At 34.1% G+C, this 288,358-nt stretch overlaps 1 pseudogene; it reads left to right on the forward strand.

Moving 5' to 3' along the window:
• The first annotated feature begins 51,459 nt into the window (after positions 1-51,459).
• LOC138395999 (small ribosomal subunit protein eS1-like) lies at positions 51,460-174,516 on the forward strand (annotated as a pseudogene).
• Positions 174,517-288,358: the final 113,842 nt, after the last annotated feature.

Raw genomic sequence — 288,358 nt, forward strand, 5'->3', positions numbered from 1 at the left:
CTCTTTTCAAACTGATGCCTTATCTTTCTTTGTGCCTGAAATTGGGTCTTGTTTAGTGTGTTATAAACAGTTAACATAAGTTTATTTTGTTGCCCAAATTTTTTGAAATCCATTCATAGTTTTTTTCATAATACTCCTTTCCATAAACTTTTTGAAGACTCCTCATGTGTATGGGCATGTATGAATGTGTGGAGAGAGAGAGAGAGAGAGAGAGAGAGAGAGATATTAAGCTATTATGGAGGTTGAGAAGTCCCACAATTTGTAATAACCAAGCTGGAAATGCAAGAGAGCAATGACAGTGCAGTGTGAGTCCAAGTCCAAAGGCAGGAGAAGACCAATGTCCCAACAGTCAGGCAAAGAAAGTGAGTTCTCCTTTACTCAGCCTTTTTGTTCTATTCAGGACTTCACTGGATTGCCTGAGGTCCATCTGATTGGGGAGGGCAATATGTTTTCCTCAGTCTATCAATTCAAATGCTAATCTCACCCAGAAACACCCTCACAGACATATTCAGAATAATTTTTAACCAAATATCTGGGCACTGTGTGGCCAAGATGACACTTAAAATTAATCATGGTAAGTAAAGTGAACAACCAGGTGCACTGCTCAAACTTTTTTCTTGCTGGGAAGATCTCCCTTCTCGCTGTTCTTCAGGGCTGTCCGAAAAAGGGGCCATAATGTTGCAACAGTCCACTTTTGGGTGATGCCTGCACATCTTATAAACCAGGCCTGAGTCTCCTCTTCCTCCATCAGTTGATTGTAGGAAGTTCCCATGAGGCCAGAGAGCAGGTGGGAGAGAGAAGTCAGTGTAGCAGGAGTGGGGCCATAGGCAGTCAGGCCACTTCTTTAAGTAACTTACTTGCTCCTTCAGGGCTTGCTCAGGTCTGGTCACCCATGTACCATTTTCCTTTGATACATTTGGCACTCCCAACTTTATGGCTTGGTGAGTCAGATAAAACCCAGTTCATGAGGGGCAGCTCAGGTCATATGATAGTTTGGTGGCCCACAGTTATGTGTTCAATTTCTACTAACGTTTCGGTAGTAAGCCAAGAGCTGTTTTCTTTAAAGGTGAGTAGTTATTTGCAGAGGATGGCAGGACTTTGCTCCCTTCCCTTATATGAGCCTTCCAAAGGTTCCAAACAGCATCTCCATGCATCTCTGACACTTTCAACACCATTAGTCTGCTGGATCATGTCATCCAAGTGGCAGAGCAGTTTATACTGCAGCCTGGGTCTGCTGGAGGGCTTTCGATTGTTCTGGGCCCTACTCAAATCTAGCCACATTTCAGGTCACTTGGCATATGGCCTTGAGTAACACACCCAAATGAAGACTATATTGTCTCTAAAATCCAAAAAGGCCCACTGGGCATTGTGCTTTTGCTTTGGTTGTAGGAGAGACCATCCTATATCTTGGGTAACTCAACATGCCCAATACCACTAGACCCCTAGACATGTCAATAAGATGAAATTGCCTTTATTATATTGTGTCTCATTTTCTTCTTTTCTCTCCTATAATATTTTCAAGTAATATTATAACTTTTTTCCTACCTTGTTACAGTTATAAAAGAGTTATGAAGATAACACAAACTTGTTGGTAAAATGTGTATAAATAGTTTCTGAAAAATTTATTTCTATAAAGCAAAAACTCACTACTATGGAATAGAAATAAAATTATCATCCTAATGAATCATTCTTTTAATAAGCTGTCCTAATTCCTCACATTTTGTGTTAGCTGGCAGGATATTATGTTCATATATTCATGGTAAATATCAGCAGAATATATGCTTTACTAATATTTAGAAATAATATACTAATTATTTCCTAATGTGCTTACTTTTTCTTCCTAAATCCAGCTGGTACATGACCATGACTAATATGTCTTTTGAGCCTTAATGTGTACCAAGGAATTTGTTAAGCACATGAAAGAAATTCAGAAAATGCACAGCTAATGAATTGTATCTTATATGCACATAGATATGTCTGGGAAATTTATTTCTCCAGGGCATTTATTCACATGGGGAGAAGTTTAACTTTCTTGTTATTTATTTCATTCTTGTTTTGATTATTTATTTTTATGATATATTGCTGAGCTTAGCAGTCATTACTATTAATACATTCTGTGGTAATTTATGGCTTATTTCAACGTAAGGCTGTTTGCACTATTCATTATGAACATCAGATCATTTTCTTTTTTCAAGTCAATATTATTCTGAATAATTTTATTCATCAGTATACCTTTCACATTCATGAATATGCCGGTTTGTGGGTATTTCCTATTGCATGAATCATAATGTTACAGGCTTAGAAATCTACTGTCATGAGAGAATACTCACATCATTAAGCTATAGTGGCAATATTTTCATATTATCATACTGTCAAAAAGAGATGTTAGTGGAATACACTGAAATATATAAATTGATGAAGCCAATGATTTTGATGTTTTGTTATGTAATTGGGACAGAATATGAGAGGCTCATATTGTGGTATCTAATTGCTACACCCTTAGTGTTGGATGTTTGTGGCATGCCTGCATTGTCATGCCATATGGCCCTTACTTTTTTATTCCCCATGATCTTTAGAGAGTTTTTCCCCATACTGGGACTAGAACTAAAGTCAGTGAATTATATTATATCTGTATATTGAGAGACCTACAGTCTATAAACTTTAGGTAAAGGAAAATTGGGAAAATGTATTTATTTTATCAGATAGGTGTTATTATTTCTCTGGAAAAAATGATACCTATCGTTCTGAACAGCAAGTATGATTTCAAAACAAAATACTGACGAGGTGTCCATTCTAAATATAGCTTTCAGAATTTGCTGGGCTAGAAAATGTTTGCTGATATCGAATGAATTTTACTTACAGGAACAAATAGGATAGTATAGTTTTAGCTAGCTCTCTTGGTAATAGCTTTATTCTGTATTCTTCCACAATGTAACGATACCCTGTAAGACAAGAAAGTATATCTGTGTGTTCAATCTTTTGATTTCACCTGAAATGAAGTTGCCTGCCCCTAAATCAATATCTCAGTGTTGAGTTGATTACATGTTTGACGTTTGTAAAGGAATGAAAGAAGTCTGAGGTATTGCTCTTGTGCTAAGTGGGAATGTGCCAGAACAACCCAAGTTGTAACTACACAGAGTGGTTATTTTTTTCTTTTCTTGTCAGACCGTGCTGCACACAGAAATTCTTTGGGAATCTGACTCCTGTTGTAAACTGTAATTAGTGAAAACTGCCATTGAATTTAGAGGTGCTGGTTAGGTCAGAAAGAAGTAACAGTCAAGGCTGTTTTCTCAAGAAGAATACTAATCAATGCACCAAAATTACCTACTAACTTAATTCACTTAAAATTTGGGGTTAGACATCCAGACAATTGTCAACACTTTTTCCCTGAAAGGAAAGTTATTCTTATATTATTCTTGTGTATGTTTAGAAAGGAAGGCAGTGTTGATAAGGGCAAGTGTACAGATGTGCTAACACAAGTTAGTACTCATTGGCCATGGAGTAATAGAAGAGGCTGTGTCTTTCTTGAGGCTGGAAGAAAAGAAGGCATCAGATCTTAGCTGGATGACTTTGATAAGAGTAAACCTATGCTTTCTCACTCTGGTGCAGAAGAGCATGACCCTTCCTGGTCTAGGGAACATTTAACAGTATAAGAGAATTGGGAACATCATGCAAGCCATCTCATTTTCTTCTTCATTCAGCAAAAGCATAGCCTATATGAAAGGAGGTTAAACAGGCACTTCCCAGAAACAGTTTAAGAGGGTGTCCTCAGAGTCTCTTCCACTGGCCTGCCTTTTCTAGCCTTCAATGTATAATTGCCAACAGACTTGATACTGATTTATCTAGAAGAACGCTATTCGCTGCCCTTTTGTAGCTTGAGAATGGGGCATTTGAAATTTAATTGTGCATTCTTTTTGAGATTTTATAGCTGAGTGAAATTTTTAAAGACTATTTTTTAGAGTAGTTTTAGGTTCACAGTAAAATTGAGTGGAAGGCATAGAGATTTACAATATACCCTCTGCCTCTCTCATTATATCAACATACTCCATCAGAGTGATGCATTTGTTACAATTGATGAACCTACGTTGACAAATCAATGTAGGTGATTACATCAAAAGTCCATGGTTTACGTTAGTTAGGGTTCACTCTTGGTGTTGTACATTCTGTGGGTTTTGGCAAATGTATAATGACATGTATCTGCCATTATATATCACACAGACCAGTTTTACTGCCCTGAGAAATCTCTGTGATCGGCCTATTCATCCGTCCTCCCCCATAATCCCTAGCGATGATTGATCTTTTCATTGCCTCCATAGTTTTGCCTTTTCCAGGAATGGCATATAACTGTAATCACACAGCATGTAGCCTTTTCAGACTAGCTTCTTTCACTTAGTAATATACATTTAAGTTTTACTCAGTGTTTTTTCATGGTTTGATTGTTCATTTCTTTTTAGCACTGCATAATCTTCCATTGTATGGATGTACCACAGTTTATTTATCTATCCACCTACTAAAGGACATCTTTGTTGCTTCCAAGTTTTGTTAATTATGAATAAAGCTGCTATCAACATTCTTGTGCAGGTTTTTATGTGGATAAACATTTTTAACTCCTGTGTGTAAACAGCAAGGAGCCCAAGTATAGATCATATGTTTGGAGTATGTTTAGTTTTAAGAAACTACCACATTGTCTTCCAAAGGAGCTATACCATTTTGTATTCTCACCTGAAGTGAATGAGGTTCCTATTTCTCCACATCCTCACCAGCAGTCAATGTTGTCAGGTTCTAGATTTTGACCATTTTATTAGGTGTACAGTGGCATGTCATTGTTGTTTTAATTTGCATTTCCCAGCTGAAATATGATGTACAACATCTTTTCATATGATTATTTGTCATCTGTATATTTTCATTCGTGAGATGTCTATTAAGATATTTAGCCCATTTTTCAATCCAGTTGTTTGTTTTCTTACTGTTGAATTTTAAGAGTTCTTTATATATTTTGGATAACAGTCTTTTATCAGTTGTGTCCTTTGCAAGCACACCTTTCCCAGTCTCTTGATTGTGCTTTTATTCTCTTGTCTGAGTGATTTTTGAACCATGTTCCACAGAGTTCTAGAGGCAGGACAGGGACAATCATTGTGGGCAAGAGAGAGATCAATTGCTGCCCTCAGATCTCTTATCTATTTCAACAATAGCTGTTCCATTTTAATCTATTTTGTGTATTCTCATAGCATTTTGTTTGAAGACTAGTTACTGTTAAAAATGTGATATGATATAGGTCAAGCGTGATGGGGAAGTGCTGGGAATTAGAATTAATTGCTCCCTCATTCCTTTGCGTATTTAACAAATCCAAATGAAGCACCTTTGTAGTTTAAGACAGCAATAAGAAGAGGGAAGGGATTCTCCATATTTTAGTGGAACTAGAGTAATCAGAAATATGTAGGGTGATTTGGGTAGGGAAATAAGGGATACAATAAAGAAATGGAGCCATAAATGCAGAGGTAACACAAAATTAACCTGGCATCTGTCCTGACTAGAGAGAAGTTAATGCCTTCCAATAGATGAAATTGTGTCCTAGAGCAGTTTGTTTGGGTTTTGTACTCTTTATTGGTACAGTTTATATCTTTAACATACTTAAGCAAAAACATTTTTGAGACTTTAATAACTTCTGCCATTTAATATTGAATCAAATATAATGATGTTAATAGAAATCAATGTCAAATATAAAATATTTTACTTAGGACTTTTGATGTCCTGTGACTTGTGACAGAAGAAAGTCTGGGGGATGGGCTCATCATTAACAATCTGCATTAATCATCCATTTGCATGTAATTTCCAAATTATGGGTATTAGTCGCTAAAGCATATTAGTAACTCATAAGTATAAATGCTTTATTTTTGGCATAGACACTTATTACGACAACTTAAAAAGTCACATTGCATATTATGCAATGGTTTTCTATAAGAGGAAGTTACTTGCAATTTCAATGAGACTTCACATTTTTTGGAAAAAAATTAAATAAGTTCATAAAAATTCTAAAGTTTAATATTTTCATTTTAAGGTAAAATTAATATGCTTTCAGTTATCTTCAAAAGTTCTTTTTGATTAAGCATTCACAGTCATGAAGAAATTAAATTAAATTAAGCATGTTCTTATAATACTGATGAAATTAATCATTCTGATTGCTGTTTAACCCATTTTCAAAGGCTGTCAAATTAAACATGTCTACACTTGAAAAATAGATTATAGAGATATTAAACTGTATAATTTAAGCCAGAAAATAACAATAGTTTTGACATTTGGATATTTTTGACTCAACGTCTACCCCTAATTTAGATAAAACATGTGCTGAAAAGGTCGCTGAATAGGGCTTCATAAGTCCTGGTTTCTAGCTCCAAAATCTAATGCATGATATTGAGAAGATGATAGGACTTATCTAAGCCTCAGTTTCTGTACATTTATAATGAGGTGACTATTTGAATTCCTTTCAGCTCTATGAATATAAATGCATTTTATCTGGATAGCTGTTGGATGTTTTTCACTTTGTTTTCATGAAATATACTTTAATAGTTATATAAAATGTGCTTAACTGAAGTTTCTCATGAAGGTATGTCCAAAGTATATAACCTGCTGAGAACAACTTCAAGATTACGCTTTTCTTGCTATTCTATCACTAATGATTTAACAACTTTGAGACGTTTTAGCCTATTTCATGAGCAAGGATAGTGTTCACTTCACTTCCTTTTGAACACATACTCTGTGTCTTCTAGTGGAAGTGAGCCACACAACTTGTGTCTCTATATAGACTCCCATAGATAGATAGATAGATAGATAGATAGGGTTAGATAGGTGGATGATTCTTTGTTGTGCAATATCATATTATCTTCTTAATGTTTACAACAGTCCACAATATACTCTTCTGCCCATGTCAAAGATTAGAAAACTGAGACATGGAGAATTTGAGGAACTTGATCAAGGTTACACAGCTCATAGATGACAGAGTCATGACTCAAATTCAGGGCATCTGACTCTGGAGCCAGTGTTCTTACCCAATGTGTCATAGCATCACCTCAAAGACGAGGATATAAAGTGCCAGAAATGAAGATACAAAGGTGGTAAGTTTGGTAGGGTAAGTGGAAGGATATGGATCAGTAATAGTAGCTCTAGGGCTGGCTTTGTTTAAAGAGGCATTTGCCTGGCACAGAATTGGGGGTGTGGAAAGGCATTTTGGACAGCGATAAATGTACATTTAAAGATGTAGAGCCATAAAATATATGGAATATTTAGGAAATGTTGAGAAGCCAAATGTGCCTAGAATTCCAGCTCCATCGGATGAGAGAAGAATGACACAGGAGTCTGGGATGGTAAAATGGGGCCCAACTGTCAGTTACCCTGAATGTCTCTTGCAAAATGAATGTATTATTATTTTAATGCTGGCACATCCTTAAATCAAATCACTTAGGTAATTAAATCATTTTTGTGTGCTTAATTGTGAATAAGGGAAAATGAGGGCAGCACGTTATGGACAAGTCACACAGTGGGATTACCCCAAATTCAGACAATGAATGATGTGAAAGCTATTTCAAAGTGGCAGGACTAGCATACCTGTTCAGAGTACTTCTTCAAGGCATATGAACTAAGGCCTGTGACAATTTCTCCACTGAATTCTTAAGTACTTTTTGAACTATCAAGGGTTTTGTATAACACAAGATCAGAAGATGTCAGTAATAAATCGTAACAGGGGAAAGTTGGCAGGTTATAAATTCTGTGTGCAGTGTCTTGTTAGGGGCGAAGATTTCCAAGATACAGCTCTTGGCATTAAGGGGAAGTCACAAAAAACATTTGTATGGGGTGCTCACACTCAGAATGTACCTTTGATAATCCATGGTAGTGTAGAAAAGCATTAGCACTTGTATTTATGGTAATCTAAAGCACTTGCATGTACTTCTTTATGGGTTTATTATGCAAATGGTACCCCTACATTTGGTAGGTTAGCTGTTCCCTTTTCAACTTAGAACGTTCTTTAAATGTCTTTTAATCTTCAAGTTTTCCCACTATCTAGTTCTTTTCTTTACAACTTATATGATCCTTATTACCATAGTTCCTTCGAGGACTTATTTTCCTTAAATGTCTTCAGAACCACATCACCAAGCATCCTTATCTGCAAATAATGGGCAACATGTATATTTTGCTAATGAAGATATTAGATTTGGTAAGTGGGATTGGTTATTTGTGGATAAGAATAAAGTTATTAATATAAATTATTTAGGAGCATTTGTCACACAAATTGAGGAAGTATCATTAGAGTGCATTCATATCAGTCAAATTAATTTTATGTACTTTTCAGCCATTAGGAAAAGACATCTTCAATTTCTGTTATAATTCTAAGCTTTAAAATTAGCATATATCTTTTATGTCTTTTAGTATAAATAAAGACTCTCTAAGTTGTTATAATAACACTGAGGTCATAGCAGAGATAATGATCCCAAAGGTATTAAAAAGAAGTAGACATTTATGTTAAACATCGTTTTCTGTCTTCCGATGTGACTTGCTAATTACTTAGCACAAAAAGAAAGATATACTAACAGAATAAATTAGCCAATAAACAAAAAAATGATTGCTGAAAAGGTTCAGTATAATTTCTCGGTTATTTTTCTGTCCTTTTAGTTTCAATGAACTATTATCCAGTTTCTGGTATTTATTATTTTAGTGATTTAGAATCTTTAGGATATCAGAATTTTGATTTTTGAGTGGTAAGAATTTAAGTGTATATATACGTTTTCCTGTTGGAACTTATCTTCATTTAAAATATCTATTATCATTATTAGTTCTTATAGACTATACAAGGCATAAAATAATATTATTTCAAATACATTTATCAATATAAAATATTGAACAAATACCAAAATCTATTGTTACAAATACAAAGATTAAAAAATATATTAATAGCTAGAATTTTGTGAGTACCTACTAAGGAATTAAAAAAGTGTTATTTTTAAATATAAACTCTAAATTTCACAATGAAACATTTGAGATGTTATATATTTAATTTAAACATGAAATCTGAAGCTCAGCATATTAGACAACACACTCAAGAACACATCACTAACAAATAAGAGAGCAAGGTTCAAAACCATGTCTATCACATAAAACCAATTCTTTTTTTACTGTGCTGACTCTGGACACTTTGATGTATACTCTATTAATATGTATTTTAGGGGCATATATACTATTTTCTAAATTAAAATGTTTATTGATATCATTGTAGATTCACATGAAGATGTAAGAAATAATAGAGATCCTGTTTACCCTTTAGCCAGTTTCTCCCAAAGGTAATATTTTGCAAAATTATAGTGTAATATCACAATTATTATATATAGTTCTTCATGCATATAATCTACAAATGATATTCATATTTTCCAGCTTTTCTTATACTTGTGTGTGTGTGTTCATTTAGTTTTACATCATTTTATCACATGTGTAAATCCACTGCCACAGGGAAGATACCAAACAATTCCATCATCACAAGATGACCTACACTGTCCTTTTATAGCCACACTGAGCTCTCTCCTGCCACCCCCACCTCACAGTTCCTCACCACTGGTGATCATTAATGTATGAATTCTCAATCTTTATAATTTTGTAATTTTAAGAATGTTACATAAATAGAATTTTAAGTATGTCATATTTGAGGTTGACTTTTTTCATTCAGGATAATGCCCTTGAGATACATCCAAATTTTTATTTGTATCAATAGCTTCTTGCTTTTTATTTGCTGACTAATATTCCATGGTATAGATGTATTACAGCTTGTTTAATCATTTACCTGTTGAAAAATATCAGAGCTTTTCCCAGTTTTTGGCTATTGCAAATAAAGCTGCAATGCATATTCATATACAGGTTTTTGTGTGAACATATATTTTTATTTCGCTGGAATAAATGTCCAAGAGTGCAATTGCTTAGACATATGGTAATCGCATGTTTAATTTTATATAAAACTGCCAAACTATTTTTAGAGTGGCTGTGCCATTTTGTATTTTTACATTTCTGCAAAGTGATCCAGTTTTTCCACATCATCACCAGGAGTATTTGGTGTCATATATTTTATTCTAACCATTCGGATCAATGTGTTGTGGCATTCATTGTGGTGGTAATTTTATTTGTCTTATGGCTAAAGATGTTGAACATCTTTTCATGTGATTACTTGTCATCTTCATATCCTCTTCAGTGAGACCTCCATTCATTTCTTCTGCTTATTTTCTAATTGTATTATTTGTATTTTTACCATTAAGTTTTGAGCTCTTTATAAATTCTAGATTGCAGCTCTTTGTTGTATATGTGGTTTGCAAATATTGTCTCCCACTCTGTAGCATTCTATTTGTCTTGCTCAGATGGTGTTTCACAGAACAAGTTTCTAATTTTGATAAGGTCCAATTTATCATCTTTCCTTTTATAGATTATGCTTTTAATGTTATGTTTAAGAACTCTTTTTCTAGCTGTGAGAGTTTTAACACTGTATTTTTTTTTAAAATGTATCATAATTTGAGGTTTAACATTTGAATCTATTATCTAGTTTGAATAAATTTTGTAAAAAGTGTGAAGCTTGCTATGGTTTGGATATGGTTTGTTTGTCTCCACCAAAACTCATGTTGAAATTTGATCCCTGATGTGGCAATGTTGGGAGGTGGGACCTAGTGGGAGGTGTTTGGGTTATGCCAGAGGACCCCTCATGAATGGCTTAATACTCTTCTCCAGGTAAGTTTTCACTCTTGTGAAACTGGATTGGTTTTTGAAGGAATGGATTAGTCCCCAAGAGAATGGGTTGTTATAAAGCCAAAACACCCCTCAGATTTTCCCCTCTTTGCACTTGTGCACTACCTCTTTGATCTTCTCTGCCATGTTGTGACACAGTTCAAAGGTCTTATCCAGACACCTGTGCCATGACATTGAACTTCTCAGCCTACACAACTGTGAACTAAAGAAATCTATTTTCTTTATAGATACCCAGGCTCAGATACTCTTTTATAGTAACACAAAAAGAACTAAGACAAAGTTCAAACTGAGATTCATTATTTTTGCTTATGAATATCCAACTGGTCTAGCATCATTTGTTAAAAGGCCATACTTCCTCCACTGAAGTGTTTTTCATCTTTATTAAAATTCAGTTGGATTTATTTATGTGCCACATAGTCTTAATTACTGCAGCTATAGAATAAGTCTTGAATTTATAAAATTGATTCCTCTTACTTTATTCTTATTTTTCAAAAATGTTTTGCTATACTAGTTCCTTAGTTTTCTGTGTGAATTTTAGAATAATCTTGTCTATATCTATAAAAACATGAATTTGGTAAGAATTATGACATAGCTATACATCAATTTGGGGAACATTGACATCTTGCTATGCTGATTCTTTCAATCCCTGAATAAGTTATGTTTCTCTATTTATTTAGATCTTTTTTGATTTTTTCATCAGTGTTCTGTGGTTTCCAGCACGCAAGTCCCATATATGTTTTGTTAGTTCATTTTTTGTATAGTTTTAAATGGTATTATAAGTTTAATATCCATGTGATATGTTTATTACTAGTATAATCAAGTTAATTTTTGTATTTTGTTCTTGTATCATGTTATCTTGTTGAACTCATATTTTTGTTTTTGTAAATTCCTTGGGTTTTTCAAGATGGAGTGTCATGTCATTTGCAAATGGAGAGAGTTTTATTTCTTCCTTTCTGTCTGTATGCCTTTTATTTGCTTTTCTTGACTTAGTACATTCATTAGACTTCTAGCACTATGTTAAATATATTAAATAAGAGCAACAAGAGGAGAAATTCATGCATTTCCCAAGAAAGAATTCCATCTTTCACCGTTAAGTATAATGTTAGCCATTGGTGCTTTTTATGAACTTGAAAGTAATTACTCTCTATTCTTAACTTGCTGATAAGTTTAATCATCAGTGGGTGTTGGATTTTGTCAAACTTTTTTTCTGCATCAATTTATGTGGTCATGTTTTTTTGACTAATCGTTCAAAATCAACACTAGTTAATTTTCAAGTATTAAACCAGTCTTTGCTGTGGTCTGAATGTTTGTGCCACCTCAATATTCATATATTGAAACCCTAATTCCCCAGAAAATGACATTGGCAGGTGGAACACTTTGGGATGTGATTAGGTTATGAAGCCTTTGTGAATAAGATTAGTGTCCTCATAAGGAGGCCCCAAAGAGGTGCCTTGCCTTTTCCACAATGTGACAACACAGTGAAAGCCACCATCTATGAACAAGGAACCAGGGCTTATTAAGATATCAAATATTCCTTGATCTTGGACTTCCCAGCCTCTGTAATTGTAAGAAATAAATTTCTGTTGTTTATAAGCTACTCAATCTATGATATCTTCTCATAGCAGCCTGAATTAACTAAGACAGTCTTGTATCTTTGTAATAAAACCTACTTGCTTGTGTTGCATGATTATTTTTATATATTGTTGAATTCTATTGGCTGATATTTTATCAAAGATTTTTTATCCAAATTTATGAAGGATATCAGTTTGTAATTTTCTATTTTTCATACTTTCTTTGTCTTGTTCTGATATATAAGGTATTTCTTAATATTTCCTATATCTTAATATGTGTTTGTACAGAATTCTTTCAGTCTCAATATCCCATCCTTGACAGTAAGAATATTTCTTTTCTCCTGATATAAGGAGGGAAGTTCTCACATAGGAATATAATCTCTTCTTTTTTAAGAAAAAGAAGGGGTATTAGATTCTCCTTCTTACATCTTCTGTTTTTCAAATGCCTTTAACTCAAAATAGTCAATACAGTAGAGTGGCATATTCTAGGGGGTATTTTCTGAACTCCTTCAATCCATATGTCCAAACTTGTCAAATTGTATACATTAAATATACGCAGTTTGGTGTATATCAATTATACACCAATAAAATTGTTAAATATAAGAATATGACCACCATGAAAATATCTCCTCTATCTTTTTATCCCAACGGTCTATCACAGTTTGTACACAGTAAATGTCAAATACTATGTTCACAATGTCAGGTTCATTAAAAAAAAAAAAAAAAAGTTAAATGAGTGACTTCATTACATTTAGAAATCAAAGAAATTTCGGCCTTTCTCCTCACTTATAAAGTGGAAAATTAGAGGTCCATATAAGGTATTATGACTTTTCTTTTATGCTGACATATAACTAGAGGGACATAGAGTTATAGTCGAGATCAGCTATCTAGACTTCCAACACATTGCTCTTTCATCTTCATCCTCTATGTAGAAAGCAACACAGTGCGTCTGAGCATATTGAGATATTCACTTCATTTCTACATTGATGCAGCATTTCTTTGGCAATGATAGAAAACATCTCCAGCTGCAGATTTCCTTATAGATAAAGGAATTATATATTTTCTATGTGTCTGTGTTTTTGTCTGAATTGCTCCATCAGCACATGAATGAATATGAAATATGCTTAGATAAGGAAGTGCACAAAGTGATAGATCAGAGGCCGGTTTAAACCTTTGTATTTGGTATGCTCTCGGGGCTACTATGAGAATTAATTGATTTATTACAAGTAAGGAGCTTAGTACCTGGGACATAATAAAACTTAGGTGAATGTTACATATTATCATTTACTTTATTTTATAGTTAGAGATTATCTTTTTGCTATTATGGAAACAGTTTTGAAGAAACATAAACACACACAATGCATGTTTATGTTAATGCAAGTGGATGCTATGTTGGAATAAAGACTGGTCAGGTAATAAATTGAGCTTCAGAACTAAAATGATCTCAATGAAGAATGAACAATGGACCTTAATACCTATCTTTTCTTGTCATCGTGCTCATGTGTGCAAGAGTTTATGTATGCCTGACAAGCTGGAAAGGATAAGACAGGGTCTGTAATGCCTCTCCTACTTCCTTTTTCTATTTCTTCCTATGGTTGAAATGAAATTTTGTTACAATGCTCAGGTACCATTGGTTGCTTAAAAATATGTGTGATAATGATGAGTTCTGAGATTGAAATGGTTCCATTTTAAAATGAAAAATTAAAAAGTGCCAATATCTCTGGAAACTTTGAACCATGAAGCTTTCATCATAGTCTCAGGGTTATTCAAAAGAGTGCAAATTAGTAGAGACATATTATATGCATGCAAACAATTTTCTACATAAAATATAAGAAGTTTGATATTATCTAGATCAAAGAACTCTTAGAAAGGGGCCTTTCTATGCTTTTGTAAATGATCTGTAGACCCTTTTAACATAGCATACATCAAGAATCTTTAGTTCAAAAGGTTTGGTTATGAATTATAAGAATAGTAGCAACACAAATCTTATTTAAGCATCATATCATATCTTTACCTCCCAAAGAAAGCTGGTTAATTTCCAGTCAGCTTCTAATTTGATATAAAACAATATTTACCTTACAAAATAAAATGAATGAGTTTGATGACATACAAATATGTTATTAATTAAAAATATGTTTTTACTGAAAATGTTCTCAGGCAACTTTTATTCATTAGTACTCTCCTAATACACAATAATTTTTAGGAAATCTATGCCATTTCTATTAATTATCAATGTGTTTTTCCAGTGGTTATGTTTCTATTATTGATAGAATTTGATTTGATTTGAGAGATGGAAGGTGCACTATAACTTTATACATTGCTAATATATAGTATAGGTGTATTACTTCCCTAGGGCTACCACCACAAACTGAGTAGCTTAAAACAATAGAAATTTATTGTCTCACAGTTCTGGAGACTAAAAGTTTGAAATTTGTAGGGCACAGCCATGTTCCTTCTGAGACTCTGGCTAGAATCTTTCTTAGCTTTTCCTAGCTTCTGTTGGTGGAGGCAACTCTGCATTTCTGGATTACAGCTATGACAGTCCATTTGTTTCTCCAGCTCCAAATGGCATCTCCCTTTGTGTCTTCTCATTGTCTTCCCTCTATGTATGTCTGTTTTTGTGTCCAACTTTCCCCGTTGTTATGAGGACACCAGATACATTGGATTAGGGCCCACTCTAATGATGATATTTAAATTTTATTAGTTCTGTAAAGACCTTATTTCCAAATAAGTTCACATTTTAAGGTACTAAGTGTTAGAACTAGTACTTCAACATATCGTTTTGGGGGCAGATAAAATTCAACCCATAACAACAGGTGTTAATGTCATTTGAAAATGTGGACATTGATCCAGTTGTTTTCATCTAAAAAAAATGGGGTAAGAAACATATAAGATGTCAAATATAGTACAATTTCTTTTTGATTTATTAAGTCAGTAATAAATTTCAAAATTTAAGGAATTTTTCATGTTCTTTTATGCACTTTCTTCTTGTCAGTAAAAAGAAAAGCATAACCTTCTCTAGCCCATTTATATTTCATTTCTGTTAAGATAAAGGGCCTGAATTAGCTTGTTAGGTTCTCTTTTGAGAAGATATGTTTAATAATACCAAAAAAGTCCATATATCATGAAAAGGTTATATCTCAATTTCCAGAAGATTATCCAAATTTTGGTTGAACTTTGTTTTTTAATATAACATATTAATGTGTTTTATTCTTTGAGATTTATATTTTTATCCAGTTTTCATGATAAAAGATATTGATCATCTTGTAATATAAACCTTCTTCATCTGTTGGCTCAGATTTATACATGCTTCTCTCTAGTCCTTTGGTACACAGGCACACATTCTCAAGCTTTGATATGAGAAATGAGTATTAGAAGTCTGCTTGGGCTACGGTAACAAAATACCTCAGGCTGAGTAGCTTGAACCGCAGAAATTTATTTTCTCACAGTTTGGGAGGCTGGAAGTCACAGATCAGGGTGCCAGCATGTTTGGCTTCTTGTGAGGGCGCTTGTCCCAGATTGCAGATGCCACCTTCACAGTGTACTCACATGGCTTTTCCTTGATGTGTGTGCATTAGAGAGAGAGAGAGACAGAGAGAGAGAAAGAGTGAAAGGATCTCTGGTGTGTCTTCGTATAAGTACACAGATCTTGTCAGACTATAAGCCCCACCCATAGGGTTGTAAGACCACATTTAACCTTAATTACTTCCTTGGGAGGCCTAGTCTCCAAATACATCCACACACTAGGTGTTTGAGCTCAACATATGAATTTTGAGGGTGCATATTCAGTACAGAACAGAAGGCATTGAACAAGTTCTGTCAGGAATACAGCTCTGTTGAAATTTTTTGATAACCTTTCACAAAAAGCACTTTTTGCTTGTTTTTTTCTTTTGGTATTGCCTATAAAATTAAGTTAGCTCCATTGTACTTTATGGAAACAGATATAATTACTCCCATTAGGTAGCTATCTTGTAAAAGCCTACCGTTATTGAAGTAAGACTGAATTAGAGAAGATCAAATGCATGCAAATTTATTATTCTTAAAAGAAATCATCTATAATTCTATAAATGTTTCTTAGAAGTTATATTTATGCAAAACATACTGATTTTTCTGAATGTGATTGATCACTGAGTTTCAAAGGCAGCCCATTTTTAATTGACAGTAAACTCAGTGGGAATCAAAAGTATGATTTCCCAGCCTAAAAGTTTACAAATAAGGTATACTAATAGTTTTTATTTGGTTGCTAGAATTTTCACTGATTACTACTCACCTACAATATTTCTTTTTAGTTTAGTAAACTATGAGGTAAGAAATACAGTGATGAAAAGGCCATATTTGGGAGAGATAATCTGTGTTATAATAAAAGGTGCGATATCTTATAATAATAAGAAATGTTGGAGAAAGACTAGCGTATGAGATACCCAATAATATGTATATGAGGTCTTTTATAAGCAATATATTGAAAAAATATTAAGTATATTTATTATAGAAATTCCTACGGACATGAAAACTGCCATACATTTTTGAGTGATCTGAATAGAGATTCGGGTTTAATTAGGAAGGCAAATTTCATTTGGCAATCAAATAGATGAAGGCATTGCCTTTGGTAGGTACTTTTGTGTTCAACATCTCATTTACTTTTCATAAATAACTGTTAAGGTGGTTACTAATGATTTAAACTTAAATTTGCCCAATTTTAACATCCAGGCTTCTCCATTATGCCACACTGCCTCACACCCAAAAATCTCTCAATCTTTCTGAATTTGCTTAGATTTGTATTCATGTGTGTGGTTTGCTTCTGGAGCTAGGAACTTTCTATCTGAATGACTAGAAGAGCTGAATGAATTACTGATAGGATAGAAGTGATTCAAACATAAGGGAAATGCAGGGAAACAATGTTTTCAAAGGAAACGATACAGATTTCCGAACAGGATATAGGTTCTCACTCCAGATTTTTGTAATTGAAATCATTTTCTAATACTTTCCAGAAAAATCTTCATTTACACAAGCATTCTAGGTTCAAAGCTTGGTTACCACAGATAGAAAGGGGGGGGTAGCATCATATAATTGTAATAATTTTGATATTTAGATCAGTTGCCATACTTAGGAGGGGACATCCCTAGAAATACAGAAAATCTCAAGCTGAGGGTGACATTCAGTGAGGAGTAACAAGTATAGAACTTAAGAACAATGATGAGTTGATCACAATGTTAAACGCAAAAGAAACCCCTCACTCCCCCAAAATAGACACAGCAACTATTTTCAACACTTTACATATATTGCATTAAGTGATGACAAAAAGTTATAGGCATAGTTTTTCTAATTGCATAGCTATACAAAATTGAAACCTAGAGGTTAGGCTATCATGCCGCTTTTAAGAGGCAGACAATGGATTCAAACTCAGCTCCAATTTTATTCAAAAATTTTAGAAAGTTCAATTATTTCTGTACCTCAATTTATTTGTGTGAAACCTTGAGTATCTGTGGATAAAAGGCACAATTGCATTTTCCTAGAGAAAGGGATGAGAGCTTTCATAACATTCTCAAATGCATATGTGAGCCAATAGCAACAACAAAAAGCTATAGTACAATAAAAATTCTTAGGTTATTAATGAGGAATCTCAATTGAAACAAACAAAAAATGATTTTAAATTTATGCAAATTAGTAGTTTTAAAATCCTTTTCTGTGGATTCCTATGTTTTTACTGAGATGCTGTTTTAGTGATTTCCTTTGAATTTTACTTTGGATATTTATTTTTAACTATCTTAAAGGCTGAAATAGCATAATTGACACACAGATGTGTTGCTTATCAAATTTTAATAATTTATATCGCTCAAAATCTAATTTGAGGTACTGCTTAGTAAAATTTCTTAAGCTATCTCTCATTGGAAATTATTCTAAGGTTGCAACATATGACACATTGCAACTTATAACTTGTCTGAACCAGGGTTCTTGGATATTTTATATCCATCTTCCATGCAAACAAAGAAAATACCTTTTTATAAGTTAAGACTTTAGTTCTATAAGCTTTCACCTTCTTTATGCCTAAGGCAAAAGTTTAGCTAATCAGTACAGGTTATTAGTTTCATTAATTGCTATTTTATCCAGAGAATACACCTTCTTTCTTTTTCTGAGGTGAGAAGAGACAAAACCCCAGCTACACGAAGAGGAGGAGGAAATATGGAATTCACAACGTCATGTGCCTAAATGTGTCCTCACAAAATTCATACCTTGAAGTCATAACCCCCAGTGTCTCAGAATGTGACCCTGTTTGGGTCTTTAGAGAGGTATGAGGTTAAAATGAGTTCGTCCAAGCAAGCTCCTAGTCCAGTTCTACTGGTGTCCTTATAGAAAAAAAAAGAGAAAATTTGGAGACACACACACACACAGGAGGAACATCATGTCAAGATGAAGGCAGAGATCAGGGTGATACGTCTACAAGCCAAGGAGTGCCGGAGATTGCCAGCAAATGACCAGAAGCTGAGAAAGAGGCATGAAACAGATTCTTCCTCATAGCCTTCAGAAGAAACAGCCCTGTCTACACCTTGATCTAGACTTCCAGCCTCTAGAATTGTGAAACAATAAACTTCTGTTGTTTAAACCATCCGGTTTTGGGTAATTTGCTGTGGCAGTCCCAGAAAACCAATGCACACAAGTTCCTACACAGTATCTATTTATTTATTTTTTTATTTGTGATTATTTTATTATATCAATATAATTGGTCTGCTTGTGCCTTGTGACTTTTAGTTCATGAGAACATGCTTCCTTGATTTAGCCGGATTTTAAAGTTGAGGAGAGATGTTTGCTAAAGTGAATTAGTCAACAGTTTATAAATATGATGGTTAGATAATATATATTTAAATCAGAGCACTTTTGGTTCTCAACTGTATCCCTACATACAGGGGTAACTGGTATTACCAATTTCTTTTTTGAAGGTTTTGTAATTCAAACAGTGTTTCTTCTTGATTTTTCTAATGTTGACAGTTCTTTCACAGGTCAGATAAATCAGCTACAATTTGTCTTTGTACTTGACACTTTATACTTCCAAAATTTGTTCCTATAATTTCTTCCCCAATCTGTTTAGGCTCGTGGGTTGAGGCATTTAAAAATTTACTTTCTGCTGATTTAGGTAGGTTTCTGAAAGGGGAGAACATACATTCATATGTTCTGTCTTATATCTTTAACTGAAAGTTCCACTAATTGACTTAGAAAATGAAAACATAATTAGATCATATAAACTAAATATATCCACTAAAACATTTATTTTTATTTATACTATATTTTATTGAAAAGAGGATTCTCCTCTGCCAAAATGTTTGAAAACTACTGAGCTATGATTTCATGCAAAAACTTCTTTGAACCTAATAATGTAGAAAATTACCCTAGCGCTCAGTTTCACTTTCTATTATAACACACCCTTATTATTTTTCTTTTATAAAATTTTTTATACACATTCATGAGCCAAGGGAGTCAAGAGTGATGATTTCTCAAACATTATGGTTTCTTCAGTCTTTGCTCATCATGTTTAGCTGTTAACATTAAGCGCTATCATTCATCAAAACAACTGTCAGAATTAAATCAGAAATGAAAATAGAGTAAACCTAAAAATAATAAGTACAATACAGATAAAACATGTTTATTTTTATTTTTACCTTTTACAAGTGCCAATGGCTTTGCATTGGTAAAACTTAATATTATTGAACAATAGGTTAGACACTTGATTTTATATGAGGATTATTCATTCATTCATTAATCTTTAGTGATCAACAGAATCACTGACCCTGTGATTTTTCATGGAATGCTCTCTAATGGCCAACTGCATACACTTGTGAAAAGGCTGACTCGGCTTAACGTTCGATGTGCTGTAGCTGTTGAATATTATCCTGTTCATTCGGCTTATTTACCTGACATATTGACCTAGCCATACTATCAAATAACTAACCAAGGTACTAGAATAGACAGTCCCAAAGTTATTTTCAAATAAACATGCGCCTATTTTTCAAATGTGCTGCCAAGTCTCAAAATGTGATTCTTTCACTGCTGAGCTGGCGGACAGTCTACCAGACCCAGGTGGGAAGGCTATTTGTTCCCTGTCGTCCTTTCCATCTCCCGAGGTATATTTGATGAGGTTAAGAATCCAATAAAACTGTTGTTTTCCCTTGAATGATTCCCTGTATTGTATTAAACCATACAATTTCTGGGCATCGTGCCGTAAAAGTCAACTATTTGTTTTTCTTTAAATATCTGAAAAATGCAGTGTTTGTGTCAATCTTGGTTCAGTCCAGGGTAAATCAAAATACCGTTTTCAAAAACATTTTCTTTCTAACATTTCTTCGTGTCCCTGCTTAGCCGCATGCATGTCTTTGGTGAATATATTTAAATGGTTGCTGAGCTTGTCATAAGTACAGTTGTAATGATCCTATTCTAAAAGAATTATGCATAATTAGGGCATAACAAGAGCTAAGTATATGGCATAGGAAAATGACTCAGTGGCAGGAGAACCTTCAAACTAAAGCCAAATCGTTTATTAGTTCTCTTTGTTAATAAATGTGGTCACCATGGCTTTTATGTGAACCCTGCAGAGGCTGCTTAAAACTTTTGGACTGAGAGCTGCAATATAAGCTGTCTGTCCATCCATGTTTCTGTATATTCATCTATCAATAAATTTATCATCTATCTATTAATCCACCAAGTTTCCAATTAGTTTTTCTTAATGTCATCTGTTCCAGACGTAAAGTATGGCCACTAACAATGGACCATATTTAGCATGTTTTATAAAGATATCTATCATTTGTGATTTATTTTATTTTATTTTTTCCAATTTATTGAGGTGTGATTGAAGCATCAAAATTATATGGATTGAAGTTGTACAATGTGATATTTTGATATATGAATACATCGTGAAATGATTACAATCAAGCACACAGCGTTATTCTATTTATACCATTAAACCATCCGAAAAGTTGGTAATATTGGCTTTTCTTTAAAACTCACATACTTTAAGGAGCTTACAAAAAATCTTTTCTAAGAATTCGTTATTTGATTCCATGTTGAATATTAATCTGTCATGTTCATATAGGTCAGATATATAACTTTTTAAACTTAAGAAGGGTACATATTTGTGGGATTGTGAATAACTGAAGTCATAAAAATATATCATAAATACTTATGAAAAATCTGTAGGTCTACTCCAAAATGACCACATTGTTGTCTCTGCCTGGAAAATCTCATACCTTCAGCAGCATAGTCTATTTTTGGAGTTGAAAACCAGCCGGTCACAATACAAGTGGGATGACTGAAGGCTTGGGTAATGGGCTATAAAATTTTTCCCATCTAGGTCACTGATTGATTTGAGACTGTCACCAAGGTAGGTGGACAAAAAGTGATTGCTGCCATATAAGAACTGTCAAATCATGTGAAATGAAAGTAGGGTCTCAATTCTAGTAGACATTTTTCCCATCTCCCTAACACATGCGTGCCTGTGCAGACACGTAGACTTAATGACTTCTTAGGTTGTTTTAGGGCAGAGTAAAATTACTCTAAGGTAATTCTTCTGCTCTGAAATTGTAGTGCAGGATATATTTTGCTTAATTTATCCAGGAAGTATCATCAGGCAATTTCTGTTTTAGAATTAAAGTAGTCCACTATACCAGAGGGGATCGTTTAAGCTCTAATTTTTATCCCTTTGTAGACTATGGTGAAATGAAATAAGTTTTTTTATTTTTTTATTTTTTTTACTCTTTGACTATATGGTTCTTCAATGCTGTTTAATATTTGGAGGAAGCAACATTTTGTCTGAATGATTCTACCAAATAAAGATGGAAAAAGAATTTAGTTTGATCAGCAAAGAATGTAGAAATTTACTTAAGTAGTAAAGAATGTGGCTGTCTGACTTTGGTATTATGTTACACCTCATGGTTCAGGCATCTTGTTTGCCTTAAATGGTTTCACAAGCAGGAGGGTTGACCCAGAGCAGATTCGCGGTGACTACACAGAGAGCAGCTAAACAGCAAATTTAATGAGGTCGGAATTTCACACAATGCCTTATTCAAAGAATTCAGGCAGCAGGAGAGCAGTTATGGTGAATTGCAGTTGCCCATGGCTTTGCATCAAGAAGCAAAATCTTTCTCCACAAATAGTTTATAAAAGTTCAAAAATAGATGCCAATTACATTTAGCTTTAAGATTCAAACATTTGTCAGGGAGGGGGACTCATGTATTCACGTTGTTAGAATTAAGGAAATCCATTCATGAACCAAAAATACAGAGCTCCATTTACTCCTCTAAAGTCAGGAAGGATCAAAAGGGTTTCTTAATATATTTTGACATGCTGGAAGTTTTTCCTTTGTTTCCCTACTTTATGTTTTTGCATCACCTACCACCTTATATTGCATTCTTTGCTTGTCTGTCTCCCTTACTTAACTTTAAAGTCCTTGAAGACAGGCATTGGAGTACCTTAAATACTTAGTAAATGATTGCAGAATGAATGTTGAATAAAAATGAATGTCATTCATTCATGTACTTTATGCTAAACTGAGAAATAAAAAGCTCTGACTTTTCACTCTTATTCCCTTAAGAAGCATCAATATAAGAATTTGATAGACAACTCATCTTTTTATGAAGCTAATGACCAGCTTTAATTTTGTAAATTCAATATCCAGTTTCCCTTCCTTTTTCCCCCCATTGAAAAATAGTCCCAGATTGGTCATTATTATAGCTCATTATTTTAGATCTGGTGATAAAACTAAAATTACAAAAGCATACTACCTCAGCTTCTAGGTTTTTGGTGTTAAGGGTGAGAACATCCTCCCCTTATATTAGAACTCAGTGGCTCTGAGCATTTCTACATAATTATTGATCATCCTTGACCCATACTTTCTCAAAAAGTCATATGAACTTGACAGGATTGTGGTAGGAGCAAGGTGATCATAAAACGTATCAATTAAGTTTGGACAGTTTTGCATGAGAAAAAAAAAAAACAAAAAAGAAAAAGAAAAGAGAAGAAAAACTGCCAGGATGCTGGTACAATAGGTATAACAGACTCTGCTAGGAAAACCAAACCAGAGAATGAGGTCACCCTGGCAGAAACAACCTGAACCAGTGAACAACACTGCCTCCCTTCCAGTTGATTTCTAGTTTGGTTTTCCAGCATCTGCCTTTTTAATGTTTATGCAAAGCCTTGATTCAGCTTGACTGGAATTATTGAATGTTTACTTCACTTTTGAGAGCAAAAAGTAAGATGTTTTTTCTCCCAGTGGTGTCATTGGACAGTGGTCTTCAAATTGGGATTTTTACAAGAATATGAGTGCAGACAGTTGTTTGGTTTTTAAGACAGGGCCTTACTGTTTTGCCCAGATTGGTCTTGAACTCTTGGGCTCAAAAGATCCTTCTGCCTTAGCTTCCTGAGTACCTGGGAGTACAGGCACATGCCACCAAGCCTAGCTTGCAGACAGTTCTAAATGGAGTTAATTTATAGCTCCTCACCAACTATAGTTACTCTTTCCTAGCATGACATTGATTATTTGTTTGTTTGTTTTTCTAAAATATCTTTTCTTAATTTAATATCCATTTACCAAAAAAAAAAAAAAAAAAAAATTTCCACTCATTCGTCTTCTCAGACATTTCAAATTATTATTGTCTTAGGTGCCTTCATTAAGACTCCTTAATCCCACTATGGGATTTTTTCCCCCCATTTTATACATATTTATGTAAGAAAGAAGCAGGGAATCAAAGATGGTATATTCTGTCCTCGTAGAATGTTCCTAAATCAGATATATGGTATATTATCAGTGATGAGATTGATGGCAATTTTCATTTAATGGCCTCATCTCTGCCAAACCCCTACTATTTTCAAAGAATACATTGCTCTTGAGAAAATATGTAGTTAAAGCAGTCAGCTTCAGTAAGAAATAATAAATTCTTTAAAATAGTTTTTACTCACATATTTAATGTAAGCAATTTTTAAATGTTATTTTCAATCCTTATCCCTAGAAGGCATCACTAAGAAGAAAGAAGAGAATCTGTAAACATTCAATGTAATACAGATTCCTTAGTCTAACATTTTGAAAAGTAACTAGAGTGCCATCCAGGACACCATATTTTTCAAATTATGGTGGGAAAAAGTTGTAGATGAAAAATTATTTATTTTATATTTGATATGCCTTATTCAATATTGTAAATAAGTCTTACTTTGTCAAATCTTATCTTGAAATATTTATTAATTATAGGAAATCATCATCTTACTTTCATTTTAATCATTATGTGTTAAAGTATATTTTACTTCCTGTTAGCAAACAAAAATTTAATGATAAATGTTGGATTAATTATTTTACAGTAGCATATCTCATTTCTTCCAGTAAATACACAAAGAAGTTTGATCCTTATTTCTAATTAAAATAATGAGGCTATTCATATTTAATTTTTCCCAGAAGCTGAATGTCAGAGTTGAACACAGGCATGAACATATTTTCTGAAAGACTATATTTATCATACTCTTTTATCCTTAATATATAATTTTTGCTTCCCATTATATTAAATTGTTACAAATTAAGTAATGAGATATGACATAAAATTTACTCAAATTATGTTAAATTCACATCATTTAAAAAATTTTTTTTGAGACAGGGTCTCACTCTGTTGCCTAGGTTGGAGTATGGTAGCACAATCACAACTCACACCAACCTTGAATTCCTGGGGTCAAGGGATCCTCCTGCCTCAGCCTCCCTCCTGAGTAGCTAGGACTACAGTCATGCACCACTACCCCCAGCCAATTTTTTGGGGGAGATGAAGTCTTACTATGTGACCCCCCAGGCTGGTCTTGAACTCCTGGCCTCAAGCAATCCTCCTGCCTCAGCTCCCCACAGTGCTGGGATTATAAGTGTGCATCCAGCCTATTTAACTATTTTTAATAATTTATTTTACTAGATACATTCTGGAATTTATTTCCCTTTCATTTTTTTTTAATATTCCTCAAATGCCCCTTAACAGGTACATTTGAATGAAAAAAATAAAGTGAAACTTTTTCTCACACAAAATGTCTGATTTGACAAATTGGGATAGTAGTGAGAACAAACATTAATTCTGAAGTTATGATGTCGTACAAGTCTCTAAAAACAGCTAAATCAGGAAGCTCTTGAGTTTGGCAAGACAAAGAAAAAGTTTAAAACGAATGAAAAACAAAATATTTTATTGGAAAAATTGCATTGTCAAAGGTGTTGCAGTATTTTAGTGTCCCCAATCAAACAACTCTGAGGCTACGAGGTTAAACAAGGTGCCTGTACATGAAAAGAAAAATAGGTTTAATTAGTAGTGACTTGATCAGTCTTGGAAGAGTGGGGGTATAACTTGGTGAAACCACTCAAGAAGAATATTGGCAATGCCTGTTTCCTTCCAAAGTGGAACATTCATATACTCTATATGCCAGACTTCTACTCTGAGGTATGCACCCAAGAGAAACTCTTGCACATGTACTCCAGAGACCCATGTGAGAATATCACAACAGAAACCTGGAAGTTATCTGAACACACACTGTGGCAAAATGGAGGAATAAACTATGTGTTATTCTTTCACTGACACAAACTACAGTATTCAAAATAAATGAACTACAATAATATGCCATAACTTAGGTGAATTTTGACAACAAACTCTAAGTAAAACTTTTTTTAAATAAATGCTAATCCTTTATGCAGATTTCTTCCTATGATCTCAAAAAAGAGTAATGTTGGCAGACACCAGGAGCAGGATTATTCTTCCCATGTTACCGATGGGGCAAGTGAGGCCTAGTGCAAGAGATGCCTGCTGAGAGTTCACCCTCTTGTGTCCCCAGAGGGGACAAGAAGCCCAATTTCTGCCCTCCAGCCCAGGACTGTGCCCCTCCTACCATCCACAGTAAAAATAAATCCTGGGATTGGAAATCACCAGGACAGCAGCTGTGGCTCAGCCCCAGGGCCAGCCTGAGGACAGCTTTTCAGGAAGCTGTGGGAACAACCATATAGGCAGAAAGAAGGTATCTGACTTGCATAATGGCTAAGAGGAGAGACTCTGAAGTCAGGCTTGGGTTTGATTCTCAGTTTTGTGAATTAAGGTGTTACCTTGGGCAGATTATATAACTTCTCTAAGCCTTAGTTTCCTCATCTGTAAACAAGGAAAAGAACAATACTTATCTTATAGGATGGTTCATGAGGTCTGAATGAGGTATTGCATATTAAGAACTTAGCGCTTCCTTCCTTGTCTGGTCTGGTCTCCTCTTCCTGGTCCAGTCTTGTCTCCTCTACCCGTCTGGGGCCCTCTTCCTTATCTGGTCTGGTCTCCTTCGTCTGGTCTGGTCACCTCTTCCACATACAGTCTCATCCGGTCTGGTCTCCTCCTCCTTGTCCGATCTGGTCTCCTCTTCCTCTACCAGTCTCGTCTCCTCTTCTTTGTCCAGTCTGGTCTCCTCTTCCTTGTCCAGTCTTGTCTCCTTTTCTGGTCTCTTCTCCTCTTTCCTCATCCAGTTTGGTTTCCTCTTTTGGTCTGGGCTCCTCTTCCTTGTCCGGTCTTGTCTCCTTTTCCAGTCTCTTCTCCTCTTTCCTCATCCAGTCTGGTCTCCTCTTTTGGTCTGGGCTCCTCTTCCTCATCTGGTCTGGTCTCCTCTTTCTCGTCCAGTCTCATCTCCTCTTCCTGTCTGATCTCCTAAGTAAAACTTTTTTGAATAGCTTTACAGAAATTGAGAGTGAATGACTCAAGAGACTGGAGCACCAAAGATACAAAAAGTCTGAAAAACAAATCTGCACACAAGTCTCTGGTTTCAAATTTTTGAATTTGGTACAAGTGAAAGAATAGTTAACTGAATTATCTGTTGAAATACATAATTGAAAATACTATAATAATATTTGAGATTTTTAGCATAGTTGGTGTGAAAGAACTGAGTATGTGCTAAATAACAGGGCACTTTGATCTGGAATCTGCCTAGGTTTCCAGGGTTGAGTCTATTAAGATCCTTGCAGCTGATTCAGTTCAAGGTGGAAAATATGATGATGTTAATAATCATGTTTACCAGCCACATGTATAATATTTTAGAACTGGAGTTGGTTTCAAGACATTCATTTTGCCCAGGTTAGAACATTTTATTTTAGTGCATTTTCAAGCATTCCAGAAACAGTTCACACATGATGCAGTTGACAATACAAAGTAGTGGTTTCAAAATATTTCTTCATGAGAAAAATTTAGATCCATATAAAACAAATACACTCTCCCCAAAACACAGGTATTGAAAGATAGTTTTCAACCAAATAAACATATTTATTAAAACATAGAGCTCTCTGTTAAAAGAAAAAATATTTTAGGCTATTTAAGAACTATTGGAACTCCAGCTATTGGATCTGAAACCAAATTTATTCTTCCACATTTGAGAATTAGTTACAAAATTCAGAATAGATTTCAGTTAATGAGCATTTATTTTGTACTTACTGAACATAGAGTGATATGCACTTTAGAGCAAACACATAATTTAGTTTTCTTCATCATTTTTTCCTTAATAAAGAAGCCAAAAATTTCTTTATTTTTACCAAGGTGTAAAATAAAATGCTACAGTACTACAAATATGCCATACAGATGTCATCATCTCTTTAGTCTTGGCAGAGCCAGCCCCAGGCAAGATTGTGAAGGAGAAGATTGACACTGACATCACCAGACCTACTTTAGGCAGGTTTTTTTCTCCTCCTCAGAGTACTTATTTTGCATCCTCAAGGAACTCTATACCATTGTGAAATTCTCTGACCCCTGCCAATTAAAGCTGCTCTCAGCAAAGGCTTCAGACTCACTTGTTCATCCCTCACTGTCAATTTAAGGAAAGGTATTACTTTACCAGGGTTCTTGACATTTTAAGCCATCTTTCTAATTGTGGAATCAGTGGCTCTGTCCTCTCGCAAGCCAGATCGGCTTGTCTTCCAATATAAAAGTCAAATCTTCCCTGGCATTGTGAGAAAAGAAAAAAATGAAACTTACCAAAGAGTCATTCCTATAACCAAACATGACTGATTGAAAGATTAATGCCCAATTAGCGATTCCTAGGTCACCAATTAAATCTCCTGACCACTCAGTCAGTAATGATGGCAGTTACTGTATACAGGGTTTGTCACTGTTTGCAGATCTGTCTCTTAGCTTTATGACCAGTGCAACACATTGTTCAAACTGAGCCCTGTCAACCTTAATTGTTTCACACTAGAGTAGCTCGTCTGCTGCTGTCATTCCCAGGTATTAATATTGATTCAAGCCCACTACATTGTCTCCTTGAAGGCTTTCTTCTTCCCACATTTGATAGGATTATTTGCACTATTTCACTTTGTCATATAGCAACTACTTTAGCACTCAACAGTTTTCTGTGCCCCTCGTGTGATAAAACTACATCTGAGAATCTAACTTTAGATTTCTGGATTGTTGACATTGGCTACCCCAATACTTTAACTTAAGTCCTTTTCTGATTTGGCTGGATGATAAACTCCATAAAGATAAGATACTTAGAGGTGGCCACAGGGTGAACATCCATTCTGTAGGTAACCAAGGGAAATTCAGCTGCAGATTTTCCTAAAAATGAAAGGAAGGAGGATGTATGCCTTTCAATTGCTATCTCAATTTTAATACAAATAAAGTGCCTGGAGAAAAAGGAAATTCTCTGGTCACCACCATAAACTCATACTATATAACAGTAGGTGTGGCATCTGGGGGTTCCAAAAAATTTTAGGAAAGCACATTTGGTGTGTGCAAAAAAAGATTCACCATAGGCACGTTAAATAAGCTTGGGAGGGATATATTAAAAAATTACTAAAAGGATTTTTATTTTGCTTTTATATTTATATTATCCACAAATGCACATGTGTGCAAGTTTACTCATCCATGAATATTCCTATATGGAAGTAGATGTGAATTGCTATCATATGTAAATGCCCATTCTCTCTCTCCCTTCCTCCCTTCCTCTCTCCCTCTCTCCTTTCTTCCTGTCTTCGCCTCTCTCTCTCCTTCTATCCCCCTTTTTCTCCAGGGATTTTAGATTATAGTACTACTTTTCGAGATACTTTTCTAAGCCTTGAAAAAGATTTGCATTTCCTCCTACTTTGTTTAATTCCTGTAGTAGACACATGCAAACAAAACTATTAACTCAAAACATGAATTTTAATTTCCACAGCTTTTTCTTGATCTATAATATGAAGTTGGTTTTGAACTTGTGACCTAAAAGTATGAAACTATATTGCATTACCAATCTGCTAAGCCATACAAATTTTTGTATATAATTATTTATGAAATTATATTAGAATATATAAAAATCAGTTCCATTTAAATTATTTATTTGAATATACTTTCAAAAATGAAATTAAACATTAAATGTTCTAGCACATGACCTCCAGATGTACTCAATATAAAATTGATAAAGGAGGAATATAATTAAATATCCGTTCATTAAGGAAATTACAGAGGGCAGCAGCAATGTAAAGGATTGTATTAAATAAGGTTACATGGGTAAAACAAAAAGTCCTCTAGTGCAATTAAAATGATTATAAGCACTGGACATGCAACAAACTTCTTTAACATGCCTACAGAAATTCATTTAAAGGTTGATATGTTGATGGATAATTATGCTCAGCTATTCACCGACCTCCTCCCCTGGGCCTGCCTCTGAGATGCAGATTCATGACTGATGTGTTTGAACTTGTCAGTTTTGAGAGTTAGAAACTTTTTTCTTCTGAGTACATCCTAATAGGCTTTGGTAATTATATAGCTATACCAAGACCAGGATATGATTTAATGCTTTTTTAATTACAGCGAGTTTTGACTTCCATATTTGTGCAACATATATTTCACCTCATCAAGTAATCAACATTATTTTTGAGAATCACTACCAAGTACAACAGCTGATTGCCAAGTGAAAAATGTAGCATGCCATCATCTAATTTAAAGTCCATACACACAGTAGGTTTGACGAGACCCTTCTTTTCTCTGGGAAAATGCTTCTCTAAAGAGCCTAACTTGCACTTTTGTGCATGGAAAATAAGCCACGACCCTTGCTGTCACAGTCTTCTTCCTACGCACTTCCAGAACCTTTCTTTTAGGAGGGTTTGGCAATACTTGTGGAATGCTAAGCATGTGATAGAGCTGATCTCTTTATTAAAAGGATGTAAAATGAGATACCTCTGGATACTTGCATAATAGATTCAGAGCATTAACAATTAAAGCAATACTTAAAAATTTAAGCAATTCATAAATGCAGAGATGTGGACAAAACAACAAAAGTACACCTGGAGAATATTTTACTAAAGAAAAAATTTATGATGCTACAGAGATAATCTACTCAATGTATTAAAACTAATAAAATAGATATAAAAAGGTAATTAATAAAATAGCTTTTCTTTCCTTGTTTACGTATACATGCGCACTTCAATATTTAATTTCTGTCCCCTCATTAGAGTGACTGTATTATCATGGTCATTATTTTAATTATTATTTTTTTTGGAGACAGGATCTCACTTTGTTGTCCAGGCATGAGGGTAGTGGCGTCATCATAGCTCACTGCAACCTCAAACTCCTGGGTTCAAGTGATCCTCCTGCCTTAGCCTTCTGAGTAGCTGGGACTACAGGTGCATGCCATCAATTGTGGCTAATTTTTGTATTATTTGTAGAGACAGAGTCTCTCTATGTTGCTCAGGCTGGTCTTAAACTCCTGACCTCAAGCAATTCTCCTGCCTCAGCCTCCCAAAGGGCGGGGATTACAGGTGTGAGCCACGATGCCTGGCCTATTTTAATTTTTGGATTAATCATTCATATTCATGTCGAAATAAAAATTTAAAAAATATACATTTTTAAAGGTAGGTGTATTAGTTTGCTAATACTTTGCTGTAACAAAGTGCCACACACTGAGTGACTTAACAGAAATTTATTGCCTCACAGTCTGGAGGCAACAAGTCCAAAATCAAGGTGTTGGCAGGGTTGGTCCTTCTGAGGCCTTTGAGAAAAGAGTCTGTTCCAGTCCCCTCTCCTTGGCTTGTAGGTGACCATCTTGTCTTTTCTATATCTTTTCACATTATCTTCTTTCTATGTATGCCTTTGTGTACAAATTTCTCTTTATCATAAGGATACCAGTCATATTGTATAGGGCCCACCCTGAAGACCTCATTTATCCTGATTACCTCTGCAAAAATGCTATCTTCAAATAAAGTCACATTCTGCAGTACTGGGCAAGAGGACTCCAACGTATAAATTTTAGAGGAACATAATTCAACCTACAACAGATTTATAGACATATAATTTGAATAGAGTAAAATTAACTCTTTTTAGGTACACATAAATGTATTTCCCATCACAGTGAAGATATAAAGTAGTTCCATCACTCCAAAATAGTCCCTGAGCCTCTAGGTGGTCAACCCTCCCCATTCCTCATCTGGTAACCACTAATTTGTTTTCTGTCCTATGATTTTGCCTTTTATAAGAATATTGTGAAAATGAAATCATACATACATATGCGCTAATATGTTTATTGTTAACACAAATGCCACACTGTTTTAACTAATGTAGTTTTGAAACAAGTCTTAAATAGGGCAGCATGAGATCTCCAGCTCATTTTTTATTTGAGATGTAATTCACATACTGTGGAAATCACAATTTTAATGTGGTACGATTCAATTCCCAAGGTTGTATATAACCATTACCATTATCTAATTCCAGAAAATTTCATTATTCCAGAAAGAAACCCTGTACCATTAGCAGTTATTGCTCATCCTCTCTCCCCCAGTTCCTGATCTGAGAGGTAGGCTGATAGAACCACTGCTTATATGACCTTATTGCTGAGTGGGTGGGACTCTCAACCTCACAGGAAAAGAGGGTGGGGCCACCTTCCTGCTTGGCTCAGGGGCAGAAACTTTAGCCATAGGGATTACTCTTAGGCCTTGAAAGCTGCTGGAATGTGATTTTTTCTGGATTTCAGACTTGTTTGTGACTATTTCCTTCTAATTTCTCACCTTTGGAATGGGAATGTCTATTCTGTATTTGTCCCACCATTGCATTTTTGAACTAGATAACTTTTTTCTAGGTTTCAACAAGTCACAGATGGTAAAGAATTTTTTCCTAATATGGATCATATACAAAGTCTCTCTTGTACTTGATTTCAATGATTTAGAACATGAAATTTGGTACTTTTTAAATTGAACATATTATGATGTTATTTTGGACTTACAGTTGATAGTGGACTGGATTAACATTTTGGAGACTATTGGGATACAGTGAGTGTATCTTTCATGTGAGAAATACATGAATATTGGAGGGTGGAAGGCAGAAAGCTGGCTGTTTGGAGTTGAACTATGCTCCCCACCAAAGGTACATTGAAATCCTCATGTAGACCTGGGAACATAAACTTATTTGGAAATAGGGTCTTTGCAGATGTAATCAAGTTAAAGTGAGGTTATATTGAATTAGGGTGGGCCCTAATCCAATGAATAGGTCCCTTATAAAAAAGGGGGAATTTGGACATAAGTACACAGGGGAGATCACATATGAAGATGGGGGTAGAGATTGGAGTGACACATATATTAACACAAACCAAGGAGCACTAAGGATTGCCAGCAACCATCAAAACCTAGAAGAGGCAGGGAAGGATAATCGTCTAGAGACTTCAGAGAGAGCATGGCTCTGCCAACACTTTGATTTCAGACTTGTAATCTCCAGAAATGTGAAAGTGTTGGGTTGGCAGTCTGTTCTCAGTTCTTGGCGTGCTCTTGGCCGAAGAATGACCACACACACCAATAGCAAGGCTAGTACGAAACGAAGTTTATTGAGGAAGAGCAAGATAGGTTTATAGAGTAAGAGCAAGATACCTATGCCACAGACGAGGAGCAGGCCACCTGTGGTAACAAGAAGCTCTGGTTATGGTCTGGGTCCCTGTTTTATATTACATGAATTGGGCCTTCCTCATGGTTCAAACGTCATTGTTGAACCACCTGATGGACAGTTAATGACATGATAACTAGCCTTAGGTTGTTCTAGGTCATTTTCCAGAACCTATTGTGCCTGGACTGTCTGGCTCATGCTGGGGAATTCCCTGCATTCTTTTGCAGATTGCCAGGGCATTCCTCCTTCACCCCTGTGTGGCAATTGCTCAGGGCAGGATCAAGGATCAAGGTGAGGCAGCACCAAGGTAGGACACCTGCCCTTGTCCCTCTTCCCCAGATGTGGCAGTTGCTTGAGAAAGCACCAAGGCAAGACCCTTGCTTTTGTCCCTAGGAGAGTCAGAGGTCCCTTGCTATCTAACAAAAGGACAAATTTCTGTTGTTTAAATTCATCCAGTTTGTGATAATATATTAATGTAGCCTGAGACGTTATTAAAAGCAAAGGACATAAAATTCACTTTTATCTCTATGTTTGCCATTTCTAGTGCTTCTTATGCATTCTCACAAGCATACATTTCCATGTGATACTATATTCTTATTTTTGAACCACTTCTTTAGGTATTTTTTGTACTGTAAGTGTACTGGCAATGGATTCCCTCTGCTCATTTTAATATCTGAAAAAGTCTCAATTTCACATTCCTACATTTATTTTTGAAAGATATTATTACTGGGTGTAGAATAATGGGTATAGAATTTTCAGTTGAATGTTTCCTTTTTTTCTTTTTTCTTTTGGTAGTGCCATGCATGGAGTAGTCCCATAACATTGCCACGGAGAGGAAACAGTGCTAGAGCCTAGTGACATCACAGCATCATGCATTACTCCTGTGTTTGTGTTGATGCTGGGGTAAGCAAACTACCATGTTGCCAGTAGTAAAAAAAGTACGGAAATTAAAAAATTTTAAAAATAGAAAAGTAGCTTATCAAATAAAGATATAAAGAAAAAATATTTTATACTGCTGTACAATGTGTTTATGTTTTAAGCTAAGTGTTATCACAAGAGGCAAAAAGTTAAAAAAATTAATATGTTTATAAAGTAAAACAGTTACAGTAAGCTAAGGTTAATTTATTATTAAAGAAATAAAAATATTTTTTATAAATTTAGTGTAGCCTATTTGTATAGTGTTTATAAAGTCTACAGGAGTGTACAGTAATATCCTTGGCCTTCACATTCACTCACCACTCACTGACTTGTCCAAAGAAATTCCACTCTTGCAAGCTCCATTCATGGTAAGCAGTCTATACAGCTATACCACTTTTATTTCTTATATGGTATTTTTACTATCCTTTTTCTATGTTTAGATATGGAAACATTTCCCATTGTGTTACAATTGCCTACAGTATTTAGTACAGTAACATGCTGTATAAGTTTTTAGCCTAGTAGCAATAGCCTACACCATGTAGCCTAGGTGTACTGTGCAAAAGGATTTTTCTTTGTTGCTGTATTTCAGCCTCAGCTTTCAGCAGTTCCTGCACGTTTCTGCTACAGATAGGGCTTTTTCTCCACACTCTTACCCTCTTTCTCAGTAACCTGATATTGCAGAAGGTGGTCTCAGTTATCAGGCCTCATACTGGGCCTTCTCAGTATTACTATCCTTTCCCACTATGGCATCTGGACTCTGCTTTGTATCTTTTATGGGTTTTGTTGAAGATAAAGTTTTCTGACTCTTCCTCAGTGACAGTAGACTCCCTGTTGTGCACCAGAGGTGGATAATGGGTCCTGGTGTTCTTACCCACCCCCAGTGGCTGATGGATTTTGCTTCCAACCCTCTCCCAGAAGCAGTATGTCTTTCTTAGGGCCCTGGAGTAAGGGAGTTTTGTTGTGTGTCTCCTAGTGGTTTAAGGATCTTGGTTTGGGTGTCAAAAGGATCCAAGAAGCAGGCAGTGTGCTTTTTCTCATACCCCAGTGGTAGCTAGGCACTTTCTGCACACCTGTACCTCTGATGGAGGCTCCCCCCAGTCTCTAGCTCTGCCTCAGATCTTTCTTATCAACATCCAGAAGAAGCTTGTTGTAAGGAGCTTGAATGTGTGTGCAAATCCCTTTTTGTTTGGGGCTTCTAATTATTCTAAACTAATATATTATCCAATACTCAACGTTTAAGATTCAGTTAAAATTTCACCTGATTTCATTTTACCCACTTTTATGATGGTAATCTCCTTTACTATGTCTGTCAAAAGTACAACAGTAAATATATCTTAAAAAAAAAAAAACAACCAGGAAATAGGTCTCATCCATTTCTGGAGACACTTGTCACTCTTTGCAATCAGTTATCCGTGGTAGCCTGGTGACCTCAGCTCTCTAAAGAGGTCAAAAGAAATTATACTTTTAGAGATTATCTTTTCTCATTGTTAGATGGAAATTTTATTCTCTTGTGTCTTTCTACATTGTAAGTGGGAGAAGTCCAATAACTTTTACATTACTCTATATTTATGATAACCTGAAGTACAGACATTAAAAATTAACATCAAATATTAATGAACTAGTTAAAAAGCCATTTTTTTGAACTTGGAATAGTATTTTATTTATAAGATAAGGATATTCAAATTAGGAAACACTTCAACTGAAAAGAAATAAAAAGCAATAGAAATAAACAATAATGTTCAAAACATTACCTTAGCCTTTGTCTTAGAAAAGTGTAAGAGTATAGCAATATAATGATTTATATATATATGTGTGTGTGTATATATATATATATAAACATTCTTGTTTTTTGCCATCATCCTCATACTATTCCATCTTCTGTGTGCCTTCAGAGTGATGTTTCTAAAATAAGTACACGATTATGTCATCTGCTTACTTCTAATCTTAAATTGTTCCCCATTGCTCTTAGAACAAAGGCAGATCTACTTATCTTATCATAATTTTAAAGCCCTGAATAAGCCCAGGACTTGTTTACATCTCCAGTGTTATCTCTTTCCATTCCTCCCATTACACTTCACACTTCTGTCATACCGACTTTATTTTAGTGCCTAGAATGCACCCTGCTCTTTCTTTCCCCTGGACTTTCATAAATTCTTTACTCTCTTTCTATATTAATTCTTCTTCCCCTGGCCATCATACTACCTTAACTGGCTAATTCTTTTTCTACCATTTATGAATCAACATAACATCTTGACCCCTAAAGAATAGATTCGGTTCCCTGGCATATGGTTCCATAACACTCTGCATTTTACCAGTCATAGCACCTATTTTTGTTATTGTCATTCCCTATTTCTGTGTCCATATTATTCACAGTATCATGTAGAAGAAGTGGAAGTTCAAGTATCAAGTCTATTAGTGTATTCTTAAAGGCTTTCCTAGTATCTAGATATAGTACCAGGCACATAGTATATATTTATTGAGTGTCAATGAGTAAATATTCTTCCTCTTTGCTGGTATAATAACTGCCCTTTAAAAAAAAAGCTATGAAATACTGGGCAATTTTACCTGTTACTCTTAATTTCCCGGTAGAATCACTTTCTCCAAAATCCATTATCAGTTTCTCTTTAAAAATTTACTCTTTTTTTCCTTACTCTAAGGTTTGATGAGTAATGTTAGTGGGTAGGATGCACATAAAGGAAAACTAGCACTTATATAAAGGGTGATGTCAAAGTTGTCAAATCTTTTCGAAATTTTCATTATAACACAGTGAATGGAATGACTCATTTCCATCAAATTGTGCTACAGAAGTAAAAATGAATAAGTTGGACTTTATAGTTGAACACAGTTGAAAAGAGGGACAACTTTGTTTCAAAAGGCTTACTCACCATTTCACATTTGCTAGTGTATGTATGTCCGCGTGTTTATTCCACAGCAAATTTCAATAAAGTTGAGTAATTCTATCCAAATTTATTCTTCAGCCGTGAAGTATACTAGCTGAGCATAAAGGCTCATTTGTGATTCTGTTCATCATGTTGAAAAGAAATATTAGCCTATGTATTTTTTAAATGAGAAGATTATATTTTAGTGAAAATCATGTATGTATCATTTCACTAGAAAATTGGTTTGTAATACTAACTAAAAACAAATAAAAAATTATGTTCTTTAAGTGTTTACGGATTTGTGACATGTCTGAATAACATCTTATTTTCCTAGAACTACATGTCAAAAAACACTTAGGTTTTTTTTTGGTTGGTTTTTGGTAGGTTATAATATTCACTAAAATGGGGTGAGGGCTAGCTACACCCACTAAGACTCATATCACTATTAAGGAAAGCAAATCTCAAACTTAATTATACCACACATGCCATCATTTACTAATCAAATATTAACAAGAAAACCCGCAAGAGCATATAAAACTTGTTCTTTAATCTTGATGAAATCCAATTCTTTGTAATTGCATGTGTTCTGACAATACTTTGCCTAAAGGGGTCAAATTTGTCAGATAAAGCAATGCCATAGAAGCAGGCTTAGGTTACCCTTTATAGGTAACATAAAGTAACCAGAAGTCCTCCAATCTAATGTTTGGAAGTAGAGCTGTGTAGCAAAAATCCTTTGAGCACCATCTCTGTCTTGGTTTGTTTGGGCTGATAAAATAAAATATAGACTGGATGGCTTATGAACAGAAATTTATTTTTCATAGTTCTGGGGGCTGGAAAGTCCAAGATCAAGGCACAGGCAAATTTAGGGTTGGATGGATTTCTAATTTGCATCCTACTTATCCTACCTGTTTCTAACATAATGTTAGCTGTTACTTCTAGAGTAACGATTCATTATTTGGGGATCTGATTACAATTAGAACTATCTACACTTTCTAGACCAATGAAGAAAATAGCATAATAGCTTGATGAATATTTTTGATTTGTTGATTGATTGGCACAAGGCTTTGAGATAAGTTCATGAGGAGGGGGGAGATATTCTCATTCTCCATTTTTATTTAATATGTGTGTTTTGTAAAGTGCCATTCCCTTTAATATTTTGCATTCACTTTTATAATTACTTTAAATTTTGATGAAGGAAGTCCATACTTAATTGTGGGGCATTTTTATTGTTAGGAGATTGGGTGTAATCCTTCCAAGACTGTGTAGGTATGGTTTATAATGCACTGTTTTGAGAGAGGGTAAGTAAGATCATTTTTGTTTTATAGTCAAATGAGCAAAGAAAGTTTAATTTTGGGGAATTTGATACTAACTACATCAGCTAAGTATGTCACCATAAAGAGTTATTTTTGTGTCTATGATATCAAAATTTTTGTAAGTAAAAATATGTAATATATGCTTCTGTTTAAATGTGAATATATTTAGGTTTCCTTTAAAATGATTAATTCATTAACTAAGCAAATATTTACCAAATTCCTACTTTGAATTAGGGTAATTCATATCCTGAACCAGGAACAATGAATCTTCAAAGAGTCCCCAATCTAGACAGACAGAGAGAGAGAGAGAGAGAGAGAAATTGGGGACTGGGAGAAAAGGAAGAGGGACATTTGTAAAAATGCTAAACAAACTGAGTTGAAGCTAATACAAAAAGGCAGCTGGGGGAGTATGGATAGTTCAAGTAACACTTGAAAAAAAAAAAATTGACTGAGTCAAATTCACCCAGCTGGTCATGGGAGAGCCTCACACATTCTTTTGATTACTGGATTGTAAGCACCATGTTGAGTAATTTGATTTAGTTACAAACATTCACTTTCTGAAATAAATTTGTTCTGTATGAGGCTACATCGGTCAAAATTTTCTGGATGCTTTTCTTCCAAACTTTATGGGTGCTTAGTTAGGTGTAACCATGTCACTAAATTTTGCCCAAGGGGATGTATTCGAAAAGGCAAGCCTTTGGGGAGACAGCTGAAATTTGTTATCTCAAATTGAAAGTACTTATTTTTGACCTATCTACTTTTCTTCCTCCTTTAGGCTTGGACCTGTAATGTAATGGCAGATGCTTTAGCCCTGTGGTCCCCAAGCCCTGGGCTGTGGACCTCTACCGTGGCACGTTAGGAACCAGGGCACACAGCATGAGGTGAGTGGTAGGCCAGCAAGCAAAGCCTCATCTGCATTTGCAGCCACTCCCCATCACTCGCATCACGGCATAAGCTCCGCCTCCTGTCAGATCAGCGGCTGCATTAGAGTCTCATAGCAGCAGGAACCCTACTGTAAACTGCACACGCGAGGGATCTAGGTTGTGCTCTTTATGAGAATCTAATGCCTGATGATCTGAGGTGGAGCTGAGGCAGTGATGCTAGCGCTGGGTAGCAGGTGCAAATACAGATTATCATTAGCAGAGAGATTTGACTGCACAATAAATGTAATTAATGCGCTTGAATCGTCCTGAAACCATCACCCACCCCTCGCCAGCCCCGACTCTGGTCCGGTCTGTGGAAAAATTGGGTTGCATGAAACTGGTCACTGCATTAGCCGTTATGGTCCACCAGCTGATACGCGATTATAGCCACAGGTTAGAATGGTGAAAAAAAGGACAAGAATAGCCTGGGTCTCCAATAACTGTAGATGCCCATGTCCTATATCAGCCCTGGTCTGTTATATTCAGCCTTCTTTTTCATAAAATATATGTATATATATAAATATTTCATTTTTTAGGCCACTGCAATTCTCAATTCATTCAACCAACAAGAAAAATAAAGGGTTTTTCAAAACTTCACCAAAGTCTGTATTATTTTTTTTTTCCTACACCAATAGAAAGTGTTCCCATGCGATTTTCAACTTTATTTATGGGTAGAAATTTCAGAATCCCATTTCATTTCAGGGATTGAATTAATGTCTTGATGTAGCAGTAGCAATGAAAAGAAGTCTTAAGTTTTCTTCCTGCCCCTAAAGTCTGTTACTTTGTACCCTCTGATTTTAAGCAGAACGTCCATACAAAACCTTCTCTTGGCACCTGTTCTCCCATTCTTGTCCATTTCTTCCTGACATCATTCTCCTACTCCTTTTTTAAAACAGCACATGTGCTGCCTTCTAAAACTGACCTTTCCTTTATTTCCTTAATATTAGGCATTCCTTTCATAACTCAAGATGAATTGCTAATGGAGAGTGGATTAATTTCCTAAAGCTGCTGAAAAGAAGTATTACCAACAGGGTGGCTTAAACAACACTTATGGATTCAGGCTCACCCTAATCAACTATGACTTCGCCGTAACTTGATTACATCTGCAAAGTCACTATTGCCAAATAAGGTTGCATTCACAGGTACCAGAAGTTGGGACTTCAACATATCTTTTTGGGGGACACAATTCAAAATGCGAATTGTGCCACTGTAACTGTCATGACTGCCACTACTCCAGACAGGGATGGCTAATTATGTATGGATATGCCTTTGGTTTAGAATTAGAGTTTCAGAATTTACTTTTAATGGCCATAAGGGATGTCTAGTAATTAAGGATTATGCAGTAGTTACGACATAACAGGCTCTTTCCAAGAATTATTCTTTATTAGCCTAGTATTTGCAAAACCAATAAAACGTTTGTAAAATATTTTAAATAAATCTGAAATAAATCAAATCAAAAGTATAGAAATAGATCAAATAAGCTGTTTTTTCATTAATAAGAGCAAAAATCTGTTTTTTTGTTTTTTTTTTCTTGATACAGAGTGTTGCTCTGTCACCTTGGGTAGAGTGCTGTGGCATCAGCCTAGCACACAGCAGCCTCAAACTCCTGGTCTCAAGTGATCCTTCTGCCTCAGCCTCCTGAATAGCTGGCACTACAGGTGCATGCCACCATGCCCACATAATTTTTTCTATTTTCAGTAGAGATGAGGTCTGGCTCTTGCTCAGGCTGGTCTTGAATTCCTGAGCTGAAGCGATTCTCCTGCTTCGGCCTCCCAGAGTGCTAGGATTACAGGCGTGAGCCACAGCGCTCAGCCAAGAGCAAAAATCTTGAAATAAAAAATGGAGATGAAATGAGAACTTAATGATTAAATAAGACTAAGATATAAATCAACCTGCTCTGTATGGATCTTATTTGCATCCTGATCAAATAAACAGTTAAAAAAGTTATGATAAAATAGAGAAAATTGGAACATTAATCCTCCGAGAATTGGTGACATTAAAGTAATTACTGTTTTAAATGAGGTATTGGATAAATGTTATTTTTTACAAAAATAATTTCTTAGAATTATATACTGAAATATCTCCATATTTCATAGGGATAGCTCTGATGTCTGGGGTTTGCTTTATGATAATCTTGCTTGGAGAGGTATAGATGCAGAAAATTGACCATGAGTTGATAATTGTAAATATTAAATGATGAAATAATGAGTACAGGGAGTTTCAGTAGACTCTTTTCTAAACTTGTGTATATTTCTGTAATTTTCATAATAAACAGAGAAAATGACTAGAAAATAATCTTCAATTTGTAACATGAAAATCACGTCTTTATAACAAATTATTTTCTTTACCTGAAAAGGGGAGGAAAAACAAAATGTCACAGTTATGTAAAGCTTTACAAGTTAAAGAGTTTTAATATACTTTTACTGATGATATCACATTAAATCATCGTTACACAACAGAGAATTAGGTAATAATGTCATCTCAATTTTTTTCAAAAGAAATAAAAACTAAGTCATTCCTTTTTACCAATTGTAAAATGGAGTTCAAATTCCATTTCTTCAGGATCTCTAAATGGACCAGCAAGTCTTAGAACTACCGCTATGGTATCCCAACTTGCATTTTTTCATTTCATTTCGAGTCAATTGATATTTGCAATATGTGTTTGTGTGTAACTTATCAGAAAACAAACATGGGCACCTGCTTATGGGGAATAATCATTCACAACATATTTGCTGATACTTGAATGTTCTTTTGATACAGAGAAGTGATCTTTTTTCAAGAAAAAAATTAAAACTAAAGACATAGGAAAAGGAATAAAGTTAAGTTATTAATAAAATCCTACGAAATATATAGGGAAGAAGAGTAAGAGAGTATTAGTTACTAGGAATTTGAAGGTAGGGAATACAAGAATCATGGAGAATAGTTCAGAATTGGTGTAAATTATGAGGAATTGAGGAGGCCAGGGTCAGACTCAGGTTCATGGCTCTAGACAAGGTATGAAGTAGGCCAATTTAGCCAAGGACCACAGCTTTCTGGCTTCTGTCACTATCCAGTGTAGCCAAGAGTTAGACAGACTTAAAGGGTAAAAACTCTTTTTTTTCAGGTTATCAAAAGCATTACTTTATTTTCTTAGGAAACAGCATGAAGCAATACATATTAAAGAAGAATTTGCATGTGATATGTCTTGCCATCTGGAAAATTCCTACAGAGAATTGTATAATCCTTTTTTCCCAAATCTTATCTCTTTTCTCATAAAAATTGTTGATATTTCAAGCCTGAGAAAGGTAATATAAACGGGGTTTGTTGTGCACTAAACTAACTAAGAATTGATTTATAAGATCAAAGGCTTTGGAGAAACAAAATATACTTCTTTTTAAGTAATTTTTAAAATATCTTCAAATATAAAAATAGTAAAATAATTCCCCCTTTGCCTTGGCAGTGAGTATAAACTCAAAAACATTTAAAAAGTAATAGATCTTAAGGAAAATGTTCCGATGAATGTTTGTGACATTAGAGATGGAAATAAGCCAGGTTCTGAGGTCTGATATTCTTGACACAAGGAAGTTATAGACATCAAAGAAGAGAAATGGTCATGAGTTCCAGTGAATGAAAGATTTACAGGAACATTGTCAATTACTCCCTTGTCTTGGAAGAAATTCTGGAAAGGCCACACATTTTGGGACTGTAAACAGGCCTTTTGTATAGAAGGGCTAACATACCATGCAATGCCAAGCCACTGAAGAGTTCCCATTCTGTCTTGTCAAAAACAAAAAACAAAATTAAAAAAAAAAAAAAAAATGGAAAGGAAAAAAAGAAAAAAAAGGAAAAAGTTTAATGTATGTAACAGGATCAATTATATTATGGGTACAAGAAAATAACTGAGAATCAGTATTGTATAATTGGTGAGAGTTTAGGATATGGAATAAGATCACCTGGCTTCAAATTCCACCTTGATCTTGATCCACAAGTATTTCTAAGACAGGACCTTCTCATCTCTGAAATAGACTTGAAATATAAAGAGGTTAAGATGTGATAATGCATGGAAAGTCCTTAACGTGGTACCTGCATTATAGTAATTGCTCAATCAATGTTAATATTTATGATCATCATTATCTTACTAATATTCATATTATTGGTTGGTGCTAATGTGATAACAAAATAAAATTTTTGATAATAAACCAACTTTATGACCAACTTGGAATACCTTTTGGATTTTAATGAAATTCCCAAATTTGAATTTTGATGCTGAAGTGGCTATCCAATTGATCCCTGATATCTATCTATAATTATCTTTTTCTAACAACCATTGCCATGTAACATGTTATTCCTCTCCAGGTTACAGTTAAGATGCATAGAAATACAAAGTTTTACAGGTTTACCACGTGATCCCCAAATGCAGGAGGAGTGGGTCTGGAGTAGAGGTCTCTATATTTCAGTGAAAAACAGATGTGTAATCACAATCACTGACTATGTCTTCTTTCTTAACGATCATAAATCCAAGTAGTCTGCAGACATCTAACTGTACATGACCGGGGAAAGGCTGGAGCAAAGGCTGATGAAAGGAACTTCTGTATTTCAAATACTGGTGGTCTCTGCATGCCTTTACCAAATAGAATCCCAGGTTAGTACATTTCACTTTCATTCCCATCTATACCATTCCATACTTACATTTCCCCTTAAGGATATGAAACTGGTAAGAAACACAGTGACTTCTTCAACACTAAATAATGGGGTAGCACTGGTAGACAAGAGCCCACATAAGAGATAAAGTATAAATTCAGAGCAGTCCAGACGAGTTATTCCATGGATTCTTCAGTTAATTCAACATCTGTGCTAATTGCAGAAAGCAGTATGATGCCATGGAGGTGCCATAAAACCCATACTATTTTTCCATAATAACAATCATGTCAGGTCTCAACTGGTTAAACTAAGCAATCCTTACAGGATTCGGGAATCAGAAGGAAACTCAAGGGTCTCAGAAGAAATTTATTGGTGCCCCCATGAAAGTTCAGTGGGTCTGATAATTTACTCAGGATGATTGCAAGAACGTTGTTAGAGGCCCCTCCAGATCCATAAAACCCAGATTTGCATCGCCTATGCCTTTTGCAAATTAAAAGGTTGACGAAGGTCCCTATGAGGTTTTGTGGTAGCCAGAACGCCAATGGGATGGATAATGCAGAAAAGCAGGCATCTTTACTCATCTTAAGAATGAATGGATTTTTTAAAATTATATATATTGCTCTCTTTGTACAAGACACTTAAAGATTGCACATAAGACAAAGGTATACTTGGAAAATTCTATAGTTTCACTGAGGGAAAAACTAAGAGCCATCATTGGAATTAAGGGAATTAAAGTAAAAAGTAATCTTTGAAAGAAGCAACACTATCAATTCACATTCAAAAAGAATGTGTCAATTCACCTGAGAAATAAATTCATGTATTAATGTTTCTTAATATGACATGTCTACTGATTTTTAAAACTATTTTTATTAAGATAATTAAAACCTTTAAGTTTACCTTTAAAGTCAATACTGTTTGTTACCATATTTTAAATGTATTCATTAATTAAGTTTTAAATATCTGAAATTTCAAAAAGCTCCGATTATAAAACACAGATAAATGTATTCATAAATTAGACACAGGGAAATATGGAATAAACAGTACACGTTTCTACTTGGAATTTTTAATCTGAAGCACAGCTTTATCAATAAAACTCCTGATGAAAAAGTATAAAAACCCTAAATATCCTGCACCTTCAATATTTTCTGATTATGGTAATATGAAGTAGCAAACGTTGCTTTTTAGGCTATAAATGTTCCTACGCAGGGATCATGTGTGATGTTTCTACAGTGTTATTTATAAGCATGAAATATAGAACTATTTCTTATCCAGCGGCATTATGGACAATGCTTGCTCATGCATGAAAATCCCATTATATTAAATCCTATTAATGATATATAAAATTTTTATAATATAATTTTCCATCATATTAGTGATACATCATATCACATTATAGTTTTCTTATCATTAATATTATGTTTATGCCTTTAGCTAGAGTTAAAAGGGAATTATTAATAACCCATAACAAGAACCTTTTAATTGTCACATTGTTCTGCATGGTCTCTTTAGATACTAATATGTTTGCCTTAAACATGGAGAGAAAAAAAAAATAGGCTGATGTAAGTTTGTGTGGGATAATATGCATGACTCACTCATCTGAATGTTCAAATGAGAGCTGCAAAATCAGAATCAAAATCAAAATCAAAATCCTTTTGACCTCATTGCTAAAGGCTGAGTGTTCCAATGGGATTAAGCAATGTTTTATTTTTGCTCTCCGCAATGAATTTTTATGATAAGAAATGTAATGTTTACAATTTCTTCCCTTATCTTCACCCCTTTTTCTAAGTTCTTTTCTCTGTTGATTGCCTGGCCAACACCTTGCTTTTCAGTGCCCTGTTCCATTGGTTCTTAGTTGTAGTCCAGTGTGGACATTTTCCATATAACACTGTACGTAGGTATCGATTTTGTATGTCCTTTAATTATCCTCCTTAGTGCTATCATCCTAACTGATTTCACTCAGTTTAGTGGTTGCAACTTGACTCACAGATAATGCAATAAGGTATCTCTGACTCCAGTTTATGACAATTCCAAAGACCACCTGCGGAGGTGCTAGGGGACATGCCAATTTCCTGTTCTCAAAAGTGGAGGCGTCCACAGTTCTGTGGCTGATCCAAGTATGTAGGAGTGGCATTTGCAATTCCGTTTTAGCTAGTAATTTAATCATTCTTTTGTTCATATTTGAATAATAAAAAAAAACTAAGTGCTCAATATGACCAAAAGTTATGCAGTACTTAAGACATTTATAAAAAGAAATTGTGTGTTAATTTTTCTCTGTGTCATAATGCTTCAATCTTAGGTTATTTATCTTTCTGTTAACTCATTTAAAAACAAAATCTAATTTTATATAGAACTGTTAAAAGCACTTACCAAATTAAAACTATCAGGCTCAAGAAAAAGAGATTTGTCTTTTATTTAATTCAGTCAATTTATTGGCCTGCTTTTTAATACAGCTATATACATAAATAAAGAGAAAAATGTTCTATTTTGTTGTGCATATGAAAATACAATCAACTTATAAACCCTCTTTGCTACCAGGAGACAGTATCACAGAGGGATTACAAAGGCCAACCATAGAAGCATAGTATATGGAAATCCTAGTCTCAATACCTCATAGCTGGGCCAAGCTCTCTCTTACCTCACCTGTAAAACAACAGCAAAAGCAGTACCTGTTACACAGGATTTTTGTAAGGACTAAGTGAGTTAATGTATGTAAGTTTTAAAGAACAATGCCTGGTATATGATATATACTCAATTAATATTTACTATTTTTATTATCATCAAAAATTCAATATATAACATGCATTTATTGATGCTCATGTTAATGAATATACTCATTTTATTTGTTGAATATACTCATTTTATTTGTATCTTGACCACTTTAAAACATGTTTTAGTTGACATAAGGATTATAATGCCAGGAAAGAGAAAAAAATATAAAAAAAAAACCCCCAAAATGCTGAATGTGGTGCATGAACCTCTCTGAAAGAGATTGAGAGGGTATATGCAGTGAGTCTACAGCGAGCTGATTGTAATGAAAATCCCACTTTTCATTATGCTTCCTGATAGCACACGCAAAAAGTGGCATTTATTACATTACATTATTTTGTTTGTTTCTGCAGTTAAATTCAGGTACTTCTCCCTTGTGACTGAAAAAAACAACATTGAGTGATATTTTCAATTTTATTTTATTCTTGACCTCATGGAAACATTTGCCTAGGATCTTATTTTTTTATTTCTGTCATTCTATATTCCATTATATTCTCTATTCTGTTAATGTTAGGGATGAGAAAAGAACAGGCCATCTATGCCATACGAGTCCACCATTAATAGCAGTGAAATGGTGAGAGCAAGGCAATTGTCACATCAGCCCTTTCAAAAGCAGAACACACAATAGTAGTTACTCAATAATGTGTGCATTTTATTAGATTTTTAATAATTGTTGATACTCCATTTGTAATCCTGCCATCAAAAAATAATCTGATTCAAATTTCAACTTTATTAGCACTGGTCTTTATTAATAATTAATATCACCTTACTATTTATAGTTTTACTTTTCAGTGGCTTTAAATATTTAAATAACTAATCAGCTTTAAATAGCTAATAACATATCAGGATCAATTTAGTTAGCTTAGATGTTATAAAATGACATTTCATAGGAAAAAGGGCAGTCAAGATATTCACTTTAGAATAGTTACTAAGCGGAGAGTCCCTGTGGGTGGGCGTAAACGGAGCATATAATTGAGAGTATGGAGAAGCAGGTGGGAGTAGAGTGTATTGTATTACTTTTAAGCAAAACAGAAAATGTCCTTCAATCACTCTGTTTCTCTTCTGCTAGGAGCTAATATTGCTGAATTTTGTGACCTCCTTTGTATTTCTAGTAATCAACTTTAACGGAGCCTCCTAAGCAAATAGACATTTATGTGTGCTGGGCATTTATGACATATCTGATAAATATTAAGACAATAAAGGGATAAAAATAGTATTCTTATTATTTTATCACTAGCTAATGTGTTAGTGTGTGGGTGCGTGAGAGGGAATGGAGAGGACATCATTTATTATAACATGTTATTTGCTAATATATTTATAAAAGAATATTAGAATGAGTCATTATTTTCTGGAAACCGGATTCTCCCTGGTGCCTTCCTCACTGTTGGGTAAGTCAGTTACTTGCGTGTTAACCATTTCAGGGCCCTGATGACTCATGCCTCTAAATAACACTCAGGCTGAATCCAAGTCAAGCTTTCAAACATATAGAGAACACTAGGGAATTAAAAGGAAAAGGTATTGCAATTCACATATTTTCAAATGTCCTTTTTTCAAAAAACTTTCTCTTAACCTAGCCTCAGGACATAACTCTAATGTCCATGAGTCACAGAGTCTCTGAGAATGAGTCCATTTTGTCTCTCCAGTCACAGCAAACTTGAGCAATTTGTGCTTTTTATGCATGACCACAAACTTCTGCCTTTTTCCCCTTTCTCCCTGGTTGGCTGTTGTTGTTAGGTCCCCCAGTCACAAAACTGACTGATCCTGGTAGTGAAATCACAACAGTTTAGTGATGTCTGGCACTGATAACGTCTAGTTGCTATACTCCAATATGATGCAAATGCCTTAAAGTAAGAAAAACTTTTCAATTCCTTCCCTTTCAGTTATTTTAAGCTAAAGCTTACATATACAGAAAATTTCTCTGTGCCTGGCTATAGAGCAGACTATTTCTACATGAACTGAAAGTACACATAAGCCCTCCTCTTCACTCATTTTCTGATCCTCCTTTCCTTCCATAATAAGATGAAGTTGATGAGTGTGCTTGGAAAATCATTATGGGTAGAAGAAAGGCTGAGGTTTTTCTCCTCCAAAATACCCAGCCCACAGTATTTTCTTGTGGGTGATAGGCACAGAAAATTGTGTAACAATCAGAAGCTACTCTTAGGCATTTCAGCTCAGAGATGTAATGCCTATTGTGTAAGAATTCTTTCTTGTTTGAGGCCCACCACCCCCACCCAGTGGAAACTCTTGCTTAGGATCTTCCTATGGATTACATCATTCTACCTTTCTTTCAGTATTTGCTGGGAATGACAAAGGAGTTGTCTCTCTTTATAACATTGACTTCATAGCAAGTAACATCGATATCATTATAGTAGTATTCGCTATCTGATATGCATGAGTATAATGGATATATGGATGTGATTTGGTCCATGCCAGAGCCAGTAAGTTCATTCAGGAAATATAATAGCAACATCACACATAAGAAGCCTGGACTGAGGAAATAGATTGGGAATCTGAATTTTAACAGAAGCTCAATTAAGAGGCAGGTGTTAAGAGGGAAATATGTTAGATAAAATCAATACCTTCTGAATCTATTTGAGAGCATTATTGAGGACATTTTGTACTAGTTATGAAATTATGAACTTTGCATGTGTGTGCCAATATAGGTGAACATACACAGACAAAGCCAAATATATTTATATATGTATCATTATGCACAATCATATGTAACAATAACTTTATTTTTTAAACAATAATGGCAATGAAGATAAATTAAAATTTTTTTTATTTTTCATCATTATATTGGTTAAGAGCACAGGCTTTGAAACTGGGTTCAAGTATTGCTTCAGGAATGATAATGTCAACTATTTCTGGAGACCAGAAAACCTATAAAAGTGAGATAAATTAACCAGGTGTAAAATTATAGTCAGGGGTGGAGAAAAGTGGTAAGCTAAAGATCTAATACATCAAAATAGGCATGTGTCCTATAAATCATCAAAGCTTCAGGTGATTTGCATATTAGGAAGTGGGCTACAGTCTACTTTTCAAGGAAAGTCAGATATCTGAGTTGTACCTACAGTATGCTGACTTATAAATTAAGCACTTACCCAACAATATCAGTTACAAATTTGGTTCATAATTTTCAAAGTAAGGGTTTTGTTACTCAATTTTTATGTATATAAAACAAAGATATTAATATTTAATTCATACCATTTTTCTTAGAATTGCATAAATTAATTGAAATGATGTCTGGTATCCAGTAAGTGCTCCATAAAAGTGAGCAACTATTCTAACTAAAGTAACTGTTGTTTTTAAATTGTATCATTTATTCAGTAAGTCCTTTTTGACTGTTGTTTGTCAAGGACCATGTAAATTTACAGATGAAGAGAGGATACCACAGAACCACTTTCTTTTCTTTGGCATCAAATTGTTACATATCAACTAGTATCTTGATATGTGTCTATCATAATTTTCTTATAGAATAACCTTTTTTTTTTAGGATTTACATACTATGTGTTGGTAAATATTTAACAACTGGCTCTACAAAAAGAGGAGAGAGAATGACAGCATGAGAGAAACAGTACCTGAGAGAGAATGCTCTCAAGAAGGAAAATTTGAGAAGCCATGATTTGTAGAATCTGCCATTTTCCATGGTGTAAATAATCCTTCTGTGGCTGATTTTAGGCTAGCAATATGAGGTAATTGAACCTTGATTTGTGAAGAAATGCTCAAAAATCACCTTTTACAAGCCAGTTAGTTTGTGATGGCTTTAGTACATCCCTAAATATAAAACCTGTGAGTGATGTGGTATTGCAATTTGAGAGAGCAATTTTTATATTCGTGATAAAGCTTAAACACAAACAGAAGTGTCATTGTACCAAAAGTCAGACATAATAGGACACACAAATATCATCAAATATAAATTTAAACTTTCTCATATAGAAAGTAAAACCAGATGAAAATAGCATTTGCTTCAGACTGGAAGGAGAAGGGCAAAACATAAGTATGAAGATGACATAGTTTTTGTTGTTTTTTAAGATAGACTTTTATATAGCATTTCTTATGTGCCAGGCATGATTCTAATAACTTTATAATCATTATAAAAAAATTCTAATAACATTATAAACTTATAATGACTGGTTTGAATAATAATTTATTTGAAAATATAGCATTAAATTTAATAGCCTTAGAATATAGTCATACTTTGATAAAAATAGTCATGTTCCACAAAAGACTAGATGCAATTTTGCTATGTGTGAAAGCTAGAGATCAGAAGGTCTGCTAGATATAATAAGTTATAATCTCTCCAAGAAGAATAAGGGCCCAAATAAGAAAAATAGTGAATACTGAAAGAACATAAATTGTTTAATTGTAAATATTGCCTATGCAATAAACTAAAAATGTAAAGAAAGTAGCTGTGATTTATAATGCACATATCCAGGCCATTTGCAAGTATTTTTTCAGTTGTTCATATTTTCATTCATATTTTGAATACTTTACTATGTGGTAGGCACTGTGCTCATTCACAGGATGGTGAAAAACACAGATGGGAAGAGATCACTGCTTTCATGGAGCCCACAGTATAGTTGGGAGCTCGTATTCTGTACAAGTGAGGGTTAGCAATGCTAGCAGTTGTTGGCAGTGCCAAACAAATCTCCAAAGCTCACTAGCTTTCAAATAAAAAATTATATCTTCTTTATACAAATTATAATATGAACGTTACCATTCAGCATACAATCTACTACAGGGTCATTCAAGAAGCCAGGTAAACTTCGTCTGGGGACTCTGCCATCCTCTGGGTCCTAAAAGTCCTTTCCCTTCAGCAGATGGAGAAAGATAGAGATTAGTGAACCATGCAACAGAATGTTAAAGGCCAGTACTGGGAGAGGCACGACCACTCTGTTGGCCGCATCACTGCAACAGTAGCTGGGAAAAGTGGCCCATGTGTGCACTCAGAGGTAAGGTTTTGTCAGTATTTTGGCTTTTGGCTATTCTAATAGTTGTACAGTATATCTTATTGGTTTTTTAATTTCTAATTCCCTAATGACATATGGTGTTAAAAAATCTTTTCATATGCCTACTTGCCATCTGTATATATTCTTTGGTGAGATGTCAGTTCTTTTGCCTATTTTTGGATCAGGTTGTTTATTTCTTTGTCATTGAGTTTTAAGGGTATTTTATATATTTTGGATAACAATCCTTTACCAGATGTATCTTTTGCAAATAGTTTTCCTTAATCTGTGGTTTGTCTTCTCATTCTCTTAACTTTGTCTTTTGCAGAGCAGAAGTTTTTAATTTTAATAAAATTTGGTTTATCAATTATTTTTTCATGGATTATAATTTTGTTGCTGTGTCTAAAAAGTCATCATCATGCCCAAGGTCATCTAGGTTTTCTCTTATAATATCTTCTAGGAGTTTTATAGTTATGCATTTCATATTTAGGTCTATGATCTATTTTGAGATAATTTTTGTAAAGTATATAAGGTCTGTGTCTAGATTCATTTATTGCATGTGGGAGTTCAATTGTCCCAGTACCATTTTTTGAAAAGACTCTCTTTTCTCCATTGTATTGCATTTGCTCTTTTGTCAAAGATCAGATGACTGTATTTATGTGGGTCTATTTCTCACTCAGAAGAAAGGGAAATTAGTTTGATGAAAACATAGTCTCTGGCACATGTTTGATTTCACAAATAAATCTCACAATTAATTAATTTATGTAGATAAAATCATCATATCCATTTTATAGACGAGAAAATGGAAGCCCATAAAAATATTAAATTACTTTCCAAAGTTAGCATACTTAGTTTATCATAGCTGGGACTTGAAACCTGGTCAAGATCTTACTACATGTGAATCAATAAGTAGAGGGTTTTTGTTTGTTTATTTTTGTCTTATTTTGTGTTTAAACTTCTGGGAAAAATGATTCAGTTCATTTGAATCAAATTTTTTTTCCAATAAAACAAGCTCTACAACATTTAAAATTAACCCCACTACCAGGAACTTAACAAGACCAAATTACATAAGACATTTTAGCCTATTCTTTATTTTCCAATTTGGGGATTTTATATAGATAGTGGAAAAATTTTGATAAAGTCTCAGGGATATACTCTAAACAAAACATATTATTCTAAAAGATATCATTTTCAATTAGTATCAATAAGACATAAAATGCTGCCACAGCTGAAGACATAACCCTTGGTGAAGAATGTTGAATGATTGTTTTATTGTGGTTCAGAGAGGTATTTGAAATACCATTCTGCCATCTTTGGAAACTAATAAAATATAGATTGAAGAGAAATGTAAATATTTATAGATTTTAAGGTTCATATTTCAAATTCCACCTAGCCCACACCAATCCAAAAGTCACTAATTTGATTTAAGTCTATGTAGTAAAACTCCATTTGTCTTTGAGTTGTCATTCAGTCCTCTATGACAAATTCTTAAAATACTTTCTTGATACATACATAACTTCATGAAATGTCCTTAAAACATTTTAAGCAATTAAGAGAAATAAGAATATTATGAAAAGATTTATTTCATTTATCTATTTACTTTAATTAGCAAATGTGAATTTGCAAATGTGAATTAGCAGGAATATTCACATAGACCAAGTGGTAATACATAGGGAAGTAATTTCACACTGTAACAATCACATATTTTTATTAAGCTCTTAGACTTACTGGAAATGTCTTTTTCTTGTACTTTGGTAAGATGGCAATAGGCACTTTAAATCTCAGATCAATAGATATAAACACTTATTTTACATGAGAGAAGCAAAGAGATTTTTCTATTGTCTTAAAATTCATTTTGCTATGTGATGTAAGCCCATTTTGAAGTCTCTTTCTTGTCAGTAATAATATTTTGTTTCAACTGAAACACAATGTATTTCTCTTTCAAGAAAGCTATTCATCATAAATAGAGAAAAGTTCCAAAACAGCAAGTTAGGCTTATCCTTTACTGTTCATACCTAAAATATTTAACTTATAGGGACATAAAAAAAGGTAAAAAGAAAGGAGACAAACTTTCATGCTAAAAAATCCTGTATCTAAATTTTTCTACAAAAACAACTAGCTGACCAAAGATGGTACCATTGCCTAGAGATTAGCACTGGGAAGAAAATAAGCAAGACTAAAGCATTTATGGTTTATACATCTGTCTATTTAAAGGACTTCCAACCCCACAGCCCTACATTCTTGTCAGGAGAGAAATGGAAAATCCAGTTACATCTGTCTAGTAGGTCTATCATTATTCAGGACAAAAACACTGCTTAGTCATTCCCTAACTCAGAATTCTCTCTTTTTAGCAACTTAATGCAGTATCATGAAACAACTGCCCCAGACGGTTTATAAGAAGACGCTCTGCCAAAAATACATCAATTGTAAGGAAAACAGGAAACATCGCAAAGAGAAAGGCAAACTTACCCAGTTTTCTGAGTCACCTCTTCCTGTGGACTCATCTTGTCACAAAATTCCATTTATTTAGGAGAGCTCAAAGTATGAATTAGAGGAAAAGGGTTAGAGCCTGATAATGCTGTTAATTGCTGTAAGCCACAAGCTCTTCTAAAGCCTGGTTCTAGGACAAAGTATAAAGTGGCGAATTCAGCTTTGACATTGTCTCCTCTCCCCTTTCTGTGTTCAAATCCCTCCATCCCAGGTGGCCAGGGACCCACTGTATTATCTGGATTCCAGGGACATAATTTTTTCCACATTTAAATCAGTGCAGTTAGTTACCCTGCTGAACTCATCAATTAACATGATGAACTAGTGCCAAGTGTGGATATAATTGGAGGTTTTGTGAAAGATTGGTTGGGATTACACAAACTATGGTAGAACTTTTTCAATGAATCATAGTAACTAACCAAAAATAACAGTCAGAATTTATTCAGCATTTACTATGTTCAGTCAGTGGACTAATTGCTTCAGATCATCTCATTAAAACTCTACAACAATATTCTTAGGTAATTGCTATAATTTGTATATATATATGTACACATACACAACAATTATTATTATAATTTGTGTGTATATATATTAAAATGTGTATGTGTTTGTGTATATATGTTTAATAGAGGTTTAAAGTGTAAGTAACATTCCAGAGGATACATAGCTGGTAACTAATGGTAACTAGTGGAGAAAGGAGTCAATTATGTCATTATGTCATTATGCTGATTTGCACGGTTATTCTGATGGAGGTGTGCTTAGGGGCAAGAGTAGGAGCCTCCTATCAAAACACATCCTACCAGAACATATCTCAAAATTCACATAGATAACTGAGCATCTCCTGACTCATGTCATTGGTGTGGCAGTCATATATGTTATAAAAATTTCCTGAATGATTGGAATACCCAGTCTGATTGAGAACACACATTAACGTTGGGTAACTGATATGCTGACACTGTGTCACCAGTGTCATCTGGTGCAGACTAGAAATCATAAGCAAAAGAGTAAGTGGGGTACCAGTTCTCCAGTTAACATAGTAGTCACACCTCCCTCCAGCACCATAGACAAGAATTAAGACTGGGGCATAAGACAGGTATAAGTCAGGGCAGTGCTGGAAATTGTAAGACATTTCTCTGGATATATTTCAGTTGTAAAAAGAGAGAGAAGCCCATGTAGACGGATTTTTGAGAGTGAATGAAAGGCCTTGGACTGGAGTGCTTTGATCCTGTCCTTCTCCCCAGACCCACATTCCCTTCATAGTTCTTTCCTAACCACCCCTGTCAGCCATATTGCTCTTGGAGAGGGGTCCTAGTAGGAAATTTGATTCTCAGTCATGCCCCTTCCTGGCCACTCTCAGACTTTTCTTTCTGCTTGTCTGTTCTTTTTATGTGGGGGAGACCTGAGGCGCTGGAGTTATATCGTGGCAAGCTATTATTTCCAAGCAGCTACAGCTGCAGCTTTATGAAATGCTCCAATTTGCAAACCAAGTCTTTGAGAAGTCTTCCTTTCTCAGGACTTTAGCCCATTTGGCTGGATACCCAGTTCAAAATTGGTTCTCATTTTTTGTTACTTTCTAGATGACTTGTCATTGGAGTTTTGATTTCCTCTCTGATATCAAGAGAACCCTGTTATGGGCTCCCTTAGATGTATGATGCTTTCTTTGTTCATTGGATACCCTGAGAAGGAGCAGTGCTAAGAGTAGTGAAAAGTCAATGGATTCCTCTGCTCTGGGCTATTTAAGGAGGAACAGGAATGCTTCAGGTCTAATGGATTTAGGTTTTAGATAAGGCCTCTCCAATCCCTTATGTCCCAGGGACTTCCAGACTCACGGGGTGCAAAGAGCTTAGCCCCTGTCTTCCTAGTCTCCTAAGTGCTTTGTGAGCATAGATATGCTACTTCAGCCTGCTTAGACCTTCTGCCAGGGTTCCAAATGAGAGTGGAAAACAGACATCATTTGAAATATTTAAAATATTCAATTACGAGGTCATAGCTCAGACTGTCTATGTTTAATTCAACCACAACAATAATTGATTGAGTTTCTAGGAATAATAGCAGTTTAAAATACTCTGCCAACGTTCACTCCCATTTCTTCTCCTAATTGATTCCTTTCGCTTTGCTTATTCAGGTGGGAGGGACTGGAGGATGAGGATGTAGCAGATGTTGAAGCACTTATTCCCCTCTGGATTGGCCAAATGAGAGCCCTGATTTAAGAATCTAAACTGTGTTTCTCATTGCTCAACACTTTGGGGAGCAGCAAATGTTTCCAAACACCTGAGAACAGTAGAGACTTAACACACTGGAAGGCTTTTTTGGTCAAAAAATAAGAATATTTCATGAACTGACCACCCAGCATCAGACAGTAGAATGCATACTACAGATGGTAACAGTGTGGACAGAAGAGGACCTCAGACCGTGTACCTCTCTTCCCATTCCTTGTACCTTGTATTTTCAGTAAAGATAGAAAACCCCTTAATAGACTGATGGAAAGTTTCCAACACCCTGTGAATAAAATTCATAAAAGAAATTAAGTTAGGGGCCGGGCGCGGTGGCTCACGCCTGTAATCCTAGCACTCTGGGAGGCCGAGGTGGGCGGATCGTTTGAGCTTAGGAGTTCGAGACCAGCCTGAGCAAGAGCGAGACCCCATCTCTACTAAAAATAGAAAGAAATTATATGGACAGCTAAAAAAAATATATATAGAAAAAATTAGCCGGGCATGGTGGTGCATGCCTGTAGTCCCAGCTACTCGGGAGGCTGAGACAGGAGGATTGCTTGAGCCCAGGAGTTTGAGGTTGCTGTGAGCTAGGCTGACGCCACGGCACTCACTCTAGCCTGGGCAACAGAGTGAGACTCTGTCTCAAAAAAAAAAAAAAAAAGAAAAAAAAAAAAAAAAAAAAAAAAGAAATTAAGTTAGATTATAGAATATTAAAGAAAGTTATCTTTCGTGCACACTTATTTGGACTGAGAGAGAGTTAGGAGACTCTTCTGCTGATGAAAATAATGTCACTCAAATGATGTACTCGCTGCCTACTTGGATGGAAATGATGATCTTCATGTATATATAAGTAAGCAATGGTAAAACTCTTTTGGGTCTGAGAATAAGACATATTTTATCCAGGAATCTTTACCAGTATATCTGTTTTGCTACTGAACATGTTTCCCTTAAAGCAATATGATCCAGGGTTTACATGTATGCGTTTAAAAATATTTCAATATATTGCATTTTCATCATTCAGAATTTAAATTATTTTAAAATAATTATTTCATGTATATTATGCTGTGTAAAGAATTAATTCGATTTCTAACATTCATATATAAGGTATGAACAAATAGACAGACACGTTAATAAGTATTTATAATTAATGAAAGTCAACATACTATATATGCTTAAAATGCAGAATTAGACTACAGAGAAATAATATGAATGAGAATATGAGTTACTTACAAGACGGTCATTTAAATTTCAAAATGACTTCTTTGTTACAGGAAATTTCATTTAATTATTTAAGAAATAGGTTACCCTTTTATTTCTATTGTAATATTATTTCTCATAATGAGGTGAATGATTTTCATTCTGTTTTTTTCATATTACTATGTGGGACTGTTTTTATTGACTGTTCATAAAGTGCACTTAATAACTTCAGATATATTTCAGTTTCCTAGTTAATTAAATATGTATAATATCAATTGGCTAGGAGTGTAAATATATCCACTCAGTTTTTTTAAATTATCATCTTCTTGATATCATAAATGTTTTTTCCTAATGAAATAATGAAGCATAATAACATAGTAACATGCAAAACACATTAGGAATGTTTTCCTTATCTTGATTTGTGTTGAAATAATCTGGGTAACAGAAGAAAGTTATCTAGAAGTTTCTGATTGGCTTTCAAGATACTCTATTTATACGGCCTTTATTTTCTAATCGCCCCATCACATTTAATTAACTAGTGAGCTCCTCTAGAATATGAGCCATACCTTATTTACATTGAAATCACCACCATCTATTTCAGTGCCTGGAATATAGCAGATATGCAATAATTAGACTTCTATTTTCTATCTCAGCCTCAATATCTCTTCTTTCTTTGTAATGGAAATAACAATTACAATACATTATATAGCTATGACAGGAAAAATAAATTATTATGTATATTGAAAACATTTTAACTTATCAATCAATACAAATCATATTAGATTTTATTATGTAGATTTTATTCATCCTTTAAAATTCAGGTTAAATCATTTTTATCTTCCTGAAGATGTTCTGATTACTTCAGTTTGCAATTATTTCTTCCTTTTTCACATTGCAATTTTCCTGTTTAGACAATAAATAAATTAAAAATAAGATAATTAAATTTTAGAAATAAGAGACGTGTAGTCCAACATGTCCATCATGTGGTGGAAGAGGCTAAGCCCCAGAGAAACACGGTGGGAGGAACTGGAATATTTTGACTCTTGGGTGGCTGCTTCTCCTACGATTGTACGTGATGAGAGACGGATGGACAGGCATGTTAAAAACATCTCAATCCATTTATCTGTAAAATCAGTGGACATCAAAATAGGCTATCTAGAGAACTTTTTGTTTCAGAATTGATCACAATAAATATGCCATGTTGATTCTGCAACATAATTGTGCATTCCTGAAGATATTACAAATAAATTACACACCAGGGGCATCTGTCTTTAGAAAAATGTCTCTGTATTAGAAGATGTCATTCTTCCCATTTCATAAGGTAAAAGGAAGCCATCAGACATGACCAGCCTCAACCCTACTCCGTTGAGAACATCAGCAGTCTTTCCAATGTTTCCTCCAGAGTGATAATATTAAGATGAGGGGAAAATATATGTATGTTTGTCCAAATAGATTTCTCAGTCTGAGTTTTTAACCAAATCCTTATCTGTCTTCTCTTATACTTTGCTCCACAAATTATTCTCACTTCCCATTGATTTTCCCTTTCTTTTCCCTATTACCACATTTCCTATAACCATATTTACTGCAACCCTCTTCTAAATAAGTCTTCTTGGCTCTATCGCCATCATAATCTCTACCTCTTTTTTCCTCTTCTTGAAAAAGGGTCTCAATTTGTTATATTTTTCATAATTTGATCCCTACTGTTTAACCTGCTGCAATCAGGCATGGATCCAGGTTTGCAGGTCATGAAACTTACAAGCAACTGAGGGGCTTTGATTAAATTTCAGTGGTTTCATGATACATCTGCCCTAGCCAGCAAACTTGTTTCTCTTCTCACCAACTACCAAGAGCGTTCTCATTAGGGTTACCAAATACTTGGTAGGTGTTAAGAGAGAGGATGCATTTGAAAACTTCTTTGGATGCATTTGTTATTTATGTTCAATATACTTCTCCCACATGGCTTCAAGGTTGTTGCTTCTTTGTCTTCGAGCAACCAGTACTACTAATGCAGCTTGACAGCCATCTGATTTTCATTCCTTGGTAAGTAACCTTTCTTCCTGCTCACCCAAAACCCCTTGCAAGGTTTTAGGCTCTTTTGTGTATGTTTGTTGTTCTGAAATTTAGGGAGAATGATCTCAGTGTGGGTCTGTTTACATACATTTTGCCTGATTTGGTAAGTTTTATAATGCAAAGATTTCTAAATATTTCCAGCTATGGAAACTCATATACAATTGATTATTTCTTCTGAAAGTTGTGAAGTAATATGAGATATTATATAAGTTATGTAAAACATTATATATATATACACACAAAAATATGTGTATAAATTCATTAAAATGTATGAAAAAATATGACTCAAACAGTTAACCATGGCTATTTTGGGGAATATTTTGTTTGAGGAAAACAGTAAAATGGAACATTTACTCTCAATCTTTTTAAACAACTCATAATTAACATAGAGTATATCAAACAAACGTACACTTAGAAAAGTCTTGACGTAAGTATACACCCATGAAACTATCACCATAAACAAGAGAGTGGGTATATCCATTACTTCTAAAAACTTTTTCCTCCCACTTTATAATTACTCCCACAATTTCCTTTCCACCCACTCACATCCCAAGGTTATTACCGACTTTCTTTTTATCACTATCAATGACCTTGTATTTTCTAGAATTTTATATAAATGAAATCATAGAATATGTGTGATTTTTTTGTCTGCCTTTTTACTTTTCATTTAATTATTTTGAGATTCCCCATGTTGTATCAATAGCTGACAGTTTAATCTTTACTCTGTGTGGATTTTAATTAGCATTGCCTTTTATATATCATATATATAAATCAATTTGGAGAGAACTGGCATCTTAACAATATTGAGACTACCGCCAATGCTCATAATTAAGCTTTTGTTACATTGCTGTTATTCTAACAGCAGTGGTTTGAGGCTTTGAGTAAGTACATAAGTCTTGCATATCTTTTGTCAGATTTAATCATAAATATTTAATATTTTATACTATTTAAGTATTAATAGTATTATATTTAATTTCATTTTAAACTTGTTTTTTTTTGCCACTAAATAGAAATCAAATTTAGTTATGAATACTGAGTTTTTATACTACAATCTTGCTAAACTTCTTCACACTTCTAGTAGTTTTTTGGTAGGTTTCATTGCATTTTCTACATATAAAAATGTAGTCAGCATATAAAGATAATTTCTCCATTTCTTTAAAACCTGGATGAATTTTATTTCTTTATTTTGCCTTACTGCACTGGCTACAAACTTGAGTACAATGTTTAAAAGAAGTGATGAAATCAGATGTGCTTTTCTGTTCCTGATCTTAGGGTAAAAGCATTGATTCATTCACATCATTTTTCATGAATGCACTTTATCAGGATGGAAGATTTCTATTCTGTCTCTAATTTCCTGAGAGTTTTAATATGAAGTGATGTTGGATTTTGTAACATGCTTTTTTTTTGCATTTTTTGAGATCATCATGTCTTTTATTTTTTATAATAATTTGTTAATGTGGAGGATTTTTTATTGCTTTTTGAATGTTATAACAACTTTGCTTTGCTCCACTTGATCACAATGTATTATCCTTTTTAGTACTGTTGAATTTTATTTGCTAGCATTTAGTTTAGAATTTTGACATCATGAGGGATATTGGTCTGTTGTTTTCTTGTAATATGATTGCCTGGTTTTAGTAACAGAATAATGCTGGCTTCATAGAATGAGTTGGGAAGTTCTTCTCTTTTAATTTCCAGAAAAGTTTGTTTAGAATTGGTATTATTTCTTCTTTTAATGTTTGGTTGAATTTGCCAATAAAACTATTTGATCCTGGGTTTTCTTTTCGGGGCATTTTAAGCTACAAATTAAATTACTTAATAAATCTTAACTATTCAGAATATCTACCTCTTATTGAGAGTGCTTTAGTGGTTTCTATTAAGAAATTTGCCCATTTAATTCATATTGTTATAGTTATTGACATAAAATTGTTCCCAATGGTCCTCTTTTAGCTTTCTAACATTTGCAAAATCTGTAGTGATGCTATTAAATACTTCTCTCATTCTTACGATAGTGTTTTCTCTCTACTTTTTCCTGATCCTTCTGACTGGAACATTAGAAACTATAATGATCTCCTCAAAGAACCATCTTTGGTTTCATTTGATTTCTCCATTGTTTGTCTGTTCTCCATATCATTGATTTCTGTTCTCTTTAGTTTCTCTCCACTTCTTACTTTTGGTTTTACTTCTTTTTCCAGTTTCTTAAGGTTCATGTTGAAACTTAAGCATAAGGTAGGTATCTTTCTTATATTCTAATATAAGCTTTCAGTGCTATAAATTACCCCTCTTATTACTGCTTTTGATACTTTTGTTTTCATTTACATTCAGTTCAAACTGCTTTCTAAGTTCTCTTTTGATTATCTCTTTGATCCTTGGATTATTTAAAAAGTGTTATTTAGTTTCCCAATATTTGCAAACATCCCAGAGATCCTTCTGGTATTGATTTCTAATTTAATTCCATTGTAGTCAGACAATGTACTTTGTATGATCTGAATCCTTTCAAATTTACTGAGACTTATTTCGTGGTCCAAAATATTGTCTACTTCCCTCTTAGTTACCCAGATTAGCCCTATTCAATATGGGTGTGGGCTACTTGAAGCAATGGATACCAGGGTCTATTAGCTGTCACAAGTGTCTATTATGAACCAATCTACGCGCAACTGGGGATCCAACATGCTCTGATAGAATTTGCACTGCATTTACAGGTTTTAAAATACAAACATATACTAATAAGTGAATAAATTACTTATAGATTATAATAAGTACATCAAAAGAATTATCAGGATGTAGTGGTAAAACAAAAGGGCAGTCTAGTGCAGTTTTACTTGGGGTAACAGACTATCAGCAAAAGGACGATTGAATTCTGAGGATGAGAATAAATCAGCCATTCAAATAGCAGAGGCAAGAGAAATATTGGCGAGGGAATATTGAAAAGACCTTGGTGTTGGAGAGAAAAAAGTGTGGATTGACAATGTAGCTGGAATTTAAAGGACGGTAGTATGATGTATATTTGGAGAAGTCAATAGAAACCATATGATCAGTTATTTCAATTTTGTTCCAAGTAAACTAGAAAGTCACTGAAGGGTTTTAAGCAGGGAGATTGGTATAGTCTTATATACCTATAAATAAAAAGATAATTTGGCAGTTGCTTGGCCGATTAGAGCCTATACTGAAGGAATGATAATAGATGTTTGGCTGGACAGAGCCAAAGTTAACACAAGTATACACAGTTTTCTGGGAGGACCAGGCTGCTAGAAGTGAATTATAAGAGAAACAAGACAGATAATAAATATTTTGGGGAGATAGAGCCAATTAGATGTATTGATGGATTGGGTATAGATGGTGAAAGAAAAGGAGAATAAATCTCAAGGACATTATGCTAAGTGAAAGAAGTCAAACACAAAGGGCTACATATCTGTATGATCCATTTATAAGAGTTATAGAAAAGGTAAAAATTTTAGTGGTACATACCTGTAGCCCAAGCTACTTGGGAGACTGAGGCAGGAGGATCTCATGAGCCCAGGAGTTTGTGGCTACAGTTAGCTATGATCAAGCCACTGTACCCCAGCCTGGGGGACAGAGCAAGATTGGCTTAAAAAAAAATACATAAATAAAATAAAAGTGCCACTAGATGGATAGGTGATTTCTGGATGGATTTCATACCATAGCAAAAAATATCTAACTGCCTTACAAATGTATAGCACAATCGCTGAAGGTGATCAGAAAGAGAGATGCTGAGCTCAGTAATTTTAAAAATAACCAGAAACAGGAAGTCTGATGACAAAAGGAACTTTATATAGGCAGTTTACTCTATGTGGTAAAGTTGTTTTCCATAGGGTTATGAGTTAAGTATTCTGAAATCGATGTACATGTATACTGGACTTGATCAAATAAAGAAATGTATGGTGAGTGTTGGCAGCCAGGTTTCTCACTGTTGTAGATAAAGTTTACGGGTGATCAAGCCAGGAAGGTTAGAATAAACCATGTGATATTGGATTAGGGTTGCAGTTATCAGTATGAACTCATGTTTAGCTTAAAAAAAATTGAAATGGGTGGATACAGAAACAATTATACAAGTGAATACATGGTTTATTGTGCATACGTAAGTTTCCTAGCTCTCACCACTGGGAGCAGCAAGAACTAACAACACACCAGTAGCAAGAAACATACTCAACACCTCGACATTTGTTTCTAATAGCATTTTCCAAGGACAGCAACCAGGACTTCTTGGAGAAATAGCTTATTCTAGGCCTGGGGTAGAATATATACAAGATGAGTCTAGGATGGTGGTTCTTCTGTTGCCAGAAAGTAAGGAAATTCTCAAAAATCAAAACAATTCAGTTATATTGAAGGGACACAGGAGCCAACTCAATGAGCTCCCAAGAGCCAATGTTTGAAAAATTTGATAAAAAAACAAACAATGTAGTACTGTATTATAATTCAAAATATAAAATATATATCCATGAGTCTATACTGATATAAATGATTTAATAAATTGATACCTGGAGAGGAAAATACACATTTTTCTTAGAAAGGGATTTCAAAATATTTACATAGATACTACCCCCTCAAGGAGATGGATTATAACTCTCATCCCTTAAGTATGGTATATTCTTATTTTTTATTTTTTTTAAACTGGCTTGTAATAATTGTACATATTTATGGGGTACATAGTAATAATGTTTCAATACATATAATGTATAGTGATCAGAAAAGGATAATTAACATATCCATCATCTCAATAATTTATCATTTCTTTATCTTGGGAACATTCAATATGATTTTTTCCCAAAGAATACAGCATGGAAAAGAGAGAAATCAAGATAAGCAAGTAGACATTGGAGAACCTGATAAACCCCACCTTAGCTAGGTCTGAGCATCAATGTTAGTATCATCAGTGATAACTCAACTACACATACCACTGATATGTTGTATTGAGAATATCACCTCACATCTTTAGATTTCCTCCCACACCCATAACTCCAGTTTAATTATTAAAAAAATTAAAGAGATAGCATTTGAGAGAAATTTTACAAAATACCTGATTGATATTTTTCAAACTGTCACATAACCAGAAACAAGAAAAGTTGGAGAAATTAGCTCAGAGGGGCCTAAGGAGACATGATAACTGCATGTATGTGATAATGAGATCCTGGAAGAATAAAAGGATGTTAGAAAAAAATGAACAAACCTAGAATAAAGTAGGGAATTTAGTTAATAATGATAATTATACTAATAGTTAATATAATAGTATAGAATAATGGTAAATAGTTATTTACATTACTTATAGTTATCAATATTAGTTCATTAGTCATATATTTATATATTCTTTTGGTCACATATATTATTAGTTATATAAATTAATGTTGGTTTATTTATGTTTAGAGAGAGACTCATTAGTTGTGACAAATGTACCATAGTAGCGTAAGAGATGAACAACAGGAAAAACTAGGTGTGGGGTATAAGGGAACTGCACTACCTTTGAAACTTTTTTGTGAATGTAAATGTATTCTAAAATAAAACATTCATCGAAAATATATACAACATTCATTAAATTTGCATGTAATCAAAATTTTTAATTTATACCATAAGGGCTGCTCTCATGGATCAGACTGTCAAAGACTAATAATAATATTAATAACACCAAATGCTAAAATCTTTTTGTATAAGTGAACACTTACAGATCTCTGATGTGTAAAAAAACTTCTACAATTGTGTATGGTTCAGAGGACATCATTTTTTTCTGATAGCAGATTGGAAGGAAGTATAGTTGCCTTCCTAATATATATGACACATGAAAAGATAACCGTTATGGATAAGATCTAGCATCATGTTTGTTACTTCAAATTTTCCTTTCAATTTACTGTAGCCGACATTATTTAGTCCAAATGGCTATGTTTATGATACCTTAATGTTTATTTATCCACAAAGGAAAATATTTTTTATTTTCCAACCATATTTTTCTATTTATGAATGTCAGTTTTTTTGGAAAAGTCATCGTAACTATTACAAGCTAATGGCAGTGCTTCAGTAAATTTCTACAAACACTTATAAAACTGGGATTATCAAATAAATCTATCTACTATCTGGCAATCTCAAACTGATGATAATTCTGAATTTCATAAAATATAAAACCTTTTCATGGAAAAATTCTGGAATCTGTATGATAGAGCAATCAGGTGAGCAATCCAGAATTACCTCCCTGGAAAAGTAAAAATATAATAATAATATCACTTTCTCTTTTGTAGCACTTTACAGTTTTAAAAATATGAATACTTTCACATATACTCATTTAATGTGGAAAATAAATAATAGCTCTCAAGAATTACAAGTAGGCTGGGCACGGTGGCTCATGCTTGTAATCCTAGCACTCTGGGAGGCAGAGGTGAGAGGCCGGATGATTACTTGAGCTCAGGAGTTCCAGACCAGCCTGAGCAAGAGCGATATCCAGTCTCTACTAAAAATAGAAAAAATTAGCCAGGCACGGTGGCATGTACCTGTAGTTCCAGCTTCTCGGGAGGCTGAGGCAGGAGGATTTCTTGATGCCGGGAGTTTGTGTTTGTTTTGAGCTAGGTTGATGCCACTGCACTCTAGCCCTGGCAACAGAGTGAGACTCTGTTTCAAAAAAAAAAAATAATAATAATTAAAAGTAACTTGGTCAAGAACATAAATATACCTTTAGGAAACTAAGATTTGCTAGAGTTTAACACATTGACTGCAACACTAGAAAAAAATTTTTTTTTTCTTTGGGGCCATGGTGTTTTATTACTAACAGAATAAAAACTTTGAAAACAAAATGATCCCTTCTAATTTAATGAAAATTTTGTTATTTTATTGTTTTCTGTGAGTGAGTAATATGCAATTAAATCATCAATATTAATTGTAACAATAAGAACATCAAGAAGTAACATTTTCACACACCAACTGCAGGGTTTTGCCCAGAGGGCCACCCATCAGGTAACTCCTATGCTACAGCTTGGCAGCGTGAGTTGCCTATGCGCCACACGGCTCCCAAGGTAAAGAGACATGTGAGTTTCATATGCTTCAAGAGGCCCTGGGCTCAAAACTAGCTTGAGTTAAATACAACTCACATGGCAGTTAATGTATTAAATCACTAAAATAAGAGAAATATTTGCATGCAGATTCTTTCAAGGGAGCAATTTATCGTATGCATTTTCAATGTTGGCATATCCTTAACGAGTGTTATTTATGCTTTGTTATTTGGTCATTTCTCATCCATAACAAATACTACCATAGTTCCTATCTCATTTATAATGAATAATATTGTGTTCATGATTTCAGCTTTTAAAGTAGACTTCAATATAATATTACTTTGTTAAAGTGCAATTGAAACATCATGACATCCTAATAATGTATTTTTGGCTGTCCACACATCCCTAAGACACCAAACCTTTCATTTTTAGAAGGAGCCTTGACAAAATGGCTAAAACATTATATCAAAAAAGTCACATTCTATATGTCAGTACATACTCACCCCATATATAGACTTATGTGTGTTTGTGTGTGAATGCCTATCATTGAAAATGTAGAGTTTTATAGATAGAAAAAGCAGGGAATTCACATTAATGAAATTTCCCAATATGTTAAATCATAACACTCCTGAGTTTTACAGTAAGGGTGGGTCATTAGTCTATAGTATTTCTTTGCTGATATTGATACTCATATTCATGTTTAATAACTTTAGTGGTAGACTTTATATTGTTATAAGTTGAGATCATTTTGACAGATTTGGCAATTAAGTTACTTTTCACATGCTGGTAATTAGGTTTAGTGACAGCCAATACAACAAAATAGATCTTTAACCAAATAATACAATGCACAGTGTGTTAATTCTAAATGATTTGTTTTGAAAGTTAATTTGCTTCTGATTATATTATTGTTACAGGTTTGGGATGTTGGTTTTTATTTTGTTTTGCTTTGCTGACTCTGAAGAAACAAACTCAAATTTTTATATGAGAATGCTCTGGGAGGTTCCCTTCTGCTAAAATGGGAGGCAAACTTACTTGCAGCATTTTCAATTCCTTCAGGATACAGGAAGAGTCAATACTTGAGAAGTCATGTATCTCACACCAGCAGTATTTGGGCAATATATGTCACCTAAACATTTGTACCCCTGTAAGATGCTGGGAAAAAAAGTCGATTAAAAAAATGTTACAGCAGATGTAAAATATACTGACATTCTATTTTAAAATGTAGAAAAAATAGGAAGATAAAGTTAATAAAACTACAAAAGTATAGAGAAAAAGATATAGCAAAGTAATAAAACACTCCGAAAACAAACAGACAAACAAAAAAAAAAAAAAAAAGAAGAAGAAGAAGAAAACAAGCAGACTCTGAGAATAATCAGATTTCACTTCTAAGTCTGCGGTCCAGATCTTTAGACTTAGGTTTCTGCACTTCTTTTATTCACAATTATGTGTACTACCTATGGCAGTATTTATATTTTGGCTCCTTTGTTTCATATTGGCCCTAAGTCATTCCCAACTTAGGTTAACTGTAAGGATACAAGAACCATTTCTGGGCTGAACTAAAAGTTTGAGTCTTACATTTGAGCTAGAAAATGATCCAACTTCTGGACTTAACTCTAGAATTTCTTCAATCTCAATAAACTCTCTGAACAATATTCTAAAATCGTAATATCTCTCTGATTTTGTAAAACAAACTGAAATCGCAATCTATAAGTTGGCCTAGAATTTAATTGGTCATTAAGAGGAAGATAGGGAACTGAATGAAGTTGTCTCACTTTCTCCTTTCCATTCGATAAATCCCATAGTAGTATTTATGTCTGATCCTACTGTGCTTATATAACTTCAATGATTATTATTCAGTATAAATTATATGTGTCTTTATATTTGATATGCTTGAGATATTTAACTAGAGTTGTGCTACAGCAATATTTATATTAAATTGTGTCTCCTTAGAGTTTAGAGCCATCTCTCCTTACTTGACTATTTTTGCTAAATTAAGAAATATCTACTGTGTTTCAAGCTCTGTTTTACATAGACATTAGGAACAAAATAATGAGTACAAAAGACCTGATTTTTGACTCACAGCTCCTATATTCAACAGAAAAGACTGAATATTAAACAAAAAATATGTGTTTTGTGTTAATTGCTATGACAGAAAATTTCAGGGTGCTGTGGGAACTCATTTTTCACAGTAATTTGAAAAATTATTACTAAAAATGGGGTAAGATGAAACTGAGATGCTATAATTAGAGAATAACCTAGGCTGTAAGCTAAGATGTCTTTAAGAATCAATGGGTGAAATTTAAGCCAGATTGAATTTTTTCAGGTAAAAGTTAAAATGTATAATTTTGAAGTTAAAATGTATTCATTTTTAAAGATGAAAATACCTACATCAAATCAAATCCCAGGTGATTCTCAAAACATTCTAAGTTTCCTTAGTAACCTACAACTTGTCATCTGTACATATAGCTGATCTGTTGTATCCATCTATATTGTAGCCTTTACAATCTCTTAGAAGTCAGGAATTTCATTAACTCATTATCTTTTGTATAAAGTAGCAATTGAATTTACTTGTCTTAAATTTACATGTGTGAAGCAGTGATTGTATCTATTTAGCATAAGTCTATGAAGTGAAGGCCTCCCTTTGCAATGCTCTCCGATTGTTTTTACTTAGCCTATGCCCATTTTATCAGGGCCACACATTCAGTAGAATTTATAAATATACAAATTTTAAAATATCTTAAGCACTCATTAGGTATTGTGCTACATAATGTGAAATCAACAGTAAAAATAAAAACTGAGTTCTTCTTTTACAGAATTTTGAGCTTCATTTTGATGGGGATGGAGCCATGAGTCATCCTCCCATGAGTCATCCTCCAGACAATTATTTAAGTAACTGTGTAATTGTGACCAGTTATATAAAAGACAAGTAAAAAATCGCTATCAAAGTAGCAGTAGAGATGTGTAAATCAAGCTGGAGTGTCATCCGAATGGTCTCTAAGTACAAAACAAAAAAATTAAATTTAAGACAAGAAGGGTGAACAGAGATGACAGGTGATTGTGTTGAGGTACTGGGCAGGGTGTAGGAAGGAGAATGGGACAGCAGGTAGAGATCATAGCATGGCCTTGAACCTAAAAGGATCTGATGTCCAGAAGTTGAAAGAATCCAATATTCTTTCAATGAAAAAGAGAATGAATGAAAAGAAAAATGTCTGCCATAGTTCAGATCAAGCTGTACTTTAAGAAGGGTATCTACATTTATTGATTATATCTTTTAAAAATATCAATTGCTTCTGTTTGACGAGAGAATTAGAGTGATACAGAAACAGAACCAGACCAGTTAGAAGACTTTTTTAAAAAGCCTAACTTACTTGGAATAAGATGGAATGAAGGGGAAATTTTAATAGAAATTCACTCAAGTGGGGATGGATTAAAGGTGGGTAATAAGAGACTTGTTCCAAGAAGGCTTCTCAGGTGTCTGCCATGAGCACTGGATGTGAGGGAAAGTCTATTGCTCAGATGGGGAAGAGCAGAAAAGAAACATGTTTGGGGTGGGCGGCATTGATGGTTTGGTCTCAAACATGCTATATTTGTGATGTTTATGAGACATCTAAGTGATAATATCAGGTAAACAGTTAAATGCATGTTTCAAAGCACTAAAGAGAAGTCTGGAAATAGAATGGGAGTCAACTGAATATTCATGGTATTTAAAGTTATGGCAGTAGAAGGAAACCTAAGGAGAGAGTATAGGTTGAGAAGAAAAATGGCCTTCTATAGAGTCCCAGGTGGTGGAAACCAGCAATTTTCCAAAGCAGCAAAGTGGAGGAAAAAAATGACAATGAAGACTTTAAGAGATAGTCTAGAGAGTTAGGTATTAATAAAAATCCAGGAGAGGCCGGGCGCGGTGGCTCACGCCTGTAATCCTAGCACTCTGGGAGGCTGAGGCAGGCGGATTGTTTGAGCTCAGGAGTTCCAGACCAGCCTGAGCAAGGATGAGACCCCGTCGCCACTACAAATAGAAAGAAATTATCTGGCCAACTAAAAATATATATAGAAAAAATTAGCCAGGCATGGTAGCGCATGCCTGTAGTCCCAGCTACTCAGGAGGCTGAGGCAAGAGGATTGCTTGAGCCCAGGAGTTTGAGGTTGCTGTGAGCTAGGCTGACGCCAGGGCACTCACTCTAGCCTGGGCAACAAAGCGAGAGTCTGTCTCAAAAAAAAAAAAAACAAAACAAAACAAAAAAAAAGAAATCCAGGAGAGCTTTGTGTCTCTGAAATCAGGTAAACAGCTTTTCCGACGTAGAATGATAAACTGTGCCAATGCCACTGAGAAATCTGTATGTCTGAAATTAAAGCATAACCTCCATATCCCCCATTCACTTTGGTATCTTTATCCCCCTTATTAATCCCAACCCAGTTCAATTTCTAAAACAAAAATAAAAACAAAACAAAACATCTCTTGATCATTTCCATTTTTTGTTATTTTGAGAAGATATCATCATAGTTCTAAATAATGTTTTATAACTCTATTTTTTTAATTCATTAACTCAAAGTATATTTGCATTTCCTCTTAAGAAAAGAAACATGTTTCTCACCATATCATACAGATATTTATACTTGAATACTATTATTTGTTAACTGTTAAATTCTTAAGAGTTTAATCTCTAGGCCTGATTTATTTCCATCATACTGCAATTTACTTTTTGTTTGTTTGCTTTCAGAAAATATTTTGAAGGAGTATTCACTCAAACAAGGGCAGATCTTTTCACCATTATTAATGAAATATATTGGGGACTCGAGAGAGACAACACATCACCTCCCAGCTCCAAGAGTCAAAGAAGAGTCAAAGTGATAAATATTTTTGCTGTGAGCCTCTTCATCAGAATCCTAACTGAGCATCCACTATGTGCCAGGTCCCAGGACTCACTGTCCTGCTGCTCAGACCAAGCCATCTAAGTGCTTATCATGAGAGTTTTTAACACTATATGTGCTCTGAAGAAGCTTTTGCTGTAAAAGGACCAGATAGTAAATATCTCTTGCATGTTATTTTAATATATGTGGTCCTTTAAAAATGTAAAAACAGTTCTTAGGTTGGAGGTCATACGAAAACAGACCACAGGCCTATTTGGACCATGAGTCATAGTTTGTTGACCCCTGCTAAAGGACAAATTTAAAGATAGGGAGAAATTTTCTTGTCTTCCCCAAGAAAACTGACACAGGGAGAGCTGGTGAAAGAAAATATGGTAAATATGTAGACAAAGGATTTTTGGTTTTTTACTATTCATAAGAGTTTTTGTTATTTTTTGTGGAAAGAAAATATATGGAGAGGGTAAAAACTTGACCAGTGCCAAAGGACATGAACTGAATATTAATAGTAGGTATTCCTTCCCCTCCAACTCTCAGATCCCACTCCAATTTAGAGAGGCAGTCACACTGTACCTAGTAGCTTGTGTATCTTTCTGGGGATATTCTATGCATGTACAAGCAAAAATAATATTATTAATTAATTAATTGAAATAAAAAATATTTTGTTGTCTTACCCTCACTTTTGATTAATAATTTGTGTCAATCTACATTAAGATCTTCTTAATATCTTTCATATTTCATTAAGATTTAGATAGCTTTTGGTCCTCATTTTCCCCATTAATTTATACCACTTCTCTTCCACTCACCTTTGTCCTTTAGAAATATGTCAAAACCTTTATTCTACTTATATATACACTAACCTTCTGCACACATACACAGAAAATGTATTTATTTTACCTTTTTTATGATTATTACTACAAAATTTTCAGGAGATTACAGTGGCAAATTTATGTGCTCAATCTTCCTTCTTGAATTAGAAATTTATCCTTTAGAGTTTGCAATATGAGCTATCAGAGTAGGTTTAAATGGGGATGCTGTTGGGAAGGATCAAGTTCTACCCATGCAAATGATGGGTAGACATGGAAGTGAGTTATTCAGGGTCTAGGTAGAGGGAATTAACTTTTTCTTTTGAAGTTACATTAGTTTGCAGTCCTCTCATCTCTTAGGAAATTTTAGTCATCTAGAGATTTGGAGATATATACACATGCACACGCACTCAGATACACATGCACACATATACATAGGCTTTGGGTATAGTATAAATGCAAAAGAGTATTTTTAGTAATTTTCCAAAGAAATTGCTTAATGGTGATGGATATCTGATAATTATATTTAAATACAACAATTCCTCTTTCCGTTTGTCTTGAAGGATATGGTTTGTAACAATTCCAAGGTTCATAACCTATGTGAAACTGGTATTTCCAAGACTCACATCCTCTACATATAAATTAGATTTTTTTCTGAATATACTGGCCCAAATTAAAATTAATTTGCCATTTATAAGCAAAATTACTAAATGTTCCTTAGGTTGCCTAACTCCAGCACGATTTTATTTTACACAGAAAAGTCTCCCACAAACTTTGAGATTCCCTTACGTACTTTTTCTCTAAATCATTTATGACAATGTTAAAGAAGGCATTGCTGACACTGCTCCCTAAGGAACATTGGTGTTTATACTCCCTTGTTCTGAAAAGTGCCTACTTATTCCTAACCTTTCCTCTTGTCACTAAGCTAGTTTTATATGCATGATAAAATAGTTCTCCAGATCCTATGTTTTAAAAATTTTTAATGCATTTTGGTACATAATTTTATCAACTATTTTATTGAAGTCTCAGTATTTATATCCACTAATTGCTTTTTTGAACATGCTTTTGCAGTCTATTTTTCTCCCTTTAAAAGCTTTTGTGATTTACCTTTCATGGATGACTTACCTTTTTTATGAGGCCCTTTAACTAGCATACTAATATGTTAAGTTTGCTAGTATTCATTGAGATCTCTCTTTACCAGATAATCTATTAATTTTCTGGGAATGCTATCAGACTTCATTGTTTTATTTATTTCAGAGTATCTTTTTCCAAAGTATCTTTTGAATGGGAGAGCAAGTACCTTAGGCATTCATAACTACTTGTATATTTTAGGGCAATATCTTATTTCTAATGTGTTCTAAGCAAATGTTTTTGGGGGACTAATGTTTATATAATTGTCAGTTGTTTCCCTATAGCTCAGATTTGATCATGTCCAAAAAGTTTACAATATCATTTCACTGAATATTCAGTATTTTTCACAGGTCCCATGCAAGTTCCCTCCTACCTATCCTTAATGCAGGAAAATTCCATCTAGAATTGATGGAAACAAAAGTCTAAAAGATGTGGTATTGTCCTTAGCCTCCTCTTCGCCATTCAACTCAATTGGGGAGGGTTGTCAGATAATTTCAGCAGAAATGTAGTAAATCTTACAATATCAAACATAAGCATCAATTTTGTATTATAATGTATATTACAAACCTACATAGTAAGCAAAAATTAGTTGCACAAAATTCATATCACACAATACCCTTGATTCTCAAAAATAAAGCTAAACTATTTTTATCATGCAGTTAAAAGAAACAACTACAGACACCTGCGCTTGGGTATTTGCAATGCTTTTTTCCCCCTCAGATCTACAGCTGAGAGACAGGTTCATATAAATAGTTCCTGGCACAATTTCCACTGTTTTCACAAACATTTAACACATTTATAGTCAATGGAAGTATGTGTGTGTGTGTGCGTGCACACACGTATATATCCATATATTATATATATATGAAATGTTGGATTTTGAATCAAAAGTGTAGTTTATCTCAAACAAGAAGCAGTACAATTAATCAAAATATGTGTCTTAATAACCTAATATATGTGTATGTTGTTTTATTCCCAATCGTCTCTTGCCTGCAACCTTGACCAAGAGTAGATATAATATGACTCATCCACAGATATATTGATCCAGCGTCTTGTTTCTCTAAAACTTCTCATGAGCCCCAGGCTGCCGGGATTATACCGCTGCAGAATCTTTGCTTCATCACTTATCCCTCCTACTTCCTGACATCTCCCTCCAAATTTCTGGGGACGGTAATCCATTTAAGCAAATGAAATAATGAAAGTATGTGGCCATTAAATATCAATAGATTTGGCTATTTAAAAATTGATATAGAATACAGTGAAAAATCCACAAAGAATCTGAGTCTTAACAATAGGGGATGGCAAGGAGGGTGGCCCAAACTTTTGCTTTCCGTAGGTTCTGCCAGGTGGGGTTCCTCAAATGACAGCGGATGAGCCAGCATTCCTTGCCAAATTAGAATGACACTTCAGGTTCATGTATCTTGCAATTAATGAAAATCTTTCCCAGATTCTATTAATAGTTGCAGTTTGGCTTCTAGTATTGAGAGCCACTGTTGAGGATTACCAAATGTTTTGAGTCTTCTCAGGTATTTTAAGGGAAATTTAGGAAACTGAGAACTATTATTCAGGCAGAAAACTGTGTGTGTGATCTTTGACATGGAACTTAAAGGATATGCAAAATTTCTACCAGGCAGAGATGAAAGAAGGGTAAGGACATTCTGGGCAAATAAAGCAGAGTGAGGAGACAATAAAATCCTAAATAATGCTAGGAAGAACATAGGTGTTTTGTCTGATGGAAATAATAGACTTATGTATGAGAGGTTAATGGGAAATAAGGACGAAAACATTGCTCCCATGTTAGAATGTCCCTTGTGGAGGGTGTGTGTGTGTGCGCCCACAGGGGTGAGTGTGTGTGTGAGTGTGTGTGTGTGGTGGCAATGGGAAGCCATTAAACATTCTGAGAAAGAGCTTTATGACCAGAAGTGTGCTTTGAAAATGTAAATCTGGTATGATGATGACCTGGACAAAGGAGAAGCTGGAGGCAGGGGGTTCATAAGCCAAAATGTTGATGTAGCTAAGACATCACAGGGTATGAAATGGATAATGTTTTGGAGAATACAAAATAATCTATCAGTGTTTTATTTCCTGTAGATCTTTTTAACCTGTGGGTTTCCATCAATTGAATAAATGCCATGCATTTCTTCAGAGGGTAGACAGGTTACTCTTTAGGTACAATAAAAATGTCATTGCTCAACTTTGAGTTTCAAATTATAAATATGTTTTGGATACAATTTGGGGTTATCTGTATTTCTGTTCTTCTCCTCTGAGAATTGATTGGGTAGTCAGCAGCTGTAAATATTTTGGATATACATGCTCATCAGATTTTCTAAAGGTGTGTATCTAGAGAGGATATACTTTAGGAAATGCAGCCCTGTGTATCTTTTAAGGAAGGCTGTGATATTTCTGTTGTTCTTCTATTCCAAATCTGACATTTTCTTTCAAAGGAAGTTTGTATCAGCTCACTCTCACCTTGTTATTCAGAAACAGAGCTTCTGAGAGCTCTGATCCCCAGAGAGTGATAGATCAATGTGAGAGCTCACATTTGTTTGAATGTATGTCAGGTAATCACGGTACAGCCCCTGACTATTGACTGAGTAAAGAGAAAGTGAAAAATCCTGATATTTTCCACTGGAATCATAAATTCTAGGGATGTTTCTGCAATAAAATAAAAATGTAAGTTTTTTTGTTCATTTTCAAAAAATAACGTATTAATCCATGGCCCATAAAAATGAGCTGTGATTTGAGTGGTCATTATACTTGAAAAGCTTTATTTAGCATTGTATCACTTTATTTCTATATTGTAATTTTCTCATGGGATAGCTAAAATTGCTCTTATAAGTTGCTCATTTCTGTGCTGCCAACTTCTCTAAATATGCATTGCTTAAATATTTTGATATATACTAATCCCACTGCTTTCATGTTTACATATATCCCAAAATGGAAACCTAAAAGATGACTAAGATTAGACCATAAAAAACAGAGTGAAGTTAATAAAACATGAGATTTTGTATTCTCTCTGATTCCCAAGGCCAAACTTAAAGACTCAATTATCAGACCGTTGGCTTCCCTTTGAAATGAGATAATGATAAATAATATTTAACTAATACTTGAATAATGCTTTGTAACTTTTAAAATACTTTCACATGCATTGCCATATCCTTACGGTATCCCTTTGCAGTAGATTCATTCATTATCCCCTTTGTTCACTGAGCCTCGGTGAGATTAATTTACTTTTCCCTGATTGCAATTAGCAATGTTGAGCTGGAACATGTTTTCTGCTTTCTGTGTTCCCCCTGGGCTCTTTCCTTAAAACCTGCATGTTGCCTCTCTCCACCCCTGACCTTGGGGACTTCCCACCTCTTTCTTTATCAGCTGCCTCACCTCACAGTTGCATTTCCTGGTCACAAATGGGCTGGTCAGATGGGTATTAATAGAGGAAACACCTAACAGTACCTTTTTTTTTTTTTTTTACAGTGAGTCAGGAACACCATCCTTGTGCATGGCATCCCGCCTGCTTATTTGTTTCATGAGTGAGAGCATCTCTTCAGCTTTTGTGCAAAATGAAAGGATCATTAGGAACACCAATTTAAATTAGAGTAGGCAGAGTAAATCTGTAAAAGACAAAAAACAGAAATTAATCACCTGTGGCAACTGTCATTTGAAGTTATTCTCCCCTCATTCCACTCCAGCACATCCACATAAACACAAAGAGAGATCATATTGTTTACTGGTATCAAACTGCAGGATTTGGCTTGCCTAAGGCGTTGCTCTAGCCCAGAATCCAAGCCGCCACAAATACCGATTTGGAATGCAGCTTCAGCGCTGGTGGAAAAGCTGTCACAGGCAAGTCTGAAATACTGAGAGTGCTGAGCTCCTGACATTGCTAAAGATGATCATGAAGACGTTTATCCAGCCTCTCCTGCCTCCCCTTCGCCCATCCCTTCAGAAGCTTATGTCAAGTGTGACAGGCTGGGTGATGAATGGGTAGAAAGTTGACAGGTGACGACAGGCGGCTGAGTAGGTGAAATCCTCCGTCGTTAATTCTTGTGATTTTACCTTTCTGACACAGTGAACTTATATTAGAATGTATAACTAAATAAACCACAGGAAGAAAAGCCATTCACGAAAAAATAGAGTCCAGAACAGAAAGCCATGCTCTCATTTCTCCCAAGCTTCTTGATTGCTGGACTTTTGGAATATTATTCGTAATCAAAGACCTATTATTTAGAGTTAAGTGGGATGATCAGTTGTGTTGTTTTTCTCTGGAATATATATCCAGAGTATTTAGCTCAACGTCATGAGTCAGAAAAATCCCATTTCTCATAAATCTCTTCTAGACTAGACTAAAAAAGAAATCAGCTCATTGGAATTTTGATTAATGAGAAAAGGAGAAAGGTTTAAGGGTGAATGCTTTGTTCTATTGATGTCCATGAAATGTTGGTGACTGCCTGACACATCCTAGTCCAAAGCAATTGAAAATCATTTTAACTTTGCTTTGTTTTGAGAGGCTTAGGGGTTATTGAATTGAGAGAAATTGGACTGAAACAAGTAATTTTTTTGACACAGGCCACTAAACAGCTTAGAGACCATGAGCCTGAAGGCCCCAAGCAGGTCATTTAGTATAGCTGCTTCCTTTCTCAGGGGGTGCTTTCTCCTTACATAAATATACTGAGGAACGAGTCTTAGTGACATTCTGAATTTTCTTGTATGTCTTCATATTTGCAATTAGTGATTAATCGCAATGAGGTTTTTGTCTATACTTCTACATCACGATTGACAATAACGGTCCAACTGGGATCGGTATAGGCAGAGAAGATGATAAAGTTGTAGCCTTTCTTTAAAGCAAGGAGGAGAATTTCCTGATGCCAGTTCAAGTATATGAATTCCTATTCTAGAAAATATTTTCTATTCTGAGAATGTCAGAGAATTATATTTCATAGTATTTTTAAATTTAGTAATACTGGGGTGGAGATTCCAATCCCTTCATTTTTTCCTACTTTTTAAACACAGGTTTGTAGCCACAGATATATATTTTTTTAATTTGAAAATTCTCATTTTATTTAAAATACATATTTCTATTACTAAAGTATGAGTGCCATAATAAAACTTTTTAAATCTTTTCCTATTTTTCTTATGTTATGATACTATGATATTATGATATAAATCACTTGCTGATTTTTCTTGCTTTAGGGCATTTGATTTTTCTATAATCCTTTAAAGGATTTATATTTAATAAGTAATATTTATAAAACATGTTAGGATTTCTGTTAGGTTTTCTATTTTGGGCTTTCTGTCATGCTACTTCTTGAAAAGTATAATTTGAAATATCTTTATTCCCTGTGAAGTTATATCCCTTTATACTTAAAAATATTAAAATCAGTAATCTGTTTTGTATCTCTTTTAGTATTCTGTTTTGGGGCAAACTATGTTTTCTAATATACAAGTTCCAATAATTGTTTCATACCATATAGTATATGTTGTGATGCTGAGACATTTTATATATAGCTTTATAAGCCATTCATTTATACTAATCAGGTTTTTGTTTCTACTTAATTTTTGAATCTGAAGAAATAGAATTTAAAACATTACTTTCAGTTTATGCTTTCTTGAGTCTTAGAGTAATTCATGATTTTCTTTGTTTTAGGTTCAAATCCTAATTGATGATATCACAACCAAGTGCTAGATCATAGAGTTTGGCCAAAGAAATTAATGACTCAGGGCCTCAAGTTCCTCATCTGGAAAATGAGCTTAATAATTACAATAATAATGTCTCTATGGCTTCTGTAAGTCTTAAGTGAGATAATATACATCAAGTACTTAAGCAGTGTCACTGTAAGCCCTCAATAAATAGCAGTTATTGCTATTCTTCAAGACTCTAGGGATGATTTATAGACTGACCACAAAATAAAATGTTTTATCTCAGTCCAGTTGAAAAAAATTTATGGTGAACCAATTCAGTTTCTGGTGTTCTGCATGGCACTGGCAATATTAAGAAAAATAAGGTATTATTCTACTTTCAAGGAATTTTCAAACTGTAGCAAAGAGAGAATACACAGTCCAGCAAATAATAACTCAATGTGATTTGACCATGGTAAAAATATGTAGCACCACTATTGGTGGAGAAGAAAGCTAGGAATAATATAAGGAAGTGTCATGTGCAAGTTTGAGAAAAATGAACATGTGTTTACCAGATATCAAGAGAAGAGAAGGAAGAAAATTTCAGGTGAAGTAACATAGCATCATGTATAAAGAATATGTATAAAGTCATGTGCTATGTTGTGAATATTTTATCTGTAATTTAAAGCATTATAATATTAAAATAAAACTTTTAGTAGAAGAACATCTGGGGAAATATATGTTGTTAGACCTTGCTGGGATAGGAGTGTCAAGACACGAATATATTCAATGCTGTTAAAAAACTGTATGTTGTGTATATTTGAAATATTAACATAGGCATTTCATTGGCTTATTATACATATTTACTTGTGTTAGCCTTTTTAACATGAAGAAGTACATACTCACAGTAAAAAATCATAGAATTATACAGAAGAGTATAAAGTGTAAAGTTAAGGTTACCTTTCACCATCTTAGCTTTCTCCCAAAATGTTAATTTCTGTTAAGAATTTTTTACATAGACTTTTAGAGGTATTAAATGAATATGGCTGTCTGTATCAGGATTTGTCCACTATAAGCGTGAGGCAAATCACTCTTTGTTTTATTTGGGCAATATGTTTTTTAAAATTTTTTAAAAATGATGGTGAATGCATTTAGGTATGAAATCCATCCTATAACTCACAACCACTACTTCCAATTGTTTTATTTATGGCCCATGGACCTTGCCTGGTCTTTTAAGGACAGCAATTGAATTGCAACCCTTGAGGCAAACTTGAAGATTAGTGTGTGTGTGTGTGTGTGTGTGTGTGTGTGTATTTTATGTAAAGGATCATGTTACACTTACTGTCTTCTACCTTTCTGTTTTTTTCATAATATGTAATGAATATTTTTGATATGAGTACATATGAGTTTACATTATTCTTTTTAAATAAATACATAATATCCCATTTTAGGATATACCATAATTTATTTAACCAGTCCTGGAACAATAAACATTGTTTTATTTTTCTTTATAATTATAACTATGTTGGAAGGAAGATTCTGTACCTATACATTCATGCATTTATTTGGCTCAATTCGTACAAAAGTGTGTAGAAATAGATTTATTTGGAAATTTGAGGTATTAACTTTGGGTCTCTTCTATGTGTTTAGAAACACAGAGACAAATGGAAAGCAAAATAAATGGCTTAAGAATGATGGGAAATAGCCCAAACCCCATAAATTTATGGTTTTCTGGTGAAGCTAGAAGGAAGTACAAGGCTGAGACCAGAAGCAACATAGGTGTCTCCCTCTATCCCTTACTATCTAGGCCTCAGTACATTTGATGATAGAGTTTTGTCTTGCAAAGTTGAGTATGTATCAAGATTGATGTGTCATAATTGGTGAGAACGTTGTACACACCGTACCAGTCTTTTGTCTCTGGCCCTAGGAGATGGCTACTTGCAAATAGGAGACTTGGGCAAGGCCAGCCTAGGCCTGCTAACTGACCACAGAGCAGGCAACACAGGGGCATAGTGGGCTGTGCTCCTGATCTGGAGGCAAAATATCTCTACCCACTAGTAAAGATGTGGCATGCCTCTTATTTTGTTTTCAGAGTTGTCGCTAAATTTTCTTCAAAAAGTTTGTAGCCATTTACAGTCAACTGAAAACTCTCAGCAATATTTGGTATTATTTAACTTTTACCAATCTAATAGGGTAAAATGAGGCTTCCCTAATTGTTGAAAATTGTATCATTTTAAATATGAATAAAGTTGAAAATTTTTTCCATAAGTTTACTGACCTTTTATATTTCTTACCTCTAAACCTTTATATACCTAAGTTTGGCCATTCATAGGGGGTCAATAATAGTTACCAAAACAAGTATACCTATTATTTATTAAGTGCTGACTCCATGGTAGGTTCTAAAGTAACTATTTTGCTTGGATTAATTTATCTAATCTATAAAACACATGACCATTTTTATCCCTCATCCTCAGGTGAGGAAACAGATGCTAGAGGAAAAGAAACTTGCTCCAGTTTATACACACAGTAGAGTAGAGTTAAGGTCTGTACCCGAGTGCCCACCTTTGTTGATTTTTATATTCTTGTATTCATGGCTTTTTAAAAAATTTACTTATAAGTGTTCTGTCTTAAAAGTTGAAATTTAATCTTTATCATACTTGTACAATGTTCTCCTGTTTTGATATTTTTTAACTTTTTAAACAATAATCATTATGCTGATTATTTAAAACTTGTTTGAGAATCCAAGGCAAATCCTGGTTCACTATGATACGTATCCATGGAAACCATACCACCAAATGGGACACATAGTAGTGGCTAGAGAGCCTCTGCCCCACCATAGCGGACTTTTCATGCAAAGGTACTTCACTGAGATTGGATCATTTAAATTTTTTCCACTGAAATGATAAAATTTAAATTAAAAAACTGGAAATTGGTGCAGCCAAGTCATGTGAAGGGCAGTGCCCTGAATGTCATCAGATTGTTTCTCTGTTGCCATTTGACTTTGGGGTTTGGCTTCTCATCTTTTCTTTAAATTAAATTGGTTATTCCCAGTTAATATTTTGTTTTGGTTAGAATGAAGTTTCTGATGTTTAGAACTCAAAGAACTTGAACAGATATATTAATCACATTTATAAATCAGAGTTTTCCTTTTTGTTTGAAGGGACTGGATTTGTCTATTTACCTCTTTTTTCTTGGAACAACTTTATCTGTTAAATTCTTTTCATTTGGGCATGCTTTGCTCTAGACATTTAATTCTGTGATCCAGTTCAAATATTTGTTGTAAGGAAATTCATATTGTTTCCTTGCTACTCAGTTTTTCCAGTACTGTAATAAATAATTCATACTTTCTCCATCGACTGAAATGCCATCTTTATTAGTCACCAAATTCCCATAAAATTTAGAAACATTTCAGTGTATTTATCTGGTTATTTTTTGCCTATGCTATATTATTTGTAGCAATGCAATTTTATACTCTGTTTTATGACTGGTAATGCCTGCCTCAATCTACCTTTTTAGAGTTTTTTCTTTAATTTTTCTCACTTGTTTACTTTTCTAGGTGAAATATAAGAGTCATCTACAAAGAGAGCTCTGCATCTGTTAAAGTTTTATGACAAGTGCATTCAATTTAATAATTTAGAGTTTATTGACATCTTTATACCACTGAGACTTTTTATCCAAAAGAGGGCTATTTGTATTTTGACTGTTTTTAAGGAAATCTTTTGGATGTTTTATTTTTTTAATGTAGATTCTCTTACTTTTATTTTTATCATTTTCAGTACATTTCACAGAGAACAATGGAGTAAATATGCTTCTATTTACTCAATTTTACCAGAATGTAGCATCTATAGTTTATTAAGACTACTTCTTGCCTTTCTCATGGCTTTATAAGTTTTAAACACTGGCTTTCACGTTCTTCGGGGGTTGTCAGTGTAGTATGATTTAGGTTTTCTTTTGTGATTGTTCTTAGTTTGCTTTTCCTTTTTATACTGCAACGCTGTTAAACTTGTCATGATTTTCCTTGTGAAGACCTCTAAAGATGGCACACAGAAAACCCTGTAGACTGCCTTGTCATACTCAAATAGTTCATTTTATTTCTTTCTTTCACATTAATTTAGAATGGGTATCTTTGTCATGTTTTTATATTGTAGTCTCTAATCTGCTGATACAACATTCCATAAAATATGCATGGCTATATTTAATATAAAAGCATTTGACACTAATACTAAAGTGCTTTTCCTAAACTTCAGGTGAGAAGATTACTAATAAACCACTTCACCTTTTTCCTATTGGACTATAATAAGATTTTACAATAAGGTCCATTCAATCATCTTGTTCTTTCTTTAAAAATGACCTTGTGAAATGAGAGGTCTTTTCTTTGGTTACAAATGAGACTGTGATCTTAAGTTACTCTCCTGTGCTCATTCAGCAGTAAAACGTCTAAGTGAACTGAAGAACAATTAGGGCATTATATATTTTTAGAAAAAAGAATAAAAATGTGTTTCAACTTATAGGGTGAGACCAGCATTACAGTGCACAGGCACAAGAACACTGTCCACTTTGGAGCCAAAACTGCCTGCTGGATTAAGGGCCCACAGAGAGCTGAGAGCTGTGTAATACCTCAAAGACTGAAGAAAAGCATTAGACAACCATCTTTCCTTAGAGGATTTTGCTGCAGACAGCTTGAAGTAGAAGAAGGTTATAAACTGACCATGGAAGAGTCAGGAAAAAATACAGCCTTTGGAAAGGAAAATGAAGATCTCTTACAGTAGAGTTAGTAAACAAGCCAACATAAATGACTAAGCAAGAAAGCCACTTGCTGGGTAGTGTATGGTCTCTCTCTCTCTCACCCTCCCGCCCACCCCCCCACAATTTTAGTTATACCAGTGAGCTGGGCTTCTTAAGCATTCAAAAACTTATACAATGTTTAGATAGCCTTGACCACCAAACACTTGATAATTTATTTTGCTTACCAGATAATTTATTTTGGTACCAGAAGACTTTGCCCATCTATCCATTTATGCTTCTGTTGCATGTTTCATTATTACTTTTTAAAATTTCTACCTCCCCCACTGGGTCATGAGCTCCTTGAGGACAGAGACGTGTGCAACTTCAGAATTTAGGAGAGAATCTGAAATGTAAATCTAATTCAATTACTTTTTTCGTCATCAATAAATAGATGCAGAGATAAAAGAAAAAATGTTTTATTAGCTCAGAAGAGCAAAAAACAATATAGTGAAACATAGAGCTCTAGATATAAGAATTTTAAAATTCTTCCTTTGGGAGTCTTTAAAGACATTTAAAAATATTTATTGTAGAACATGTTATACTTTGAGCATAGCAATTTTAGCTACTAACTTAAAGCTGCTTTATGCTAGATTTCTTCTGATAATGATGCTTAAAAATACAAGAGATGATATCAGTCTTTTAGGAATATTTTTGAGAATACCTTCCCCCTTAAATGAACGGCTTAAGCTGCAGATATTCTGTAGCCAAAAAGATGCCATGGGATGTCTTAATAAGAGTTGCCCTTCTAGCTGCATGTAATATTTATATACTATCTAGGTACGAGAGATTCAGAAACTTAATTATAATTTTTTCCTTGCAGAAACTCCTTTTCACATTATGAATAATTTACTGTTCTTACTTCTTTGAACTCAATTGTAGAATTAACATAGACTAATTTGGCACTTCCAGTCCTCTCCCAGGTGAAATTAAACAAAAATATAAAAAGTGATCACCGAACTAATGACTTTAGATGAGTGTAATTTTATGTAAATTCTAAAAGATTTGGTAATTAAGAATGAGTTTCATTTCAACTTCATTGTTCATTTCCTCTTAATTGTTACAACAATTTAATTCCAAACATGATAAAATCACACCTCTCTGTTGCTACACCTGTAAGCTTTATAAAGTTTGTTCAGGATTTAGGTAGATTAAGAAATAAAGTGGAAAATAACCAGACAAAAATCATGTTTTATTATAAAATTACATTTCTGGCTTTTAAATACTGTGTTTATTTATTCATGAATAAAAGTTACATCATTACTAAATTGATCTGTTCAACGTCTGATCCTGTATTAAACAGAAAAACTACCCTTGAAAGTAGTAATAGCACAATCAAGGAAAAAATTATAGAACCATATTATTTTTAATTTATAAAATATCTTAAGTTGCTTGGTTTTAAGAGGGGCAATATGGCTGACTAGAGAAATCAGTCACCAGATCGTTTCAGAAAGAAGGAAAAGTTTTAGATGAAAAAAAAAAAACAAAAAACAAAAACCAACCAAATAGTGCAGGTAAAATTCTGAGGGAAAAGTGTCAGAATCTACCAGAGATATCTGTAACCAAGGTATCCATCCAGAACCTAGACCACCATCAAAGGACCCACAAGCAAAGCCAAAGGTCCTTTCCCAATATATGATACAGACACACCCTTAAGAGTGTGGGGGGAAAACCAACCCCATCCTAATAAATGAAAATCCCCGAACCAGAAGCAATGGCTGCTCCAGATAAGAAGGAATGTAGTGTAAGAATTCCAGAAGTATGAAAAATCAGAGTGAAAGGACCTCCCCAAAGGAGCACACCAGTTCTCTAGCAATGGATCCCAATCAAAATGAAAAGTACAGAAACAACATAGAATTTAAAATATGAGTTGTAAGGAATTCAATGAAATTCAAAAGAAAATGGAAAACCAACTCAAAGAAATCAGAAAAACAATTCAGGAAATGAATGAAAATTTTCTACAGAGATAAATATATTTTTAAAAAATCCCAAATAAAACTTCTAGAAATAGCTTTTTAGTTTAATGTAGTCCCATTTATCTAGTTTTGGTTTTTATTAAATTGAGCCTTCCAAGCCAGGAACACAGCAGGTATCTCCATTTTTTTATATATTGTTTGATTTCTTCCATCAGCATTTTGTAGCTTTCAGCAAAAAAGTTTGTGAGGAATCCTTTTCCAATATTTTGTAGAATTTTCCTTGATTTCCTTGATTGTGATTTGTCTCATGCTTTTCTTATGGATAAACCAGGGTTATTGATTTTTCTGAGAAAGAACAAAAAGGAAAATTGCCATCTTCTCATATCAAATCAAGAATAGATACCATATACATGATTTAATAACTATATGTGTTTGTTATGGTTTTCCACTGCAAAATTACTCTTTTCTCCCTTTTTAATTCTGTATTCATGGGAAGGAAGTCATTATATGCAGCCTGTAATAACTGTCTGCTACAACTTTCTTGAAGGTAGAACATCTGCATAAATTATTTGTGATCTTTCTGCATGACAGATTTGTCGATTCTCCCCCACGTTTTTATTTATTCTATTATTTATATTAGTATGAACCTATGGCTATTTATTCATTATTTGAGTTATAATCCAATACTACATTGTTTTTTACCCAAATTTTTCCAGTTTTGGCCATTGGGAGCTCCTTCCCCCTTTGATGTAGCCCCATTATTATATGCGTATATTTATGTGTTTAAGACTTTCTTACTTTTAGATAGTACAAGTTTCTCTATGTCCATATTGTATATTTCTTGCTTTAGTCTTAGAGTCAGCCATTTATCCAAGATCCCAGTTCCTTCAATCGGAAATCTTATTAACATTAGTAACCAAGATTTGGTCACTAAATATGTTCACAGCTACGGGGTGTTGTTGCTTCTCCACACCCTCAGATGACAGAGCAAGAAAATATGTGTGTATACTCACTCATGTACATACATAAAACTTAAATATTTCTATATTTCTCCATCTATGTTTGTATTGAGATAAACTACAATACTACTGATGTGTCCAATTCTGATCGATTACCACATGGGTCATTTTAGCCTTTTGCCCTGCTTGTCTACATATAGCCTTCCACACCTGCAGTAAAAAATCTGGTTTCAACCATCTATTATTAATTTATTTACTTATTCAATTTCAATGAAAATATACAATGATCCAGAATTGTTAATTCATACCCTCATGAGAAACAACTTTATCAACAGTTCTTGTTTACAGTTCCTTTTGTCCTTAATATTATAATAACGAATCATTTCCAAAGTAACTTAGGCCAGCTCAATTTCCCCCTAGTCCCTTCGGTGAGGTTGTCTTGCATATTTGTAATAAAGGTAGATTCTTTTGTCACATACTGAATTTTATTCTGGGATCACCTGACTTTTCAGCCTGTATCTTACAGCAGAGCCTTCAGGCAAATATCCAAGATAAGTAGAAACCCTTTTGATAATGAGACTGAAAGACTGTGGTTAATTTATTACAGTAACCAATGATACTAGAATGGAAGCAGGTACAATTTTCTATTGGAATACTTAATTATACTATAAGTTTTGGTAAAACTTTGCCCTGCATGTAAGAATATTATGGGCAGTGAGGCCATCAACAAGTCTATAGGTCTTTCCCATAAAACATACTATATCTTAAATATTTATATTAAAAATATTTTACCTATACAAATTTAATCTTTGAAAGGTTCAGCATATTTTTGGACCAACAACTCTTCCCATATGGATCTGAATAGTATGAAGCTAACTAAAAAGTATAGAGCATACCAAACTAGTCTAATTATATCTACCATTTTTATTTTTATAATGTGACATATAAAGTGTTTGATTTTCTTGCATCCTTCTGGGAAATCTCAAAGTTAATTTTAGAGGTAAAAAACATCATGAATTTATATTTATTTATCTATACATCTTGAAAAGGTGACAATCAAAAGAATTGTCAGGAGATTTGATTGCTAGATTAAAATATGCTCATGGATACTTGGGAATTAATGACTTTGTTACATATTCAGTCAAAGAAACAATAAAATATTTTAAAATAAATACAGAGTTGTTAACACAAGTGTGAAGACTCTGTTCTTAATTTTTAATTCTTTATAAAATATTATTATATTTTGTAATAATCAAGCACATGATAAGTCACCCCAAAATGGAGACAAACATTCTGGTGAGACTTGGACTCTCTGTGACACTAGCATATTCTACAGAATATAAAAAACACATTTCACTAGCCTTTGTTAAGATTTCTAAGACCAATTTACTATTTTAACAGGAAAAGACAAATTCTAGATTTGGATGAACACAGTTTCTTACAATAAATATTTTATAAGTTTCTTCCTCCAATTTTTAACATAATTATCTTGTGAATTAGCCCATAATTGGATCAATTTTTTCCAAAATTTTAACATATTTCATAGCCTTTTTTCAGACTCAAGTATTGTAAAGCAAGGAAAATGAAATTACATCTCTCTACAATTTTCTAAAAGCATTCAAGTTTTGTCTTTCATGGTACTCATTCATATTATGGATAAATTGAGACTTATTTTAGGTTAAAACTTCTCGTTTTTCCTTGAAAAAAAAATTCGACTACCTTACATAAACAATTGTCGTATTTTTTCTATTACAATTGCTCTTAGTATAGCCTCAATCACTATTAATTGTAAATTTTAGCAATATAACTTTCAACTTCTATTTCACAGAGAAAACTGGATGATCCAATGCAAAGTGTCCTATATAAGCATTTTAAGCTTTCTCTAGCTACATCAATCCCTTTTGTACTTTCTGTTTCTTTTTAGAAATAATCATTCTTTTACTCATAGAGATATGCAAGTTTATTAATACCCTGCAAATCATAGCTCTTGATAGCATGTAAAAGTAAGCAGCAAATATTTATAAACTTTTCCTGCCATCTGCTTTTGTAAATACAGTAGTCTCCCCCTTATCCACAGTTTCCCTTTTTGTGGTTTCAGTAACATGTGGTCAACCATAGCACAAAAATATTAAATGGAAAATTCCAGAAATAAACAATTCATAAGTTTTCAATTGAGCATCTTTCTGGGTAGCCTGATGAAATCTCTTTTCATCTTACTCTGTCTTGACATGAATCATCCCTTTGTCCAGTAGATCCATGCTATGGACACAGCCCACCCATTAGTCACTTAGAGCCCTCTAAGTTATCAGATATAAAAATTACAGTGTATATAGTGTTTGGTACTATCCATGGTTTTAGGCATCTGCTGAAGGTTTTGGAAAGCTATACCCAGTGGTTAAGGAGGTGGGGGTTACTATAGTTTTATTGAACACAACCACTTTCATCCACTTTCACATTGCCTGTGGCTACTTTTGCATCACTACTGCAGATTTAAGTAATTGCAGTGAAGACCTTATCACCTGCAAAGCTCTATGTATTTATTACCTTGCCCTTTACAGAAAATGTTTGCCAACCCTTCATTTTCATACGGGAGGATTTTACATTTGTTAATTCAATTAGCCCAAGGTTTTACATTATTACTCATGAATCTTGGAAATTATATTCAAAAGGATATGCAGTCAGTTCTGCTCTAACACTTGTTCTGAAAACATGGATTTGTTCCAACACATTTGATATATTAGGGAGCAATTTGAGCATAACACAAATTTTGCCTTTGCTTATGTGTAATTTTTTGTGCAAGAAATACTATTTAAAAAAAGAAAAAAAAAACTGCACCCAGCTGAATGGGGCTGTATAGTAATACTGCCCCCCCCAAAAAAAAAACCACCCATCAGCTCCCTCAGTTCACTGTGTGTGCTGTGAGCCACACATCCCCATCTGGTATTATAGCTTTCCATTAGATTTCAGATAACCGTCCCAAACTGCAATCTTTTTGGCACCCACTTCCCCAAGCCAACTTCTGACCCTTTTCAAAGAAGAGTGCCAAATTTATTGTGATATTTATGCATTTTTCAATCATTTAATATGTGGGAAATAGTGCTATCATTTTAACAGATTTTTGTTTTGCGTGTGTGTATATGACTGACAAAGTTTTTGAATGTTGTATCCTTCGTTTTTGTCATCCATCTCTATCTTTCTCTCTCTCTTTCTCTCTCTCTCATTTCTATCTAATTTTTGAAAGAGGATTCAAAGTTGAACAAGTGTTTCACCAAAGAATATATCTGAAGGATGTATAAGTATGCTCAATATCACTGGTCATCTGGAAAATATAAATTAAAATCACAGGGAAATATGATTACTCAAGCATTTTAAAGGTGAAAATTAAAAAGATCAGCAGAATGTCAAGTGGGGGCAAGATGTGGAGCTAGCAGAATGCTCACATATTATGGAAAGGAGTCTAAAATCATTAATCCACTATGGAAGACTATTTACATATATCTAGTCTATGACTCAATAATTCTTCTCCTAAGCATATACCCAAGAGAAGTGCTTACTTATGTTCACAAACATACTTGCACAAGAATGTTAATGAAAGATTCTTCCACGATAGTGCTAATATGGAAACAACTCAAATAACCTCCAGTTAGAGAATATAAGAAAACACTATTCAGCAATTTGAGAAGGAATTACTCATATATGCAGTAAAGTGGAAGAATCTCAGATATGTTATGTCAAGTGAAAGAAGCCAGATGCAAAAGTGCATATAGTGTATGGTATAAGTTCATTCTTGCCAAGTTTAAGGGTTGGTAAAACTGATCTGTAGCAGAAGTCAAAGTAGTGGTTACACTGGGGTTGGGGGAGGGGGAGTGGATAGCATTGGCTGGAAAGGACATGAAGGTGATGGATATTTCACACTTTGATCTGCCTGGTGATCACAAAGAAATGTATACATATGGAATATATCACCTAGCTGTACTCTTAATATTTGTATACTTTACTATATTTAATATTTGTAAGCTATACTTAAATAAAACATGTTCAAAAATCAAACAAGGATCACATCAAATGCCATTTTTTTTAGTGAAATCTTCCGAAACTTATAGAAAATAATTTTTCTTTCTCCATACATTATTTTAGGATATTTTTAGACATGCTTTAAGCATTTCCTCTTTTTATATTTTATTACAATTATGTTGGAGGCTTAGTTAGTTGTCCTCTCATAAAATAATAAATTGAGTAGAAGTTATTCTATGTATTCTAAGAAGTGTAAACCAAGCCTTTGTGTAGACTGTGTGTATAATACACTTGACGAAATTGAAATAGATTAAATGGAAGAAACAGGCATGTATATAACTTGCAATAAATACCATTTCTGGCAGCTATAAGAGCACCTTTATATGTAGTATGCCCGTGTTCCTATAAAGATCCATGTAGGCAAATATTAACATTTGTATAACCATAATGTAAAATGATTTGCTTAAACTTTCATTTTAAAAATATTGTAAAAATAAAAATTATTTTACTAAAATTATGTATTTTTAATGGTGCAAATTACAAAACATTGAGCAAACAATTATGAATATTATAAAACACATGGATGCATATAATGTTCAAATTAATGAATCTTCAATTCACTAAGGCCATTTTTCAATAATATTCAAGAATATGTTTTATTAAAGGCACATTCAAATCAATGAGTAATTAGAACAACTTGATATTCCAGAAGTCCTTGATAGAATTCTCCTACTGACTTAAGATGAAAGCAGATGGAGATGAGTTCTCGGGGGGTTCTAAATTTCATACATTCTTCTTCCTCTCCCAAGGCAATCAAAATTTCGGGGAGGCCAAAAACCACTGCATGGTTTGGGGTGGCTTTCCAAAAGAATTCTAATAATACCTTAGTGAACTAACTTCTGGGATATCATGAATACATACTGAGACTGTGGTAATACTTATATTGCAATTTATTATTATATTTAAAGTTCACTAGTAGATGAACTTGAAAATTTTGAATTTGTAATTGTTTAGAAAATTCCTAAATGTTGGCTCAATAAATAAATGGTTACAATTGCTTTTAAGAACCAATGTTAGAGCCAAAGTTCCCTTTAAGAATTGTCTTCTCTCTGCTTGTTTCATTGTGAGGATTTAAAAATCAGTTTTTCTCTGAGTGACATCATGGAAGTCTACTATAGGTATTGCTCAATATTCTGGGAAGACCCTACAAAACAGTCTAAACAGTGAAACTTTACACTCTTTGGCAAGTTCAGAAGACAGTAATAAGTGTAGGATATTTTTGTTAAAACTTTTCTTACCCCAGCTAATTTTATTTTGAATGATTTCAATGGCTCCCTTCTTGTACAGCTTATTTAAACTGATTATTCAATTGACTCCCTCCCCTCTGATTATAAATTAGAAGAAAAATCAGCCATCCTTCTCCTTCTTACCAGCGTAAATTTTATTTTGTGTTTAGTGGATGTACTTAAAGACTTAAAAGTCATAAGTACCTCTATATTCTCAATCACTTTAGTGTTTCAATAGGTAAATTATTATCAGAACTGTTAGTGTTAGCCCACCTGAAAAGCATAAAAGTAGGTTGAGTTAATTTTAAGATTCTGTAGTAAGAAGCCTTTGAGTTAGATAACTTTTCAACTGATTAAAGCATATGGGAATAAGTGTCAAATTAGAAGTATAGTGTTATTCACTCATCCTGGAATCCTTAGGAGTTATCTCTCAGAGTTGACTGAGTATACATGTGAATTCATATACTCAGTTAAGAAGAAAAAAGTAAACTCTCAATCAATTTTGGTATGCATTTCTTAGCATTCCAAATACCACAGATTCCAAAGGACAGTGTAAAAAATGACACTGTGCCTTGACTCAAAATATATCCCATGATTTGAAACAGTGAATAAACAATTTTACCATAATCAGAATTTTAAAAGTTGCTGAGTCTCAAACTTTATATGATTGTTTTCTTGCCGTATTCCAGAGTCACAAAAAACAAAAATAAAAGAACAAATGGTGCTGGGTTACAGCCTTTAATCAAGTTATTTTATGTCATAGAGCCACTGAAGAGTCAGAATTTATTAGAATATAATGATTTTACTTTGCTAAAACCTAACATATCATGCTTCAGCTAGTGGTATTTTTCCATCAAGGGGCTAAGTATTATGTAAATATGATATTTAATATAGTAATATAGTAATATAATATTTTAATACAATAAATATAGAATAAACAATATAATCAAACATTGTTAAAGCATGTGATTGGTGGGTTACTCAAGTATACTGCTTCAGAATAATTACCACACATGCTATGTACAGATTGCCTTTAGAAAGAAAAAGTGGCATATGTGAATTTTTTCAACACTAAAATAATACCGACAAAAATTTGTACTTTCTTCAGTAATTTAGAAGAATTGTTGAATTATCCTATACTTGATGGGCATGTTTATGAAAATGAGATGTCAAGAATCAGTATTTATATTTGTTGAAAATGCTAAACAAATAAGTTTTGATTGAACACATTTCTTAGCTATATTAGTAGAGAGTGGGATATATTGCACTTCCATGGTTTGTATATTGTGTACTTTACAGTGAACCCAGAGGCAGAAAAAGAATAAAAGAAAAACTTCCCAGCTTTCAGTAAAATCAACTGAAATGTCTACAATGTCCTTTCTTCACTGGATAATTCATATCTACATATTTCATCTTAGGTAAATTATTCTTTTAGATTTAACTTCTTAATAAAATCAAATTAAAAATAAAACATAGTAAAGTTTGCTTTACTATATTTTTTAAAATGTCCCAACTTTTTAGTGTGTGTGTTCTTACTGGATCCAATAAATACTATTAAAAATTGTTATCTTTAGATGTCATGATATACAAGATATCCACTTGCATTTTGCTTGTGCTTATAAAAGTTAATGAAAAAAAGAAGGAAAATATATTTGGCCATATGGTGTAGATAGTTATCACATTTCATTTTGAAAATAGGAACTTTTAAACTGAGAGTCAAACTGATATTTAGTGTTCTTAAATGGCTAATTTGTTAATGGCACAATTTATAAAAAGAAAATCTAATTTTTGAAGAGGAGAGATGTGAATTAATACAATTTGTTTGTGCAATAGATAAATAATATCTGAAACTAGGAAACAAATCTAATTCTATGATTTAAAGATAATTCAGAAAACAATCTACCAAAAACTAAGCTATAAATCCCTCAAAACAAAACATGATCTAACAACTGATGAACATTTAATGTAGAAACTGACCCTGGGAAAACCATTATCATAACTTTCTTGACCTCTGAGGGGCCTGTTGACACAGTACTATATATATCACCCTAAACATTTATTAAGTGTTCCTAGATGCCTTGCACTGAGGGAAAGAGCCTAAATACAAAAACAGTGTACTCAGCAAATTGGCATAAGAATGGGGATAGCTTTTTTTCTTTCTCTAATTCTAAAGAAATTATTTCTGCTCTAAACTGATTTGCAGAGATATTTACAATTAAAAATTGACTCATGACTGTTATCTAGAAAATGATCTGGAGTCCACGTTCCTTCCATTTAAACCAATAAACTGTTAAATTGTCCTTTCAGCTAGACACTAGCAGGAAATAGACATGCTTACATAAATCTGTTCGTTTTCAACACCAGAACATTTGAGACATGGTCATCACTTTCTAACCATAGAAATCCTACCTGTTAGTAGGAAGGGGAAAAAAAAAAATGAGGAGCAGTGGGAGTTGAGCAAAGAGGAAGTGTGTGCAAATGTGTGTGTGAATTTGTATGTTCATTTATTTATTAGCATAATGCCTGCTGCTTTAATCATTTCTTTTAAAATTGTACATATTTCAAAATATCTTGATGTCAAGGCAAAGGAAAATACATTTCAGTACTGAAAAATCCACCAGGGTTCATGTCTAAAAATCACCTTTATTCCGTATCCCTGAGTCATGATTTTGGTGCCACTAAATGCACTCTCACATTTTTACGGGGCTTTCAGTAACTTTAATTGACTTTTTCTCATCTCCCTGCCTTGATCATTTCTACTGAGTCACATTCTTGCCAACTTCTGTCTACAGGAAAGCTCCATTATTTAGCAACTGAATGTTGATGATGAGTTGTAACCCATGCTGTAACAAAGTACAGTATCTCTTGCTTTGATGACAGCCCAGTTTGTATGGCAGAGACTCATGAAACAAATAGCAGCATCACTGATTCACAGTTCTTCACCACGTTGGGTCCCTTACACAGTCTTTTAAATTTTCTGATCTGATTATGTGTCCTACGGACTGCTTGTATTTGGTAGATCATCTTTCATGTTAGTCTGTCCCTGGAATTTTTGTATCAATGTCCATCGTTTTTAATTCCCACCGCAATGTTCCACTTGAATCCCTCGTCTCCGTTGACAGATCAGTACTGATTGAGGTGGAATGCGGAATGTGGAGACATGATACCAGAAGAGTCACCAGGTGCCACTTTTCAAAGATACAGTTCTGTTTTGACAAATGTTTAGCTACATTTTTTTGAGTTTCATATTGGTATTAATCTCAGTGTCCTTTTCATAGAGTGAGGCCACTAGTAGGAAATTGTTCCCTTCTCTGTTCATTTATGAATCTAGCCTTAAAGTATCCTTTCTGAAGACTCAGTGGAAGACTTGGTGAACGTAGCAAAAATCATCTGCGTGAATTCTGTAATATATGATAGAATCTTAAGTGGTCCTTATGTCTATAATATTTAATAGTGTTCAGAGAATCTTGCGATTTTTTTCCCCACCGGATCTTGGTTTATCTATCCCAAATTCATTAAAGAGAGACTATTGAGAAAAAATATATACATCAATATATCTATAGTCATCTGTGTGTCTGTATTTAGATATATATCTACATCTGCATCAGTCTGTTACTTAAAATTCATTGTGGGGGCCTTATATTACATAAACGCTATTTGACTTTGAGATCATAAGGTCTTTGTAGTAGCCACCAGCTGAACTGGTACCAACTTCTTTGAATGCTATTCAAAACATATTTTAATACTTAGTGGAGACTTTAGTATTTTAGTTTTTAGTAGAGAAATGTACCTGTTGATAGCATGAGTGTTGAGATAGACACTAAACTTTTGTTAACTTTGTCTAGTCAAATAATCTTTATGAGATATGCATATATGGTGTGGATTAATTATTTCTTATTCTAATTTTACAATTTAAAGAAGATAGATCAGAAAGGTCTAAAACAGAGTAAATCATCACTATACATGTTTCCAGCCAGTCACTAATTCAAAAAGTTATTAGCATGAAAAAGTCTCGTAATATTAAAAATACATGTTATTTAAAACATAGGCAGTTCAAAGAGAAAGTGGACTGCAGACAACAATATTTTCAAACTAGGCCAGGCGCGGTGGCTCACGCCTGTAATCCTAGCACTCTGGGAGGCCGAGGTGGGCGGATCGTTTGAGCTCAGGAGTTCGAGACCAGCCTGAGCAAGAGCGAGACCCCATCTCTACTAAAAATAGAAAGAAATTATATGGACAGCTAAAAATATATATAGAAAAAATTAGCCGGGCATGGTGGTGCATGCCTGTAGTCCCAACTACTCGGGAGGCTGAGACAGGAGGATCCCTTGAGCTCGGGAGTTTGAGGTTGCTGTGAGCTAGGCTGATGCCACGGCACTCACTCTAGCCTGGGCAACAGAGTGAGACTCTGTCTCAAAAAAAAAAAAAAAAAAAAAATATTTTCAAACTAAACATCCGTACTCATTACAGACTCAAACTAGATTCTTAATGTGATTAAGCAGTAAAAAGCTCTTTATCCCATTATCAATCCCTTGAGGTGAATTAAAACAATTGAAAAGGTAACCCTGAAGTGCTATAAATAATGTGTGTATGTGTGTTTAGGAATAAGGATCTAATGTGATTTTGTGGTGGTGTATATTAGGTGTTTGCTTGTCATATAAAGCAAGTTTAAATTCGATGGTATTCACAGATTATGAACCTTCATAAAGTCAGTGGTGCCGGCAGGAGGCACCTCACACGTTTCAAGGGAATTGGTGTACTTATCATAAGGCAGTCGCAGATGATAATCTCAAAACTCTAATTACAGGCTTATTGCAGTGTGACATCTTTCATATTGAAAATAATGGCACCAGTATATATTTAGTCAGTATGCTCAAATGTATCAATAAAAATATCAATAGGTGGAGCCTGTTCTCTTAATATTTCATATTCTCTATCTATTCAAAAATCACAATTAACCTTTTGCCATAGACACTGAACATGTTTTCTTCACACAGGGAACTGGAGAAAAATTGCTTATTTCCATGATAAACACTCATACACATTTCTTTGCTGCAGGAGTGGGTCACACAAGCACCTGAATGTGATCAAAATCATGTCCATCCCGTGGCTTTTTCTTTTTTGTAACACATGTGGGGACTCCTCGGCGACCGTGTGGGAGCCTGACACAAGCTGCATTCAAACACGCCGCACCTGTGTGCCTCTCCAGGCTGACGTGGCATGTGTTTGTTTCCCAGAGATACAAATGGTGTGGAGTGGAGGACACAGCACCCCTGGGTATTCATTATTCTGGGTGATCACTTGGGAGTGGCCAATTTGAAGTCACCCTGGCAATAAGAAAGAAATCAACGTGATTTGTACAGGAGGTGACGGCTCTAGGGCTTCCTTTGGCCGGATGTCATTTAACATGGATGAACTGTAAGTGCCTAAAATAAGGACGCTTATCATGGAGGAACAGTGAGCTTGTTCGGCCACACAGAATGCTTCGTACAATATTGTTCAGCATAAAAAAGGCAGAAGGGCAGCAATCAATGCAGAAAGTGACAAACCATTAAGCTAATCCTATAAAGATCTGGCCTGTCAGGCGGCACATTTCCTGAATACTTAGAAAGCATGAGAGAGGCTTATTAATGGTTCATCACAGTTCTTGCACTGCTTACATTGCTAATATGCAAACACTGCCCTTTTTTAGCTGGGACTTTCAGCACATCAGGACGTCACTTCCATGGCTACTGTATTTTTTTTTCCTCCTGGGTAATTGAAGCATTACCATAGAAGACAATGATTGATGATGTCTTTAAAGGTCTAAAAAAGCACAGGCTATTTTTGAAACTGTGCCATGTCTATATAAGGCGAGAAGAAGGAACAATCTGAATTCTACGGTATGCTAGAGCAACAACAACAGAGCCCCGAGGCTTTCGTAGAGATCAGGGCTACTTTCATTTCTTGCTCCCACTCTCTGCACCCTTGCCTTTCCCCCTTTGGATTTATAGGCTACTGCTTGGTTAGTGTAAGGAATACTCTGCTGTTTGTCAGATGCTCAGTGTAATTAGACCATTGTGCTAGGAAGGTTTGGCTCCACACTTCATTCTTAGGAGCTGCAAAGCTGTTCTTGCCTTTGAAAGCTGCTTGGCTGAGTTGAAAACAAGAAATGGTGGTGGTGACGGTGTGATTAGCATTGTTTTGCATTTAGCATAACAGCTTTCTGCATAGTATTTACAGTTTTTAGAAACTATTACCTTACGTAGATAAGTATCTTCCTCCACTTATTATTTGCCTTTCTCTCCTCCTCATCATCTCCTTTCAACTTTCTGTCAGTGTTGATTCAATCCAAGAATAGTTACTGTGAATCTACAACACCTTGTCAGGCAGCCAGGGCACAAAACTATCTCTTTATTTATGTTTCCTAATTTCCTGTAAAAACTCTTGTCTTGTAAAATACACACACAAAATATATTAGGATAATATATTTTTATCCTAAAAATACTGTGTTTTCTTTTCTTTTTCTCTTTGTCCTGTGCAAATTGAGTATAAAGGCAAGTAGAGGATTTATTTCTGAGGATAGGATTGTTAAAGGTGCAAACTGTGGGTGGGTTTATGTCAATTCGTCTCTATCCATTCACAGTCATTTTAAAAGACTAAAAAAGTAGAATCTAGTTCTTTAAATTGTTTGAACTGGCCCCAAATACTTGATTTAATACATATCTAGTACATGCCAAATAAGTAATTAAAGCTGTAAAATCTAATGGAAGCAATAGGAAGCAGGTTACTGAACCTGTTTTTTTTCCCACCAGTTAGAGCAATTTTGACCATGTGAGCTTAGCCAAGTTAAACTTTCTAGAATTCGGTCTCTCATTTTTAAATGAAAATAATAATACTTTCCTTGCATGATTGTTCTGCATGTTATAGTAGAAAATGTCACCACAGTGTATGACACACAGCAACATCTCAAGAAAACCAACAAAACAACATATTAAAAACATTCCTTTGGAATAGGGCAAAAATTCTTTTCTGCTCAGCATTTTTTGTTGGAAGACTCTCTTAATATGTTTCTAAATATGTATTTTTTTCTCTTTTTGAATATAATCTTCTTGTAAACAAGAATGAAATATATTTATTCAGTTAATTTTTTTATATACTTCACACATAAAATAAACCAGGATGCGGAGGGAACAGTTGAAGAAGATTAAGTAAACTGCCTTAGGTCACACTGAAAAATAGTAGAGAAAAAGAGAGAAAAATAACAGAGAAGAATGATTGAAAAGAATAGAGGACTAGAATATAAGTTCCAATACCTTGTCAGCTGCTCAGCATTAGTTCTGAGATTAGAACAACACTTCCACTGAAAAAGGAAATTATTCTTCTCTGAATAATAAAATCCTTGAGGGTGGCTTCACAACAAATTAACATAATTTTAAGATGTAATGTATCTAAAAATACCACTCTGTGTGTCTAGTTTTCTCCCTGGGGACTGTTCGTGTGCTAATGCGCCTCCTCTTCACATATCTCTCCTCTCTCCACTTGTTGGCCAGACCTGCTCTGCAGACATTATAATTTCTCATTTCAACAACCAGTGTATGACACCATATGGAATGCAGGACGTGAAGTCAGCCCAAATCTCTGACCTTCAGAAAGTCGAAGCTATTTAGATAAAGAGGCTTCTCAGGCTCAAACCTCTAGATCCAAATACGCTTTTAAGTGATTATTGTGTATTCTCCAAGTTTTGAGCATGCCTTTCTATATCACTTCCTCTATGGGAATATTACCAGCAGAATCACATTAATCTCTAATTACATTTATTTTTCTCTCCAGCCTCTGAACCTAAAATTAAATTTTTATATAATCTAAGCCACACTGATATAATACACTCTTCCCATTAAGAGTTTGACTGTCATTATACCATGCTTTACAAGGAATGGGAAATTAATCTGGCTCAGTTGTGATGTGCTCTGAACTTACAACACAATGATGTACAATTTCTCCTTTGCTTCAATGTACTGAACCACTGAGCAATCCTCTGCATATCTCCAGGGTACCTGTCAAGGATGCTTAATTTGCATACACCACCCCCAACACAAACATACATAGAAGACAACATTCAAACTTAAGTGAAAAAAATATTCATGGCGTAGGAGAGGAGTCACCAGGCTGTCCTGGAAAGGAGAAAAAAAAAATAAGTATGACAATTATTGTATACACTCTTCAAGTGTCATGATATGTTGGTTATTTTGTGAAATGTGTTAGATGTAGGATATTTCCTCACAAATCACTTAAGAGATCATTCAATCCCTATTAATCTAATTTTTATAATGATAGGAAATAGGTAACTGTTATACTCTATTATGGTCCAGAACAAAAATTGGGCTCAAGAGTTGAAAATTTTTAGTACAAGCTCTCTAGGATATCTGGACATATCCAAAATAAGGTCACTGTTATGGACTGAATTATGTGCCCCTAAACGTCATATTTTGAAGCCCTAAACTCCAGTACCTTAGAATGTGACTGGTTTTGGAGATAGGACCTTTAAAGAGGTAATTAAGTTAAAATGAAGCTGCTGATGTGGATCCTAATCCAGTCTGACTGCGTCCTTACAAGAAGAGGAGGTAGGACATACAGAGCGACACCAGGGCTATGTGCACACAGGGAGACGCTAAGATGTGTGCACACAGAGAAAAGAGTAAGTGACGTGAAGCCCCAGTGAGAAGCAGCCATCCATAAAGCAAAGAGAGAGAGAGGCCCTCGGAAGAAAGCACCCTTGCCAATATCTTTTTCTTGACTTCTAGTTCTCAGAACTGTGAAAAACGTACTTCTGTTGTCTAAATCACCCAGTCTGCGGTATTCTGTTATCCCAGCAGCCCTAGCAAACTAATATGATTATAAATGTGGACTTCTTTATCAATATCTACATGAATTGTTACAATTATTTACCACGTTCCTTGAACTGTAATGCAGCCAATATGCCAAACATACCCATTAGTTGATAAATTTAAGTCTTATTTCCAAACTTTGATGTCTCTAATTCATTTTGCATTGTCAATGACCCTTGTATTTCAATTCCATTCATTTCAAGATATAATTTATTTCCTATTTTCCAGCTTTCTCCTTGACTTCTTCACCTATGGATTACTCTCTTCACCCATTACCAATTGGTATTTCTAGGCTATTGTGTGCATTATCTTCATCTCCTTCTCTGTGCTCTCTAAAGGAAACTTTATATTCTCTCATCTGTATATTCTCTCATGCTAAAAACCTCCAAATTTTGTCTCTATCCTACATTCTTTTAAATCTGATGAAATATTTTTATAATTTGTATTATTATGTAATATTTAAAAATATGACACCTGTGTGTTAGACATAAATTATCAGTAATCATAATAATAAAACAAATGTCCATAAAACCATGCTCCTTCCTAAGATGTATTATCCACTGGTTTGAAGCCAGGCTTTTCTCCAATACCACCCTCCTACTTTCTCACTGGAAAATAACCATTACCCTGGATATTGCATTTATCATTACCAAGCCACTTGAAAAAAATTAAATCTATTTAGGTATTCCTAAATAAATATAAATTTTTTTAGTTTTAATTATGGTATCATACTGGATGTGGTCTTGAGGGACTCACATTGTTCACTCCACACTGAGTTGTTTCTAAGATGCAATGACATTGCATGTGACTACAGTTTGCTCTTTTAACTACTTCATGATATTTAATGCCATTTGCCAAACATCTGGGACTACATGTCTTACAGAAACACTAACTAAAAATGTTATCAGCAAGCCTGATGCTCTTAAATCTAGAACCTAGATAGTATTTTTAGGTCATTAAATATGAAATGTTCGATTTTGAATCAAAAGTTTAGTTTATCATATCTCAAACAACAAGGAGTATAATTAATCCAAGTATGTGCCTAAACTATTGTCACAGTTTTGCCATCTTAACAGTAGTTTGTTTATGCCAGCAGCAAAGAAGCCTGGAGAGCAAGTAGCAATGGAATTGCAAAATACATTTTCCACAAGTTGTTGAGAATTGAGTATTTTCCCTTGCAAGAAGTGGTCCAAAGGCTGGAAGAAATGGTAGTCGGTGCAAAGTCTAGTGAACATGGTGGATGAAAGTTTCCAAGTCCAGCATCTGTAGTTTGAGCAGCATTGTTTGTGCAACATGTGGTTGAGTATTGTCTTGCAAGAGGATTGGCCTGTCTCTATTGACCAATCTTGGCTGCTTAACAGCAAACATCCTCATCATTTTGTCCAATTGGTTGCAATAGACATTTGCTGTAATCGACTGATCAGATTTCATGAAGCTGTAGTGGATAATACCAGCTCTGGACCACCAAACACACAACACTAGATTTTTGATGAATATTTGTTTTTGGACTGTGTTTCAGCACTTCATCCTTATCCAATCATTGTGCCCAATGCTTGAGATTGTCAAAAAGAATCCATTTCTCATCACACATAACAAACAATATGGTGTAGAAATGGTTCACCTTTATGTTGTGACAGCAAAGAAAGGCAAGCTTCCAGACGATTTCTCTTCTGATGCTTGTTTAATTCATGCGGAATCCATCTATCCAGCTTCTTTACCTTGCCCATGTGTTTCAAATGGTCCAATATTGTTGGAATAGTAACATCAAATCTTGCTGCTAATTCATACGTATGTTGAGATGGATTCGCTTCCACTACAGCTTTCAGCTCATCACTATCCACCTTGGTCTCAGCTCACCTGCGTGGCTCATTTTCAAGATTAAAATCACCAGAATGGAATTTCTCAAACCATCAATATACTATGTGTTCATTTGCCACATTCTTCCCAAACACTTCATTGGTATTTTGAGCTGGGTGAGCTGCACTGGTTCCAGGACAGAACTCATATTTGAAAATAACACAAATTTTTGACTTATCTGTGGTTTCACAAAAATTGGTCTAAAAAACAATTTGAAAGATAATCACAGGCCAAAATGGGCATTTGAATGACTGAGGATGTACCTTCACAATAAAAATAAAACAAGAAGTGTCAAAGTGAAATGTCAGAGATATCAACTATCAAACTTGGTATTAATACTTAAGGAAATTGGACATTTCATACTTAATAACCTAAACATACAAAAATCTAGCATCAACTTTAATTTTTTTCTTTTTTCAAAATGTTTTCAACAGTAATAAACCTAGATGATTTAATCATTATGAAGTTATCCTCTCTTTACTCTTTCCAATGCCATGGTTTGAGTCCAAGCCATTAGCAGCTCATGTTTGACCATTGCATCAGCCTTCTAACTCATCTCCATATACCACTCCCCCCACCAATAATCTAGGTCACTCACAATATGCTCAACTTCTGATGGTTTGCCTTTGCCTGCAGGATGCATTTCACACTACTTTGCATGGTATTCAAGATTCTTCATTATTAAATACCCATCCTTTAGGTATCATAGTGAGAAACGCTACTCTCCTCTCACTTCTACTTGTTTTCTCTTCCACATATTTAATTTGTGGGAGAAATGGCAGCACATGTTGGTTGCTGGTTCAGAGCTTGTACCACATCATTAATAACAACAACACACTAAGTTATTAGTGTGATTTCTCTTCTCCAAAGATATGCCTGACTGATCCATACCCCATTTTCCATTTTATAACCCTAGCTGCTTTGGGACACTGGAATAAATATTATTACTAGAGAGTTCTGTGAGTATCTTTGCATTGCCTTACTTCTTTTGAGGCAAAATTAGTTTGTCAGTAAGAAATTAAAAGACATTCCAACATATGGAGTCTTATATTCTAGATAGGTTAATTTAAACTAAAATTGGCCTGAAGCTGCATCTGTAAGTAGTGAAATGCAACAATACTTAGTATATAAACAAACTGCAACCTACCTCAGCATATATTCTTGTAACATATGGCTGAGTCTCAGCTAATCATAGCAGCCCGGCTTCAGCCAATCACAGGCAGCCAACTGACCAGACCATGTTCATATAAATGCCTCATCACTCCATGCCCAAATAAGGCAAATGCCAAGGTGTAACCAATCAAGTTGGTCTGTAGGTCAGTTCCTTTTTCTGTCTATAAATACTGCCTCTTCACATTGCTAAGAAGAGCACTTTGAATCTTTCCTAGTTCAGGGTACTGCCCCATTCGTAAATTGTTCTTTGTTCAAGTAAACTCTGCTAAATTTAATTTGTCGAATGTGTTTCTTTTAAAAGGAGACATACATGCAAACAATTAAAATAATGTGAAAAATGTCAATAATGACATAAATAAAGGTCTTTGGAGCATAAGCAAGAAGCACTTAAGAAGCCTGATGTCAAGGAAGATGTTATAAAGACACTCAACAAATATTTGTAGTAAATACATGACATCAGTCAAAATATTTAACTTCTTTATTTTTCAGAGACATCTACCACTCACTTTAGGTAAAATGTGAAAGAAAAATATTAAGGATATTATATTTGGCAGATATAAATCAATACGATAACCTCCTGGATGGTATATTGGGTTTCTTGCTTGTTGGGTTAGCATTTGAGCTGAATCACTTCCACATTTCATAAACCATGTAAATATCAAAGACATAAATAAACTTAAATAAAAGTTTTCATTTATATTTATGTTCCTTTTATGTATGCATTCACTGTGTGTATATGTGTATATACATCTACATCTATCTGTCAATTGATTTATCTATAACATATTTTGGAGGGTATACATGTGAATATATTGGTATCAAGTGGTCTTTCTATAAAACAAGTTCAGCTTCTGGTAATGATGGGCCAGGTGATCAAGGCCAACACTCCTGCTGGGCACAGCTAAAAGAGCTGGGTGAGCAATTTCCAGGCCAAATCTGGGGGAAAATGAGAGCACACAAAATTGTTTGCACTTTAAAGGCACTTGCCAATCAGTAAGAAAAAGCTGTGAAATTGAAATATAATTTTAGCAACCTCATTGACTAGAAAGTAAAAAACAAAGCTTAAGTTTTATTAAAGTTAAAAACTTTATGAGAAATAAATTCATACTATAACTTATTTACAAACTATAATCATTTTAATTTACTTAGTAAATTAAACTAGGACATTAAACTGCAGCCTCAAAAGGATAAACCTTTAAAGAAATACCTGAAGTGAATCAGCCTTGAATTCACTGCTCACCTTTGCATCACTTGAGGGAGTGAAGGAAGTCTTAAGCCTTGAGCATGGATTAAAGTGAGACAGATAACATTTTCAGTTCCCTAATAGAAACAAAAAATTATTTTCCCTGAAGGAGAAGTGAATTATGTTAACCTTATTTTACTCCTACAATGTATTTTAAAATAAATAATCATTTAACAAGCAAAGGTAACCAGGCTTCTGTGGAAACAAAACATCATGAGTGAGACATGGCAAATACAAAAGACAATGAAAAAAATTAAAAAAAAAAAAATACATATATATACACACACATACATATTGAATGTATCAAACAGAGACTATAATACAGCTGTAATTTCTACTGTTAAAAAACAAAAATCTTAAAAAGTATTTTTCAGGGAACATGGAGAGCAAATTTCAAAAGGAACCAAATAGGAACTCTAGTAATGAGAAGTAAAATGCAGTAGTTGTAAACCCAATGGACTGTTGTCACCCCAAATTAGAAATAACTAAGAAAAGAAACAAGGAACTGAATAACAGATCAGTGAGAATTATCCAGAATGTAGCCTGAAGCTGGCAAAAAAATAAAAAGTATAGAAGTACAGTTAAGGAAAACAGAATACTCAGTGAAAAATTCTAATTTCAATAAACACAAGTTGCTGACTTCTCCATAATGGACGGGTCCTATGTAATCAACCTTCCATGTGGGTGAAATCAAATAAATCATTTAAATCAATCAAGTCAATTAAATCAATTAAATATATTTTAATTGATTTTTTTCTCTTTGAAAGAAAGAGAAAATAGAGCAAAAAAAAAAAAAAACTATTTCAAGAGTTAAGTCTGAGAATTTTACAGATTTTTGAAAGATATTAATTTAAGCATCCTAGATGGCCAAGAATTCTAAGAAAGAAAATCACAACTAGAAATATCATTGTCAAATTACAAAGAAAAAAGATAGAGAGAAATACTTTGAAAACATCCAGAGAAAAACAAATACAGATTTAATTCAAAAGCCAGCTGACTTTTCCATATCAATAATGGAAATTAGAAGCCAAAAAATAGCATCAAATCAATATGGTGCAAAATTATCTGTCATGTAGAATTCTATACCCATCAAAATATACTAGGTAAGAGGGCTGAATAAAGATACTTTTTAGACAAAAAGCAAAACAAAAAAGTTATTAGGCAGAAGGCAAATTATCTTGTTAATTCATTTTGTAGGCTTACTACTTATCAACACATTTTAAGCAAAAACAAAAGCAAATGCCCAAAAAGAGAATAATCCAAATCTACTTAGAATATATAAAATATTAATAAAACAATATCTCATGAGGTCTTAAAATAAATGACATTAAAATACATAACACCAATATTGTATAAGTTGGAAAGGCAGTAACATGAGTTTTTTTTCACTGTTATAAAAGTTCTTTGGAGTATCCAGGATGAGGCTAAAATATGCAGGAGATTTTTATAAGTTAAAAAGGAATTATTCAATTTATAGGTAACTACTGAAGGGGTAGAATAGAGCTTATAGTTTACAAACAAATAAAGGTAAAATTGGAACAATAAAACACACACAAAAATAAAAAATTTCTAGAAAGTTCTCCCCAATAGATCCTCTTCCATTTGCAATAGACTTGGTTATTTACATTTCTTTTGTTAGAAAACCAATGAGGATTTCAATATATACATTTATTTTTTAACAAAATATCAATTTTTTTAAACAAAAAAATTTTGCTTTTACTATATTTTATCACATTTGATCATATTTTCATTGCAACTTACATCTCTGTTTTTTTCTTTATTTTAGAAAAAAAACTGCTGTCTTCATCACCTTGCATATGTAAGGAAGTGAAGAGAGGAAGTTACTTCAAGCATCTCAAAAGAGAATCAGTATTTCTTTTATCATTCTTGTCTTTACATTACTCTTATCCTTATATCACCCTATGTTGAGTTAAGTAAGCATAGTTGAGTCACCATTGGGATCATTATTAGCCAAAAAAATTTATATTAAATTTGAAACTTTTCTACTATCTTCCTTCATTTATTTATTATTTATAAATGTATTAATTAATTCATTTATTCAAAGCTAGTTGGGTGCCAGCAGTATTGTAGGTTGTAGATACTGGGTGCTGAGATATAGGAAAAACACAAACATTTTTTAAAGTTGTCTTTGTGGATATTGCATTCTACTAGGAGAATGCAGACAAAATACAATGCAGATGAATAAGCAAAATATAGAGTATGTTAGCTGGTGACAAGAAAAAAAATAAAACAATAAAAGATGATGTCAGTGTCAGGAATAAAGTATTAATATTTAATTTAGATAAGAGGGAAGGCAAGTCTTAACTGGGCTTGAGGCAAATGTGTCAAGACCTGGAGCGGGTGAGAGAGTGCACCATGATATCATCTAGGGAAATACTATTCCCAGCAGAAGGAAAAGTGTTTATACCCAGTGGTATTTGCTGGGTAAGGGTCTGTTATCACATCAGATCCAGAAAACTAGAAATGACTTGTTCATTGAATCAATAAAAGCATTTGACATAACATAATTTCATTTATTATGTAGAAATATTTTATAATGCATTTAAATAATATTTTATTATGGATTTAAACTTTATCTTCTAATATATCAGTGATACTGTATTAATATGTCAAAAGGTAAAGTTTTAGAATACTATTCCAGTCAGCATAATTCTGAGAAAGTTGTTGGAGAATGGCAGGTTACATTTCCTCACAAAAGTATCACTACCACCATGCAAATAAAAAAGATCTATTTTTAAAATATGCTGTAATGTGTTATTTCACTCAAAATGTCATATGGTCATTATCCTTAATAAATAATTGATAGATGATTATTCAAGTGTACAGGTATATTAGTATTCTGTCAAAATAATATTTATTTTTGTCGAATCTATTATAGTTCACAAAATGATTTTACATACTTCATTTTTATAATAGTCCTGCAAGTAGATAAAGTGGTATCTGTTTTTTCATGTATCTTAAATAGAGATTCCAAAAGATTTAGGTTGCCCCATTTGCACGTAAAGAATAAGTATCAAATGATAGCTAGAAACTCAGGCTGTCACATGCTTTGTGTAATGTTCTTTTTGCCAGTCTTTGCTATAGACATATTTTATAGCATTCAACAAAAGAGATTTCTCAAAGGAAAGACACTTGAATATAAACAAATGCATTCTTCTTATTTGTGAAAATTATGAGGTTACCATTTCTGTGTACAGCAACTTTTGCCCTCGGTAGAAATTATCCTAATTACTAGAAGTAGAAAAAAATATAAAATTTTTTTATTGCAAATGAAATGATTTAATGGATTGCATAAAATGTGAAAAATGTGACATAAAACAATGTACATAAGCTGCATAAAATAAATATTTACTACTTAAATTTATATTTTTAGAAAACAAGCATTTTTAAATGCTTGATACGGAATTTAAAAATCTCATCAGATTAGAAGTACATTAACACATTTATGCTGAAGTGTTATATTTTTTCATTTTGAAATTGCTTTGGGAAATTGGATACGCTTTTTTCCCCCATTAATACAGGGTGAGCAATTTTGTGTTTGTCTTGCCTCACTGATGTATAATTTTAGATCTTAAGCCTTCAGTAATTTTCATAGAGCCTTAGGACAAGATCTATGTTTTAGTTCATTTTTGTTCCTATAAAAAATACCTGAAACTGGGTAATTTATAATGAACAGAAATTTATTGGCTTACAGTTCTGGAGGCTGGGAAGTACAAGATTGAGGGGCCAACTTCTGGCTGGGGCCTTCTTGCAGTGTCATCCATGGCAGAAGGTAGGAGGACAAGAGAAGACAAAAGAGGGCTACACTGGTCTTTAATAGTGACACTAATCCCACCCTTGAGGGTACAGCCCTCATGGCATAATCACTGCTTAAGGGGCCCATCTCTTAATACTGTCACAATGGCAATTTCTTTTCAGCATGAGTTTTGGAGGGGACAAACATTCAAAGGATACCAACCTACTTCCCTCAATCCTTCATCAAAAGGTGAATGTGAGAAATTATATTAAAGAACAAATGTAACATTCTATGGATTCAAATTTTAAAACAAGAAAAGGTAGATCAACCTAAATGTGTCCAAAAATTTATTAGTGACAATAACTCTGTATTAGTTCCCTGTGGCTACTATTAATGTAACAGATACCACAAAATTGGTGGCTTAAAACAACAAAAATTTACTCTCTCACAGTTTTGGAAATCAGAAGTCCAAAATCATTTTCACTGGGCCCAAATCAAGTTTGGGCTGTGCTCTCTCTGGAGGTTTAGGGGAAAATTCTTCCCTTGCCTCTTTAGGCAGCTGGTATGATATGACTTGTGGCTACATCACTCCGATCTCTGCCTCACATTACCCTGATCACATCATCTGCTCTTCTTATGTATGTGTCAAATCTGCCTCTGCTTTATAAGGATGCTGTGATTGGATTTAGAGTTTACCCAGATAATCTTGGATAATCTGGATTAATCACATCTGCCAACACCCTTTTTCCTTATAAGGTAATATTTACAGGTTCCAGATATTGGGACCTAATATGTTTGGGTGGCTAGTGTTCAGACTACTACAACTAGATTAAAAACAATGACACCAAGGACAACAAAACTCCAAAACTTTATACATACAATAGAATGTAAATGAATAAATGCAGTGCAACCTGGTTCTTCTACTACTTCTCTAAATTGCAGAATTGTATAAATGCAGATCTCCACAACCTTGCCAGTGTAGACTTAGCCCAAGAAGAACAAAAGTACTCAGTAAAAAAAGATAGTATCTTCTATTTAATCAATTGATGGCATATTTTAATCACATGTGGTTTTATAATTTAAAAACTCTTTGAAAATCAAAATGAGCTTCCAATTTTCATCCATTAAATTAACATTTAATGAGCAATATGGTATTCTCTGTTGCCTAGGATATGGCACAACTAGAACTCTTTGACATTGTTCATAGCATTTTACATTGACAAAAACCCTTTGAAAATATTTTTGGCTTATACATCAAGAGAAAAATGTTTTAACCTTTGACTTGTTAATTAACTTCTGGGAATCTTTCCTGAAGAAATATTATTAATACAGGAAATCTAGAAGAACAAATATACTTTTTCAAAAAACATGTATTTCCTGACCCCAGAATTCTATCTTCTACCATCCACTTGCCTCAGAGTCAGGAGGCAGAGACAGGCGGGTTGCTCACTGAGGATGTAGTGGAGGTTAGATGTGGAGGATATCTGAAGTTTCTTGTCATGTTTTTATCTTTTTTTTTTTTTTTTTTTTTTTTTTTTTAGATCTTGCTGTGTTTGCCAGACTGGCTTCAAACTTCTGGGATTAAGTGATCCTTATGTCTCAGCCTCCAAATTAGCTGAGACTGTAGGCACGCACCATCACATTTGGCCAAATGTGTTTTTAATAACAAAACTTTGGAGGGACCTTGCATATAAAATATCATTTAGTTATATTATGGTTATTCAATTGAGAAAAATAAATCCATTGAAATTATAGTTTTGAAAATAATGAAATAAAGAACATATAATAGCAAACAGTCATTATAGTAAGAGGATATAATGGCTCATTTGAAAATCTATTTTCATATTTTATGCTTGTGTTTTCATAATAAAAAAGCATATTTTAAATTTATTTGCCTTTTTTTCTAATTTCTTATCTTTAACTCATAATTTTCAGGATCTTCAATTACAATGTTTCTGAATCCATTATTATACATACTGTTTTGGAAAAGTCATCATCGCACTGACAATTTTCTTGATCTCTTCATGGCGCCTGTCCATGAAACTAGTAAGCTCATTTTTTAGCTCACATCTTGTCATTAAAGGCAGAAAAAAACACTCTTTTTGAATTCCAGCAGCCACGTTTGGACAGGCAGAGCTTGCTCAATCCAAAGACAGATACAGACTTTCTTTGGAAGTGTAAATTCCATTTAGTAACTGTGAAAATATTGACTGGCTTCATATATTATGGATAATTTGAAATATATCTTTTTATACAATTGAAAATATAGGATTTCCTTTACTTTTTTCTCCCACGAATGAATTTCATTATTAATACAATGTTGTTTTAAAACTGATTCCGTTTATTTTTTGACCATTTTTGTGAGCCCCAGAATTGTTGGCTTACACATAATTTATTAATCATCTCATTGATTTTTTTTGTTTGAAGGTAGAAACCTGTTAAAGTCATAATCTAGTCTGACATTAGATATTTTAATTGCCTTAATGTTGGACATTCTATCAATATTTGGAGAGGTTTATTTCAGTGTTTGATCACACTCAAACATAGACTTTTATTTATACTTTTATCTAAACTCCTATGACATATTTGTTACTATGAAAAACTTGATTCATAAAACTGCAATTCATATTGCAATTAATATTAATTAATAATTCATATTGTAAAAATTGATTAACTTTTATATAAATTCAAACAATTATTGAGATTTCTTCCTACCTGTAGCCCACCTTCATCTTCACTTCACAATACCAATTTTAATTTTATTTGGTTTATCTTTTTAATTGTGTTAGCATTTTGTGTTTCTACTAATATTGTGTACCTGCATGGTCCAGTAGGTATTCTTTAATTTATATAATCCTAAACTTGAAAGAGATTTTTAAAGGCAATTTGGCAATAGTTGACTATAAGACTTCCCTTTATATCTAATTCAGAAGAGACATTTTCTGACTACATGTTGAGATGTCAGTTGGGATATTGGCTGTCACTCACCTTCACCAAGGAGGAAGATCTATTCCTTTTTTATTTCTTCCCCTGGGTGCAATGAAGTTCTCTTAAATTCTTTTGGGTTAATAATTCATTTAGAATATTCTCATATCTGCCCTAGGGAAAAATACTTTGCTTTGGGGAAAAAAATGTCACTTTGTATTTAATTCTCTGCAGTTTGTAGAAGATGTATGGCAAAACAAATTAGTGAAAATCACACTACTTTTCTTATGTGAAAAATACATTGTCGACATCAAGGACAGTTCACTTTGTATAAATGTCCATGAAAATAGGAGTTAAAGTTTTATTTCATGCCTACATTCTTTCACAGTCACTTATTTGTTTCCCCTTAGCACATAGAAACATCATGTTTAAGTGCATATTCAAACAAGAACAAAGAATGTGAATATATAATAATATAATTTGCAACCTGAAAATCCTTTTTCCATGTTGGTGGGTCATATAATATTTTCCAACTTTCTTGATGTTATCTTGAAGTTCATGTGTATTGTCCTCCCATCTGTCACAGAAAATCTCCCATTTATTAATAGGAAGGAAAAATTAGTAATTTTTCAATTGCGATACATATTATGAAGTTTTTTCAGATAGTATAATAGTGTTTTAAAAAAAACTTCACTAGTCTCCCATCTGATTTTTATCATTAAGATATTCTATAAAAGCGGAAAGTAGTAAACAACAAAAGAATTAAATACTTAGGTGTCATTACTCAAGCAACCATCTAATATTATTTTTATAAGTATTTTTCTAGAAATTGAATTAAAATATAATTTATGAATATATAAATAAACTGAGAAACATGCTCTAGACATTTATAATATAAATGTATCACTATCCTATTTTTATATAAAAATATATCATTTTACTTTTTACTCAACTCCTATAGTTTTGTAATATTTGAGAACAGACTAAGTATGAATATGCAGTATCATAAAATTAACTCTATAATATTTATGTAAATTAATGACTTAAAATGAGAAAGTGTTTATTTTTATTATGGATATATACTGAAAGTAAAATTAATGAAATCACTGGAATTTTTATTTATTTTTAAAGATATGAAATTAATTCTCCCCACATTTTTTACTACTTGAATGCAGTAAAGGAGAATTAATTTTTTTATTATAGTACTCATGAAAATGAGTGGAGGAAAGAGATGTCAAATTGAACTAAAGACTGCAGATTCAATTTCAGGGAGAAAATATCTCTTTCCCTTCCTTTTTTTTCATGTATGGATATACCCAGACCCAAATTAACAAAGTATGTCTGAAGGGTATGTGACTAGGGACAGAGGGGACTCAGAAAACAACTAATGTCTACACTACACATGTTTCATAAGTTTTTGTCTCACTTTGAAGCCAGTCTGAAAAGGCTAAATACTGTATAATTCCAATTCTGTGACATTCTGGAAAAGGCAAAACTATGGAGACAGTAAAAGGATCAGTGGTTGCCAGGAGTTGCCAAGGAGGGAGGGATGAATAGGCAGAACACCGAGCAATTTTAGGACAGTAAAACTACTCTGGCTGATACTATAATGTAGATACATGTCATTATACATTTGCCAAACTGATAGAATGTATCACACCAAGAGTGAAGCCTAATGTAAACTATGGACTTTGAGTGATAATGATGTGTCAATGTAGGTTCATCAATTGGAACAAATGTACCTCTTTAGTGGGAAATGTTTTTTTATTTGTATAAATTTATGGGGTACAAGTATAATTTTGTTACTTTAAGGATTGCATAAAGTCAGGGATTTAGGTTATCCAGCACCCAAATAATATACATTGTGGGGACAGGGGACATATGAAAAATCTCTATATCTTATGCTTAGTTTTGCTGCTCTGAAACTTTGCTAAAACTGCTCTGAAAAATAAAGTCTTATCTTTATACATGTTTTCACTTTTAGTTGGCTTGATCTTCACTATCATTCATGAGATTCTTAGATAAATCAGCTTAACTGTTGCAGTTCTACTACAGCCTACAATTATGTCTAGAGTTGTATTTCTTACTAAAAAAAGAAGAAAAAAACAAGTCACATGTCTCATACAGATCCCATAGCCAATGCCATTCTTTCTGGATTCTCACAAAATTAATGATTTAGCTCAATGTTCTTTATAGTTCATATGCACTTTATTCTTATTCTTTATCGCTGGTATTTGTTTTAAAATGATAAAACTGAAAAGTATGAATTTGATAATTTTTCCAAATTGTTGTTCCTGGCCCACCCTAGTGATATAAACTTGATACTTTGGCATTACTTACCTTACTTTTAGAGGAATTATTTCTGCTACTTTTAGAGCAATCTTCCATTTTTATCTAAATGTATTAATAGAATCTGTTTTATTGACTGAAAGTGATCCTCATAGACTGTTCTGTATGTCTTTTATATTCACAGCACTTGGTTTACTGCCAAGAGTGGTAACCAAGTCTATGCATGAGAGTATGTACTAAAATCAACAGAAAAAAGTATAAAAAGGCAATCCAGTACTATTTTAATGATTTCCAGTATCAACATGGAAAAACAAAACATGTACAAAAGACCGTATGGAAAGTGATATTTGTTCAGAGAATGTAGGAGAATATGCAGACAACTTGTTGGCCCTCTGAAGCAATTTGATCAGTGTCTAATGAATTCTTGTTATATCACCACCCATATCATTATCCAGTACTTCACAGATTTTAATTGTGCCATTTCTTCTCTTCCATGACAAAGACTACTGTGGATGATTCACAAATTTAATATTCTTTAGCTAATATTGGACTAAGATCATAATTCTTGAGCTTCTCTCACCTTGATTTTGGGAATTTGGGCCTCTGATGAGTAATTCTAACTTTCTCCCATCCAAGTACTAACCAGGCTTGACCCTGCTTAGCTTCCGAGATCAGTAGAGATGGGTCACATTCAGGGTGGTATGGCAGCAGAGTAACTTTCTAAAGCATTTCAAACTACTGTAAAATTAATTTGTACTAAAGATCAAAAACAAAGATATTGTTTCTGAGTGTATTAAAAGCTTTAGATTTTTAAATGTTACATTTGAAGTTTAAAAATTTTATATTTTGGGTGGGAAATATGGAATTTAAAGCTATTGTGGTAAAATATATACATGTAAGCAGACAAATAAGTATACAGAGTTATTAAAATATACTTTACTTTCAAAAAGACTCATGATGAAATTTAACACATTAATTTGTTTTCCCTTTATTCATATTTTAGGCAAAAAAAATACATTACTAGTAAGGTAGAAGGTTATTCCTAATTAAAACACAAATATAGTAATTACAGTTTATATGCTCTTATCCTGAATCTACACTAGATGAGTTTAAACAGCCAAACAGCCATTAATTTTACTGTTCAAAGAAATGCTCATAATCTTTTTAAAATGTCATATAAAATATTCATTTCTAAATGCCCTACGGTGATTTCTGAATTTATTTAAAGTGGGCTGTTGATAGCTCTTTTTATAAATAAGCAATTACACTGAATATATCATGGCCCATCACATTATACATTCTATAATTTCATGGATGAAAGGCCTACAGCTGATCTGCATAAACGCAGTGCATATCACAGCAGGTGAAGGGTTTGATTACACAGGATAATCAGTGTTATTATTTATAGTAACTATTTATATCTGTTATTTATTAAATCTCCACAAATCAGGTATCTATTTCTCTAAGAAATATATTCAAGGAATTTTTGTAATATGGTATAGATATTTTGAATATTTTACAGAATGGCCCGAATATGGCTTTTTACATCTGAATTCCCAGTTTCAATTCCTGTTAAGATACTCAAAATTAAGTTTTAAATAACATTGGCTTATAAGGCATTTTGGAAGTTATGTGCTTTATACATTCAATAGTAAGAAGAATTTTCAAATTCAATATATTCATCTAATTTTGATGAGGTCAAATTTGGTACTGATGGAAATCCCAGCCCTACTTGCTGTGATACATTGCATTTCTTTGTCTACTTCCTGTAGGTTATTTTCTTATTAATATTTAATATTTATGTGGTTAGGAGCTGTGCTGTTCACTGAGGGTATTATAATGTCAAAGAAACAAAACTCTCTCATTTTTATAACAATTATCTAATTATAGTGGTTTTGCATTGCTATGAAGGAAAAAGATACAATGAGAACATACAATGGTGTGACCTAATCTGTTATAACTAGTGAGAGAGATCTAAAAGTCTGGATGAAGACTATTCAAAGTCGATGGAGGGAAAGTGTATACCTGTGTGTCTGTGAAAGGAGAGGTTGGAAGGGAAGGTTATTTCAAAGAGAAAGAACAAAGGTGCAAACATCCTGAGGTCACAAGTCTCTCTCTCCCTCTCTTCCTCTCTCTCTCTCTCCCCCCGACCCCCAGCAGTAGGGCATACTAGTGACCAAAAAGATACTTTATTTACAAAAGGTAAAGAAAGTATATCTGTAATGCATTGATAGATCTATAAGAAGTAAGAGTTATACCTTCCCCCACCTCCTCCCCACACCAAAAAAATTGAGACAATTTATAAACGGACATCAACTGAGCCTTAAACACAAACATCATATTGGTTGCTCTGAAAGCAAAGGATAGAGACAAAGAGTTGCAGAATAGGAAAGTCATGGTAAAAGATATGTAAGTTAAACTGTGGATTATTTATTTATTGAGATCCTCGAAGGAAGAAATAGTGAAAAGAAGCAATATTTGAAGAGTTAATTTCTGAACACTTATCAAATATACTTACAGATACAAAAAACAGAATGCCTACCAAAGAGAAAAACATTTATAATTATTCATACTTTAATAAACATAAAGTAAACCAAAAACAAAAAGAAGATATTTAAAATAATGAAAGAGAAAGAGACAAAGCAACTATGAAAGAATGACATATTGGTAACATGATTCACATCAACAATAGAAACCATAAAATATAATCATAATTTCTTCAAAATTTTGAAGGTAATAGTTAATCTAGAATTATTTACTTAATAACACCAAAAAAATCCTTCAAGAACAAAAGTTAAATAAAAACATTTTAAAATAAAGATAAGTAGAAAGACTTCAGCAAGCAGATATTCAAAGCTGGACATGGTGGCTTCTACCTGTAATTCCAGCTACTCTGGAGCCTGAGGCAGGAGGATCACTTGAGGCCCAGAGTTCAAGACCAGCCTGTGCAACACTGAAAGATCCTTGTCTCTAATAAAAATTATAAGAATAAAATAAAAAATAAAGAACATATATTCACTGAAAGAATGCCCAAAGCATACTTTAAGGATAGAAATATAAATTATACAAATGAGAATATTGAAATATCATAAAAATATTCAGAAAATAATTGACAAACATTTAGACACATCAAAACAAATCATATAAAATCATAATCAAACTAAAGTCTAATACTAATACTAATGGGGTTAAATAAAGGACAGAGCTACAATATCAAAAATAAAACAACATAAATTTGGAGAGGAGTAATTGGAGTTAAAATTTTCTAAGTTCCTTCTATTGTTAAGGGAGATATGTAAGATAAACATTTTGTTATTCTTTAATGTGCTCATTATAATTTTTAATATTATCACTAAAATTAAAGAATTAGAGTGCAAATTTAAAAGAAAAATAGGAGAAAAATTTCCCTAAACCAATCCTAAAGTGGCAATAGAAGGGAGGAAAAAAAAGGGCAAAGAAAAAGTGCTACAAATGGAAAGCAATAAGTAAAGTAGGAAAAAATACATTCCAATCACTACAACCAATGTGAATGGTTTAGACTCACCACCTTAAGACTGGAAATTGTCATATTTTTAAAACCCATCTCTATGCTATTTAGTAGAAGCCAAAATCATAAAACACAAAGTGATGTAAAGCAAAATGAAGAAAAAAGATATACCAAGAAAATTCTAATCAAAGGAAAGTTAGAAAACATTGTTTTAGAGTGCATCATTATATAAAGATAAAAGTAGTAATCACTTAATAAATAGCCTCAAATTATACTGAGTAATATTTCGTAGAACTACAGGGAGAAAATAAAAGTCCATTTTCATATTGTGAGATTTCAACCAGCTATCTTGTTTTTGATTGTCTAAGATAAAAATTATCAAAGATATGTAAGACTTGAAAAACATACTGAATTGTTCATTCAATAGAAAAATATAAAACCCAGTAAGCAACAATTATTAAATAAATTGTTTAGACCTATGTGGCCATAGAAACCATATTCCATGAAACCATACAAACCACAAATGAAGAAAGTAAGCAAGCTGTCAATAAAATGAGGATATAAAAACCTCCCCATCTGTTTGGAAATAAATAACACTCTTTTTTCTGGTTGTTTCAGGGACTACAAAGTTCATGCCTACCTTTTCCCATTCTATTTAAACTCAAAATTTTAGTATCTTTACACTTTTATGCTATAGTTGTATTATATGTTACATCTGTTTAGGTTATTGAGTATGAAGTGTCCAAGTTCCCTAAGTACTAAGTTTGACAGTTGATATCTCTGACATTTCACTTTGGCACTTCTTGTTTTGTATATTGTGAAGGTACATCTTCAGTCTTACAAACGCATGTTTTGGCTTGTGATTATCTTTCAAATTTTTTTAGACCCATTTTTGTGAAACCATGGATAAGTCAAAAATTTGTGTCATTTTTGAAAATGAGTTCTGTCTTGGAGTCAAGGCAGTGCAGACAGCTCAAAATATCAAAAAAGTATCTGTGAAGAATGTGGCTGATGAATGCACAGTACATCAATGGTTTGAGAAGTTCTATCTGCTGATTTTAATCTTGAAAATGATCTACGTGAGTGACCTAAGACCAAGGTGGATAATGATGAGCTGAAAGCTGCAGTGGAAGCTCATTCAGCTCAACCTATACGTGAATTAGCAGCAAGGTTTGACGTTACTATTCCAACAACGTTGGACCATTTGAAACAATGGGTAGCTTAAAAATAGTAGGATGGGAAAATGATATACTTTGAAAACAATAATAAAAAACTAGGATGGCTATATTAATAGCAGATAAATTAGATTTTAGGGCACAAAGTAATTACCAGGAACAAAGAAGTAAATTACTTAATTATAAAATTAATGGTAATTTATGAAAGGTCACCAATAAGATATAATGGTCTTAAATGTCTATTTACCAAACAAAGACTTCACAACACATAGGCAAACACTGATAAAATGAGAATGGAGGAAAATAAGAGCATTAAGTTATAGTGGAGAACATCAACACTTCTCTCTCAAGAATTGATAGAACCACCAAACAGAAAATCAGCCAGGATATAGAACACCGTCAAACAATGAGGTCTAACTGACATGTCTAAGACACTTCTCCAGAAACAGCAGAATACATATTCTCCTCAAGTTTACATGGTACACTCACCAGGATAGATCACATACTGGTTTATGAGACAGCAGATTTAAAATAATGAAATCTTATCTTTATTGCATAACTATAAAGGTATGAAGTCAATTCAACTAGAAATCAACAACAGAAAGGAATAGAAAAATTTCCATTTAGTGGAAAACGGAACAACACAGCTCTAAATAAACTGTGTTACAGACAGAATTGTGTCTTCCCAAAATTCATATTTTGATGTCTTAAATCTTAGTACCGCAGAGTGTGACTGTATTTGGTGATGGGGCTTTTAGAAATGTAATAAATTAAAATGATGGCTTTAGGGTGTGCCCAGTCCAATCTGACTGTTGCCCTTACAAGAAGAGGAGATTGGGATGTTAAGGAAGACACCAGGGGCACTTATGCAAAGAGGAATGACCATGTTAGAGGCAGCAAGAGGGCAGCCATTTGCAAGGCAAGGAGACCTGGCTCAGAGGAGAGTAACCCTGCCAGCATCTTGATCTTGAACTTCCAGCCTAAAGAACTGGGAGAAAATAAATTTCTGTTGTTTAGACCACCCAGTCTGTGGTATTTTGTTATCACAGCCCTACCAAACTAATACAATCTGTGAGTTAAAGGTCAATTTCTAGTTTCTTAAGGGAAATTAGAAAATATATTAAACTGAATGGAAGTGAAATTGTAATATATCTAAATTTGTGGCATTTAATTAAATCAAGCTTGGGAGGCCAGAACAGGATCTTTTGCACCTTTTGATGGAGACTTTCCTTTTCGCTATTCTAATTTTTGATCTAATAGTATTTAATAACCTGACTTTTTAAAAAACAGACTGGCTTCTTATGGGTCAAACACGGATGCAAATTTACATGTTGTGTATTTAAAATGGTATTGAAAATAAGACCTCTATAAAAACCCAATTAGATGTATGTCTCCTGTTATAGCTTCTAGGGTAGGATACATAGGTATAGCATGTTTGCATATGTGAAACTTAGGAACTTCAATAACAATTTTAGCTCTGAAGAACTTTAATAATGCACAAATAGGCAAATGGGACACAGAACTTAGTACCTCTTCCTGTCTTCACAAATCCTCCTGCAAATATCATCCAAATAACCAGAATGCTTTTATTATATAAATGTGCCTTCATTAAGACATGTTTTAAACATTTCAGTGCTTGCAAATCTGGAAATAATGATTTTACAAAAAATCTTGCATTGAGTCAGTGTTTGTTTCCTTAATTTAACCATTAGCAACGTCAACATTTTAAAAATATCCATGCAGCCAGATGGCAAATAAAGACTTCTGGCTATCAGCCTTTATTGAACATAACTTGTATTACAAAGCTATCTGTTGATTAATGTGAGTACATAAACCATAGACGATAATAATATTTTGTTGATTTGGAATATAGCAATCCTTGGGCAAAGTGATTCCACAAAGCCATGGTCACAGGAAAAGACTTGGTTCCTCTTCTGTGTATGTTCCCCTTTACTATGATGCTATGAATGTCAAAATCGGCATGAAAATTAGTCCCAGAAGTAAAAGGAAGACCATGTGCACTGAAATCTGCCCAAGATATGCCTTGGTTCACCTTTGAATATTCCAATCATTCAGTATTCTTAGAGATTACACTTGGCTCTTGAACACTATTTCCAGATGCATAACAGAAAGAATTCTAACTACAGCAAAAGTAAACAAAGGAATAGTTGATATAATTTTTGGTGCTAATAACCATAAATTCAATTTGAAGGCATAAATATCTTCTATAAATTACATTTTCCACATATTGTTGCTTTCCTGACTCCTAAGCAAATATTTTTCAAAGGAAAAGATTATAACATCACTCATTTTCAGAGAAATTATTCAGTAACATAGTCTTATGATCTATTCTCATCATGGTGAAAACAAATAAGAATATAAACAAAATAATAGATATCATATAAGACTCAGAATATTATTTTTTTATGCAGGAATATCCTATTTATATGTAGTCTAGTGATTGGTGTTATCCGGCCTTAGCAATTCTAATACTCTTCTTAACTCTCAGGATAACTATAGGTCAGCTAAATCAAGGATACATACCTTGGACTTTTTTTCACTTACTATCTGACATAGAGTTCAGCTCTCATCATTATATTAAAAAAAATTATACCTGTTGAAAATCATAATTTTTTGTGATATGTATGTATAAATTGTAGTGTTTGAAGCAGATTATATTTTTCTAAGATAGTATATACTCTAAAAATATTTCACAAGTCTTTTCTGATATGCAAAAATCAATTAAACAAAGACTTCCTGTTAACTCTTGTTCAGATTCTATTCCAGCTGCTGAAAAATAAAAGCATGCTTATGATTGTGGCTTTACCATCAGAGACCTCATACTGCAGGTAGGCAGAAACTTAAAGGCCGTCTTAAAATGTAATGAGGTTGGTGCTCTGGTCCAGGCAAAACCCTGGAGCTAAGGAATCAGATCAATGGGAATACATATTGCTTCTTAGGTCTTTTACTAAAGGCTTCCCTAAAAAAAGGACACGGGGAGACTGAGTCAACTGGCAGAGTCAGTAGTTAATTAGGCAAAGACTGGGGATCATTTCCAGATAGAATACTAGCTAAGACATCACGTATCAGTTTCCTATTGCTACTGTAATCAATTACCACAAACTCAGTGGCCTGAAACAATACAAATTTATCGCCTTAATGTTCTGGATATCAGAAATCCAAAATTAGTTTCTCTGGGCTAAAGTTAAGGTGTTGGTAGGGCTGGTTCCTTCTGGAAGCTCTGAGGAAAAAGTTCAATTCCTTGTCCTTTTCAGCTTTTAGTAGCCATCTGTATTCTTTGGCTGGTGCTGCTTCCTCTCTCTTCAAAATGTATCACTCCAATTTCTGTTTCCACCATCATGTCATTACACTGCATTTTTCTGTTTTTATCCGTCTCTTCCTAGACCATTGTGATTACATTGGGACCACATATTAATCCAGGATAATCTTAGCATCTCAAGATCCTCAACTAAATTACAACTGCAAAATCCCTCTTGCCATATAAGGTAACATTCACAGGTTCCAGGGTTTAGGGCAAGGACATATCTGAGGGCCATTATTCAGTCTGCTACACATACCTTGGTGGGTAAAGACACAGGAGAAATTCTAGATTTCTAGAAAAGATGAGTTTGGAATGCAGTTTGATAAATCTGAGGAGGTAGGTAAAGACTACTTGAGTTTTTCTCAAAGTGAGAATCAGTAATCAGAACTTTATGTATGCATTTTTTAAATGTCTTCACCTTCATAATAGACCAAAACATCCATGTCAGCGCAGTTTGGATCTTTTGAAGGTTTGTTGATAATTGAGCTCTACAGTTATACACTCATATATTGAATTTCAATGCTTCCTGTGTTTATCTTTTTTGGCTTTGTGGTACACTTTTAATTAACAAGATTCAATGAGACTTAAAACATAAATGATGTTCCTCCCAAATGAAGGTTAAATCATATCATGGAGAGCTGAACAAAGGAAATTTCACATAGAGAAATGTGTTTGGAGAGTTGAGCCATCACATGGCACATGTTTTATGTAATATAGACACAGTGAGCTCCACAAAATCACACCACAGTTAATCAGCTTATTTAGCTCCGTATGCTTATTATGAACAGCTATTTCATTTAAGAAACATATCCTCATTTGTCACATTAAATTAACATATTTATTTTGAATTGCTTTAATTTTGCTGACTTAAAGTTGTATAAAAACTATAAAAATAAAAATACCATATATTGATTTATGTTTGTACCATTCAAAAATGTTTTAATAAATTAATCAGTCACTACCTGGACTTTATGATACTTTTTTAAATTGTTAAAGCAGCGTATTACTCAAGTGTGAGAAAATTTACAGTAGTAAATTTTATAGTAGACAAAAAGAAAGGTCTCAAAACAATAAGCTAAGTGTCCATTTTAAGAAACTAGAAAAATAAGATCAAATATACCCAAAAGAAGTAGATGGAAGAAAATATAGATGACAGTAGAAATTAAATAAAAGCTCCAAAACCTGACTGCCTGGTCTTAATTATTCCCAGCTCCATTATCTATAATCTCTAAGACCTTGAGCAAAGTACTTAACCCCTCTGCTATGGTCTGAATATTTCTGTCCCCTTCAAAATTTATGTTGAAACTTAATCCCCAATACAACAATATTAAGAGATGTGACCTTCAGGAGGTAATTGAGCTATGAGGTCTCCACTCTCATGAATGGGATTATGTGTCCTTGTAAAAGGTCTAGACAGAGAGAGTTTGTCTCTTTTTGCCTCTTCTGTGTCTTCTGCCGCGTGAGGACGCTGACTTCCTCCCCTCAGGACAATGCAACAACGGCCACCATCTTGGAAGCAGAGATCAGCCCTCACCAGACACCAGTCCTGCCAGAGCCCTGGTCTTGGACTTCCCAGCCTCCCGAATTGTGAGAAAATAGATTTATTATAAATTACTCAGTCTCAGGCATTTTATTATAACAACACAAGCAGATTTAGACACTTCCCATGTTTTAATTTCTTCATCTGCAAAATAGAGTAAATAATAGTGCCTACCTCATAGGGTTGTTATGAAAATTAAGTGAAAAGTTCTTAGAGACATTAAAAAAATCTTAGAAGTATAAAGTGTTTAGAAGAGTGCTAACACATAATTAGCTAGATCAAAGTAAGGTGATTATACATTCAGTTTATCCAGGGTAGTCCAAGCTTAGCATTTATTCATTTTTCAGTGAAGTAGTAGTATCAATAATTGTGCCAAAGTAAGCTGAAGTGGCTTCATCCAGGAGTCTGAAAGACACGCATAGTGAATAGAACTTTAATTTTACATATGGAGAAACACCAATGATCCATCTCTGTTTTGTTTGTTTTGTTTTCAGTGAAAGGTAGCATCTTCCCCTCAAGGACAAAATATAGTGTACTCTGTGGTACAACGAGATGTTCAGCAATGTCATATCAGCTAGCTACTTGGTATACCAGTCAGGTGTGCCACGGACCATAACAAGCACAAAATATAGTAAACTGCTAAACTGCAAGTTAGAGGGATCAATAATAAACATTAAAATTATAGGCTAGCTATAAGAAAATGCATGTGGGAAATAAAGGCTGGGCCATCCTATCTTGAAACATTAGGTGCAGGCAATATTAACTCTCTGCTGTTATGTTGAATATATATTGAAAAATTCATAATAAAATATTAATAAACCAAATGAAAACATTATATAAAAGAGAATACATTATGTTCATGGCTTAACTTTTAGGTTTGACATTTTAAAAAATAAATTAATGTATTATCAGTTAGCAACTCTCTTAATTGCAGGAAACACTTATCAAAATTCAACGTTCTATCGTAAAAAATCAATTATCAATCTAGGAGTAAAAAACAATTTCTTAAAGTTGTAAAGTTACTTACAAAAATGAATGTGGCACACATATCTGTAATGCAAAAGCATTGAAGGCATTCAGGAGCTAGACAAAGTTGTCGGATCTCATCATTCCTTTCAGTGTGTTATACTACACGTGTAAGCCAGCTTACTAAAGGCATGAAAAACAAATGAAATTAAAATTGAATATGACGATTATGTTAAGATGGGATTATCTATGCAAAAGAACTAAAGAAATAACTTATAAATTATAACAAATAATCAGAAAATTTAGCAAGATTTTCAAAGCTGTGGAATATAAAATCATAGCATAAAAATCAATTGTATTTATATACTCCTGCCTCATCCAGTGGAAAACATAATAGTGAAAATAATAATATAATTCTGATAACAAGTGTAGCTCCCATTTCTATCCTAAGTTATTTATGGAACGAAAGGAATTCCAATTAAAGTCCCCACAGAATTATATTTCTTTCTTTCTCTTTCTCTGTTCTTTTCTGGGAGTGAAACTTGTGGGGATGAGTTAAATTGATATGCAAGAGCAACCCAAACCCTCCTAAAGAATAGCATGTAGGCCAGGCACAGTGGCTCACACCTGTAATCCCAGCAAGTGGGGAGGGTGAGGCAGGAGGATTGCTTGAGACCAAGAGTTCAAAGTTACAGTGAGCTATGATGATGCCACTGCACTCCAGCCGGGGCAACAGTGCAAGACCCTGTCTTTTAAAAAACGAAAAAAAGAAAGAAAGAAAATCACAGAGATTTGGCCTACCAGTTATCAAGAATGATTATTAAGCTATAATTAATAACACAACATAAGATTGACACAGATAGAAAAATTGAATGAAGGAACTGACCTACACACATATCAACAGAGTTTCACTCAAGATCAGTGGAAAAGAATAGGCTTCTAACAAATTCTGCTTGCACAATTGGTTATCTATGTGAAAAAAATATGCAAATGGTTTCCTCAGTCACATTATAGACACATTTATGTCTGAAAGGTAAAAATAGCAATATTAGATGATAATATAAGATAGTACCTTTACCTTTATGAGTTTAACTAGAGGAGAATTTATTAACCCCAATATCACTGACTTTTGAACTATATTAAGTGTAAACCACTGTAGAGTGAAAAGAAAAGCTACGCTGGGAAAAAACATATGCAACACACAAAAGCGACCAGTGCAAGTACACAGAACAAGTGTGTAACTCCTATGAATCAGGTCAAAAAACACAACCTTGTAGAATGAGAAAGTATATACACAAGCACATCACGTGATAGGAAACCCAAATAACCAATAAGTGTGTGAGAAGATGGCCAATCTGGTTTGTAATCAGAAGCATGCAAATTCATAATGTGATATACCACTTTGTGGATAATAGATGTGCAAACATGAAGACTTTGGCAACACCAAGTGTTGGTGAGGATACTCAGTAATGAGAGCACAGATGCACTGCTGTTGGAAGAGGAGATCAGTGAACCACTCTGGAAAAGTCTGACCTTGGAGTCATGTGCCACATCATGACATTTGGTCAAACATGGACTGAATATATCACAGTGGTCCTATAAGGTTATAATGGAGCTGAAAAATCCCCATTGCCCAGTGACATCGTAACTGTGGTTTTATAGTGCAATGCATTGCTCATGTGTTTGTGTGATGCTGGTGTAAACGAAACTACTGCACTGCCAGTTGTAGAAAAGTCTACATATGTAATACTTATAGTATGTAATATTTGATAATGATAAGAAATGACTATGTTACTGGTTTATGTATTTACTACATTACACTGTATTTTTTATTGTTATTTTAGAGTATACTCCTTCCACTTATTAAAAAAAAGGTTAACAGTAAAACAGTCTCAGTCAGGTCACTCAGGAGGTATTCCAGAAGAAGGCATTGCCATCATAGGAGATGGCAGCCCTCTGTGTGTTATCGCAACCCTGAAGTCCTTCCAGTGGGACAAGATGGAGGTGGAAGGTGGTGACAGTTGTGACCCTGACCCTGCATAGGCCTAAGCTAGTGTGTGTGTCTGGGTCTCAGTTTTTAACTCAACAATTTAAAAGGTAAATTAAAAATACAAAGAAAGAAAAATACAAATAAAGAAAATATTCTTGTATAGTTGTATAATGTGTTTGTGTTTTAAGCTGTTATTAAAAAGATTTAAAAATTTTAAAAAGTTTATGAAATAAAAAAATGGCAATAAGCCAATGTTAATCTATTATTGAAAAATAAAAATTATTTTATAAATTTAGTATAGACTAAGTATATAGTATTTATAAAATCAACAGTAGTGCACAGTAATGCCCTGGGCCTTCACATTCACTCACCCTCACTCACTGACTCACTCAGAGAAACTTCTAGTTCTGCAAGCCTCATTGATGGTAAAGGGCCCTATACAGGTATACTATTTTTTATCTTTTATAGGTATTTTGACTGTTCCTTTTCTGTGTTGAGATACATAAATAGTTACTGTTGTGTTACAGCTGTTTACGGGATTCAGTACAGTACATGCTGGACAGGTTTGCAGCCTAACCAATAGGCCATACCATATTGCCTAGATGTGTATGTGGCTATACCACACAAGTACACTCTATGATGTTCACACAATGACAAAAATCACCTAATGATGCGTTTTTCAGAATGCATGCCTGTAGTCAAGCAATGCATAACTGTATATAGAAAATTTGAAAATGTTCATGCTCTATGATCCAAGAATTCCATTTCTGTGCCTGTCTACCGGGAGACAAGTGGAAGAGAATTCTCAGCACCATATATAATGGCAAAAATTCTAAAACAATCAAAATGTTCATCAATGTCAGAATAAAAAATATATTATAGTAAAATCATAAATTCAAAAATACATATATATATACATGCAATAACATCAATGAATATTGGAAACATAATGATTAAGAAAACAAAGCAAATCTAAGCAGAATACATGCTGCACAATTCCCTTCTTACAATTCAAAACAAAGTGGCATTTTCCTTAGAAGCACAAATTGTTACAGTAAAAGCATACAAAAGAAGGTGTATATAACATAAAATTTGGGTTGATGGGTTAGGGAAAAGATGAGAATAGTAAGAGTACACAAGAAACTACAGTGGTGAAGCTATCACATTTTTTTGTTCTTTAACATTTACCTCACTACCATTGGAGGTAGATGTTCGTTCTATCATTAATCTTCATACCTCACAACACGTAGATTATAAATATTACTTTGAATCTACTATTTAATATAGTTTAAAAATATTTATTCTCCAAAATCTATTTTAAGCATTCAAAGAAAATAATATGTCTTTCAAGATCCTGCCAAAGAAAGATGCAAGCACTTGCAGTTTCTTTTCTGTCCAGGTTTCTTGGATGTGTGAATCCCATTTGACTTTTGCATACCCTTGACGGAGCTCAGAGCACATCCAAGGCATTGTGTTTATTTTAACAATGTCAAACAATTAAAAAAGAATCTTCACAGATAAACTTCTTCCTTCATTTAGCAATTTATTCAACTGTCAAGTATGTACTATTTTTAAGTCCCTTCTGTATGCTAAGCATGAGGAAGGTTACTGCCCTCTCACTGTTTACGGTTTTAGTAGCACTGATAAGACTAGTCTGAAGACAGCTCTTTTGCAAAGCAGTAGGAGACGAGCGCTGCCTGAGGAACAAAAATGCAGGTGCTGTAAGAGTTGAAAGGTAGAAGAATGATTGCTGGAGTAATCATGCGGCTGTTTCAATACCATAGCTGCCCGAGGAACTTTACATGCAAATTTCTAGGGTTGGGATCAAGAACTTGGAAGAAAGTCTCAGGAAGGAAATTGAAATGTCATAATAAGGAAATGAGTGGAAGTGAGGCTTCTTTTATACAACAGCTGTCAGATTCTCTCTGGTGAAGCAAAATACTGCCTGAGACAGATGGGCTGGTGTCCATCATCTCATCTGTGAGTTTAATTTAGATTGACATTCTAACCTCATTTGATTATGCAGGCTTTGGTAATGTGTCATAAGTTCAGGCATGCAACATAATGCATATTGTACTAACAGAAGGTGGTGAGAGTGTTCATGCGTATGTGTATGGGTGGGGTGTGTGCACATGCGTGTATGTGGGCATGTGTATGTTTGTATGGTGAATGAAAATATGGAAGTAGCTAGGAGTATGGACTGAGAGTGGGACTCACCTTCGAGGGAGCCCTTAGTAAATAAACAATGCAAAAAGCACTCTGGGCTGAGTAATATTCTATTCGTTTTTAGTCTTTCCCTTGGGTAAGGTTAAGCACCATCCCATCTTCAAGAATCATGTCTAAGTGATAGATTTCCTAATATAGTCCTCAAATCCTAAACATGTGCCTCATCTCTCGACCTTCATTTCAAATGTCCTTCTGGATGTTGCCACGTGCTTTACCAATAGAACATGCAACATGTTCAAAAAGAAATTCCTTACCTGTCCTTTTGATTCTGCCCACCTTTTAAAAATTAACGCCAGTGCCATTAATTTAAAAGTGTCATTAATTTTCTACACTGCTCATCCTTAAAACCTACAGAGACATCTGCAGCGATTTCTTTTCACTCACCACTTAGGGCCGGTTGCCAAATCATGCCCTTTGCCTCTATAAAGCCTTTTTCATTCATCTTGTCTTTAGGATTTTCATTGACATTGCATGAGTTTATGCTCTCAGGACTTTTCTTGATTTATGTGTCGTGTCCTATTTTCCTACAACTCTCTCTTCCCATCCAGTCTCTTCACATCTCCCTAAGATGCTTTGTCGAAAAAATAAACCCAACTACATTTTGCTCCTGCAGAAAATTCTTTTATCAAAGTCTATAGCTCTCAAATTAAATACCCTACCATTCTCCTTACACTCAAGGCCGTTCAACATGGCCTACTCTAAATTTCCTCTTGTCAAGTTTTCTAGTCTGTAATCCAACTGTTTGATTTAGTAATACACAGAATAGTCCATATGTGGCCTTTTCTGATTTTGTTCATGTTCTGTGTGGAATTCTCTCGCTCCATATTTATCTGTCAAAGTCTCATTCATACCTCAAATCTTTTTATAAAGGCTTTTTGGTTTTTTTGCTCAATAAGCCATAAATTCTCTATCTCTTTAAATTTTTTGTATTTTTATTAGCCACTTATCTATTCTTAACTTCTCTGTATACCAGACATAAAATGAGACAAAGAAATTGAAACGATAAACATGACAGAGTCCACACACATGTATGTCATCAGTATTAGATTACTACCTCCGCATAAAGCAGAATCTTAATCATCATAGTTATACATAAACTTTTATTATTTTGAATTGATAATCCATAGTAGTATTGGTGAGATCATGATACTCCCTTTAAGTCTAGGATTAAATTTCCTTAACTATTTCTACAAAGAATATTTCCATATTTCTATTTATTTCTCTCTTTTGCTCTCTCTCTCTCTCCACATATACATATATATATGTATACACGCACATACACCTCTTCAGATACTTTATTGTTATTAGATATAGTGTCTACTATTACATGTATAACACAATCCCAAAAGAAAGCTGCATTAATAGCTCATGTATCTTTGCTAATTAAAGAGGTAAAGTCATTATCTGCCAAAAGATAGTGAATTTTATGCACAGAACCTGGAAGAAATTCTCCAGTTTGTCATTTCTAGAGTAAGATGTCATTTTCCTTCTTTGAAGTTTTGCCACGTGTGTACAGGGAGGAGATGGGATGACGGAGTGGCTGAAGGAATGAAAGCCACAGAGCTTGCCTTGCTTCTTATGCTGGAGAGATCTTTATGTGCTACCATGGTTGGCAGTACTGTCTACAAAGAAAGTTACAGGTGAACTTGTCATGGTTGTGTCAAGGAGCCCTGCTCTGGTCTAGCCAAACCAGTTTATTATGGCACTTCAAATAGCATGGCTAGAGGGAATACATGAGAGTCTTTCACTGATTTAATTCCCATAAGCATGTTTCCACCACAGTGGGCATATTAATTCTTTTTATGGTTTGTTGATGCTTTTACTTTCCAAAGCACATATGACTTGCTTCTTTCACTTCTAGCCATACCACCTGTCCTATTGAATGGGTCCCCTTAAATCTCTTGCAAAAAGGAAGAAAGTATTATTGGCTCCACTTTTCACTGAAATGAAAATATACATGTGTTAAAAATATTTATGGGCTTTTATTGCTACTAATTATGAAAATGAAGAGAGATAGCAGGTAACAAAAAATAGCAAACATTGGTTTTCATACAAAGCAAACATAATTAGAACTCTCTCAGGGTTTTTTCAACTTAATCTATGGACATTTTTCAGAACAAAAAAAATTGAAACCAAATACTCTTTAATTCTAAGGGTTATTCATTTTATAATATTACCTAAATATGTACAAATAAAATATCTATAAACTTATTTTACTTGTAGCTATGAAACTCTAATAACTTCACTTTCAAATAAAATACTACAACTTCCCATCATATTAATTAACCACATTAATTTAATATGTCATAGATTTCAGAAATGTTTTAAAACACATAATTACCAATGAATTTTAAAGTGTAAAGCAGTATTTTCTCACTTCTATCTTTCTTATTTTGACATTTATTTGAATTATAATTGTTATCATTGCCCTTTTTTTGCCTTTAAGAGAATCTAATAATTTTAGCCATTGGGGAATGATTATGGAAATTCAATCAATTCAATTGTACTCATAAAATGCAACAAAAATAACTTGGAGTGTGAAGCTCTATATTATATATTTACTATCATAATTACTTGTACAAAAATTAAATCTATACAACACATCTGCTAGTGAAATGATTATGATATTGACTGCTACACTACAGGTTCTGTTGAGTTCTGTAGAGTTCAAAGACCATGTGCTATTTGATGACTTAATTTCCCCACTACTCTGCCTTATGTAAATGACTGTAAAAGGTTTATTTGTACAGCTTGCCATGAGGTAATTTGTCCTTTACTTGGGGCCAGTGCAAATGCAAACTCCAAGACTGCAATAAAGCAGCAGAACACGGTAATAAATTGGTCATGAACACAATCTGCAATATGCCTATATATATCCTTTAAGATTAACAAAATAAATGTAGAAAATTCAATAATACTCTTAAAACTAACCAGTCAAATTCCAGGAATAATAAGTGTGGTAATTCCTTATTTAATATCCATTCCTTGGCACTTCCTCATTTTCTAGTCCTATTAAGATAAAAACAAGAAAGTATAAAATGCTAAGTCATTTAAGATTTCTCCAGATTCAAATGTTATTTATGGCCCAAGGTAGATCCAAGTAGAAATGAGAGTTTTACTGTTTTACACAGGAAATATCTACTTAGGTCATTTCCCAACAGTTACACAATCCAAAGTAAATTGAATATATCTTAAATATTTAAAAGAAAGCTTGAATTGAGGAAGAAAAATGAAGCATAAGACTTATAGAATACCCGGATTTTATTTGTTAGTTAATTGACAAATAGTTCATTCATCTATTAAAATTTTCTAGAATATTTATCATATGGCACATACTGAGACAGTTTTACCACTGTGTAGTTATATCTGCTCTCATTTCAGTCAGTTCTATGGAAGTGTTACTACAAAAAATGACCAGATGAGGTTAGGTTATAGCTACCTATTTTTAAGCTCTATATTCTGTAATTCTATTTACGTTATATTGCCTTTGTTTCCCCCCTTTCCAATAAATGGTAAAGTCATTGAGTTTTATATATGTATATGTATTTATACATATGTGTATACAATCTCAACCATAAGAAGTCTAAAACAGTAAACCTCTATGAATTCTAGAATAAATGATAAAGTAACATTCACTCTATGAATACTCAATAAATGTCTTACTAATAAAAGTGTATTAATAATAGGACATGGACTTCCTAATAAAAATTAATGCAGAGAAGAATGCATATTTTTATTTTACTTGTAATAAATTAAATCCCATTAAAACGTAGTTTACTTATTGGCAAAAATGATACCACAGTGGTCCATCATAATAGTCCTATAGATTAAAGAAAAGATCACTTGGGTAAAAATAAAAGCACTATAATTTCTTCTGAATAAATTTTATATACATTTTATCATATACTATAAGGTATATAGCTATGCCTGTTATATCAAAATTTAATTAACAAATAAGAGATCTGTTTATCATCTACTACTTGTGTTTTCAAAATAATTTATTTCCGCTCGAACTATATGATGACATCTCAGGCTATGATTCTGATTGTTGCCAAAAAGTGAAGTTTGGCATTGTATTCTTCACATTTCTCAGACAAAAATAAGAGGTAATGCATTATCAAACATCATAGAAATTCTCAAGTTCTAAAGCTGCAGATGGGGAGGTATGTGAAATAAGGCATACAGGAGCAATCTGGGACTTCAGAGTAAAGTAATAGAACAGAAATTTGGTAAAGATTAAAGGAAAAGGAAACTCTTATTAGTATCATTCCTATCAGGTAATTCCTGCAAATAAGACCTCTATTAACTAGCACTGAAAAAGAATGGCTGCAATTCATATTATCCTCTCCCAAATATGCTTAATTCAGGCTCCTTAAGGTCTTTTGTTTCAAGGAAATGAGCTTCAGATTTAATAATTTGAAAAAAAAATAGTATTCACTGTATGTTCAGTTTAGCTCCACATTTGTAAAAAAAAAAAAAAAAACACTTAAAAGTAAGATTTTAGTAAGATTTGTCAATATTTAATGAAAACATGAAAGCAAGATATTTGTTCAGTTCTGAAATATAATCAACTTTTAGATGATAAGAACAAATTTAATCTTGAAGCCCAGATAATTTACGTCACTTTTGTAGCCTACTTTAGTTTAGCTGCATGTTGGCTTTTTTGTTTTGTTTTGTTTTATTTTGCTTTGTTTTGTTTGCTTTGTCTTAATAAAATGATGTGAAAAAGAAAACACGTAATTGGTAATTTTAAACTTGGTTTCTGACCTTAAGGTGTAGATTAAATCCTTTAGCAAATGTCTTCTTAAAAGCAAGGTCTTGTTTTAAAACTATTTTGAAAATATATCATTGGCAAGGGAAGTGAGAGAAAGGATAGATCTGAATAATAAGAAATCAATCTGTTGCATTACTCTTTTCAAGCTCCAGGTTAGTTCAATTCTGGATGCTTTCTTCATTACAACCACTTTACGCCTTGCTGTTCTCTATTTAATCTTTTAGAGTTTAGGTCATTATCTTAAAACTTCTTTCCTCAGGCATTTGTCTTTTTTAACTTCATTGGCGTAGTTCTCAGAATTAAATATGGCCAGTAAACTTTGCTGAGTACATGCAAATTCACAGGTATATGTAAAGTCAGAGGCAAAAGAGTGATTATATTTCTGGTTATATAAAATTTTCAAAACTGTCACTGAGTAATCAATTCAATCAATTGTTATGAAAATGGATCTACTCTTTTTCCATTGTTCCAAAGCAACTTTACTTCAAGTAAAGAGCTCGATGTTAAAACATTTGTGAATGTTAAAACATTTGTGAAATTTGCACTGTTTATCATCGTCAACAATATTGCTATCTCCTGTGAACTGACATTACTCAAGCCTCTAAGAAGTAAAATACAGAGATACACTTATAATGGTTGTTACAGAAAGAAAGGATTTAGCAATTTCCAAATTAATTTAATCAAGCAGTAAAAGCAAACTTTATAACTCATGCCAATATCTGCATTATCTTAGATTGAATTATCTTATTTATCTGAATGCCTTGGTAAAATTCAACAGATAATCACAAACTTTGCTCTCTTTCATACTGCAAAAACCATAGCCCAAATAAAGTAAATCAATACAATGAACTTTAAAATAATGTTTTTTGGTTGTGCAGACATTCAGTATTCAAGGTATCAATATATTACTGATAAACTTATAGACATTATAAGAATTTGCGTTTGCCTACTACTAGTTCAAAAGCAACAAGTTCTGTTCTCAGTAGCCAATCATACTATCAATAATTAAGAAGACTGATTTAAGTTATTAAAACTGCAAATATAGCTGATCATGTAATTTTTTACCCAAAACAGGTTCACTTCGCTGTTAGCTAGAATACTTAATAAAGCATATTTTTTTAGCAATGATGAATTTTGCATACATAATACCCAAATCACCTTATTTTTATAAGGACCATTGCTTTTGAGATATCAAAGAATTTTTTAAATGTAATTTTATCAATGTATGCAAAGCCCACTAAATTTGGTAGTAACTAATTATGTTCTAGTTTGAAAGATAGAAAATCTCTTGCTAACAGCATAACTACATTGCCTCTTATTTTGTTTAGTTGACTCTTTAACAATGTGGATTAACCTAAGAATGAGGCCTGAGATTTCTTTGAGAAAAATAAAATAATATAAACACAATCCAAATTTTTTTTGGTGGTTCTTGCACTCACCCATTCCAGGTATCTTTACGAGTCCAGGATACCGATGAGCTCCAGCTGCTGCTGTCTTGTTCCAGGTCTGGGGCAATTTCTGGTGTAAGAGGGATAGAAAAGTCTTGAGAAGTTGAAGGAACAAGTCACTACTCTGCCAAAAAAAAAAAAAAAAAAGAAGAAAGAAAAAAAATCTTAAGCACTTTTATTTTAAAATAAGTCCCCTGTCCTTTTTAGAATGATATTCTTTTTTCCTCCTATCATTGAAATTAATTTCTGAAAAAGTTACCTCTTTTGGAAACAGTTGTGTGAAAATCATCAGTAACGTAAGTTTCTATCATCAGAAGTTGAACAACTAAAGAAAATGAGAAAATGTCCCTTCTGAAATGTGAGGTCAAAGAATTGACTGTTTCATTAATTTGACCATTTTTACTTTACAATATCTTAATTTTTGAAAATATAAAGTGTGGATTCAAAATACTTCTTAGTTCACTAAGATGTTATTGGAATGAAACACAAAGAGAAAAATGTTAGCAGAATGGCTGGCACCTAGTCAATGCTAAGTGAATTGTTGGATATTACTACTAATGGAATAGATATTTGCTAGACTATTTCACAGTTTAAAAATTGAGCTGTTGCAAATATCATTTATCATATAGATTTTAAAATGAATTTTATCTTGGTGAAAGATGTTGGGAACTACTGTGCAAGTGGAATTTCTATTTAACTCGTGTTAAAATCATAAAAGGAGTTTTTTTTTTAAAGAAAGATTTATTTGCCATTTAATAAAAGTAAAAAGGTACATGTCACCATTCAGCTGGGTTGGCCAACAAGGGGAAGAGAGAGAGAGAGAGACAGCAAAGTGAGCCAAACAGGTGTGTAGGCCCCTGCCAATAAGCTTTGCTCCAGGCTGGTGGCCACTTGGAAGCTTGAACCCCAACACTTTATTTTACAAAGAGTTTTTGAAATGTGCACAACCAATAGATTTCCCAAGCACTTCAATTTTTAGCACAATCCACTTACAAAAGCCTGCAGAGAAAAGAGTTAGGCGTAGTCTTTTATTAAATCTAAAAATAGCAACTAATAAAATATTAACAAGAACAAATCTATAAGAAACGCAAAAAGCAATCTTTCAGTAACACAGGCAGCTTTCCATGATAAAACAAGTTGAACAGAAAAGAAAAATTCATGAAAATCAACAGTACCAACAGTAGTGCAGGTACTCCTGAGGGTCTCTATACCTACACTTTAAAAATATTAACAGAATATTTCCTTTTCCAAAGTGTAATTCATGACATGTTGAATTTATGTATGAAGTTTAGCAACAAATTAAAAGCCAAATACTTCTGAAGTATGTTCCTTTTACAATTAAATATTGGAATTTGAATATTTTTAAAGTTTCTATTCCTTAAAGTAGATGGATAAATGATGTATAAAGTTAAAGTTAGCCTCTCTTCTATGCCACTTATAAACCAGGCCTTTATGTACATCGTCTCTAATCCTCCTACCCTATAAATCAGTTATTCTAGCTACACAATCCACAGCTGAGTAGCCTGAGGCTCAGAAAGATTAAGATATTTGCCTTAGAATTTATTAACAAATAAAATACATGGTATTAGAACATAATATTTGTAGCATTAAAATACATATCAATTTCAATACATATTGCTGCTTTTTATTAAGACAATGTAAGTTATCTTATTTGTTTTTGTCCATCATTAATCAGCAGAAAAACAGATTACAAATCTTTGTTAATCTCTGATGGTGATATTGAGTAACTTTTCTAAATTATTATAAACGAATGAAATTAGTTTCCTGATATTTGCCATTGAATATTTCTATTTATCCAAATGTTGCTATATCTTATTTATATAATAATGTACTCATCATAGATTATACAATGACCAAAAAGGAGAAAATAATGACCCTACATTCAACAACCAGTCATGGCATCTATTTGCTATATCAAAAAAGTTTTTATGTTTTGGAATCTGATCTTTAAAAGTTAATATTTCATGTAACCTTTCTCTGTCAATGTGTGTTCTAAATGAGTAACATTGACTTTTCTCCTCTAGCTATGAGAGTCATAAATGGCATCTTCTTCCAATACAAGGATGTTTCATCTACACTGAAAATCTGTTGTTTGTGTAGCCACCTTTACTCATTATCTCAGCTAGATCTTCTGGATAACTTGCTGCAACTTTTACATCAGCACTTGCTGTTTCATCTTGCACTTTGATGTTAATGGAGATGGTTTCTTTCCCTTAATCTCATGAACCAACTTCTGCTAGCTTCACATTTTTTTCTTCAGTTTCCTCATCTCTCTAACCCTTCATAGAATTGAAGAGAGTTAGGGCTTTGCTATGAATTGGGCTTTGGCTTAAAGGAATATTGTGGCTGGTTTGGTCTATCCAGACCACCCAAACTTTCTCCATATCAGCAATAGGGCTGTTTTGCTTTCTTATCATTTATGTGTTCACTGGAGTAGCACCTCTAATTTCCTTCAAGAACTTTTCCTTTGCATTCACAGCTTGACTAACTGGCACAAGAGGTTGAGCTTTCAGCCTGTCTTGGCTTTCTATGTGCCTTCCACACTAAGCTTGGTTATTTCCAGCTTTTGATTTCAAACGAGAGACGCTGTGCAACTCCTTTCACTTGAACATTTAGAGGCCATTGTAGGGTTACTAATTGACCTAATTTCATTATTATTGTGCCTCGGGGAATAGGGAGGCCTGGGAAAAGGGAGACAGAACACACCTGATATTGGTTGATTAAGTTTGCCGTCTTATGTGGGTACAGTTCCAGGTGCGCCAAAACAATTACAATAGTAACATCAAGAGTCACTGATTATAGATTATCATACCTGATATAATAGTAACAACAAAGTTTGAAATGTTGTAAGAATTATCAAAATGTGTTACAGAGACAGGAAGTGAGCACATGTTGGAAAAATGGTGCTAATGGACTTTCCTGAACCAAGATTGCCACAAATCTTTAATTTGTACAATCACAGCATCTGTGAAGCACAATAAAACAAGGTATGTCTGTACTGTACTTCACACCATTTATGTTTACTTTCATCTCTCTTAGTGAAATATTATATTTTCCATTATGTATGTAGTACCTGTTTCTTTCTAGGTGCACACTTTTGCAGGCTTTTGACAGCATTTAAGACTTTTATGCTTTTTTTTTTAAAACAAATTACCTCAAAAACACTTCTTCCTTTCCCTTCCCTCTCTTCCCCTCCCCTCCACTCCCCTCCCCTTCCCTTCCCTCCTTCCTTCATTGCTTTCTTTCTTCTTTCTTCATTTCTTTCTTTCTTATGCAATTTTCTTTAAATACTCCTAAAAGCAATAATTATTATGTATTATCATAAAATGTGTTTCTTTTTGTGTCTTATTAAATTGCTTGAAGCTTTGTACTATATTATGTCGATCATGAGACCTTCCTTTCTCATCATTACACAGTAAGAGAAAATTCACCCACTTGACTTGTAGTCATCACTGTGGGAAAACTATGTACCTCTCTCTTAAGAAATGACATGTAATTTTCACAATTAACTGCAACCAATCTTTGAGCTTTCTGAAATCTTATCTTTCTTATATTTGTGGCAATAAAAATAACATTTTTTCCCTTCTGAACTTTAATGAGGGGTGGCAGATAGTTAATAATTAAAAGCAAAAAAAAAAAAAAGACCCACAGATTGTCAAATACATAGGAAATTATATTTATGTTATTAATGAAATACCAATTGGTGGAAAATTCAAAACAGTTTAATTTCTAGAACTACACTGAGTTTTGAGTGCTAGATAAATATTAAAAACTAGTGATGATATCAGGCATTCTCATGTTTCTTGTATATTTATTGCACATATTTTATAATTCAATTATTTTATGATACTTTTTCTTTGAAAAGGATATACTTTATTATGTTAGAGCTTTATTTTTACAAGTTGTACACTAAGGATTTATAAGAACCTACTCTGGTGACTAAAAGGATTTTCTTCTGTGACCTATGTATATGATGATAAGCTTCCATAACATTGAATCACTATAAATGCCTGAAATAAATTTTATTTGGTTCTAGGGCATTATTCTTTAATATATTATTGGAATCAATATGACACTAATTTATTTAAGATCATTGACCTCCTACACATAAATAAAATTGAGCTCTGATTTATTCTTGTGTTCTGTTTCTTGGCTTTGCCTGTGTTATGCTAGCCCTGTAAAATAAACTGGAGAGATTTCCACTTCTGACCATGATGAGGTAACTAACTGGTACTATATTTGTCTTCCCACTGTAGACAAGTAGAAAACAAACAAAACAAAACAACATATAAGCAAACATTTTCTCACATTGGACTGTAGGCAGGGAAGGATTGTAATTACTGAGAGGTATGAAAAAGCCTAACATTCTGTCTAGAGGAACCATGTGGACCTTTGCACAAGAAGAGAAAACTCAAAGCACAATGATTTCACAGAGTAAGAAAAAAAAAAAAAAATCAGCGTTTAGGAATGCTATGACAGCTGGAATTTGTAGGCAATGTCTCAAAAGAATAGGAAACTATATAGAGAAAAAGCTCTTTAAATCTGCATTTGAGTCTTCTTAAATCTCTTGCCAAATACCTAAGCTCCTGCACAATGAGACTATACCAGACTGAGTAAAGAAAAAGTACTAGAGATCTGTAAGCTAAAGAGGTCTTGGAGATGATACATAGCTGAGTGATATTTCAGATGCCACCAGACAAAGTGAAGAGATTTTGCTGAACACCATGAGCAACCCATGAGCAGCCAATGAATGACCCAGAAGGAAAAAAACTTTCCAGCACTAAACTAGTCCCATAGTAATGGCTATTCTAGACTCATCGTAACAAAAATTAAAAACAAGTCTCAAAAGGACCAAGCTTATTAAAGGAACTTAACTGCCTGACTAAATAAACTTTAACATTCATTAAATTAGAGAACAAAATCCCAACACTGAGCAATGTAAAAATTTGTAGGTTCCGTATTCAAATGAAAAATAACTAGACATGCAATGAAGCAGGAAAATGTGACCGAGAAATAGGAGAAAATAAATCTCACATAATGCAGGAGACAATGGGATTAGCAGAAAAGAACTTTAAAATGATACTTTTGGAAAAGATGTACATATCTGGAGAAATTCCAAACCATGATTTCAAGATTTACTATAAATGTACAGTGGTCAATGCAATAGTATTGACATGAGGGTAAAAAAATAGATTAATCCAACAGAATAAAGAGTTGAGTAACATGCCCACGTATAATGGTCGATTGATTTTTTAAACTTTTATTTCATTGTGCTAGTAACACTTAACATGAGATTGGCCCTCTCCGTAAACTTTTAAGTGTACAATACCTCATTGTTGACTATATATACAATGCTGTACAGCAAATGTCTGGAGCTTTTCATCTTGCTTAACTGAAACTTTACACCCATTGATTAATAACTCCCCATTTCCCACTTCTCCCACTCCCTGGAAACTACCATTTCATTCTTAGATTCTTTGAATTTGACTATTTTAGATACTTTATATAAGTGGAATCATGCAGAATTTGTCTTTCCATGACTCACTTATTTCACTTAGAATAATGTCTTCAATTTTCATCCATATAAGAACATGGATGCATATTGCATAATTTCCTTCTTTTTAAAGTCTGGCTGGTATTCCATTTGACGTATATACCACATTTGCTTTATCCATTCATCTGTTGATGGACATTTAGGCTGTTTCTAGATTATAGCTACTGTAAATAGTGCTACAATGAAGATTGGAATGCTAATATCTCTTTGGGATCCTGACTTCTATACTGTTGGATAAATACCTAGAAGTAGGATTGCTAGATCACATGGTAGTTTTATTATTAATTTTTTTTGGAACCTCCATACTGTTTTGCATTCCAACTAATCATGTGCAAGAGTTCCATTATTTCCACATCATTGCTGACATTTTTTGTCTTTTTTTATTATAGCCATCCTGATAGATGTGAAATGTTATCTACAGAGTCAAAAGGCAAACTATAGAATGAAAAAAGATATTTTCAAACCATATATCTAATAAGGGATTAATCTCCAAAATGTATAAAGAAATTCTATAATTAAGTTTAAAAAAACCTAATAACCCAATTTAAAAAATGGGGTAAGGACTTGAATAGACATTTCTCCAAAGAAGACGTACAAATGGCAAACAGGTATATGAAAAAATGTTTAATCTTAACATCATGATTTATTTGCATCAGGAAAATGCAAATAAAGACCAGAATGGTCAACTTATTTTTAAAAGCAGATGCTGAAATAACTCAAAGGAGAAGACAGTCTTCTCAACAAATGGTCATAGGAGAAATAGATATCTATATGGTCAAATAATGACCCTTGGCACTTAAAAGCTAATGTACCCCTAAATTAACTCAAAGTAGATATAACACACACACACACACACATATACATACTCACTAAAACTTCTAGACAAAACACAGAAGAAAATCTTCATGACTTTGGGGTATCTTTCTTTATAGGACGCTAAAAGCAAAAATCATAAAAGGAAAAAGTAATAAATGAGATTTCACTAGAATAAAACATTTATATTCTTTGAAAGATAACATTCATTAAATGAAAAGGCAAGTTAGAGACTGGGATTAAATATTAAAATACACAAATTTAAGTATTAAAAATAATAAAATACAAATGCTTCGTAGCGTGTGTGTGTGTGTGCGTGTGTGTGTGTGTATGGAACACTTAAACTCAAAACTAAGAAAACATTCATTTTAAAAATAGGCAAAGCTAGTTTACAAAATAAGGTAAATGAATGACCAATGTGCAAATATAATGGGGACATGTAAATTAAAAACAAAATGAGACACACTATACACATATTAGACTAAATAAAATGAAAAAGACTGTTAGCAAGAATGTGGAACAACTGAAACTCTAAAAAATTGTTGGCAAAAATGTGAAATGGTGTGACCATTCTGAAAAACATTTTGCCCATTTCTCATAAGATTAAATTAACATATACTATTGTGATTCAACAATTCCCCTTATAAGAATTAATATGAGAATACTGGAAATAGCCTGACAAAAAGAATCATATACAAATGTTCATAGCAATTTTGTTCGTAATAGCCCAAACTAGAAATAATCTACGTATTCATTAATAAATGATGGGTAAACAGATTATGATATATCTAATAAATGGAATCTCCATCAGCATTAAAAAGAAACAAATTGATACACAAAACATGGATGGATATCACAAACTAAACACTGAGTTAAAGATGTCAGGCATGAATTGTACATACTGTAGAATTCCATTTACTTGAAATTGAACAAAGGAAAAAACTAACCTATGGTAACAGAAAGCTTACTAGTCATTTAGGGGACCAGGTATGGAGTAAGGGAATTAAGTATAAGCGGAGAATGACGGAACATTTTGGGTGATGTGAATGTTATATATGTTAATGGTGGAGAGTACGTTGAGTTCAAACATTTGTCAATACTCATTGAACTGTATGTGTCAGATGGGTGCATTTTATTATAGGTAACTTATGCTTCAATAAGATGTTTAAAATAAACAAATTAGAAAAATGTCTCTGATCTCCTATGCTAAGTAAAAAATATATATAACAAAGAAATGATGTGTTTCTTGAAAACTTTAAAGAATCACTGGCAGGAGGATCACTTGAGGCCAGGAGTGAGGTTGCTGTGAGCTAGGCTGATGCCACGGCACTCTAGCCCGGTAGCCCAGGCAACAAATTGAGACTCTGTGTCCACAGAAAAAAAATAAATAAATAAAAAAGAATCACTGGAAAAAACATATGGGCTTAAACTACACTGTTGGGGCTAGTTCTTTTCTGTATTATTCAATATTCTCTAACAGATATCTTTTCTTCCTTTATAAATATTTTGTAAATTTATGTTTTCTAGACAATCATCCATTTCTTTATGACTTCCTTGTTTATTTTATAAATTAACAAAAAAGGTGCCTTAATTTTTTAAAGAGTCTTTTTCTCACCTATAAATATATTGTTCTTCTCATTCCTAACATTTCATAAGTTTGTTTATTAAACTATCTTTAGGGAATGGGCTGCCAGAGAACAAGTTCAGGGCACTGTCAAGAGCATATGTTTTTGATTCAGAAAGCCTGAGGCTCGGTGCCTGACTCCCCTGCTTATTCAACCTCACTAATGCTTATTTTTGTCTAATAAATAAAACTAACTAATGGGACTCCTTTTGCTCACCCAAGTGTGTATGTGCAAATTCATACCATTTCCATCTTTCTTTGCTTTTCTCCTCCTTTTGTTTTCCTCTCTCAATATGCCAGACACATAGCAGGTGTTCCTCATATGATTGCTATTACCGTCCTCTTTAATTGCTTATGTACACTTTCCAGTTGGTTTCTCCAAACTTACAAGCACAAATGACTCCCTAAAGCTTTTCCTTAATCACTGTAACCCCATCAAAGGCTCTGTCTGTCAGAGGACACAGAATAAGGCTGCAATCTCTACATGCTGTTTATATCTTCATATTACTAATTTTGTTATGTAATGTAAGGATCTTGATGAATAGACTAACATAAATTCTCATCAGATTGATTACAAGTTGAAGATAATGCCAAATATCACTGAAAAGTTATTTTCTCTATTTTTTTCTTTTAGGTAACAACTTTGATTAGTTACTCAGATGACATTTGGTACTAATAGCTTCCATAACATAGAACACTAACTAAAATTTATATGATTTTTTCACAATGCCTTTTTCTCATTATATCTAAAAATGAAGCTTTAGAGAAGAGCTATGAATATCCATAACCCCCAAACATTTAAAGAAGAATTAATATCAATCTTTCTAAAGGTTTTCTAAAATATTGATGAGAAGGAAATACTTCTAAACTCTTTTTACATGGCCAGCATTACCCAGATACCAAAGCCAGACAAATACACTACAAGTAAAGAAAATTATAAGTCAATACTGCTGACAAACTTAGTTGCAAAAATTCTCAAGAAGATATGTTAATAGCAAACTTAATTCAGTATCCCATTAAAAGGATCATTCATCACCACAATGTAGTAGAATTTATTTTGAGGATGCAAGGATGGTTCAATGTATACAAATTAATAAATACGATATATCACATGAAGAGAATGAAGGACAAAAAACATACAATCATCTCATTAGATGCAGAAAAAACATTCAACAAAATTCAACATAGTTTCATGATAAAAACTCCCAACACATAGGGTATAGAAGGAATGCACATCAACACAATAAAGGCTATATATGACAAGTCCACCAACAAAATTAAACTAATGGTGATACTTAAAAGCTTTTCCCCGACTCCAGCAACTTCTATTCAATGTAGTACTGTAAGTGCTTGCCAGAGCTATTAGGCAAGAGAAAGAAATTAAAAAAAAAATCCAACTAGGAAAGGAAAAAGTAAAATAATCATGGTTTTCTGATACCATGATTGTATATTTAGAAAACTCCAAAGGCTCCACCATAAAACCATTAGAACTAATAAACAAATATAGTAAAGTTATAAGATACAAAATCAACACACAAAGATCAGTAGTGTTTCTATACAGTAACATTGAACTATTCAGAAAAGAAACCAAGAAAACAATTCCATTTACAATATCTATAAAAATACTTCCGCATAAATTTAACCAAGAAGGTGAAAAATCTGTACATTGAAAACTATAAAAAATTGATGAAATCTTATATTTTGTTTGTTTGTTTGTTTGTTTTGAGACAGACTCTAACTCTGTTGCCCAGGCTAAGTGCACTGCAACTTCAAACTTCTGGGCTCAAGTGACCCTATTGCCTAAGCTTCCTGAAAATCTGGACTATAGGTGTGTGCCACCACACCTGGCTAATTTTTCTATTTTTAGTAGAGACAGGGTCTAGCTCTTTCTCAAGCCAGTCTCAAACTCCTGAGCTCAAGTGATCCTCTCTCCTCGGCCTTCCAGAGTGCTAGGATTACAGGTGTGAACCACCGTACCTGGCGAAATCTTAATTTTTTAATGAATAAATAATTTGGTAAAGATGGTAGGCCACTCTGTTATATGAAAAGTATTTTTATTGTTCTTTTAAGACAGGGTCTTGTTTTGTTGCCCAGGCTAGAGTGCAGTGGCATCATCATAGCTCACAACAACCTCAAATTCCTGGGCTTGAGTGATTCTCCTGCCTCAGCCTCCCAAGTAGCCAGGAGTACAGGCACACCCCACCATGCCTGGTGAATTTTTATTTTTTTTAGAGATAGGGTCTTGTTTTTGCTCAGGTTGATCTCAAACTCCTGGCCTTAAGTGATCCTCTTACCTTGCCCTCCCAAAGTGTCAAGATTAGAGGTGTGAGCCACTGCACCCAGCTATATAAAAAGTCTTCTTTTAAGATGCTGGCAGCAGATAGGTAATGCCCCATTAGAAAAGTCTTATAAACAAACACTGATATAAGGAAGGCAGCTGGCTTGAGTGTCTATTTGATGTCATATATATGACACAAACACTCTCCTCTTATACAGCTTAGTCAGTTAGGTATTAAGAAAAAAAATGTCAGTGACAGAAAGATATATTAAAGTAAGACTGAGGAAAAACAAGAAAAGAGCAGGCTTAAAAGGAATACAGAGAGAAGAGCTACGGACTATCCCTCCCTAAGTGATGACCTGCTATTGATTCTTTCCTGTGATGCAGGCTTCCCTTATACTCCCACGAGTTGCATCTCTTGCTGACAGCTCTCAGATAAAGGCAGAAGAAAGTCAGGAACAATGGAATTTCATGACCTAAACAGTTGAATATTGACACTTTAACATAAAGCTGGTGTAAGCCATCCTCACTAGGAAAATCTTGGTAGGGATGAACTTTAACTCTATCGTGTTTACTCTTCATTCTCTGCTTTACTTCATTGTTTTCAAAATGAGGAAGTGGGATGTTATCTTCTTCATCATCAAACATATCAAGCACCTAAAAGCTATATAAGAAATTCCATATATGAGATCTAGTTCAATTTCTAATTACAACTCTGATAATTTAGGAAGAAACATTGAAAGCTATGTAGTCTATGGACCTGGGGTAGAGACAATGGTGCATTTTTCTCTTAGTGACATCCCTCCTCCAGGAACTGTTAGGTAGGGGTAAGGCTATGGGCCAATGAGGATAAAGAGTAAAGATGACAACAGCAGGAAATGGTGGTTTAGGGACTTTCCATCCACTGGGGCATGCGCAGTGGAGTGGAGAACCTGTCCATGGGTAATCGTTCCCTATTAGCATAGTAAAAATCACACCCCCTAGCACCATGGCAGTCCTGCAGCCAGCCATACAAGGACAGAATATGGGAAGGTACATGATTCTGGGAAATCTTCACCCACTACCTAAAAAGACATGAATATTCTACCTCCAGCTTAACATATTATTAGGGATTAGCATAAAGGACAGACCCTAACCCTGGGGTGATGCTGTTTCTTATTGGAACAGTCTGGTCCCTACTGACTTTGAGAGTGCACAGTAGTTTCTATGCTCTGTTTTTAAACTCAGGGGCTTCTCCATTTAGAGACAGATCCTTTTCTGTCTCTCTGTGGAATGTCCTTTTGCTTTGTACCTTTCTCTTTGCAATAAAGGCTGCTCTAGTGGAAGTGCTTCGTGTCTGTCATCACTTCCTCGCACCGGCCCTACTTCTGATTCTTTCAAGCAGGGAGCCAAAAAACCAGGACAGCTGTCTGAAAACCTACCCTAACAGGAACTGAGTGCTAGGTGAGGGGTATGGGGGGCAGTAGCATCCGGTCTTCTCAGCTTGCCTCTCCAGAATGGAACCACTGCCCTATGAGCCTGGGAAATGGTTATTGGGCTCCCATATTCTCAGCCATACCACATTTAAGATAGGGCTTGCTCCCACCGATGGGAGCTAGACAGAAAAATGGAGCCACCACCACCTCTTACAGCCAACTAAGACTCAGATATATGTAAAGCAGGGTAAGATATGCTGACATCCTGACCCTCTTGGGCAGGTAGCCCTCTAACTGGGAGGTGGGAGTAGAGGGGACCCTGTGTTCATAGCTACACCAAACTGTAGTGGTGTTTCCAGCTGTCTGAGCTGGGAGAAGGTACAGAGGAAGCAATCTGGGTTCAAATACCATAAACTCTCACTATTATTAATATTAGTGAATATTAGTAGATTTTCTTGAATAAGTATTTCTTCATTGTCTATATGCCCTTAGTACCATTTCTAGAGACATTCAATAGTTGTGCTTTTCCTTTTTTTTATAATAATTTTCATCTATTTCATTGGGAAGTGGGTCCAAAGAACTCATTATGCTACTGTACGAAAGACTATTCTTCAGTAGATGAATTTTCTTCTCTTTTACTCTTTTAAAAAATAATTTCATTGTTTTGAGTAATTGTCTCAAATATCTCTTTAACTTGTCCGTTTTAAAAAATATGGCATGAGTTGTTTGTTGTCACTCATACAGACTACATCAACTCCATCTTCTTTATTTATAATATTACATTAAATGATTATGTTAATTAAGAAAATCAAATAGCTTTATAAGCACCAAAAAAATTAATGTCAGCATCATCACTAAGAAATAAATAGTTAAAATGCAGTAATATCTTTGTTTTAGAGATTTGTAGAGGCAAATATGTTTCTAATAAATGTTTAACAGTCTTCATTAAGCTCTCTTAGCAGATTAGAATTGTCTAATACTGCTACAATAATTAGTCTTCTAAACAGCAGAGTGAGCACAAGTGGGATTGATCACTTGCCCAGATTTAACAACGCAGTCCCCATCATTTTGATGGCTTTCAGTAAAAACAGAAGCCACCATCATACACCCTGTTGTGTAGAGAATAATAACGTCAAGAGAATATCAATTTTTGGATACTCATTATTTCAGACATGTTGAGCATTAGATGAGGTATTTCAGCCCAAGTATACATAGAGAACCAACATGCTACAAAAAAATGTATATTCTTCTGTACCTAACCTAGCATGAAAAGCACAGAAATAGAAAAACAATATGAGCTGGCATTGTCAGTACTGTAGTCACTCGGATGATTATGGGCTTTTGAAAGATGGACATATTTTGACCACTTCAATCATAGAAGATATGGTCAATTGATTTGTAGAAGGGATAGAAATGGAGTTTCAGATTCACTACTCTATTTTTACCCAACTATAGAACAACAAAACCACTTATGAACCTATCTTCAGAGTTTTGAGATTATTTTATGGGCTCAAGTTGCAAATAGTCTTTTATCATGGAACTTAACTGACACTACTTCTGCAAAACAGGTTTTAAATTCCATGTAGAAAAAGAAATAAAGTTGTGATCAAAACAAATTCCCAATATTAGCCACCTGTTTCCTAAAGCAAAATGAATTTTAAAATCTCTCTTTGCTTAAACTGAAACAATGCCAATTAGTCCCAGTAGTAATAATGTAAGTTCATATGAGTTCCGAAGCTGAGGTAATTTAGAAGAAAACATCAAAAGTCCAATGGATGCTGATAATATTCTTTCACTAATGACTGAGATGTGCACCAATGACTCTCAGCAAAATGGTGCAGAGCAGTTTCCTGAATACATGATATATCATACAGAAGACTCTTCAATGTATCACCCAACATTATTTTCTATTGGTTTTTTTTCCTGAGTCTTTGCATTTTTTTTTGTATATTAAAATTTTATTCATCTGAAAAACTCAGCATCCTTTCTATTAGATGTTTGAGTCTCTTTTGGAAATGTTTTGCTATTTATGGCATCTTACAACCCTTAAAAGTTAGAATAATTGTCTTGAGAAACTCTTCTCTTTAGTGTCTAAAGGAACTAAATTTTTACCCCCTGTCATGCACAAATTAACCATCTCTTTGAGAACCAGGTAATGATTTTTTAAATGTGCAATTTAAAATTTCAAACCATATTACCATTTTCCTCCCAGAAGCTTCACTGTCAGTGACTTAGTAAAACCATCATTAATCACAAGATAAGCTACAGTCATGTGGTGATTGTAATTTGGTCCCACAAACCAAAGACAAATGATATGGAATAGTATTAGCAATGATAGCTTTAATGTAGACATTCATCATGGACGCAGGTTCACTTGATGTGACTTTGGGATAAAAACAGGGAAATTGCCTAGCTGTTGAAAATTCTATTACTATTAAATCATAACTTTGGCAAAAATGTACAAAATAAGAGTGATAGATTTTGTGTTTTCTATTTTTCACTCTCAAAAGACAAAATCGCAGGGGGCTTTAAAGAACACAGATGCAGTGCAATTAGAATAGTGAATGCTGATTAGTTGTTATCTATCTAATTGCTAATAACAGAATCTAGAGTTTTGGCAAGCTGTCTATTTATAGGAGTCACAAAACTGCTCCAGCTCATCAAAACAGGTATATTGACAACAGAGGTTAAGAAGGAGACACACACACACACACACACACACACACACAGATTCTTTCATCAGCAACATATTTTATTGGTCATAAACTTCTTTAATACACTGCATAATCTCCTAAATCAAAAGAAAACAATTTTTAGGAAGAAACTCTGGTTACCTAACTTAAGTACTATTCAGTGGTCACATTTTAGAAATTACTTTGATCTACAAGAACCTATACAATTATTATTAAATAGTTTCCCTTTTGGAAATCTCTGAGGGGAAATGAATGCATTATCAAAAATGTGATTGCAATTCACAACTAGGAATAAATATTGAATATGGCCCGCAGCCTTCTCCTTCTTCATGTTGGAAAAAAAGTCAAATCTACTACAGATGCTCCTCGACTTATAATGGGGCTACCCCCTTTTATAACCATTATGAGTTGAACGTAGTGTAAACTGAAAATACATTTAATGTTGACAACCCAGCAGACAATCCTTGAGTTAGGATGGTTCAATTTAGAATTTTTTGACTTTAGGATGGCCCCAAAGCTATAGATATTCAATAGAAACTATAATCCCATCTTAAATTGTAAGAAGCTCCTTGACTTACTGTGGGATTATGTCCTCCAAAACCCACTGTAAAGTTGAAAAATCATCAATAGAACTATCCTATCTTGGAGACCATCTGTACTTCATGATTAAATTCAAACAATGCCATGTGCACTTTCTTATGGTATTTTATTTCATTTATTTTGAATGTTTTTGCCATCTGGACCTACCTGCATAGCTTCTTCAACACCACCTGCCTCTGCACCCTATAAATTCAGTTATTTTCTTCTCAGTGTTCTTTAGTTGAGTTATTCTACCACACTGTGTACTCCCGGGGATTAAAGGTAATCCTGTGGCCCACATAAAGAAGATCTGCTATTAAATCCAAAAAGATATCTGTAATACCTACAATGTCATATAAAGATCTGGCTCACCAAATCTTCTGGTCTTTGAAATTTGAATTCAGTGGAAGTAATAAAAACAGTACTAGCTTCAGGTGCGATGGTTCACGCCAGTAGTCCCAGCATTTTGGGAGGCTGAGGTGGGAGCTCTACTTGAGGCCAGGGGTTCAAGAACAGCCTGGGAAACACAGTGAGATCCCATCTCTTAAAAAAAAAAAAAAAAAAAATTTTTTAAATAGCCAGGTGTGGTGACATGCACCTGTAGTCTCGGCTACCCTGGGGGCTGAGCTCAGGAGTTGGAGGCTTCTGTGAGCTATGATCATGCCACTGCACTCTAGCCTGGGCAATAGAGCAGACTTTGTCTCTAAAAAAAAAAATGACACAAATCTTTATTTCCTTAAATACAGGAGACCCCTGGGTTATGGATGAGATACATTCCTGAGAATGTCTTAAGGTCAGATTTGTATGTAAATTGAATCCCTGATGAACAGTACATATATGGTAATAATAACAATAATAACATAATACTATAATGGCTCATATGTAATAATAATAAAACATATTACTGTAATAATAATAGTAGCCTTGTATTGTAAGAAGTTACAGAAACTATTGTGCTCCTTCTTTTAATTCAAGCAAACAGAACATAAAAACAAACCTATAAAAAGGTTTAGATAGGAGATAGAAGAAACTTCAAAAAAGATATTAAAGGTTAGCACTCACCTAATGTTGCATCAACACTAGGCTAATAGGAATGTTATGCTTATTTTGATCTTCTAACAAAATCAATAATAACCTTTCCATTTCAATAATTAATGCACTATGCTGCTTAGTAATAATTGATGCTTTCATTGAAGCACTGCCTTTCACATGTTCCATTATTGACATTTTATCCTTTATAATTGTTCCAACAGTCAGGTAACTGAAGCCTAATGCTTTCCCAGTGAATGATGGCAACTGGCCTTTCTCTGAACGCTTAATTATTTCTACTTTCATTTCCATTGTAATCACCTTTCTCTTTGCTGCAAGCTCACCTGGATTTGCAGTGGACTTTTGCTTTGGAGCCATGGTCATAAGGGTAAATGCAGACTCACAAAATCAAATAAAAAGGTTAAGACGAAAGAATGCTGTGCGTGAGCAACTGTACACACAATGAGACCAGCCGCTAGCATAAAGATGCTATGCCCACGAACTGATTATGCCATGAGGGTTTGTTTACATGCATGAAAGAAACTATTTCCTGAATTATGAATTTAATTATTTAATTATAAATTATTCTTATGAGTAACCTTGAGAGCCCTTTTGTTAAGTATGGAATGCTGTAAGTTGGTTTGTTCATAACCTGGGCACTGCCTGTATTTTAAAATGTGTATATTTTGGTGATTCAGAAAGTGTTTCAATTTTCAGTTGCACTGATGCTGCATATCTATACATATAATTTCTCTTCAATTTTCTAAGTATCTATTTATTTTTTATTTAGTTTAATTTTATCTGTATTTTGCCTTATGATTTCTTTGGCTGGAGGGAATATTCTTTACTTCATGGGCAATCTGAAGAACGAATGCTACATTTGCTTCAACATAGATCTTAGAATTGGCTTTATGATCAATTTTCAACACAATGAAAGTTTTTTTAAATACCTAGATTATAAAAACTGAGTCACTTACAAATTTTTGAAAAATTCCTATGGCAAAAGAAATTTGAAGTTGAAGGTGCCTAATTTGGAATTTACTTAAATAATCTGGCTGCCACAGTAACGTAAAAGATTAGCTCCTATAAACCCGAAGTTTGCAGTCATAAGGACACTTAACTAGAGTCTAACAGCAGACTGATTACAGACATGCTGGATTTCAGATTTTGTGGATTTGGGTGAAATATTTACTTTGTACAACAGATATCTATGGACACTATAGTAGTTTACAAAGGTTGCCACAACCAATTACCACAGATCTGGTGGCTTAATAAACAGAAATTTATTTCCCATAATTCTGGAAGCTGGAAGTCCAAAGTTAAGGTGTCTGCAGAATTAATTTCTTCTGAGGGTCTCTCTCCTTGGCTTGCAGATGGTCGCCTTCTTCAGGTGTCCTCACACGGTCTTTCCTCTATGTGTGCACATCTGCTGTCTCCCTCTGCCCCCCTACAACCCTGCCTCTCAGTGTGTCCAAATTTCCTCTTCTTAAAAGGACACCAATCAAATTAGATTCAAGCCCACCCTAATGGCCCCATTTTAATCTAATCTCCCCTCTGAAGACCATATCTCCAAATACAGGTTGAGTATTCCTTTTACAAAATGCTTGGGACCAGAAGTGTTTTGAATTTCAGACTTTACACATTTTGGAATATTTTTATATACATAACGAGATATCATAGGGATATCCAAGTCTAACATAAAATTTATTTGTGTTTTATATAAACCTTTTACTCATAGCCTGAAGGTAATTTTATACAACTTTAAAAATAATTTTGTGCATTAAACAAAGTTAGACTGCATTTTGACTGCAACCAATCACATGAGGTCAAGTGTGAAATTTTCTACTTGTGGCATTATGCCAGTGTTCAAAAATTTTCAGATTTTGGAGCATTTTAGATTTCAGTTTTTCAGATTAGGTATGTTCAGCCTGTACAGTGACATTCTAAGGGACTGGAGGATAGGGCTTCAACATATAAATTCTGGGAGAACACAACTCTGCCCATAACAGGCACCTATGATGTAGCAGTGGGAATTCAGCACTGAATGAAATAGACAAAAATACCAGCCATCCTTGAGTTTATATTATTCTGCTTAATGTATCCAAATCCTCAATTTTCACTTTTGTACAAAACCTCATAGATTGTTTCTGTGAGTATGTTAGAAAATGGTGGAGAGCAATTAAGATAGTTCCTGGCCCATAGCAAGTCTCAATAAATCATCATGAGAATTGTAGCAATAAAACATGATGATAAGCATGGGCAGGTTAAGCTTTAGAAAATCTTAACACACCCTCTCCCTGGATTTGAAATGAGTTTGTTGCCTTCAGGCAACAGAAGGTTGCTGTCCAAGTACTTTATTCGTAGGGCATTAAGCATTAGTTCACAAAGTCTTACTAAATTATTTGCCTTCACTACTCCTACAATTACAGGAGTCACTGCATTTCTGTAAATAATATGATAGTTTTTCATCTGATTAGCTACTTAAATTCTTGTCAGTTTGTGCTTAGAGAGGGGTATAAATTTCTAGTTGTTTATGTCTAGTTTATTATGTTTGTGTCCAAGGTAAAATGGAATAGACCCCTCTAATTAGCTCTATGACAAATTCCTGGGAAATGTATTTTTGATATTGTGATATTTTAGTTGCAACAATTCCTTCAACACTGTTACCTTTGGTGACAAACAACTTTCTTAAGAGGCTTTCCTCTGACTCCTTGTGTATATTCATTTATTTAACCAATATATATTTTGTGCTGACTATGTACAGGCAATGTTCTTCGTGATGGGGATATACAAGCAAACAAAACAAATTTTATGTAGCTTATATTTAACTGTTAATTGGGAGAGGTTTTTCTGTGGAAGATACACTGTTCATACCCACCTCTCCATTCTAAGCAACACCAACTCTCATTATAATTTAGATGTTATGAAAGACTCCACTGCAAAGTAAAGTATAACAGCATATTTGTATAAACTTTTTTTCTTAAATCTTGATATAAAAATAAACACTATTGCAAATATTTTATCCAGAATCATCTTGCCTTAGACATTTGAACATGCTAAAATTCCTTGAATTTACTCTTAAGTAATTATGAAGTCATTTTATGCTAAATTTTAGTAAGTGTATCTTTTAAATATCAATGAATTTCTACTGCTGTTTGGGGTCCTCCTTGCCATTATCTTTGTTTGGTTCATTGTCATCTTGCACATACATTCTGCAAGTTTTCAGTCCCGATCTGTTATACTAGATTCTGTACACTGCAGAAAAGATAGTTTTCTGTCTCAAGATTGTCCATTGACTTTTACAACCCCCTATATCATACTAGTTTTCAACAAGATAAAGCTTCTTTCAGTTCTTCAAACATGACAATCTGCAACCCCAATACTCAACTTTGTTTTAAACAGAAGATTCCGTTGGAATCTGTTGGTAGATTCTTTTTTCTTTTCTATGGTTTGATGGTGCTGGTGAGTGGTTTCTTCTAATCTGTCTCATTCACTAGATTCACTAAACTGTGGGCTAATAAAGGAAGGGATTGTGCTGGATTTGTGTTTGTATGCCCAGCTTCTAGCACAGTTTGTTGCTCCTCTCCCTTATGTTATTTAAATAACTTTATCATGTCATATTTTGAACATTATATAATTCACTCTTTTCAAGTGTACAATTCAATCATTTGTAGTAAATGTATCAAATTGTGAAACCACAATAAGCCCATTTTTAGAACATTTTATCACTCAAGTATGATCCCTGATTTACTGTTTATCTTTCTTCCCTACCCCCACTCTGGGAAAATACTAATCTACTTGCTGTTTTTATAGCTTTGTCTTTTGTGTATATTTCATAAAAAGTGAAACATGCATTATGTGATGTGTTGTGTTTCGGTATTTTTCACTGAACACATTTGGAGTTTTCCACTGAAATATTTCTGAGATTCATTCATGACAAAGCATGTATCCATAGTTTGTTCCTTTTTTAATGAATAATATTTCATTATATATAATTAATACACACACATATATATATTTACACACACATACATATTCACTTCTCTCATTCTCTACTTATCTGTGAGTGTCTTAATTTCTTTTTTATTCATGAAGTAAAGTTTTACAGGGTACAGAATTTTTGGTTGACACTATTTTCCTTTCAAGTTTTGAGTTCAGTTGATCCTTGTACAACACAGGTTTGAAATACACAAGTCCACTTATGTGTGGATTTTTTTTCAATAATAGTTACACCGAATGCGTCTGCCTCTCCTGCCTCTCCCACCACCTCCTCCACCTATTCCACCTCTGCCACCCCTGAGATAGTAGGACAAACCCCTCCTGTTCCTCCTCATGCTAAGCCTACTTAACATGAAGACAACAAGGATGAAGATCTTTATGATGATTCATTTCCACTTAATAAGTAGTAAATATATTGCATCTTTTTATGATTTTCTTAATAACATTCTCTTTTCTCTAACTCACTTTATTGTACAAATACAGTATATAACATATATAGCACATACAAAATATCTGTTAATTGACTGTTTATGTTATCAGTAAGGCGTCCAGTCAACAGTAAGGTATTAGTAGTTAAGTTTTGGGGCCTCAAAAGTTACGCTTTTTTTTTTTTTTTTTTTTTACTGCATGGTGCGTCAGTGCCTCTGACTTCATGTTGTTCAAGGGACAACTGTATGTTTTAGCACTGCCTTCTGGGATTCATCATTTCAGATGAGTCATCTGTTTTTCCTATAGGAGACCCTTTGTACATCACAACTCATTTTTCTCTTGGTGCCTTCAAGCTTTTCTCTTTATTTTTGTCTTTCATTAGGTTGACTAATATGTATCTAAATAGGGATCTCTTGGAAGCTATTCTAGTTGGAGGTGTTTGTTTTTTTTTTTTTTCCTTTTTAATGGATAGATTAAATGTTTTCATTACATTTGGGAACATTTCAGCCATTATTTTTTCAAATATTTTCCTGGTGATTTCCCACTGTTTTCTTTTTCTAGTTCTTCCTTTCTTCATACGTTAGTATGCTTGAATATTTCTGTCATAGTCCATTTTGTGCTGCTATAACAGAAAACCTGAGACTGGGTAATTTATAATAAATAGAAACTTATTGGCCCAGAATTCTGGAATCTAGGAAATTCAATATCAATGAACTGAGATCTGGCACAGGCTTTCTTGTGGCATCGTAATATGGCAAAAGGCATTACATGGCAAAAGGGCAAAATGAGAGAGAGAAAGTCTCAAGAGAAATGAAAGTAATTTGAACTAAAGAAAGTACATGTTATCAAGCATTGTGGAATGCAGCAAAAGAAATTTTTAGAGGGAAATTTATAGCATTAAATGGATATATTAGAAAAGACAAATGATTTAAAATCAATAGCCTAAGCTTCCATTTTAGGAATATAGAGAAAGAAGAGCACATTGGGTCTACAACAAGAAAACACAAGAAAATAATATATATTGAAGATGAAATCAACCAATACAAAAGAAAAGAAAAATATACAAGATCAAATTCTGATTATCTGGAATTATCAACAAAATTGGTAAACATCTAGCCAGGCTAACCAAGCAAAAAAAGAGAGAAGACACAAGGTACCAGTATCAGAAATAAAAGACAAGTCATCTTAATTGATCTCATGCAAGTGGAATTTATTCAGTGATTTATTACATGACCAAAGGAGAATTATTTCATGTATGTAAAGCTAGCTGAACATTAAAAATGTCAATAAATATAATTTACTGCATCTACAGGCTAAAGAAGGAATATCACACAATCACTTCAATTGACTCATAAAAAGCATTTGAAAAAATCCAGCACCCATGCAAGATAAAAATTTTCAGCAAATTAGTAAAGGAAAGGCACTTTCTTGATTTAATAATAGACATCTACAAAAAACTACAGCTAACATTTTATTTAATTGTGAGAGAATAGATACTTTTCTTCTAATGTAAGGAACAAGACAAGTATGTCCTCTCTTATCACTCCAATTTAACATCATGCTAGAAGTTCTTGCTAGTGCAATAATAAAATGAATTTAAATGTTTGCAGTTTGGTGATATGGTCTGAATATTTGCCCTCACTTCCCAATTTATATCAGGAAGTATCACCAGGGTGATGGTATTACTTTTAGGAGGTAGATCCTTTTAGAGGTGATTAGGTCATGGAGGTGGAGCCCTCATGAATGGAATTAATGCCATTGTAAAAGAGGCCCACTAGCGACTCCTTTTTCCTTCTACCACATGAGATTACAGTGAAAAGAAGATTGCCTGTGAGGACTTAAACCATCACCAGACATTCAATCTGATGGTGCCTTGATCTTGGACTTCCTAGCTTCCAAAACTGTGAGTCTTAGGCTGTTGTGTTACCAGCAAATTGCTTTGTTTTCAGTAACATCCTAGGGACAAGGTTTTTGTTTGTTCATTTTTTTTTAATTTGTTTATTTTGCAGAGCTGAACCCCAAGTTACATCAAATAGCTACAAAGCCCTGGGAATGGAGATTTTTTTTTTTTTTTAGAAAACTTTTAGTTTTGTCATACTATAAGCTGTGTTCTAGAGATGGGGTTGTCAACAGAGCACCAAAAGAGATAAATTGTCTCTGTCAACTATAAGTTGGCTGGTTAGCTTTTATGCCTACCATGCCTCTGAAGTGGGGAGCAAGGGAGGATGGGAATAGCCCCAAATTAAAATGCCACAGACCATGTTGTCTGACTGAGGTTCGGTAGTATTTCTTGAATAGGCATTTTCTGTTCATTCTGTGAATTGGATTAATTTTAAGAGTCCTGAAATGGTTGAGATTTCTTGTTGTTGTTTTGGCAGTGTTTTTATTGCTTTAATGGGAGAGCAAGTTTACTGAGGCCCTTATTTCCCCATTCCAGAAGATAACCTCTCGCAAGAAAAGATCTTCTTCTCAATGCATGACTATCCCAGCTGGAGTAGAATAATAAATGTAGCTGGGGAGTAGTGATACAGTAAATTGAGGTCAGATTCTGAGGAAGGGGAGGTTAAGTGCCAGTATTAAACGTTCAGATTCTGTCCCAAAAGTAAGGGAAAATCCCTCAATATTTTGAAGTGGGGGATACCTGAAATATAAGATTTGTGAAAATGTATTCTGGTAATTGTAGATAAGTTATTAAATAATATTTTGGTAAAGGAAGAAAGTTGGAAGGCTTTTAAAAATATCCAGAAGTGAACTGAAAAGTTATGAGTTCATGGAATCAATAAAAATGTAAACAATTGCAAGAAAATTCTTTCAGGCAAACTTGATGGAAATTTGAGATTCATGGATGTCAGAGGCAGATAAAAGGCTAAAATCAGAAATGCTTTTGTATTATTAAGTTTGAGTAACTGAAGAAATTAATCCATTGATGAAAATCAGAGATTTAGTATTAGGAGGAGAAAAATTAATTAAGTTGTTTGAGTTTAAATATTGATGGAACATGTAAAAGATGAAATTTCTAGGGAAAAAGTTGAAGACATAGCTAGAATTTAAAGAGTTAGCTAATACAGATTTTTAAATAAATAATAAATTTAAGATGAAAATATTTTTTAAAAAGAGCTGTGGTATTTACAGAGGACATTGTAACATACAGAAAATACAGTTTTAAAGGTGGAAATAGAATCTGTACAGACAGATTTTTGACAATTTGTTGATCATTTTCAAAGACATGACAATTTATTGAGAGGATGCTACTTTAAAATATGTTTAATATATTTGTATGTAGAAATAACAAGTGCATAAGAAAAATGGGAGAAAAAGATAGAAGAAATGACATAATTTTAATAATTTATACAGTTTTAAAAACACCCCAGTGTTTACTTGGACTGCATCCTGGAACAGAAAGGACGTTAATAGTAAAACTGTTGAAATCCAAATAATGTCTTAAATTTAGTTAATAATTGTATAACAATAATAAAAAAACAACCTTGTTGCTGTCTCCCTCTAGTAGGTAGTCACCTGCCTGCTACAGAGACTGAGAGCTCAGGTGGAATCAAGACGGTGCTGATGAGTCATTGAACTATTTGGTTTTAACAAATTCTAGAAACTCAGAATTTCACTTGAGTTCTCATATTGTTCTCTTTTCTTGTAGATGTGACATTCAGTGAAGGAAGGATTGAAATTACTTCAGGTCTGAAGAATCAGAGTTAATATGTTTATTTCAGAAAAGATGGTAAAAAAACTTTTGATAGGCATCTGGAGAAAAAAAGTAGTCACTTTATAAGTATTTATTTTATATTTTATGATAGCAACACTGCATATACATTTCTGACCTGTACTTTTAGAACAAAAGTTACTAATTTTACTAGGAATGGAAGTAATGTTTCCATGTTGCCATTATATCTACTAAGATCAAAACATAAATCATAAGTATATTGGTTTGATTCTATTTTTAATCAAAATAATAAACTATCAAATTATTTTTATTCCTATTCAATTTGCCTATCAGTTGAATCTGTTCATAATTTTTATTAAAATATCTGTTTTCTACAGTTTATCGCCCTATTATAGATAAAAAAATTTCTGGCATGCAATATAACATGCATTACTGTTACTGAACAAACAAGCAATTCCCAAGTTCTGACTAGTGTAATTCAATATAAATGCCCAGTTCCATTACATTATCATGGTATTTTATGTTTTTGGGTTACAATATTATTGAGAATATTGATATCAACTTTAAAAATACATATCAAATATTCTCTTCCCTTTACTGTGTTATCTGAAGGTCTACCTCAGACAGGTCAAAATCTTCTTTAATCATGTAATTCATTTTCTCCAAATAAGCAAATAGTGAACAATATTGGTTCCATTTCATCGATTATATTTGTAGTTTACTGTCTTCTCAATTTCCCTTTAAAGTAAATCTTCACACATTGTTGACTTTAAAAGGAATTATAATAATGTCATTGCTAGGATTTCTGTTACTTAACAGAATAAGGAGACCTAAACACAGGTTCTTACATGCATGCTCTTTTTGTTTTTAAATTCTTGAGATGTAATTTCTGGAATTTGTATTTTTATAATTTGCTAAATGTACACTGCAAAAATAGCCCACTTCTGTGGAGAAAACCTCTGCCAAGAACTTTTTGTTCTATCTTTATGATGAATGCAGATTCTCCATTAAAAAGCAAATTTTTCATTTTAAATGTTGAATAAGATGATGCTTAAAATAATTTAGTTGGTTAAAATTAGATGTTAAAGAAGAAAAAAGATACACATGAGAGAATATTTTCTGATTCTATAGCAGTTTCATTTGATTGTAAAATGTAACTGTTAATCACTTAATATATAAAAAACCAAATGAGTCTTGACATTCATGGCGTTCTGAGTAATACTTCTTTTCTTCACAAATGCAAAATATTAAACACACTTTTTCAATAACATTGTTACATATTAAATTAAGGCAGCTTTACTTTTATTCAATAAAAAATTTGTAGCAGTATGAATTAGTTTTCTTTCCACTACAAGTCTATCAATTTTCTTATTTTAGTTCACATACTGCTTGTCCTAAAATTTGCCAGTTGTAAACTCACAGGCTAATTCCATTAAAGAGGACAGTATAAGTTCTCTAAATATTTGTTTTAGATTTAACTATAGCTTTCCCGTTATATTATATATCTAGCTCTTTTACTCATGAATCATGAATTGGATTAGTGCTCGAGGATATAGCTAAAAGGTGTCATCTATGAACAAGAAAGCTAGATATCACTAAATGCCGAATCTGCCTTAATCTTAGACTTCCCAACCTCCAGAAGAGTGAGGAATAATGTTTTATTGTTGTTTATAAGTCACCCAATTTATGGTATTTTGTTTGTTATAGCTGTCCAAATGGACCAAGACAGATACTATGATAGTTACATCAGTATTTTTCAGGGTTTGATGCATGTATGAACTTCAGTCAGGACCACCTAGAGGTGTTTGTTAAAATTGATTGCTGTGGCCTTACACTGGGCTTACTAAATCAGAGTACCTACATTTAAAGCAATTACTGAGCATACTGTTGGATGCAGGAAAATGTGAGAACTGCTGAGTTAAAAGGCAAGTTAGATAATAAATATTCTATACATAAGCGATTTTTCTCACCACAAGCATTTATAATTGATTTGATGATAGTCTTCTCTAATGAAACTTTATAGAAGTCTAGTGCTACATTCAGGCATCTCCCCAAACTCCGCACACATCCAATACTTAATTTCTGTACTAATCCTATTTCATTAAAATGTTCTCAATAAAATTTATTTGCATATTATTGAAATGTCTCTTAAAATATTTCCATCAAATTATTTTCTTCTTTTTAGTATTTTTCTAAGAGCAGTACTATATTTTTATCAGCATACTAATCATCAAGACCTGTTTTATATAAACAAGAGTTTTTGTTTAATTATTTGTCTATCTTCATCCAAATCATCAGCTAGGACCAGGCACTTAATTTGCAAAGCCTAGTGTAAAGTGTACATGAGGAACTGTTTTTCACAAATTATGCATTTCAAAGTCATGGGATCAGACCATTAAAAGAAGCATGGGACACTGTAAGATTGTACAGGTTGTGTCCATAAATCTGTTTTTTCCAATAGAATATCCATGTGCCTTTTACTAGTAAATAACCAAAACATTCCTTGGAAAAAGAAATAAAAATCAAGACTTCTTGTTTAAGAATGAGCTAATTTTATACTTATAATTTATGCTTATTTAAAATCTCTAAATTTTATTTTATTATTTTTTTTATTTCAGCATATGATGGGGTACAAATGTTTAAGCTACATATATTGCTTTTGCCCCACCCAGGTCAGAGCTTCAAGGGTGTCCATCCACCAGATGTTGCACACCACACCCATTAGATGTGAATATACCCACCCCCTCCTCCCTACTCCCACCTGCCCAACACCCAGTGAATGTTACTACTACATGTGTACTTAAGTGTTGATCAGTTAATACAAATTTGATGGTGAGTATATGTGGTACTTGTTTTTCCATTCTTGTGATACTTCACTTAGTGGAATGAGCTCCAGCTCTATCCAGGATAATACAAGAGGTGCTAGATCATCATTGTTTTTGTGGCTGAGTAGAACTCCATGGAATACATATACCACATTTTATTAATCCACTCATGTATTGATGGGCTCTTGGGTTGTTTCCACATCTTGCAATTGTGAATTGTGCTGCTATCAACATTTGAGTGCAGATGTCTTTTTTATAGAATGTCTTTTTTTTCCTTTGAGTAGATGCCCAGTAATGGGATTGATGAATCAAATGGTAGTTCTACTTCTAGCTCTTTGAGGTATCTCCATATTACTTTCCATAGAGGTTGTACTAATTTGCACTCTCACCAGCAGTGTATGAGTGTTCCTATCTCTCTACATCCACACCAACATTTATTGTTTTGGGACTTTTTGATAAAAGCCATTCTCACTGGAGTTAAGTGATATCTCATTGTGGTTTTGATTTGCATTTCCCTGATGATTAGAGATGTTGAGCATTTTTTCATGTTTGTTTGGCCATTAGTCTGTCTTCTTTTGAAAAATTTCTGTTCTTGTCCTTTGCCCACTTTTTAATGGGGTTGATTTTTTCTTGCATATTTTCCTGAGTTCTATAAATTCTAAACAAAAAAGTCTTAAGTTATATAATGCTATCCTTAAATTTCATTAATTTTAAAGGACAATTTCTTGAAGAAAGTCACTTATGACAATTGATTTCTTCAATCAATTACTTATTTTTAAATTAATTCCCTATCTTTCAACACCTTTTTTCTCACCTCCAAACTTGTTTTAACCAAATAAATTTAGACTTCTCAACTACTGGTTCTGCATAATAAATATTTAATTTGTCAGAAAATAGAAATAATGAAAGATGCCCAGGAGGGTCTTTGGCCTCTATTTAAAATAAAGGTAAATACATCAGGCCTGATGTTCAATCTGTTCATATAAATAGAATAAAATTTTGTACAACAAGAATACTAATGCAAAACAGCCAAGTAAAGTATTTAACACATAGTTTCTTGCTTTTTTCTTCTTTTGCCACCATAAACACATTTCTAAAATTCCAATGTTGCTAAATACACACTCCTCTCACATATTCCATGTGGAGACATTTAAATAACTATGTAGTATGGGTAAAATAGAATAACCTTTAAGATCTCAGCCAGCTGGCACTGAAATGAACCTTCAAAATCATTGTTTTCCCTCTTCTGAAGGACTCCCTGAGGATTACATTGAAAACAATTCTGTCTTGCTGTCTAACATAGTTCATGTATCAACTCTAACCTACAGTGACACAGAAGAATTCCTGTGGTGTATTACCCTGAATGATACACAATGTACATTCAAAAGACAACTTTATCATTCATGTTCTACATATAGAACATGTATGTTGAGATGTAGACCTTACTAACATTTATCAATGTATGTTATAGTGAGAAAAGCTTAGAAAAATATATTTGGTTGACCAAACTTAATGTATTACAGCGTGGTATAAAATTACAACTCAGTAGTTCAAATAGTTGCATCAAAAACTTACACTGACACTTTGCCATATTGAGTATTAGGTTTTAGAGAGAAAATTGCTGGCATGTTGTGACATTTAAAGTATGTTACTCAAAACACTTATTCTTATTTGCCTTATATTCCCAACTTGATGTATTCCCTCTCATCATGTCTTTACGGCCATGGTTTTATCTGATACTGTCTCATAGATTCGCCCTAATTTTTCATATAAGTGCAATTAAAATATTTTGTGCTATTATAATTTTTAAAACTATGTACTCCTTTGAGCATTTATAAGGAAAAAAGTTTAAAATTTCCTTATAAGTCTAAATAGATGCAAAAATGCAATTTCCAGCATACTGAAAACATTGCCATATCCAAACAAAATTCTTATATCACTTTTAAAAAGGTAAACAATTAAATCTAAATACCAAAGTGTTTTGTTAACTATCATTCATGTATACACCTACATTAATAAGCTCTTCTCTACCAGACAGGGTATTTACATTGTACTTTTTCTTCTTATTTTTCCATTTAAATTCCCTCGCATGATTTTATTCAAAGGTAATGCATAGTATCATTTAAAATACATTATCAATTACCCAAGTATGTATAAATTTAATTATAATCTTTTAAAATATTAATTTCCTATGACTATAAACCTCTAAGGGTTAAAATTTTTGGTCTTGATTATCGTTACAATTAGAATTAGTACACAATTAATGAAAACATCATTAGTATATTTCAAGTTTTGACAATAATAGTGTATCTGTTACTCTATTATTAAAATAGTTATGGTAATATTAAAATACTGTTTTTGTTACAATCCATCCATGTATCCGTTGATGGGGTTTACATATTGTTTAAATAAGGAATGGTTCAACATTATTCCCAGTACTATTTTAAAATTTTATGCCTAAGCATTAAGAAATCTTATGTGTATACAGAAAATTGTTACATGTGTATAATTGTTGTACTAAGGTCTCTACTATAACCTCCTTCCAGATTATATAAGAAAAAATTATATAGTGAAGAGTTAGCAAAAATTATTTTAAATGATCAATCAGCTGACAAACTTTAATTTTCAAATTAACACATCACTGAAATTACAAAAGGTTCCTTGTTGTCCAATGGCAATTTAAATGTCACATTTGACTTGAAACTGTCTATGACCTCCCAGACTTAGTTATTTTATCTATTTTTTACACCATTGTATTGCTCTATTTCTATTAGCATATATATGTTTTCTAATAAATAATTTATCCTCTTATTTAATTACTGAACTTCTTAAATGTAAGGGCCATGTCTTGTTTAAGTATGTTGAATAAGCAAAATGACAAATGAATGCAGGCCTATTTTACTATACACATTTATAAAATCGCATAAGTGATAAACAAAATATTTTAATTCTCCAGCACCCCTGAAGTTGTTCCTTTCCTTCTAAAATTAGGCTATTTATTTAGCATTAAAATCTACCATATCTATTCTTGATTATATGATATTAAATTGAAATATTTGATTCTGAATTTTAGAGGTCATTTATTTGTAATAGCTTCTGATTTTAATTGGAAAGCAACTTAACAGAAACTTACCGGATAGCAGCATGTTGTTGGGATTAAGGTAATAGACCCTGAGGTCAAACAGATTTTCTGCCACTATCTGCATAAGCTTGGACAAATTACTTAAACTGTGTTTCAGTTTCTTCATTTATAAACTGGCAATAATAACAGCACCCACCACATCAGGTTGTTTCAAATATTAAAGAGATGATAGAAAGTAAATTATTAGCTGGTGTCTGCTGGCATATTGTGAGTCCTTAGTGAATGTCTTAGCTGCCGTAACAATATAACCACAGACTAGGTGGCTTAAACAACAGACATTTATTTCCCACAGTTGTAGAGGCTGAGAAGTCCAAGATCAAGAGGCCAGCAGGTTCAGTTCCTGGTGAGGACCCCCTTCCTGGCTTGCATACTTTGCCTCCTTCTTGCTATATCCTCACATGGTGGAGGAAGAGAGGGCTCTTCTTATAAGGACATTAATTCCACTATGGGGCTCTGTCCTCAAGACCTCCCCTAAGCTTAATTACTTCCCAAAGGCCCCCACCTCCAAATAACATCACGATGGGGTTAGGGCTCCAACATATGAATTTTGGGGACACAAAAACATTAACAGTATATAATACTTATTCTACTTCTATTACTTTTACATACCTTACCATAACTAGTAGGATAGTGCTTCATTTTACCTCATGTATATGGCCAGTCTTTTAAGCACAAAACAAACCCAGCAGAAGATAATATAATTGCAGCTAGAGAGGTAGGAAGGAACATAATAATGAAATTCCACATATGGTGCAGAAGGTAAATACCAAATAGTGGTATCCATTAAAAACATCTATAATTAAAGATAGGTTTAGTTTAGTGTCTGAAAACTTGAGCAAGCAGATGAGATGGGGCTTAAGGCAGATTTTGAAAGAGGACCTTGCAGTTAATACCCAGAGCTGTTCTCCCTGCAATCACAGCCTTTGAAATCTTAGTGTAAGTTTGCATCACTGTTGTAATGCTCTGATGATCTATCCAGCTCTGTCGGTCTGGTGTGGAAGCTCCTGGCAAGTAAGATGCTAATGTTTATCTCTTTGCTTACATCTAGTAGAATTTACTTTACAAATTCTGGGTCTCCTTTGTTAGGTACATATATATTTAGTATTGCTGTGTCTTCTTATTTAATTGATCCCTTTATCTTTATATAATGGCCATCTTTGTCTTTCTTTACCATTATTGATTTAAAGTTTATTTTATCTGATATAAGAATAGGTACTCCTGCTCTCTTTTGGTTTCTGTTTTCATGGAATATTTTTTTTCCATTCTTTCACCTGAGTCTATGTCCTTGTGGTTTAGATGTGTTTCTCAGAACCCGTAGATACCTGGGTTGTGTATCTAACACAACCATTCAGCCAGTCTCCATCTTTTAAGTGGGACATTCAGATCATTCATATTGAGTGTTAGTATTGATAGGCAGGATGATGTTCTGTTCATTATGTTGGGTGGTACTTTATTGCTTTTTTTTCCCTTTGGTGCTATTGTTGACCTAACAAATAGCTCTTAGGAACCATCTGAAAGCAAAATTTGTTGGAATATTATGGTATAGTCTTTCAACTGCTCTGTGTTCTCTCATTTATATTATCAACTCATCAATCTACTGACTACCCTATATCCTATATCCTGTAGTTAACTGAGTGGCTGTGACTTCTAAAGGAAACAGATCAAAGTAAAATTTGAGGGACAGTATGAACTGAGCTCAGACAAATCAATGAAGATATAGGACCAAGCTGGGTGCAATGATATCTGAAGTAACTGCAAGTCATTGCAAGACTGATTCACTGTTATAGACTCTTGAAGTTATTTTTCTAATATCATGGTAAAATCTATGAGTGATATTGTCAGAGAAGTCAACTGGGAGACATAGAAATTCCCATCAAGATATAAGGCATAAAAAGTGTTCATTACTCCACTGGTATATTTTCAGTAGTGATATTTTAACCAAACTTCTGTATGTGATGTTTCCTTGTGGAAACTCCTTGTTCAAGTATTGGACTAGTTATTTACCAAAAGTTGATACTTTGATACCAGTGGGAAATTAGGAAGAAAATTTATACTTACTATGGTAATTCCTACATTATTAAGGCCTTAGTGATTTTTGAAAAATTATTGGTGCACATTTTTTTTCTTGTGACTGCATGGTTCACAGCTTCAAAGTTAATGCTTTCATTGTTGGTGATCAATATTGATTTTACTACTTTTTCTTAAGATTTAGGTTACTGTCTCATGTGGAACTAAAGCATTAATGTAGTTTACACAAAAACTCTGTTTTCTTGTTTCTGAGAATCTTATTGAGGGAATTATATAGTCCCATAGGCAGATAATTTTCCTTATATTGAAAAGAATTGACTTTTTTTCATTTGCTTTAATGTAGCTGAGTTGTTAATTTGTAGCACATTGGTGGAAAAAGCCACAGCAGGAAGCTTTTGGCTCTTACTGAGATATGTAAATTACAGTAATAATCTTTGCATTAAAAGTGATAAACTTAATGGGTCCAACACCACAGGTCTTATTCTGAACACCCCCGCCCCAAAAAAGAAGAAAAATTTTATGAATAAAACCAGAAATGTTAAATTGAACTGAGTAAAGCTGTTTCCATAAATTATATTCCTTCTGTTTTTCTTAGAACTCTCCTATAAAAATGCAATGGAAAAATTCAAAATAAGCTGGCCTGTTCCTGACCTGAGGTTTTGTCCCACCATTAATAGGAGTTTCAATTGAATGAATATCATATGCATATGAATGTATAATAAACTAGAAGTCTTTTTCCTTTACCAATAAAAAAAAAAAAAAGAAAGCATATGTGGCTTTCCATACTTTGGGGGTGAGTGGATGTTCAAATATGAATATTTCTTTCTCTCACAGCTTGCCACCCTATCTGAAATTCTCAATACCCACAAGGTGTTTTTGAAATAAGTTTCCCACTATTTCTCCACAAGGACCCTGTTAAAATATTAGCATGTTAGGGACAGGGGAAACAGGAATACATTATTTATTGTCTGTTAAAAGAATTTTGAATGTTTTTCTTCTCAATTGTGAGCAGAGCCTTTCAAGAAGAATGGATATGTGTCATTGGTACACAGAAAAGAGAAGAAAGTGAGACACCAGGGGTGTGAAGTACTGCCCCAAAGTGAGCTGTGATGGAGGAAAATGTCAAAGTGCACAGGACAGGGAAGGGAGTCTGATTAATGCCATGAGATACCATTTAATTTTATTTTGAGTTTGCCCTGTTCCTGAAATTTGGTGTCAATAACAAAAACACAAACGGCAATAATAATAGCAGTAGTGGAATTTTTAGAGTACTTACTATGTATTTTTTGAAGCTGTTTGAAAGTCCTCATATTAATTATCTCAACCTACAGGAACAGGTGAAGATATAAGAGAGAAATTACACAACTAATAGCATGAAAACTAAAGTTTCCCAAAGAAGGCACCGTTTTACTCTCACTGAAGTTTACTAGTCAAATGATTATATTCTATAGAAGACCAATACTATTAAAATTTTACATGCATTATTTTTACATGCATTGTTAAATTTTTACATGCCTAAAATGTAGCATGCCTAACAATTTTTCCAGTCCCGGTTTAATTTCTATCACAATAATGGCTCTTTATAGAATATTATACTTGAAAAAAAAGAAAATAAGGTAAGAAAGTGTAGGCTGAATTTTCTTCCTTTTACATTTAGAAAGGTATACTTTGAAGCCCTGCTGTGGTGCATGAAAGGTAAATGGCTTCTACTTTTAATGAGAATTCCAGCACAGCCAGAGCTAGTTCAAGCCAAGTTGCTGTGCTGGTTGTTTATGGCTGTTGTCTGTTCTGAATGCATGGGTGTGTGCTCTGATTGGTTGGCACTTATTGTACCAGTTGTTATATACAGTATTTTGTATAACACCCCAGAGAATAACTGACAGAAAACTTGGAAGTAATTGTCACCTCATCCAAAAATCCAATTATGTAGGAACTTGTATCATAGTTGTGGGAAAGCTGTTATATGGATCCAATATGAGTAGCAGCTGCCCTCTTTACTGTTGCTCTCTAGAGAAATAACAGTTCAAGGATGCCCAAACACTTAGGAGAATAAATCAAAATACTTATCAAGCTTTCCACACTTGGTACTTGCTTATAGTAGACATGTTTTGACACATTGGGGTACATGCAAATAGTTTTTCAATTATTTTCTAGTTTTCACATTTTCTTACAGGGTAACAATTACTATTCATTTTAATAGATAAGAATCTTGGTCTACGTCTTGTTTACATCTGTCTAGCAAAATAGCCTAAAGGGATGCTTCACCCACACTCACTATTCAAAACTTTGTTGAACATCTATTAATATGCAAATTTCTATGATAGATGCTATGAATGGTTTAAAAAAAGACAATAAAATAATTTCTTGCTCTTCAACATCTTTCAGTATATGAAAAAAATGTGTGCAATGTCTCTTGATTTAATTCTACATTTCTTTAAGGCGCAGGAAAAGCATTTGAACTTTTAAAAGAAACTCTTAGGTAAATTATTAGGAAATCTCTCATGACAATGAGAATAATAAGAAAACTGAAATGCACTTATTGAATGAATGTTTATTAAATATAATATAATAAGCAGACTTGTCTGCTTTGAAAGAGAAGTAAATCTGATGTAACCTTAGACACACCAGATAAATTCAGCTCAGTGTGCCACACTACGTGATTTTCAGAGGAACAAGCTTCTAGCAAGGGGAAGGAATGAGAGCTGTGGGTGGGAGCCCTGAGAAATGAGGCTAGAAAGAAAGGCAAGGTCAAGATGACCAAAGAACCATGTATGGATGCTACGAAGCTTGAGCTTTATCGTGTATGTGCAAACAACGACAACTTTTGAGTACAGAGGTAGCCTAGCTAGATTTTGTTTTTATGTAATACCTTATACTTGTCTGGACTATGGATCTGAAAGTAGCGCCCTAAGGTAGGCATACTAATTAAGAAATCATTCCTGTAGTCCTGTCATAGGTGGTGCAAATTTAACACAAACTGGTTTTAGTTAGGAATATTGTATCAATATACCTCTTTTTGCTAGGACTAATAAGCTTTTCCATGCGAATTGGAGGAACCAGTTTTAATAGACCTAATTCCAATGGCTCTTTTCAGTGGAGACCTACGTACCACAAGGTCTTCCCACAGAGTCTCACCCATTTATAACTGGGAGTCACCTGGTACATGACTTCAACTGATGACCAATTGTCTCCATAGCAACACTCTGCATTGAGTCTGCTTTCTTTGCAGGTCTTGCCCCATCACTGCCATGGCAGGGGCTCCAAGGTGAGGATTCTGGTGTCTATGCCAAGCAGCTCTCTTCCAGTGTGGATTTGCTCTCACACAATAGCCAAGAGCAACTCAGTATCAACTCTGCAGAGAAAAGTGGGTATTAAAGGAACATAAAATTCTCTCCGGTGCATTTAAACAACAATGTGTAATTATATGCAGACAGCTTTTTCCATTTTTTAAGTGATCTAGAATAAGAGTTATCAAAATATTTTAATGGCCATAGCATTGTTTGAATAAGCATATACTGGCAAATTTACCAATGTAGTAGTTACTCTTGCTAAGCACTGACCACAAGCTAGACATTGTCCTAACCACTTTATACATATGTTGTCTCATTTAATCTACCAACAGCTCCATGGGGTAGGTGCTATTTTAATGCCCATTTTACAGAGAGTAGAACTAAAGTTTAGAGACCTGCCTAAGTCATATAAGTGTCCCATCATGCTTCCCTCCTCCCCTTCTGGGGTGTTTGTTCCAAAAGGAGACTCCTTACTAACTTTAGAGTCTAGAGTCAAGTGTCAGATTTCTCTTCTGAAATCATGCATTGCTAGATTAACTGAGAAGTAAAAGCTAATGTAGAGTGTTCAAAAAATACAGTGAAATGGTAAAAGCTAGAAAAGAATAAGAATTAATTAATCAATCACAGGAAAACAGTCACAGCTGTTTTGGATCATGCTGGATATATTTACCAGAACTAGCACAATTATTTAGAACAGAAAGCAGAAGCAGAGACATTGATTGAAACTGCAGGGGAATTTTGGTAGGCAGAATATAATTGCTCATTATTTTTATTTGTATCTTCTCATTTCCTTGTTTCCCTTTCCCTTTGTTCTTTAATAATATTCAAGACTTTGCATGAAAACACATTCTTTTCATTGCTTATATATTTAGCCTGGTCCTGCGGCTTGTCTCATTCAGAAGGCATAATCAGTTTCTAATATCATTATAATTTCCATAGTAACCAATTGGGGTATCATAATCATAGGAGTATGACTTTAGTAGAAGCAAATGAATTAGGAAATAAAACACTTATTTTTATGCAGATATTCCAAGGAATAAACCAAAAGAACAATAAATACAAAAAGATAACTCTCACTATTGTGGGCTTTTAAACCAAAATCTTCTATAACTATTCAACTGCTCTATAAAGGTTTTATTGAAACCTGGTTTGATTAGTTCACACAACAGTACTCTTTTTAAGCCAACATTTGTCATCATGCATCTTATTTATAATGTAATAAAATAATAAAAATGTAGGGTTTTTAAATATCAACATTTTCATGTATACTTGGAAAAATATTTGAACATTAAAGGATTTTTTTCTTTCCAGTCAATCTAAAAATTAAACAAGAGATAATTATGCAAAGTTATTTTGTCACCTAATATATATCTGAAATACATTACCAAAATGGCAACAGGCTGTTGATGTAGTTTCTTGGTGCTGCATGTTTAATGACAACTCTGCATTTTACCAAAAACTTAAGATTGTTTTATAAAATACCATTTGACAACCATATGGAGTATTCATCTGCTTTATTATATTTCATTTTAAAGAAATATATGAAGGCATATCCATTACGTTCTGTAAAATCATTGAATTCAATACCAGATATTGTTTAGATCAGGGGTCACCACACTTTTTTTTTTCTGCAAAGGGTCAAATTGTAAATATTTTCCACTTTGTCAGTCATATGAACTCTGCAGCAACTGGTTAACTGTGCTACTATAGCATGAAAAATGCCATAGACAACGCATTTGTGAATTTGTGAGGTTGTGTTCCAATAAAACTTATTTATGAAAACAAACAGTGAGGTGAATTTAGCCTGAGGGTGCTTACTTGCTACTCTGGTTTAACAATATTCTAAACAAGAAAATCTTTAAAAAAATAAATAAATATTTAAATCACTTACTATAAGATTTCTTTTTTTAAGTATTAAATGAACTTCAGTTATGATATAAATTATTCAAAACAAGAACATTTAATTAGTTAAAGCTTGTGGATTTTTTGCACGCTCCCCTTGGAAAGATCTGACTAAAATGCAAATATGTTTTCTAGTAGAAATTGGAGTCTGAATCATGGTCCATGATATTGCCTGATGGTTTGAAAGATGAAAAGGAGAAGCTAAATATTCACCCAGTTCCTACTAACCCAGAAACCCTGAGTCTCTTCCTGTCAGAAAACTGCTCATACTTTTTGAGGTGCCAAAAGAATTTTCTTCATCTCTTTCGGAAAAAGCTTCGGAAAACTAAAACTCCAATGACCTATCACAGTAGTCATAGGAGATGCTATGGTAGCAGAAACCAGTGTCAGAAATAAAACATGGTATAACCTGGACTAAAGGTAGAAAGAGTCCTGGTGTCAACAGTAAGTGTCTTTGGAGGTTGTGATTCTTGCTATATTCTATTGTTTAAACAAATTTTGTCAAAGTAGTAAGAGAGTATTAACTAAAAGAGCTGACCAGTAAAGATGACTCTGAGAATAGAAGAGAATAGGGACATATCTTCCAAATGAAGTTTTGGTGGGAGATCTTTATAAGCCATAGTGTCTTAGTGTGCTGGGGCTGCTATAACAAACTACCACGGATTGTGTGGCTTAAATAACAGAAATTTATTTTTTACAGTTCTAGAGGCTGGAAAATCCAAGACCAAGGTGCTGATAGATTTTGTGTCTGATGAGAGCCAGCCTCCTGATTTATTGATAGCTGCCTTCTCACTGTGTCCTCACAAGGCCTTTCCTTAGTGCATGTGCATGGAGAGAGTGCAAGAGCTCATGTTTCTTCATCTCATAAGGACACTGATTATTCTAAGGGCATTACCCTCAAGACTTCATCTAAGCCTAATTATTACTACCTCGCAAAGTCCTCACCTCCAAATACCACCACATTGGGGGTTAGGACTTCAACATATTAATTTTGGGAGCATGTCAATATTCAGTCCGTAACATGCAACTTGCCAAATATCCAGTTTTTGTTAATAATTACAAGGCTTAATATTTGAGCTTTCTAACCCCAAACAGGAAGTCATTATATACGAGAATACCTTGAATTGTAACCCTCAATGTAGTAAGACTATGACAAATGCAGTTTATTTTATAATATTCTATGAAAACCATCTCATTATTCTTTGATAGCTCTGTTACTTCTGTTAAGAATATTGACTAAATGTTAAGAACCATATTATTAAGTAGCAAGAAAGTCTCCATAGGCTAATTATCAGGATTTAATTAACATACGAATTCAACAGATTAATTGAATCTTAAAATATTTAAACACTTTCATGAGAAGCATGATGCAGGGAGCAGCATTGCGGCTGTTGGCAAGAACAAGCACCTTACAAAAGGCAGAAAAAGGGAGTCAAGAAGAGAGTGGTTGATCCATTTTCTTAGAAAGGCTGATACGGTGTGAAAGCAACTGCTATGTTCATTATAAGAAATATTAGAAAAACTCTAGTCACTGGGACTCCAGGAATCAAAATTATATCTTATGGTTGCTGGGTCGGTCATGCAAGTAGCCTTACTGATCTGCAGAATGATGAAGTTGCATTTAGAAAATACACGCCAATTACTGAGGATGTTCTGGCCAAAAACTGCCTAACTTCTATGGCATGGATCTTACTGGTGACAAAATGTGTTCATGGTCAAAAAACAGCAGATCATGATTGAAGCTCACATTGATGTCAAGACTAATAATAGTTATTTGCTTCATTTGTTCTGTGTTAGTTTTACTAAAAAATGAAACAATCCAGCATGGAAGACCTCTTAAGGCTCAGCACCAACAATTCAGAAGAAGAAATCATGACCTGAGAGGTTCAGACAAATGACTTGAAAAAATGGTAAATAAATTGATTTTTGACCGCTTTGGAAAAAACATAGAAAAGCTTGTCAATCTACTTATGCTCTCTATGATGTCTTCATTAAAAACGGTAACACTTGAAGGTGCTGACTCGGGAAAGGGGGGGGTGGGGAAAAAATATGAAACTATTGTTTTTAACTTGCACTGTTCACTTAATAATTTATCATGAATAAAAAAAAAAAATTAAAAAAAAAAAAAAAAAGTAAAAGGTTGAAAAAGCCTACATTTGAATTGAGAAAACTCATTGAGCTTCATGGTGAAGGTGGCAGTTCTGGAAAAGCTACTAGGGATAAGGCAGGAACTAACGTTGAACCCACTGATGGATACTAACCACCAGTCCAAGAATCTGTTTACAATTCAAACTTTTGATTATGACAAATAAAAAGTCATATTGTGAGGAAAAAAAGGATCATGACATAGTTTTCCATATAATTTTTCTTTTGTATTTATATGAAAGATACATCCCTTTTCCTACAGATAAAAAAACTACTTTGATTTTAGGGTTTTTTTCCCCTTGGAAATATTAACAACATATTTTCTACCTCAGCAAACCCAATGATTTTTGTGCAGGTGTCCTGTACTGCACTAATTTCTGTGTGTGTGTGTGTGTGTGTGTGTTTGAGTGTGTGGCATTTTTCAATGTATTTCCTTGGGATTTTTGTGTATACACATTGTATAAAATAATGGCCTTTTAATCGTCCTACACTGTAGATATCTTGTTTTATTTTAAATGCATGAAACATAACTTTCAAAAATAATTTTAGAAATAATAATAAAAGATATGCTTCTAGGGCTACTAATTGTAATAGATAATGGTATTTCAGCATTTATTATCATTTCTTTTGGTGAAAGTAAGTTTACTTTTAAAAGAAATGTCTATGTTAATTTTCCTTTTGATATTTTGAATATCAATTTGTGTTACAGTCTATCTAATAAAGTTGGTTAAATTGCTTGAGAATAAAATGTATTTATTTAACTTATTTATATAGTAAATTATTTTAGTAGTTTCCTTATGTTGAATGTCTTTATACTTCTTTTTGAAAATTACTGATAATTGTTAAATCATGCTTCTATTTCTGTGCTAATTATTTCTGGATTGCATATCTATTTTTTATATTACGATTTATGTAGCTTCTTACCTCTTATGACCCCAACAGTTTATAAAATGCCAATTAATATGTTCTGTGAGAAAACTAAATAATTCATCAGTGACAATTCATAAAAATTTTTATAAGATTCCTGATGTTAACTGTCAGGTATTGAATCATTGGCTTCTTTGTGGAATATGTAAAATTACGTATTTATTTAGAAAAGCATCCATTTCATTGATGTTTTCAACTTTAGCACAAAGTAATCATAGAAACAATTTGCACGATTTATTGTATTCATAATTATTTTTCTTTTCTTTGTTTTCATTAACATGTTTCTCTGGTTTATCTATTTTGCTAATTTTTTACAGTGGCTAATCTTGCATACATGAATGTCCTTACTTTTATGGTGGCATCATACTGGGAATAAAGTAGTTGGTAATGAATACAATGCCTCAAAGAAGTCATAACTTAGAACCTGCACTTGTGAGTCACTGTCATCCATTTCTCTATAGCTACTGTAATAAATTACTACAAAGTTAGTGGCTTAAGCAATATGAATTCATTATCTTACAATTCTGTATGTCAAGAGTGTGACATGGTTTTCACTGGGCTGAAGTTAAGATGTCAGTATTGTTCCATTCCTTTCTGGAGGTTCTAGGGGAGTCTCTGTTTCCTGGCCTTTACCAGCTTCTGGAGGCCCCCCGCATTCTTTGGTCCAATTACCCATTCTCCATCCTCAAAGCCAGCAATGGTGGGTCAAGTTCTTCTCACACGACATCATTCTGACTCTCTTGTTCTGCCTCCATCTTCCACGTTTAAGGACATGTAGGGATTAGATTCCATCCACCCAATATTAGGTTAGTTAAGGTCCTAAGCTTAATTACATCTGCAAGGTCCCCTTTGCCTTATAAGGTAACATGTGGACAGATTCAAGGTATGGGGGTTAGGGCTGGACACTTTTGGTGGGGTATTATTCTGCCTCTCACATCTGTTTTCTTTGTTACTCATGTTTTCAGATTCAGATCAAGTTGCACACCTTTTGTAAGAGAAATTAATGTACATGAATCTGATTCCTATCCATGATTGATTTTCTTTCATCTTTGTCAAATTTATCTTTTAATTGGTTTCTAAGCATGTTCCAAAAAGTTGTTTAGTTTTCCATGGTTAGCCAGGGATCTATCTACATAAATTATTGCATTTGAACACAATTTGCATTAAATTATAAATATTCCCTAAGTTAATATACAGATTGTGTTGACAGAATTTGTTTGCGTGAGTTGGCCATCAGTTTAATCAAACTAATTACTTTATTAGCTCAGTAAACAGTCTTATATTTGAAAAACATTTTATAATGCCAATTAAGTTAAAATAAAAAAAAGGAGTGGGAGATCAGATTATGAGTAAGAAAGAATGAAATTTTGTTATCAGTTTGTGTATACTTTAGAAAAAATATGTTTGTCGCTGCTTCTTTTAAAAGTTTCACTTATATTTGTAGTTTATTAAAATTTTTTTTAAAGAATATTGAATTACTGGTATAATTTTTTAAAGGAAAATATGCTATTTAAAGTAAACAATTACATTTATACAGATGCAGTGTAAATCCAAATGTATTAGAATTCTTAGAACTAGTCTGTGATGTGTTTCTTTGAAATCAAAGGTGTTCAAGATTAAAGGAGCATTTTCTACCCATTTGGCTCAGAGGATTTGACAAAAAAATGTATCAGCCACTTAATATAATTTTTAGTCACATTCTAGGGATTTTCTTAGTATCAGTATGTGTTATGACATAGGCTTTTATTAATGTATAGTTTTTTTGCATACTAAAGCAAATTTCTTATTATTTAGCCTTAAAAAATTAGAGTATGTAGCTAGATAGATAAGTGGATAATAGATGATAGGTACATTGTTGACAAATTGGTAGATGGTAGATAGACAGATATAGATTGATAGATACCATTGTGAGTATTTAAATTATGTAAATTGAGTCTATATTTTATGAGTCATATTTAAGATAATTAATGATCATAAACTTAATTTATTATTAGGATTTAATAGTCTACATATTTTGTTCACACAAATCCTTTCAATGACATTTTCAAATTATAGGATCTCATTCTAGTTTATGACTGGCTAGTATTCCATTGTGTATATTTATGGCCAACATGGATGAACCTGGAGGACATTAAGCAAAATAAGCCAGTTACAGAAAGATAAACATTGCATGATTTCACTTACATGGGGAATCTAAAAAAGTTGATTTCATAGAAGTAAAGAGTAGAACAGTGGCTACCAGGAGGTGGGAAAGAGGGTGTCTAGGGAGGAGGGGAAGACAGGGAGAGGTTGGTCAATGGGTACAAGTTATAGTTAGACAGGAAGAACAAGTTTTGGTGTTCTATTACACAGTAGTAACATAGTGTATATTTCAAGGTAACTAGAGGAGAAGATTTTGAATGCTGTCACCATAAAGAAATGATAAATATTTAAAGTGATGGATATGGTAATTACTCCAATTTGATCATTATAGTGTGTATTCATGAATTGAAGCATTACATAGTACCCCATAAATATGTACAGTTATTATGTGTCAATTATAAATAAAAATTAAATAAAACATTTTTTAACATTTTCAACTTCTTTAAAATTATATTTTAAATATATTTAACAGAAGATCAGATAGGAATGAAAAATGATTCAGGTTCTTCAAAAAGTCAAACACAGAGTTACCACATGATTCCTCCATTTCTTTCCAAGGCATATGCACAAAAGAATTGAAAACAAGTACTCAAACAAGTACACGTATACCCATGTTCACAGCAACACTACCCACAATAGTCAAAAGGTAGAAACACCCCGTATGTCCCCCAGTGGATGAACGGATAAACTAATTGTGATATATCCATACAATGGGATATGATTCAGCCATACAATGCAATGAAGTACTGATACATAAGATACAAAGTACAACACGAATGAACCTCCAAAATGTTATGGTAGGTGAAAAAAACAAGACACAAAAGATTACATATTTTATGATGTCATATGTGCGAAATATCCAGAATAAACAAATCTACAGTTTCCAGGGGCTGAGAGTAGGCGGGAATGGGGAGAAACTGATTAATGGGTGTGGAGATTTAGTTTGCAGTGATGGAGATGTTTTGGAGCTAGATGTAAGTAGGTGGCTGACAACCTTGGGAATACACTAAATGCCACATTCATGTTGTTCATGTTAAAATATTTAATTTTATGATATGTGAATTTCTCCTTGGTAAATTACTATTTAAAAAAAAAAGTTCTGTGGTACAAGCTGTATAACTTCTCATGGAGGACTAGGATAGTTATGCTCTTAGGTTCACAGCTCTGGTAGGGGATTCTGCTCCCTAGTCTTCACCTGTGCAAGCTGCACCTGCTGGAATCAATCTAATGTTTCCTCTCTGGGCCTTGAGCTTCAGTGACTGATTCAGTAACAATGACAGAGCCTCTATAAATCTTTTTATCTTCTTCCACTATGTCTATGCCTCAGCTGAGACAATCCTTATCAGAAGCATACCGAAACTCGGAGGAGGTGCTCTCGGCCCATTTGCCTACACACTGAACTGGAAAATTTATTCTGCTACCCACATGCAGGGCATAGAGATGCTCTGGTACGTTGCTTAGGTGCCAGACTTCACCAGTGGGTATTTTAACACAGATGCTCTCTGTTTTCAGATTTTAAGTACAAATGAGAATTCTACTGAAATGTTTCAGAACTTGGAAGTCCATTTCTAATCCAAGGGGAAGACAGAAATCTGCTCTGACTGATCACATATTTCTATATCCCCTGAGTGCTAACCACAAGAAAAAAAATTTTAAATAAAACAGCAAGATAAAACTCCTTTTTTCATTCCAAAATTTGAATCTCCGCTGAGGCAATATGTAACACTTACTGATTATGAAAGGAATAGGGAATAAAAGGAAAAATGTGGTAATCTAAATCACATATGTTAACACTTAAAAATCTTATTCTTAAATTAGTAGAGCTTTGTATATAGGTGTTGGTTTCCTAGGGTTAGGTTCTTAACACTAATATTATTACATAGATGATCTCAAAATCATTATATTATCAGTCTATTTTCTGTACCAATTATACTGGTAAGGCAAATCAGAAGGCCAGAAAGTGGGTAGAGGAATAGTATCTTTCTCTGAGAAACTCTCAGAAAACACTCCTACGCAGCAATTCATTTCTCTGTGTGTTTTTCAACCTATGTATCACAAATAACTGAAGAAAGTAATTGCATTGATGTAAACTCTATGATCTCAGCACACCACAGTTTGATCAGCCATCCTGATTGATAATCACAGGCATTCTGTGAATGACTATTTTTGTTGTTGTTGTTGTTGAGACAGAGTCTCACTCTGTTGCCCAGGCTAGAGTGCCGTGGCATCAGCCTAGCTCACAGCAACCTCAAACTCCTGGGCTCAAGCAATCCTACTGCCTCAGCCTCCCAAGTAGCTGGGACTACAGGCATGCACCACCATACCTGGCTAATTTTTTCTATGTATTTTTTTTTTTTTTTTTTGAGACAGAGTCTCACTCTGTTGCCCAGGCTAGAGTGAGTGCCGTGGCGTCAGCCTAGCTCACAGCAACCTCAAACTCCTGAGCTCAAGCGATCCTCCTGTCTCAGCCTCCCGAGTAGTTGGGACTACAAGCATGCGCCACCATGCCCGGCTAATTTTTTCTATATATATTTTTAGCTGTCCATATAATTTCTTTCTATTTTTAGTAGAGATGGGGTCTCGCTCTTGCTCAGGCTGGACTCAAACTCCTGAGCTCAAATGATCCGCCCACCTCGGCCTCCCAGAGTGCTAGGATTACAGGCGTGAGCCACCGCGCCCGGCCTTTTCTATGTATTTTTAGTTGTCCAGCTAATTTCTTTCTATTTTTAGTAGAGACAGGGTCTCGCTCTTGTTCAGGCTGTTCTTGAACTCCTGACCTCAAGCAATCCTCCTGCCTCAGCCTCCCAAAGTGCTACGATTACAGGCATGAGCCACTGGGCCCACCTGTGAATGACTATTGATCAGGGACTCTGTGATAGATTATTAAAAATGTCAAAGATTCTTCCCCTTCCAGTTTTCACATATTTACACTAGGACATTGCATATCTTTTCATCACATGGAATCTATTTCTCCAGCTCTTGAATCTGTGTTGTTCGTAAGACTTGTTCTGTTGCTTCAACCAACAGAACATTAACGAATGTGAAACATGCAGAGACTTGAAAAACCTTGCAAATGGAGCTTTGTTCTCTTTGCTGTTCTTGAAACCTTTTGTTGGCCATGTGGACAAGCTTGGACTCATGTGCTGAAGGATGACAGGCCACATGGAAAAAGACCCCACTGATTAAAGCCATTCCAGACAAGGCTATGGTAAACCTTCCAAACCCACAGCTCAAGCCTAGTGGAGATCAACCAAGCCTGGCCAGAGCTTGATGAATCACTCAGCTGAATCCAGCTCAAATAGCCAACACATAAAATCATGAGCTGAATACATAGTTGTTTCAGGCCATTATGTTTTGGATTGTTTTCTTATGCACCAATAGCTAACTGATAAACCTACTGATCTTTCTATTCTACAACATACTTACTATTGAATCATAATCCCCCAAGAAAAAATATAAATCATACTAGCTTCCATTTGTTGGGCACTTTTATACACCAGGTGTCTTAACTAAAAAAACAAAAATTACATATATTTGAAAAAAGATCTTTCAAGGTTTGTGTGATGGACTGAAATGTAGCCTCATCCTCTGAAAAAAATTTAAGTCTTATAGGCCTAACTGCCTTACAGTCCTAACTGTGACTGTAATTAGAGATAGGGCTTTAAGGAGGTAACTAAGGTTAAATGAGGTCATAAAGGTGGGACTGTAATCCAGTATTAGCAGTGTCCTTAGAAGAGGAGAGACATCAGGGGTCCTCATACACAAAGAAAGGCAGCTGTCTGCAAGCCAAGGAGAGAAGTCTCAGGAGAAACCAAACCTGTCAACACCTTGATCTTGGACTTCCAGCCTCCAGAATTGTGAGAAAAATTTCTGTTTTTAAGCTACTTGGTTTATGATATTTTGTTTTGGCAGCCTTAGCAAAGTAATATAGTTTGTATTATTGTCTTCTTTTTTGCAGATGAAGCAACTGAGTCTGAGAGGTATTTACAGAACTGGTCTCCAGTAACAGCTATAGCTAAACAGAGATAAAATCCAAACTAGGTCATTTTGATGGTGAAACTGGATTCTTAACAATACAGAGGATACAAAGTGTGCTTTCATTTGACTGCCCTGACAATGCCAATATTTGTACATATGATCAAAACCAAAACCTTACAGCAAATATTTAAGAAAATATTACTTTAGTCAAATAAAATAACGATGAAACACAACATATACACACTCACATACACACACACAGATGACTGATTGAAGAAAGATAAGAAAGGAAAGAGAAAGTAGGAGGAGGAAGATCATCCATGAATCCATTGAGAATAGAGACTCTGATGACCTATTTGGTTTCTTTCTTCACCTAATTCTTTATAAATATAGCTTTTGTATATCATGCTAACTTTCCACCATACCATGTTTGAGTATTTATCCATTACATGATCTTTCTTTTAAATGTTTCTATTCCTTTTTCTTAAATAAAATTGAGCTTCATTTAATTTCCAGGCCTCCTTTAGTGTTGCCAGGGCTCCATATTCCAAATTCAGGCCAAATGGGGTATGCTTATTTCTTAATTTGCTAAATCTTCTGTTTCCGTGTCTTTTGTTAGTTAATTTTTTTTAGCGTGGGGGCATCAGGTAGGGCTCTGAAAGTACCTGTTGGTGCTGGGTTAGCCTTAGAAAAGTAATATCACAAATGAAGGTAGATTAGCCCACTGGTAACAAAATCAAAATGAAAGAACCATCCTGTTTCCCAAATCAAAGATTTCTCAAAGATAATCAATGATTAATTACAAGTAGTGAAAACACGTTTAATAATCTTTACTGAGTTTGGATTTACTAATCCAAACACTTGGATTGATTAAAAACTAAATAATGAGTATGCTTAAAAACTCTTGCTTCCCTCGGTAACTAAACTGTAAAGTAACAAATAGGTTTATTTTTAGTATTGCATCATTAAGTAAAATTTGTGTTTAATAGATTCTGATCTTATACATCTATATGTTTTGGTTTTTAACTTGGCCCTAACTGACTATTTTGAAAACATTTCTTTTTAACAATTCTATCAAGAGATAAATAACAAAACTCTATTAAAAACCAAGATTTCTACATGAAAACTCCAAAAACCTTTTTAGACACATTAGTCTTAAAGCTCAAAATGGCTTATTTGGAATAATTCAGTTTTTTCTTTTAATTATTGGCAATTCAGTTTAAATATGCTACACAAAATATTATACTAAATGTCCCATAGTGTCATAGTTCTTATGTACTCTAATTTCTTTTATGGAACAAACATGGTTTGTCTTCCTCATTTGTGCTATACATAGGATAATATTTTTGAAAGGCCTTATATTTGGATTACCACTATAGATTATGATTTATCAAATGTTTTAAAGCACATATGAAGCAGACATATTTTTAAGGATTTTGAGGAATGGGAATTTTCATTTTTATAAGTCATGGAATCATACATAGAAAATGTTGATGAGACTATGACTACCCAATCAAATCTGCTTTCAAGAACATTCACAATGATATTGCTGGAGTGTCTTGAATTACTCTCAGGAGACTATGGCCAATTTCAGATCTAGTACTGGCAGGACATTTTGCTTGAATTCAGACTGGGCTCTTTGATTTTACCCATCTTCTGGACAATAACTGATAGGAGAGTAGGTCCAGTGTGCTTGAGTCTCCTCCCAGATTTGAGACAGAACTTTGAACACGTTATATTTGAACTCTCTTGAAGACAAAAATGGAAAGCATTAGAAAACTGAAGAGGTATGAAGTGGCAAACTTAGTTTTGTCACTCCTGGAAACATTTAGTGACAATGAGAGACAATAGAATAGAATGGAAAGACCAAAAACATTATGAATTTTTTAGAATATCCCAGGGTTGGTTAGTGGGCCCAGTTTACATGTGTGTGCCTTTGGGGGCAAAAATTACTGGTGAGTTTTAGGATCTTTGATTAAAAAACGAAATAAAATGGTACTTTTTATAGAGATATAATATACCGACTATAATGTCTCCAACTTAATGGATAATCGCAAACTTTCAGATCATCTTGGCTATATAAAGATTAAATCTATAGCATACTTTATAAAATTTTTATTTTGAAAAGTTTAAGAATCACAAGAAGTGGCAAAAATAGTAGAGAGAGTGCTTGGACCCTATAACCACATTTTCACAATGATAACATTGTACTTACTATAGATCATTTCAAAACCAGGACATTGACACAGGTACAAAATGATTAACTAAATTAAATATTTTTTTCAGAATTTACCAGTTGTACATACACTTAGGAGTGTGTGTGTGTAAGGGAACAGGAATGTAGCACTCTGATATGTTATTGTGTGGGTAAATTCACGTAACCACCACCAGTCAGGATATAGACTATTCCATCATGATGAAACTCCCACTTGCTACCCCTTCAAATTACATCCTTACTCCAGTTCTAACCCCTGGAAACTTCTGTTTGATCATTCTCCATCACTATACTTTTTTCATTTAAAAAATGTCATATAAACGTAGTCATACATACCGTATGCAATTTTTTGAGATTTTTTTTTTCACTAAGCGTAATGCTTTTGAGTTGATCCAAGTTGTTGAATCAATAATTTATTTGTTCCTTTTATTGCTGAGTAGTTTTCCATTGTATGAATGTACTAGGGCTTTTTTAATCCATCCACATCCATTCGTTGAAGGACATTTGAGTGATTTCTAGTTTGGAATTTGCAAAGAAAGCTGCTAAGAACATTGTATAAAGATTTCATATCCATAAGATTGTATTTTTCTAGGATAAACACTCAGGAGTGTGATTACTGAGTTGCATTAGGAGTATTTTTAACATTTTATGAAACTACCAGACTGTTTTCCAGTGAGACTGTACCATTTTATGTTTTTGGCAGAAAATGTTTGAGAGATCCAGTTGCAGATAGGTAGTATTTTAAGTAATGTAAAATATTAAATTATTTTTCTCTGATTCCTTGACCAGAGGAGATTTGGTCATAAAATATACCTGAGAAAAATTGCTAAGGTGAATGCTACTACTGAGAAAGGAGACAGTATATGATTTACTCCTATGCAAAATTTTGTTTCCTGAAATGATTGAGTGGCTAAACTGACACAAGATTTCACTACTTAGAACTTTATACATTGCTTTTTATATTAATAAGACCACATTCCTTTTTTATTTCAGAATATTACGGGGGTACAAACACTTTGGTTACATATATTGCCTTTGCACTGCCTGAGTCAGAGCTACAAGTGTTCCCATCCCCCAGAAAGTGCGCACCATACCCATTAGGTATGAATTTACCCATCCTCTCCTCCTTCCTCCCACCTGCCTGACACCCGGTGAATGTTGCTTCCATGTGTGCACATAAGTGTTGATCAATTAGTACCAATTTGATGGTGAGTACATGTGGTGCTTGTTTATCCATTCTTGTGATACATCACTTAGTAGAAAGGGCTCCAGCTCTACCCAGGATAATACAAGAGGTGCTAGTTCACCATTGTTTTTTTTTTATGGCTGAGTAGTGCTCCATGATATACATATACCACATTTTATTAATCCACTCATGTATTGATGGGCACTTGGGTTATTTCCACATCTTTGCAATTGTGAATTGTGCTGCTATAAACATTCAAGTACAGATGTCTTTTTTATAGAATGTCTTTTTTTTCCTTTGGGTAGATGCCCAGTAATGGGATTTCTAGATCAAATGGTAGTTCTACTTGTAGCTCTTGGAAGTATCTCCACGTCACTTTCCACAAAGGTTGTGCTAGTTTGCCGTCCCACTAGCAGTGTATGAGTGTTCCTATCTCTCTGCATCCATGCCAAAATTTGTTGTTTTGGGACTTTTTGATAAAAGCCATTCTCACTGGAGTATCACTTAACTCCAGACCGCATTCTGATTTCTGTTTAAAATAGACAACAGACTTTATTGCATGAAATTCACCCTAAATACACCAAAATTCTCAGAGTCTTCAGAGATGCCTGGCAATCTGGTCATTCATTAACAATATAGGGACAAGAGGACTCTAACAGGTGAAGGAAGCATTAGCAAGATTGGGAATGTGTTGCAATCCCAGCAGCCAAATAAGAGTTACTTTAAAATAGCTCCTATTTAAAGAACCCATGTGTTCTTTAGAACCAAGATAACAACATCTTGTGTTATCTTCACAGTGAAAATAGACAATCCCTGGGAACATCTTATTGCAACAGTAGGCTACTGTATTCATCCTTCAAGAGAACCATTTTAAACTATAGAACCAATTTATTCCTAAACAAACTGTATATGCCTATGAATTTTTTTCTCCTGTGAAATGATAATGGAGATTCTGACTCTGTAAAATATTATAAATTTAAAATAGACAATAAGAAGGAGAGAAAAAGGAAGAAAACAGTTGATGATCTCACTGATCACACAGTGTACACATGGATTTAAGTGAGTCAGAACCACTGAGGTACATACAGCCAGTGGTTATTTGCTCTCCACTCAGCTGATCTGTGACCTAATTCATTTTCTTTTCATAGTGAACTTAAATGTTTCCTTTTGCAGACATATTGTGCCTGTAATTTATTAGTTTTTTCCCCTTTAAATTTTACTTGTATCTTGGTAACATTGGACACAGAAAGTCCCAGCCAAAAGTAACAAGCTTCTCTGACACACTATTTATAGTAATAATCACCATAACAGCCTCAAACGAGGAAGGAGAGTTTTTTTCTATAAAGGCAATGACACCAATAATACGTTTCCATTTATATCATGCACCTTCAAGGTAATCAACAGAAATAAAACAAACACATTCCTTTCACTGGTTATATTTCCCAAGGCAAGTTTATTATTACATCTCAAAAGCTATAAATTATCAATTGAAAACCAAATATAGACGTTATTATGCCCCAGGATGCCTTTATATGAGGATTAGAAATGATTTGATGATAGGAACTCGTACCTAAACATTTCGAAAGCAACCACAGTGAAAGCATTCCTTTCATTACAATAATACTCAACAGATATTATATTAATAATAGATAGTTAAGGGAACATTGTAAAACATTTTGATGCAAGCTGCTTATCAGACACACTCTGTGGACAATGAAAGCCCAAGTTAAGCGTGTTTGACTGCATACTGTAAAACACTTATGACCAAACTTAGGATTGGGTGAGCTGTACACAATTACTGGTGTCAGCAGTTTAAATATAGTTCTTGCTGAGAATACCTTTAAGATAACTGTTTAGACCCATGCATTTTGCCAAGTAGAGGCAATAATTGGTAACTGTCAGTGCTACCTGCAAACACCATGTTCCTCCAAGAATAACCTGAGATGATTAGCTCTCAGCAATTGGCTGCACTTTTGCTGACTTCTCAAGAGCGGTTTTTCACACACAGTCACAGATAAACCCACTGTAACTGAACACAGATGATGACTCATTTCATGGCTTTCTGCTTGTCTCTTTCAAAGCTGTATGTTGTTTCTGTTTTAGAAAGAACAAGCATCTATTTTTAAAAGAAGGGTGGGTTTACTTCATTATTATTCAGGAAAGGACCAAGCAGGCATCTTATAATCTCACTCTGTGACATGCAGAACATTCTTGGGTTTGGTTCCATAAATATAGCAAAGTTTTACTTAAAGGAACAATGTCAAAGTGACCTTCAAGCCTATCTATAGACTTTTGTGTGCTGCTACAATAAATGCAGAATTCAAATTGAGTTTCCCTACAAAATGCATTTTGGAAGGAGACATTTCTAGAGATTACAGATGGTTCAAAAGCAATTTAATGCTGGGTACACTTGGGGTGCTGTCTGATTCATGAATAATGAGGACATTTACTTGTTCACTTGATATATGGTATTCAAACAGAACTCAGTGAATATTCTTATGGAGAAGGTGTCAGCTGGAGTGGTTATGTATAGGGTACTTGCCATAAAAGGGTTCAGAGTTTGAATTAATGTAAAATGAGGCTAATTATCTTTTATTTTAAAATAAGATACATTATTTTTCCTGAGAACCTAATAAAATAAAAACACTTGTCAATGTTGAAAATTAAATATTCATGAATTACTTTATATAAAATATTTACTGTAATCATGTAAAAATAAATTTTTTCTGATCTGTACCTTACCAAAATAACAGAATTTTATTTTTTAATTCACTGGCCCTATATATAATCAAACTTCACAAACAGTCAGAAAATTGAACAAGTTTGTGTAAGTTCATCATGAGGCAAGTTAATGACCAAACCTTTCCCACCCTTTGCTCTCAGCCTAAATTAAAATCAGAGTTTTTATTAACTGTATGCTAAAGTCATAAAATCAGTTGTAGCCTTATTCTACTTAAGTGTGTGTGTGTGCAAGTCTGAGTCTGCTCATTTTTGTTGTTTGCTTTTGTGTCCTCTTGAATCCACACTAAAGGTACTTGTTTTGTTTGTGTTTGCTTTTTGTTTTCTTTGTTTATCTTATATTTGATTTTCTTTAATATTCCCATAAAGTAATTGATTATTTGCAAATAGTAAATAATCACATTTTAAATATTTTATATTGTGTCTCCTGTTGCTGTTACTAAGCACTTATTTCTTAACATGAAAACTTCAAAGAAAATCTGGACCACTGGTATTATAGCCACAGGTCCAGTTTTTGTCAAAATAGAATAACTCTACCACATGTTCCCCCAATCTGATTTCTGGGCTATTATAATTTTATAGTGCAAATAAATCCTTCCCTCAGAAAATGTTATTCTTTCAATGAGAGCTAACCATTTTATTTAAATTGCAATTCTTTTGCCAGTTCTCTTATCTTGTTTTATGTTTTGTGGCACTTATTTCCTCTATAAATATTATGTAATTTATATGTAATTATGTTTATGATCTATCTCCCCTAATAAGAATATGAGCTTCAGGAAGACAAGGACTTTTATCTGCTTTGTTCACTCATCTATACACAACACCTGGAACAGTTGCTGAGACATAGAAGGTGATTTAAAATACTTGCTGAATGAATAAAAGAATATTCACTAGGGTTCTGAGACAAACAGTATTATATATTAAGTTCTGATATATAAATTCATATGCTATCTATCTTTTGCCTTTTTATTATAAAAACAAAATTTTAAATAAGATTTTTTTAGAAATGCTGAATCTATTTAGAATGTTGGGAAATATTCTTATAGATTTATAAAACTCTAGTGTTTTGGTCTAGATATTAAGGATAGTTTTCTTGCATGAAAACTCATTTGTCATATACAGATATTAAAGTAAACATAATAAAAACTTGTTCTGTTTTTAAAATACAGATTTCCTTTTAGACCTTTTGAATACCTTAAAGAATTAGTAGATTCTACATCAATTTTGTAAATACTGTGAGTCTATGTAAATAATTGTGGGACACAATATAAAATATTTATAAACTTATTATTTACTATGTGAAAACAACCAATTACTTTATAAGAATATTAAAGAAATAATCAAATATAAAATAAACAAATAAAACAAAAAACAAACATTAAAACAAAATATCTTCAATGTATATCAAGCAGGACACAAAACAAAAAACAAGTTGTGGGATTTCAGAGTAGATAAGAAATTCAAACAAGATGATAAAATAACTGATAATATAGAGGAAATGTTTAAATATGATATTATAGATTAATAAAAACTCTAAACTTTCCCTTAAAGAAAAATAAATTTCACATTCAAAAGTGCATGAGTTGCACTTTTGCTGAGTAGATCTCTTATATAAGAGGCAGAAGAAAGATTGGGAGGCAGATCAATAAAAAAGCACACTCTATAACTTATATAATATGCAAACTAACCTAATATGACAAAAAATATTCCAATCACTGGTAGCTTAGGCCCAAAGACAAGGCATGAGGCATGAGGAGTCTTTGAGAGATGATGTAAAAGTTCTGTTACTTTGATTTTGATAGTATTTTCATAAGTTTCTACATCTATCAAAAAAATTAAACAATAACAAACTGGAAAACCAAGAAAAAATGTATAAATTTCTGGACTCATACAACCTAACAAGTTTGAATCAGAAAGGAATAGAAAACCTGAACAGACTACAACAAGTAATGAGATTGACTCAATAATAAAAATTCTATTAACAAAGAAATGCTCAGTATCAGATGGCTTAGGTGCTGAATTCTACCAAACTTCAAAGGACAAACACCAATTCTCTTCAAACTTTTCCAAAAAATTGAGGAAGAGGAAATTCTCCATAACTCATTCTTTGAGGCCACATTACCTTTATACCAAAACCAGTCAAGGACACAATAAATAAAGAAAATGACACGCCAATATTCCTGATGAATATAGGTACAAATGTTCTCAACAAAATACTACCAACAATCCAACAGCACGTCAAAAATTTAATACACTGTGATCAAGAAGGTTTTATCCCAGGGATACAAGGATGTTTCAAGATATGCAAATCCATAAACATGGACCATCACAGCAATAGAATGAAAGACAAAAATCATATGATGGGCCAATCATTTAAAAAGACAGACCAGGGAGGGAAAAATGGTGGAGTAATGGTGACTTCCTGGCTCCCTGCTCCCAGAGAAAGAGGTGAAGAATACGGTCTGCTACACAGGAGCGAATTGCTTCCCGACAAGAACAGCATTGTGAAACTACAGAGAAACAGTATGGGACATACAACACAAGAAAAAAAAAACAAAAAAAAAAAAAACAGGTGAATGGGAGATAGGATCCCGAAGTCCAGATAGTGCGAAATAAACAATAGAGAATAGAGCATGGGCTGGCTGCGCCCACCTGGCCAGCAAATGCAGTGAGATCAGACCCAAAGGAGAATGTCCTGCTTCCCCACTCACCTCCACTCCCACTCAGACAGGACCTGCCTGAAGTCGGTGCAAAATCGCAGCAGCAGACGTTGGGCTCTGTGGAGAAAAGACAATAGCGGAAAGCATCTTGAACTCCCCAGAGCTCTGTGCCAGGACTGCACTGGGTGGGGGAGGGTCTGGTCTGAGCTACCACTCCAGGGAGTTAGGAGACAGGCACCTTGCCTCTGGTGGTCAGCGGGACTAGAACAACAGAGATGAACACTGAAAAGGAGACTCAACACTGGAAACCACTGCGGGCAATTAGGCCGGCTCAGGGTGGGTCAGAAAGAGCAAGACCTCTTGCCAGACAGGCACGAGGTTGAGGGAGGGCCAAACACATCCAGGCTGATAGGCAGCAGCTGTGATCTGCCTTGTTGCTAACACCACTTTAAGGGAGAATAGGGTGCAAATAACCATCAAGATCCTCCCTACAGATCAGAGCATTATTATTCCTCACCCGGGGTCCAGAAACCAACACAGAGGCATCAGATTACCTAGATAACTGGCTCCTCCACACAAACTACAACCAATAACAGAGAGGGTAACCCCATAGCTCAACACAGTGCCTTCCATCTCAAGCTACTAGAGGGCAGTGGAGTTATACACACAGGTGTGATGCATCACATGGGAGCTTAAGCTGGGAGATCAAACTCACTAATCTCCACCTGCAAGAGGTGAAGACAACAGGTGAGAGGTAACCCAACTTGCCAAAATACCTCTACGGCAATACAAGACCAGTGCACCTCCTCCCACCACTGTTAGGGAACATCCCTTGGGGACTTGAAGTTAAGGGCACAAACCAGTCCTAGCACTCCCAGTTCTCAATCAATTCTCCAATGAGAAAGAACCAGAGAAAGAACACAGGGAATATGAAAAAGCAGAGAGAAAAGTCCCCCCAAAAGAAATCATGAGACCCTCAAAATCAGATACTAATTTAAATGAAATGATTAAATTGATAGAAGAAGAATTCTGAATATGGATTATAAAGAAACTCAATGGAATTGAACAGAAAACAGAACGCAACACAAAGAAACCACGAGAACAATTCAGGAAATGAATGGAAAATTCTCTAAAGAAAATGAAATATTATGAAAAAACAAAACAGAAATCTTAGAAATGAAGGAGGTATTCAAGGAACTTCAAAACACAGTAGAAAGCCTTAAAAATAGAATGGATCACACAGAGGAGAGAATCTCAGAGCTTGAAGATATTGCCTATGTGCTAACCAAATGAGATGAAGAAAAAGAACACAAAAGCAAGAGACAAGAACAGAACATACAAGAAATATGGGATTATGTAAAGAAACCAAATATAAGAATTATAGGCATCCTAGAGAGAGAAGAAGAAAATACACAAGGGCTGGAAAATCTATTTCTTAGAATACTGGAGGAAAACATGCCTGGCCTGGCCAAAAACCTAGATATCCAGATATAAGAAGCACACAGAACTCCTGGGAGACTCAACATGGAGAGGCAAACACCAAGGCACATAATTATCAGACTGGGAAAAGTAAATACGAAAGAGGAAATCCTTCATATAATAAGACGGAAACAACAGATAACCTACAAAGGAAAACCTATCAGACTAACTGCAGACTTCTCAAATGAAATCCTACAAGCCAGAAGTGACCGGGGCCGCATCCTCAACCTTCTTACACAGAACAATGACCAATCTAGAATTCTTTACCTGGCAAAACTGAGCTTTATCTGCGAGGGAGAAATAAAGACTGTCTCAGACAGCAACCACTAATGGAATTTGCAAAGACCAGACCTACTCTGCAGGAAGTACTCAGACCTGCATTGCACACTCAACAGCACAACAGACTCCCACCAAATAAAAACACTCAAGAGTTAAAACCCATAACCCAGATTCCACAATGGCTAGAGAGGTAAAACAAAACAAAAAGAACTTACTCAACAATATGAACAGAAATCTACTCCAAATATCAATCCTCTCAATAAATGTGAATGGCTTGAATTGTCCTTTGAAGAGACATAGACTGGCTGAGTGGATGAAACATTATAAGCCAAGTATCTGCTTATACTTGCATTTTACCCACAAAGATGCTTTCCAACTCAAGGCCAAGGTTTGGAAAACAAACTTTCAGGCAAATGGAAACCATTTAAATGATTCTCCCGAGGGGCTAGAGCCTATCACAGGCACAAAAGAACATCTCTGCAGTTGGCTCTTTCCTGTAAGCATCAACTAACAAGGTTTGGGGGGGGGTACATCCACAGCTAATGGAGATGGGGCACACTCTATGGGGGAAGGACACGTTTGTGGCTTGGCTTGAGTGAGGCAAATGCATTTCATGTAACCATAATGTTTGTACCCTCATAATATCCTGAATTGAAATAAATAAATAAATAAAAAGAAAGGTGGGGGTATTTCTGAAATAACTGAGGGTTTTTAATGTATGATATTTAGCATTATTGCCATAGGTCATTCTTACCACTGTATGGCATCTCAAGGTCATCAATTATGACCCAGAAAGGCGATAATCAATCAACCTAGTTAGAGTCTAGGACATGAGTCTCCTAAGTGCAAATTCAGTGATTAAAAAACTTGCCATGCACGTTTTAGCTCGCTCATGTAAGCTAAATGGCACACTTCACATGGAAAGGGTTCAGATGTAAGATTAATGCTACAGAAAAGTTGAACTTCAGGCACCTTAGAGATGTTTGATGTGGAGAAGAAACTCAAGAATAGAAGGGAAACTGTCAGTGGCATTAGTGCTGAGTGAGTTATCTCCAACCATCAGGTACGGGACCCAGGCCACTTATTTCCTTAAATTATTCTTTCTTGGGGATTGAGTTTGGTATCTCATACTCTAAAGAAGACTTTATCTGCACATTTAAGAAGAGGCCTATGCCCTAGAATAAAGTTTTAGAATACCTCTAGAGACTTTGTCCAAATTTTTTCAATTTCAAGAAAATAAGAGAGTAATCCTCTGATCCATTAGTCTCTTGTTTTTAGAGTAGTATTCAGAGTATATTTATTTAATGTGCAATCAAATGAAGATTATAAAAACATAACTTGGGGGTCTGTGAAAGATGGATTCTTTTTACAGATGAAATTGTATGGTGAATTGTACAATGTATAGTGAGTTGAATTTTACATAGAGATTTTATATACTAACCCAGATATTGGGATTATGGTAACTATTCAGGCATTTAGTCAAGCCAATATTTGTCTTTCAAAAGGCATTGTTAAAGATATTGAATTATTTTCTTTTTTTTATAAACTATGACTAATGATTATCAGGCTCCAAGAAAATTATGACTGAACCCTTTCACATTCTGTGGTCTTGTCCCAAATTGAAAGTAGGGGAAATTAGTCTTTGACCTCCCTGGCCTCTTTACTGTGTTTTCCTTTCCTTCCCTAGTGATGCTTTCTTATTCCTTCGGTACATAGTGATTTTATAACCCTTTACGTCTCTGCTTTACCTGTTAACCTCTGCTCTCATAAAAACACCCAAATGGAATTTATACTACATTCCAGAAGACTCATTTAAACATTTTGTGTTATCCTTCTCAGGGAGATTTGTGTTTTATGAAGTTCTACTTAATCATTGAATAAAGCTTTAATAGTAGCATTAGTGATGTGATGGATGAAGCATTATTTTGAAGCAATAATGACTTTCCCAGGGCCTCAGACACAGCAGTATGTTCAGGTATACTGAACATGCTGGAGTGTTCATGAGGTGAGCACTCCATGGTACATGCAAAACTGCTGCAAAGAAACATGGGAGAGGGGAGGAAGTAAAGGTCACAGAACGCACACTGATTATGACAGCAGCACATGTGTTTAGAGAGTTGTAACATAATGGGAAACTTGGGTTTTATTCAATCTCAGAATGTTTCCCTTCTACATAAATATTAAGAAGAGTATATCATGAGTTAAAATGAAAAATTTACGTTACAGCTGTCAATTTAAAAGCAATCATCTCTCCCTTCTACAATATATCTCCTTTTAAAGAATAAAGTTTTGTTTTTCAATGTCTTAAAATAGTGTTTGAATAAAATTTCCTCAAAGGATTGCTATTTAAAACCTGAATTTCCTCTGCAGAAGGTCAATGCATTCTCATGATTTTAGAGCAAGTCTAACAAATCTAACCCTTTCTTGTTTTTACATGATTTGCAGAGCTCTGCAGAAATTGCACATCTGGCTCTTTGCCTGTGCACCTGATGTTATCTCAGGAGAAATTACATAAATTAAAGACAGACACAGAAAGGGTCTTTTTGAATTCAAAAAAATACGATACATATTCAAGATAACAAAATAAGCTAGAAAATGTAAGCGATACTAGTGGTATTAAGCTAGGAAACTAACAAAATGACAATGTAAAATAAATGGTGTGAAGAGAACAACAAAAATAATATAAATTAGAATGAAAAAATATATTTTGTGGGCCCAGGAGAATATTTAAATTATTTTCTTTCTTCCATTCCATAGGTGGGAGGTGGGACTTTGGTCATTAACAGTCTCTCTCTCTCTTTCACTTTTGCAAATAGTAAGAACTTGGCTTGACAAATTCCCTCAGTTTTTGCTTATCTGGAAAATACTTAATTTCTTCATCAATTGTGAAACTTAGTTTTGCAGGATATAAAATTCTAGGCTGGCAGTTGTTCAGTTTATGAAGATTGACAATAGGGCCCCAATCCCTTCTGGCTTGTAAGGTTTCCTCTGAGAAGTCTGCAGCTAGCCTGATGGATTTTCCTTTGTAGGTTATTAATTTGGGCTTTCTGCTTGCAGAATTTTCTCCTTCATTTTTACTTTGGTCAGGTTGATTACTAAGTGACTTGGAGATGTCCTATTTGCTGTGAATGTTCCCTGTGTTTGATGACCACCTTGTGTCTGTATGTTTGAATCTCTGGAGATACCAGAGAAGTTTTCCTCAATAATAGGTTTTCCATGTTGTTAGCTCTTTCTTTTTCTCTCTCAGGGATACCTATAATTCGAATGTTATTTCACTTCACATAGTCCCATATCTCTCTCTGTAATTGCTCAAACTTTTTAATACTCTTCTCTGCCTCTTTAAATGACTGGATTATTTTGAGAAACTTGTCTTCAAGCTTTGAGATTCTTTCTTCTTTTTGGTTTAGTCTGTTGTTGAAACTTTCTGCTGTGTTTTAAAATTGCCTAAATGACTCATTTATTTAAGCTCTCTTGTATCCTTTCTTATGTTGTCTAGCTCTTTAACAACTTTTTCATTGATTTCCTGAAAGTTTCTTGGCTTCTTTTTGGTGGTCTTCAACTTTCTCTTCAATTCCATTAACCCAGCAGGGATGATGTAAAGACTACTGCTGGAAGGCTGAGTTCCAAGTAGCCCTGGCTCCCTTTCCTGTAGCAGTCAAGATGGCATCAGTTACACAAACCTGGGATTGGCAACCACCAGATCTCTTCTGTACCTGCTCTCCAGTGCAGTGTCTCTGCACAGACTCTGACCAGCTCCCTGATCACCCCAGAGGTCTGCAGTGGAGGAGAGAGACCTTCTACAGCTCAAGCTTCCTGCAACTTTTATTCCTCTTCTAAAAAGTGATGCCCCCTTGGGCTGTTTCTATTCTGCTGTCTTTCTCTCTTCCCAGCAGTGTGAATTGTATCGGAGCCCCCAACTTAATCTCTGAAATGGTGGGTGGTGCTTGTGAGTGAGAATTGGCCATGCCTGTTTGATTGAGTCAGTAGATGCTGTAATGAGTCCTACAGTTTTTCTCCTTGTTAGTTGATGCCTGCAGGAAAGAGCCAACTGCAGAGATGTTCTTTTGTGCCTGTGATAGGCTCTAGCCCCTCAGGAGAATCATTTGAATGCCCTAAGAAGTGGGAGGGGTCCTGTAGCTCCTAGAGGACTGCTTGTTTTCCACCACAGCAAAGGTGGGTGGAGGAGCAAGGATGGGTGGGTGGGGTTAAGTCAGGCAAGACTGGAAGGCTTGGCAAAGTCTCTGAAGCAATTAAAGCTTATCTTCCAGGCCACTGGAAATAGCCTCTGGGGGAAAGCTGAAGCAGCCTCACCAAACTGGAAGGTATTATCATGGGGAAGGGACCCATGTAATTCACTGCCTAGCAGAAGTGGGCTCCACCTCTAACCCAAAAGTCTCTCTCCATTGTCTGCTTGCAAACAGTTTTCCAAACTCACCACTCTCAACAGTAATGGTGCCATAGGCTGGGAACTTTCCCCCTGGAGTACCCACTCCATTCTGAAAGTGTAGCATTCCTGTGGGGGGATGGGCACTCCACCAGACTGCCAGAGCTGGTGTGGGCTCCCTTGCCTCCCATTTATGCCCCCTAGCAACTTGCTCAAGTCCTGGGGGTATGGGATCCTGCCTGCGCCTGTGTGTCTGGATTATGAATATGGAAGTCTGATTATCTTACCATCTGCTCAGAGTTTTTCTCACTTCTCTGTGGGTCCCAGAACTGTCTCATACTCATGTTTGAGTTGGGCATTGCTAGTGATAAACTCAGTGCTGAATATTTGGTTTTGGTTTTCCATGGAGGTTGGGTAGTGAAGCCAGCTTGCCTCTAACCATCATTTTGGAACTTTTCTGTTGGTTTTCTTGATTCTCATTTTTTTCTTTTCTCTTTCCTTTCTTCCCTGTTGGAGTCTATCTTGCTTTATTTATGCTGTTTTTAAACTGATTTTACAGTTTTATTAGCGGTTGCTCTAGGTCTTATACTATGCATGTATAACATATTATAACCTACTAATATTGAAGCATTACTACTTTAAGTGAAGTATTGAAATTTTACTTCCATTTAGATTTCTTTTTCTTCTCACTTTTAAAATGTAATTGTCTGAAGTATTTCATATATTAAGCACCACATAAGATGGTGTTATATTTTTTACTTCAATCATAAAACAAAACTTAAGAAGTTCATGAGAAACAAAATAATCTAGTATACGTACCCCTACTTTTACCTATTCTGTTGTTCTTTGCTTTTGAAGTTTCAAGCTTTTTCTTTTATCACACTCTATTTTGAGAGCCTTCTTTAGCCATTTTTTAAGAGTACATCTTGTTTCTTCTCCCTTGTCTGAGAATGACTTTATTCTTCTTTCATTCCCGGATAGTTTTGTTAGTTATAGATTTCATGAATGACAGATCTTTTCCTTCCGCATTTAAAAAATATTATGCCAGTTCCTTCTGGCCTCATAGTTTCAGATAATAAATTCACTGTCATGCAAATCAGTGTTCCCCAATAGGTTATGTGCTCTGTGTTTACTTAGTAGATTTTTTTGTTTGTCTTTGGTTTGTAGAAGTTTAATTAGGATATGTTGGCTTGGATTTCTTTGGGTGTACCATATTTGGAGTTTGCTCAGCTTCTTGAATCTGTAGGTACCTATCTTTTGCCAAATATAGGAAATTTTCAGCTGTTATTTGTTTTCATACTTTTCAGCCATACATTCTTGGTCTTGTTTTGGGGTACTTTGAGGATTTGAATGTTAGATCTTTTATTATTATTTCGGATATCCCTAAGATTTTGTTCATTTTTTCTTTAAATTCTATTTTCTCTCTGTTGTTTGAATTGAGTGGATTCTATTGATCTGTTCTCAAGTTCAGTGATTCTATATTCTGTAATCTCCACTCTATTACAGAGCTTATCCAGGCAGGGTTCCCGCACTTCCTTTCTGCTACTGAATTTTTCAATTCTATAATTTGTATTTGGTTCTTTTCTTACACATTTTACTTCTTTTTGAGATTTTCTACTTTTTCATTTGTTTCAAGGGATTTCAGAATTGTTGTTGAAGTAATATTATGGTGGTTGCTTTAAAATCTTTGTCGTATATGATGAAATATTTATGGATTAAATAATATTATATTAAGGATTCACTCCAAAATAATTTGAGGGACTAGTGGGAAGGGGTATAAATAAAACAAAATTAGCCTTAGGTTGACAATTGTTAAAGCTTGGTTATCAGTACGTGGAAGTGTTTTACTACATTTTTCTTTCCACTTTTGGATACATTTTAAATTTTTCATAATAAAAAATAATGGGGAAGCCTTTGAAATGTACATTGTCCTAATATAAAAGATTAAGTTTTATTGTTCCAATATTATATATACATTCATTATTGTAAAGATTTATGGATAGCACAAAATAGGTTGGTCTTACTTGTATAAATTTCCCCTTTTTAATAGAGATAATAAGTGAATGCAAATAAACAAGGAATTCAACATGCAAGAATATAGTTTTTGACCTAGAGCTAATTGGAAGGAGAGTTCATCTGTTCCTAGAAAGTAATTTTTATAATAAATGTCTCCTGTGTTTTCCTCATCAAGGATTCAATGTCTATGGGGAATCAACATCTTAAATTCAAAACATGAACTTTTCTTATGAAGAAAATAATTTCATATTTATACATTATAAATATAAATCTATATTTATATAAATCTGTATATATGTATGTGTATATACTTTAAATAGAAATATATTTTTATAACCCAGCACTACATTTTACATGGAAAATTTGTTTGATATTTTCCCAGCTGCATTTTTTTCTCTTATTCTTTTATTAGTTGGTACATTAAATGTTATTTTGATCCACGTAGACAGCTGGCATACAGGAACCATCATTTTTACTCCAAGCTACGGATAGTTTATCTTTACAGTCTAAGTATAATCTGTCAACTTCTATATATCTCTTTTGTGTTTGTGACAATGTATCAGAAATAAGAAAAATCATGGTTATAGTACTTTTCCCAATAAAAGATGTTTTTACTGTTCTATATATTTATATGCATTTTAATCTTCATGTTACACACTACTTATAAATATTTAATTATGATACATAGAACATTACATTCAAACATTAATATAAATGGGAGAGCAAGAAATCTTTCCCCATTGCTATTTTATTTGGAATCTGCTGGTAAGTGATGAAGCAACTGTTAAGACTCTAGGCTTTAGTTATTCCACTACATGTACAATGCTTAGGTAAAGTATTATATCCTCACCCCCAAAGAATAGGCATCTCTGCAGAACGTTAGATCTTCTGGGAAAGGCTTTGGGGAAAGTATACTCTTCCTCCTTGTTGTTTACCATCCCAACTCCAGACACAGAAAGATATTGTACATAAGCTAAACAGAGGTCAGACAGAGGTGAGTAAAGTTCATGCAAAGGTCAACAGAGAGAACTTTTTCTGGGATAAATAAATAAAAGGCTCTTCAGGGAAGGTTATATTGAACACAACCTGACTACCTACATCCTAGCACTATAAGCAACTAGTGGTTTCCCACTTAAAACATTGAGTGCTTGTATTTATACATGTTCAAAAAAACTTCAACTTCGTGAAGTATTCTTGAAAATTTAAACTTTCTCATTAAAATACTATATTTGCACATCTGTCTTACTCAAGAGGAAATTTTAGCTGCCTTGTGGAAGAAATGATAGATGAGAGATCATTTTCAGGGAACACATTTATAAAAATACCTTTTGAGGACAAATATAGTTCATTAATAAATGAATGGAATGAAATTGAGTACCATGCTGCAGCTGTTATATTCATAAAGTATGTGTGAAAAACAAACTATAGCAAATTTATTTTTAAACCTCTAAGATAATGAGATATGAAATAATAGCTTACACTTATAAAGATCTCTAAAAGTAATCATTGTCCAGAATTATTAAAATTAGTGCACAAAAAATCTTATTAGACTCAGTAAGACATAGTGCCAAGTGGTAGTGACTTAGTACCATTTCTGACTTGATAATTTTACAAAAATCTTATAACAGTTATGTATAGTTTTCAAAATATTTTGTATATCAAGGAGTTAATAAAACTCCTTGAATAATTATATTAGTGTACTTGATAGGGATTATATTAGCAATAATAAATCAACAATGATCTAATTTCTACCTTAAGACATTGATTATCTATGGATTAATTAAGCTGTATTCAGCCTAAGATGAATGCTTTCAGTTTCCCAAGCAATCATTTCATTCATCAATACTTAGTTTTGTGCTCACTAAAAGAACTGGAAAGGCTGTTCCTTGTTCAATTTCTTCTTGGTGATTATTGACAGGGGGGATAGAAAGAGTTTTAGAAGTCTGAAGATATCCTTGACTTTCAGCAGCATTTTTGGTCACAAAATACACTACCATACCCTAATTCATTGGTCTTGTTAATAATAATGACCTTTAAAAGGAAAAATAACATTTCTCTGAACAACAAAAAAAATCTAGGCATGGAGTACAAGTTTGTGTATGGCAAAGAGAATCAGACATCACTACGATAACACACACATTCATTTTCATCTCCTACAATACTTCACTCTTTGCATCTGTTTTGATCAAACAAATAAAAACAATAATAGAAACTTATACATACAGTCATTTACACAGCTAAGTTTGTTTTAAGGTGTTTTACTCGTAGCTTGTTATCTATGCTGACAGTCTGGCAAGTGAAAAGGAGAGGATGGCAAGATGAATTCAAATTCACTGTGTTCCTTCCTGGAGATCTTTGTAAACAAAATCAATGTCTGTAGAAAAATATTGAATTCTTGTGTACTTAAGAAAACTCCATAAGATATTCTGAACTCAATAAGAAGAAATTTCTAATGCCATTAGAATACATAAAATTTACATTTTCTCTGAAAATATCCTTAGGCTTTCTGTGAAAGGTGGAATACACAAACATTTATTTTCAACATACCTGATTTGGTGACTCTGTAAAGTATATATCCATTTTGAAAAATGTAATACTGTTTTAAATGCATATAAATATTTGTTTATACCCTCTGCCTTGTATATGCCAGTTTGTTTCTGTATTCAAGTTATTTTATGAAATAAGAATAATGGTTTTTCTATCAGGACATGTTATCATGACACATTATTAACTAATGAGTACTGGCAAGACACGTATTTAGTTGCCAGTATTTAAATAGAACATTTATTAGAGATAGATGATAGATAGATATAGAGATATACAATTATTATAATATCTATTACACATTGTAATACCTGTGTGTGTGTATGTCTCCCATGAAACATGTAACTTCTTTCCTTTCACACAGACTTCATTTTATTTGAAAATGGCTATAGTACATGACGACAAGAGCCAATCTCACCCAGTTTTTGTTTCCTTGCTATCTGGGAAAAGTAGATTACTAAGAATCATTGGAGGGAGAAGAGCTTTATAAGCAAAAGGTAAATATTTTACTGGGCCACCTTTTTGTATAGCTGGTACATATATAGGTATTCTGTTCTTTATTTTTTTAAATTTATTTTTAAATTTCAGAATACTATGCGGATACAAACAATTTGGTTACATACATAGCCTTTGCACCACCCACGTCAGAACTACAAGTGTGCCCATGCCCCAGACAGTGGGCACCACGACCATTAGGGGTGAATTTACCCATCCCCCTACCTTCCCACCTGCCCAACACCGCATGAATGTTACTTCCATGTGGGCACATAAATGTTGATCAGTTAGTACCAATTTGATGGTAAGTACATGTGGTGCTTGTTTTTCCATTCTTGTGATATTTCACTTAGAAGAATGGTCTCCATTTCCATCCAGGTTAATACAAGAGGTATTAGTTCACCATTTTTTATAGCTGAGTAGTACCCCATGGTATACCTATACCACATTTTATTAGTCCACTCATGCATTGTTAGGCAGTTGGGTTGTTTCCACATCTTTGCACTTGTGAATTGTGCTGCTACAAATATTCGAGCTCAGGTGTCTTTTTTATAGAATGTCTTTTTATCCTTTGGGTAAATACCCAGGACTGGGATTGCTTGATCAAATGGTAGTTCTACTTTTAGTTCTCTGAGATATCTCCATACTACTTTCCACAGAGGTTGTACTAGTTTGCAGTCCCACCAGCAGTGTATGAGTGTTCCTACCTCTCTGCATCCACGTCAACATTTGTTGTTTTGGGACTTTTTGATAAAAGCCAATCTCACCAAAGTTAAGCGATCTTTCATTGTTGCTTTGATTTGCATTTCCCTGATGATTTGAGATGTTGAGCAACTTTTTTATGGTTTTTGGCCTTTTGTCTTTTGAAATATTTCTGTTCATGTCTTTTGCCCACTTTTTAATGGGGTTGTTTGATTTTTTTCTTGTTGATTTTCCTAAGTTCTATAGAATTTAGCAACTCAGCTGGCTAAAATGTCTAGAATTTTTAGGAAATTTGAAATTCTGCAATTTGCTTTTTTTGGATTTTTGTTGTTGACAGGTTTCTTACTGAGCTACAACAATTAATTATTATTTATTTTAACTCTATAATATCTTCAGGTAGTAAAGGGGAATTAATATTGTATTTGTCTTTATTTTATGAATTTATTCATTAGTGTGTTGGATGCTACAAATTTTTATAATTAGTAAAAATAAAACTGTTTTGATTAGAGGGCTTCTGCTATCTAGTTTTCTTGGGTTCCAACTTGTTTTTAAATTACTAAACAATGTCTTGCTTTTGTGTTTTCAGAACATTCAAAACATTATAACTAATAAATTTACATAAGAGGATTATCACATGATAAAACATATGTTATACATTAATATAGAAACATATAAATAATTCTTGTTATCTAATTTTTAAATCTGGAGATATGGATATATTTCAGAATATATCTTGTGTAAGAATCTGAAAGTTAATTATTCTATAAAATTGGATTATATTTCTTAATCAATCCATATTATCATTAGTCCTTAAAGATTTCCTCAAGTTCATGAAGAGAGAAGGTCAAATGTATCATAAGACAGCTTTTAAAACACGCTTAAAAAATAAGTCAGAACAACAATGTGATGTATTATAAATTAGAATAGTAATTATGCAATATCATTTTAGTCTCACACACACACACACACACACACATTTCGCTATTTCCTCTATATGGGCTGAGGAATACCACATGGGATTTTGTGTATTTTTTGTGATATAAATTATAACTGTATCTTCAAGGTGGATAAATTATCATATAAATTATAACTGTACACACACCCAAAGACTGGAATGCTTGAATCTTTTGGACCACTTACTTAATCTAGGTAGAGCTTAATTTTCTTATCGCTAAAATTTGAAATATATCTACATCATAAAATAATTGACAACTGATATAAATCATACAAAGTGTTTAGCATACTGTATATCAATACACTTTAATTATAATAATTAATATAAATCATAATACCACTAATAATTATCATAAATTATTTTATGTCATTGTGTAGACCTCATATTTTCAAAAGCCCTTCTGTTCCCTTAGTATCAAAAAAGGTAGTCTAAAATCTTTTTTCCTAAAAATCTTCCTTAAGCCAATCTCAAAGATTTCAAACATAATTGGAATGCCATTGTATTCAATTATTGTAAAATGAATCACATTCACAGATGTGGTAAGAGTCAAAAATCAACTATATTGACAAAAGTCATTAACACTAATTTGTTTTCTGTCACTGATTTGCTTGCGGCCTCTTGCCTAGCACTTTCTGAAGGCCAATTAATTCTATGCATTATCTATGATGCTGTTCTGTATGTTATTTTCTACTTTATCTCCCCAGCCTATAACTGTGCACCTCAAAAATAACAAATGTTATTTTTTAGGAGCAATTAACATGATAAGAATAGTTGAGCCTAAAATCCACACAATAATATAAATGTTTTATTCTTTATGTGCCAATAAATTTTCCCTGGTTTCATAGGTCTTAGAAAAGACAATTGACATTTTAAAACATTTAAGTTATAACTTTCATGAAAACAAATCCAATGACTCATTTCTTAAAACCAGTGGAGCACATGAGTTAAAAAAGAAATAATGTAGTTTCCATTCTTCTAATTTACTGTGTAAGATATTAAATATAACACGTTCTCTAACCTCAACTTTTGGCATTTCATTAGCTTTTTCCCAGTTAAATTTTGTTCACAAGGAAATAATGTATTATCTTTTCTTTCACTTTCTCCAAATAAACAAAACAAACTCACCATAAAACAAATAAATAAGAAGACAATGTATACTTTATACATCTTAAATGAGCCACTTAATTATTCAAAACTTAATTATTTGACTTATCAGTTAAATTGTATTTGATTTTTGAAATGGAAAGCCAGAAGATCAATTGTAGAGCTTTGAACTTGTAGGTATAGTTTATTGTAAATTAAATAATCCTGGGTTTACCCTAAAAGAAAATCTCAGAAGAATAAGTCACAGTGTAGTTGCCATACTTTAAGGCTATATTTTCTTCCCAGGGTAACATCTTCCTTGAGCACTGTTGACTGTAAATTTTTAGAAGGTAAAGTACAATCTCATTATGTCTCATGGAAATCTCTATTATTATTTTTTCCCCACATTCAAACATGATTCCAGTATTATATTGATACCAAAATCCAACAAAGACATCAGAATAAAATAAAGTCACAGATTCATTTTTAAATCAAGTTTTTTTCCTACAGAGATATGTGAGTTCCTTATATATTTTGGATATTAATCCCTTATAAAATATATGTTTGCAATGTTTTCTCCCATTCTGGAAGAAATTAAAAGATTGTCATTTAATTTTGTTGATTGTTTTCTTTGCTCTATAGAAGCTTTATAGATTGATGTAGTCCTATGTTTTTTGTTTATTTTTGCTTTTATTGCCTGTGTTTTTGCTGTCATATCCAAAAAGTCATTGCCAAGACCAATATCAAGGAGCTTTTTTCCCTTTGTTTTCTTTTAGAAGTTTTATGGCTTCAGATCTTACATTAAGCTTTTGTATATAAAGTGTAAGACAAGTGTCTAAATTCATTCTTTTGCATGTGGATATCCAGTTTTCCCAACACTATTTATTGAAGAGACCTTCCTTTTCCCATTGTATATTCTTGGTGCACTTATCAAAAATTAGTTGACAATATATGTATAGGTTTATTTCTGGGCTCTCTATTCTGTTTCATTGGTCTATATGTTTGTTTTTATGCTGGTGCCATACTTTTTTGATAGCTATTGTTTTATAAAATAGTTTGACATCAGAAATTGTGATACTTTGCTTTGTTTTCTTTCTCCTGGAATAGACACTTTTTGAAATGGCCAAAAGGTATATGAAAAGGTGCCCCACAGCATTAGTCATCAGAAAAATACAAATCAAAATCACAATGTGATATCACCTCATGCATGTTAGAATGACTGCTATCAAAAATACAAGAGATAACATGTGTCTGAAAGGATGCAGAGAAGAAGGAACACTTACACACTGTTGGTGATAATGTAAATTTGTACAGGAATTATTGAAAACAATATGAAAATTCTTTTAAAAGTTAAAAATAGAACTACCATATAATCCATCAATTCTAGGTATATATCTAAAGGAAGCAAAATCAGTATCACAAAGACATACCTCCATGCATTATTCACAATAGCCCAGATATGGAAACAATTTAAATATCCATTGACAAATAAATGGGTAAATAAAATTTATGATTTATAAACACACACACACACACACACACACACATACACACACATATATATGAATAATATACATATATATGAATGATATACATATATGCACAATGGAATATTACTCAGCCATCAAATAGAAGGAAATTCTGCCATTTGAACATGGATGAACCTAAAGGACATTAGACTAAGGGAAATGAGCCAAACACAGAAAGACAAATGCTGTATGATCTCACTTATATGTGAAATCTGAAAAAACTAAAATCATGGAAGTAGAGTGTAGCACAGTGGTTGCCAGGGATTCAGAAGTGAGGGAAATGGGAAGATGTTGATCAAATCATTCAAACTTTCAGTTATAAGATGAAGTGTGATACTTCCATTCTTGCAATACTTCATTTTTTTATGGCTGAGTAGTACTCAATGGTATATATATACCACATTTTATGAATCCACTCATGGATTGATGGGCACCAGGGTTGATTCCACATCTTTGTGATTGTGAATTGTGCTGAAATATGCATTCTAGGGCAAGTGTCTTTTTGATAAAATGGCATTTTTCCTTTGAGTTAATACCCAGTAGTAGGATTGCTGGATTGAATGGTAGGTCTATTTTTAGTTCTTTGAGGATCTCCATACCATTATCCATAGAGGTCGTACTAGTTTGTAGTCCCACCAACAGTGTATATGTCTTCCATTCTCTCTGCATCCCCACTAGCATCTATTGTTTTGGGACTTTTTGATAAAAGCCATTCTCATTGGGGTTAGGTGCTATCTCAGTTTGTAGAGACAGAATCCATATTAGTGTTTGCTTAGGTTTGGGGGATTAGGGCAATGCTAACTGAAGAATATGGGGTTTCCTTCTGAGGTGATGAAAATATTCAATAACTGTTATGATAGTTGCACATACCTGTGAAATACTAAAAAAGCATTGAATTGTACCGATTAAATGGGTGAATTGCATGACATGCAAATAACATGTCAATATAACCACATGTAAAAAGAACTAAAAAAAGTCAACTTTTTTGATAGATTTCTAGTCCTATAACCATAATTACACATATTCATCTGCATTGTATCTTTAATGTTTTCTTAAAACAGAAACCACGTTTATTTCTTCCACTCTGTCAAGCACAAACTCTGCATAAATTGCTTCTTCAACAAATACACAGCACTAATATTACTGTGCATTTGTCAGGAAGGTAGTTAGGATAAGGAACTTACATCTTTCAATACCCCACAGATTAATACCAACTTGGGTTCTCTGCCATTACCATTTGTTAACTTTGGAATGTCATTTATCCTTTCTAAGACTCAATTACATATTTATAAAATTGATACCAAACATGTATCTTCTGCTTTGTTTTATTTGGTAAGGAATGAGACAGTGTATGTTTACGGCTTCACCTCAGGCCTGGTGCATAATAGACAGTAACTGTCCACCCACATTATCCTTTCAATGTTGAGGATGTTGTAGCCATCCTTATGCAGAGATCTGATTGGATAGATAGAGATCCATAAAAGGGGTGATTCTGTGTTTAATAACCTCCTATAACCTCCTTTTTCTCTAGTATAAATAGAGGATGACCCTTTCTTCTTTTTATTCTTTGTTGATCTTTCACAGGATGTTATAATCTAATTAACTATATATTATAAGAGAAACTTATTATATGTTTACAAAATTAGAATAAATAATTCCATTTAATTCTAGCTTTTTACTATTAATCTGTTGCTACTATGGAAGCCATAAGAATCAGTCATGAAATTTAGCTATTTTGAATAGCAAACTGAGCCACTGAGTGGAGTTGAAGATAAAAAAATAAAAATTTAAGACTAAATGATCATTTTTTCTAATCGTATACAACTCACCTAAAGCTTAAACATCATTTTTCAGATATTAGATTTTTGCCTCTGTTGTTATGAGAAAAATTTTTCCTTAGTCTTTTCAGGTACTGGATAATGATACTCAAATATATTTTCTCTTTTGTAAAATAAATGTGTGTGTATTTATCCCTGAGAGCAATGCATTTTGTAAAGTCTCTGTAATGTATAGGCATTGATTGAGCATCAACTCAGTCTGAATTAGAGGGAGAAAATATCAATTATTTCTAAGCCTAGTTGGATCTACTGTAATGAATAAACATAGATCTGGAGTACTTAAAAATGAGTATATTATATTTTCCAGGTTAACTATTTTTTTGACCTTGTAGCTTGATACTGATTGGCTTAGTAAGCTTTATTCCTCTTACACCACAGGAAGAACATCATTCCAGCTCACGTCAAATAGCCACAATCAAACATATTCTATGTTGTTCACCTTTATTTGTCTAGCACTGGATTGGGATTCCTTTCGTTTCAAATTTTAACACATACCCTGATAAACTGTTTCAACACAGTAGGGGGGCAATTGTGTTTTATTATAACCTTCTTTGACTTCTTGCCTCAGTTGTCTCTCCTCCTCTCAATAAATGTTAGTTGATGCTAATTCCACCATTAAAGGCCTCTCAAATGGCAACATTCTTTACCCTGTAATATTAATGGGGCACATCAGAACTATGACACATAACTCAGACTTTTTATTTCAGCAATTTTCTATCCTATTTATTTTAACTGGCACCCCTAGAGTTACAGTGCTTTATTGGCGTAGTTTAAATGTGCTATTGTTACTTATGGGTTAAGCAGGTAGGCTGATTGCATTAATAAAAATTGATAAGTAGGCAGGTTATCCTTCCTAATTTATTTCCATGGCAACAGACAAGCAACCATGCCTTGTTTCTCAGGAGCAGAATGCTAATAATCAAATGTGTCTTACCCAGATGAATTTATAACACAGTTTACTAATATAAATGTCTCGACATTGTGTATATTACTGAAGAAAAATACACATTAATTCTGCATCTAAGTTACATGATGGATATGCTCAGGAGAATGAAAAAATGAGAACATTCCCCTGAAACATCAAAATTGTTCATTAAAGTAATGTATTTTAAATAGTGTGTACAATGAACAATTTAATTCTCTGACATTCATATTGTTTATTTCGTGAGGTGCTTTTATTACAGAAAAATGTAGTAATGCATAGTTATTTTGACATCCCAGAAAATAATGGATCCTGCACAAGAGTTCAATTAAGCAATAATCCCTGGGAAAATGGTCATTACTAGCAGTTAATGATTGGTTTGTTAGTTAATGGCCCAAGGCAAAGCTGAGGGCGGTTAGGATTCTAACAAACGAGTTGTGAATTGTAGCAATGGCTTGTGAATTGTAGCAATGAGGGATTTTTAAAGGATTTTTACCCTGGTTATAAACCACCTTTAATGGTTTATGATAGCAATAATGTGCTTTTTAAGACTGATTATAACATAGGACAGTCTCTGAAACAACTGATATTTCTAGTAAACTGACAATTGATTTTCTACTGATACTTCCCGATACTATAAATTTGTAGGTGTAATTTTTTTCTTTTTAGAGTACAGGCACTTATATTATACCCATATATCATTCATTTGTTCAAAATGGATGCAATGCTAAGCCAAGCTACAAATAGCATTCTCCTTTAGTGGTTTTCTAGGTTAAAAATATTGTGTGATTTCTATTAGTAATAATTGTATATTTTCTTTGGGTTTCTGTGATATTAGTTTAAATTTATCTTGAAATGAGATCACCCACAGAGTTTTTACTTGAAAGTTTCCAAAATTACAGAATGGGCTCTTGAATTCCCCACACCTCCACACCTCCCAAAGGAGGAAAATGCCAGTTGGTCCCCTGACCTGCCACCATGTGCTCATGTGTTCATGAGTAATTTAACAGAATAAATTGCTATATTCAGAATTTTTTTTTTTTGGCCTAACATCAGAGATATCTCATCACTTCTCTTTTTTAATCTGCAGGAAATGAGACTTCATTAGACTGAGTCCTTGCCTCACAAAACTACTTATAATGAAACTATAATGTATAATGGCTTCTGGGATACAGGACGGCTTCCTCTACTTTTAGAAATAAGGCTTTGTATTTAGCTTCGATTAAATCTAAGTCTACGTAACAGACAACCACAACTAGTAAACTGGTGAATTGATGCGGGGATCAAACTGATAATTTGGCTCTCTAGATATATTTTTTTAAAAAATTAATTGCCGTCTTTTAAAATGAGTTTTTCAATTCATTGAGTGAACATTTTGTAGGTGTCAGCTAGAATTTGGAATTGACTTCACTCAGAGGGTTCATGTGGAAGAGAGATTGCTCTAATTCTAGATACATGCAGGAGGCCCACATTACCAAATTAAATTATTTGATTAAAATTATCCTATAAAAAACACAGTATCTTATTAAAGTATTCTACCACTTGCATATGGATATTTGCCTTTGTGCAAAGAACAACCCGTGGGAGAACTTATTTTGATCCAAATGAAAATGACAATCTCTGTCTCTCTTCCCTCACTTCTGTGCACATGAGCACACATGTGAACACACATACACATACATGCACACTCAAACACACACACTCACACACACATGCATTTACCCAGCAACTGACATTTGATGACAAAGGTGTTGTTTTAACTTTGTCCATGAGTAAAATGAGAATCACGCAAGCTAAATGTGCCTAGATACTGTAGTATAGGAATAATTAGGAGATTTGGGATTCAAAACAATGATGTTGTAAATTCAGATCATATGTTTCTTTGTTCATATGACATAAAAATATGAAAGAAAAAAGAATTAAGCAGCAAAACTTGATGTAAAAACAACCTAAAAAATGTCTTAAATATATTGTTACAGTTTGAAGCTAATATTTTAATACTAAGAACCAGTGATGATTATATTACTAAAACAATATTTACCATTCTAAAATGCCAGTATTAAAGCTTTTTTCCCCCTGAGAGTAATTTAATTTTATAAGTGTTCTAAACACCATAAGAAACTACATGCTCCATGATACATTTTAACTTCAGTATCAAACAGAGATCAATTAAGGCCCAATAAATTTAGCTCTTATCTGAGGTCAGAATGGACTCCAGGGGGCCATCTAAATCATGCATAGTGTTGACATGTAATTCATACATACACGCAGAAGTAAAGACTTGGTACTTGAGGATGCACCAATTTAGGCTGTATTTTTCAATCTTACTTCTACTTACTAAATCAATCTATTATTCATTGGTATTTTTGTTTCTTAATAAAGCATATTTGTGATCTGAAGAAACCAAATACTTGACGTTAGATACAGAATTGATGATACGTAAATAATGACTATTAGCCCAATAAAGACATGCTGTCAGCAGAATATCTTCTCTTTCTAAGTCAATTGGGAATGCACTGCAGTGTGTACATTATGTTGCTTCAATTAATTCAAATCATTCCTAATTGGGATCTCTTAAATAACTCCCTCCTGGGTCTAGAGAGGAAATTGAATCAAGCATTAAATCAGGAAGTCATCTCTATCTTTAAATATATTGTTATTCATAATCAAATATGCTGATGTTGGTGTTACTAAATATTAAAAAAATTCTTTCCTTGAACTTTGTAATTAAGGAAGTACTAGTTAGTTAAAATTATGTTTAACTGATAGTGGTAAAAGGCAATAAAATATTGAATGCATATTGATTACTGTGTGCAACTGGAATTACTTACTTGGAGTATTTAGGATAGAGAATTAGTGATTGAGATGCAAACCTAGAGATAACAGGAGCTGATTTAACTATGTGAGTAAAAATAGAACTCATTACTCTGAATGATGGTGTAGAGATAGTGGTAAGGAGGAGGCAGTATTGATGGCAAAATATATAATGGTAAAGAAAGTTTATCGTTAAAATAGTAATAATAATCCTCTGAAGACAAAGTGCAGCTGGGTGCTGTGGCCACACCTATAATCCCAGCATTTTGGGAGGTCGAGGCTGGAGGAAAGCATTAGGCCAGGAGTTCGAGACCAGATCAGGTAATACAGCTAGACCACATATCTACAAAAACTAAAAAAATTAGCTGGGCATGGTGATGCTCACCTGTAGTCCCAGTTAATCGGGAGGCTGAGGCAGGAGGATTGCTTGAGCCCATGAGTGTGAGGTTGCAGTGAGCTGTGATGATGCTAACTGCACTCCAGCCTGGGCAACAGAGTAAAACCCTGTTTCAAAAAGAAAAAAAAAAGAAAAAAAAAAAAGCAATAGCTTTCCAGGGGGAACCACAATGGAAGAAGCAGAAATAAAGGAGATTGTATAATCCATGATGGAGAGCATTCCTAATCTACTCAGAGAACACCTGGGAAATTAAATTACCTTCTAGGTACCATTTTTCAGAAGGTATTGGGAAAGATAAAGGGGGTCCAAAACTGATGCCATGAAACAAAGAGGTAAAGGATCTGTAATTGGTTAGTATAAAACAGAAGATTAGGATGGGATGATCATTTTCAAATATTTGAAAATTTGTAACTTGAAGGAAGAATTACACTTACATTATTCTTCCTTAGAGTTCAGTCAGTTAGGAAACAATGCATAGGAATTAAATGGAGGCAAATTTAGCTCAATGTAAAGATATTGTTCTTACCATTAGTTAAACCACCTAAAACAGATTCACATAAAGGCTTAAATGATGCAGGATGCTATAAACATGAAAGATCAAGCTAAATAATCTCTTGGATCCTTACTGATTTCTCCCTACACTGCCTTCAGGACTTAGAGCTTGTCCTACTGGAAGAGAGGTTTTAAGAAGTCCAGAGCCAGGTTGGAGAATTTTAACCTGAGATAATACAGAAATGGCCATTATTCCAGCATAGCTGTTAAAGTCCAGAGATATGCTAAGATTATCCCCAGTATCCGTGGGTGAAAAGGGAGGGGTGTAAACTGAGGCAGGGAGGATAACACTTCAACCAAATATGTTTAGGATCACAGCCAAGACACTTCTTCATGGCTTCTATCAGTTCAACTTTGATTGCTGTGTGTCACTTCACCTTTCTGGGCTCAATTTCCTTAATATAAAATGAGGATGGCATTTACTTAAGCCACGACTATTTGAGTTGGCTTGGGTGGTATCAGATGAGATATTGGATGAAAGACTGAAGGTAACAGACTCTATACAAGTGACCTCTTAGTTTATACATCTGAGGGTGTGCAGAGACTTGGTAGCTCTTCACCAGAACTGTTATTTTCTCACTATGCACACACATAACCTCTATTTCCCAGCATCCTGTGGCACAAGGCTGAGTTCTAGTCAATAGCAAGATAGCGGAATTGTTGTGTGCCACCCTCAGGTCTGGCCCGCAGATTTTTCCCCTGTGACCGCACTTGGATGCTGGGTGTCGAAGATCATTGAGCCTCAGGATGAAAGGAATCCTTTGGAGGAGAACAGCAACATCCACTTGTGGACTTATGTGAACCAGAAATAAAGTTCAAATGTATCAAGTCACCGATGTCTTGGAATTGCTGTAGCTGGTGTTATCTTAACCAATATGGAAATTAGTTAGAATGTGATATTGCCAACTCAAACCTAAAAATGATCATATTGAAAAATAAATAAATAAATAAATAAATAAAAATGATCATATTGACCTAATTGCTGGGGTGCAGATTACAAGGAAATTGATATTAGAAGATGGAAAGATGAAGACCCATATTATGTGACAAAATACTCGGTAAATATATGGCCTTTGATAGCTTTTAAAGTGGACCGTAGGCATGCTCAGGTCTCAGCACTGAATGCAGAGTTAGGAAGAGATGTATGTATAATACCATTTGATATAATTTCTACCACATAGAGACAATAGAAGTTAGTAACCTCTAGAGCAGAGATAACAGTAATATTATTATGATGCAATATTTTGATTGTTAATTCTATTTTCTCTTAATATAATTTATTTTTAATTACAAGTTTATAATTTGTTTTTTAATAATGACTGTAATTAACAGTCACACAATTTCTAAACAGGCTAGCACAATTCTGAAAATTTACTCATCAATTTTTGTAATCTGGTGTTAACCAGCTCTACCATATAACTAAATCCTGGACGTTATAAGAACAAGGAATGAATTGCATCTGTTTTAAACCACTGATATTTTTCAGGTGTATCTGTGATCAAGTAGCATGGAGCTAACCAATGCCCAGGGCTACATTCTTTATTCATAAGTGGCATGTACCTTCAGCTTGTTCGCTGCTCCACTGGGTGACAGGGAGTCCCTCGTTTACAACACCTTCAAACTCTGAGATCCAAGGATTTTGTCTGGTGGGTGGTGTTTCCCTGGGCTCTGGTAGAACCTTTCTCACCTGAGGCAATGTGTGTATGTGTTGACAATGGAAGTGTGATTGTCAAAATCCCTGTTTAGTAGTAAAATTGACATCCAGTAATGCAGAATTAGAGGCTTTTTTATTATCACAAGAAAATGGGACCATAGTGCTTAAATTCTGTGCACCTAGATAAATCAGGGGCAGCTGGAATAACCTCAGAGCAACTAGAAATCAGAAAGGAATGTTAGTGTATGCACCAGACATTCGTCCCTGAATTATTCATGTCTTGCAATAGGTATACTATTACATTGAACAATGTACCTTGATATAATCATTGAACGCTTTTGTAACATTAAATTTTGAGGTTAGAATCAAAGAATTTTCAAGTTAAAAGTTATCCCTCTGGCCTTAGCTCTTTAAGTTCTGACAATGAACCCACTTATCTGAGAATCACAACCAGCCAGATCATAAAACCAAGCTACACATAAGAGCAGAAATTCTAGATATTAATAATTTTCTTTGCCCGATTTTCTCCTTGCCACTGTCTCCCCTCAGTTTGAAAATCCTTCTTTGACTTACTTGCATTTCCCAATGTAAAATAACATTTTCCTCTGCATTTTTTTTTTTTACCACTACCACCCCTTGTGTAACTGTCCTTTGCAGGAGGATGGCCTAAGGATAGAGCTCCTCCCTTCTGCTCACTCCATTGTCACTGGACAGTGCCTCCTGTCACTGGAAGTCCACATTTTCTCCACTGCATCAAGTAAGACACAGTTCCTGTTGGCATTTTCTCTGATGGAGTCTGATGTGCTGGTCTTAGTGATAGCCCCCTACCTCTCCTGCTTGCTGTTTCAGCATGTCCAGAAGCAACATGCATTCTTGGATGTTTCTCTTGCTTGGTGGTGAGTGTTCAGTAATTTTATGTGTGCATCCCCTGTTAGCAAATGCTTGTAAGCGTGAGGCCACCCTCTAAGACTTTGATACATTCCCTACATAACCTTACAGGGCCCTGTTTCCAATGTTCCCCTTAACCCTTCTCACAGAGATGGCCATTCTTAAATCAATCCTATAGTTTTGTTCAATCTCATTTTAAAATCCTTCGTAGATGAGCATCTAAACTTCTGACAAAATCTGCAGATTTGGTGCTATATCATATCTAGCATAAGCTTTAGAAAATTATACAATTGTCTCTCCCAGAGAATTTACTTTCTTTTGGGTGATTTGTGCAGAGAGATGGGAGCATGGATAAATCATTTTAAGGACCCAATCAGGTCTGTCGTAGGTGTTTCTTCAAGTTTGAGAAAGACTGCTGCCACACCAAGTATTTTTTTAAAAGACTAATTTCTATAAATAAGTGCTGTTTCCCTCTCCATTATTTGCCAAAAAAAAAAAAAAAATTCCGAAGAAATTACAACTTATCCAGTTGTAGGCAGTTCATACTAAACTGGATAAGTCTCAATCCCTTTCTGCTACATATTTAATAGAACATATCTTCTCTACAGAGCCTCTGTGCCAGTAGCAATATAATCTTTTTACAAATTCTGCTTTGCTTTTCTCATTTCAGCTTGTAATTTGGCCATCATAGTGAGGGCGCTCTTTTGGAGCAGAAAGAACTGAGCCTTGGCAATACCATCCCAAGAGGCACGCATGTTTACAGTTACTAAATACTGAAGATCCTCTCCTTTGTTCCCTCTATATGAAATGTGTAGTGCATAGAAAACCATGGGAGTAAGTAATGATAAATTCATTATTTTCTGGTGATAACTGTGCATACGTTCATAGATATTTTGCCTTCTGGATTGTGATGGGGCTGTGCCACCTGCCTCTGAGTGTATTCCAACAAAAGGACCCATGGGTCTTCCAGGAGCCACCCTGGCCCCATTCTGCTTTCTGAAAAATGATGCTTACTTGTTGCAGGACAGTTCTTTGGGTGGCCTTGGACTGACCCAGTTCTTCCCTCTTTATGGCTTGCAGTTCTTGAGAATAACTAGAATATACTAAGAATGTAATATTCTGAGATAAGGAAGAACAAGTTGGACTCTGTTCCAGCCCCCACCCCTAACAGGATATCCTTCAACACTTCGCCAGTGTTTCAGGCAACCTTGAGGTATATAACCTGGAGTGGGCTGCCTTGTAGGGTCCCTCAACATAGTGTAATTGGGGTTCACACAGTAGGGACTCCTTCCACCACGGGCAGATTTCCTGAGGCCAGGGGGACTAGCTCATGATGAACCTAGGCTTCTATTGTCCCTTGCTGCCTATCTGTAAGAAATAAACCTATTTCACCTAACTCGTTGTGTATGTGAGCGTGCTGTGTCACTGGACTCAGACAAGTTGGTAATCAGTGCACAGTGAACCTGCATCATGTTGGTCAGCATCAAAGGCTTGTTGTTAGTTCACAGTGTCTCTCTGCAGCTGGGTCTATGCCAAGGTCCCTGAGGGAGGGCACCTCTTTACTAAACTGCTGGGGTGATGACTCAATACCAGGCTAACTTTCACAGCAAGGCAGCCTTTTCCATTTTTACTTACATTCTTCACATGTAGATATCAGGGAAAGGGCTTCTCTACTAAGTTGTCTCTCCATTCCTTCTGTCTCCCAAAGACCAATCCTTATCCCCCTGACATCTTCTGGTCAGTCACTCCATCTATAATAGATTCCCCAAATCAGATTCAACTCAAGTCTTGTGTTCCCTACTGAAACTTTCAAAATACAAAGGAAAAATATTGAAATGATCAGTGGGTCAAGCTGAAGAGTTTCCTTCTCTCTAATTGGGTCCTGGTGTTTGTCTGAGGTAGATTTAGCTGAGTGATTGAAAATCAAGCTTTATTTCGAATATGTCTTTTGCCTTATATTGCAGAATTGCGTTTTCAATCACGGAGAGAGGTTTATAGAGAAAAAGAACCATGTCTAATGGGTATCGAAATGCAATTTCACAGACGTTCTTGAAACATTTCCTCTAGTAACATTACTTTGCACTTAACTAATTTATTTGTTTAATGTAAAGTTAGCAAGAAAACTAAAATTAGAGAAATAAAAAAAAACCTAGGCCATTTCCTTATGTAAAATATCAATGAAACAAAACAAATATATGCATGCACACAAAAACTGGCTTGCATCCTTTGACAAAAGTAGATTTTTATCAAGATATGATTGACATCCAGAGAAATTCAGGGTTGTTTTTTCGATGGATTATTTTGAAAGGTGAATCAGCATCACATTTCCTGCAAGGATTTGTTTTGTTATATCAGTGATTATAAGAGGACTAACCCACAAGGGACTACTATATATAGGACACTTATTCATTTACATAACCCTTTTCTCACAGTTGGGAACTTGAATAAATAATTTGGATATTTTAATACAAGCAAAATATTCAAGCAGAAACAGAGGGAAATAAATATCCTCTGGAATTCCAATCCCAAAATGGAAAACAAAAATAAACTCCAAAACATTTCTATGAGTTTTAAGTAAAATCTCAATATTACCCAGTAGGTGATTGAGATTATTACATTACTTTGAGTCAGGGGAAATCCTAGGATGATACCTATAATAGATTTGGAGGATAATAGAACTTTTGCTTCTCTAGTGATACTAGTTCCCTGCACCAGAACACTAAGAGAATGATATTCTTGACAAATGAATAAGAGAAGTGTTACCCATTCTCATTTCAGGTAAATATGTTCTATGGCACAGATAGTGGGGATGTGATAAGTCAGGTATGAGTTCAATGAAAGTGTTGTTTTCCATTAATAACTCAAGGCATGTTCCCAAGTGGCTGGGATATTGGGTAAGAAATGGATGTTTTGCATACATGATACTGATACAGAGGGCAATTTTGTTTTCATCATCCCTCATTCTATAAGCATTCATCTTCAGTGTCTGCTTCCATAGAATCAGAGTTGGAAGAATTTCATTGATCCTCTAATCCACCTTTTCACTTACATTAGAACTTATTATTTTTTTTCTCAGCATTGCTAACAGACTGTTAGAGCATCTCATATTTAACATGGTTATTAACTACTTCACACAATGATATATTTCATTACAGGAAAATGTAAACAAGTAAAAAGTTTGGCATGAAATTGAGCTAAAAATTCATCAACATCTCTATATTTCTCATAACATTGACCACACTGTATTCCAGTTTTTTTAAGTTCCTCTGTAACTCTTATACCCTAAAATAAACATATTTTAGAAATTAGTCTATGCACCTTATCAGAGAGAATAAAGACTCCATTGTTTACAGTAGCACAGATACCAGACATTCACAAGTGTACCCAAAGTCATTGTTTGCTCTTTTTAAACACTTTGCACTGTTAATGGATATTGAACTTGGTGCCTACTAAAATCTCTAGGCCTTCGATAAGTCAGTTTCTGTTATCTAGGTCTTCCTCTACCATACTTAGAAATTCATCATTGATTATGCATATGGTACTTTTCAATTATGAAATGGCTTTCTTGATATGGTTAAGCCTTTGTTGAAAGCAGGTATATCATATTTATTTGTAATATCCTCTATATCAGGGAAAATTTTCCCATATTCATATACCAGATTCATGAGCTATGGTAATTAATTACAGTTATTAAACTCTACTAACTTATCTAGATGATAAACAATACAGGTAATAAGATTTCTATTACTACCACAGTCTCTTTGAAAGAAGAAAAGAGTGATGCCAATACCTTATTTTCACTTGCTAATTACTGTAATGTTTGTTGATGGAAAAATCCATCATTTCTTATTAGGAGGGAGTGTAAGAATATCAGTTATAATATTTTTCTCACTTAATACTTAGAAAGAAATGAACTCTGAGGTCTGTCTCAATCTCAGAACATTCTGAACTTAGAAACAGCTTTATCACAATATTGGCTGCTGGCTCAGTTGTTGGAATAATTGTTTTGTTAAAGTTGAAAGAAGCAGCAAAGAAAGTTCATGATTTATTGATCTGTTTTTCCTGCTGGCTTGAAATAAGAGAATTGGTATCAATTCTCTATGCATGTATTGATTATTATATAAAAGGACCTGTAAGAGGGGCAGTTGAATACTGTTGAAAGTGGCTAAAAATGTTTCCTGACAAACCTGATGAGATTTTCAAGGGCTCAATTTCATTTGAACACTACATTCTTATTTTTGTTATTTTTCAAGAAATAGGGAAAGCTAATTTAAGTCAGGTAAAGCTCTTTTTACTTGTGACTTCAAAGGTATCAATGATCATAATGCGTTGCTGGTAAAGTTCCAGATTAAAAACTACAATGGCTAATTCACGTTTCATAACTAATTCTTATAAATTCTTAAAGTTAATTAACTTAATTTTTAATGAATGTTGTTCCACTAAAGACAAATTGGAACCACTGTGCCCATACTTCCTTCATCTGAATCTTTCTTCATGTCACTTGACATCTAAGCTTACAGTCATTATTAAGTTAATATACATAGGAGGTTATGTAGGGTGATCATTATCTTATTTTATAAATAATTGAAACACAGTAGTTATTTTTAGGAACTATTATCAGAAAACATTCCTATCTAGTAAAATGGAAATAAAAGGCAAGTTTCTATTTCTATTTTTAATTTTTAAAAATTCTTGATACATTTATAAATTTTGAAAAAGCATAGAAATATATGAGGTATAATGTAATGATCAGAATATTACACTGATACATATAAATCTGGTAACTACAAATACACACCAGTAGAGTTTGGCATTATTGCCTCAAATATGAGAGTGTCATTGCTGTTGATGATGGGATTCTCTTTTTTTCTTTCTTTCCTTCCTTCCTTCCATCTTTCTTTCTTTCTTTCTCTTTCTTTCTTTCCTTTTTTAATTTTAGCATATTACAGGGGACAGGTACAAATGTTTAGGTTACATATATTGGCTTTGCCCCACCCGAATAAGAGCTTCAAGTGTGTCCATCCTACAGACGGTGCGCACCGCACCCATTAGATGTGTATACACTCATCCCTTCCTTCCCCCTCCTACCTGCCCAACACCAGATGAATGTTATTGGTATTAACTGATCAACACTTAAGTGCACATATAGTAATGATGTGATTTTCTTTCAGTAAAATTCCAAACAACACAATGCAATCTTCTTTAAATTTACCTTATAGTTGTTTTTCTGGAAAATTCAATGTAAATTAAAACAGTGCAAAAATTATTTGTATCTATATGTAAAAGATAATTTGGTTCTCAATCCAAATAATATAACTAGTTTCCTCACCCCATTTTGCATAATAACTGACAAGAATTCAAAAGGTTTTGTAGGGGCTGGAAATTTTTTCTTCATTTTATATGGTGGTCCTTTGCACTTCTTGACATCTGGTATCCTAGGCACTCTCCAATGAAATGTGTGTGGTAGGTAGTAGCCCCCCAAACATTTTACAACCCCAAAAAAATCCACATAAATTTATAAAACACCACATAATATGGTTCCACGCCTCATAAAATCATTGCTTATATTCTATAATATTGGTTGGATACTATATACTATATGAGTGAACAAACAGATATAGTCACTACCATGTTATCATTAGGAATAGAACTAAGACCTTGGAGTAGAAGTCACAGAGGAAGCTTTCAGCTTAAGAAGGACTGAACACTCCCAGAATGCTGTGCACTCCTGGTAAGCATACAAGTGCAGCAAAAATGAATCACCTAATAATCATGTGTAATTTTTCCATTGATTACTTAATTGAATGGCCAAATTTCCAAGAACAAATTAGTATAGCAGAATTTTCTCAATTTAGGAAATTTTAAGTTATTAAGCCACAAAAATATTTCTATATCAATTTATATTTTTTCTGACATTGCCCAGTTGTCATTTAATTTGGAAAATGAAAATTTTTTGTATATTTTGTATTGTGGATGTTGTTCATGTCACAAAGTCAAGGGTTTTATAAATGGTATCTGTAGTGTTTTTATTCTCACCTTCCTTCTTTTTCTTAATGTGTTCATTTACAAATATGCTTACAAATTTATGACTTACAAATAAGCACATGCTTGGTGATCATCTAGACTATTTTATGTCAAATTCCTGAATTTAACTGTAAATTGATTACAAGGCCATTAACATTTCAACTAAATTTCTCTTCTAGTATGACTTCTTCCTTGCATTGTTCTTGATAATTATTTATATGCAAATTGTCCTATATCCTCCTTTGGAATGATGACAGAGGAGTATGGCCATGTCTAATTTATTGAATAATCCTGTTTTCTAAAATCTGTAGCTCTTTGTCACAGCACTCATGAGTACTCAGTGAATAGGTTTTGCTTGACTAACTAATATCTGAAACTTGATCCTGAAGCAGATTTGGCAGAGTCTACGTCTATGTCTATCTGTTAAGAAAATAATCAGCCAGGTCTGGCAAATTGTGCAGGGAAAGGAGAAGCAAATAGAACTTCAGGTTCAATGATTGTCATCATATATATGAAATAACCAGCCAATTGCTCTTTTTCTTTCATTTTCCCACTAGTTGTGTGGTTGTCATGTCACTGGACTAGACACTGGACCATTTTTAATGAATTGACTGGTCAATTTCAGCAAGTATCTTATTGATTTAAATCTTTTTATTTATTTTTTTCTCCCACAGAATCTAATGGTTGCTGGAACTGATCACATCATCAGATCAATTTAGCCCGACCTACACAAAGTCTGTATCTGTGATGTCAGACCACTGAGAAACAAAAAGGAAAATTAAAGGAACTAAATGCCTTAGTAGAATGGTTACTAGTCCCTTTCCTTTTTTCTTTTTGATAATTCCTCTACCTTCTTCCTATTTTTCATTTATACTCTCTTTTTTTTTTCTCTCCTCCATTGCTTCAAAACGTTGAGAGATTAGACTCTTTAGGACCTTATTTATAGAAAATGGGAAAATCAGATGTGTTATTATGACCTCCTACCAGTGATGCTGCATAAGGACACACAGAAAGGGGGAATCCTGGTAAACTCATGGTCAAAGGCAGCTGTGGCCATGTGGAAGGTTGACCACTTGCCTGCTCATAAAGCAGCATAAGTAGAAATTGGATTATTTCATTTCCTAAGCATTGTCAAAATGACTTTTTATCCTCATAGAAGTCTGCCAACTGAGAAAGTAAACAAGTATTTATTGAGCTATTAAGATTACAATTATTCTTCTCCTCAAAAATCATTAAAGAAGAAAAAAAAAAGTATTGTGCTAAAATAGGAAGGAGACCAGGGAAAGCGATTTTGAAAAGTTGTTTGTTTGTTTCCTTGTTTGCTTTCAATCTGTTAAAATGCCAAATAAGCAATTTTAGTGTCTTTCCTAACGTGGAAAGGATGATCAAAACCATCTAATTTTAGTCACTTCTCTGTCTTGCCTGCCATTCCTAGAATTTTGTACATTATAAACATAAGTAAAAAACTGAGGTACCTATTGAAAAAAACTTGCCTTCAAGGTTTAGTTCTTATACACAATATGTCTAGAACACATGTATTTGAGAAACTGAAAGATGAACTGTCTGGCAGAGATTTTTATAATCTCATTTTTTAATGAAGAAGCAAAAAAGCAATCTTTGAAAAACAGAACAATATAATTTTAATTCATTTTGCTTTAATGGCTGAAGACCAGAGGCAAAATAAACCAAACAGGAAGAGAAAATAGTACATATGGGTAATATGACTTGGATTATGTTACTAAGGAACCATAACTTTTGACTTTAATAACTTTAATATGATTCAATTTTCAATTTTAACATTATAATGACTCACAATCCTAATTATCAAGTTTTTCTGCATATCACATTTTTTCTTCTTGGGATTGTTGCTAGCACTATTTCCTGGTTAGCACATTTATTTTATTTTTGTCTCTCTTAAAAACATGCAAACAACATTTTAGTACAATATAATAATTTTCCAGCTGTATTTTGCATTCTTTGCTCAAAAAATGTTTTTAGAAAGAATGCTAAAATTCTCAAACATTTCTTATCTTCAAAATATTTTGAGATTTATATTTCTTCTCTTTTTTCATATGCATGTATAATTTATTTTAAATTACCAACATCATCAAAATAAGTAAGCATATAAAAGAACACTCTCAGTTTTGCTAAAATTTATACATTCTATATAAAGAAAGACAAACTTTGATTACTTGTGCCATAAAAAATAATAATATGTATTATTTGAAGCCAGGAATAATCATCTAATCTCTTTTAAAATTTATCTGTGATGTATATTAACCAATGCTTCTGCATCAGATTTTCCCTTTAAAAAAAATTAAGACAGAAATGTTCAATGTGTTTTTATTTAAATAGCAGAAATATCTATTACATCAAAATCTTACCCAGAACCACATTTATGAAAAAGATCAAAGTAGAGTTGCTCTGAGTGGATCACAGGGTTGTGTTCTGCTATATAATTTTCTACTTTTCTCTGTAGCGCCTTGTGAAGATCCAAAATTAACCCAAGGTCCCACAAAACACTGCCAGAACATCAGAGTCAGTTGCCAAACTTAAAAGCATTATACATTTTCTTGGCTGATAAACCAAGAAAAGGAGCCTTGCTTTCCTCAACCTACTCACCAACCCACCCAATCCATTCTAGGCTTCTACGCCACTCTGAATTTATCTCTAATTGCTCTCATCATATTTTAGCTTTTACTCTTTGCATGCTTATTTCCAGTTAGTTTGGCCACTCCATAAATTCAGAAACCATAGTTCTCATGATTTTTATATTTCTATTTGTTAGCATCATGTTGGACAAAAAGTACTCAGGAAACATTTGCTAAATAAATGAATGAATAGAAGAACCAATAAATAATTGACTAAAAATGTAAGTTAAAGAAGAAACAAAATGTATATCAATATATCAATATACATATTGATCAGTGGAATAAATGGTATAGCAGAATAATCCCAATTTGCTACTAATAATCCATGTGTGTACAATCAAACCTACCAGTATTTGTGCTTGCACGTTTTTAGCCTCAGTAAAGAGGCTTCCTTCCTCTTATTCAAGCAAATCCCTTCACCTATGATTTAGTTTTGCTGTCTATGTTCTCAGGAACTCATTTGCTATAAAACTCTTCCCTTATCCATTTTCCACCTTTTCTCCATTATTTCCCTTCAACAAGTAAGTATACTCCACTTTGCCCCAAACTAAACACACACAAGGAAACACATTCTTTTAACTCCCTTACCACTTCATCTCTCTCCATTCCCAGTCCAACCTGTAGTATTTAGGTTGATGCAAAAGTAATTGCAGTTTTAGCATTGTTTGAAATTGGCCATTTGATATAGGAATACATTCTTAAATAAATGTGGTTATGTTATACATCATTTTAATGAGCATTTCTCCCTTTGTGTTTTTTTGCTAATGATTTATTACTTGGGGCTTATTTTATATTTATTTTAGACTATGGAAATAATGTTAGACAAAAAGCAAATTTGAGCAATTTTCTTATTCAAGTTCAAAATGGGATATAAAGCAGCAGAGACAACTCGCAACATCAACAGCGCATTTGGCCCAGTAACTGCTAATGAGCGTACAGTGCAGTGGTGGTTCAAGAAGTTTTGCAAAGGCATGAGAGCCTTGAAGGTGAGGAGCACAGCTGCTGGCCATTGTGAGTTGACAAGGACCAACTGAGAGCAGTCATGGAAGCTGATCCTCTTACAGCTAGATGAGAAGTTGCGGAAGAACTCAATGTTGACCATTCTATATAGTTCAGCATTTGAAGCAAAGTGGAAAAGTGAAAAAATCTCAATAAATGGGTGCCTCATGAACTGACCAAAAATCCAAAAAATCATTGTTTTGAAGTGTCATCTTTTCTTCTTGTACAGAATAACAATGAACCATTTCTTAATTGGATTGTGACATATGACAAAAAGTGGATTTTCTGTATCAACTGGCAACAGGCAATGACCAGCTCAGTAGTTGAATGGAGAAGTAGCTCCAAAGCATTTGCCAAAGCCAAACTTGCACCAAAAGAAGGTCATAGTCACTGTTTGGTGGTCTGCTGCCAGTCTGATCCACTACAGCTTTCTGAATCCTGGCGAAACCATTATATCTGAGAACTATGCTCAGCAAATCGACTAGATGCACCAAAAACTGCAATGCCTGCAGCCACCATTGGTCAATAGAAAGGGCCCAATTCTTCTCCAAGACAACGCCCAACCATATGTGGCACAACCAATGCTTCCAAAGTTGAATAAATTGGGCAACGAAGTTTTGCCTCATCTGCCATATTCACCTGACCTCTCGCCAACCGACTATCACTTCTTCAAGCGTCTCAATAACTTTTTGTAGGGAAAATTGGTCCACAACCAGCAGGATGCAGAAAATGCTTTCCAAGAGTTCATTGAATCTGGAAACATGGATTTTTACACTACAGGAATAAACAAACCTATTTCTCATTGGCAAAAATGTGTTGATTATAATGGTTCCTATTTTGATTAATAAAGATATATTTGAGCCTAGTTATAATTATTTAAAATTCAGGGTCCAAAACTGCAATTACTTTTGTACCACCAACTTAATAGATCATGAAAAATACAATCTACACTTTCTATTTCCACTAACTTACCTTTCATTCATTTTTTTAATCAGCTGCCAGAGTCCTTTCCATTATCCCTACAATGTATCCCTTTTGGAAAGATAAAATATTAATAATAATGAATAATAACAAAAATTATGATGATGACTATGACAATAACAACAGCATATTACTGAGTGCTTCCCATGTACCAGGCATTGTTCTAATTAGTTGTGTGTTTTAATTTAATATTCATGGCAACTCTGTGAGAAAGAGCTGACACTGAAACACATAGAGCTTAATGAAAAAACACAATTATTAATATTAGTGGTAAAGTCAGGATTTGAATGCAATTAGGAGGCTTCAAAACACACACTTTTGACTGCTGGTATATAATGACTGTCACCAAAGGTTATGAAAGAACTATGTGACTTCTTTCCCAGTCTAACATTGTTAATTGAATATATATTCTTTCAAAAAGTATTCAAATATAATCCTTAGGAAATACCTAACTTTGGGTGAAATTTTAGTCTCTTCTGTTTACTTTTATTTCTCCTTTTGGTTATTCTCTTTAAGCTTTTTCTCCCTGAACTTTAAATGTTTATGTTTCTCAAAATTATATCGGATATGCTCTCTTTTCTTCTTATGCCACTTACCTTTTGTAGGAGATTTCATTCTTCCCGGGGGCCTCTATTACCATGTCTATGTAGATAACTCAATAATCTATAGTTCCTACTCATTTCTATTTACAAAACTAAAGATATATATCCAATAGCCTTGAAACATTTGTACTTTTATATTCCATAGTCTTTAAATTCCCAGTTTCCAAAGCTGAACAATAGTATGATCATGATTAGAATGTTTAAAAATAGAGAGACCTAGTTGGTACATTTCAGCAATTATAATGTATGAAAAAACAAATGAAAATTATAGGTATATAAAATGGAAAGAAATTGCATAATGTTTGCTACTAGGTTTTGGAAAAGACTGAATGCCTACCCATGGTATTTTCAAGTGACCATTCAGCCTGATATATGTATCATTAACTGGGTGAAATCTAACCCAAAGCCAAAAAGTTGTGCATGCACAGAGGAATATATTATCAAGTGAAAAAGATATAAACAAGAGACTAAGCTCTGGCATGTCTGAAAGGTACAAGTACATTGTCTGAGCAGGTGATTCATATTTCCTTGCCACTTATTCCTGCTACGTTGCCTCCTCTCCCTCAACCACTGCCTATGCCTTCATGTTCTTTATAATTAGTTGACTAAGGAATTAAAATAAGCATGGTTAAAAGATGGATCTGCATGAGGTGCTGATGCCATCCAGAAGTGGATGACTGAGTCATTACAATCCTACTCTGGAGTGATTCTAAAACAGTGATAAAGGGAAATCTGCCCAGTAGGCAGAATTTTGAACAGTACAATTTGTTTTCTGCTTTCATTAGCCCCTCCATTTGGCTAGGGATTCAAATGTGCTCTGACTCACAGACAGTTTTTAGCACTTTGGCTGAAAGGTCAGAGACCTGGAAGGAATAGGTTGGAAAATTGGAAGACTGGGGAAGAGGTATGAGGATAGATCTTTCAGAACAAGTGTAAAATTTGAAGATAATTATGTCTCATGTGAAGACTCACATCCACTACAGAGAAGGCTCCCAACAGTCAATTGGATGCAATGATACTCACTGTTGGTATCAGTAAGTTTCTTTCCCAGGCCCCTATAGTACATGCTCAATGGGGCTGTAAATAAAGCATCTATAGTGTCAGGAGTAGAGGCTATTCATAGATTCAAAAATATGCTCTTCCTTTTACCAAAGCTGACCTCGCTAATACTAATGCTAAGTACCTAATGTGCCAATAGCAGAGAGCAGTATTAAGTCCTACTTATGACACCATTCCACAAGAGTACCAATCAGGCACCTGGTGATGGATTGATTATATTAGACTTCTTCTTCACTAAGGGAGCAGGAGTATAAGGGAGCAGCCTTATTGGGATATAGTTTTATTTTGGATGTAAATTTGCTTTACTTACTTACTACCAACAGGACACTCATGGAACACCTATTTATAACATGCCACATAACATTGGTTCTTATCACAAAATTTATTTCACAGAAAAGGAAGTGAAGTGATTGGCTCATACTCATACAAATTACCTATATTAGCACATCACTGAGAAGTGATTGGTTTAATAGAAAGATGAAATAGCTTCCTGAAGATTCAGTTACAGTGACAGTTGGATGCTAAATTCAATCACAAACCATTATATGTTCCTCTCTCCTTTACTGACAGAATACATGGGTCTGAAAATTAAGGAGAAGAAGTTGGAGAGACTCCTGACTCTTGTACCTAATAGACTATTTGTGAAATTTTTGGTTCTTGTATCAAGAACTTAGAGTTCTGCTAGTGTTCTGTTCTTTCCCTAAAGAAAAAATGCTACTATTCAGGTATACAACATTGTTTCCATTGAATAGAAAGATGAGAATGCTACCTTACCATTTTGTGCTTCTCATGACACTAACTTAACAAATAGAAAAAGTGGTTATTCTTTTGGTTTGAGTGAATGATCATGATAATGAATGTGAAATAGAAAAAAATTTGCAGTTTTACAATAGAGACAAAGAGAAATATATACGGAACCCAAAGGAGTCTCTAGGGGGTACCTCTTAACTTTTATATCAGCAGTAAAGATTAATGATCAAATAAACCAAAAAAAAAGCAGGGCTTTTGAGGATTCAGTCCTCTGAGAATGATAGTTTGGGGGTAACTAAGTAATATCTTGGCCAGCTAAAGTGTTTTTCTGAGAGCAAAGGAATATGGAAAAGCTTGTAGAAGAAAAGAAGTCGTAAATATGAACAATTCACCACCAGTTAGTAAAATGTAGACTATAGTTGTTTTATACAGTTTCTCCTTGTCCATTATATGTATATCTATTAGGCTTTGTTAACTATATTCTCTTCTTTATTTCTTTTTCTTCTTTATATTTTCCATATAATATATTGGTGAATAATTTTATAATTTAGTCTTTAGATAACAGAATTTTTGGTGTGATTCTGTCCAAATGTGGTTATTAATTAATATAGGTAGTGATAGTTACGGGACTATGGCCCTTGTCATTTTGGTGAGAGGGAAAGGATTTTGTGCTTATGTGAAGGATAATAACTTTTTATCAGGTGGAATCATAGAATTGTTTCTTTGCTGTACGGAAACTCACACTACATGAGGATGTGTTAGGAAGCAGAAGAGCCAAAGGCGATGACAAGTGCCTATCATGAAAAATGCCTCTCGTCTCAAAGTTAACTCTTCACCTTCCCTTGTGGTACTAGAACTGGACAGGATAGCCATTCCTGCTTTGCCAGCTGGCTTAAGACAGTGTCTTTGAAGGACACTGTAGAACCAAAGGAGTAGGAAGGAGCTTCCTGCCTGTAACCGGGGAGCTGTTTTTCAACATGAAAGCCAATACAGAAGCATGCAGCAAACCTGGTAGCGCTCCCTTCAGCTGCCCATAGGGACAAGCTGTGACCAACATTTAGGATGTTTCCCATCACCCAGCAGGTCACTCCTGCAGAACAACTATGGTCACGCCCTCCAGAAAGATTTTCCACTACCGTGTGGACTTATTTATGACTTCCAGCAAGTTTCTTTGCCACTGACAGTCTGAGTGTTCTTACTCTTTCCAAAAATATCTGAATCTCTGCATTAGCAGGGGATCTCATCTGAGTTCTTAGTTCCTTGTTCACACTCTCTCTTACCCTAGAGGTAATAGTTGCTTCCTGCATTTGTTACCTTAAAACCGCTTGGTTTCTTTTGTACTCCTTTCAGTAGTAAACAAATATTTATATAAAATCTTTCCAGCTTTAATTACTAGTGTGCTTTCTATTTCCTAATTGCATCCTGGCTGATACAAATACTAAAGGATTTCCTCAGGCAGAAATAAAATAATCCCATAATGGAACACAGGAACAAAGAAAGGAATGAGATGCAAAGGAAAGGGTAAATACAAATACAAATATGTACTGACTGCATCATCATGTCTTGTGAAGTTTATAATACATGATAAAAAAATGCATGTCAATAATATCAAAAAGTAGAAGGCGAGATTAATGCAGACAAGTGATTCTTATATGTTCCCTTTTTCCAGGAAGAGGTTAAAGTACTAATTGTATTACATGTTGATGGCAGGATAAATATTGTAACATTAAGGATAAACTCATAGGTCATAGTATTTCTTTTTTTTTTTTTGAGACAGAGTCTCACTTTGTTGCCCGGGCTAGAGTGAGTGCCATGGCGTCAGCCTAGCTCACAGCAACCTCAAACTCCTGGGCTCAAGCGATCCTACTGCCTCAGCCTCCCGAGTAGCTAGGACTACAGGCATGCGCCACCATGCCCGGCTAATTTTTTCTGTATATATTTTAGTTGTCCATATAATTTCTTTCTATTTTTAGTAGAGACGGGGTCTCACTCTTGCTCAGGCTGGTCTCGAACTCCTGACCTCGAGCGATCCACCCTCCTCGGCCTCCCAGAGTGCTAGGATTACAGGCGTGAGCCACCGCGCCCGGCCAGTATTTCTTTGTAAAATTAAAATATTAATAGAGAAGAAATACTAAATAATAATAATAGCAGTAATAACAATATTTGGCTTTTACAGAAAAAACTGAGAAAGTAGTGAAAAAGAAGCAAACGTGAGACAAAAACCAAACATTCAGAGGATGTTAAATATAAACTCAGGTACAATAATTAATATATTATTGGGATTTTGAAACCCCAAATAAAAGATAAATAGCATATTAGTTTAAAGGAAATTCAAATCCAATTCCATACTGATTACTTCACAAATCAGGATACAGAAGTTTAAAGATAGTTTTTAAAAAAGTAAAAAGAAAGAAAGAAAGAGAAACCAGAATAAGTAAATAATCTCAAAAATAAAGCTGACAATTTCAATTATTTTGTTACAAAAGGGATTCTTCAAAATGATAAAAGTTTTAACTCTTCACATATGAAATTCTAAATTTCTATGGGCCTATTTACATTACATTAAGATATGTAAAGCCAAAATTTTTAGAACTATAAGGAGAACTAGACAAATCCATCATCATAGTAGGAGAATTTAAAATGTCATTCTTGCTATCTTAAAAAAAGGAAAAAATCTATAAAAATTATGTTTGCTATGATTTTTTATAGAAACCCTTTATCAGTTTAAAGATGTTCTTTTAATCTTAGTTATATACATTTTTTCTTTTTTAAATCATAATACATAGTAAATTCTGCATATTTTGAGATATAATTTTCTCCTTTATTTTAATTAGTAAATTACGTTAGTGGTTTTTCACTGATCTTCAGCCAAACTGGAATTTCTTTTATGAACTCAACTTTATTGTAATGCATTATTTTTTAATGTATTGATGAATTTAATTAGTTTGTTAATTTGTTTATGGTATTGAATGTATATTCATAAAAGTAATTGGCCAATATTTTTCCTTTACTGTCTTTGTCTAATATTAACAGCAATAATCTGCTTATCCAATGCAATGAATTAAAAAGTGTCCCTTCTCTATCTTGGGAGAATTTGTGTGAAATTATAATTTTTGGTCCCTTCAGTATTTGAAAGCAGTTCCCTAGAAAACTTTCTGGGACTTATGATTTATTTCTAGAGGAATTTGAAATAATAAATTGTATTTATTGAACTATTGAACTATCATTGAACTATTCAGTTTTGTATTTCTTCTTGACTAGGCTTTGATAAATTGTATTTTCCCTGGGAATTTAATTAGCTCTTCTTACTATTAAAATTAATTGGTACAATGTGTTTCAACATCCTATTATGTTTGTCATTTTAAAATTTATGCAACATTTTTACTCCAAATATTTTTGCCCTTGTTCTTTAATTTATTAGTTTGGTCACAGTTTTAAATATATTATTTCCTGTAAAAGAATGAAAATAATTTTTGCCTTTGTTAATCATCATTATGGTGATTATATTATAGTTATATATTATGTTATAATCAGTTCTATTATGATTATATTGTAGTTTTTCCATTCTATCATGTTATTTGTGCTTATCTTTATTGCATCCTACTTTGTTTAAGTTATTCTAAATTCTTAGTGTTGCTTAGCTCACTAGTCTGAGCCTTTCTAAATTCTGTATAGTTTTACCTAGTGTTTTTATTTTATTCAAATTTCAGTATTTTCCAATTTTTATTATGAGTTCTTCTTTGGCTCATGAGTTTACCTGTATTTCCATATACTATTTCTAAAATGTTCAAATCATAAATTTACAGCTTGATGGACATTTACAAACTTAAATATCCATCTAACTATCACTCAGATCAGTATATAAAACCATTTGCAGTGCCCTATAAGTCTCCTTCATGCCTCTTCCCAGTCTAGCTCGGCCTTAAACCTTTTTCCACACTGGTATATATTCCTCTGGCTCTAACTTTTTTTGTTTATTATTTCATCATGAGATTCATCCATGTTGCATGTAACAGTAGTTCAATCTTGCAGCTGTACAGTATCTTGTGTGAAGGTACCACAATTTATTGATCAACATTATCGTTGATGAATATAGGATTATTTCTAGTTTTGTGGTTCCGGAGTGTAAAGCTTCTATGAACATAATTGCTTATGTCTTTGGTAAACATGTACTCATTTATCTTGGAAATGGAATGGAATTGTGGATTTCACTCTTGAACTAGGAATCGAATTGTAAAATTTTTGGAACATGGAATGACAGTGAAAATATATTTTGGTCAGATAATATATTCCATATGTCATCAAAATTCTTTGGCATTTAATGATGCTAGTTTTATGAACTATTATGTTATCAATTTTCATAAATGTTCTTTGAGGGATCTTTAATCTTGTTTATTCCCTACTTGGTGTATGCCATTAGTACAGTCTTGTTAATTATGCTGCTAAAATCTATTATATGATTTCTTATTATTTTGTCAGTTTCATCTATTTAATATTTCCAGGATATGTATAAAAACATTTAATTTGTAAATTTGGCCACATTTTCTTAAAGATCTGGTAAATTTTTCCTTAAATATTTTAAAGTTATATTAATAGCTACATTCAATTTTAGAACTGTTCAACTCAGTTGTGAATTAAAATCTTAATCTTCGTGTAGTGATCCTTTTTTATTCTTTAGTCATCTTAGTTTTACTTGTGTGGTTTTTAATCTCGTATTGATTTAACTACAACAGAATCTTTTATTTAGTTTATGCTTTTTATATATCTTTCTAACCTTTGAAATTTAATTACCCATTCCCTTACATTTTAGGCTTGTCTCTTGAAAATAGGATATTCATAGATTACATATTTATATCAGTCTGAACTTCATTTTTGAAAAAAAGGTTATTTCATTTTCATTTAATGTTATTATGTTTTCATTTACATAAATTACAGTAATCATTCTCAATTGTTTTTTACCTTGTAGAAAACTTTGAAAATGTTTACATGTCTCAGGGAACCTCTGCATAAAAATTATTATATCTATAATTCATAATATATTCACATGATTAATAAATTGTGTGTGTATTAATCCAGTAATAATTGTTAACTCCTTTTTGAATAAAATCTATTTTCTGTGGATCTATTTATTTTGGACAACTTATTATCATACTATTTGTGTATATTTTTCTCTACCCTCTACTAAGGTAAGTTAATAATATATATGGAAAACAAGTTCAAATTTTCTTCTTTTTTAAAAAAAAATTTAATCTCCTATTTATTTTTTAACCCAATTCAAGTTGCCCTAAAATTTAACACAGATTTCTACTGTTCTGAATTCCAGTAAGGATGTGTACCATAGGGTATGTGAAAGAGAAATTTTCTTTTTTCCTTTCCCTTTCTTAAAACTAAAATTGACTTTTCAGCCAAACTTTCTTGAACTAAAAGCTGGTATTAAGCTTAGTTTACTTTTCCTGACCTTAATTTCTTTCTTTCTTTTCAAAATTTATAACTCATAAAGCAAATATTTAAATAATGATTCTAATTTGGTATTATTTGATATTATTACAACATAAAATGGGTTGACATGGTTGAATGGTAAAACAACTAAAACTGTAAACCAAAGACATATGATTAAAATTATAGGCTAAGCTATAATTTAATATAAGACAGTGAAATAAAAAACATTTTCTGAGTAATCTTATCAGACTCAATATATCAGTTGTAAAACTATTATGCACATATGTTGGTTACATGAACTTTTTCATAACTCTATATATACCTAAAAACATTATTTTGGAATCAAATATAATGAATGAAATGTATTTATCCATTTAATATGAAACCTATGCTTGTATATTTTTGCAACACAGCTGCCCAGTGTTAGTTCAAACTTGCAATAAACACACATGATTTTCATTTTTAACTGAAATGACACAATTTCTGTCCTTGCTCCCAATGCCTGTTAAACAAGCAGAAGGTCACGTACACATGTAAAAAGTTAAAAATTGTGTCAAAAGATTCAGTGCTGTCTCCTGACTGAAGGGATATTCTTCTCTCACAGAGAAATGTATAAGATGTCTAGAGACAGGATAATAACTCTAATCTGGATTGTAAAATCAGACCGCAGCTCACAAAGTTCTGCCCCTTGTTTTAAAGCTAATTCTCAGGCTGAAAAGAAACGAGAGAAATTGTCTATCATCCTGTTACATACTTGAGTTGAGAGGGAAGAAAAATACTGTTCAATATTATTCGGGAGTTCTCCAGATAGTTTTAAATAAAGTTTGGGCCTTTCTTATATCTTTTCTCAGTCTAAGCCCAAGCGGTAGTAAAAATATTTCAAGATTTCCTTTTGTAACATGATTTTTAACATATAAAAGACATTTCTAAATATGTGATTTTTCTCTTTTTAAATATAAAATCTTGCCATTTAAAATAAAAATAAACGAACAAACCAAAATCTCCAGGTCTTTGCAAAGTCTTCTTAAACTGGATCATGTGATGAAAATGTCCGCCAGTTAGGTTGATTTCTGCACCCATTTGTCATCTTCAAAGCACTCAGCTAAATCTTGAATACAATTTTCTTAAAAGTACTCCTATAACTGCTGTTCAGCTTGAACATCCTATTGGGAATGCTCCCTGCATTAAACCACTGGATTTTTTGCATAGCAGGAGGTATGTCCGTTTGTGTGCTCTTTGTCCAGGGTTTTCTTTGTTTGCTTATTTTCGGTTTTTTTTCCTTAGATAGTTTTTAAAAGAGTCTCAAGAAAGTTGTCTTGGTTTAATGAAGTTGACCATTTTTTGGTGGCATCCCTGAACTTGTCATCATTTTGTTACCATGAGTTTCTTTACACCACCACCTTTCTGTGAACAAAGTATTCATTGATGAATTTGGACTTTGGTTTTATAAAAGAGGTGAAATCTTCAAGGAATGAAGAATGGGCACCTTAATGCAGATGCTAATGCGATTCATCCTAGATAGAACTTCTGTTTATGGTATAAAGATGAAACATTAAATATATAGTCCTTTGCTTGTTTCAGACCCCTCTTTGCACAGAGAGAGTTACTATAAATTTCCTCATCATTCACAAATATCAAAAATGCTACAGAATGACCTTTATTGGTGAAATCTGTTGACTCATCAACCTGGATAGTGAAGCTCTGGTTTTTCAGTTTATTACATAAAACCTCTTCAACATCTTGTGACATATCATCAATATTTGGATGATGATGCTCCTTGAAAGTTAGAATCTTTTACATTTTTTTCTTCAGCATCTTGTCTTAGCAATTTCCTCGCTACAATTTTATACTTTTTGGCATTATTAGGTTTTTATGAATTGTGTGACTTATCCTTTTCTGGACAATATTTTCTGCTACTAAATGACTCCTTTACCTTTCACAGAGTGTACTTTATTATAAAAATTTTATTTTAGATTAAAATAGCCATATAGAACAAGCAGTACTATAATTTTTTTCAAATGACTGAGATTTGCAAATAAGTGTCTTTAGTTTTCCTGAAAATATTATTGCAATTTGAGTTGTCACAGATGATATTAATGAAATATGCCAAGTTGGACTATCAACTCCAGGAAAACCCATTAATACATAGATTTTGTTGGAAAGACATATTTTATGTGTCCCTTTACGCACTGGCACATGACTCAGAAGATTGTAATACTTCATTATTAACCTTATCAGAGTTGCCCATATCCTTAACCTTATCAGAACCGCCCATTGGTCCAGGCTTAAATCCTTCTCTTCTATTTCATACCTCATCTTAACAGAACACCGCATTGGATCATCAGACATAGTCATAAAACACGAGAGCTAACAAAACACAAAATAGATGGGCATAATATAAAACTAAATGACAACATTGAAAAAAATCACAATATAATTTACTTCTAATCTACAATTCAAGTTTTGCAATGTTTTCCATTTGCTTTCACCAATTGTCTGGGTTTCTTAGTAACTTGTGGCCACCTGAATTTAAATTATTCTGTTAAATTTTTTCTAAACACATAGGTAGTGTTCCAGTTAATTTTGTTACTTATGGCAGATTGTATTTTGTAAAGATAGGGACAAACTCATAATGCAACCTCCTGTCATAACTACCTGATGCTTACACTTAAATCATTTTGTACCCTTTATCCAATGCAAAGAATGAGAAAGTCAGATTTCCCTTTTGTCACTTCTGAGGGGTATAATTTCTACTTACTTACTGTTTTTGAGGCTTAGTGTTTATGAGAGGTCTCTTATTTGATGCTTCCCCTCAGTGGGTCATATGCTATATTCCACAATGGCCCTTAGAAGACTACATCTTTATGTAACATGATTATGTTGAAATAAATAACAGACGTTAGTCATTGAAAATTCAATGCTTTTATTTTTAAAAAAGTACTAAGATCATTTTGATTAAAACTCACAAACACTTACTAAGTGTCTAAGCAATAAGAAACTTGTATTTATAATAGTACAACCTCTAACATTTGGGCCACCTCCAGCATGGTGGATTCAATGACTTAGCATTGCCACTAGGGGCAGATCCCCCTTTCTCTCTGCTCCAGCTTTGACATTAGCTTTTTTCACAAGATGGTGGCAATTTGGCAACAGCCATTCAAGTTTCTCCAGAAGATACAACAATTGGTCCATAGGATGCCATAGGATTATCTTTATCTATGTATATGTAAGGAAATAATTTTAGAGAAAACCTCCCTCTTCCCATAATGTGCCTTTGGCTAGAATTTGTTTATGTCTATTTATGATCATGCAGTAGAAAAGGGTATTCAATTATCATGTTGCCCATATCCTTGTTGTCTGAGGTTATGTGGACATTGATGAATCAAATATAATGTATGATATTAAAATTGGGAATCTTTGAACTTCAGGCTTGGAATTTATTTTTGGAGTTCTTATTTGAAAGAGAAACAAAATATTAACTGATGAAACACATATTCAGATAAAAATATGAACATATGCCCTTTTCATCATTATTTTTATTGACTTCATGATGGGATTTTACTTCTATTGTGATATAAGAGAGTTGCCTTTAATGCTGATAGAACAATAATAGCTACCATTTCCCAAAGTTTTAGAATTTAACTCTGCTTTGTGTGTTTAGTCACTCTTAATGACCTTTATTATTACAATGTAGCAAACATACCAATAGAGCATCACAAATAAACTGGGCATCTGCAATTTGACTCACAAAATCATAAAGGCCAAGGCAGTTCTGAGGTTAAAATGTAAATTATCTAAAATTCTGAATAGAAATTTAATCTATGGACCACTTAAAAAGAGCCCAAACCATTTAATGTCTCCTTTTTGCTATTAAACATATTTTATCTTATGGTTCACAAGGAGGTTTATATCTAAATAAACTGAAAAGAAATTAACACAAACTGAAATGATTGGCTATCACAGCCACTTTGCTTCTTTAGGATATTTGTGAAAAAGAAAGAAATTAGCATAAGCAGATTCATCCTTGAGCATTATATATGAAAACTTGATTATCATTATAAAGCTGAGCAATTAACAGACATGAGTTTTGCCTATGCTACAGCTATAATAAACAGATGATAGAATCAGTGTCTCCATTAGTTTCACAATTTGCTTCTGTCAATTAACAATTCATAATTTCATCTGAGTAAACATTTTGGCTATTTTTCTGCTACACATCTCTATATCCATCCCTTAAAAATCCTTCCCAATGCCTAAAAAGAATGCATCCAAATCAAGAAAATTAAACCAAACACACACACACACACACACACACACAACCTGATACCCCCAAGGATCAAACTGTAACGTATATTTGTGTATTAATAGTTATTAAATAATCAGGAAAAACTATTTCAAATGCTTGTAGTTTGTATAGAGTCCCTAATATGTTCTGCTTTATACTGTTTTATATTACCTAATGAAGATGAACAACCATATGTCCACAGATGTTAAAATAACCAGAAGATGGTCAGAGGCCTGCACCTAAAACTCAGGAAGGTGCAAATTTGTCTTATACTTAGGTCAGTTCATGTAATCTCACCAACCTGTTTCCTTAACATTTTTAGCTTCTGCGTTTCCGGTATAGCTAAAAAATATTTTAATAGCGTAAATTACACCTGTTCCATGTACCTCAAGGATCAGAATTATAATATCTTCTTCTTTATCAAATAATAGAGACATGTTTGGATGCTTTTGGAGTCAAATCTGAACATGAAATTTGTCATGACTTATACGTACACTAAAGGAAAAAGAAAACAGGATTTCAATAAGCTGTTGAGAATTGTCCTGGAAGGGTTTGAAAGTCAGACATTAAATCAATCTTAAAATGAGTTGGGAAGTGTAAGATTAGGTCAATGTAAAATGATACACTTGGTACAGCATTGGATGGAGTTGTTATATTTTCAAGGTGGCAACTGAGAACTGAGAAATTGAAATCATATACAGCTGATTCTCATTATTAATGGCAGATACATTCAATAAATTTGCTGCAAACCCTTAATCAGGGAATACTGAGCCATAGCTCCTAGGGGAAATACAGGGTTAAGGTACCTCAATCCTCGGGTTGCAATATTTTTATCAAATGATCAGTAAAATACGTAATCTCACTTTATATATTATTTTTATTTAAGGACACCTTATTTAATATGTATTGTCCTTGGGGGTGGGGGGGGCAAGGGCAATATATATAACCTAAACTTTTGTACCCCCATAATATGCTGAAATAAAAATAAATAAATAAATAAAAATATGTATTGTTGATTCATCAACATCGAACTCACAGTCAACAGCACTATAACTCATGCTGGAATGAAGCTCATCTAACACACCTATTTTCTCCATAAGGCGCTTTCCTCTTTCCTTCTTGTGTTTAGGAACAAAAGACAGCAACTTTAGCACTATCCTTAGGGACTATTTTAAGCAGTGAAATCACCAATAAAAAGCACAAAAAGGAAAGAAATATGGCACTCAATAGATCATGAAAGGACACTTGTTTATTGTATGTGAACTGTAACAGGAAGCTGAGCATCACCTGGGTGGAAATGCACTTATTGGGCAATTCAATTTTTTTGCCTCTCTGCATGTGGTAGAAATTCTCTTATTGGGCAATTCAATTTTTTTCCCTCTCTGAATATGTCTGTTAATGTCCATAAAATTAATTTTGAAGTTAAAAAACATCTTACCAAGTAGGCAACTTCACAAATAGGGAATTCACAAGTAATGGGGATAGATTGATTGTACCTGAGAGGGACACAGAAAAATGGTCATAATTCTGAACCTCCAAATCCTTGAATTCAAATTCATTACTGTGGCCAAATATTTACAAATAAATTATTAATCTATAGCAACAATGAAGGAAAACAAAATAATTCTATCTATTACTTCTCTTGCACAGACTCCAACTCTTATATAGTATTTGGCCCTGGTAATTTGGACTCTCCACTGGTTTTCAAATTTTAGTGTGCATCAGATTTATCCAGAGTACTTGTTTAAACACCATTTGTGGCACCCCACTCCCAGGTCTGGCCCAGGGCTTGAAAATCTGTCCTTGTCAGGTGACAGTGATATTCAGAAACCACACTTTGAGAACCACTGTGTTAGATTAAGTGCAGAATAAGAAGACTTTAACACTATAGGACTTTGGCTCAAAGGAGACTGCATGGGCCTCTTTGGCCCCTTTCCCGTAGCTTCACACCTCTCATGAGATTGTGTTGCTCCCACGTCAAATATAGGAAAGTTAAATAAAAATAAAGGAAAGGTTTGCCAAAAAAGAGCTATTTTATCTAACTCTTGGAGCAGAATCTGTCATCTCTAGGTTTCCCCAGAGAATGGGGCTTGTGTCACTTGGAATGTAGCCCTATTTCACTGTACTAGATTCATGGTGGTGCTGAGAAATATTCCAAAGGGGAAGTGAAATTGCAAAGTTACTGAATAGTGGGAATTCAAAACTGAAGAAAAGCCAAAATTAATATGCCACATGAACTCAAAAGGCTTTAATTTCTTTCTTGGACACATTGGCATTTCTAGTCCTCAATAGCATAACACTATTGACTTCTTTTAAATAGTCTTCATCTTTCGGGGGTTAGAACACAGAGAGCAGGTCTCAAATCAGGTAAATAAGAGGGTACATAATTAGGTAGATTTATGAATTATATGATTAATTATATGAATTATATGAATTATATGGAAATATCACCAAGACACTTTAAAAGATTCCTAAAAAGAAATTATATGTGAAGATTATGTCAATACTGGAGTTGTAACCAAATGACAAGAAAATGGCATATGTGACAACTCTTCTCCTGGTATGACTCATTGTAAGCTACATAATCAGGTAAAAATGATGACCCTGTGCTAAGATTCTGTCTCTATATCGAAGCCAAATTTTTCACTCTAATACATAGAGAGTTGTACATTGAGAATGTTTGAGAATATTGGAAATGACCAATCTGTGGAGGTCTAAAACAAGCAAAGGATTTATTTATTTTTTTTCAAGGACTTTCCCTCTATCATGTGATTCAATATGACTTCATTTTCTCATTTGCCTATTTTTTAACTCTTTGATAATATAATCCTTAAATTGTTTATCTCTTCTCTTTCCACACAGTAGTCTTACTTCTTCCCTCACTTTCTACTTCTTTTTTGCTTTGTATTTTTCAGCCTGGAAAAAAAAAGTTTGTCCTGAAACAACAGAAAGAGTCTAAAATTGCCATGAAGAGTTGAACACAGGAGAAAAATGAAGGGAAAGACTTTAAAAGCCAAACAAGCTGTAAATAAATTGAATAAAATCCACAGGTGAAGGAAAGTATTTGCAAGCAAGGTTAGAGTAGAGAATGTCATCTACTCAGATAAAGCATCGTGAAAGAGATTATGAAATAAATTTGGGCAAGGTTAAAACTTGAAAGATGCTCACAGAATGTGGGACATTGGATTTCTAAAGTAAATGAAAGGCTTGAAATATAGTCTAACGTGAATATAGCAGATAAAGCTGAGGTTTAAGAAGCAGTTCAATATGGTCAGCAGTGTCTTGAGGAGAACTCTGTCTGCAAGTGTTTGGCATCCAAGCTTCCAATTCTCAGACAGAAATTTCATCTTATTCATAGCCAGTTATCATATCCATGCTATTTCACTTTTCTTAATTTGATATAAACGACTACACCACAGGAAGTTACATATTAGACTATATAATAAATAGATAATATATGATAGTATAAATACATAAAGTGTATCACATACATATGTTCATTACATAGTATTAGTTATACCATGTTATGTTTAGGAAGAAGTGTAATTATTACATAAATACAAGTTTTTAATATTTTAAATGTCTCATATTTTTTAAAATATCATATTCATTAAATTATTTAACCCAGTGTGCTTGTTTTTTTCTATTTGAAATTCATAATTAAGTTTAGACAGAAGCTTTAATTTGATATACATAAGAATATGATTTAGTTTTATATATTTTCATGATATTTAAGAATACTTTACTAAATGTACATAATTTAAGTCAATATATAGAAATATTCCCTTTATGAGAATTACACATATACCATGGCAAAACTTTAACTGCTTTAAATGATCAAATACATTGAATTTGCAATGATAGTTTATAATATTTAAGGTCATTTAATTTATTCCTTCTCTTTTGCTTACTCATAAACATTGCTAAAACAATTCTCTTCTTTCTCAATATTTATTTTCAAAATTTTCCCTCTCTTTTTCTCATCCTAAAATTTGCAGTCCCTCATTGAAAAGCTTTCTTCACCTGACTTCCAGGACATACACTGCTTGTTTTTTTTTTTCCTCCTAGACTTCAATCCTTTTAACTTTGGTATTCCCCAATACCCTGTACTCAGAATTCTCTTCTTTTCTATTTATACTCACACTCTTGATTATTTTCTGTATGATCCTGGGGCAGGTTCCAAATTTTTTGTGCCTCTGTTTTCCATCTATAAAAGGGAGTAAATGTACTAATCTTAATTATGCAGACTAAGGAAATTAATGCACATTTCAAAAAATGCTTAGATTAGACTGTGGTTCACCTACCATGAACCATATATATGTTATGCTGTTACTGTTGACTCATCTGCCATCTAGTCTTATGGATTTAACCCTCCTTTATAGATCTACCATTCCCAAATTTATATCTCCAACTCAGACCTCACCCCAACTCCAGACTCACTTATGTAACTTCATGGTCAATATTTTCATGTGAGTGTCTAAAGGGCATCTCAAAAACCCTAAGTTCACAACAGAGCTCTTACATTTCCTGCTAAACATATTCCTAATTTAGTCTTTCTTAGTTAATTGCAACTGCAACTTTATAGTTGTTCTCTTTACTCTTCTCTTTCTCTTAAATCCTACAACCAATCCATCAGCAAATCCAACCAGATTTACCTTTAAAATATATTCTGAATCCCCTCACTTCTTACCATTTCTGCTGCCACTACACTGGTCCACAACACCATCAACTACTAGGGTGATTTATTCTAATAGTTTTCTATTAGCAGGGATAAGGAAAAGCTTGAATTTCACATGCCATTTTATTTAATTTTTATTTCACTTTATTATATTTTGCAAAAGTATCAATCTGTGATAAAATTAGAAAAAAAGAACAAAAAATTATACCTTCACCATAGAAAATTTAAAAGGCACTGATATTAAGTATAATAAAAGGTGACAATTCATATGGGAAAATTAAGGAAGAGAATAAGGAATATGAGGGTGAGTAGGAGGAGGCTACAATTATATTTATTTTTTCCTTCAATTTCTGTTTTGAAATATTTTTTAAATACAAAGAAGCTGAAAAGAGTTAACACCCAGATGCCTTCAACTTTCATTTAACAATTGTTAAGATTTTACCCACTTGTCTTATATTTATCTATAAGTAAACATAAGCATCATTTTCCTGTAAGTATAAAAATAAGTTTCAGATTTCATGTCATGTAAAACATTCAGTGTACATCTCTAAAAATGAGAAAAATGTTTTCTGAAGCCATAATGCCATTACCACACCTAAAATAATTGTTAATAATCTCATAATACCGTTTATTATTAACTGTTCTGGCCACTTCCAAAAGTCAATGTATGGAAAAAAAAAGTGATATATTATTTCTAAAATACTGGATCAGAAGATCTAAAATTTGGAGGTAATCTTGCTATGACAGTATGCAATTCCATTTTAAAATTCTTTATTGATTTTACATTAGTAAGATGAGTTGACCTAAAATAACTGTGTTTAATTATAATGATAAATTTTTGGAAACAACTTTTCAAATCTGTATAGGCTGCTAAATTCTTTTACTGTATCCCTATTTTTTAAAATCCTATATATTACTATAAGGTTTTTCTATCCAATGCATTTTATCCATACCTTTCCACCGATAATGTAAATCTTCAGGTTATCTATGAAAACTCACACAAATGTGAGAAATCTTGTCAAATTATATAGAAGAGGTTTTCACATATAGATATAGAACAATTATGCTCCCTAAAATTCTTAAGTCATTTCTTTAAATCCCATCCTAAAATGATTGTAAATATAATTAATGAAGGCAAATAATTCTCACTTTAAATCTAAATGGATATTTCAGAACATTCATTCATCTTTCTGATTTTAGTCAGTCTATATTGGAAATGTGTAAAAGTTTCCCAGAAAATCAATTTCATTCTACATTTGGTATTACTTCACACATTTTTACGAAAAATGACATACGCATTTAAAAAAAAATATATTAGTGTGGACATGGTGGGGTTTTTTTTCCTGTCATAGAAAAAAAACATAGAATATCTAAAGCATTTTTCCCTGTACATATATCTACAAATACCGTGTCTTCTCAACTACAGATAGAGCTGAGAAGAATGCAGATAATAACAGAGAAGTCAATATATTTTTCCAGATTATACTAGGGTAAATTCAGAAAAAAACAAAATGTTTCTATATAGGTATAATATAGAACTTTAGATTTATGTGAATAATTTATGTGTCAAAATAATCGTGCAGATGTTCAAGAAATTGTTTACTAATTTGGTCATTTATATTTTACAAAGGAATATAATCTTAATATTTTTAGGTTGATTACATTTAGAATTTTTCAACATCTGAGTGCTTTCTGAATGAGAAACTCTTAATTTGAAAGATTGTTGGCAGAAACTGACTCAAGTACATCAGCTCATGCACAATATGTTGTTCCTTCTCTGGAACTGTACATATTGTTTTTCTTCCTCTTGTGGATGTTTATTTGAAGGATGAATAGGTCACTCTTAGCAGGAGAGCTCATCATGTGACTGCCAGATACTGAAGACAGATGAGTCAGTTCCACACAGACTACAAATTATGCATGCTGGATAAATCTATATTCATATTTGCATTTGACCTAAGCCTCAACTTTAAAAATAGATTTAACAGAAATTATACGGAAATTCAAAAATTGTTTTGCTGGGAAGCAAACAAGTTATGCAATACAATTTAAAAAAAGAATGTTCCCTCTGCTAGAAAGCGATCACATTAGCAATGAAACACTATATGTCAGTCTGAGCTTAAGCCCAAATTCAAGAACATATTGTACAAAAAACTTCTGAAATCTATTTATCTGCTGTGTGATTGATAGCTATTGCTGCAGCTCGGAGACCTTAGGGCGGTACTGACTCCCCATCATTTGTCTTTATAGAACATTCTTTGAATGGAGAATTGTGTCCTTTCCACAGCCAGCGGAAAATAGCCTAGGTGGGTGAGTGCTAGTTAGAGTATGAGAACATGGGCTAAGTAGCTGAGGAGCTGGTTTCAAATCCCAGGTTGACCACTTGGTCAATTACATATACAGATTATACCTGCCTTAGCTTACTCATCTGTAAAACATAGCTAATAATGACACCTGCTTTATAGGGCAAGGTTAAAGTGTGATTTACCTGACATAATATTTTAAAGCAGCAATCCCCAACCTTTTTGGCACCAAGGACTAGTTTCATGGAAGACAATTTTTCCATGGACCTGGGTGAAGGTGGGGTGAATGGTTTTGGGACGATTCAAGTGCATTACATATATTGTGCACTTTATATCTGTTATTATTACATTGTAATATATCATGAAATAATGATACAGCTTACCATAATGTAGAATCAGTGGAAGCCTTGAGCTTGTTTTCCTGCAACTAGATGGTCCCATCTGGGGGTGACGGGAAACAGTGACACCCAAAGTGTGTTGCTTATGTCCATTCTACTGTGTAATACTTACTTTGGTTGCTGTCACCACAGAAAACCCTGCTTCACAAAGATAGGATGTTGGAAATGGAAGACGGCTTTTCAGTACTTTTGTGGCAAACTCAGGATATTCAACCTTGACTTTAATCCAGAACATGTAGAGATTTGAAGTTGTCTTAAACATACTTCTAAGGCCATTGTCATTCGCCATCTCAAGCAGTTGATCCTCTTCTAGCACAGATGAAGTTGATTCACCTGGCTTATTCACAAATAGGTCACAGATCCATTCCTTCCCAGTTCAGGGGTCTTTTGTGGTTGGGAAGTAATGCTCAAGCTCTTTTGAAAGTAGAGACCGGTGTTCATTCACCAGCTGGAAGAAAGAAAGTCCTGGTTCAGTCTCTTTCAAAATCTCTGCTAGTGTTTGAAACATATCAAAAATCCCAATGTTCACTCATCGCCTCCATAATTCCAGTTGGGTTCAAATGCAGCCACTGTATCTGCCGAACACAGTTGAACATAGTTGTCATTCTCCCGTGAAGTGACAGATTGAATTCATTGAGCAGGTTGAATGTGTCACACAAGTAAGCAAGTCCTGCGACCCATTCTGTGTCACTGAAATGTGCTGCTAGTGGTGACTGTTTTTCTAAAAGAAATCTCTGGAGCAGCTCTCATAACTCAAAAACTCTGACTAGTGATCTACCTTTAGGAAGCCATCTCTCTTCTGTGTGTAAGAGAAGACGTGTGTGCTCTGCATCCGTCTCCTCACAGAGCTGGGAAAACAGACATGAGTTAAGGGCACGTACTTTAATGTGGTTGATAATTTTCATCACACCCTGTAAAATGTTGTTTAGTTCAGGTGACATTTTGTGGCTAGCCAGCAATTTCTCTATGGATGACACAGTGCATAGACTCACATTCAGAAGCGACTTCCTTGACCCAAGTAGGGAAACCAGAAAGCCGTCTGTCCAGTCATGACAGCTGCTCCGTCTGTGCATACACTGACACAAAAATGATCAATTCAGTGTTCCTGATATGCAATCACTCAAAGACTTGAATAGCTCTGCAGCTGTGGTGTTGGTTGGCAACGAAAGTGCACATAACATATCCTCATGCACATCCTCCAGAAAAATATCTTGCACAGAAACAAGCATTGTTGCCTTGTTGTCAACATCCGTAGACTCATCAACCTGGATTATGTACCACGGTGACTCATTAATCCTCTCTAACGATTGTTCCTCGATATCCTCTTGATTGCGGTTTGATCAATGCATTTAGTTATAGTGTTAGCCGAAGAGGAACATGTGCCACCTTTTAAACTGCAGCTTTTTATGACAATGCTTTTTGAAGTTTGAAATATGTCTTATGGGCTACCATATAAGATATATATATATAAATATGTATTTTAATTCCATGTGTACTTGAGAAGAATGTGCATTTCTAAATTAGATTTGAGATCCTATATATGCCCTGTAAGTCAAGCTCATTACTAACGTTATTTAAGGCATCTGTACCCACAAGAGGCATAATCAACCTGCTACTTGCAGAGGGGTCTTGAAATTTCCCATAATATTGGTGAATTTGAAACTTCTAGTAATTCTTTTAATTTTTGTTTTATAAATATTTGAGCCTCTGTTATTTTGTGGTGACTAATTTAAAATTGTTGTTTCTTCCCCCAAAATTATATTTTTAATGTAAGCAATTACTTTCTTCATATTTATAATAGTTTTTCCTTCTAGTCTATTTTATTTGATCTTTCCTTTATTTAATATCATTTCCACTTATTGATGATAATGAATTCCTTTACCTTAAAATTTTTGTGCCTGTGTGTTTAGGTGTTTTTCAAGTAATAAGTGTATAGATACACATTTTGTATAATTCTTCCTAAAGCTTTTTCTTTAATTGGTGAATTAAGTTCATTTGTGCTTCTATAATTACTGATATATTTGAATTTATATTAATATTATATTAATTAATATTAATATAATATATTAATATTAATTAATTAATATATTAATATATTATATTATATTATATTAATATGGATTACTAATTCATAATATAAATATGAATTAATTTATATTAATATACTGAATTATATTAATCTACTGTCTTGTTCTTGCTATTTATTCTACATTTTCCATACTCTTTACCCTTACCTCATTCTATTTATACTGTTCTGAGGTTGAACATTCTTCTCCCTCTAGTGTTTTGGACATCATACTTTGTATTTCAATCGTTAAAATCAAATATTTAATATTTGTATTATTTTAACAAAGTTTACAGTTAATACATTCTATGCTTTTTGTGAACAATACTACACCATTAGAAATCTTTAACCTCAATTTACTCTCATGCCTCTTGGATACTGTTACAAGCCAGTGTTTTGGTTCTACTTTATTTTTACCTACAAAATTGACAGTTTTGGTTCTTGTTTTATTTAGTTAAACTTTGTTTAGTTTTACCCACAAGTTTACTTTTTTCCTTTTTTTCACTAACCGATCCTGTTACATCTTAGTCCTTCCTCCTTCCTTCTGGATTTAATTTCCTCCATACAAAGTACATTCCTTGGAAGTTCCTACATAAGAGTCTTTTAGTAAAAAAAATCTCTGTTTTTGTTTGCCTGACCTGAACATGTGTTTGTTTTGTCTACATTCTTAAATTATTTTATACATGATTATAAAAAGTCTATGTTGACAGATATTTCCATGTCATTACTTTCAGTATATGATTTTACATTTCTGGGCATTACTGTTGTTCTAGATGTATGCTGTCAGTCTAAAAAAATGTGGGGAGAGTGATTTTCTGATCATATGCAAATCTTATTTTTATCTTTGTGAATTTTGAAGTTTTACTAAGATTTATCTAAATGAGGACTTTTTAAAAATTTATTTATTGTTTTGAAAATTCCTAGGAGTATATATTGCATAAATTCAAACCCCAGACTTACATGAAGGTATGCTGGTTTTGGTTAAAAATATGAGATCATTATTTTTACTCCACTTTGAATTTAGGTCATAGCTGATAATATTTTGTTGTCTCACTTTGTGGTGTGGTGTTTTTTTTTTTTTTTTTTTCCTATTCCACCATTGAATTAAGGGAATTGCACTTTGAATATTGCTGTTTTATGTGGGAGTCTTAGTTATCGTTTCCCAGCTTGCCTGATTGGTCTCCTTCTATAGACCTCTTAATTCTCATATTTTTTGTTTCCAAGATTGGCAAAAGTAGGGTCTGATTACTCATTTTGTTTTCTGTTCTCTCTTCATTTCTGACTCCTAGCGATTTTCCTGTGTGTTCTGAAGGTTATTTATTGCATTTTACCCGTGATTCCTAGGTACTGTTTCCCGAGATGATTTTCAAGCTGTATATTTTGGTATATAGTAGATAATTTGATTATATTAAGATAGCATGCAAGTGTCATGCACATTTCATCTTAGGTAATGAATTTAGCTTTTTATAGTGCTTTTATACTCTTTTTCCTCTTCTCTAACACTTCTACCTAACTTCACCTCAAAAAAAAAAAAAAAAAAGCCTGTATAAGGATGCTTGTAAAGAATTTCAAAGGAAGTAAAATGGTAAGAAATGCTTACACAGAAAACACATGATGAACGCTTAGCCTACGTGTCACCTGCACAATGGGACTTATTAAATACTACTTAATAACTACAACTAAATCAATTTGTCACTCAATCAATTACATTGAATTTCAGACTGTAAGAGATAGATTTATGTTAAGATTTATATGACGAGGGAGCTATCACCTGGGAATAAAAAGAAATATTCTTACCCTGAACATAATTCTTAAAACATGCATTCTGATTGACTGAATTTCCTTTAAGATTCTAGAATTTCTAGCACAGTTTTTGGCTTAAATAATACTTCAGTTTTTAAAAGGTAAAACAGAAAGGTAATGTATTTTTAAAAATTATAAATTATATATATGTTTAAATTTATACTTATATAAATTATAATGTGTTTATAAAAACCTGATAATATGTTATAAAAATTATAAAATTATAAATACTGAAGTTCTTCAATTTTTCCTATATTTACTGAGTAACTTCATTTAATTATCTATCATAATTTCATTTGGTTATGACAGGTTTTGAATTAAAAGCAAATGAGGACGGGCACGGTGGCTCACGCCTGTAATCCTAGCACTCTGGGAGGCCGAGGCGGGTGGATCGCTCGAGGTCAGGAGTTCGAGACCAGCCTGAGCAAGAGCGAGACCCCGTCTCTACTAAAAATAGAAAGAAATTATATGGACAACTAAAATATATATATACAAAAAATTAGCCGGGCATGGTGGCGCATGCCTGTAGTCCCAGCTACTCGGGAGGCTGAGGCAGTAGGATCGCTTAAGCCCAGGAGTTTGAGGTTGCTGTGAGCTAGACTGACGCCACGGCACTCACTCTAGCCCGGGCAACAAAGCGAGACTCTGTCTCAAAAAAAAAAAATAAATAAAAGCAAATGATTCAAAAATATATTTTTGTCATTGAAAACATACATTTGTCAATTTCATGACATATTTTATAGAGAATAAAAGAGACATTAAAGTTAGAAGAAATTAGTCATAAGTTATGAGACTAAGCAAAACACTAACATGAATAATATTTTAAAAATCATATTAATCCTTAAAATAAGGTCAAATTTTTTTATTTTATGAAAAGATTTTTATATACAAATAATTACAAGTTCAGCTCCATAATAATTATCATATTATTATGAGGGCATTAAGTTGGTGCAAAAGTAATTGCAGTTTTGGACCATGAATTGTAAGTCATTATATTAATAACTACCCTCAAACACATGTTTATTAATCAAAAGAGGAACCATTACAATCAACACATTTTGCCAATGAGAAATAATTTTGTTTATTCCTATAGCACAAAAATCCGTGCTTAGGGATTTGAGAAGCTCTGTATTTTCTGTATCCTGGATGGTTGTGGAAGTGTTTTCCCTGCAAAAAGTTGTCGAGATGCTTGAAGAAGTGGTATTTGATTGGCGAGAGGTCAGGTACATATGGTGGATGAGGCAAAACTTGTTAGCCCAATTCGTTCAACTTTTGAAGTGTTGGCTGTGCCACGTGCAGTTGGGCGTTGTTGTGGAGAAGAATTGGGCCCTTTCTGTGGACCAATGCCAGCTGGCTGCAGGTGTTGCAGTTTTCTGTGCATCTCATCGATTTGCTGAGCAGACTTCTCAGATGTAATGGTTTTGCCAGGATTCAGAAAGCTGTAGTGGATCAGACTGGCAGCAGGCCACCAAACAGTGGTCATGACCTTTTCTTGGGGCAAATTTGGTTTTGGGAAGTGCTTTGGAGCTTCTTCTCAGTCCAGCCACTGAGCTGGTGTTCACTGGTTGTTGTAGAAAATCCATGTTTTATCGCACATCACAATCCAATGGAGACATGGTTTGTTGTTGTGTACAAGAAGAGAAGACAACACTTCAAAATGACAATCTTTTTTTATTTTTATTTTTGGTCAGTCCGTCATGCATCCACTTATTGAGCTTTTTCACCTTTCCAATTTGCTTCAAATGCCAAATGACCATGTGATGGGCAACATTGAGTTCTTTGGCAACTTCTTGTGTAGTTGTAAGAGGATCAGCTTCAATGATTGCTCTCAATTGGTCCTTGTCAACTTCCGATGGCTGGCCACTCCGCTCCTCATCTTCAAGCATCTCATCTCCTTTGCAAACCTTCTTGAAGCACCACTGCACTGTGAGTTCATTAACAGTTCCTGGGCCAAATGAGTCGTTGATGTTGTGTGTTGTCTCTGCTGCTTTACGACCCATTTTGAACTCGAATAAGAACATCATTTCCATAGTCTAAAATTAATATAAAATAAATAGCAAGTAATAAGTCATCTTTCATTACACTAGAACCATGTAAACATTTTGTATCACTACAAAGAAAATTTAAATCAACATGAAAAGATATAAAAACAAATGAACTTAAATTTGCATTGAGTTTATGGATTAAATAGAAAGAAATTATTCCAAGTAACTCAAAAACATAGTACCTAGCAGGGATATATAAACTGAGGTCAAAAACAAAGTGCAAAAAAATTCTAGAGCTATATTCAGAAAGCATATTTTTGGTAATAATGTCGGTATTGTTATTTAGAAACTATTATGTGTGCAGTCAACCTTCCACATTCACAGGTTTCACATTCACAAATTCAACCAACCACAGATCAAAACCTGTATAGAAGACCAATTGTACTAATCATTTCATGCAAGGAATGTGAGTATCCTCAGGTTTTGAGATCTGCAGTGGGCCTGGAACCAATCCTCCATAGATAGAAGAATGACTGTATAGAATGGATAAACCAAGTAATTATGCAAAGTCATTAAGAACTTAGATTTTTAACCAAAGAAAAAAGAAAAATGAATATAAAATCAAAGAAGTTAGATAAAATGCTAACATATTACATATGGACCAAAAATATCCATAGGAACTTGAGATGGTTTTATTATGTTGCCCAGGCTGGTCTCAAACTCCTGGCCTCAAGGAATCCTCTTGCCTTAGCCTCCCCAGTAGCTGGGATTACAGGCTCCAATCTGCTTTGATGTAAATTTTCTGAAAGAAATATTTTCTTACTATAACCACTGACAAGGGAACCAACTACAGGAAACAAAAAACAGGGAAGAAAGTAGTAGTCATCAATATTATAGAACTGTAACTGGCTCCATGAGCAAACCTCAGTGACACCTATAAGTTTTATTATAATCCTCTCCATTAACTAACTACTTGGCCTTTTGTGTTGTTTCTCAGAAATGGTGGATTTTCTGCAAGACAAAGGAGTTGAGATTCTGAAGGGCCCTGGGCAGACTTCCTGAGGCCAAGATGCACCATCCCCCACAACCTGCCCTCAATGCACTTAGCTTCTTGTCAGTTACACCATGACCTACTCCGAGGCATGTGCCCTTCTTTAAAAACCCATAATCTCTTCTAGTCAGAGAGATGGATTTGAGCACTTTTGAAGTAGCTTCTCCTGACAAGACATCTTTCCTTTTAAAAATTTCCTTTCTTCCGTAGCAATCCTTGTCGTTTCAATAATTGGATCTTTGTGCAATGAGTAACTGGACCTAGGCCAAAACTCTTTGTGGTTTTGATAACAGAACAACCACTGTGTCTCTATATACCACAGGAACTCATGCTCTTTGGAGATATGGCTAATTCCAGTTCTGGGGCAGGAAGCAGAAAAGATGAGCTCGGACACTGGTACTATATCATAAGGCAATAAGCCAACAAGAACTCACAGTCTTGCCAAAGAGACTTAATCAACCTAAAGAGGCTCCATTGATAAAATATGGGACAATCTGAACTTCAGTAAAATTGTAACAGTAATGGATTAAAAGCAAATTAAATATGTTAAAATTTATAAATTAAAAAAATGATACTAAAGAATAAAAACAAACGAAACTTCTTTAGAAAGTGCTATGGAACAAATTCATGATCCTGAGAACTAGTAAATACAGGGAAAGATTCAAGCATTTCTCCTGCCTTCCCTGTATGAACTGCACCTCATGATAACCAAATAATTGAGGAGAGAAAGTTTCTATAGAAGTAATGCAGCTAGTAAAGTGGAAATGATAGAACTAGAATATCACCATTTTATAAACATATAGTGAAAAACTCGAATCTTGGCAAGTGTCCTCCATGGCTGGTATGACTTGCCCACACAAGAAACAGCTAGATATATCACATGGTTCTTGGTAAAACTACACACTACCAGATATAAAATATCCTGCCTAAAACCTCTACCCTGAATCAGATCAAACCACTAGATCTACCTACTAGTGTTCAGGAAATATTGAAACAAAGAAACGTACTGCTTTTGCTTTTGCTTTTGTTTTCCTTTAAGTGCCAGGAGCACACAATCAGCGAAGAATAAAAAGTGAGAAATTACAAAACCACTACAGAACCCATGGCACAACTTCTTCAAAACAATATTTGGAAATTAAAAAAAGAGAGAGAAGGGGAAGTTACAGATTTAAAGAAATTTAAGGACATAGTTACTAAATAATATTTGGATAATATAAACAATCCATTGAAAAAAATTAAATAAGCACGAAAATTTGAATATCATCTCTTGGATAAACTTAAGATATTATTATGGAATTTTTAGGGATGATAAATTTATCATGGATATCTTTTTTCAACATGTACTTTTCTTTTAGAGATACTTAGTATAATAGTTATGATATTCAGTTGTATGAATTCAATGATATTATGTTTGATATTTGCTTCAAAATAGTAGAAAATAATGGTGAAAGTGAATAGAGGTATAGATGTATGAAACAAAATTACTGATCATTACTATAGCTGGGTAATGGCTTCAGAGGGTTTCATTTTACCATTCGGTTTTTTTGGGGGGGGTTGCATATGTTTGAAATTTTCCACACCCACAAATAAAGGCTAATCTGAAATCTTAGAATTCCTCATCCCATTCCACATAGACCTTAAGTCACAATTGTCTCCCTATATTTTCCTGGCTTTGGCGTGTCATTACACTGCATTATTTCTCTATGTTTAAGATTAGTACAGGAAAAGCCATCTAGCCAATAGGTGATTGAGCTGATCACAGATAGAAGCCAGACTCAGAACTTAATCTGTATTTCCATGCCTGTGGCTCCAGTTAGAATAAAATCTCTAGGAGGACAAAAGCCACATCTTTATTAATACAACATTAAGGCTAACCACAGCCTGTGGAACTTTTATCTATTCAATCCGTGTTGATTAGATGGAGAAAATACATCAATGTATATGCACAATTATTTTCAAAAGGATATCTCAATAAGTTTACTTGATACCTTTTTTATTACTACAGTAGAGAACCCTAATTTGTCCAATCACTTTAACATATTTGGAAAGATTTAAACCCTATCATAACAGAACTCATAATTTATTTTTTTATAATATCACATTTTCTTTAAGAGAAACTATTTAACAACCTTGGCAACATATGTTGGTCAGCACTCAGTCCACCCTAGACAAATTGAACAGTCTTCCACTAATGTCTTATTTCCTTCCGATCAAGAAACTAATAAAATCTTTGGATAACTGATGAGAATGGTAATGGGCAATGGGCCAGAAACTCATGAGTATATGGATAAACGCGTGGCTAAGAAACTTAGGGAGTCCTTTCAATGAGTAAAAATGAGTATATGTTGGTCTCAAAAAGATATAATTTGATTTTAATTATAACTAAGAATACTGACTTTAATAAAAATATAGGGTATTATGTTTGAAGAAAACGTATGCTAACCAAACGGGAGGTGAGTTGTAGTCAGTCGTGAAAAAGGGCTTGGGTCCATGTCTCTATAATACTGAGCATATAAGAGAGAGCCCTAAAGAGTCAAAATGAATAAAAGTGCCCATTTGACAGGAATAGCTCCAGATAGAAATTATGGTATCAGCTCTATGGCAATACTCAAGATCAGCCAACAAATTATGAGAGAGAGAGAGAAATAGAGCATTTGCTGATTGGCTGACATAAGAATTTAGGTTCTCTTCACTGTTATTTTTTTTTTATTGCAATGAGTATATCAATATCGTCCTTGCATAAATGTGCCTCAGTGTGTTTGATGAGCATGTCAGGCCCTTGAGGAATGAATCACTTCTGTATGCACTGATGATAATCACATTTCTGGAACTGCCGTGGTAACTTCATCAGAGCTCTTCAATACAGTGTGGTCTTGCTGGAGTGGCCAATTTAACCTTCCAAATAACCAATCATAATAATTTAATATGTAAGCACTGCAGCCATATCCCCTGGGTTCTAATTCTGCCTCTCCGGCTTATGAACTCTGTGGCTTCATTCAGTAACTTCTCCATGCCTTATTTTGTCTATTTGTAAATTGAGCTTATTAATAAAACTTATTTCATAAAGTTGTCAGTTATTGTTATTCCTTTTACATCTATAGCATCCATCACTTTCCACCCTTCGTGATTTGTTTAAGCCAAGTCAAACAAAAAAGCTTTTAATATTTTGATTACATGTAAATTATTTACTCATATAAATATTTATCAATTAACATTGCCAACAAGAATATGTATAGTTTAAATATCTTTCCAGAAATATTTTTTAAAGTTTTAAAAAGAACCAAAATATTGCTAAAACTTTCAAGAAATTAGCTATTTAAAATTTCTACCATCTAAAGAAGAATAATTCTCTGTATTACAGGGAAAATTTTATATTAGAAGATGTTAATTATTCTGTGCTTATTGTGCATGCCTGTCTGAAACTTTTCAGTATAGTTATTATTACTATTATCCTCACTTTGCAAATAAAAACAGGCTTTGAGAGGTAAAGTAAGTGATCTAGTGTCACACAGATTAGTAATGGCTGCTGGCCATGCTCAGTGCTCTCAGTGGCCAGAGCCCTTGCCCACCAGTTATCTATAGCATACCACAGAGTAATTCCAGAAGAAAAAGTATAGAGTTATAAAAATGTACAGCCACGCATATAACAATATTATTAATTTAGGAGCTTGGTATGCATGGAATTGTGTCTCCCTAAAACTCACATGTTGAAGCCCTAAGCTCCAGTGTGACTGCATTTGGAAACAGGGCCTTTAGGAGGTAATTAAAGCAACGGAGGTCATAAGATTGGGGTCCTGATCTTATAGAAGTAGTGTCTATGTAAAAAGTAGCACCAAAGAACTCTCTTTCCTTCTCTCTCTCTCTCTCTCTCTCTCTGTATCACAAGTATCCCTTCCCACTGCCCGCCATGTGAGGACACAGCGAGAAGAATGCTATATGCAAGCCCTGAAGAGAACCATCATCAGAAACCCACTCTGCCAGGCCTTGGTCTGGGACTTCTAGCTTCCAGAACTGTGAGAATATAAATTTCTGTTGTTTAAACCATCCAGCCTATGGCATTTTGCCCCATGGCAGCCTGAACTAATACAGAGCTTTATTCTCATTCTCTGAAGTATCAATTCAATTTGCACAAAATATCATGAAGAAGATTGATAATTTCGCACAGACCAAGTGCTTTCACCTTGTTTCTCATTCTTATACTAGTACTTTCTTTAGCCTATTCAACTTGCATGTCCTTTCTTATGTTCCCTGGGCTTTGAATTACTAGTTCCTGGATAAAATTGAACCAAGGATATTACACAGGTCCAGGATTAGTCATTTTTCCCAGCCTTGGATTTCTTATTAACTATGACTATATTCCCCTTAAATATGAGTTCCTTGGAAAATCCTTCTGTTTTTATTATTTGGACTTAGTGCCTGGTGATAATAGACAGGCTATGCTTTTTTGTCTTTCCCCTGAACTAGAATTCAAATGAAGGATATGCTAAACACAGCTGTTGCTGTATATAATGACATTCAGTATGTGGATGCTGTATCCAGATTCCATTTTAAGGCAGCCATCTGTCCTTTAGCCGGCAAAATAACGGAAGATTTATACCTTAATAAAACCACACACATAAGTACGACCTGCACTTCTTCATGTGCCCTGCATGCAGTTTCACACTCATTAGCAAATTTTCTTTTTGCTTTTGCTAGTTTTCAGACTGTTTGGGGTGAGAGTCTGGACCTGCTAAGCCTGAACACAAGGATTTTAACATATTATATTTGGATTCATTATGGTTTTCAAAACTCTTCATAGATTGGCATGAATGTTATGAAATTCAAAAGATTAGGAAACATTCTCTATTTTTCAAGGCCTTTACAGACTAATATTTGTTTAGCACTGAGAGCTTATAAAATCTTTTCCTTTCTTATTTAATTTAATATCCAGATCAAGCTCTGGGGTTGCTCGGGGTCACACAATCCATTAAGCAAAGAAGACAGGCCTAGAAATAAAATCTTTCTCCAAATTTCTTGCCCTTTTCATCACTCCTCCTAGTTACCCATTTAGCTATTCACTAAATTATTTTATATTATTTTTCTTAATTATGGTTTTGATAATAATGATCATTTATTGAACCCTTATGTCAGGTCAGCAGTCTGAAATGTTGGTTCTCAGTGTACTCTTGCCTGAAGGTATGACCAGACACACCGAAAGCAAGGTAAGCATGAAAGGAGGTTTATTGAGGAGGGAAAGACAGGATTATAGAGCAAGAGCGAGATACAGGTTTACACAAGAGCGAGATACATTCTCCAAAGACGACCAATGGACCCCTTGTCATAACAAAAAGGTCTTGGTCATAGTCCAGGGTCTTTTGTTTTATAGTGTCTGGATTGGGCCCTCCTGTGGTTCAGATGTCACCATGGATCCATTTTGATGGACAGTTGGGAGTTATATGACCTGAGACTTACTGTGCATGTTGATCTCCCAAGAGCTGCTTTGAAAGCCTATTTGGGGTGAGTAGGATGAACTGCAATGTAGATTTAAGCTAATGACATGATAATTAGCTTTAAATTGTCCTAGATCACCTTCTAGAATCCCATTGTACCTGTGCTGCTTGGCCCACAGGCTAGAGAATCCTCTACATTCTTTTGCAGTTGCTTTACTAAGTTCTGATTAGCAGATTCGTAGTGTGTTCCCTCCTCCCCCAGTTGTAGCAATTGCTCAGGGTGCCTGTCTTTGTCTCTAGGAGGGGCAAGAGGTCCCTGGCTATCTACCTAACACTTACATGTGCCAGGCATTTTACTTATTGCTTTAAGGAAATTATTCCATTTGATTCTTACAATATCCTGATGATATAGACACTATTTCTTAAAATACCTTATCTAATATAAGAAGTTAGAAAACAAATTTTCTATAGACAGAATGTATGCCCACATCTTACTCAAATACAAATAAACAGAAATGTTTTGTTTTTTCTTTTGTGGTTAAGAAAACATTACTAAGATTGTTAAGTTAATAAAATAAAATTTTACTAAGTTTTACTAAGTAAAGTTTAAAAACTTTATAAACTCAGAAGATTTGTTCGTTTGGTAATTAATTTGCTTTTGTATATTGTTAGAAGATTTTGTCCTCTTTTTTCAACCTCCTAATAACTCTCATTAATATTTGACTTTTATATTTGAGTTTCATAATTTTAAAGCTTAAAGATATACAAATATTACATGGGAAAGAAACTATTTTCTATCTTTCATATAATAAAACATCTCAATTAGCTAATTATTTGCCCAGTAAATATTATACTTATTGAGTGTCTGTCATGTGTGGGCACTGTTATGAGCACCAGAATTAAAGTAAAACCAATACAGACAAAAGACACTGCCCTCATGGAGTGTATACTCTAGTGCAGTCATCTGCTGTTTTTATGCATACTTATTCTATTGTCATTGTACGAAAAGTTGAAATATCTTTCTGTCAGTATCCAGGTGGGTGATTTGGGTCATTTACAAACATGAGTATTCTATAATCCTGCTATTCAAAGTGTGAACCACAGACCACCAACGTTGGCATCTTTTTGAACATGTTAAAAGCACCATAATAAATAATTATTTTGATTAAAAGCACCAAAATAACTAATATTTTAGAGGAGAGCCTTTGAGGACATGCAAATATCCTATTTCTCCTTAAAGTTTCCTCCACTAATTTTGGAATTCCTTAATACATCTTGCATGCAGCAAAGATTACTATGATTCTCACCGTGATTTTGCTATTCTTTTACCTTTCTATATGTATTAGTTAGAATTCTTCTGTAAGAAAGAGTTTTGCTTTTCCCTCCATTTAATTATTTATTGAATTATTTACTTATATCACTACAGATTCAAGGATAATTTTATTCTTTGAGTTACAATTCAAGACCATCACTATTTATTTTATGGCTTCCTGTTGGCTTCTATGGGATTGTCTCTTCCCTTCTTCTCTCTTCAAATTGTCAGTACTTTTTTAAAAATACTACCTTTCCTTTCAGCATGGGAATTTGTTCCAGGATCATCTTGTATTTTCCAGACACAACCCGCACACCAGCAGTTTCTCTAAGAAGCTCTGATTTTTTTTAATGGGAGATTTATCTAGAAACCATATTATGGGCTTAATAATAATGGATGCTGGTATTTCTTTTTTCTTTTTTTTTTTTCGTTTTTGCTAGTGAGAAACCTGCTTCTAGGCTTTCTCACCATACAGGGCTAAGAAATGTAAATATGTACACAAAGCAGTGTATATACACATATCTATATTTATTTCTGTATCTACCCATCTATATGTATATTATAGTAAATATGTGTTCATACCGATATCTCCAAGCTCAACCCAACACCACATCTGTCATTCCTTCCCTCTTTGCTTATATACAACTTCTTTCTTCTACAATAAAAAATCTGGTTCACATTATCTACATAGAAACCACTCTTTTCAGTAAAGGGGTACAAGGCATGAACTGGGGTAAGGGCCTAAAAACTCTGTGAAGGCACAGTTCTAGCTAAATAATGATAATATGTAGTCACTGTCCCCTTGTTTGCTTCTCTATAATTGCGACTCTGGAGTCACATAGCTGGAGGTCATAAAGATTCTTAACTCTCTCCTAGATAACATCACCTTTTTGAAACCTAAAGGTAGTTTCTGAGATTAGTAAGAAAACATTTTAGAATAGCTTAGTCAACTGGACCATAATGCACAAAGCAAACCCTTCTTTATATACTTAGATTGGCCAATATTTTATTTTATTTAGTTGTCCTAGGCTAATAGCCTACATCTATTATATCATTTTTAAAAAATCTTGTATTGATTAAAAAATAAAACATCTCTTAGAAAACACATTTAGCTATATCCTTGAATATGAAAATTATCCGCTTAAGTTTATTATTCTTTCAAAAAACATTATTTTTTAATAACTATTGTTGAAGTTTTCCTAAGAGTGCTGTTATACAGTAATGGAAATTAAAAACAAATAATCCTCAGGGGTAGAATATTCGGAGAAGAAACATATTAGCATACTTCACATTTTAATTTTTCTCTGTTAAATATTGGTGATTCATGCCACTGAATCCAAATCTAGGTCAATGCCTAAAAGGTTTCAGATGTAAAAGACAAAAGGGAAAATAATTGAACTAATGTTTACTTAGATGCCCTAGACATCTAGTTTTTATATATAATGAATGTGTGTGTGTATTCAAAATAGAACAAGGAAAGATGTAAAGAGAATTAGAGCAGATTTACCTTTTCCTTCATTACTAATAACTTCCACCATGAACACAGTATGCCCTATATTTGTACTGCCTTTTTTTGAAAAGGCTTAGTATTATTATGTTATGTTTTCACACTAACAATTAGCAGTTTAGGCTGACTGGCAGATATGGCAATGCTAATAAAAACACTGTACAATTCACATAATGCAAAGGGTTCTAATCATGTTTTGAAGCAATGGATCTAAGCTAAATTTTGTGTAAGTTGTTTTCAATTCCTTTATTTCCTGGATGCTTTCAAATGATAAAACAAACCATCATCATCATCATAATTAATGATAATGGAATATATAAGAACCCTGGAATTAAAAGAAAATCATTAGCTCTGAAGGAGCTCTGGGAATTTCACCCTAAAATATGACTCCTTAGTATAGAGAATATTTTGAATTAAAGGCTGCTAGGGATTAGCAAGCCCTTGGAAGAGGCTTTCCCTGTATCTGCATAAACCAGACTGACCTGATCAAAAGATCAAAGGGGACAATGGACTTCCCTTCCTCTCCTGCTATCTCAATATATTGCAGAAAAGAAGATCAAGAATGCAAGCAAATCAGGCCCAAATTTTTTAAAACAAGATACCTGTCTCTCAAGTTAATTTACAAGTCAATCTGTTTCTCCCATTCATTTGTCCTCCCTAGCACCATTTGTCACCCTTAAAAAGAATTACCTATACTCCTCATTTCCCCTCCCCTCCAAAGAGGCAGTTATAAAAATATCTGAACTTGATTGGCATATTGTATAATCCAGTCTGTGATTTCTCCCCACATGATGGTGTTGGTAACTAAATATTTCTCTTATTAACCTACCTTAATTGTGCATTGATCTTTCAGAGAACTTTGGAGCTGGAGCGGGGAGAGCAAGTTTCCCTTCACCCCTACAGCCCCAAAGAATAAACTTTCATGGATGAAATTGGATACCACTTTCACAGCAGGGATACTTAGAGGAAAAGTTTCTATAGAGTACCTCTCATTTTACTGTCAGGTTCAGTCTGAAATGTTGGTTCCTCATGCGCTCATGGCCAAAGAATGACCAGACACACCAAAGCAAGGCAAGCATGAAAATGAGGCTTATTGAGGAGAGAAAGATAGGATTATAGGGCAAGAACAAGGTACAGGTTTACAGAGCATGACACACCATAGAAGACGATCGGACTCATTGTCGCAGCAAAGGAAGAGCAAAGAGAAGGGCACAGAAAGGGGCCTGGTTATGGTCAGTGACTTGTTTTATACTGCCCAGATTGAGACCTCCCTTATGGTTCAGAGGTTACCATGGAACCACTTTGATTGGAAATTTGGGAATTGCATGACCTGAGTCTTTATGCAAGCAGGTTGTTCTAGGGCAGTTCCGAACTCTATGGTACCTACGCTGCTTGGCCCATGGGCTAGAGAGCCCTCTGCATTCTTTTGCAGCTGGCATGCTAAATTCTGATTGGCAGATTAATAGGGTATTACCTCCTCCCCAGGTATGGCAGTTGCTCAGGAGAGGATTAGGGTGGGGTGGGGCCAAGATGGGGGCCTGGGGCCACCCTCGTTCTTCTTCCCAGGTGAGGCAATTGCATCAAGGCAACAGCACCCTCTTTGTCCCTAGGAGACCTGGAATCCCTCGCTATCTGCCTTACATTACCATACAGGATGGATCTACCTCTAGTTAGTATCATTGTAAATATAGTAAAACTGTAACACTATGGTACACATGTGAAGTCACTTCAAGTTAGCTTGGAACACAAAATTCTTTAGTGGAGACAAAAAAAAATCCCTTTTAATACCATTTAGACAAAACAGTTTTTTTAAATGCAAACATATATGTTGATAGCCATAATATTGGAAAAATAAAATAAATATTTTGGTCAAAGCTTCTGGCTTAGGGGATAGTTTTGAAAAAAAATTGCAACTTAATGTTGTTTATTGTCAATATTATTGTTTCAAAAAATTGTGGAGCCCAGTGTGGTGGCTCAGGCCTATAATCCTAGCACTTTGAGAGGCAAAGGTAGGAGGGCCACTTGAGGTCAGGAGTTTGAGACCAGCCTGAGTAACATAATGAAACCTCTACAAAAAATAAAAAAAAATTACTCAGGTGTGGTGGAAGGCATCTGTAGTTCCAGCTATGTGGGATGTTGAGGCAAGAGGATCACTTGAGCCTAGTAGTTGGAGATTGCTGTGGGCTATGATCAGGCCATTACACTCTAGCCTGGGCTACAGAGCAAGATCCAATCTCTGGGGGAAAAAAAAATTTTGAAAATTGAGTATATTTGAGTTTTATTCGATTTTATTATAAATAACACAACAATGGCCTTAGCTCCTTTAAAGTAAGATGGAAGTAAGAATACAAACAGTTCTAATTGTAAATAGTTCTGAATTAATTTCTCTGATGAGTAATTGTTACACATATAATGTTTCAGTAATAAAAATGAAAACAATAGCTTAGAAGTATTAAAATCTTAGCACAGCATACTAGAGAAAAGTCCACTGGTTACAGTTTAGTATCACAACAACAATTTTTTTTTTTTTTTTTAGAAAGCAGTGTTTGTCAAGCAAAGATGAATAATAATTATAATTATCATGTCATATTTTTCAGAACAAAAGGTAAGATTGAGCTGATCTCTGAACAAAAACAAACAAAAAATGAGTTCTCACAGATGAATAATCCAAAGAAAAGAATAATACTAATACTCCTAGTTGGTATGCATTTTAAATCCAAAAAACTTATTATTTATCCTGACCTGAACATAGGGATCAAAGCAGTACCACTGTCAACCAAATGTGCTAACTACCAATGGTGTAGGAGGCACTTTTTGGGTGCTGGGGATATGGAGATAAACAAGACAGATTGTAAACTTGTTTTTAATGAACTGAAGGAAATCAAAATATTTTAACCCAAAATATATTTCTTTGACATATTTTGAGATAGCTACCAGAGGGCCAGCAATCAGAAGTGGCCCTATAAAACTGTCTTATTTTGGGGAAATTTGCATCTATAGAGAACATGCATTAATGCATCCAGGCCTTCTTTCACCCAGATCCAGAAAAGATTAATGCAATCTGATGCCTTTAAAGAAATATTTACCATCTATTCTCCCTGGAGGCTGCTACTTGTGAGGTTTCATCTCTGTAACAAGACCATATTTGCTAGCCACGTCTCCTCTTCTCCCCCTGCCATAATTTGTCTTGCCACCAAAACATGATTTACCTCCTTAACTTGTTTTTTTGGCTATGGTCTGAACCCATATCTTCAAGATGGTATGTAAGCTTCTGAACCCCATTGTGGGGTTGGATTTTCATTCTGTGAACTAAAATAAAATCTGAAGACATGCACCCCTATTTTACTTTGATTCATCATAGAAAGTGTGTGTGTGTGTGTGTGTGTGTATGTGTGTTTAAACTGGCTAAGTCCAAAGTTTGCTTCTTCAAGGAAAGTCATTGAAAGGACTGGTAAATTCTCTTGAATACAGGCTTCTGATAACTTTGGAGATTATATGCCAATGTACTAAAACAAAACAAATTTCCAGGACTTTAATTAGAAAGCTGATAATATGTCCATGCGTATCACTAACTCAACCTCAAACAGAACAGAAATTAATTACATGGGTCCAAACTAAATTTTTATGACTTTTTATTTAAAAATATTACTGATTCTCTTGCTTTGTTTTCCATAGTACTGACGAGTTTTAACTAAATAACAAGTTTACCTGATATCTCCAGGAATTAAAAATAATGAACCTGCTGGGACCAACCTGATATTCACTGCCAGCACCCTATTACTGCAAACATCCTCCCTCTAGGCCCAGGGATTGTCATAGAAGAGGGGGCATACGAGATTGTATGGGCTGATTCTGAGGGATGGAATTACTTTAGACCCTCTGGATCAAGGAGGGGAACACAGAAGTCTAAATGAGAGATTTTGCCTCTCTGGGCCATGTGGTACAGATATCCAACCCAATCATAAAAAATTTTTCCTGCTTTCCATAGACTTAGAACTTCCTGAGTATCATTGTTCTCAGTTATGGAGTTTATGCAAAAGGAGATATAATAAGTAATTTATCAGCCACCTTAGTAGAAATTATTAAAGAGACCAAAATATTATGACACAATAAAAGTCTCTAAATTCTTTAGCTTAAATGATTAACAATGCTTATGTTTACTACAAGTCTGCAGCTAGATCCAAGAATATAGTAACTCAACACACATACATTAATTTGTAGCCTTGCCTTTGACATTTTGGTTTTTACCCTTTGTGTTACCTAGAAGTTTTTAAAGGAGAGTGCTTGTCTACCTTCAGTCCCATCTGGCCTAAAACATTTAATTGGCTATAAGCGCTTTTGGCTATTCAGTCTTCTTGCCCACAAGGGTCCCGCCGAGGGACTGGATGGACCCAGAGCGTGTAGCCACACCACTCTGGCAATGGATGGGACAAAATAAAAGTTTGGCCACACATGCTGCCTCTGGAAGATTTTGGCCAAAAGCAGAGAATTGTGAACTAAAATAAAATCTGAAAGCATCCCCCCCTATTGGCTGACTGAATGGACCCCCTCTTGGCCAAGGAGATACCCTAAAACTAAATTACCTGCCACGAGGAGGGAGGTCAGACATGCTTCATCATGCCTGGTCCCTTCTTGTAGATATCCTAGGCAACTCATTAACAGGCCTAAGGCTATGCAAGACAAATCAGCAGGTCCTCAATTTACAGAACAAATATTTGCCCTTGGTTTTGTTAGGTAGATAGTGAGGGATTCCAGGTCTCCTAGGGACAAAAGTGGTTGCTGTTGCCCCCATCTTGGTCCTGCCCAATGCTAATTCTCCATACCTGGGGGAGGAGGAAATATCCTATGAATCTGCCAATCAGAACTTGGCACGTCAGCTGCAAAACAATGCAGAGGACTCTCAAGCCCATGGGCCAAGCCACGTGGGTACCATAAGGTCTGGAAAGTGACCTAGAACTCACATGCGTAGTTAAGTCTCCAGTCATTTGACTCCCAACTGTCTAATCAAAGTGGTTCCATGGTGACCTCTGAACCACAAGGGAGGTCCCTAGCCAGACACTATAAAATAGGATGCAGACCATAGCCAAGCTCTCTCTCTCTCTTTGCCTTTCCTTTTGCCTTCCCTGCTGCGACAATGGGTCCGGTCATCATCCATGACGTATGTACCATGCTCTGTAAACCTATATCTTGCTCTTGCCCTATAATCCTACCTTTCTCTCCTGAGTAAAACTCATTTCTGGTCATTCTTCTGCCATGAATGCACCAAGAACCGACAATTTCAGACTAAAACATGACAGCTTGTCTCTGATTAACAGATTTCCTTCTCTTAAAACATTCCAAGCCTTTAGACAAAGCTTCATATCTTTAGCCAATTACAAGTCAAGGAGTCTTTAAACACATCTATAACCTATAAGCTCCCACTTTGAGATGTCCCACTTTTAGGGCCAAACCAGTATATGCCTTCCATGTATTGATTTATGACTTTACCGGTAAATCCCTGTCTCCCTGAAATGTATAAAACCACACTGTAACACAACCACAGCTAGTCTACTTGCTCAAGACTTCTTGGGCATGGCTCAGGGTCATGGTCCTCAATTTTGGCTCAGAATAACCCTCTTTAAATTATTTTACAGAGTTTGCCTTTTCTGTTGATAATTCTGAAGGCTCCTGTGTATGCACATTAAAGAAAATTTGTCATTTTTTTCTCCTATTAATTAATCTGCCTTGTGTCAGTGGATTTTCAGAGAAATTCCAGAAGCCAAGGGCCTTGTCCTTCACAGAACTTGTACCCTAATGGCAGGAGACTGAAAATGTCAAGTCATTCAGTTAGCCATTTCAGGTACAGTGTACTATGACAAACAAACAGGGTAATGTGTTAGAGAGTGACTCAAGGGAATGGGAAGCAGCTTCAACTAGGGGATGAAAATGATTCTTTTAAGAATTGATACTTGAGTCAATCTAAATGACAAGGAGAAAGCACCCATGAGATTAGGGGGAGGAGTGTTGTGAGAGGAGGAATAGAAGTGAAAATATTAAATAACTGCCTTATCTCTACATGTTAATAGAGTTTGAAAGAGAAGATCTCAGTTGTTAATAATCCTGCTTTAGTTTAGGATTAGATTAGTTTTATCTTTAAATATTTCTAGAAATATCTATCAATTTGTTGCACAACTTTGTATTATACAATTACTTGGTTATTTTTAACAGTTCTGTGACCCACTGACCTCCAGATTTATCAGGAACCTGGACTTAAAATGTTTATTCTTACTCCCACCATGAATTCAGCATTGCTTTTCATCTTCATCTTCCCTGCCTGTGATTATCCCATACAATGAGTCACTTTCCATGACTCGACTGATGTCTACAGCTATTTTTCTTACTGACCTATGCTTTACCTTACTTCCTCCACTTCTAGTCTTGAGCCTATCTAGGACTGTAAGTTTCGTAAATATTTTCCATTCACCCAAAAGCATCCCCTATACAAGGTTAAAATCTAGTTGGCCTTTTTATAGAGGTATCTTGGAAGCTTACTTGAGAAATCTTTGTAGAGTCTACTCCAGTATTGTCCTCAGATATCATCCATGCCTAAAGATTTTTCCACTAAAATACCAAAAATTTTAGGTTTGGGAGTAGTGAAGTCATCATAAACTCTAATTTTAAACACACAACTTTACTTTCCTGTAGAAAAATGATTAGTAAAGTGGAACAGTTATTTAAATGACATTATGAAACTCTTCAGTATAAATTAAAATAGAATAGAAAAGTACTTTGAAGAGTTTTACTTTTAAATTCACTTTTTACCTAATTTCTTTGGCTATTCAGTGAACTTATTAACAGAATCAGACAGCAAAAGGAACGTTAAACCTTATTATTTTTGTGTTGATAAAATTTAAAACACTCCTTATTTATATATACTAACAAAGAACTATTTTCTTTCAGTGAATTCTGATCCTTAGTCCTTCAATTCCTTCAAAACTCTAATTCATAACCACTTACTTTTGTTGCTTATATCAATACAGTGATATTATATGTGAGAAATAGATAAACTTTGACTTTGCCACTGGGATAATTCTACTCATTTCAGTCAAGATTTTAGCCCAATTATTTTACATTAATATTTTACGTTCAAGATTATATCTGCTGAGAGTGATTATTATAAGTAAAAGAACAATCATTTTTATGAGCTCTTCTAAGGTTTTGTGACTTCATCTGGTGAAATCTTCCTTCTCTATAATTATATAATTTTCTCGTCTGAAATTCTGACTAAAATTAGTAACCTCCAAAATAAGCAGAATTAGCCTTTTCTTGAGCTTCTCATAATAGATTCACCATATTCCCAGGTCTTAATCATTGAAGGAAGTATCCCATAGTCCTTGGCCATATATTAGGAAACAATGTTGCTATATTCATTAAATCCAAATAACCGACTAGTTGTCAGGTTTTCCTGGATTTAATGTATGTATTAATAATGGTTGTAACTGTAGCAGTTCCCTCTACAAGAGTTCAACAGCCTCAAACAGGTAGCCCTATTCATTCTAAAAAGATGCTCACACTCTGATGGTTTTCTTGTGAGATGTAAAATCTGTACTATAAATTTCAGTGGTTGGCAGGAGTCCAGTTTATATAGCTTCACAATAAAATGGAAAGACATGAAAATGAAAGTTAAAGAAACTTAATGTAGTCTATCATTATTTTTTTATGTTACCTAAAAGAAAATTTTCTAGATTTTTTTCCAGTTCTGTGATATCTTGCCTTCTTTTCATTGTGGCTAGTGAGTAAGTTTTCTACATCTTTACCTGAGCCTTCTATGTGGCAATCTGGTTACCATGCAGATATGACGCTACTCCAGTTATGACACATATAAAATTATTTGAAGAAATTAGAAGTCTTTGCCATAGGATATAGTAATTATTTGCTTATGGGTTTCCAGTGTTTATAACACTCTTTACCTATTTCTCCCAAAGATACTTTACATATCCTGAAGGGAAGATATATACCTGTCCTGACCTGTTAACATAGAAGCAGCACAGGTTCTTTTAAGAACAAGCAGGTGCCCCATTTTGCTGTAGTTAGAAGATTGAGGACCCACCTATTTTGCAAGGCGGCTCCCGCCAGTCAATCTCACTGTTTCTGTAAAACGATGAGTGTCGGACTAGTTTTCAGCAGGGCTCCTGCTGCCTCAGCAGCCAAAGACTGCTACAGGCCCTGTGTCTACTCCAGCAGCAGCTGTTGTTCCCATAAAGGCAAAAGTGGCAGTTTAGTTTGTCAGGGCAAAAGGTGCCTTGCCCATGGATAAACAATCTGTGCTACTTATCTGAAGGAGCCACAGCAGGAGTCCGCTTGAAAAGACACTGTAGACTCTCCAAAGGGTACACGAGTATTTGCCTCTGATGTTGGAGTCTTCATCTGCAGGGGCCAGATGAGTTTCATTTGGGTCCTTCCACAGCTTCACCTGAGAATGATGGATTCAAGCGGGTATATATGGAACCTTAGGGACTTTTCCACACCAGGATTAGCTGGAATATGGGGGACCCATCCTTCCACTGTTTGATGAGCACTAAGTCCCCAGCTGACAGAAAGGACTAGGGGAAGAAAGCTCTCTAGGCAGTAGCTTGTGGTCTTAATGTTTGCAAGAACTGAGCTACTTGAAGGGTCTCTTGGTGTCCAGCCATTTCCTGTGACCCAAAAGCAGAACCGTTATCATTCTGTAAGGACTGAGGAAGGCCAAAATGAGGTATGATGTCTTCCAGAAATCTTTGGGAAACTTCAGGGGCCTTTTCAGTCTTGCAAGGAAAAGCTTCAACCCAATGAGTAAAAGTGTCAATAAACACTAATAAGTAGTCGGCATGCCGTTCTCCACCCTTGACACTGCTGCCATCACTAAACGACTGATGGGCTTGAGGGACGGGGACTAAGGATAGATCTGCCTATGGAAGGTAATGGTGGAGTATAAGCTCTTCACAATTATGTAGGAGCCTACTGGGTTCCCCCAATGTTTCTTCAGGAAGAAGACTGGTAGGGTTAACTCCAGAGCAGGTCTCAAATTTTAAGTCAGGGGTTTCCATAAACATTCCTCTTGAAAGCAGAAAGAAACCTGTGCTCACAGTTTAGAAAGTAAGTCACATCCTAGCAGGTTGACGGGGCAAGTGGTAATTACCAGAAATGAATGTTCAGTGGTCACATCCTCCCACAAGCAAAGTAAAGGGAGAGTAAAGAATTGTTTGGTAGGGACCCCAGAGACTCCAGTGACCATACAGGATTGAGTGCTCAGTTTTCCAGAGTAGGCGAGGAGGACAGAGCAGGCAGCCCCAGTCTCCAGAAGGAAATTTGCTGGTCTACCTGTCACCAGGAGGGTCACCCTGGGCTCCAGTGTAGTGATCGTCATCTGCCAAGGGGCTGACAAGAGAGGGCTCCTTCACTGTTGTACCATGATCTGGTCTGGGGACCAACTCCCCTCCTGGGATGATCCCAAAGGACAGAATGAGGTCCAGTGACATGTTTGATGGCACTGATGACAAGGGGCCTTGGGTGGCTTGTCCCTTTTGGACAATTTTTGGTCTAATGCCCTTCCTGTCATATAAAACCATCAAGAAAAAAAATGAATAGATTAAGATAAAATTTAGAACATGGTCATCTCTGGTGACAGGGAAAAGAATGTACTTGAAGGAGAACACAGTGGATTGGCAATGTTCTATTTCTCAAGTGTAGTGGTAGGTGAGTCTTCATTTTATCACAATTTTTAAAAATATAGAGAGAGTAAATATTCTCTTTTATATATGAGCTTTCAAATAAAAAGTTTAAGAATGAAACACAAGAAAAACAATAATATAACAAAAAGAAATGGGATAAAACTGGAATGAAATAAAAATATTTTATTTCAAAATATATTTCTTTGGCATATTTTGCAATGACTGTCAGATATTCAGCACACAGAAGTAGCCTTGCAAAGCTGTCTTTTTTTTTTTCTTTTTGGGGGGAGAAATTTGCACCTGTAGAGAATCTGTGTTGTTGCAACCAGGCCTTCCCTTGTCCAGATCTAGGAAAGAATAACTGAGATTCTGACCATTAAAGGTCTAAAAGAAATATTTACCATTTATTCTCTCTGATGGCTGCTATCTGCAAAAGTTTTATATACATAACAAGAACATCTGTTAGCCAAGTCTCCTCTTCTCTCCCACCCACAACCTATCCTATCCCTATAACATGATTTACCACCTTAACCTGTTTTGGGCCATGCTCTGAGCCCCCATTCTTTCTGTAATCTCAATATGATATATAAGCTTTTGTACCCCTTTGGGAGATAAGGTAATCACTCTGTGGTCCTCCCCATGTGCACATTAATACATTTTGTATGCCGGGCCGGGCACGGTGGCTCACGCCTGTAATCCTAGCACTCTGGGAGGCCGAGGTGGGCGGATCGTTTGAGCTCAGGAGTTCGAGACCAGCCTGAGCAAGAGCGAGACCCCACCTCTACTAAAAATAGAAAGAAATTATATGGACAGCTAAAAATATATATAGAAAAAATTAGCCGGGCATGGTGGTGCATGCCTGTAGTCCCAGCTACTCGGGAGGCTGAGACAGGAGGATCCCTTGAGCTCAGGAGTTTGAGGTTGCTGTGAGCTAGGCTGACGCCACGGCACTCACTCTAGCCTGGGCAACAGAGTGAGACTCTGTCTCAAAAAAAAAAAAAAAAATACATTTTGTATGCCTTTTCTCCAATTAAGCTGCCTTCTGTAAGTTGATTTTCAGTGAAACTTCAGAGGGCAAAGGGGAACATTCCCTTGTCCCATATAAACTACAGCAAGTCAAATGTCAGCAAATCAACTCTCAAAACATAAAATAAATTGGATTTCTGTCACACTATTGATCACAGATATACCAGGATATATCAATGATTGTTTCCCAAATAAGTAAAAAAAAAAAAAAAAAAATGAATTTTGAAAGATCACTGATAAAATTTTACAATTGCAACAATTTTCTAGACTTCACATTTTTTTCTGTCATGATAACTTTTAAGTCATTCTAAAGCAGAAATTAGTGTTGCCACAGAACCAGGTGCACATGCCCGCTGCCCAAGGGGAAGCCCATATGTTGAGAAAGCAGGATTTACAAGGCAGAGAAAGTATTTTATTCCATATAGCGTTATGCGGGGAGACTGGAGAAATTTCTCAAATCTGCCTTTCTGAGAATTTGGGAGATGGATTTTTAAAGGTAGTTTTGCAGGCAAGGGATTTGACAATTAGGCTTGTTAATTGGGGCAAAATTATAGGGGTGTAGAAATTATCTTCTTGTGTTGTTTCAGTCCCTGGGGTCACAATTCCAGTTGAGTCGGTTTCTTGGTTTGGGCCGATGGTCCATTTGGTGGGTCAACCAATCCACTGGAATGTGGGGCCTGGAAGATATCTTAAAAACTACCTTCAAGTTTCAAAAAGGTGAATTTATCTATGGAGAAAGTTAAAAATCTTTATGACCACCAACTGCGTGGCTCTGGAGTGGCAATTATAGAGAAGCAAACAGGGAGACAGGTACTAATTATTATCATTATTTTTAGCTAGGCCTGTGCATTATTTTTAGCTAGGCCCTTACCACAGTTCTTGCCTTGCACCCCATTATTGATTTGTGAAAAAGGATGTTTCATTATTGTTACAGTTAAAGCACACATACAAGAAAATAATATTTATAAAAAATAACAGAAGCTCTTAAAATCTCAGAATAACATAGTCATTGATATACATTTTTATTATTTGGAAACTGACAAAAACATATAAACATGTCAGAAAGTAGAAAAAATAGCATTTTTGTCTTGACACAATACTATAAAAATAATATCAAGAAATGGAGCTTATGTAAACAAAAATGTTAATTGTACTCAATTGTTTGTGTTTAATGGTAGAGTATTTTAAATCCAACTTTGTAGTTGGTAATTGTTTTTATGTGATATTTAATTGATTTTAATTAACATCTGAATTACATAGGATATACGCAACAGTGAGATGAGAACTGGCTATCTTTTGGAGGTGAAATGTTTTGTATAAAATTCACAACACTAAAATCAGCAGAAAGATCAAATTAAGATAGTGTTTTTTAAGTTTAAGCTTTCACTTTTAATTATTAGAAATTGTTTGGAAGGGAATGGAGTTATTTCAATTATTTCCTTAATGAGAAGATTTTGCTTAGTAGTTGCTAAAAATATGTAGACATAGAAGATTAACTTGAAGGCAGTTAGAAAAATCTTTATTTTAATGATACGTGATTTCCAAATATGAGAAAATTGCATTAATTTACCATATTGTCTTATGCAAGGTTAGCAGGTACAGTATGTAAAAACTGACTACGATGATCATTTTCAACATAATAAGTAATCTATTTCTGAACTTATTCTCATGATAAACTGAGGCTTCTTTATATGAACTTCACAGATCGGTTAGTTGCATGAGTGCTCTATATGTTAATAAGAATTTAAGGAAGGTTGAAAGTAAAATTGATATTATAAAAAGGAATAGGTGAATGGGTACAACATTTTTCTACATTATAAAAATAAATTAAATTTAACATTAAGTTAATTCCTCTTTTTCTTCACTTCTATAACACGTTCAGCATTTTAACTATTGATATTTTCAATCAAAAATAGAAATCCAAATACACTATTGTTGTAGTAATAAATTTATGTACATAATGCTTTTTTTCTCCTAGCAAATTAAGCTTATTTTTTAAGCTACACTCTTGTTTTAAAAAAAGAAAAAAAAGAGAGAAAGAGAAAAACAATAGCTTTTAAAAAGGGATTTGTAAACTAAGAAGAAAATATTAAGTCCAGTCCCATTGCCAACTGAAAGGACCCCCTTTTGGCCAAGAGGACCACAGAAGAACCTTAAAACTGAGTTCCTGGCCATGATAGAAAGGGAGGTTGGACACATCTCCTTATATCCTCTCCCTTTTGGAGGTTAGACACACCAGCATTAATTTTAAAATAGACAAAACAAACTCTTTGTGGCAATAAGATACTAAATGACAAATAGTATATAAGACTGCAAAGCAAAGGTTAAGTCAGACTTTACATACCATAAAATCTCATTAAACAGGTTTTTTTTTTATTATCCTGGTATAACGTGACTTACTTTCCAACCTCACTCTGTTATAGTATCATATGACAGATAGAAGATCCCCTTTTCTTAACTCAAGCATTCCTTTCTACTGACATCAAGTCTTTAGACAAAGCTTTATTTCTTTAATGAACTACAAATCAAAGAATCCTGAACCCCCCTATAACCCATAAGTCCCCACTTTGAGATGTCCTGCCTTTTTGGACCAAACCAATGTATACCTTCTACGTATTAACTTATGATTTTTACCTGTAATTCCTGTCTCCCTAAGATGTATAAAACCAAACTGTAACCTGACCACCTTGGGACCATGTACTCAAGGCTTCTTGGATTTGTTGATCCCTGGTCCACAGTCATTCATATTTCACTAAGAATAAACCTCTTTAAATTATTCTACAGAGTTTTGGTTTTTCTGTTAACGGATTTAAAAGTTCTGCATATACCATCTCTGTCTGATGTAAGGACACATTTCTGAGTGTGTTTATATATGTTACCATCTTCCTGGATTTTCCTACCCCACTGCTGCTAGATCCCAACATTTCTGAATTTGTTAGTGATAATACCTTTGTTCTTTGGGCCCTAATTGCATTTATCAGTTAAAAAAATTACATATTGATTTTTTTGCCCACACAATAATGGTTTGTTTCTTCAAACTACTAGAATTGAGATGTAAATAAATTATTGAACATAATTGAGGGAGGAGGACAAAATATTGCTCTTTCCCTAAATCCAGTCCAGCATCTTTACTTCTTCATGCAGAGTGAGCAGACATCTGTAGGATACAATTCACTAACTGATAGGAAAAATATTAACTGTTATTTCTAGCCTACATATAGTGAGGGATATAATTTCAATATCATTTTCCATTGAAATAATACCAGAATTTTTGGGAGAGTAAAATATGTGGGTGAAGATATCATGGCTAGAGTTTGGAAGATAGATAAAATACAGAGAATTTTTAAAATGCTATCTCTGAATAAAAAGAAAATACAGAGAGCTAAGTCTAAAAGAGAGAAAGGGAAGATTTATCTCATTAATTATATAAATATAATAAAAGGAAAACCTTAATTCTTTTAAAAACCATCAATATATGTGAATGTAATACAAGTAAAACCTTAGTTCTTTTATTGTAAAAACTGTCAATACAGTAGTGAATACAAATTCTTTATTTAAACAGATTTTCAATAGTAAACAAACACCTGGGTGTTTCTTTAGTGTATGTGTCTGTGACAAGCAGCCATTATGGAGGTTCTTTCCTGAATGTTATGATTTCCTAAAATAAGTAATGCTGGTAAGAGAGCCTCTGGGGAGTGCTGAGCAGTCTCACCTTCTGATTTGGGTCATGGTCCTCTCCCTGAACTTCCAGGACAGGAAGGACTGATTCCAATCCACCATTCACCTCATCTATCAGTAATTATGATATAGGTTAAGTTTGTTTCAGTGGTTTCTAGCCAACCACCTTGACAACAAAACAGTGTGATTTGAAGAAATGCAGCACTGCTTTAATATGTTTATTATTATTTTTACTGCAGTATATAATAATGACATGTGCTTAAAAATATCAGGGGAAAACATGAACCCTTTCTAATATGATTGGCAATACTACCAATAGCCAATTAGCCAGGTTTCAAGGAGAAATATTAGCAGTAACCTGTAACTGTTGTGAACAGAGATACTTGAGAAATTTAAACTAGCAAAATATCATTTAGATGCAAAACACACAAATGAAAAGACTAACCTGTTTGCCTTAAACATTTTGGTGGCTAAACCTGATTGGAAAATATAAAATGGCATGCAGAAAGAAAAAAGAAACAAATTTTTTGAATCTGTTTCTTAAATAATATGTCAAAATAAAGCAAGTAAGAAAATGGAAACAGAACAATTTGAATAATTTCAATGAAAATATAAGTGGTATAGAAAGTAGTATACATCCCTAGTGGCTTCCATGGAATTGTGGAATAAACCCTAGAGGAAAACAAAGGGAATATAGCCTCGAGTCAAAAAATAGAATTATGTTTCTTTTTTTTCCCTTTGACCCTTTTCTTGTTAATACTGTGTGCTGTGCTTCTCAAAGGATATTACAAAATGTCAGATTATACTTTCTACACGTAATGCAGACTAAATCCCACTGCACTGGACTTCAATATAGTGCCCAAATAATTCAATACAATGAGATGGCTTTCTCCTTCATTTCTCTCTCTTGCTTCCTCTTTCTATCATTTATCTAATATTTAATACAAACTAATTCAAATATTGTGTTAAGAGCTGGAAAATATATAATAGATAGGTTACTATGTCCATTCTTCTTTATTTATTCTAAGCATGAGCTTTTACATACTTCCAAATCCAAGAGTCAGCCTTCTCTAATGTACTTGTAAAGTGGGAGTTTTATTATATGTTTTCTTGAGTTATCCACATCACAATTTCTAGTTACATTAGCTCTTAACGTTGTTCAATGGAGGCACACATCACATCACTTTTCCACTTGGAATTCTTTGGGGCAACAGAATTTTATGATAGGTTTACTTCTGTTTAAAATAATAGCAGCATAATCTAGAGTGTGCTTTGCTACTTAAAGTCCTATGTCCTTCCAATATTCCCTTATAAGATGCGGAGATAAATTTGTTCATCCTTGTTGCTTGGCTAATAAGCAACACTTTCATCTAACACAACAACAACAATAACAATATCTACATGTACACACAGATGCAAGCATGCACATACATACACAAAGACATACAGAATCTCTGCGGACATTGACAAAATAGACAATGATGTCTAAATCTATATTATGGACGTGAAAATGTGGTGTAATTGCATTGAAATCAGCACTGTTGTCTTGGCCAGGGTGGAGAGCATTATATAATTTCACATAGCGGAGCTATTCATGAGTGCCCTTTTATGCTTTCACATTCAGTTCTTGGTTCTATTATGGATCTATTGGAAAGCCACAAATACCTGGATGGTTACTTCATAACTTAGAGTCCAGAGAAGATTAAAAATTCAAGCTGATCTTTATTTTTAGGCCAGATATTTATTATTACTAATAATATAATATAGTACTATAAATTCAAGTAACAATGCCCTTTCCATCACAGAGGAGAGAATAATAAGTTCTACCTAGGAGACACTTTTCAAAGAGTCCATCTAGGCTTTGAAATGAGGGTAGACATTGAATGGCCTATATAATAAGAGAGAAGAACATATCACAGGAAAAAGAATGAATCAACACACACAGATGTGAGATGGGTGGTATCTCTGAGAAACATCAAGAAATCTGAAGTGGCTAGAATATAAGTTTAGGGGCAGGGACTGATGAGAGATGAAGTTGTAAGGAATGATTGTGACCTTCGATAACGTAAGTTTTCTCCTTTAATTATTAGAATTGCTACTGTTCAAAATAAATACATCATTGGCTCTAGCTTTCAAATAATTTAGTTAGAGAGTTTGATATATTTTTGCAAATGACTCAATGTGAACACATATCTACGTTTTCCTTACACTTTAAAAATGACTCATCATAACAACAGGTTCACATATTTTACTTATGATACATTCGTGCTCACATTCTTTAAATTCTCATTTCAAAAGAAATAGAGAAAACAATTTACTGAGCTGAAGTTAAATTCTATAACAGGCTACCTCAAAGGAATTTCTCTTATTACACAAAATTGCTTTGGGTAAAATGGTGCAAAGGTCTCATTCATTTCAGTGAGCTTTTGCTTATTAAAAATAATATGTATTTATAATATTAACTTTCTCTTTTTTAACAAAGGGATGCTTTTTAAATGTAAAATTTCCAGAAATCGTAATATTTATTTGCAAGCTATATTCACCATTCTTATACAATCCTAGGTTCTCTTTTATTTTAAATTCAAATGATATTGTGAATATTATTTACTAAATTTTATTCTGCAATAAAGTGTAATGAAGAAGTTTCATAAATTAACTATAAATTATACCAGTTTTTCAGAAGCAAATTTTCCTTGTTGATGTCAAACCAAAGATGGAGCAGCAGGACCAAAAAAGCAATTTTACCCTGTTGGCAGAAAATAAGGGTGCATTTTAGGGAGAAAATTTTAAAACAGTAATAAAACTGACTAAAAGTAGGTTTGCATTATATTAACCTTATGCACTGACAATTCTAAATATTGTCAGTGACAAAATGCTATTCCTTGAAAATCTTTTGTTTCTCTAAGTTAATTAATTGCTGTGATTACTGAATGTTTTAATATGCAAAGATATATAATGTATATGTAAATTTCAAGAAGAAGTAAAAGGAGAAATGGATGGTAGGAAATTCTTGAAGAAATCATGACTGAGGATTTCTAAAAATTGAAGAAATCTATTGATTCTCGGACTGTAAGGATCTGTAATATGATAAATGGAAAAGATAGTGCAGGGTTGAAAGATATAGACAGCGTAGCAAAATTTAAGAAAATCAAAGTCACACAGAAATTTCTAAATCTCTACAGAGATTAAAGCAGAATACCTTCAAAGAGAAATATCAGTTTAAACAAAATCAGAATCTTCAATTACACTAAATGTAAAAAGACATAGACTTATCAATTTTATATTACATAGAGTAAATTATAACTTTTTAAATCCATAAAGAATAGCATTTCAATGCAAAATGAAAACATTTTTGTGGTAATACTACACATTGAACATTTTGTGGAAAGATCTGAATGTTTGACACCATCAAGTATTGAGCATTAAAGCAGTGATATTTCATATAAATAAATATATAAGACAAGAAGATACACATAATAGTAATAACAACTATTATTATTATTTTGAGACAGGGCCTCACTTTGTCACCCAGGCTGGAGTGCAGTGGTGTTATCATAGCTCTCTGCAACCTCAAACTCCTGGGCTCAAGCAATCCTCCCGCCTCAGCCTCTGGAGTAGACAGGACTGCAGGTGCATGACACCACATTGGCTGATTTTTCTGTTGTTTTGTAGACATATGGTCTCCCTAAGTTGCCCAGGCTGGTCATGAAAAATTATATTTCTTATTAACATTTATTATTTATCATGTACAAGGCACAGGTGGAAAACTTTCATGTGTATAATAGTACTTAATCCTCACAACAACCCTATGAGATAAGAACTGTTACCATCTCCAATTCTCAGACACCCAATTTGGAATTTAAATTCCAGATTACATAAATATAGATTGGAATGGAAGAGGATGAAGAGAAATGAACTATCTTCTGATATTTTGTGAAGGTACATATTTGGTAATAAAATATAGCTATTATTCAGTTTTAAACACCAATGAAAAGATTAAGCATAAATAGAGATCACAATATTAAAGAAAAAAGTACAGAAAAAACATAGAACAACTTTTAAATCAACACCAAAAAATTTGTTCTCTCACTGGAAATTAGAAAAGGAAAAATTCAAGAAAAAATAGAAGACCTAATAAATAGTTTTAAGTTTAGAAAGATATATCTTAATATAAAACTAATTGCAATTGTTTTAAGTAGGCTAAACTCACCAATAAAAAGACAGATATGTGCAGATTGGCAAAATCTCCCTGCAAAAGCTCATCAATATATTTTCTATAAGGCATACATAAAAAGTAATGATGTAGAAATATTGAATGTAAAAGGATACAAAAAGTTACACCATGTGTATATTAACCATCCAGTGCTAGAATAGCCAAAATAACATTGGATAAAGTAGATTTTAAAGCAAAAACTATCAATACAAATTGAATTTGCCTACTGCTAATGGAGCAGTAGATCAATTCTTATTACAACAATGACATTATATGAACTTAATACCAACTTGGAAAAGACAAAGACATATAAAGTAAAGTAAGAAACAGATGAATCATAAAGTTATGTATTTTAATATATGATTCTTACAAACTGATAGATCAAATTACAGAAAACAAAAGTATAAGAGATGTGAATAAAATGATTAACAATCTTGATATAATACATACAATTTTATACACTAAACAATACACATGCTTTTTAAGCATACATTCAATATTTGTCCCTATAATACATCATACCTTAGCTCCCAAATGATCATTAATAAGTTCCAAAGAATCAATTTCTAAAAGACTATGTTCTCTAACCATATATATGAACTTAGAAATTAATACACAAACTGCTAGTAAAAATGCTGTCTGTCCAAAGCTACAAAACATATGACTGAATATATGAGAACTAGGTAGATGGGGGGCTTTAGCTCACGGACTGGAGCTACCAGAGTCAGACTCCATCTTTGGAGAATGAAACTAGCAGAATATCAACCCCAACTAAATGGGCTAGTATTTAGGGTGAAATCTCTGTCCTGGTTGAAGGAAATAAAGAAAGTGTGTAAATGTCATGTCAGGGGATCTTGGCATAGGACAAACCCTGCATACTGGGTCAGAAAATGAGGAAAAGGGTTCTGGAGTTCACAGCCATGTGGTAATCTTGGCAGTCCAGACCCTTCTCAGGAGGCTCTGCATCCTGGGTTTCATTAGCTGCAAAATTACTTGGGATACATGCTAAGGAATAGTAGTTAGCAGGTCTTAGATTTTGAAGAATAAAAATGTGTATCTCTATAAATTGATCTGGGAATCAGAGTATTTCTCATTGTATAAAACCCTCAGTGGATTCACATGTGACAAGTCAAGAAAAGCAAAGGCCAAGGATGCATCAGTGATGCAGTATCTATCCAATAATCACAAAATGTATTAATAGATTTACCACTGTGAACAAATTGGAACCTGAAAGAGCCAGTCTTGAAAGACGGATCCCAAGTGGTTAACTGGGCCTGAATTTAAAATACAGCCAAGAAGCCACACACATACTCTGAGTTCCCAGAAAACCCACACCTTCTTAACTTTGCAACTTTAAGAGCTCACTTGCACCAACCAATCAAACTCACCTGCTTCAGCCAATCAGTAGTGATTGGTCAGCTGTATTGACCAATCACTACTCAGCTGTGTCAACCACTCAGAACTAATCAAGTTTCAATTTTTCATTTGGTTAAATGGACCTGACTGGGAACCTAGGCAGGAAGTTTTGCTATAAAACCAAGCCCTCCCTTTGTTCTCTGGATCACAGCTTCCTTTTTCCCAGAAGTCTGTATATCCCTGGTTTTCAAAATGTTCACCGGAACAAAGTCTCTTTCCTTAAAATTGCTTGTCAGAGAACTTTTGTTCACAGTACAAAGAAGAATAATCAGTGCTTTAATGAGGCATATTCACTCTTCTTAATAAATATTAGCAAAAGAGAACATCAACTTTAATGCAAGTTTTCATTTATTATTAATTTGCCTTACAATATTGATGTGCTTGCAAGTTTCTTGGCAGTCAATGAAATGACTCCTCAATTTAGTACAGACCAAAGGTCTGAAGCACATGTGCAGTGAGATTCCTTTTCTTAGATTCTCCACTAGTGTCTGTCAAAAGTACCCTCCTTTTCACTTTTCAGTCAGTGGCTCAAGCATCTAAGGATAAAGGAACTATGCACTTTCCATAGGAGTATCTATAAGATATGGTCCAGTACTATGTAAGACAAATAGTAGTATTAACTGAATATTTGTTAAATAAATAAGACCTTTCCTCCTAGAGAGGCAATGAATACAAAAAATGACTATGCCAATTATTACAGCCTAGTAACAACTTAACCCCAAAGTTAGCAGTTTAAAACAATTTTACTTTGCTCACAATCTTCTGGGTCAGGAATTTTGAAACAGCTTAGCTAGGTAGTTCTCCCTTGGATTCTGCCATGGAGTTTCGGTCTTATGTTGACTGTAGTCAAGTATCTGAAGGGTCCTTTGGGTTGGATAACCAATCAACCTCATTCTGAGAGCTGACAGTTAACACGGGCTATTGGTTAGGCCTATTGACTGATGTTTCTACAAGCAGCCTATCCATTATGGTGGCACCATAATAGTAAGATTTTGACATGGTGATAGCTTCAAGAATAAGGGTCTCAGAGAACCAGTATCACTTTTATAACCTACCCTCAGAAGTCAAATGGTGTCACTTCCGCCATCATTTATTGGTCAAAGCAGTCACAAGTCCACCAGATTTAAGAAGAAAAAAAGAGATGTCCCCTCTTACTGGTAGGAAATTTGTAATTATTTGATTTGTGGACGTGTTTTAAAATTTTCAACATGATTAATCTCTCATTAGGCAACAAAGATTTATTCTAAATGAGTTGAAATGTCCACAGACTTTTTCCTAGAGATGAAAATGTAGAGCTTTTAAACAACTGAATTATCCACTATTGACATGAAAATATCCAATAGTGCAAGATTACATTTGCTTTTAATGTATATTTTTTGCCACACTATTAAATAGGCATGAAATCAAGAGAAATTTTTTATTTGATTCAGAGAACACCAGAAAAAAATGCATATACTAAAGTCTGATGTTTTGCTACCTAAAATACCAAGTTTAGACATTGGTAGAGAATTAATCATGTAATTACCTGCTATGTAGACCCAGCTTTAAAAAACTTTTAATTTTTGCTTAAATAGTCAACATGCCTATTAGGAAAAAAAACTAATTAGTCAATGTGTAAAAATCAATTCTCCTTATGAAAATGTCTTAAATTGTAGTAGTAATTACGAAAAGTTTTTGTATCTGCAGGCAATGAAAAAGAGTGAGAGAAATATTGTATGTTAAATTAAAATTCAGTATGTGTTACTTTTTAAAAGTGATATTTAGAATATTATTAGTTAAATAATTGAGGATGCTGTAAAACATCTGCTGCCTTGAAGGAGATGACCAGGGACGGCTACCTGTTACCCCATGTGTTGCAAAGAAAAAAAAATTGTTTATAGATTCATATAATTTTATTGTATTTGCTGCACAAACTCATCTATTTATTAAATGCTTTATGAACACACAGAGCTTTCTTTTCATTCATAATTGATTACATTTGTTATTTAGAGACAGATTATTTCTGAAGTTATTACTGGCATTTTATAAAGCTCCATAGGAGATTTCACATTTCTTCAAAAAAAAAAAAATCCATACTTCTTTATGCAAGGTCAATCTTTAAAGGAAAACAGTAAGGATCCAAGAGTTATTATTTCTCTCATTTGTAGGAAGACTCCAGGTCCTATCTGAAAATGAATGAAATCATAAAGCATATATTTTCCTCATTTCTTAGCATTTCCCCCCAATATCTTATACGCCTTGCAGGGAAAATGTTACATCTGTAAACAGAGTATGGAATTCATTTGTGAGCAGTGTTTTTGCTCTGTGTAGTACTAGTGATAGAAACAGTTGGTTTGAAGCCAAAAGATACTATTTTAGGCTTAGTATAATTTTCCAGCTGTTGTTGAGGAAAGCATGTTACACTTCCCCACCCATTACACTGACATACTCATCTATACATTTATATTCTGCTGCTTTTTTAAATCAGTGATGCAGCTGCCACAATATGCCTCCTCCTTCCAGCAGGTGGTAGATTATTCTCTGCATAAAATGACATCATTCTCTGTCTTGCAGGAAGCATGCCTTCTGAGTTGAGGAAAAGGCAAAACCATTAGGAAAACAAAATTTAGATGAATTTACCACATTGCATTTAGTGAAACCGTATCATATATTTTATAGAATTCAAAATTAAATGTAATAAAATCCAATTATTAGTGGCACTTGAAAAAGAAACAGTAAAACATAAACAATTAAAGATTTCAATAATTAAAATGGAAGTAATCACTTGTCTTCTTTGGAATAAACACTAAGAGAAACATAATTAGTTTGTGTGGGCCTCCTCCTGTCCTACTTCTTCTCCAACAGAAAGACAAACATTTATATTATACTTAAAATATTTTATGAAATTATGAGATTACATTTAACTGATGGTTTGGTTATATGCTTTACTAAGCAACCCCATAATAAAAATTTTCATTACACTTATAATGGCTCAGAACACTTTCCCCCTCAAACAGAAACTTATTTAATAGTCCATAAAAAGGACTTTGGCTGACATTCAATTTCAAAATGAAAAAAAGTATTTTTTTTAAAATCAACAGTAGAGTAGGAAATGATGTAAGAAAACAAAAAACCAATTGGGCCATTCAGTAGCTTACTGTAGGGATGTGAGTCTCTAAAGAACATGCACCACTGTAATATTTACCATGAATCAAAAATTTCTTTAATAGATATTTTAAATAAGCATGTTTATGCATTATGTTGTACATATTATATGCACAAATATACACAAATAAAATCATGATATATACTGAACGGTATTTTCCTTTCCAAATATGTTCATTGCTTAGTTATGTTTAGATTTCATTAAAAGAGTAGAGATCAATAGTTCTAATCTCTGTTATTGTTTATTAGTTCACCTCTTATATTGGAAAGAATACATTATCACACTTATGTGGATTTTAGAAGGAGCTGGACTTTCAACATATACAGTAATTATAGCCTATATACATTACTTTCTATACAATAAAATTATATATGAGTTAGGAAGAAGCTTAAATTTTTCAGAGGTGAAAAAGATAAGTTTTAAATTCGTATCAGTATTAGGAGATACCAAGTGATCCTAGCAATATATAGTTTAGGAAATGATTGGCAAGCCCACTACAGCTGGGAAACATATTCTGTGCTGAAAGACTACTGTTCACCATAGTGGATGATGTGGTTCGTGCTGTAAAGCTGTTGACTTATTTATTATATCCTTCCTGGAAAATGATACAAGGTGTCATGAGGAAAATGTTTCCAACATCTAATACTTTTCTGTTCTAACACGATGATCCCAAGAAGGTGAGAGATAATAGATGACAGTTATTTACTGTAAGGAGAAACCTTCTTTAATTAGTCTTAGCACAAAGTGGTCCCCAGTGACTTTGTTAAATAAATGCAAGAATGAAAAAGCTATGCACCACATTTTTAGAAAGAGTTAAAAGTAACACCTCTGCTAAGCCAATAATTAGCATGTGAAGGCAATGTTTACATTGCTTTAAACTTTCAGAAATGCTGTGGAAAGATTAAGATCCGAGCTAAATAATATTAGGTAGTAAATTGATTAAAGATACTATATGTTGTTAGGAGTGATGTTTATGCCACATTTAGAAATGTTTTAAAATGTTTTTACATTAAAATACTATATTCTAGTAGCCAATTTAAAATAGTCACATAAGCAAACATAAGCATATAAGAACCTTCCATGCTTGCACTAACCAGATATAACCCTATTATCACATTTGTGTGTATTCCTCCAGCCCTTTCCTTAGGTATATATCATTGGAATCTCAAATTTTTGAGGTTATAACATTTAATTTTTTCCCCAGGAATTGCAATAAATAGATATATAAACCAGCCTCCCACACACACACACTCCTACTTACATACAACTCACATACTTCTTTTTGCTGGGTAACACCTCTATCACTGGCATTTTGGTCTGATTTCATACTTTTCAGGCACTTTTAGTTATTGGACTAATATTCAAACTCAAAATTGATCCAAAGCTCTGGTCTTTGTCTTTCAACATAGTCAGATCAATGACCCCAGTTCCTTAGAGCAGAAGAGAAAGGTCAGTCTTGTGCTGAAATATTTCTTTTTTTTTTTTTTTCCTGTTTGTTCCTCAGGGTTTGACACTGAGTGATAAAGGTGTCAGGTCCCAATTATTGTCAATTCATTGTTGCTTATGTGAATTAAGAATATGTGGAACTCAGCAACTTTTGAACTCAGCTTTGTTTCTCAGGTACAATTCTGGAATCATAGGACAAGTTTTGGGTACATATACACACCCATACCCACATACCCACCCCTAAGTTTTTTTTATCAAAATGGGACTTACTATATGAATTCTTTGAAACAATTTTTAACATGCTTATGGCATAACATTGTTCCATATTGAGCATCATTACTAAAAACTTTTATCTTTTTGACATTATAATGATAATGTACACTTCTTTTAACAAGTGAAACAATATACAGATGTTCCTTGATTTATAATGGAATTGAGTTCCAATAAAACCATTGAAAAATTGAAATTGAAAAAACATCATAAGTCAAATATGCATTTAAGGAGGATTCAAGATGGCTGACCAGGGACACCAGCTTCCAAAGTGTCCCAGTAAGAAGGAAAAGTTTTAGATGAAAGAGAAAAAACAAACAAACAGAGATTGGGTATAATTCTTAGGGAAGGGTGCCAGAACCTACATGAGACTCCACAGGAAGAAGTTGCAGAGCAGAACAAGAAGGAGCAAAATATTAATATGAGCAGAGATCAACTCCCGAGAGAGGCTTGGAGTCCAGTGAAAAGGGTAAGTGTAGCAGTTTGTTTCTCCCTTCTTTGCATCTCTGACAGTGGGTTCCTGAGCTACTGGAGAGACTTTCTACCCCAGTGAACCCAAAAGCTGCAGCTGCCAGAGGACTGGGAGCTTCTTGTGGACAAAGCATGAGGCTCCCAGCCCCGCTGGGGCACTAGCAATCACCACAGACTCAAGCCAGGACAGCAATATCTCTACCCACTATATACGTTTGTCCTCCCCAGGGGGATTCAGCTATTCAGGTTTTGTCTTGCTAGTTCCCGCACAAACATTTCCCAACTCCAGCCCACACTGCAAGAGCCACAGGGGTCAGTGGGTCCTAGGAGACTGGTGATTCCAGAGCCTGAACATTCTGGGTGGGGTGCATTCTGAGACAGAGGGACAGAGACTATTAGTGTGCTAGCTTTCCTCCACCCAGACTCTTTTCCTCCGTGCCCCCTGCCCCATCTATAGCTGCTGAGAGAGACATTTGAGCCACCACACTGAGGATTCCACAGAGAGTGGGACTCAAACCTTTCCTCTTAAGGTCCTTCAGCAGACTGAGGGGTGCTCAGACCATGAGCTCCCTGCTCAATGGCCCTCCCTGGTGCTGCTTGCATAGCAGCTCCATCAGAGCAGGGCACACTCCAAAGCAGAGGGACATCAAACCTGCTTGGACACCCCATAGGCAGCTCAGAACCAGCATACATCTCCCTGGCATGATCAGGGATTGCTCTTTGTGGACCCAGGGATAGGCCCACAGGCCAGATCCCATACCTACAAGTCTCAATCGTGTTGCTTGGGGGCATGGAGGGGAGACCTGTGAACTAATCTCAAGAGTCGAGGGAGCTCACATGGGCAGAACTGAGAAGAGAGTGCAGTGCGGGTCTCAGTTGCAGTGTACTTGGGGGCACCACTTCCCCCACAGGAAGGCTGCACTCTCAACCCAGGCTGCAATCCTGGGAGGGGAAGCTCCCTACTCCACAGTGTAATCATGGGGGAGTTCAGCTAGTTTGAGCTCTTGCCTTCTGGCATTTGCTGGAGGGTAACCATGGAGCAGGACAGGGGGAGAATAGGGAAGCCCACTCCTGGCAGCCAGATTATAATTCTCAGATGGCCCCACCTCCACAAGCAGACTTTCTTGTTGGGTAGAGCCAATTCAGCTCCTCCCTGGTGGCTTTACCCCAAAGCTGGAAGCATACTTTTGGCCCCTGCTAAAACAGTTACCTTGTAAGTTTTGTGGAACCTGAGAGCAAGCTCACCCAACGCAGCTCTACCCAGCCTCACTCCCACTCTTGCTTCTGCTGTGACAGAAAATAAGGATTCACCTGGAAGTTACAGGGCCTTACTCAACACCTAGGATATTTGAGTGCTTCTTGTGGGGGACTAGAGCCACTCACAGGTCCACAGAACGACACTGCAGCTTGTTCTCCCAGCAAGCACCACCTACTGTCAGGGAGGTCAATTTGCATGTCCTTTGCAGCATTTACTGACTCAGTTATACAGGATGTGGTTGATTCTCATCCACAGCACCACCTAGTTTCTCAGAGTTTAAACTGAGCATACCAATACTAATTCAAACTATTAAGAAGACCACAGGGCAGGAGAAAGAGAAAGGATTTCAAAGTCCTCCATGTTCTCTCATCAAAGAGAGACAGGGAATCTGCCCACTCACATAGCTCACCATATCTACAGCCTACAACTAGCAACTGACAAACCACTGCACTAAGGATATCTTTTAAATAATGAAGGCATCCATCCAGAACCTAGATTGCCATCAAAGTAACCACAAGCAAAGCCAAAGGTTCTCATCCAACATATGCTATAAACACACCTATATGAGTGAGGAGTGAAAAGCCACATCTAAACAAAAGAAAATCCAAAAATAAGAAGCAACAGCTGTTCCAGATGAGAAAGAATCAATGAAAGAACTCCAGAAGTATGCAAAATCAGAGTGAAAAGACACACCCAAAAGAGAACACCTGACTCTAGCAAGGGATACCAAACAAACTGAAAATATTGAAATGGTAGATAAAGAAATCTAAATATGGATTGTAAGGAAGCTTAATGAAATCCAACAAAAATTAGAAAATCAACTCAAAGAAACCAGAAAAACAATTCAGGAAATGAATGAAAAATTCACTAAAGATATTGACATATTAAAAAAAAAATAGAACTTCTGGAAATGAAAAATTAGTTTAAGGAATAGACTAGACCAGCCAGAAGAAAGACTCTCAGAGCTTGAAGACAACTTTTTCAAATTAACTCAGTCAGAAATAAAGAACAGAGAATTAAGAGGAAGGAATGAAGCCTACAAGAAATACGAGATTATGTAAAACAGCCAAACCTAAGAATCATAGGCATCCCTGAGGGTGAAAAAGAAAATGTACAAGGGCTGGAAAACCTATGTGTGGGAATAGTTGAAGAACACTTCCCTGGTCTTGTTAGAGATTTAGACACTGAGATACAAGAAGCTCAATGAACACCTGGGAAATTCAAAGAGGCAATCACCAAGATACCTAGTCATCAGACTGTCCAAAGTCAACATGAAGAAGAAACTCCTGTGAGCTGTAAGGCAAAAACATCATGTAACTTACAAAGGAAAACCCATCAGGTTAACTCAGATTCTCAACTGAGACCTTACAAGCCAGAAGGGATTGGGGCCCCATCTTCAGTTATCTTAAACAGAACTGCCAGTATAGAATTTTGTGTCCTACAAAACTAAGTTTCATGTATGAAGGAGAAATAAGGACTTTTCCAGACAAGCAAACACTGAAAGAATTTGTCCAGACCAGATCTGTCCTGCAGAAAATACTCAAATACTCAGAACCATTTTATACATGGATCAGCACAATACAATAGTCACCCACCAGAGTAAAATCACCCAAAAGCTAAAGCTCAGATCTCATATAAAAGAGTAGTATAAAAGGTAAAACAAAGCAATAACATATACCCAACAG

This window comes from Eulemur rufifrons, chromosome 15, assembly GCF_041146395.1.
Source record: "Eulemur rufifrons isolate Redbay chromosome 15, OSU_ERuf_1, whole genome shotgun sequence".
Classification (NCBI taxonomy): domain Eukaryota; kingdom Metazoa; phylum Chordata; class Mammalia; order Primates; family Lemuridae; genus Eulemur; species Eulemur rufifrons.